At 44.6% G+C, this 288,358-nt stretch overlaps 1 protein-coding gene, 1 non-coding gene and 2 pseudogenes across 2 annotated transcripts; 3 read left to right on the top strand and 1 right to left on the bottom strand.

Moving 5' to 3' along the window:
- Positions 1-6,440: 6,440 nt before the first annotated feature.
- Positions 6,441-9,511, top strand: LOC142458557 (disks large-associated protein 5 pseudogene; annotated as a pseudogene).
- A 69,796-nt stretch (positions 9,512-79,307) lies between these two features.
- Positions 79,308-284,328, top strand: MAMDC2 (MAM domain containing 2). The gene is made up of 14 exons (XM_075559075.1): positions 79,308-79,665; positions 79,969-80,082; positions 159,653-159,924; positions 161,998-162,082; positions 165,227-165,364; positions 184,435-184,691; positions 189,819-189,912; positions 198,835-198,978; positions 202,073-202,338; positions 239,536-239,629; positions 242,146-242,298; positions 276,623-276,882; positions 283,858-283,942; positions 284,105-284,328. The coding sequence occupies exons 1-14, from the start codon at positions 79,632-79,634 to the stop codon at positions 284,167-284,169; spliced, it is 2,061 nt and encodes a 686-aa protein (XP_075415190.1). The 5' UTR covers positions 79,308-79,631; the 3' UTR covers positions 284,170-284,328.
- Positions 130,027-130,190, top strand: LOC142460433 (U1 spliceosomal RNA). The gene has a single exon (XR_012786639.1). It is a non-coding gene; the product is annotated as a U1 spliceosomal RNA (small nuclear RNA).
- Positions 215,650-216,065, bottom strand: LOC142458007 (ubiquitin-conjugating enzyme E2 variant 2 pseudogene; annotated as a pseudogene).
- Positions 284,329-288,358: the final 4,030 nt, after the last annotated feature.

The following is a 288,358-nucleotide window of genomic DNA, read 5'->3' as shown; positions in this document are numbered from 1 at the left end:
TAACACTTCGGTAAAGTTTGACAGACTTGAATGCTCCAGGGACTGGTTCTACTTGGTCCTATGGAATTGCCATGAGGCAGAATCAGCTCAAAAGTAATAAATTATTATTATTATTTCTGGTATATTTTAGAGGTGGGATTAAAAGGAACCCCAGTGGTGCAGTGGTTATGAGTTGCCCTTGATCTGCAGGGTCAGCGGTTCAATACCACCAGCTGCTCCTGAGGAGAAAGGTGGGGCTTTCTGCTCCTGTCAAGAGTGATGGTTTCAGAAACTCACAGAGGCACTTCTGCTCTGGCAAGAAGGTCCCTATGAGTCAGAATCGACTTGATGGCAGTGAACTTGAGAGGCAGGATTCGGGTGGACTGTATGTTGTGCCGTCACTTTATAAGGGGGCAGGACTGAAATCTCATCCTTCCTCAAGCCCCGCCTTTACTCCCGTGTTCTAGAATGACGTTATTCCAGCCACGCCCTGGCTTACCAGAGAGAAAAAGGAAGAGCAAGCAGAGAGATAGGACCCAACTCCCACTAAGAAAAAAGAACCCGTAGCAGGTAAAGTCCTCTGGTCCTGGGGTCCCTCTGCCCACAGTCTCCTAGACCTAGAGGAAAATTAATGGCAAACACACAGGGGACATCGGACCTTGGAGCTGGCACCGGATTTGGACTTCTGCCCTCTTAAAATGTTAGGAACTAAATGTCTGCTTGTCCAAACTATCCACTTGTGGTATTTCTGTTTAAGCAACAGTAGATAACTGCAAGAAACACCCCAGACCTCCTCTTACTCCTTAGCTCCTTGTTCTTTCTCTTGCTTAAAATGTTTTAGGACATTATGCATTCAAATGGGGACGGTAAGGTGTCAAATCGATTAGTTAGGTCACCCCCAAAAGAATGGAAATGAACAGGATTCTGAAGAGCTAGCAATGTAATCAGGCCATTGTTCCAAGCCTCCCCCCAAGTACACAGAAATAATGTTCATGAGGGATACTGAATTGTTAAACAAGGAGTTCAGGGAGAAACTGTGTATGAGTAAGTCACAAATCACATACAGTTGGAAAATTGATCGCCCACCGTCCTGGCCATGCAAGCCACTGGTTGCTGTGAACTGTGGAAATGGCCCAAATGATTTCTTCAACCTCCATCAACCACCACTCTCCCGCCTTGGCCAAAGACGACCCAAAAAGCTCGACAGACATTCCTGGGGTCCATTTGGGTCTGGCAATCTTCTCTTTCGGTAGACAATGGGGAATACGAATTGAATTTGCTATGTACGAGTAAATATGTGTCTTGTGCGGAGACTTACACGAACTCACAGTAATCATTTGGTTTATAGATTATAATCTACCGGGTGGATTCTGATAGCAACAAGGTAGACTCCTTTAAGGGTTTTATTGAAGCATGACAGCCCCTGCCACCCAGACACTGGTAGCTACAGGTTGCTGTGAATTACTGTGGGAGATCCCTCCATTGAATTCTGCTCCCATGGTTGGCCTTATACCCGCCTCCCTGAGCAGTCCCTAGCTGAGGTCTTTGAAATCAACAGACAGACTTCTTTGGTGGTCAATTTGAGTCTATGTGCTCCCTCTCCTGTTGGCGCTGAGGATGGCTGACTGAGTTGGCTATGTGCTAAGAAGCCAGCATCTTGAGTGTATGATATATCTGTATCTAACATACAAAGTGGGTGGGAGGTTCTGATTGAAATGAGACATCCCCTCCTGCCCTGGTAACCTCCTGCTGCTGGACTGATATGAACTCCCACAGAAGTGTCCCAAGTGATCAGAGCCCCGAGGTGGGTTAGCTACCGTCAGATTCTCTCCCAAACATCCTGGTGACACAAGAGCTGTGAAGCCAACAAGACAGACTTTGCAGAGGTCCTTTGGGTGAGTGACAGTCCCTTTTCATCCCAAAACAAAAGAAAACCAGCCCATAAGTCTCCTGTCTGCGAACTCAGACATAACCAGCTCTCACAGCACAGAAGGATGCGCCAGGAAAAACTGCAGGGCAACACTTAGCCCTAAAAAGGACTCACTAGGTATGGGGCTTCTGATGGAAAATGTGGTTGCGGAACCAAGGAAGAATGTTTGAAAAACTGATGACAACATTTCCCGATTCTGATAAAGGACATCAATGTATTAATCCAAGGAACTCAAATAACTCAAGCAGGAGAAGCCAAGGCTCAGTCCGGAAATATAGGTATGGATTTCCAGGTAAAATGATGTGTGTTGGATCTCTGGTGGTACCAGTATACATACTCCCCCCCAGGAAAACAAAGGATGGTGTCTGAAGCCACATCTACTAAAGCAGAGTCAAAGATGCCCCCAAGGAAACAGAACTGTGGCTGGGCTCACATCCTTTACTCGGGTAGAGTCTTCAGGATGAACCCGAGGAAACACAAGGTGTGGCTTTGTTCACACCTTCCACTAAAGTGAAGTCACTTATAGTATCTCCCCCAACTGACAATGCTGCCATTAAAGTGGAACAGGGATATATACATATGCCTTAGGATATATGGATGGAGTTTGAGTTCACACTTAACCATAAGAACAACCAGTTCTTATGATGTGGCCTTGCTTAATACTTAATCTCATAAAGGGACCACTGAAGATATGGATGCAATAACAAAGTGTGTGAAGAAATCAGTTGGTGGCTGGTTATTAAAAAAAAAAAAGAAGCATCTTGGGTCTAAAAAGCTTGTCTTAAAACAAGCAGCTATTTAATGAGATGTCAGCTAAGTCCATTCAAAAGAAGCACATCAACCTATGTGATCCAAGAGTTGCAAATAACAAATTCCAAGCTCAGAGGAGAAAATGTATTAGAGCTTAAATTCTGAGTACCTTGTTTGCAGAGGCTATGGATGACAATGAAAACCCCAAACTAATTTACAGAAAATGAACAGAAACATCTCTATTGAATTCCCTAGGACCATTCACCAAGGATATGAAAGGTCTGCTTCCAGACAGAATACATCAGAAAGTGAATTAATGCAGATATAATTAGGTTGAAGTTTAACATCTTATCCTTTGTTTTCCCTTTTAACTCATTCTTAATTTGTTCATCTTTTAAAAATTAATTTTTGGCCTTTTGGTTTAAAAAGAACAGTAACCAATGCTATTAAACAAGTGTCAAAATGCTTGTTCAATGAGAATCCAATTTGCTGTTCAAATTTCCACTGAAAAAAACAATAAAATTTTATTTTTTTTAAATCTGTACTAGATGGCTCTACTGGGGGCTTCTACCAAACATTTATAGAAAAAATGATACCAGTCCTATTTAAATGCTTCCAAAAGATAAAGAAAGAACAAATACTCCCTAATTCATTCTACAAAGCAAGCATAACCCTCATATTAAACACACACACAGCACAGAGAAAATGATGGGTCACTATCCCTTATGATTATAGATTTCTTAAAAATCCTCAAGAAAATACTAGTGTACAGACTCCAAAAGCATGACCAAGTAGGATTGTTTTCAGGAATGCAGGAATGGCTCAACTTTATAAAATTATTCATCATAATACACCACATTAATAAAACAAGGAAAAGGGAACACACAATCACTCTATCTGTGCAGGAAAAGCAGTTGATAAAACCCAACACCTGTTTCTGATGAAAACCCTCAGGAAGATTGGGATAGAAAGGAAGTTCCCCAATGATTCAGGTCTTCTATGGAAACCCAGCAGCCAACATTATACTTAATGGGGAGAGATTAAAATGTTCCCTCTTGAAATCAGAAATAAGACAAGAGTGCCCACTCTATTATTACTCAATATTATATTAGAATTCCTAGTCTGAGTAATAAGATAAGAAAATAAATTAAAAGCATCCAAATTGGAAAAGAAGTAAAATCATCTCTATTCACAAATGGCATGATCCTATCTATAGAAAATACCAAAGAGTTCACATGAGATTTTATAGAACTAACAGAGGAAGTTAGCAAAGTTTTAAGGTACAAGATCAGCAAATATTAGTTGAGTTTCTATCCACCAACCATGAGAAATCTGAAAAGAAAACTAAGGAAGCAATTCTATTTGCAATAGCAACTAAGGGAGTAAGCTACCTAGGAGAATAAATTTAACCAGGAATGTGGAAGACTGATACAATTGAATTTATACAACACAGCTGTAAGAGATTAAATAAGTCTTAAATAAATGGAAAGATGTTCAATGTTCATGGATGGGAAGACTTAACATTGTCAAGATGGGAATACTACACAAAATCATCTATACATTTAAAACAATCATGATAAAAATTCCAATAACCTTCTTTATAAAAATGCAACCCTCAACTCTAAATGAAAAAACATGAGGCCCTGAATAGCTAAAGCAATCTCGAAAGAGAAAAATAAAGTAGCAGTACTCAATTTCCTGACTTTGAAACATATGCTATACCACCATAATCAAAATAGACTGATGCTGGGTTAACAATAGACACACAAACCAATGGAATACAGTGGAAGGTTCATAAATAAACTAAAAAAAAAGATCTATGGTCAAATTGATTTTTGACAAGGATGTCAAATATATTCCATGAGTAGAAGATCATCTCTTCAATAAATGATATTGAGAATAGATTTTTATATGCATAAAAATGAAACAGGATCCATATTACACACCAAAAGGCAAAATAAATATATTGGATCGCATAAAAACTAAACGCATTTGTTTATCAAAAATAAAAGACAAAATGCCAACTGGGAAAAATATATTTGCAAACCACATATCCAATATGAACCTAATAACCAACATCTATATAAACTTTTGGCATCTTAATAGCAAAAAGATAATCTACTCATAAAATGAGCAAAGGATTAGAATAGACGTATTGCTAAAATACATTCACATGGTCACCAAGCATATAAAAATGTGCTCAACATCATTATCCTCTGGCATCAAGTCCATTTTGGCTCATATAATGATATATCATTTCAATCCCACTAGAATGGCTTAAAGGAGCCCTGGTGGCATAGTAGTTAAGTATTGAGCTGCTACCCGCGAGGTCAGCAGTTCGAATCTACTGATCTGAATCAAACTACAAACTGAATCAACCTCCCTGAAGAAGTAAGATGAGCTTTCTACTCTCATAAACAGGTACAGTTCTACCCTGCCCCATAGGATCTCTATGAGTCAGAATCATCTTGGTGGCAGTGTTTTGTTTTGTCCATGTCAGGGGTTATGTCTTGAATTACTACTATTCGTAGTTCAAGCACATTATCAGTTCCTTAGAAGAAAGATGAGGCTTTCTGTTTTTCTAAAGATTTACAATCTCAGAAAGCCTGAGGGTTTCTACTATGTCCTACAGGATCAATATGAGTCAATATTAGCCCAATTGCAGTGAGTTTTGAATGAGGATGTATTTAAAAATTTGGCAAGAACATGGGAAAGTTAAAACCTTTATCCATTGCTAGTGGGATACAAAATGGTACAGCTTTTCTAGAAAATGGTGTGTTTGTTCCTCCAAAATGCCAAAAGTAGAGCTGCCCTATGACCCAGAAATCCCACTTGAAGACATGGATCCCAAAATAGGAAGCAGAAATTTGAACAGATACTAGCACACCAATATTTATTGCAACACTATTCACAATAGCCAGAAAGATTGAAACAATCTAAATGCCTATTTATAAATGAATGCATAAGCAAACTGTGGAACATACATGCAATGGATTACTACTCAGTCAATTAGAGAAGTGAATCATGCTACAATATAGGTGGAAGTTGAAGATATTATGATGAGTGGAATAAGTCAATCACAAAAGAACAACTATTTCATGATCTCATTTCTATAAAAAGATAAGAACAGTAAATGCAGAAAGACCAAAGTTTATGGTCACCAGGTGCAGGAGAGGGGAGGACAGAGAAGGTTACTACTTATGGAATACTGAGCTTGCGTTTACTGTGATGGAAAATGACATTGATTAAAGGTAGAAGTGGATATCTTATTATTTTAAGGGTTATCAATAAGTTGAAAGAAGGGTCATCTGTAAAAAGTTGAATTGTTGTGATAGACATATTTATAACAATGATTCCCCCCTCCCCCCCCCCCCAAAAAAAAAGAGTAGCTGTGGAGTTTGCTTATGTGCAACCAACTACCTCAGGGAATTTGGGCTGGAAGTTTAAGGTCATTGTTCCTTGAACATCCCAGCTAATTGATTTACTAATGTATTCATTGCTTCTCATCTACCTCCTCATTCATTGTCTAATGCATAGAGTCTTTGAAGCTTGCAAGGGTCCATCCAACTATTGATCTCTGCTCACCTGGAGCTATCAAGAAGGGAGCGTCAGGGGTAGGAGGAAGAAATGGAATGTGTGACCAACTGCCTCCACGACAAACAGCCTCCTCAGAGGCTCACGGGGTCAGCGTAGCTGCTTGCAGGTGGCAGTAGTTTCCTTGTCCCAGTGTGTGTTGTTAGAGTTCTCTGCTTTTTCGGCCCACGGGAGGAATTGCCTCAGGATGTCTTCATCACAGTTTGCCACATGACACAGGAAGGATCGGACTACTGTCGTGATAAGAAACAAAATCATCCATAGGAAATCACTGTGCCCCCAAAAAACACGCATGAGGAATATGAATGAAACAGACATATGGGTTTGAATGACAGCAACATTCTAATTTTGGAAGGCTGAATTCTTTTTTTTTAAAAATACTTTTATTGGGGGCTCTTACATCTCATCACAATCCATCCACTGTGTCAAGCATTGTGCACATATGCTTCCATCATCATTTTCAAAGCATTCTTTTCCCACTTGAGCCCCTGATATCAGCTCCCCATTTCTTCCCTCTCTTTCCCCTACCCTTCGTCCCTCACAAACTCTTGATAAGTTATAGACTATTTTTTCCATATCTTACATCATCCTTCATTGCCCCTCATCCACTTTTCCATTATTTGTCCTCCTGGGAGGGGGTTCTAGGTTGATACTTGTGATCAATTCCCCCTTTTTTTCCCCACCCTCCCTTAATCCTCCTGATATCTCTACTCTTTTTGCTGGCCCTAGGGGGTTTATCTATCCTGGATTCCCGGTGTTTTAGGCTCTTTTCTGTAGCAGTGTGCATGCTCTGGTCTAATCTGATTTGTAAGGTAGAACTGAGGTCATGATGGGGCGGGGGGGGGGGCGGGAGGAAGCACCGAAGAACTAGAGGAAAGTTGTGTGTTTCATTGGTGCTATACTGCACGGTGACTGGCTCATCTCTTCCCTGTGTCCCCTCTGTGAGGGGATGTCCAATTGTCTACAGATGGACATTGGGTCTCCACTCCATGCCCCCCCCATTCACCTTGGGTATGGTTTTATTCTGGGTCTTAGATGCCTGATACCTGATCCTGTTGACACCTCATGATCACACAGGCTGGTGTGCTTCTTCCATGTGGGCTTTTTTGCTTCTGAGCTAGATGGCCGCTTATTTATCTTCAAGCCTTTAAGACCCCGGATACTATATCTTTTGATAGCCAGGCACCATCAGCTTTCTTCACTTTTGCTTATGCACCCATTTTGAGGAAGGCTGAATTCTTGCTTCATTAGAAGTGACATCTCAAGGGATTATTCCAGAAAAGGCCAGTGCCAACTGAAATTGCTCTAGATGCTCAAAGGAAAAGAAAAAAAAATGCTACACAAATACAAAGAAGAAGAGCAACTGGAAAATTTGAAAGAGCAGAGAGAGAAAACTAAATTAGGGATATTTAAAGTGGGTCTTTATTGACCCAATACGCCTGGTTTTCTTTTGTCTCGGTCAAAGCTGAATAATGTGAAACCTGAGCCCACAAAGACTGTTTCATCTTCTGTACGGTCAAGAGCCAAAGACAAACTGGACCAGATTAAGGTCAATAAGGGGAGGAACATTCAAGCAATCCAACCTGGTTGAAAGGCCAACTTCTGAAAAGAACGTGTTGGACAAAGGAAAAAGCTGTAACACTGGTAGCCCTGACAGTGGCCAGAATAACTCCAATTGCTACTAAAGCAACAAACCAAATTGCCCGAACAGTCGCACCTACCACAAGGAAGCCGGTCTCAAGAGCTACGAAAGTTAAAGAACTAGAAAGCATGTCACCAATTAAAGGAAGATCTGTAAAAAAATCAAAACAAACCCTGACAAGGACATAACTTTAAAGTTGATCATGAAAAACACATTGGATTCCCAAAAAAGTTCAGCAAATGAAATGGATCTGTTAGGTTTCTCTCTCCAGTCTAAATCTCAGCCTCGGTCCTTAGCTCCACGCGAGAAAGATTTCACGCCGAAGCCGGGCTCGTGATCCAAGTGAATTTAATGAAAGTTCAAAGAAGCATCAGGTTTTATGCGGCACCCATAGGATTCCTTTGACCATGCAGCCTGGCAGAGACTGCCCCAGGTCACGCAAGGATCTCTCTCCTCCCATGAAGACAACCAGACCACCAAGCAAGACAAGCCAAAAGACCAAGAGCCCAAGAGCCCAAGAGCCCAAGAGACCCTCTCCCTTCCGGTCCCTGCCTTTTCAAGGGTTCCCGGGGGAGGTGTGGTGAACGACCCCAGGTCAATTCCATTGGCTGAATTGCAATCACCGGCCCAGGTGGGCTGCTCCAGGTGTAACGCCCATCCAAGCCCACCGGCAGGAAAATCCAGCTTTTGTCTTTTGCTGGCTCTCCTGGGCATGCGTAAATGGACTTCTCAATTCCCTAGGCTAAGCTACCTAACAGATCCAGGTGGATCTTTATCCAGAGAGGACATTTTACCTAAGGCAAAGGCTGCAAAAACGAAAGGGAGGTATTCTTTTCCACCTAAGGATTGTGTGTTTTGGCCCCGGGTTGGTCTGAAGACTTATCCAGCAGCATCCACGATTCCCAGAAGAGCCAACTCTTTCCTGACACCCAGTGACAGCCAGTCTCCTTTAAAAGCAGAAGAGTGAAGAGACCACAAAAAAGTTTGGCACAAACGTGTCAAGTTCCCTCTAGGGACACAACACAGCAAGATTCAAATACAAAGCAGTGTCCTTTGGGTTCCCCAGCCCTTAATAAAAACATGGCTCAGCTAAAAATGAAGATACTACTCAAAAATTCAAATGGCCTCCCAGGAAAAGAGACGACCGAAGGTCAGATAACTCAGCTGACGCACGCTGTGCCAGCTCTTAGAAATATTCTTCAGTCAGAAACTGAAAAACTGACTACAAGCTGCCTGGAGTGGCCCAGAAGCTTGAGTTTGACCTCCAGTCAATGCTAAAGATTTTATTTGCCCAAGAGTTGGCCAAGCAAAACTTCTTATGAAGGAAAGGTTCAAACAGTTTGAAGGACTGGTGAATGATTGTGAAAAGAGAGGAGGTGAAAAGAAAGTCGATAACCTGTGCAGATCTGGATGGATTTTGAGATAGGGTTAGTTTTCAGGTAGAGGATGTAAACCAAGATGCATAAATCTCACAAACTTGAAGAGTGTAGGTGGCAGCACCATAGTAACACAAGCAAAAACGTTGTTTAAAAAAAGATGTGTCATGTACAACAAGTAGAACAAAGCAGGACAATGGTGAAAGAACTGCAGCTAGAAATCGCCCAGATCATTTATAGAGGTCTAAATACAGACATGTACATATGTAAATATATTTATATATGATGATGGGGAAATAGATCTATGTGCATATACTTATAGGTTTAGTATTAAGGTATCAGGAGGACATTGGGCCTCTAGTCAAGTACTACCTCAATGCAAGAACACTTTGTTCTAGTAAACTAGCATTTCATGATGCTCAACTTCCCAACATGATCGCTGAACAAAGCGGGTGCATAAGCAAATGTGATGAAGAAAGCTGATGGTGTGTGCCCTGTGTGATCATGAGGTGTTGATGGGATCAGGTATCAGCCATCAAAGAACAAAAAATCATATCATTGTGAATGAGGGGAGTGCAGAGTGAAGACCCAAAGCCCATCTATAGGCAACTGGACATCCCTTACAGAAGGGTAGCGGGGAGGAGCCAAGCCAGTCAGGGTGCAGTATAGCACTGATGAAACATACAACTTTCCTCTAGTTCCTAAATGCTTCCCACTCCCCACCCCACCCCCACTATCATGATCCCAATTCTACCTTACAAATCAGGTTAGACCAGAGGATGTGCACTGGTACAGATCAGAGCTGGAAACGCAGGGAATCCAGGACAGATAAACCCCTCAGGACCAATAATGAGAGTAGAGATACCAGGAGGAGAAGGGGAAAGTGAGGGAGAAAGGGGAACCAATCACAATGATCTACATATAACCCCCTCCCTGAGGGACGGACAACAGAAAAATGGGTGAAGGGAGATGTCGGACAGTGTAAGAAGTGAAAAAAATTAATTAATTATCAAGGGTTTGTGAGGGAGGGGGTGGGAGAGGGAAGGAGGGAAAATGAGTAAATGATTCCAAGGACTCAAGTAGAGAGAAAATGTTTTGAGAACGATGATGGCAACAAATATACAAATGAGCTTAACACGATGGATGGATGTATGGATTGTGATAAGAGTTGTATGAGCCCCCAGTGAAATTAGGAAAAAAATCGCCCAACTGTCATAACATGCGGAGGTGGCAGTCTCTGTAACACCAAAGGAAGTTGGTGAAATCATGTGTGATGCTGGGTTTTTCAGAACTGAAATTCCAGTTAATTCATTCTCTGGACTTTCTATGTCTTCTGAGTGCCATTCTCAAAGACTCAGAACACCAAGTCTGTCGGTAAAGCTGCGTCTCAGAGCAGGGCTAAGATGAGCCTTCTGAGACCACCTGCAGTACTGGAAATTCTGCTCCTCCAGGTACTGAAACAGAACACATTGACTTTGCTTTCAGATCGTCCTGGCAACAAGAACAGCGTGGTAGAAGATTCCCAGTGCCCCACATTACAAGATAGAATAGAAGTAAACCATGACGCAAATAAGATAAACTTTGAGATAGATTATTTACCCAGCTGGAGTCGGGGTGGGGTGGGGTGAAATGAACTTGTCTCTACTTGCTGGTGAAGTGGTAGATAATCCTAATGTGTGTTAGTGTGTATATATATATGAAATTTCAGGTTTTGTGGAAGGAATGGAACTGAATTCTTCTATTGTAGAACACGATGTTTCAATGACTTGCCCTGACAAACATCTACCATCCCAAAGTAACATGTCACAGGAAGAAGAAATTAAAATTTCTTTAGGTCAGTCAGTACTAATTAATAATAAAAGTCTCACTGTGGAATGGCATCTGCTTGATACCTCAGGCTTACATGGCAGGAACCCAGAGGGAGAGGAGACACCACAAGCCTGCCCAACCCATCTCCTTTGGTGGCAACTTCGTTGCCTTCTCACCACTGAGGAGAACAGCCAGAGGAAGTTTGAATTGAAAAGCAAATCCAACATGTTATCTTCATATTATCAATGGCTGTGATGTAGTCTTAGAAATATTGAACATTTGGAGAATACAGATTTTGATTCACTTTTGTTCAATTCATATATATATTGTCATATAATGTTTTGGAAATATTCTGTGCCATCAGAGTGTGTTAAATATGATATTGCTATACATTATCATGTATAACATGGGAGATTTATACACTATTAACCATGAAGAATGTAGATGCTGACAACTAAGTGTACTTACTTAGGACTAATGGAGTATTTTTCAGTTTGATCAACATGTAAAATTCAACCTTGATAGAAATATAAATGCTCGTGTACTTTATTCTTAGTTTAGACCACTGAGTCTGTTAATGTTGCACAACTACGCACCTCGTATTGTCCAGTGTGTATTGGATTTCTGTCATTGAAGTTCTATATTCTGAAGTCAATTTATATGCTATAGTTTCAAATTATTAAATTATTAGAGGTGGCCTTTCAGGGGGAGCTGCCTCTTTTATCATAAGATCAGAACTAGATGATGCCCTCCAGCTGTTACTGTACATTTTGATCAAAGATTCTATAGAAGAAATTTATCATAAGGGGGAGGTATCTTCGCCCAATTCCCAAGACAAAGTTTTTAAAAGCAAAGGAAAGTGGAGAGGAACATAGAATTTAATTTCAAAATCTCATGGAACCCAGATATTCATAAGCCAAGGAAACTAGATGAACCCCTGAAACAATTGGCCTGAAAAGATCATTTTTAACCTTCAACCAAAAATATTCTGTGAAGTTTCTAAAAACCAAACGGTCTTGTTGTGCTGCTGTTGGGTGTCATCGAGTCAGTATCAACACCTAGGGACCCGATGCACGAGAGAGGACACAGGGTCATGGGTATGCTTGAACCCATTGTGGCAGGCCTCGAGGAGGCTTCCTCTTTCTGGTTCACCTTCCTCTTCACCACGATGATGACCTTCAGGGACTGGTCCTGCCTGATAACATGTCCAAATCATTCTAGCTGTACTTCTTCCAAGACAGTTTGTTCATTCTTCATTCTTCACCAACCCCATAGTGTCAATGTCTCGGTTCTTCTCTGTGTCCCTTGGTTATTGTCCAGCTTTCACAAGTGTACCCTGAAAACACCATGGCCTTCGCCAGGGACCCCTAATCCTCGAAGTGGCACCTGTGCTCTTTAACACTTTAAAAGGTTTTTCCAGCAGATTTGCTCAGTGTCCTATGTGATTTGATTTCTCGACTGCTCCTTCCATGATCATAGATTGTGGATCCAAGTGAAACGAAATCCTAGATAACCTCAGCCTTTTCTCCAGGTATCATGATGTGTTTGTTTTCCTGGTCCAGGTGTGAGAAGGGTTGCTTTATGTACAATGACATGAAAGCCACATTGAAGATAATCTAGTCTTTGATCTTCATCAGAAGGTGCCCCAAGTCCTCTTGGCTTTGTGCACAAAAGTTTGGATCATCTGCCTGCCCGAGGTTGTTAATAAGCCATAAATTCAAACAAAATAACTCACTGCCATCGAGTTGAGTGAGACACGCAGCAGCCCGCCAGGACAGAGTAGAACTGCCCCTGTGGGTTTCTGGGACTGTAGAAAGCTTCATGTTTCTCCTGAAACGATAAACTGTCCAGCTATTAATTAGTGCACCAAGATTGTCTGCCTTTAGCATTGTGCTCTTTGAGGAGTGAGCTATTTTGGGTCAAATTGACCACAGCAACTTACTGGGAGCAGCGTAGATAAAAAGCTTAGGGGGGATGCGTTTATGTCAACAGGAGACGAGCTGCTCAGAAAAGGAGGCCAAGACTGCACAACTCGAAGAAGATCCCCAAAGCCACGGATGTGTGCATTTAGAAATAGTTCAATTTGTATATGCTCTGCTGAGTAATTATTAATAACAGCAAAACAAACTATATATATTTAAAAATCATTGAACAGTAACAAGCATGTGATACATGGTGACCCACCCCCTAAAAAGCCCCAAATCCACCTCTTTAGAGCCAATTCTGACTTCCGGTGATTCAATAAGATTGATCAGAATTGCTCCTTGGGTTTCAGAGATTGTAAATCTTTTTTCCCAGCAGTTTTCTTGCCATACAATCCACATGCTATACAAGTCAATGGTTTAAACATATTGAAGAGTTATGCGAGATTGGGGGGAGTTAGGTAGGTAACGGGGTGGTGGTGAGTAGGTAGGTAGTGAGGGGGAGGTAGGTAGAGAGGGCAGGTAGGGAGGTAGCAGGGGGAGGGAGGAAGGGATGTAGCAGGGGGAAAAGAGTTATGCAATCATCACTACAAGGTTAGAACATTGTCTTCCTGCTTGTAACCAATATGATTAGCTCCCCATCGCCCCAACCTCCCCTGCCATAACCCTGAGAAACTTAATCTAGTTTCTGCAAGACTATAAACCTTTGTGGAAGCAGATAACCTCATCTTTCTTCCACAGAGTAACTGGGGAGTTTGAACCACTGACCTTGAGGTTAGCAGCCAGCTTTTAACTCCCCGTGCCACCAGGGCTCCTAGACCAGGACAAGAAAGAGGGAGACGGGCGACCTAAAGGAAACACTAAGAGCAGTCGCTTTCGCATTGACTACCTCACAGCACCACTGTGTGTGTCAGAGGAGAAAGGTTCCCAGGATTTCCTTTGCTGATTTGGACGCTCTCTTGATGGCCAGGCCCTTTTCCCAAGATGCCTTTGAGTGGACTGGAACCTCCACCCTTCTGGTTAGCAGCGAGTATATGAACAATTTTCACTACGCAGAGAGTCCCAGCTCTGGCATACATGCGTTTAGCGTGCCATCGAGTCCATTCCTATGCACAGCAGCAGAGAACTGCTCCACAAGGTTTCTGAGGCTGTATTTCTGTACGGTGGTGGCCTCTGCTAACTGATGGCCTCCATTTTCTCCTGCAGAGTAACTGGTGGATTCAAACGCCCATGCTTTTGATTAGGAACCCAAAGCTTAACTCGCTGCCCCACAGGGCGTCCTTTGCACTGGTATAGATGCTTGCATGCACCAGCCAGTGGGGCTCTGGTGGAGTCCTCAACAAGAAGCTGGGTTTGGGGTGCGGGTGGGGGGTGCGCATTCCAGCTGGCAAAGAAATAAAGTGCAAATAGGGACACGACATGGAGTCTGATGTCTCCGTCAAGGTCAGACAAGGTCAGAGGTGGTGCTGGTGCTGGTGGGAACAATGGACAGGAAGTGCGTGACACACTCCCAGGAATTCCCGTGGATACCAGTTTCCCCAGCCAGTTGCACCAGACTCCTGGGAGGCTTTCTATATTTGTTAGGATTGGCCAAGGCTCTGGGCTGGTAGAAGACATCATTCATTCCTGCTCAGACGGCTAAGAGACCAAAATATAATAACGGGATATATTTATCTCTCACATGGGATTAAGTAGAGTATTTGTGGTGATGTTTATCTACAGTTTAGTCATAAGCACCTCGCTAGGCATGTTTTCTGTGACAAAATGGATGGCCTGTCTGTCATCAGCTCTGCTGACTGACTTTGGCTGCATGAAAGTTGAGGGTGTGCTGTCTTCTGGCCAGTTGTTGTCTTGAGCACGGGGTGAATTGTGTGTGTGAGAAGTCAGCTATCAACATTTAATGGACTCCTTCATCTGTGGGTGAGGAGTCTTGACCGTGAGAAACAGTCCCCCCAACAACTCAGAGGCGGTATTGAAATAACCTGGTGCCAACATTCACTTGGCTTGTGGAGAGGACATCCTTGTGTTGTGCAAATGAGGTCAGCAAAGGTCCAGTTGATGACCGCCTTGCCCAGGATAAAAGGACAGTGCCAGTTACCAATTAGCAAAAGACCACCATCTACTAGGGCGGTGGGGGCGGGGGGGGGCCTGAGCACTCATATTCATGTCTGTCTCCAGGACCTGGCTGGAGATTCGCCACCCTGGCTGGAAGTTAGCAATGCCAGGAGAGCTCTTAAAAGTGCTGATGTTCAAGTCCCGTTGCTAACCAATTAAATCAGTATCCTGTGAGGAATGGGTGCTGGCACCCTGGACCTATGAAAGCGTCCCAAGATGATTGACGTATGTAGTTAATACAGATATTGGCTAGGTGTCAAGTGGAGGCCTAGTCAGTACTCAATGGGTACTGGTTAAACTGAACATGGAGCAGGTAGCTTGCGCTTGAACCTCAAGAAAGAAAGAGAAAGACGAAGAAAGGGCTGCATCCTCTAAGTTGGCTGATCTAGAGGTGGGTGCAGTCTCGTGCCTATGTGTTAGGCTCGTTGTCTGGAGAGGAAGGTAAAGAGCAAGAGAAGTGTGTGAGTCTGGGTCTTCAAAGAAACAATCCACAGAAACTCGTGTAAAAGAGAGAGTTTTATATAAAGGTTAGGCGCGCATCAAGAAAACATCCCAGCCCAGTGCTGCCCAAGCCCACAAGTCCAACATTAACACATATGTCTGACACCAGTCCACAAAGTCCTCCTCCATCTCACAAAACACACACACACTATGATGCTGACTGCAGGAGGAAAGCCAAGTCAGTGAAAGGGTAATCATCTCAGTGCTGGCAGGGGTCTCCACATGGCTGCTCTAGCACCCAGGGCTGCATCGGGTACGTCCATGTGGCTTCTCCTCAGGGATGTCTTGCAGGAAGTGAGCCTTGTCAGCTAAAGCAGGGAACTGGATAAGGCAGCTGCACCCTGGTCTGACCATCAGAAAGCAAGAGACCCGAGAACTAGAAAGGCGAGGCTCACAGCCATTTATCCCTCCACCCTTCAATTTACCCCACATGTATTTATTGGCCAGGTTGGCACAATAAACTAGCTACCTCAAGAAGGGGCAAGTTCCCAGTTTCTTATTAGAAGGCCATCCCTCAAGGAGAGGTTGCCAGACTGTGATCCAGTTGATAAGTTGGAATACACCCTACACTTTCACACAGGTGCAAGTTGGCATAAAACCTAATTGCAACAGCCTATTAAAAATATGTGTATGCCTGTGTGGGTAGAGCAGAGTGGGGAGATTTTAGACTCTTCTGGGAAAGAACCCTGGTAGTATAGTAAGTTGTGGCATTGTGCTGCTAAACTATAAGGTCAGCAGTTTGAAACCACCGGCTGCTCTGCAGGAGAGAGATGAGGCTTTCTGATCCCATAAAAAGTTATCATCTCAGAAACCCACAGGGGCAGTTCTACTCTGTCCTATGAGTAAGAATCAGCTTCATGGTAGGGAGTTTGGGTTTGGGGAAAATAAAAGAAGTCAAGGCAGAGTGCAGTCATCTGTTACATTAAAGTTGTACTGTAGCTGCCGTTTTTTGGGGAACAAATAACCTCTGATTTGGCCCGTTTGCTCAGATGTTTAAGATAGATACAGCTCCCTCTGGTAACCAGGAGCCCTGCTGGGACAAGAATGACTATTCTCTGTATATCAAAAAGGCCCACCCCAAACCACTTTGTTCTTTGAGCTTTGCATTTGTGCCAAGATGTTCATCAGACCTGAGGGGGTCAGTCAAGTACCGAGATATTTTTGAACTGTTCAAATGTGCCAAACAATCGATGAGCTGACATATATTCCTGAGCTTAGATTTCTAGTGAAGGAACTAACCTACCCCTAAGAGGGTAACTTAATGACTCTTATTTTTCCTTCGGAGTATTTTGGGTGGTGTAAAGCCACAATGACTAGATTACCAACCGAGAAGGTGACAATTTGAAACCAAAAGAGGCAACTTGGCAGCCCAAATTGGCAATCTTATTCCAAAAGGCTGGTGTCTTGAAAACCCTCTGGGACAGTTCTATGCCTCACATCCATGAGTTGAAATCAACTCGACCGCAGTTAACAGTAACAATTCTTCTCGCTCATCTTTGCTGGAAAGGGGAATCAGTGTATACCTATGACCAGATGACTATTATTGGGATTTTCTTAGGAAGGATTTTTAGTTGCTACTGAATCTTTATGGAAGATTGTTAAGTCTTGATTGTTGGCTGAATCGGGCTGAGCTTCTAGAGTGGCGTGAGCGACCACCGAATACCCAAAGGGAAAGAGCACCGCTGGTGTCACAGTGCCTTCTCGTGGGTGAGCTGCATCCTTTAGGAAGTGTCGCCATGAAAAGGACATGCTTCGGCATGCTTCAGGACTGCTAACTAACTTAGATAAGCTATCGTAAGTTACCACAAAGATAAAAGAATAATTGGGTAGATGGATAAAGGACCAAACAGGGACAGCCACTTCTGTCCTCAGTGTTTCCCATGATTTGTTCGGCCATCCCAAACTGCCCATTGTTAGCAAACCCATTATTGATTTTCATTTTGTGCCCAATTTTGTTATATTCTGTTATCGACCTTTGATGTCAGGTATATTTTGTAGCCTTGTGCCTGCAAGGGATAGCCAGGGTTGAACTAAAAAGAATGTTCTGGGTGCATTGCAAGACCAGAACTGTTTTTAAAATACATGCTGCCTCCTCTTTCATTTTATTTACAGCATTAAGTGTCTAGTAAACAATGACACGTTTCTTCAGAAACTGGCTGCAAGTTGTAAGATCACAAATGGATCTCTTGGCATCTTTAGACTTAAGAGCCTGGAATTATCAAATCTATTTTACAGATTAGGAAACTGAGACAGAAGAGAGATGGATTCGAGGAGTTTCTTCCAAGATGGCATCCAGGTAGAATCACTCAACCAGTGCTCCTGCTGTAAGATGGGAAAATTAAGAGGTAAGGAGGCCAATAGTGGGAGGCAGGTTGCCAGAAATAGAGTACAAGTATACTACTAGAGTCTATGGATGACACCTCCCTCTGAAATTTTCACCCACAGAGCGATTCAAGGGCTCACTGAAATACTCTAAGTTCACTGTGTCTACTGTGGGTTCCACTGATCCTTCTCCAGGTCCATTGGGACAGCATCTGCTATCCCTTCCTGCACTCAAGATTAGAGACCCACAGCAGTTTCCTCAGAATGCTGTCTAAAGGTGGTTATAATCTCAGGCTCATGGAGACCCTCCAAAAACAAGCCACAAGGGCTCACACTAAAAACAAACACACAAAACTTTAAAAATGTTTTCAATCCAAAACTGTGTTCCTTTGCATAATTTTGGAGGTAAACCACCAGAAACCTGGTCTGTTAACATAACTTTAACATAACAAAACACCACATGGAACAACTCCACCCAGAGGTCAACCTATTGAAAACAGCCCCCAAGAGAGAAAGCATTGACTCAAAGGTGAAAAGAAGGCAGGAATGAACAACACCTCCACCCTGCCCCCCACACACATGCACAATGCACTGATAAGAAAGGACATAGGAAAATACCCAATCCAAAAGGTAAGAGATGACATCACAGAGTCCACAGATGGATGTAATGACTCTGACTATCAATGGACTGAACTCCCCATTAAAAGACAGATACTAGTGGACTGGCTTAGAAAACACAACTCATTGTTCTGCTGCCTAAAAGGGACACATCTCAAGCTTGCAGACAAAAATAGGCTAAGACTCAAAGGCTGGAGAAAATATACAAGTGAATGGCAATTCAAAAAAAGCAGAGTTGCAATCCTAATCTCTGACAAAATTGATATCAAGATGCAAGCCATAACAAGAGATAAGGAGGGACACTATATAATACTCAAGGAAACAGTAGACCAAGAACAAGTGAGCATAATAAATATGTACACCCAATGAGAAACCTGCATAACCCGTCAATCAAATACTCCAAAAGATGATAAAAGAAATCACAGGCTCAATGATCACAGTAGGTGCCTTTAATACACTGCTCTCCAAGAAAGATAGATCACAAGAAATAAGCTTAACAAGGAAACTACAGAACTAAACTCTACAATGAGATGACTTGACCTGATAGACATTTTCAGAGACCTCCACCCAAATACAAAAAAAAAAAAATCACATTCTTCTCCAGATCACATGGCACATACTTGAACCTAGACCACATGATGGGGCACAAGTCAAGCCTGTGTAAATTCTAGCACATAGTTTACACAAGTCTGTGTAAATTCAAGCACTCAGACTTCCCTCTCAGACCACTATGCCTTAAGGCTGGAAATAAACAAAAGGACAATTAAGAAAACAAGGGCAAACAATTGGAGAATGAATAACTTTCTACTGCAAAATGTGTGGCTACTGGCCCATATTAGAGTGATACTAGGACATATTTAGAATCCAATGAGAATATAATGTACCAAAATCTTTGGGACACAGAAAAAGCAGTTATCAGAGGAAGTTTGATAGCAATAAATACACACATGAAAAAGGAAGAGAGACTAATGATTGATATGTTGGCACAAAATCTCCAGAAATTAGAGCAGAGCCAACAGGAAAATCTTACTAATAGCAAAGGAAAATAAATAATAAAAATCAGGATGAGAGACAGGAGAGCGAACACCTGAAAACAACTTTTAAAAAATCAATGCAGCTAAAAGCTGGTTCTTCGAAAGGATTAACAGAATCAATAGAGCATTGGTGAACCTAACCAAAGAAAGGAATGAACAAATTTCAATAGCCAAGATGAGGGACGAAACCGGGGACATTACCACGGACCCTAATGAAATTAAAAGGATAATTACACAGTACTACAAAGGCCTGTACTCCAATGAATTCATCAACTTGGAAGACATGTACAAATACTTGGAAAAACAATTCCTTCTGAGATCAGCCCAGATGGATGTCAAGAAACTCAACAGATCCATAGCAAGAGAAATAGACAAGTTTATTAAGGATTACCAGCAAAATAATCCTCTGGACCACGTGGCTTCACAGGAGAATTCTACCAAGCATTCCAGGAAGAACTGGCACCAATATATACATAAAATCATTTTATTGGGGGCTTATACAACTCATCTCTATCTATTCATGCATTCATTGTGTCAAGCACATTTGTCCATTTGTTGCCATCATCATTCTCAAAACATTTGCTTTCTACTTGAGCCCTTGGTATCAGCTCCTCATTTCCCCCCTCCCTTTCCACCCCCTTTTTCTCATGAACCCTTGATAATTTATAAATTATTATTATTTTGTCATGTCTTATACTGTCCGATGTCTCCCTTCACCCACTTTTCTGTCGTCCGTCCCCCAGGGAGGAGGTTATATGCAGATCCTTTTAATCAGTTCCCCCTTTCTACCCCACTTTCCCTTCACCCTCCTGGTATTGCCACTCTCACCACTGGTCCTGAAGGGATCATCTGTCCTGGATTCCCTGTGTTTCCAGATCCTATCTGTACCTGTGTACATTCTCTGGTCTAGCCAGATTTTTAAGGTAGAATTGGGATCATGACAGTCGGGGGGCGGAGAGTGGGGGCGGGATGAAGCATCTAAGAACTAGATGAAAGTTGTATGTTTCATCAATACTACACTGCACCCTGACTGACTCATCTCCTCCACTGACATCAATCTTATAAAAACTCTTTCAGAGCATAGAAAAAGACAGCAAACTCCCGAAATATTTCTATGAAGCTAGGATAACACTGATACCTAATGTGGGCAATGATCCTACAAGAATTGAAAACTACGGACTGATATTTCTAATGAACATTAATGCAAAAATCCTTAACAAAATAATGGCCAATAGAACACAAAAGCATATAAAATGAATAATTCACCACGACCAAGTGGGATTGATTCCAGGAATGCAGGGATGGTTCAACATTCAATAGTCCATCAGCATTATTCACCATATTGACATGAAAAAGGATAAGAACCACGGAATAATATCAATAGACACAGAAAAAGCTTTCGACAACATCCAACACCCAACACCCATTTCTGTTTAAGACACTCAAAAAGATAGGAATGGAAGGAAAATTCCTCAATATATTACAAGCTATATGTGAAAAACCTATAACCAACATAGTAATCAATGGAGAGAACACTAAAACAATCCCACTGAAAAGGGGGACCAGACAAGGATGTCCTTTACCCCACTTTTATTTAACATCATATTATTTAACATGGTCCTAGCCAACAATATAAGGCAAGCAAAAGATATCAAAGGTATTTATCTGGGGGGAAAAGGGTGAAGCTATCGTTATTCGCAGATGATATGATTTTATAGATGCTAAACCCTCAAAGCTCCACAGGAGGAGTGCTGGGAGTGACAGAGGATGATGGCAGAGTGGCAGGATACAAGATCAACAAACAGAAGTCTATCAGACTGCTATATACATCAGACAAGACCACAAAAGAGGAGATAAAAAGGGTAGTACCCTTCACAATAGCCAAGCACAAATTGAAATATCTAGGGGGTATACCTAACCAAAAACTTTGTACAAGGAAAACTACAGAACATTATTATAAGAAACCAAGAGTGATCTCCACAAATGGAAGAATGTCCCATGCTCATGGATCAGTAGACAATATAGGAAAGATGTTAGTTCTGCCCAAGGCACTATATAAGTTCAACACGATCCTGATAAAAATATCAACATCTTTCTTCAAAGATTTGGAATAAAGGACTACCAATTTCACATGGAGAGGGAAGAAGCCCAGAATTAGCAGAGAACGCCTCAAGAAGAAGGACAAAGTCATAGGGCTTCTTTATCTGACTTTAGCACCTAATATACAGCCACAGTGGTCAAAACAGCGTGGTACTGGTACAAAGACAGATACTCAGACCAATGGAAAAGAACTGAGAACCCAGAAATGAAATCATCAGCAGAGGCAATTGATCTTGATAAGGGTCCAAAATATATCAAATGGGAAGCAGATGCCCTCTTCAACGAGTGGTAATGGAAAAAATGGATATCTACCTGCAGATATCCAGAAAGGAAAGAAGACCCTTACCTCACTCAACACACAAGAACAAACACAAGGTGGGTCACAGACCTCGAGGTAAAACCCCAAATTATTAGGGTCATTAATGAGGGAATTGGGACCAACTAAGACCTTTGGCATGGGAAATACGTAGGCTATCAGAAATAGGAAAGGGCACAAATTGACAAGTGGGATGTCCTGAAGCTAAAACACCTGTGTATATTGAAAGAATTGGCCAAGAGAGTAATAAGACTTTTCCCACAGACTGGGAAAATATCTTTAGCAATGACACAACAGACAAAGCCTTATTACTAAAATCTACAATAGTCTGTTAGCCTACAATAAGAAAAAACCAAATAGCCCATTAAGGAGGTGGGAAAAGGACCAGAACAGAAGTTTCACAAGGGTAGAAATCCGAATGGTCAACAAACATATATGAAATGCTTCCAATCAACATGGGTGAAGGGAGACAGTGGATGGAGTAATATATTAAATTAATAACAATTTATAATTTGTCAAAGGGTCACAAAGGTGGGAGAGTGGGGGAGGGAGGGAAAAAAGAGGAGCTGATACCAAAGACTAAAGTAGAAAAACAAACTGTCTTGGAAGTGATGATGGCAACATATGTACAAATGTGCTTAATATAATTGATGTATCCATACAATTGATGGATTGTTATAAGAACTGTAAGAGCCCAATAAAATGATTTATAAAATAATACATATATTAATATATATCAGAGAGAGAGAATGAGATGGATTCAGTTAAGACCTGCCTATTACATCCAGAATTAGGACCAATCCACTTCTGTCTAGTCGAGTCTAACCCTGAGAAATTCTATAGAACAGAATATAACTTCTGCATATAAATATAAATCTTTATAGATGCAACTGCTACATCTTTCTCCCAGAGTGACTGATGAGTTTGAACTGCAATCTTTTGTTAGTGTCCAAGTGCTTTAACCACTGCCATCGAGTCCTTACCAACTCATAGTGACTCTTTAGGGTAGGGTAAAACTGCCCCAAAGAGTTTCTGAGACTGTAAATCTTTATGGGAGTAGAAAGCCCTATCTTTTCCCATGGAGCAGCTGGTGGTTTCAAACTGCTGACCTCGTAGCCCAATGTGTAACCATTACACCACCTTACACCATCAGGACTCCTTAAATCAGATAAGACACTACTAGTAAAACTAGGTCCAAAAGTTAAATCTAATGTTTATCCCTTATCATTGGACAAAGAGATTTCTTATTTTTCTTTTATGATGAATAGGAATCATCTATTTGCCCAAATGAAATCAGCTAGTTAACTGAACATTTGGGAATTTGAGTCTACCCAGAGGTATTGTGAAACAAAGGCCTGATGATCTACTTCAGGAAAACCATCTATTTAAAGCTGTATGAAATATAATTCTATTCTTTTAAAAAATAATTTTATTGGGGCTCATACAATTCTTATCACAATCTATATATACATTCATTGTGTCAAGTGAATATGTACATTTGTTTCCATCATCATTCTCAAAACATTTGCCTTCTACTTGATCCCTTAATATCAGCTCCTCATTCCCCCCTCCATCCCCACTCCCACCTCCTTCATGAACCCTACATAATTCAGAAATTATTATTATTTTGTCATATCATATACTGTCCGACGTCTTCCTTCTCCCACTTTTCGGTTGTCCATCTCCCAGGGAGGAGGGTATATGTAGATCCTTGTAATAGGTTTGCCCTTTCTACCCCACCCTTCCTCCATCTCCAGGTATCGCCACTCTCACCACTCACTGGTCCTGAAGGGGTCATCTGTCCTGGATTCCCTGTGTTTCCAGTTCCTATATTTACCAGTGTACATCCTCTGGTCTAACCAGATTTGTGAGGTAGAATTGGGATCATGATAGTGGGGGGAGGAAGAGTTTAAGTAGTAGAGGAAAGTTGTATTATGTTTCATCATTGCTACCCTGTAACCTGACTGGCTCATCTCCTCCCCACGACCCTGCAATGCAATCCTATTCTGACAACATTCCAAGCACATGTCCTATAGCCTGGAGTCCTGTTGCGATTTCTATAGATTGGTGCTAAAGGTCAGGAGGCCATGGTTGAGTAGTGGTTACATGTTAGACTGTGATCCACATGGTCAGCAGTTCCAAATCCCTAGTATCTCCAAGGGAGAAAGACAAGGTTTTCTACTCTGTAATTAGTTACTGTCTTGGAAACCCACAGGGAGGTCCCTTTGAGTCAGTATTGACTCAATGGTAGTACATTTGTTTGTTTGTTTGTTTGTTTTGGTTGGAGCTCAGGTTCACTTGGCAATCTGAATGGAGGTGGTGACCACATCTTAACAGTTTCAGAACCAGTTCAAAGTGCCTTGGTTCTGTTCTCTTAACCAACTTCTTGGGCCTTGACAATAATACTCACAATCCTGGCTTGTCTGCTGCTGCCAGCTTTTGTCCCGTCAGCGTCTTAGCTATCTCACACTGCTTGCTCTGATGGGCATCGCACAGCGGATAGCTTTGGAAAACAGGAATTCATTCTATTTGGAGGTTACTAGCAGGGATTTCGGATGCTAGGTTTAGGGGAAGGTTTTCTCTCTGTGTTGGCTCTAGGGAAAGGTTCTTGTCTCCTTTCAGCATCTGCAGGCCTGCTATTCCTTGGGGATCTCCAAGGGGTTTGACACCCACCTTCTCCTGGATCTAGGAGGTTCTCAGCACAGGGACCCTGGGCCTAAAAGGCACACCCTGTTCCTGGATCTTCTGTCTCTGTGGTTGCCGGGTACCCTTTTCTCTCCTTTTATCTTTTGTAAGAGAAAAGCTCATGAAGGTTATGTCCCTGGAAACTGCTTTACACCAGATCAGGACTGTGACCTGAGTAAGGGTGGTAATTGAAGTAATGATGATACACCAAACCCTAACTCTGTATCATTAATGTAACAAATACAACCTAATCCTCATAAACATAGCATCACCTTGCCCCATTAATACATCAAGTTGACATCAACTCATAGTGACCCTATAGGGCAGGAGAGAACTGCCCTGTATGTTTAAGACATGGTAACTTTCTCCCAAGGGGTGACTGGTGGTTTCAAACTGCTGACCTTTTGGAGTGCAGCCCAACTCGTAACCACCACACCACCAGGGTCATAGAGGTAAGCATTTAGGACATATCACAAACAGAGACCAATACATCATATCACATGAATATATTAGTATGTAACTGCCAAATGACATCATTACAAAACTGTCAAACCACTGAGCAGCCTAGCTCAGCCAAGTTGATATAAACTTTGAGGGGTGCATGGGGGGCGGGGGCAACCCAACTTAACCAACAACAGATACATATTGAGATTGGGGTTTTTAATCAAATTTAATTATCTGCTTTTGTGACCATAACCTATTTCCCTTTTTGAAGAAAATATTTCCAAACTTTGCCAGGTAGGATATACTGATTTTTTTAAACTGCAAGTCTCTTGGGAGGAACGCCAGTCAGTCTTTCACCACTTAGTATACATTAGTCTCAATCAGTTTGATTTCCTCCTAACCCAGAGCTGAAATCAATCGCATCTGGAGGGAGGATCAGACAGAGGGAAAAAGAGTCATGCGTCAGGAGAAGGGGTACAAGAGAAGGCAGGCCCCATTGCATCAATAGAAGTCTGAAATGAGAACAGGAGAGCAGTTGATGAGAGTAGCAGGTAATGTATATTTCCCCACGCTGTTTGCGACTGGCCCTGCTGGATTCTCGTAGGCAGGAAACAGACCCACTTCTACATGAAGGTGACTCATAGTCAAGCTCATTATAACATCTTGTGAAGAAACTGGGTCTTCTGTTACTTTATCTCAGAATCCTTTCCCTTCTGTAATCACTTGATCTTCTTCCAAGTTATTGTACCAAATAGAAACATAACCCCTATGCCCCTTTGTAAGCAGATATCATCAGTTAAGCCTTAACTGTTAAGGGCTGCTCATGTCAACAACAAAATAGCCTGTAACTCAACACACACACACCACCGCACCTTCCAGCAACACGCCAAACACATGTGTTTGGTTAGGGGGAAATCAGAAGCAGCCGTGTTCTGAAATGCACTTTCCAAAACCTGTTGTGTACTTGTGCCAACAGAGTGGATCAAATTTCTCTCAACGCCACTGTAAAGAGCACCCAGATGTTTTAACTGAGCTGAAATGCACCTGCACCAGAGGCTGCTGGTTAGAACAGCTGCCAGGATCCCTTGGAAAAACGATACACACTTAGAGACACGAAGTAGCACCATGATGACCTAGGGGACCAAGACATTCCAGGAGAGAGGACAGTGGAGTTTACATCAGAAGATCTGGATTTGGTTCCTGGCTCCACTTAATCTCCCTGAGCTTTATTCACTTTGTGTGTGGAGAGCCTGCTCCCTCTCCTCCCTGTTCATTTGAGCTGCCAATTCTTCAGCTTCTGCTCCATGGTGGGCACACCTGATCATCCATCACTGTATTTACTCCCCACCAAGCCTTGCGCGTGACGAGTTCACCGTCCTTATTTTACCGATTGTAAGACTCCAGATCACCGTGCTTGAGAGAACTCCACAAGTAGTACGGCTAGGAAGAGGCACAGCCAAGGTTTAAAACCAACAGTTCTTACAGTTGTTGGAAAGACTACATGTTACACCACATACATGGAAGGGGTTTGAAATGTATCAGGAGACAGCAAATGAGAGGGGCTTAGGAGCTCAGCTCTTGTAGTCAGAGAGAGCCCTGGTTATAGACTTGGACACGGCCTGGCATGTAAGTTTCCCATCTTGTTAGCTGCTGCAGCTGCCGTTGGGAGAATGACTTTGAGGCGGTGGTGTGCCAGCAAGTCAATGCTGAGCCCCCCCATGTGGTTTCCTAGGTTGCGTTGGACAAATCTGCTACAAAAGAACAAAGATAGCACTTGGAGGACTGAAGTGCCCCCGATCCAAATCATAGTTTTTTTCAGTCACTTCATATGCATGTGACAGTTGGACAATGAATACAGAAGACTGGAGAAGAATTGATGCATTATGGAGAATGATGCATTACGATGAATCATGGTGTGGGAAAGGATGATATACCATGAGCTGCCAGAAGAAAGAACAAATGGGTCTTGGAGGAAGCGTAGTGAGAATTATGCTTAGAAGTGAGAATGAGGAGACCTGGTCTTATATACTTTGGATATATTATCAAGAGGTACCAGTCCCTGGAACAGGCTATCATACTTGTTTAAGTAGAAGGTCAGCAAAAAAGAGACAGAGCTTCGAGGAGATGGATTGACACCATGGCTGCATCAAAGGGCTCCAACCATGACATTTGGGAGAGGAAACCAGGCTGCAGGTGTTTCCATCTGATCTCTTGTGCTTAGGGTCACTGTGAGTTGGCACAAACTAGGCAACACTCAACCACAGCATCGCATCTTCATAGAGGGATCCCTGGTGGCGACATGGGTCACGTGTGGGGCTGCTAGGTACAAAGTGATCAGCTCAAATCCACCAGCCACTCAGAAGATGGAAGAAGAGGCCGTTTGTTTTCCTAAAGAGGCACAACCCAGAAACCTTGCCAAGTCGTTCTATTCTGAGTTACAAGGTTGCTGTGAGGCAGCATCTGCTTGACAGCACTAAGTTTTTCATGAATCTTTATGGGAACCGCTTACCAGATCTTTTCTTCCATGGAGCGGTGGGTGGGTTTCAACCCCTGACCTTTTAGCTCGTAGCCCAATGCTTAAAAATTGCACCACCATGTTCACTGCCCATCTGTCATCTTACACATGTCCCTTTCCATTCACTCTCCACCATCACCCAAGTAAAGCGGAGCATTAATATCGACTCAATGTTTTCCTTCATTTCTTATTTTCTTTCATGAACTCTTTATTTTCAATAACTGTGGTAAACCTTTCTTCCCATGTGCCCACAGTGGCCTCAATCACAGTATTTCTGCTTTGTAAATTTTTCTATTCTTTTTTTTTTTCATCTTTACTTTGGCAGCAGATCATTAACTTTAAAATCCTCCATCTCCTCCTCCCTCCACTCTGTGGTAGCCATAATCTCCTTTTGTCTCCACAGATTTTAGATAGTTCGTGTAAGCCGGATCAGACAATATTTGTGCTCTTGTGTCTGGCCTTTTCAGTCAGCACAATGTTTCCAAGGCTCATCCACGTGGTGGCATGTATCACAATATTCATACTCATGGATAGCATTTCATAGTACGTATGTGCTACATTTCATATGCATGTATGTAGTGTGTATCTATGTATAGTATTTAATATTGCGTATGTACTACATTTCATATGTATGTTTGGATAGTATTTCATAGTATGTATGTGCTACATTTTGTCCCCAACGATCGTGCCAGGAGGGTGAGCATCACAGCATGCCAGGTTGTTAGAACAAAGTGTTCTTGCGTTGAGGCAGGGCTTGAGCAGAGACCCAAAATCTGTTCACTTCCTCATTGTATTGCCATATAAATATATGTGCATAGGCCAATTCCTCTATTTTTATGAATTAGTATATTTACATAAGTGCACACATGTTTATACCTCTATCCATAGCTTTGCTTCCTAGATATTTTGTGTTTCCCTTTATCTTCCTCCCGTCCCACCATCACGCTCACCCTTCTCCTGCCTCTTAGTAATGCCTCTTAGCTAGATTACTGTTGCTCCAACTCCACTGGGATCTCTACGTCCTCCTCGATGTTGATTCTGATTCCCTAGTTGTTCCCCTGTCTATGGCATCCTTTGATCACTGCTCAATTTCCCCGCCTCTTTCTCCACCGAGTCCCTCCAGAACCGTTGGTCTGTTGCTTTCTCCTCAAGTTTGCTTCCCATGCCTGTCTTATATAAGTAGGCAAACCAACAATAATGTAGACGATACAAAAAGAAAACAAAGATTGAATAAAAAGGGAAAAAGAAAAAATATATAGGTATATATAATAATAATTAGCAAAACCCCCTTCCCCCAAGAAAGCATAGAAACTGCCAGGTCTGTCCACTGACCTTTAGGACTATCTACCCTCTGGTCCTGGGGGGTTCCGAAACTGCCCCTTCTAACTCGAAGTCTATTTGGGGGGCTGTTCAGGGGCTGTGTGGCTTGGCTTTGCTCCTATTGCTGATCTGTTATGTTCCCTTCTTGGTTCACCCCACTGTGAGGGGCTTCAGACAGGACTCATTGCCTGCCATGTGTCCCTAGTATTGTCCTCTGTCACGGTACGCTCCAGTGAGGGGTCATGTCTGGAGCTGTTGTCGGCCCTACAGTCCTCGCTGTGCCTCAGCAGCTTCGTGCAGGGACGTCATCCTTAGGGCTTGGTGTGCCGATATGGGGTCTAGACCCTCACTCTCCTTTTCCTTCTTGGTTTGTTTCCGTGTGGGTGTGGCAGGCTGGCACCTCTCCCCAATCTGTAGGGCTAGTGCTGTCCTCTGTAGCACCTGCTTCTAGGGAGGGTCAGTTTGGCTCTGATTGGGGCCGGCCCTGTAGCCCACTCTGTTCCTGTGTTGCGTCGTGTGTGTACATTGCCCTCAAGGTTTGGCGCATGCTTGGTCTTGCTTGATGATGTGTGCAAAGCAAGCAAGGGCCAGTCTCACCATCCCCATTTCTAAGGAGCATTCTGGTTGAATTTCTCTAGACGGATATCCTTCCCTCCCAGATTTGACCCCACTCCGTTTTGCTTTTCCTGGGGTTCTGGAGCCTGAGCTCTTAGCTCCCTTCCCTCACTGCTTTTCTACCTGTGCTCCTTTGAGGTGGGTTCATCCTCGGCAGCTTACTGTCACCCCTCAGCTCTTCCTTCTTCCCACTGCTGAAGCCATGCGTCTGACTTTCATGGCCTCTGATCTCAAGCTCTCACGGCAGGTCCTAGTGGAAGCTGAGGAACCCCCGTCCTTGCTCTCATGGGTGGTGGAGAAACTTTAGACTTTCCTTGGGGTTGTGTTTTCTTGCCTTCTGCTACTCCTTGTTTTTAGCTCTCTTGTGACTCATAAGCATCAAACAAAATAGCAATTGAGGCCCAGACTGTGTCTCTCAATGTCAACTTTCCAGATGTTTCCAACAACCCGGGGGTTTATGATCATGTCACGCAGTTCCTGTACATGGCAGTGAATTGTTAACTTTCCCTCCTGATGTGGCATCATGCGGACACAGCCTCTGACTCAGACAAGCAAAGGGCCGGATCTCCATTGCACAGACAACAGATCTCTCTCTGAGACAATGATGCTTTTCTAAATAAGCAGCAAAAAGGGGCCTTTTCAAACTCCCTCCCTCGACTCACTGCTATCAAGTCAATTCTGATTCATTGTGACTCTAAGGGTTAGAGTGGAATTGCACCTGTGGATTTCTGAGCCTGCAAATCTTTAGGGGAAGATACAGCTTTATGGTCCTCCCACACATCTACTCATGGGTTCAAACTGTTGACCTTGCAGCTAGCAGCCCAACTAATAATCCCTTAGACTACCAGGACTGGATTATGGGAAGTTTCCTTCAGTATCATAAACAGGTTTTAGTATGAAAGAAATGAATGGACAATGGTACGACTCTCACTCCCTGGACTGCCAGCCAGTGCAGCCCATGGCAGCCACCAGTGATCAGCCATCTGCCAAAGGAAGCTGTTGTTGTTGATGTTGAGTAAATTTCAGTGATTTTGAGTAAATGTCAGCAGAGTGTCTAGACTAGGGCAGACTAGAATGAAAGGCTTGGTGGTTTACATTGAAAGTCAGCCAATGGAAACCAGGTGGATCACACCAGTCAGTTCCCCGTCCAATCGTGTGGTGGTCTATGGGTAAGTATGCTTTCATTCCATTCGGTGGCCCGTGAGTTGAGGGCTTGACTCATAGGCAACTCACCACAATAACAAGAAAGAAAAGGATTTCATCAAAGTACACTTTTTTTCAAGTGCCTTTCTCTTTGCTGCCCTTTGAAGAATCTCCAAATCTTCCTCTGCCTCTTCTTCCTCAATTCATGTGTCAGAGTGGAAATCCACAGTTACCCAGTCTTAGACTAGAATTCATGTTCACCCAAGACATGCCTTAGGCTCTGGACAAGTTCCTTAACTTTTTAGTAGCTTCAGACAGAGGCAGTGATAAACATAAAGGCTTAACCCACACACCAAAAAATCACTGTCACCAAGTTGATTCTGACTCATAGTAACCCTATAGGACACAGTAGGACAGCTCTGTAGAGTTCAAGACTGTAAATCTTCACAGGGATCGACTAATCTTTCGTCCCTGGAGCAGCTGGTGGGCTGAAATGGCTGACTTTCTATTTCTTAGGGGAATTAAAAGGGTCAAGCTAGTTTAAAATGTTCTATATTATGGCTTAAGATAGTTTAAAGGGTTAAGTATTATGTTAGTCTGGGTACTTTAGAGAAATCCACAAAAACTCATGTATAAGAGAGAGTTTTATATAAAGGGTAAGTGCACGCCAAGAAAACATCCCACCCAGTGCTCCCCAAGTCCAACCTTAACCCTTATGTCTGACACCAATCCACAAAGCCCTCCTCCATCTCAAAAAACGCACACAATGACACTGAATGCAGGAGGAACGCCGAGCCAGTGAATGTGTAAGCATTTCAGCGCTGGCAGGGATCTCCACACGGCTGCTCCAGCACCCAGGGCTGCATCAGGGTAGGTCCATGTGGCTTCTCCTCAGGGATGTCTTGCAGGAAGTGAGCCTTGCCAGCTGAAGCAGAGAACTGGCTAAGGCAGCTGCACCTTGGTCCGACCATCACAAAGCAAGAAACCCAAGAACTAGAAAGGTGAGGTTCACCTAGCCATTTATCCCTCAGTCCTTCAATTAACCCACACATGCGTTCATTGACCAGGTTGGCACAATAAATTAACTACCTCAAGTATCAGCCAAGTATCTGCCGCGTATATGTGGACAGCTAAGTGAGAGGTATTTGTGCTTATGTCTCCATAGGTCCTCATAGTATTGTCATTTTATGTCCTCTTTATTTTGATGTGCTATTTGAAATAGACACAGCTCTCTGAGTATTTGGAGTCTCAGGCTGGTCTCAGCAGCAGCTGGCCATGTTAAAAAATATTCCTGAGCATGGCCTCCTCATTTAGTTCCTGTGGGTTTATTTGATTTGGTCTGATTTTGTTCATTATTCTTATGATAGTGCCCAAACCTTCCATTTTCTTCCACTGCCAGAGTTTGTCTCCTACAAGTCTCTGGTCGGAGAGGCCCTGGGAGCAGTCCAGCTGGGCTGGCTGGAGGGGCTGCTCCAACGTACTGATTTCAGAATTTCCACTGGCCTCTAACTTCCACTTTCCCTCAAACGTCCTGCGCCAGTGCTTGAAGGCCTGATTTTTCTTCAAAAAAGATCCCTATGATTCCTTTTGCAAGGGGATCTTTCATAAGGCATTCTTTCTCCCTTATCCTTCCGGGGAACTTCCCTGATGTCTGATAGATCTATCAATGAGCAAATTCTCTGGGAGTAAATAGTCTTTGTTGGGAAGGGGCAAGGGAAAGATGAACTTTTTGTGGGTACTACTCACAATCTGAGAATTCTAGAAACAGAAATCCCCTTCTTGTGCAGAGATGAGCTAAAATTAAATCCCCAAATCATGCCATTAAAATAACATAAATTGGGGATGAAAGTAAGAACTTGGTACCAGAAAGAACTGCCAACCGCATGGTCTCGTATGGTTACTGTAGTCAGGTTGCCTCCACACTTCTGAGTGCTTCCCAGAGCAAAGAAGGAAGCCCAGTGTTAAGAGCGAGAGTAGTCGCAGTCCGGTTACACACCTGCTTTGTCTCCTAGCAAGAGAGAATGCCAGGTGGCTCTCCTCTCCAATAGCTCTCAAAGTGCTACTTGGACCTCAACGGTGACACAGCTCCATGTCACAGGGACATTTTCAGATCTGGTGGGGTTTGCTACTATGGGCAGGATTAAATTCTAATTTGCATGAGAATGAGGCTGCTAGAGAGTTAAGAGTTTCACTGGCTCTTCTACACAGTGGCATGGGGCTGTCTGGTGTAAATGAAGACAAAAGTGAATTGCTGAGTGTGTGGATTTTTTACATCATTTGACAGAAAGGAAATGAATACTCATCCTTCTGGGACCTGTGGTAGGATGTCTAGTCTATGAAGTTCTTTCACAAGTGCCCAGCATAACGCAGAGCAGGGTACATGCAGCCCTTTAAGCCTTGGCCATTGACTAAGCCTCAGTCATCATAACATAAGCATTTGTTGTCATGCCTGCACCTCAGCTAGACTGTGAGACCCCATGGGAGCCTGACTTATTTATCATGAAATACTAGGATTTGGTTTGGCTGGTGCTTTGTCCAGACATTTTTGAGCAGAGTGAATATTATGTTGTAGTCAATGGTCAAAAGCATTTTGCATGGCCGTACTTATTTCAGAATTCTGAGGGAATCCCCGGGGGATGAAAACATGTAACACACTTGGCTGGTAATCAAAAAGTTGGACATTTGAACCCATGCAGAGTGCCTCGAATCCATGATCAGGTGGTCTAGCTGAAAAGCAGCCTGTCAAAACCACATGCAGCCCAGTTCTTGGACACACGTAGGCTGCCATGAGTCAGTTGCTTAATGGCGATGGGTTGCCTTTAACTTCCCTATGTAGTTACTATTAGTATAACAATTTCAATGGCCCAAAGAGGATATTTCTCATTTACTGTATGGGATGGAGAAGATAATTTAAGTCCATCCCCTTAACCAAGATGCTCGAGTCAAGGCCATGTCTGAGCATTTTAAAGAGGTGGTCCATCCCTGGGCTAGAATGTCAGTGGGCATAACAGTAAAAGAGCAAATCATACTGTTCACTGAGATGCTTCCGTCTGAATTCCATGCCACTTATCATGTCCCACAACTGGAGTGTTATTAAATATAGATGCTTCCATTTTCAAGAACGGGGTCTTGCCGAGTTATGACTCTGAACATTATCTCCAGAAGACAGTCCTAAGGGGCAGGCAGAGAGAGACTACGTGGAGCATATCGGCTACTCTTCAAAATACAAAATCATTGTGAACACCAGCTTAGCAGGGGCGTGGGTGACTGTGCATTAACCCACTGGAAGCCACCAAAGACATCATCCTTGGCTTCTAATTTCTCCTAAATCTTGAATAGCGGGGCACTGATTCACCTTCAAATAGCCTTTCTAGCTATGATCTTGTAATGCCCACCAAATAACTGGGCGGGCCGTGTGCATATAGTGCATGCAGCCTACCAAGGGGATTGATCCATCTGCTAAGAATGCAAATCAGGTGCACGAAACCCGTCGGGGGTGGGATTGTGCAAAGAACGTGTGTAAAAGCAAAAGAAAAGCATGGTCAGTCTTGCTATCCCTCTGGACTTCAAAGTCATCCAAGAGGCACAAAGTCATCCACTACCATCAAGAAGAGGGACCTGGGAAACCCTGCTCTGAGAGTCTCCTAGGCCCAGGAGTCTGAGCGCTTCCTCAGTGGAGAGGGTCAGGAGCAGCTGTAGCACAATAGCTTGGCACCAGGAGCCTGGTGTGAGATGGAGCAGAGGCTTCCTGACCGGCTGACTGGGAGAAACCTGACCGCGTTGGGTTGGAAGCCTGCTGGTGGAGTGGGTGCCTCTGGGCACTTGTCAGTGGAGCTGGAGAGCTTGTACCTTTAAAATATGCCTGAGAAGGCCAGAGATCTGGTGACCCGAGAAGCCTGAGCAGTCACCTGACTGAGGCTAAGAGCTGAGAGGCTGAGGGTCATACCAAACAAATCCCAGCAGGGATCTTTCCTGGTCCAGATTACAATCTGTTACTTCTCTAACCAGCCCATAGCCTGTGGATTCCGGGGGGGGGGGAGGGGGGGGAGGGGGGGGAGAGGCGTCGTCGCAATAAATGAGTGGAGACAGCAGAGACATAGAGAGTACCCATGGGAAGGGCTGTTGTCAGACGTGGTAAAAAAAAAAAAAAAAGACTGCAGAGAGGAGTCACGTCTGACCTCTACCTGACAGGGATCAGTGCTGGGCGGCTGCTGGTGGGGGTGATTCTTCCACCCTGTGAAGTCACACGGCGTCAGACGCCTCCTGCACAGCAATTTTACGTGAACTTTCCCCCAAGGCCAAGTACTGTTTCCAACATTGGGGTAATTCATTCCTAACTCTGCAGATTCTTAAGTGGCCTGCCATCTTTTTCTAGGCATTTCTAGAAGAAGAATTAAGCTGTTGAGCTGATCTAATACTTTTAATGTTTCTAATGTGCTTGCTCTCGACGTTTTGATAAAGCAACCCCTGTTCTGAAAAGGAAACCAGGCCCTTTATGATATGCTTGGCATATTTCTTCCCTAAAGGAGGTCCCAAGTAGGTCGATTACAAATAGGTCTATTGCTGAGATGACCTTGACACACCACTGCTGTGAACACATATATAAACAGAGAGTTTTACTACGTTTCTTGAGTCCCAAGTCAGATGGCATAGGAAAGCTGAAAACAACCATAGGCAGTAGATAGACAAAGAGCAAATTAGATATAATTAACTTATTCGGATGCACCTACGAGCAGGGCAGTCCTAACTCAGTCACAGACTGCTGTAAGTACAAAAGGCAAATTGGCTCTGTTATGGGGATGGTGTGAGCTGAAAGGAGTAAAAAGTTGAAACATAACTGGCCCAAGGCATAAGGATATTGATTTGATCATCCACTTACTCCACTAATATTTACTGTAACTTTGTTGTGATCTAATTTTCTACTACCTGATATATAAACCAACCAACCAACCAACCAACCAACCAACCAAAATCACTACCATGGAGTGGATGCCGACTCATAGCGACCCTGTAGGACAGGGTAGAACTGCCCCTGTGAGTTTCTGAGATGGCCACTATTAGTGAGAGTGGAAAGCCCCATCTTTTTCTCAAGGAGCTTCCTGGTGGTTTTGAACTGCTGACCTTTCATATCACCGCCTAACACGTAACCACTAGGTCACCTGGTACATAAGATAATATAATTTTGATCAACATACCAACAATAAATATTAATTGAATCAGTTTCTAAGTGTTTTGTACCATGCTACTATTTTGTTTTGTCAGTTTCTGGACCATTATTCATTCTGGTTTAAATCCTAAGGGATTCATGGGCTTCATTTGTGACTTTGTGTTGGCCTTGGGTGATTTCCTAATCCAAGAATATGCACAGTACGTGGAGTTTTGGAGTGGTATGGTTAACACCCTTAGCTGCTAGCTGCAAGGTCAGAGGTTCAAGTCCACCCAGTAAGAACGGCTTGGAGATCTACTTCCCCCAAATCACCCATTGAAAACTATGTAGCACACATTTCTACTCTGCCACACGGGGAGTTGCTACGTTGGAATCGGCTTGATGGCAACTGGTTGGTGAGGGTGCCTGCTGAGTGACATCACAGTGGAGGGTGTTCTTGTGTGCCCGTGTCCTCAGCACAGATGCTCTGAAGAGCAAATGCCAGTGTCTGCAGAACATTCTGTAGAAGGTCTGGCTTTGTTTCTTTCCTTGTGGTGGTGTTTAACTTATTTATCAATTTCCTGTAAACTGGAGGCTTGTTCCAGCGGCCTGAGTAGAGTCAGCTTGAGTGTTTGGGGAGCTGATATTTGGCAGGGGCTGCCCTCGATTTCATGTTGCTTGCCTGTGACGATCCATCATGTCATGTGATTTCTTGTCCTTGGTTTCACTAGAGAAGCACATAGAAAGGTCATTTGTGCTGGTTCCAACTCATAGCGACCGTGTATACACCAGAATGAAGAACTGCCCAGTCCTGCCCTAGCCTCACACTGTACCAATCCATCTCATCAAGGGTCTTCCTTGTTTTCTTGGATCCTCTACTTTACCAAGCATGTGGTTCCTGTCTAAGGATTGGTCCTTCTGAAAACATGTCCTGACTTCTTGCCATCCTCACTTCTAAGAAGTGTCCTGGCTGTACTTCTCCTAATATGGATTGCTTCTTTCTTCTGGTAATTCATGGTCTATTCTATACTTTTTACCTGCACCATAATTCAAAGGCATACATTTTTCCCTCAACCTTATTTATTCGTTGTCCAGCTTTCATATGCATACTGTGGCTGGGGTCAAGGGTAGCTTAGTTTGTAAATGAACTTCTCTGCTATTACACACACACACACACACACACACACACACACACACACACACACACACATTTAAGAGAACTTTTACAGTAGATTTAGAAAGACATCATTTGTCGTTTGATTTCTAGACTACTGATTTCATGGGTATTGGTTGTGTGTCCACATAAAAAGAAGTCCTTGACAATTTCAATCTTGTCTCTATAATGATGTTGCATGTGGGTCCATTTGTAAGGATTTAAAAAAATACTAAGAATAATTCCCATTGGAACGTGTACATTTTTTAGGCTCAGCATTAAGTGTTTCATGTTCTCTTCACTTTCAGTAAGCAAAAACCTCTCACTGTATGTCTCACATTACGGAAGGTAATCAGTTTTACTTAGGATTCCTGAAATGATCCTCACCGAAGGGTCAGTGGTTTGAGTCTACCAGGGGCCCTGTGGAGAAAAGACCAGACCAGTTGCTCCCATGAAGATGATAACCTTGGAAATTTAGAGGACAGTTCTCCTCCATCATGTGATGTCACACACAACAACATAGGTGTGCATTTCTTTATTCTGAGAAATTATCTCACACTGTGGGGATGGGCAAGTCTAAAATGTATAAGTCAAATGACAGGCTTAGGAAATTCTGACCGTCTGATGTCCCAAATTGATGGGTGAAGAGCTCGGGGAGAGTAAGAATCCTGTTTATGATCTGGAAGTCGAGCCTTCCTTGGGAACCCCTGGTTGTGCTCTCCAGGACTTCCATTCATTGAACGAGGCCCACTCCTATGGGGAGGGGTGGGAATCAGCTGTATTTAGGACCCATTGATTCACTACTTCATAACAGCCAGCGTTCAAACAACTAAGGTACCATCACCTAGCCAAGTTCACACTTAAAATTAACCATCATACCTCTGTTTGTGACGCTTGGCTATGGTGGTGATGGCCAATCACTTTGTTGTGAAGCCACATTTCTCTACAATTAACAAGTAATTGAGAACATTTGCATATTGCATTAGCCAAGGAATTAACTTCCAGGGGTGAGAAAACAGGCATTTATTTGCTTGCTTGTGTGGAGCAGGGGCAGGGGCAGGGGCAGGGGCAGCTTCTCCACACCTTGCAGTTGACAGCAGCTTCCACGTTCAGTAAATCCTAGAGGGTATCCGGGCCAAGGACACCCGGCCAAATTCTGTTCTCAAGAGTAAATGTATTTGAAAGCTGAAGTCAGGGAATTTGGGTGGGGGTGGGGTGGAGGTAATTTTAATTTTGTTTACCCTTTTCCAGGGTAATACATTCATGTGATTTAAAATTCAATCATATCAATGAGAGCTAGAGGAGAGCTTCTGCCAGAGTTATGGACGGCTATATGCCAACCCTAACACCATAACAGGGACTGAAAACAATAGGCAACTATTTAATAATGAAGTTGGGGGTCAGTAGCTCGGGCAGTCAATTATCGGGTTGTTTTACAGGCTTCCTTCACTCACGTGTTTGGTGCCTGAACTGAGCAGACTCCAATGGCTGGGATAAGAGCAGCCGGAGAGTCTGAGGCAGCTCCCTGGGCCTCTTTCATGGCCTCCCTGCAGTGGCCTCAGGGTGGTGGGATTGTTTCAGGGCAATTGAAGACTCCTGGCCCAAGGGAGAGCTGCAGAAGCTACGTGTGTTGGATCTCACAAGGCACTTCCACAGCATTGTAGGCATTACTACATAGCTACAAAGACGCACAAGGGCTCAAGGCATGGGTCACAGGCTCCATCTCACCGCAGGAGAGAGCGCTAAGAATTTGCCACACACCAGGCTTCAGAACCACCTCACAGTCTCCTTCAGCCATCCAACTCCCTGTTCCCATGCAGCCAATCTGAGAGAAAAATACACATTCTTCCCACATAGCATAGCACAGGCAGGGGCCCATACCCTGAACACTATTTAATGAAAATTCTTCAAGTCAGTCAGTGTAAAGGCTCTTCCCTTTTTTGTAAAACCTGCCATTTCACTGTCCCATTATATGGATGTACCTTACAGTAATGAACCACTCCCTCGTTAATGGATATTTAGGTTCTTTTCCATATTTGATGTTGTAAACAGCACTATGACTTTGAGGTTAGGTCATTTCAGGCACAAGCCAGGGAATGCATCATAAATCCCTACAGGGAGAATTGCTGGGTAAAAGAATATGCACACTGCCCAACTTGATAGACAGGCACATACTGCCCTCCGCAGAGGCTGCTGACTGAGATAGTTAGCTTATTGTGTCAACCTGGCCAGTAAACACATGTGGGGTTAATTGAAGGGCGGAGGGATAAATGGCTCGATGAGCCTCACCTTTTGAGTTCTCGGGTCTCTTGCTTTGTGGTGGTTGGGCCAGGGTGCAGCGGCTTCAGCTGGCAAGGCTCACTTCCTGCAAGACATTCCTGAGAAGCCACATGGACCTACCCCGATGCAGCCCTGGGTGCTGGAGTAGCTGTGTGGAGACCCTGCCAGCGCTGAGATGCTTACACATTCACTGATTCAGTTTTCCTTCTGCAGTCGGCATCATTGTGTTTAGTGAGATGGAGGAAGACTTTGTGGATTGGTGTTGGACATATAGGTTAAAGTTGGAATTGTGAGCTTGGGCAGCACTGGGTTGGGATGCTTTCTTGATGTGCACTTAACCTTTATATAAAACTCCTAAACATGAGTTTCTGTGGATTTGTTTCTCTAAAGTACCCAGACTGACACACTTACGTTTTCACTTAGCTCCTCTGGGTGTGAGAGAGCCCTTGGCCCCACCCCTCACAAAGCAGATGTTCTCCATCATTTCCGTCTTTGCTAAGTTAGGACATAGATTGCATTCTCTTTGATTTTCATGTGCATTCTTACGAGTGACTATTTCTTTCATATGCACTTAAGTTTTTAATCAATTGCTTTTGGTGTTTTGCCAGTTTCTAGAAGTGAATGAAAACCATCTTAAACTAAAACAAATGTCTGAGGTGTGAAAGGGTCAGCTAGTCTTATTTTTGATGAGCCCAAAGGCCTTCCGATCAGTCAAAAACTCCTCTTTTCCTGAATCCTGAAGGAGGGAGCTATGAGCGGCTAGCTCCTGGAGTTGCTGTCTGATAGACCGATTCGGAGATTCTCAAGTGGGCAGGCATGGCTTTGAGATGTTATAATTAGTTATCTATTTTTGCTGCAAAGCTCCCTTTTCAACAAGAAAATCTTTAATTTAAGAAAGGCTTCTCCACGATTCCTTAGGGCTTAATACAAAGCTTTCATTATTTCTATTAAGCTCTCTCTAACACCCTGATTGGTGTCTGAGAACGTGTCTGAGACTTCCTTAGTTACACTCCCCTCTTCTTGTTCTTCCTCATCCCTCGTCGGCTAATATTGTGTTCTGTAGACCCATGGAGGGCATGGTGGCGTGGTTAGGTACCACGCTATGGCGCGGTGAAAAGCGAGAGAGTTTTGCCAACATTTCAAAGTCAAGAGAAAACAAATTGGTGGGATCAAAAGGCTCAATTGTTATAATGGTCCACACTGTGGTGGCTTGTGTGTTGCTATGAGGTTGGAATGAATGGCACCAGTAAGTTGTACAGACACTCTCATGATCATCCACGGTAGGTAGATTTCAGCAGAACCTCCAGACTAGGGGGGAAAGGCCTGGCGACCTACTTCCAAAGTTTTACCCATGAAATCATTATGGATCGCAACAGACTCGGCAGAATGTTGTTCTGTTATCTATAAGGGTGTCAAGGCTCTAGCGGCTTCACCTGGATTTCTCCCTCTGCGAAGCTGCCTTGACCACATCATGCCTTTCTGTTTTTTGTTTTTTTCCCTTTGGAATTGCATGGTTCCCAGTGGTTCTAATTCATACCAGGAAGTAGCTTGAGTAGCTAAAAAAAGACCACCATATTTGCCTAAATTTTGAAATATCTTTATAGACCATCCCCAACCTAAAGGGAGTCGTTAGGTCGTGAAAGTTTGAGTCTACCCAGAAGCTCATCAAAGGAAAGGCCTGATGATCCACTTTTAAAAGAATTAGCCATTGGGATCCCTAGAGAGCACAGGTGTTCAAACATATTTGGCCCACTTCCTCTTTTCAGAAAAAAACAAAAACAAACAAATTTAAATTTAGTGCCGCCCCCACCCCCGGCAATTGAAAAACTTTGTGCTCTAGCCCACAATCTAGGATAAAGTGTAGGTAACAGCTTCTGAAGACCCCCTGCACCATTGCAGTGTCCCCCTCTGAGGACGCTGTCACCCACTTTGGGAAAAACTGCTAGAGACCACAGTGCTCAGCTGACACACAGGAATTACCATGAGTCAGAGTCAGCTCAGCGGTAACAGATTTTTAGGTTTGGCCTACAGTTAAGTTTTAATAATACATTGCATTATACACCCAGGGACTTATGTCGTTCTCTGGGTTGTAATAAAAAATAGGGAGATTTTTTTTTTTTTTTAAAGAGGAAGACTCTCAACAAGATGGATTGACACAGTGGCCGGAACAGTGGCCTCAAGCACAAGAACAGCTGTGAGGACGGCAGGACTAGGTGGGGCTCCACTCTGCTGTGCATACATAGGGTCCCTATGAGTCAAACCAGCGCAGTGGTGCCTAATAACCACATGGATGAGACCAGGGTAAGTGCTTCACATGGCTCACTTCATTTCATCGCCGCATCACAAACGACCAGCTCTCAGCAGGAGAAAGGGAGGTTCAGAGAGTTGAAGTAACTTGCTTCGTTACCATAAAGCTGCAGGTTGACAGAAAGCTGGTGGAGTAGGGATTTGTCTGCCACCAGACTTCACAATCCTGAAAATATAGAAGAACATTACCGCTGCAGCCCCTAGCCCACACCCCTACCACCAGGCTAGGCAGGAGCCTGGTGTGTTCAATGAAAGGAAGACTGGTTGACCATGAGGATCAACCAGGTACGTCTCATAAAATGGCATCCAGCTGTCTCTTGGTGTGGCCCGTTTCAGTCTCATGGAGTGACATTGTTGAATGATATTTGGAACTGTGGAGGGAAAAGTCCTTGGAATTTCAGTTCAGTTCTTAGGAAAAAAGAATCAGGGCATTTCCTTTCTGTCATTCCCACTCTAGTCCGTTTGGTCTAAAGTTTCCTCATGCATCCATTGCTCAGAACAGTTGTTTTGAATTTGTCAGCACATTACAATGTAATGTTTGTTCAAGAAACACAGTCCTTTTCCTCCACCACCAAGGCTGGCTGTGTTTCAGCTTTTGCCAACTGGGCAATGCAGTGAAAAACCAAGTAAGTGTACAACAGATGTGGAGTCATGAATCACATAACGTCATGATGCTCTTTGAAATAGAATGTTCTGTGATTTGGATGTTGCGCAAACACTATGTTATAGATAAGATAGACTCCCATCTCTAAAGTCTGTCTTTAAGGTCAATTTGTAGATAAGTTGGAACAATTAGGAACAGTTTGTATCTCACATCAGTTAGTCAAATGTCTGCCTTGGTGTGTAGAATATGAGACTATGGAGTATATTTCTGTGCATGCAAACAACTCTAAAGAAGCACTTCCAGATATACTCTAACATCTTAACATAATAATACGCTAACATGATAATGTTTGCTTTATGTTGAAAAGTAGCATACATCTGTGTTTATGAACCATTGTCTACATCTCAAATATTTTATTTGGTAGAATTTATGGGCCTATATGGTCAGCACTATAAGTCTTTCCTTCTGATGAGCATTTTCAAATCATCTTTAGCTGAGCCAAAAAAGATAAATCATTAAAATGGACCCAAAAGTTTAAATAAAATTTTACTATTTTAGAGTGTGTTCATTAATTTTTAATGCTCATGTCTGTTTTTAAAGAACAGCTTTGTAAAATGGTTTAATGCTTAAAATATTAACTATATAATTTTTCACTTCACTATCTTAAATGCTGAGCTCAGTTAGACTTTCGCATTGTCTTTTCTTGCCTAAAATGAAATTCATTAATGATGGTGTATTTGTAGTCTCTGTGGAAAAGGTCGTCATCTTTCGTGTATTGTCCTCTTTTAATTAATTCAGGGTCCTTGGAAAAGAAGCTGAGGCTTGAAATCCTTCTGCTAAATTAAATATTGTCCTCTTAGAGGAGCAAAGTAACTCACCTTTAATGGTTCAAACCAGATTGCTCCAACTCGTCCACAGTCTCTGTAGCTCCTTCATCAGGGAGATTTGTGTGAGCACACGTTTGTGTTTAAGGAGCCTTAGCAGCGTAGGGTGCTAGCACTTGGGCTGCTAAGCAACAACTACTCTGCAGGAGAAAGATGAGACTATATCCTTAAAGATTTCTCGTCTGGCAAACCCACAGGAGCAGGTCTACGCCGTCTTAGAGGGTTAATATGGGTAGGAATAGACTCAGTGCAGTGAGAATGTCCAGGGGCGAACAGAGGTGGGGAGAGGTCCAAATCCCAGCATTTGAATCTCAAGACAGTGGTGTAACCGGCCCATTCCTAACAAGGTGTTCCGCACAAAAGGCGATGGAAGCATCATTCATGATCTCCTTTGCCTTTCTAGCTCATCCTTTGAGTAAAACCGTTGTCCTACAATGATAAGCAAACACTAAAGAGTCATGAGATAAATTCACTCATCAGTTTCCATTTCATTTTGTTTACCCAAACTACCAGTCCATCCTATTTTTAGAAACAGTCACTATAGTGGGGCAGGGGCAAGGAGGGGCCCATGGTAGCGATCAGATCTTCCCTCTAAGAGACCCAAGTCTGATTCTGGCCTGTGTCAGTCATCGGCAGCAGCCACCTGTGTCGCAGTAGAGGGTTATGTGTTGCTCTTATGCTGGACGGGCTTCAGGAGCGTTTCTATATTCAGACAGACTAGGCAGAAAGGTCTGACGATCTATTTCCACATACCAGCTAGTGAAACGTGGATGATTCACAGGAATGTGATCTATAAGCAATTGTGGAGATAGCGCAGGGCTGGGCGAGATTTCTTTCATTTGTACAACATATGCTATAGAAGACATGTACCATACATGTGGTGACCCATCACCTTCTGAACATCTTTTATAAACATGAGGACATGTCCATGTTCCAAGTTCTGACCCCAATGTAGAACTCAGAACTTAAGTTCCCAGCCTCCCTTGCAGATAGAATAAATCCCATGGCCTAGGTTCCATCAATCAGAGGCACCTGTGCAAGGTTTTAATGCTGATATGAGAAACTTTGTTCAGTTCTTCCATTGTGTTGGCACCGGTGGGGCCATTAGCCCTTGTCCTGTGTGCCTTGTCATCAAGGTGTATGTCTGTGGTGACAGGTATCTCTTCCTCAGGCCAATTCTGTGATATGACTTTGAGTATTGTTTCTGAAAACTCCATTTCTCTATCCTCTAGCCTGTATATCCAGCCCTTCCAATTTCCCTGTGAGCTCTTAAATATCCCATACTCTACACACACACACACACACACACACACACACACACACACACACCACACACACACACACACACCCTCCCCCAGCCAAATCAAGCAGATTGGATTGTTTTTTTGTCACCTAAGGATTGAGACTGAGATGCTGGCTGGCATGCTAGGAAATCCAAATCCTAAGATAATCTTTTTTAAGTGCCAACTCTACATAGGAATTGGTTAGAGTTTTGCCAGAAATGAGCTTTGCAAATTACATGTGCATCAAACATTCTAAACTCCTGCTGATGAAGTTTAGTAGCCGTATGTGTGTGTGCGTGAGTGTGCGTGAGTGTGTGTGTGTGTGTGCGCGTGAGTGTGTGTGAGTGAGTGTGTGCGTGTGTGTGTGCGTGTGTGTGTGAGTGTGTGCGTGAGTGAGTGAGTGTGTGTGAGTGAGTGTGTGTGCGCATGTGTGTGTGAGTGTGTGTGTGCGTGAGTGAGTGAGTGTGTGTGTGAGTGAGTGTGTGTGCGCATGTGTGTGTGAGTGTGTGCGTGAGTGTGTGTGTGAGTGTGTGTGTGTGAGTGAGTGTGTGTGTGAGTGTGTGTGAGTGTGGGTGAGTGTGTGTGTGTGAGTGTGTGTGTGTGAGTGTGTATGAGTGTGTGAGTGTTTTGATTCTTTCTGCTTAAATGGTAAAAGGGGTCTTCCAGGTCTGGGCAGTGGTGGCTCAGTGAGAGATTTCTCACCTTCCGCCCAGAAGACCGAGGTTTGATTCCTGGCCCATGCCCTTCCTGTACAGGCAGCCACCAGCTGTCTGTTAGTGGAGACTGGTGAATTTCTGTAATCCTGAACCACTTTCAGCAGCGCTTCCAGGGTAAGATAGACTCAAAAGAAAGGCTGGTGATCTACTCAAAATCAACCGAGGAACATCCTGTGGATCCTGATGGCCCCACCCACAGCTGAGATGGAACAAGACTGGGAAGCATTTTGTTCTTGTGCATGGTTCTTCCTGAATCAGAGGCCACCTGATGGTAGCTAACAACAGTGGTTTGACAAATTGTGGACCGGAGGACCTGAAAGCCCTCTATCTCCCTAAATCTAAAACTATAAATATGTTTTTAAATATACAGCTGAGCCTGTAAGAAAAAAAAATAGAAAGAAAACCCCCAGGAGCTAGAAGCCAACATCAAATGGGGCACTAAAACCTGTTGACTAGTGCTGAGCAGCAGCTCTCAGCGGTGGGGTGGGGGGTGGGGAGGGGAGACTGGGAGGAAGGGATGGGATTGTCATTCCTAGTTCACGCAAGTGAAAAAGAGTTGGCACTGAGACACACTTAGAAAAGCAGGAACCTCAAAGGCCAGCACCTTCAGAAACTAGCATGTTGGACAACCTGAATTCCGAATCACACACATGAACTGGTTTAGGTTTTGCCCACTTACTGTCTTCAGCTGGGTTTTGTCAAATCTCTCTCGGTTTTTCTTAATGGCCTCTTGGAAAGATTCCATAACCTCACTACACCTTTCTCTCCTCCCTGCCTGAGCAGTAAGGACAAGGACTGGCATGGATGGTCTGGGCCTGGTATGACCTTGGGTGGGTGGGGGGAAGTCTGCCCAGGTGGATCACAGTGGTGAGTTGGCCTGCCCTGGGGCCTTTTGGCTCCTTTGGGGGCTGATGGCCAGCCCTTTCACTGGTTTGAGTTGTGACTACATGTCCGCACTCGGATCAGAGTAGAATGCCTTGGTTTCTCAGCACTGGTTCAGGCGACCTCCAGAGAACGTGGGAAAGGTCTTTTCCACCTTGCGTGTCTCCACTCAGGGAGCCAGCTAGAACCTGCTCCAGAAGGTGGGTGCCTTGTGACGAGGGTTCCAGTTCTATGTGGTCCAGAGCCAACAAGGTGGGAGCATAGTCTGGGTTCTCTGACCTCTGCCCTGGCCTCTCCCGTGACCCCCCTGGACTACTGAAGTCCCTTCCCTTCCCCATATCATCTCCATAATGACACGCAGTCACATCAACACTGTCCCTCACAGTTTCTGGGGCAGGCTGGGATACTGCCAGGGCCACAGCTTTGAGCAGACAGCTGACTGTAGACACAGCTCTTCCCTCTATCACAGTTTGGGACTCTCGAAAAGTCTTGGGCTTCGCAGAGCTTCCACAATCTCCCCAACGACACCAAGGGGATCATTCTAGCATCCATTTCAACAGGTGTATGAGAGAGAACACCTGTGTACCCTGCCCCCAGCCCTGTGTCATATGGAGCTACCCAGACACCCAGGGGTGCAAGAGGTGGGAAGCTGGGATGGGAAACATCAGGGAGCACCCCTCAACACAGGCCTGGGCTCTAGGGGTGCGACTATAGGAAAGCTACTTTTCCTTGTGGCCTATTTCCTTGTCTGCTCCAGGAGGCATCGGAATTCACATCAGAGGTGGACACCCTCTGACCTCAAGCTCTCAATAACTTCCCTTTCATTTAATTCCTAACCCAGAGTCTCTCCTTGACTGGGAGGTGAGCAGTCTCCACAAAGACTCTAATAATTCCACATCCTGTGTGATCTCTTCTTGTGAGTGGGGACTGGACACAGGGACTGGCTCCTTGAGAATGCCACTCTTGGTTTTGGTTGGTGCCACTGAGTTGATTTGGGGTCAGAGCGATCCCTGTGGGCAATGCAGCTTGGCCTTCTCTTGTGTGTGTTCTGTCTCTCTCTCTCTCTCTCTCTCTCTCTCTCTCTCTCTCTCTCTCTCTCTCTCTCTCTCTCTCTCTCTCTCTCTCTGTGTGTGTGTGTGTGTGTGTGTGTGTGTGTGTGTCCTCTTTCTTTTCCTCAATCAGGAAGCAGCTGTGAATATCACCTGTGACAAAGACCCAAAGGAGAACCCAGTTCCACAGAGAAGTGGAACTGAGACCCCCCTCAAGTCCAAGTCTAGCTCACAAAACACAGTCCTCCCCACAACATGGAAGTAAGCAGGAGTAGATCCCCCACCCTCAACCTTCCGTTGGCTCCACAGCCCCAGTGTATTGCGAGCACTTGGTCCCTAGCTAAGCCTGCCTGGAATTTATGGGCCAAGAGATGGTGACATTATAACATTTTGTGAGCTGCTGTGATGGGGGTGATGCTGTCCCAACAGGAGATCCCTCCTCTGGCCCAGCTGGATCTGGACCTGGACCTGCCCTCCTCTCCTCCCCATCCCAGTATTTTCTAACACATCTCTGGACAAGCTCAAGTCTGCCCGAGATTCTTGGCACCAGATGCCTATCTCCCCAGCATGCAGTCCCCAGACTCACATGGGGCTGGTGCTTCGTAACATGCTGGTCAACATCATTGACACCCCTTAGACTCTCCACCCAGGGGTCCCCCAGCACTTTGTCACAGTACCCCATTTATTTCCGCTATGGAGTGTGTTGCTGGTTTCATTCACATGTATTGGTTTTCATGCTTCTGCCCATTTTTTACTCTATCCTGACTGTGAGCTCCTGGGACACAGAATACAGGGATCCGTTTGGGCTCCCATTCAGATGTAACACAGGCCTGGTCCAGGCCATGAGCTCAAGCACAATTGTTGAGTGAATAAATAAAAGAAGCAGATCCGTCCAGTATCTTTTAGATTGGCCCCTAAGAGTCCCCAGAGAAGGCTCTTCAGTTCTTCCATCTGGGAGACAAAGACTTGGTCACCACCACCTGGAACCTGAGCCGCTGAAGAGGATGAGATGTTCGCACACTCACACACACTTCAGGATCCTCTTTCTCGCGTTTTCCAGTGTGGTAGCCCTGATAGTAGCCTAATCTGTGTTCTCAAACTTCAGTGCAACTCTCTTTCCCTAAATTCTAAACTCTCGATCTTTTGTTAAAGTATTCAGTCACACACACACACACAGTATCATGGGATGGAGGTCTAGGGAGCAATTGCTTTTAGACAGTCTTCCTTGTCTTCCTAATTTGCTGCCAATGCCTTTGTCTCCATTTCTAGAGTTTCCTGGTGTCATCTAGTTCCTGGACTCTGATTTTTATATAAGTTGAGTCAATGTTGATTATTTTTACTTTGATCTGTTTGGCTATTACTGATCTGTCTTATAACTTCCAAATGTTTGTTGCTGTCTTCTCTCCCATTCTTCCTTTTCTTATGTTTATAGTTTTCTTAAAGGATAGCTATTCACAGTAGTGTTTTTACATGTTTTTTGGAAGCATGAAATTTGGATGAATGCATGACACCGTTCTTGCCTGCAACGTTCATCTAGAAACCTTCATCCAATTGAACTATCCTTTAGAATTAATTTCAGTGGGCTACAAGTGGGCTTTGGGTCTCCACTCCTCACTCCCCCTCTCATTCACTGTGGTAAGATTTTTGTTCTGATGATGCCTGATACCTGATCCCTTCGACACCTGGTGATTGCACAGGCTAGTGTGCTTCTTCCATGTGGGCTTTGTTGCTTCTGAGCTAGATGGCCGCTTGTTTACTTTCAAGCCTTTAAGACCCCAGACGCTATATCTTTTGATAGCCGGACACCATCAGCTTTCTTCGCCACATTTGCTTATGCACCCATTTATCTTCAGCGATCTTATCATGGAAGTGAGCACACAATGATATGATTTTTCTTTCTTTGATGCCTGATAACTGATCCCTTCGACACCTTGTGATCACACAGGCTGGTGTGCTTCTTCCATGTGGGCTTTGTTGTTTCTGAGCTAGATGGCCGCTTGTTTACCTTCAAGCTTTTAAGACCCCAGATACTATATCTTTTGATACCCGGGCACCGTCAGCTTTCTTCACCACATTTGCTTATTCACCCATATTGTCTTCAGCAGTTGTGTCGGAAGGTGAGCATCATAGAATGCCAATTTAATAGAACAAAGTATTCTTTCATTGAGGGAGTATGTAAGTGGAGGCCCAATGTCCTTCTGCTACCTTAATACTTAACCTAGAAATATATTCACATAGATCTATTTCTACTTCCTCGTATATAAATATAGTTGCATATGTACATGTCTTTATCTAGACCTCTATAAATGCCCTTTGCCTCTCAGCTCTTTCCTCTATTTCCTTTGACTTTCCTCCTGTCCCACTATCATGCCCAGTCCCCACCAGGATTTTAGCAATTCCTTTTAGTTACATTACCATTGATCATGCCTTAGCAGGCCTCCCACACCCTTCTCACCACCAATTTGGATCACTTGTTGTTCCCTTGTCCCTGGGTTTGTTAACACCACTACCTTTTGACATCCCCTTTCCGAAGGGTCTTGGGTAAAAGATGAGCCAGTCAGGGTGTGATGTAGCAACGATGCAAATTACAACTTTCCTCTAGTTCCTAAATGCTTCCTTTCCCCCTCCCACCTCCCATTATGATCCCAGTTCTACCTTGCAAGTCTAGCTAGACCAGAGGATACACACTGATACAGATAAGAACTGTAAACACAGGGAATCCAGGACAAATGATTCCTTCAGGACCAGTGGTGTGAGTGGCAATACTGGGAGGGTAGATGGACGGTGGTTGGAAAAGGGGAACTGATTACAAGAATCTACATGTGACCTCCTTCCTGGGGGATGGACAACAGAAACGTGGGTGAAGGGAGATGTTGGACAGGGCAAGATATGACAAAATAATTTATAAATTATCAAGGGTTCATGATGGAAGGGGGCATGGGAGAGAAGGGAAAATTGAGGACCTGATGCCAGGCCTTAAGTGGAGAGCAAATATTTTGAGAATGATGGGGGCAATGAATGTACAAATGTGCTTTACACAATTGATGTATGCATGGATTGTGCTAAGAGTTGTATTAGCCCCTGATAAAATGATTAAAAGAAATAAAAGAATTAATTTCAAACTGGGAGAATTGGCCTTGCACAGACCTCCACTGACAAAAAGGTACCAGGGAATGTATTTCAAAAGTAAGAAGACTGAATCTTGGAAGAAGGAGCGGGATGTAAGGATCCAGAGAGTCTAAAGGCTGGTGGGGCCCATGTGGGTGCCATCTTCAGTGGAGGTGCTCCTTGCTGAACGAATGTGATGCTAGTGTTGGTCCAAGGTGGAAATCCAGCCAAGGTACAAGCTATTTCTACCCACTACAAGATATTCCTACAGCTAGAGTGAAAGAAGCGATCCAGTCCTATTGCCTCACTTTCGTATGAAGCCTAAAGGTGAGGAAGCCAGTTTCCTATGACCCAATCCCCTTTCCCTCACCATGGGATAAATGAGTTCGATATTCAGAAGTCTAATTTGGACCTCCTGTTATCTGACACATATGGCGTGCCCTAGATTACAATGGATATGATGGCAATTGAGTTTGACTGATTATGAGTAAGTGAATCAATAAATATCAAGCAAACACTATAGATGTATCAACCACAGGCAAGGTACCCCAGTGCATCCAACTGAGAGATGGGTGGTGCTGGAAGCTCTGCCCACTGGCAGTTCAATCACCAGCATGGCCACAGTGATAGCCACGTAGCTTTTATGTCTACTTGGCTGGGCCAAGATTCTCCCAGGATGTGATCTAACATAGTGTGGTTGGCTCCATGATGGGATCTTCTGTGAAGCATCAAAGAAATTATGGGAATAATAAGGTAGGGGACCACCTCCTATCAATCTGGTCAGAGATTGATACGACTGAGGGAGATATCATTTGGGATGTGGCCTACTCAGTATACATGGACAGTGTGCAGGAGCTAGCTCACATCTACTGCCAGATCTGGGTCCTGCATCTGTTTCGTCTACCTCCTGTTATATCGCCTGCCAATCTCAGGAGCCATCAGCAGACTGCGAACTTTGGTGACGTCAGATTCACTCAGCTCTTTGACCACCAGCCTGTGATCTTCCTGCTTCATCTTTCTGCTTTCTGTTCATCAGCCTCTGCAGTTACAGAAGTCAGGAGAAGTCTCCAGCTTACATCTGACCCATGGACTTGAACTGGACTGGCCTTACCTGTATAACTATGTGGGCCACTTTTTAATATAAGTCTCTATAAATATAAATGTACAAGTCACTGTGTTTGCTCTTCTTGGAACCCAATTGACCAGAGCCACCCATCATTGGGAAGCTTCAGTGGGGTTTTCTGATAAAGACAGATTAAGAGAAATGACATGGCAATGAACTTAAGAAGAAGATGGAGGGAGGGGGGAAGCAGCAGACTGTTATCTGATATAGTTCTGGAAGAAAAGATGCTTAGACTAGAGTAGGGAAATCCCAATCTACAGTCATCAAATCACTCACCGTAACCTTACATCTAGGCTCTTAGGCTACACATCTTCACAATAGCAGATAACCTTGTCTTTCTCTCAAGAAGTGGCTAGTGAATTTGAGCTTTTGATTTTTCAGTAAGCAGCCCAGTGCCACCAGGGCTCCTTTTTTGTTGGATGGAGGAAAAGTTGCCTCCTCAAAGTCGAGTCAACCTTAATTATCTGGGTGGAGCAGAGGTTTGGGGGGGTCTTCTTTTGGTGATGTGGCACATGTCAAAATGAGAGCCAACACCAGTGGACATCCATTAGTGGTCAGAGCTTAGAATGTACAAAGGATGAAACAAGGAAAATTAGAAGCTATCAAAAATGAAATAATATGCTTGAAGATGGCTATCTTAAGCATTAAAATCCACCACTGCCATCAAGTCAATTCTGACTGGTCACAGCCCTGTAAGAGAGAGTAGAAAGAACTATCCTATTGGGTTTCTCAGTGTGTTAGTCTGGGTTGACTAGAGAAACAAATCCAGAGACACTCATATGTATGCAAGATCACAGGCCAATGGGTGAAAAGTCTAGTGGATCCAGTGGCAGTGGAAGCATCTCAGCACTGGGAAGAGTCTCCACGTGGCTCCTCCAGCTCCAGGGCTCTGCTGCCATCACCTAGCTTCATGGGGCTTGTCAGCAGATTGTGAAGCAGAGAGTGTGTGTGTGTCCCACCTCCAGGGGGGAAGACATGAGTTCTCAGAATCCTTAGTAGAAGATCATGCTCACACAGAGGCATCATTGACTATGACCTGATTGACAGGCTAGACTCCATGCCTTTGCTCAAGTTGACAAATTAAGTAACTGCCACACCAAGGCTATAAATCTTTATGGGAGCGGACAGCCTCATCTTTCTCCCTCAGAATGGGTGGTGGGTTTGAACCTTGCAATTAGCAGTCTAACAATTAACCCACAATATCACGAAGGCACCTTCATAAACTAATGCTTGTGAGCAAAAGTAGACTCGTGTTGGCAACTTTGAATTGGACAATCATGTCGTCTACTATACCAGGAATGACAAATTGAAAAGGAATGGTGTGGCATTCATTACAACAAAATAAAAATTAAAACACTTCATAGACCATGTTCATCGTGACATGATTCATATAGCAACAGAGGGGAACAACCTAAATACCCATTGTGTTAGTCTGGGTACTTCAGAGAAACAAATCCACAGAAACTCATATGTATAAGAGAGAGTTTTATATAAAGGGTAAGTGCACATCAAGACAACATCCCATCCCAGTGCTGCCCAAGCCCACAAGTCCAACATTAACCCACAGGTCAATCCACAAAGTCCTCCTCCATCTCACAAAACACACGCAATGATGCCGACTGCAGGAGGAAAGCCGAATCATTGAACATGTAAGCATCTCAGTGCTGGCAGGGGTCTCCACACGGCTGCTCCAGCACCCAGGGCTGCATCAGGGTAGGTCCATGTGGCTTCTCCTCGGTCATGTCTTGCAGGAAATGAGCCTTGCCAGCTGAAGCAGGGAACTGGCTAAGGTAGCTTCACCCTGATCCGACCATCACAAAGCAAGAGACCTGAGAACTAGAAAGGCGAGGCTCACTGAGCCATTTATCCCTCCGCCCTTCAATTAACCCCACATGTATTTATTGGCCAGGTTGACACAATAAACCTTAACTATCTGAACTGGAAACCAGGGAGCCCAGGGAGGAAATGGAGCGAATGCCAACACATGGCAGAGAAGCGAACCATGTTATGGGGAATTTGGTGTCTGACTGGTCGATTAGAAAATTAATCTTCTAGGTGAACTTTCACCCCAAGCACCATAAAATATTTATTTTTTAAATGGATTTTTAAAAAGAACATTTCAGGATCTATCCTGAAATGTAACACTATCAGTAATAGGATACCATCTACACACTTACATGAAAGACCACTTAGTATGACTATTACTCCAATTTACATGCCAATCACGAATGCCAACATTGAAAAAACTGAAGGGTTTTACCACCTTCTGAGAAACCCTAGTGGCATAATGAGTTAAGCATTGGGGTGCTAACTGCAAGGTCTGTGCTTTGAACGCAAGAGAAAAATGAGGTGACCTATTTCCATAAATATTTACAGGTTTGGAAACCTCAGAGAGCAGTTCTGTATTAGCCTCTAGGGTTGCTGTGAGTTGGAATTGACTCAGTGGCAGGTACTGGGTCTACTGTCTAAAACTGATCAAACTGGAAATCAAGATGCATTGATAATTACTATTATCAAAGAACAAAATATCAAAACATTGTGAATGAGGGGGAGTGCAGATTGGGAACCCAAGACCCATCTGTAGGCAACAAGACATCACTTTACAGAAGGATCCCAGGGAGGAGACGAGCCAGTCAGGGTGCAGTGTAGCAACAATGAAACATGCACATTTTCTCTAGTTCTTAAATGCTTCATCCTCCCTCCCCCACCCCAACTATCATGTTCCCAATTCTACCTTACAAATCTAGCTAGACCAGAGGATGTACACTGGTACAGATAGGAAATGGAAACACAGGGAATCCAGGACAGATGATCCCTTCAGGACCAGTGGTCAGAGTTGTGATACTGGGAGGGTGAAGGGAGGGTGGGGTAGAAAGGGGAAACTGATCACAAGGATCTACATATAACCTCCTCCCTGGGGGAAGGACAACAGAAAAAAATGGGTGAAGGGAGACGTTGGACAGTGTAAGACATGACAAAATAATAATTTATAAATTATCAAGGGTTCATGAGGGGGAAGGTGCAGGGAGGGAGGGAGAAAATGAGGAGCTGATACTAAGGGCTCAAGTAGAAAGAAAATGTTTTGAGAATGATGAGTGCAACAAATATAAAAATGTGTTTGACACAATGGATGGATGTATGGATAGTGATAAGAGTTGTATGAGCTCCCAATAAAATGATTTAAAATAAAAAGTTGGAAAGTGAAGGATCAGAGGTTGAAAAATATGGCCTTGGTGATAAGAACAATGCTGGAGACCCCATAATAGAATTGTGTAAGACCGATGATTTATTCATTGACAATACATTAAAAAAAATCACATCCTGTGCAAATAATAAAACCCAAACCTGGAGGAGAGCTTGGCATTAGAGCTTCAATTCTGAGTACTTGGTTTGCAGAAGGCTACAGATAACTGTGAAACCCCAAATCCATTTGCAGGGTTCCCCATGTGGGCTGAGCTCCTGGTGAAGCCCCTCTGACTATAGACTAGAGATGGGAAAGGCCTGGTTACTTGGCAGAATACATTAGAGGCAGTGGTGGGGTTCAAAGAATTTAACAACTGGTTCACTGCTCAAATGACCATTGTAAGTATATATAAAACAGATCTACCAAAAGGCAGTTTGTTATTCCAACAGGATAGCAGAACACCACTGTTACACACATGAATGTTTTAAAAAATAAAAGAGTAGGGAGTGTAAATTTGTGATTTCCACAAGGGGCACCTGCCCAGCTGTCCACCTTAAAGAGAACCATGATTACAAGTGCCATTTTAACCACTGGTTCAACACAAACCCAGGATATGTAAACCTACAGAGACGAGCAAAATTAATAGATTCAAATGGCCATAGCAGGGAAGGCTGGTGGGAAATGGGGAGGGAACAATGAGTATAGGAGGAGATGTCCTGGGATTGATAAGGGTGATGGTCGTACAAATCTTATGAATGAGATTGAGCTACTGAAATATGTGAACTGTATGTCAGTGAAATTGTTAAGAATAAGCTGATTCGTAATAAATAAATAAATAAAAACAATTACAGTCTAAAGGATGAATGAAATTCACAGGACTACATCTTTGGAAAGAGATGACCATAAAGCTCAATGTTGTTAGTTAGAGCAAGGCCGGGGGGGGGGGGGGCGGGCGGGGCGGGCTACAGACCAGATGATCAATTGCTCATATGTAGGTTCAAGTTGAAGCTTTCAAAAAGATTTTTTTAAAAAAACTATGAGCTCCACAGTATAATCTTGAGTCCATCCCACTTGCCTTTAGAGACTATCTCTGGAACAGAATTGACACATTCAACAGTAAATATCCAGGACCAGACAAGTTAAAAAAACAAACAAACAGACAAGTTGTGAGATCATGTCAAGGACCGCATTCATGAAGAAACCAAAGGATCATAATAAGATGGAAAAGAAAAATCCAAAATGTCAAGAAATACCCAGAAGCTTGCTCTTGAAGAAAGTGGGCAAAGCAAAGGGAAGGAATGATGAAATCAGGGCACTAAACAGCGGGTTTGAAATGGCAGTTATAGGAGACAAAATAAAATGCCATGAGGAAATATGCAAACACTTGGAGTTAGAAAACTAAACAGGGAGAACATGGGCGACATCTCTCAAGCTAAGAGAACTGAAGAAGAAAAAGAAAGACAGAAAGTACCAAAGGAAGATGGAACGGGTACAGAACGTTGTATGAGAAAGAACTGGTCAGTGTGTAATCATTTCAGGTGATTAACCACGGATCGTACTGAAGGAAGAAGTCCACACTACTGACAGCACTGGTGAAAGACAAAGATACAGGAATAGCAATTGAGAGACTTCAATAAATGGATGCAATGTGGAAGCACATGTGTCTATGTCCTGAAATATGCCAATCAAATGGAAGCGATTCCCTGTTCCTGCCCATTCCAAGAAAGGCAATCCCATGGAATGTGGAAATTATCAAACAACATCACCAAATTCCTCTGCAAGTTAAATTCGGTTGAACCTATTAGGAAACAGTTGTAGTAGCACTTCAACAGGGAACTGCTGAGAATCCGAGCTAGATTCAGAAGAGGACGTGGAAAGTGAGACAATGCTGCTGACGTTAGATGGATCTTGGCTGCAAACAGAATCTTTAAAAAATACTTCAATCAAAAACCTATTGCCATTGCTTCTATTCCAACTCATCATAACCCTATAGGGCATAGTATACACTTCCCCATAAAGATTACAAGACTGTAATTGTTACGAAGGCAGATTGCCATAGCCATCTCACGCAATAGCTGGTGAATTTAAAGAGTTGTTACTATTATTAGCAACTGATCATGTAGCCACTGCACCATGAGGTTTCTTTAAAAGATGTGATCTGTGTTTTGTTGATTAGGAATACTCATTCAAATATGCAGATGATAACAAATTATGGATAATGTGAAGAATGGGAATTCCAGCACGCTTAATTATGCTCATGATGAGCCTAATGTGCTTCTTCCATGTAGTCTTAGCTGCTTGTTTTAAAACAAGCTTTGAAGACTCAAGATGTTATTCTTTCTAATAGCCAGGCACTGTCAGATTTCTCCACCACACTTTGTTATAGCACCCAAATCTTCAGTGGTTCCTTTGTGAGCTTAAGTATACAGCAGGGCTGCATCAAAGAACCGACTGTTCTGAGATTAAGGTTTGCAGTTAAGTGTGAGCTCAAAACCCATCAATATATCTAATATATATATATATGTATATATATATGTATGTATGTATCCTGTTCCATTTTCATGGCAGCATGGTCAGCTTTTAGAGATATTAGTAACTTCCATGGAAACTTTGGTAATTCTAATAAAGTAACCGATGATATAGAATTTAAAATACTATTGAGCTAAGGGTTAATTCATGTATAGGAAAGCTTTTAAGAGTAAAATACACATTCACTTATACATATTTCAAAAATTAAGTGACCATATCTTGCTTAAGAAACAATGAAGGCTAAACAGAAGGTACACAATTCAGTAACACGTATTCACTAACAGCAGAACTGGGTCTACAAAAGTAAGACATATTACAAAACTAAGAAAATGTAAAAGTGGCCAACGTATGGTAGTATTAAGATGCCTAGTAATGGGACAACCTCAAAAGGAAGAGGTTTGAACCAAATGTATGTCCACCTCCATTGCCATTGACTGGAGGTCCCAGGGATCTATTTTGTCTTCTACTATGTGTGTTTCCTTCACTGTATTTGATAGTCTATGTAAGTTTTAACAGCTTGCAAGATGTCTGTGAAGTTGCCCCTATTTTATTTTTTTCTTTTCTTTTTCTCATTTTATTAGGGGCTTATACAACTGTTATCACAATCCATACATACATCAATTGTGTAAAACACATTTGTGCATTCATTGCCCCCGTCATTCTCAAAACATTTGCTCTCCACTTAAGCCCCTGGCATCAGGTCCTCATTTTTTCCCTTCCTTCCCCGCTCCCCCTTCCCTCATGAACCCTTGATAATTTATAAATTATTATTTTGTCATATCTTGCACTGTCCAACCTCTCCCTTCACCCACTTTTCTGTTGTCCGTCCCCAAGGAGGAGGTCACATGTAGATCCTTGGAATCGGTTGCCCCTTTCCAACCCACCCTCCCTCTACCCTCCCAGTATCGATACTCACACCACTAGTCCTGAAACGATCATACGCCGTGGATTCCCTGTGTTTCCAGTTCCTATCTGTACCAATGTACATCCTCTAGTCTAGCCAGACTTGCAATAGAATTGGAATCATGATACTTTGGGGTTGAGGTGAGGAAGCATTTAGGAGCTAGAGGAAAGTTGTATTTTTCATTGTTGCTACATTGCACCCTGACTGGCTCATCTCCTCCCCAAGACCCTTCTGTAAGGGGATATCCAGTGGCCTACAAATGGGCTTTGGGTCTCCACTCCGCACTCCCCACCTCATTCACTATGGTAAGAACTTTTGTTCTGATGATGCCTGATACCTGATCCTTTTGACACCTCCGTGATCGCATAGGCTGGTGTGCTTCTTCCATGTCGGCTTTGTTGCTTCTGAGCTAGATGGCCGCTTGTTTATCTTCAAGTCTTTATGACCCCAGACGCTATATCTTTTGATAGCCGGACACCATCAGCTTTCTTCACCGCATTTTCCTATTTACCCACTTTGTCTTCAGCGGTTGTGTTGGAAGGTGAGCATCGTAGAATGCCAATTTAATAGAAGAAAGTATTCTTGCATTGAGGGAGTACGTGAGTGGAGGCCCAATGTCCTTCTGCTACCTTAATACTTAACCTAGAAATATATTCACATAGTTCTATTTCTACTTCCTCGTATATAAATATATTTGCATATGTACATGTCTTTATCTAGACCTCTATAAATGTCCTCTGCCTCCCAGCTCTTTCCTCTATTTCCCTTGACATTCCTCCTGTCCCACTATCATGCTCAGTCCCAAACTGGGTTTCAGCAATTCCTTTTGGTTACATTACCATTGATCATGCCCTACCAGGCCTCCCACATCCTTCTCACCACCGATTTGGATCACTTGTTGTTCCCTTGTCCCTGGGTTTGTTAACACCACTACCTTTCCCCCCACCTCCCCGACGGAACTGTCGGTCCCGTTGTTTTCTCCTCCAGATTGTTCATCCAGCCTACCTTATTTAGACAGACCTGCAGGGATAATAACATGCACAAAAACAAGACAGAGTAAAACCAAGCTACAATATACAACAACATAACAAACAACAACAAACCAATGACAAAAAACAACAAAACACAACAAAAAAGAAAAGCTTGTAGTTAGTTCAAAGATTGTTTGTTGGCCTTTACACGTGTTTTCGTCCAGTCTGTTGAGGCACCACACCCTGGCCCCAAAGTGCACCTTTAGCATTTCCTGGGGACCTCACCGTTCCATTCCCTTGCTGTTCTGGTGCAACCCCTTCGTGTTTTGCCTTGGTGTGGCGGGATCAGATTGGGTGAAATCCCCACACTGTCTCTGGTGTTGTCCCCTCTAGGTCTGTGAGTCATTGAGGGGAGTCATGTCTCATAGTGGGGCCGGCCATGTGGTCCTCTCTGTGGACTGGCTGCTCTAATTGGGAACATCATCCTCACGGCCTCGTGGGCCAGGATGTGCTCAACTCTCTCCTCCTCCCCATTCATCTGCTCCTGTGTGCTCCAATCAGATATGTCCTTCTCCCGGAGCTGCAGATTCAGTGCCGTCCTTTGAAATAAATTCTTCTGTGGGGAGGGGCAGGTGTCCACTTAGTAATGGGGCTTGGGGCCGGCCCCCCAGACCTCTCCACTGGTTCCTACTCCACGCCGGCATGTTGCATTCACATTTTGGAAAACTGGTTTGAAATCTCTTCCCTCTTTCCCTGTGGAGAATACTCTCCCCTTGGGTGGATTAGTGCCCTGTGCCCCCACTATCCATTTCTTTTTTTATTATTTTTTTCCTTTCCCCACCTCCTTTATAGTTGTCTATCATGTGTATCCTGATATTTGGTCTGGTTCCTGCCATATTTCCTGTTCCTCACCCCAGGAATATTTGTATACAGTAGCTTTTTCCATATGCCCCCTTTGCATTTTTTTAAAGCTTACCTCAGTGGACTCATGTTGTACTTTTCCTTTTGTGCATGACTTACTTCACTTAGCATGATTTTCTCCAGTTCTTCCCATACAGCGATATGCTTTATACATTCATCAATGTTTGTTAGCGATGCGTAGTACTCCATTGTATGTATATACCACAGCTTTTTAATCCAATCAACAGTTGATTGAAATTTAGGTTGCTTCCAACTCTTTACAATTGTGAACTGTGCCACAATGAACATTGGAGCACAGATATCTGGCCTTGGTTTGTTTCTTGCCTCTTCTGGGTATATGCCCAGTAGGGGGATTGCTGGGTCATATGGCAACTCAATTTCCATTCTGTTATAGATATTGCCAGATCAATTTCCATAGTGGCTGTACACACTTACAGGCCCACCACCAGTGGATGGGAGTTCTTGTCTCCCCACAGCCCCTCCAACACTTGTTGCTTTCTGATTTTTTTAATTGGGCTACCTTTGAGGCTGTTGGGTGGTGACTCGTTTTAATTTGCATTTCTCTTATGGCTAAAGATCGGGAACATTTTCTTATATGTTTGTTGGCCATTCGGATTTCTTCCGCTGTGAAACTTCAGTTCAAGTCTTTTGCCCACCTCTCAAGTGGGCAATTAGTTGTTTTTCTTTTAGGAAGCTAGCAGACTACTGTACATTTTAGTAATAAGGACTTTGTCTGATGTGTCATTGCTAAAGATATTTTCCCAGTCCATGAACTCTCTTATTACTCTCTTGGTGAATTCTTTTGATGTACACAGGTGTTTTATCTTCAGTATATCCCATTTGTCAATTTGTGTCTCCTCTGTGTTTGTGTCCTTCCCTAGTTGTGATAGCCTATGTATTCCCTGTGCCAAAGTTCTCATTGGTGGCCCTAATTGTTTGGGGCTTAACTTCAAGGTCTGTGATCCACCTTGAATTTGTTCTTGTGAATGGAGTGTGATAAGGGTCTTGCTTCATTTTTCTGCAAGTAAATATCCATTTCTTCCAGCACCACTTGTTAAAGAGGGCATCTGCTTCCCATTTGTTATTTTTTGGACCCTTATCAAAGATCATTTGTTTGTATGCTGATAATATTATTTCTAGGTGTTCAGTTCTTTTCCATTGGTCTGAGTATCTGTCATTGTACCCATACCATGCAGTTTTGACAAAAGTGGCTGTATAGTATGTGTAAAGTCAGGTAACACAAGCCCTCCCACGGTGTCCTTCTTCTTGAGGAGTTCTCTGCTATTTCTGGGCTTCTTCTCTCTCCATATGAAGTTGGTAATCAGTTTTTCCATTTCTTTGAAGAAAGATGAGGATAATTGTATCCCTTTGGCAGAACTGACATCTTGACTATATTGAGTCTTCCGATCCACAAGCATGGGATATTCTTCCATTTGTTGAGGTCATTTTTAGTTTCTCGTAATAGTGTTCTGTAGTTTTCCCCATATAGATCTTTTGTTCTTTTAGTCAGGTATATCCCAAGACATTTCAGTTTGTCTTTTGTCTTTGACTATTGTGAAGGGTACCACCTTTTTGATCTCCTCTTCTGTGGTCTTATCTGATGTGTATAACAGTCTGATGGACTTCTGTTTGTTGATCTTGTATGCTGCCACTTTGCCAAACTTCTCTATTGCTTCCAGTACTCCCCTTGTGGAACTTTTGGGATTTTCCATATATAAAATCACATCATCTGCAAATAACAATAGTTTCACCTCTTCCTTCCCTAGATGAATACCTTTGATGTCTTTTCTTTGCCTTATTTTGTTAGCTTAAACTTCAGCATGATATTAAATAAGAGTGGGGACACGGGGCATCCTTGTCTGGTCCCCTTTTACAGTGGGATTGTGTTAGTCTTTTCTCAATTGACTACCACGATGCCTATTGGTTTTTCATATATAGCTTTTATTGTCTTGAGGAATTTTCCTTCCATTCCTATCTCCTCAAATGTCTTAAACAGGAATTGGTGTTGGATGTTGTTGAATGCTTTTTCTGCGTCTATTGATATTATTATGTGGTTCTTATAGTTTTTCATGTTGATGTGACAAATAATACTAATGGTCTTTCATATGTTGAACCATTCCTATATTCCTGGTATGAATCCCACTTGGTCATGGTGAATTATTTGTTTTATATAATTTTGTATTCGGTTGGCTATGATTTTGTTAAGGATTTTTGCATTAATGTTCACTAGGGATATTGGTCTGTATGTCTCGATTCTTGTGGGATCCTTTCCCGGTTTTGCTATCAGAGTTGTACTAGCTTCATAGAAGTAGGTCGGGAGTTTGACGTCTTTTTCTATGTTCTGAAAGAGCTTGTGTAGGATTGGTGTTAGTTCTTCCCTAAATGCTTGGTAGAATTCTTCAGTAAAGCATCTGGTCTAGGGGATTTTTTTGTTGGCAATCCCTTGATAACCTTGTCTGTTTCTTCTATTGCTATGGGTCTGTTGAGATTCTTGACGTCCATCGAAGATAGTCTAGGGAGGGATTGTTTTTCCAATAATTTGTCCATGTCTTCCAAATTTTTAATTCGTTGGAGTACAATCCTTCGTAGTACTATGTAATTATCCTTTTGATTTCATTAGGGTCTGTTGTAATGTCCCCTCTTTCAACCCTTATCTTGCTATTGAAAATTGTTCCCTCCTTTCTTTCGTTAGTTTTGCCAGTGGTCTCTTGGTTCTGTTTATCCTTTCAAAGAACCAACTTTTAGCAGCATTATTTTTTCCCATCGTTTTCTTATTTTCCCTCTCCTGAATCTCAGCCCTGGTTTTTATAATTTATTTCTTTTGCTATTAGTAGAATTGTCCTGCTGACTCTGCTCTAGTTGTTGTAAATTTTGTGCCAGCATATCAATCAGGTGTGCATGTATTGCTATGAAACTTCCTATGATAACTGCTTTTGCTGTGTCCCATAAGTTTTGGTACGTCGTGTGCTCATTCTCGGTTGCTAGAATTTTCCTAATTTCATCTCTGATCTGTGCCAGTACACACTCTTTTTGCAGTAGAGAGTTATTTATCCTCCAATTGTTTGCTCTTGTTTTCTTCGTCTTCCTTTTGTTGATTTACAGCCTTATGGCCCAGTGGTCAGAGAGAGAGGTGTGTATGATATCAATGTGCTAAAATTTTACATAGATTCGCCTTATGTCCCAGCATGTGGTCTATCTTTGAATATGTACCATGTGGACTTGAGAAGAAGGTGAATTTATTTTATATTTGGATGACAAGCTCTGTATATATCTATCAAGTCAAATTGTCTAATTGTAGTGTTTAGATCTCTAGCCTGCTTATTGAGTTTCTTTTCCTGTGATCTATCTTTCTTAGAGAGTGATGTGTTGAAGTCACCCACTATATTTATTGAGGCAGTGATTTCTTTTTTCATCTTTTGGAGTAGTTGGTGAAGTACTCAGAAGGTCTCTCATTTGGGGAAATTACAATACTTATTGGTTCTTTGTCTACAATTCCCTTGAGTATTATATATTGTCCCTCCTTATCTCTTTTTATGATTTGCACTTTGAGGGCAATTGGGCAGAGTATCCCCTGGTGGAGGTCAGCAGGGCTTTTTCTAGCCTTGGGCTAGCTACACAAGGTGGAGCTCACCTAGCTGGGTGTGGCGCAGACGTAAATGCCCTAGGCTAAGGGGAGTGGTCTGGAGGTCAGCAGTGGAGTGTGAGAGAACAGGAAAGAGACAAAGAGGAGAAAAAAATTAAAAAGTAAGACCACTTAGACTGTGTGGGGATATAGAGAAGAGAGGGAAACAAAAGAAACAATGTAACTGAGTCCCTATCCCTGCAGGTGGAGCTGCAAGTGTTTAGTCCCTGCCCAGAGGCAGCAAAGGCAAGCTGTGGCTGTGTTGAGAAAAAGTCCCTGCACAGACCTCCAAGACTGTGGGGGAGGGGGAATAGGGAGCAGAGATGGAAACAAAAGTAACAATGTATCTGAACCCCCATCCCTGCCTCTGGAGCTGCAAGGGTCCAGTCCTTGCCCCGAGGAAGGCAGTGGCAAACTGTGGCTGCGTTGAGACCAAGCCCCCTTACGGACTCCAAATGGTCCTGGCTCAGGCAGAGATAGTGGTGGGGCCAAGGTCAAGCCCCAGTGGGCTTCCACTAAGCTAAGCCAAAAGCCCCCAGCCCCTCAAAACCCCGTGGGTATGTGCCTACTTATCCTTATGATGCTCCTCCTGCATTCCAGCAGCATTGCATTTCCCTCTAAGCAACTCTCCTGGGTTGAATTATGCGGAGTCCCTCGGGTATGTGTCACTCGGTCGCCATCTTCCCGGAAGTCCTGCCCCTATTTTCTTATTGATGATCTTTATAGCTCTGGGATTTACATTTAGGTCTTTGATTCGTCTTGGGTTTGTTTTTCTACGTGGGATGAAGCATGGGTCCTGCTTCCATCTTCTGCAGATGGAGATTCAACTTTGCCAGCCCCATTTGTTAAAGAGAATATGTCTTTCCCATTTAATGTTTTTTGGCACTTGGTCGAAGGTAAGTTGCCTGTAGATGAGTGAATTTATTTTGGGGCTTTCTATTCTGTTCTATTGGCCGGTGCACCTATCAATGTGCCAGGGCCAGGCTGCCTTGACTATTGTAGCTGTGTCATAGGTTTTGAGGCCTGGTACTGGAGTCCTTATGGTGTTCTTTGCTTATTTTAAGTCTCTTTCCTCTCTATATGAAGTTGGTAGCTAGTTTTTGCTTGTATGTATTTAAATGAATAGAAAATATTTCTGTTTGGGAAGACACTTTTACTAGACATAGATAGACTTGTCCCTCAGGCTCTAACCAAGGCCCGAGGTAATTTCCTTTTCTGTCTAGAACATTATCTTGTAAAAGGCCTCTTCATATGTTCTAGTTCATCTCATGCACTCTTCCTCAGGCATCATCGAATAGAGTTCATTTAAAATATTTTTTGCAGTACATATTGATATAACAAAATAGTTTCCATCCCACTCTTTTTTTAATGAACATTTTTGGTGTGTTTTTATTTGCTCCGAGAGGTTTTCACCGTCTCTTTCCCACACCGGATGATTTCTGGTTCCGTCACAAGAAGCCTTCAAATTCGCTAATGTGAGAAATTGAGACCGAAGAGTCCTTGCCCTGACATCCTCCCCCTGTTTGGGAATCTCTCCTTTTAGAACAAAAACAAAACAGTTATGCGCCAGTCTGGGTGAATTCCACTCTCAGCTTCCCATGGTCCTGACCCCTCACCTCACACACTTTTGGCAGGAAGACTCTGGAGACCCCTGGTACAAATTCCCCTTCACTTTTTAGAAAACCAGGGAGAGAAGTAGGCGAACACCCCACTGTGATCCTCTTCATCTCCCGGATTTATCCCTTTCTCCATCATCGATCAACACCCTTTCCACATAAGCAAGCTGATCTTTTTACTCATCTCCCTGTTGTAAAGCGCCATTATGAAGTCATATTTTTGCAGTAGTTAATACTACCTTTGATATGTGTAGATATCTCATACGTATTATACATATATTTGTGTGTGTGTGTGTGTGTGTACCTGTAAACAAGATTAACAGTGGCTTCTAGAAACTCAATTTTCTTCAGGATTTCCTGTGTGATAGGCACTTGAAACCCTGTAGACAGTGTCTGTGTGGGTGTTTGGTCCTCTCTGCTGCTAGCTGGGTTCTGTTTTGCATGGCCAAGGTGGTGCTGGCAAGATGGTTCAGGAAGCAGGAAAGAAATGCGCCGTGCGAGTTATCTAATGTTTGTCTCCTACTTGCACTTCCATCTGATTATGAACCATTTTTAAGTGTACCATTCAGTCCCATTAATTTATTTTACCCTATTATCTAACTATCACCACCATCTATTTCTAACTGATGAATTTTATTGCAGTTTTCAAATATCACCCATTGCTTGTAAGCATCATTGGGCCTTGTTTCCATAACTGGCTAACTCTTAGGTCTTACTCATCCACCAGTTGAACTGTTTCTTTTTCAGAGATATAGATAAAAACTCACCACCACTGAGTCAATTCTGACTCATAGTGACCCCATGGACAGAGTATAATGGCTCCTGAGCCTCATCTTTCTTATACAGAGTGGCTGGCAAGTCCAAACTGCTGACCTTGTGGTTAGCAGCCAATGCTTAATCCCCTATACCACCGGGCCTCCTGAGATACACCATCCCCACATTCCCAGATTTTCTTGTTTTCAACTCTTGTGCCTTGATGAATTAAAACGACTGAATTTGAAACAAGTTCAATGTCATTTCCTTCAAGAATGAACTCATCTGGGGGTTAGGGTTCGGGAAAAGAGATACAAAGAAAAAAAATAATTGACTCATCTGTCAGGGCTTGAGATACTGAACAAGCAATACCTGGCTCCATCCAAACCCTGCGGATGTATCTTTCACCCACAAAGTGTCATGTTTCTATAAGGGCCCAGTCTTCTGAGTAACGACACGCATGGCTGGGGAAGTGAGCACACACAGATCTCGTGTAACGGGAGCCAAGTATAGCACTCTTGATCATGACCTGCCAGGACGACACAGGATGAGTGTCGCCAGCTCCTTTTAATTCCCCACCGTTTGCCAACTCAGAGCCTCTTTTGGGTTTTCTTTCCAAGGAGACCGCATTCTATATCAAGTCTCTCTTCCAGGGTCTTCTGGGAGCTCATCACAGTAACCATGTGTCTCTGCAGAGGAGGACATTTCCCGGAATGCTGACAGTCTGGTTGCTGAGAACAACCATTTTTGTTTTGTGTTTAAAAACCATTTTATTGGGCATTAATACAGATATCATATCATTCCATAGTTCAATCACATCAAGCAGTATTGTACAATTGTAACCGCAATCATTTTCAAAACACTCCTTTCCTTCTTGAACTCCTTAGCATCAGCTCCCTTTACCCCCACCTCCCTCACTGTACCCCCAGAAACCCTTATACTACCTGCTGTCCCTATAGGGTCATCAATCCTGGGTTACATCCAAGAGGATCACCCACCCCCAATGGTAAAACACATCTGAGATAAACCCCAATATGAACAAACAAAAAATTTCAGAAAATGTCAAAAACCAGATCAGGCCTAACGTAGATCAACTGACAAATTTTTAACCATTCAGCTCAGATTTATCATTTGGATCTTCTATATCTACTATGGCCATCTCTCCAGTGCCACCTCTCCAATATCATCAACTCTGGTTGGTAACTAGTTTCTTCCCATCCCTCCATTATGGGTAGAGGAAAATCACCAGAGGCTGACTTCCTGTCTAGATCCTACAAATGTATCTTGGGCTCCCACTGTCATTCTTTTTTAAAAAAAAAACATTTTATTAGGGGCTCACACAACTCTTATCACAATCCATACATACATCAATTGTGTAAAGCACATTTGTTCATTCGTTACCCTCATCATTCTCAAAACATTTGCTCTCCACTTAAGCCCCTAGCATCAGCTCCTCATTTTTTCCCCTCCCTCCCCGTTCTCCCCTCTCCCTCATGAACCCTTTATAATTTATAAATTATTGTTTTGACATATCTTGCACTGTCCAACGTTTCCCTTCACCCACTTTTCTGTTGTCCGTCCCCCAGGGAGGTTATATGTAGATCCTTGTAATCGGTTCCCCCTTTCCAACCCACCTTCCCTCCACCCTCCCAGTATCGCCACTCTCACCTCTAGCCCTGAAGGGATCATCCGCCCTGGATTCTCTGTGTTTCCAGTTCCCATCTGTACCAGTGTACCCCACTGTCACTCTTGAAGTCAATGGGGCAAAGGTCTCTGTATTACTTGTTTTGCTTTTAATTTTTGATTAGGAATTGGACGAAGATTTCCAGAGCAGATCATCAGTTCTGCCTTCGAATAACACTCAGTCCTGTTAATGTAATATCATTTATTCCAACCCGTCTGCTTCCTTTTTCCTTCTTCCTTATCTCTTCTGAAAGTTGCCTTTGGGTAAATGCTACTCTTTTGATCTCAAATGGTGGATGATTCTGAAGTGTGTGTACCCCACTTGTGTTGTCATCCCTTCATTGTACAGCTACAAATTGGCCTTTAGGAGTGTTTTCTGGTGGAGTCTGTTGGGGTGCCAAGCCCTGGACCCAAAGTCTATTTTTGGTATTCCCTGGGGACTTTGTTGCTCTGTTCCCCTTGCGGTTCTGTTGCACACCCTTAGTGTTTTGCCTCGATGTGGTGGGATCGGATCCGGTGCAACTCCCACACTGTGTCTCCAGTGTTGTCCCTGTAGGGCTATGGGTCAGTGAGGGATGTCATGTATGAAACACTATTTCAGTGGATCGATTACATCATCCACTTGAATTACAAGCCTAGGCCTTTGAAATTTTTGGTGTGGTAGAAAATGAATAGTAAATATTTATACAGTGTTTAGGACAAGCCAGATTCTCCTCTGAGTACTCGCAACAACATAAATTCACTTGATACGCACAGCCACGCTGCGATGGGGCATTACTATTATTTCCTTTCTAAAAACAAACAAAGAAAAAAATCAGTTGCCATCTGTTCCAACTCACGGCAACCCCGTGCCTGTCAGTGTCAACTGTGTTCCATTCAGTTTTCTTCTGATTTTTCCGAAGTCGATTGTAAGACCATTTTTTTCTAAAACACCCCCGGGTGGACTTGAACATGCAACCTGTGCCCCATGGACACTCACTCCATTTTACATTGTAAAGATAAGGAAACTAAATCCAGGGGGTGCATAGCAGAACTGAGTGTTGATTGCAAGCTGTCTGACTCCTGAGTCTAGCTCTGATCTACCAAATTATGTTGTGTCTCTTGCTATGAGAGTGTTTTGTATTCCTTTGAAGCAACTGTTTTCTGCTAACAGTAATGGTACTTAGTTTTGCTGATGATGAAAGGATTAAGCTGGCGTTTCTTAACCTTGGCTCATTAGAATCACCTTGGAGAGTCTGAAGGAAATACCAATGCCTTGGTTCTATCCAAAAGATTATGATTTAATTGGTCTGGTGGGGCCTTAGCTTTGTATTAAGAGAAATAAACAGCTCCCCAGATGGTTCTAATGTAGCTGGAGCTGTGACCCACTGGGCAAGGGCATTGAAGCATCTTGCAACACCTGGTGATAGTTTCTTTCTTATCCCCAATTACCTGGGCCTTGGGTACTTTGAAAATCAGAGAGAATGGGTGTCATTTAATATCCCTACATCCCCAGTGTCTTAGCCTTTTGCCTTTCAAGCCTCTTAACAGAGCCCCGCATCCTGACAAGGGTCCAAGGGTCCTAGGCTTGGGCAGGCTTGGATGGTAGGTTCTACTGGGTTTCTAAAACCCTATTTCCCTCCAACCCCTGAAGCCTGACACCTCCTTTCGGGGAGCTGGGTTCCTTTCCTGTGGCCTCCTTTGCCACAGGGGCTTCTGGGAAAGATCCTTACACCAAGCTGCTGCCCGACTCCTGCTTCACACTGTCTGGGTCATTCATTCATTTCTGTAAGTAGGCCCTGTGGCAAGGGGTGTCCTACCCATTAGACTTTGCTCTTTCTCTTCCAATCACAGGCTTGCATTTGGGTGGAAGCCTGGGGAATCGGTGCCAGCAAAGGCCACTCACTCCTCTATGAGCATTTACCAAGTTCCTAAATGACCCCAATTACCAGAGGCAAAGGCACAGGAAGGAAGATAAGCCAGACCTGCTTTCTTCCCTTGAGAACTCAACGTCTATGGGAAATCACAGAGACACACACAAACCCAAGACGATGAGTTCTAACAGAGGAAAACAATGAAGCACAAGCTGAGGGGGGGGGGGCATTTAGACAGGGTTTTGAGGAATGAATAGGCGCTGACCAGCCTGAGAAAGGCATTATCATTCTGAACAGATAGAAGGGCACATTGAAAGGCATGGGGACTGCACAGAAGATTGGATGGACACCTTGGGGGCTGAGGAACATGCAGTGTGTTGGTGTCCACGGCGGGCGGCGGGGGGTAACTCACAAAGATGAGACTGGCTGCACAGCTCGCGAGATGTCATCATTGTCGCCAATTTACATGTAGAAGTGGCAGAAGTAGTATCTGTTTTGATGTTATATTCTCAACAACAAGAACATGAAACTAAAAAGAACAGCAACAACGAAAGGCATAGGAAGTGCCAACTCTTCCAGAGGTGCCTCAGAAGAAAGGCCTGGCAATCTGCTTCCAACAGAGCATTGCCTTGCCCATCTCACGGAGGGCAGTCCTCCACCGCACACATTTGCATCACCCTGAGACAGGATCAACTAAAGGACAAACAGCACCAGCAGCAGCTGCCGCTCCCCTGGGCCCCGGGATGGGGAGGTGGGGGGAGGAAGGAGACAGGGAGTATGAGAACGGGACCCTGAAAGTGTTTGCGCAAACCTCACTGTGTCAGGAGTATGGCTCAATCATCAAGAGGACTGGGTGCCCCCTACTGGCTGAGACCTTGGGCAAGTCATTTAAGCTCTCTGAGCCTCAGTTTCTCCCTTCCCAAGGGGACCATGAAATCACCTGGCACGCCACCAACAATCAACCAAGGGTGGCCTTCTTAGCACGGTGATGGGGCAGCCCGGAGGAACTTGGATTGAGAAATAACGACATCATCGTGTATTCCAATCATCCTGAAGGGAGGCTGACTCCAAGCGAGGATTCAGGGTAGGCTGGCAACAAAAAGATTAATGATAGGGAAAAAGCAGCTCTCTAAATGAAGGCTCCCTGTAGAGGAAGTGTCTATGTTATTAGTGATGGGTATTTAAGCAAGGCACTGTTAACATGGGCCGTGAATTCTGTAAGGAGATCTGTAAACACTGGGTAATCTGGGGCCTCACTTTCTCACAGAGACGGTACGGATCCACAGAGGGGACATGCTGTTCCCGGGAATAGAAGACAGACCTCACTGGGCACTAACCAAGGGACCCCAGCAGCCAAAGGGCAGAGCGTGCTGGCCCCTCCTACTGGAATTCAGCAGAGGTCACTGTTGGGACAAGCCGTGGGGCCTAGGATTGTCTGACAAGTTTACTTTCAACCTGGTCATGTGCAATGAGGGGCAGCACGTCAGGCCGGGATGGTGGAGGGAGAGAACAGGAAAGCAAGGCCGAGCAAAGCGGAGAGGGAGTCGCCAGACAGAGAGCACTGCAGAGGCCAAAAGCTGATACTCACAGAGAGAGGGCAAGAAAAATGGGGAGAGGCAGAGACAGACTGAGGTGAACAGGCCAGAGCAGAGCCAAGGTCTTGGGAAGGCTCAGAGAAGACCCCGGGTGGGGGGCAAGAGAGGAGAAGGGGCTATACGGCCAGTACTACCACTTTAACATGCTTATTGGCTAATGGGAGGTAACTAAAATGCAATGAAGGAGCCGGATAGTATGAGCCTTTTACAACAGGCTGCTAACCTGCAGGCTGACGGCCGGGACCCATTCAGCAGCTCCGTGGAAGGACAGGCCTGTCCATCTGCTTCTATAAAGAGTCCATCCAGAAGCACCCCATTGAGCAGGTCTGGTCTGTGACATGTGGGGTTGCCATGAATTGGGGGACAATTTGAAGGCAGCGGGCAACAGCAGCAAGGTAGAATTCCCATCAAGCCACCCAAATGCACCACCATTGAGTCGATTCCAACTTATAATGACTCTGCAGTACTCAGGGTGCTGTAAATGTTTACAGGAGCAGACAGCCTCATCTTTCTCTTGTGGAGCAGCTGGTGGGTTTGAACTGCTGACCTTGTGGTTAACAGTCCAACTTGCTTGGCTCTTTAAAGATACTACTAATAATCTTATGCTTATAGAGAGCCTCGAGTATGCAGAGGACTCCCTGGGCGGTTCAAAGTTGGCCGTAAGGTTGGAAGTTCAAGTCCACCCAGAAGTGGCTTGAAAGAAAGACCTTGTGATGAACTTCTGACAGGTCACAGCCTGGAACCTGCCAGTGAGTGCCTTTCTAACTATAACACATCGGATAGCCATGCATCAAAATGAACTTCTCGGCAACTGGTTTGGTTTTTCAGAATAGCAAAGTCCTATTCCCAAATGTTACTTAACAATATGACTTGGCAAGACGTAAGGCATTTTCATCCTATTCCTTCCTCTTAGCAACATGAGACCATTCTTAAAAATCATGCAAACCCTCTCTGCCTCCATTGTCTCTACACTAGAATGGGAGTGGTCCTGTGTGCCTGGCTACCTCTTCGAGAGGGACAGGTATCCCATTCTCGGTCTCTGTGGTTCCATCTTGAATTTTTGAGCCAAGGGCAGCTCAATCATTAAATTTACCCTTTAGACACCTTTTGTTCTCTCTCCACTGGGATGAAAATAGATCCTGTTTAATCTATTGGTTGCATTTGAAAATCAGCAATAATTACATGAACATCTGCATATTGAGCTTCACCTGAGAACTGGGCATGTTGAGCCACGTTGAAACCACCTCCCATTGTGACCAGTTCATAGGGTGCTATTTTTATTGATGCCGTTGAGTTAGACTTGCTTGCTGTGTCTGCTACAGTCTCCGTTACTCCATTATGCCTCCCTGTCTATACACCCCTAAATATAATAAAATAATGTCCTTCCGATTGGCTCCAGGTCGGTTTTCCACTTCATTCATTCATGTTGCCTCCTTGGCCCCTGGATGTTTATGTTTGCGGCCCTTGTTCTATCTCATCAGCATACGTTATTGAAATGATCTTTTCACAGGTCTGTTGCCAATCGATCTCAGAGGTGGAGAATGTGTCTTGTTCACCTTGGATTTCCAGCAGGTCCACGGAGGACAGAGTAGGTGCTCAGGAATGGTGTGCTGCGGTTAGGCTTCCCTAGTATTATTTCTTGAGTCTGGCAACAAAAAAAAAAGAGGAAAGAAACAAAATAAGGGAAAGTGGGTGGTAAAAACCACCTCCTCCGAGTGGGGCCTGGCATCGGTGAGGCGTGCAAAGGTGCAACCGTAAACACGGAATCCTTTATTTCCTCCCACGATGCGTCACTCGGCGAGGAGAAGAGGAGTCGGATAAGGGTGACTGTTCCTGCTGGAAGTAGCAGTATCCCCCGTCCCCTCTCTTGCCCGGAAAGCTAAAGCAAGAACCTGGAGCTCTAGGGGCTAAAAGTGGGTTAAAGGAAGGCAAAAGACCCCAGGGGAGAAGGGGCGGTGCCACACTGAGCCAGGTGGGCCAGGCCCTGGAAGGCGACTGGCTGAGACCGGAAATGTACTGAGTCTCAGTCTCACTCCAAACAGAACTTGCGTTCATGGGTCCTAATTCTGCTTTCCCTGGGTAGCAATAAGCTATGCCACCTCGAAGTTTGGAATCATAGTTTGATTCTTGGAAATCCTTCTATGGATTGGAATGTCTTCATTTTCTTAAGGCTGGAAACATGCAACCAGGCCTCTCCTGACCCTCAGGCAACTCTAAAACGTGGAAAGACTGTTCGGGGCTGGCTAAAGGAGGGCTAGCTTGATAGTCACTAAAACTTCGCTTGCTGGAAGACAGTGTTCTCCGCTTTCAACGGGATTCCTACCTACCGCCGAGTTTCTCAGGATGTCATTTGATGGAATTTATCAGGGCACAGGCTCCATCTGAGTCCGGAAGGGAGCCCTGGTGACAGTGGCTAGCTGTTGAGCACATGTTGAGCACATGTAGGAAGTTGGACCTCTCAGAACCTGTCAGGTAAGAGAATGATATGGTCGTCTGTTTCGGTCAAGACGACAGCTTTGGAAACTCACTGGAGCTGTCCTGTGATGCGGAATGCTATGAGTTAGAATCAACTGGTTGGCAGTGGTGTTTTTGTGTTGTTTTGGTTGGGGGGCAGGGGGTACTGAGAAGCAAGCAAGCAACCCAAAAGGAGCATGACAAGGAACATAGGTTACTATACGGACTGAGACAATAGGCTTTTAGAAAATTATAGATCTGAGCTTCAGTCCATCCCTTGTTTCTGCCACTCACTGTCACTAAATTCCATACTTCTCATTCATTATGAAATGGCAGTCATAGTGACACCCACCGTGCAGACCTCCTGTCTATTAGATCTACTGCCCATCTATCGGTTTGAACTGTGGGGGCTTGTGCATTGCTGTGATGCCGGATGATAAGCCTCCACTCCCTCACATACCAGCAGAGCATCCATGGTAGACAGGAGTCAGTGGAGCTTCCGAACTAAGATTGGAAGAAAGGGCTGGCAACATTCTCCTGGCGGTGGGGGGGGGGGGGGGGGAAGGTAGCAGGAAACTGACAGATTGCAGCAGCACAGGGTCTGCCTGGTTTATTTGGGGCGCATCCTCAGGGAGGCTCCATTGCTGGAGGAGGACATTGTGTCGGGTGAAGCAGAAGGCCAGCAAGCATGAGCAAGACCCTTAGTAAGATGGACTGGAGCAATAGACACCTGAATGGACTCAGACATGCCACACATCACACAGATAATATAAACTGCCTGTCTGTAAGTCCATTCTAACTCATGGTGGCCGAATAGGACAGGGTAGAGTTGCTCTTGTGGGTTACTGAGACTGAAGCTCTTTACAGGAGTAGCCAGTCTCAACTTTCTCCCAAGGAATGGCTGGTGGTTTTGAACTGTTGACCTGTGGTTAGCAGCCCAACATGTAACCACTATGTCCCCAGGGCTCCTAAGGATACCACAGGATCAGGAAATGTTCATTCTATTTTACATGCTTATCATGAGTTGATGTGAATCAAAAAGCAGCTACTCTATCTACCCATCCCATAGAGTCCTTGAGAAGATTAAATGAAATGATCCATAACGAATTTTTTCAATCATTTGAGTCACGCTGACAGAAAGGTCACTGAACATTATGTTAAAAGGTCTTAAGGTGCTTTGTTTTGTTTTGTTTCTTATTCAAGAGAAGGTTCTTCAATGTCCTACGTGACAACTGAGTAGAGACTTGAGAGAAGTGAAGGAGGGGCTCGCAAGGCTCTCTGGGGACACTCATCTTTGGCAGAGGGGGGGACTGCTGTGTAAAGTTCTGGGAGGGCAGCTAGGCCATTTGAGGACTGGTCAACATTCACGGGGCTGAGAGAGAGCACTCAAGTAAACGGCAGGAACATAAGGGATTGGGGAAGATTTTGTAGGATCACAGCTGTCCATTGAAAAGACTTTGTTAGGTCATTGTGAGACTTTAGGTTTTGATTGATGGGGGAAATTGTTGGGCATCTTTGGACAAAGAGCGACAATTTATGTATTGCAAGGATGATGCTGGCTGCTGTGTTGGAAATCAGGTGAGCTGGGCAAAGCAGATGAAGCAGGAAACAGATCTTGGTTAGGCGTTTACACCAGGATCCCAGGCTAGTAACAATGGCCGTCTGGTTTGACCCCTTACACCATGGCAAAACATGAAGGGAGTGCAACAGAGCAGCAAGACAAGCAAAACAAAGAAGTCCTTGAGGAATCCTGAAAATAGACTTCGGACCCAAAGGACAGGGCTTGGAGCCTCCTCAGACTCGATCAGAAAACATTCATAAGGATCAGCAGACAGACCTGGGACTATTTATAGGCCTTCCCCCCGCCCCCCTCTACTTTTCTTCTTTTTTTCATGTCTATTTATATAAGATAGGCAGGATAAACAATCCCGAGGAGAAAACAGTGGGACCAATAATTCCTGGGGGACCTGGGAGAAGGGGAGGTGGGAGAATGTAAGGGGGAGCCAACAAACCCAGGCAAAAGGGAACAACAAGTGATATAACATGGATGACAAGGAGGGCATAGGATGCCTGGTGGGATTTGATAAAGTGCAATGTAGCAGAGAGGAATTACTGAGAGCCGAATGAAGGTCAAACATGGTAGTGAGAGAGGAGGAAAGTAAAAGGAAATCAAGGAAAGAACTGCAAGGCAAAAGACTTTTGCCTCTATATATTTATATAGAGATGTAAATATAGGCATATATGTAATTATATTAATATATAACAATAGGGATATAGGCCTATGTACATATATTTATATGTCATATATTAAGGTAGCAGATGGACATTGGGCCTGTACTCAAATATTCCCTCAATACATGAACATTTTGTTCTAATAACCTAGCAGTCTGTGATGCTCACCTGCCCAACAGGATCACTGAAGACAATATGGGTGCATAAGCAAATTAGGTGAAGAAAACTGATGGTGCCTGACTATTATAAGATATAACATTTTGGGGTCTTAAAAGCTTGAAGTTAAACTAGCTGAGAAGCAACAAAACCCACATGGGAGAAGCATACCAGTCTATGTGATTAAGAGATGCCATCGGGATCAAGTAATAGACATCAGAAAACTCCAAACAAATAATCATATAGATGCAAATGAGGGGAATCCCAGTGGAAACCCAAAGTCCATCTGTAGACAATTGGACATCCACTCACAGAAGGGTCACAAGGAAGGGACAAATCAGCCAGGGTGCAGTATAGCAGCGATGAAACACACAACATTCTTCCAGTTCTTGAATGCTTCTTCCCCACCCCTCCCACTATCATGACCTCAGTTCTACCTTACAAATCCACCTAGACTGGAGCATGTACACTGATACAGATAAGAGCTCTTGACACACAGAATTCAGGACAGATAACCCCTCAGGAACAGTAATGGGAATAGCGATGCTGAGATAGTTAAGGCTTATTGTTATCAGATAGTCTGGCTGATAAACACATTTGGGATTAATTGAAGGGTGGAGAGAGAAATGGCTTAGTCAGCCTCGCCTTTCTAGTTCTCGGGTCTCTTGCTCTCTGATGGTCGGAGCAGGGTGCAGCTGAAAGCTTCACTTCCTGCAAGACATCCCTGAGGAGAAGCCACATGTACCTACCCTGATGCAGCCCTGGGTGCTGGAGAAGCCATGTGGAGACCCCTGTCAGCTCTGAGATGCTTACACTGCCACTGGATTCAAAGACTACCTGCCCACTGGCCTGTGATCCTCCTGCATTCAGTGTCATAGTGTGTGTGTTTTGAGTTTGAGGAGGACTTTGTAGATCAGTGTCGGACTTATGGGCTTGAACTGGACTGGGTTAGGATGCATTCTGAAGGTACACTTACCCTATATATATATATACTCGTATACATTTATGAGTTTCTGTAGATTTGTTTCTCTACTTTACCCAGACTAACACAGATACCATGACGGTAGTAGGAAAATAAGGGGAGAAGGGGGAGGAAAGGGGAAACTGATCAGAATGATTGACATATAATATCACCACCACTCCACATGGAGACAAACAACTGAAATGTGGGTGAAGGGAGACAAGGGACAATGTAAAATATGAAAATAATAATGCTTTATTATTTATCAAGGATTCATGAGGGTGGGACGGTGGGGGAAGGTGGGGAAAAAGAGGACCTGATACCAAGGGGTCAAGTAGAAAGAAAATGCTTTGAAAAGGATGATGGCAGCAGATGTGCTTGATACAATTGATGTGCTTGCTATAAGAGCTCTAAGAGTCCCCGCCAATAAAATGATTTATTAAAAAGGAAAGAAGGTATTCACTATACAACAAAGGCTTTAAATTGATTTTTCAAAACAGCCATTTGGATCAGAGTGGTCCTAGTGGATATGGAATGTGGTTAGCACCTGTTATATTTGAGTCTCGATTTAGTACTTCCAGGAGAGGGTGAGGGGAGTTAAGGAAAACTCTAATGTTTTTGATTTGAGCAGGATTATAACTTAATGTAAAGAAAACAAAACCCCCACCACTGGACCAAGAGGTGACATCATGACAAATGGAGAAAAGGTTAAAGTTGTCCAGGATTTCATCTTGCGTGGGTCTAAAGTCTACACTCTTGCAAGCGGCAGTCAATAACGAAACAAGGCATCGCATTGGCTGAATCTGCTGTCCGTGGTCCCTTTTTAAGTGCTCACTGCGGAGACGGACGTGCCCTTGACCCGAGCCACGGCAGTTTCAATCGCCCCCCCCCCCGTGCACGGGAAAATAGGAAATGGGACAAGAAAAACCCCGGAAGAAACGACACACTTGAATTATAGTGCTGGAGTGGACTCTTGGAAGGGCCCTGCACTGCCCAAAGAACAACAAACACGTACAACCCCAGCTTCCTTGGAAGCAAGCATAGTGAGACTTTGTCTTAAGTGCTGTGGACCAGTTATCAGGAGAGGTCAGTCCCTGGAAATGGACAGCATGCTTGGTACAGTAGAGGCTCAGCATCAAACAGGTAGACCCCGATGAGATGGATTGGCACAGTGGTTGCGGCAATTGTGAAGACGGCACAGAACCGGGCAGTGTTTTGTTCCTTTGTACATAGTGTTGCTGTGAGCCAGGACCACTTGACGGCAGCCAGCAACAGCTGGAAAAGGATTATTTTCCTTCAGCTGAAGAAAGGCAGCCAGGAGGCAGTAAGTAGTAGGGAAGGAGTAACTGGCGCTCATCTCGGGACTGGGTAAGGGTGAGATGGCTCAGAGGCATCAGATGAAATGTCAGGATGTTTGTGAGATAGCTGAGTTCAATGGGAGGAGGTAGTTTGGGGCTAGAAATACAAACTTGGCGTGGTAAGCCTATATGCCAAAGGCCAAAGTCACTGCTGTTGAGTCCATTCTGACTCCTAGTAACGCCATAGCACAGAGTAGAACTCCCTCTGTGGGTTGGCAACGCTGTAAATCACTTGGGGAGTAGAGTGCCTTGTCTTTCCATTAGTGGTTTTGAACTGATGGCCTTCTGGTTAGCAGCTCAATTCTTCTAACCCAACACATCAGCCTCTTCTAACCCAACACATCACTCAGGGAGCTATCATAAGTTAAAGGATCAGAGAATGATAAGAAAACAAAAAGGAGACTGTGCAAGACAAGGAAAACCAGAAGAGTCTACAAGCCAAGTGGAAGCATGTCAACAGGGCTTTGGCAGTTGACTAGGAGTTTTCTATGCCTGTGGTCCTCAAAGTGTGGTCTTCAGGCCAGCATCACCACCTGGAAACTTTTTAGGAAGACAGACTCTCGCCCTTACCCACAACCTAATGCCTCAGAGACTATTAGCTGGGGGTGAAGGGGGGTCAACCATTTGTGTTTACTCAAGCTCTCCAGGAGTCCGGATGCACCCTAAAGTTTGGCAATCATTGACATTGGCTGTGCAGACTTATAAAGATGAAGAAGCCCCCCCCACAAAAAACTCATATGGTTGAGGACCCATTTAGCACTCAAAAGTAAAGGGCAGCTAAAGGGACCCCAGAAGTCACCCCCTTCCCACCACCCCCATCCCTAGCTCCCACATTAGAACCAACTACCAATTTAGAAAGGCCCTTTGGAGAGGCAGAATGAATGAATGCCTCTTTCCCAGGCGTTGAGAATGCTGAGCCCCAGGCATACCAGACATTCCACTGGCTAAAAAAAAGTGGGGAGGTGGGGGTGGTATTTCAGGGGTAGGTGAAAGGGTCCCACCAACACTGACACTCCCAAGATGAAAAAGCTGCTCCCAACCAGCAGTTTCCTTGAGGTCCTCTAGGGCTCTCCTTACGGGGCGAAGAAGTTTAAAATTGGGGCCAGTCCTGCGGACTCCCTGGCCAGCTGCGCGAAGGCTGTCTCAGAAATAAGAGGGTTCCCACTGCGGATGGGCGGGGCGGGCGCCTCCAGTCCCAGCCCAGCGGAGGGGCTCCTGGAAGGCCTGCCTCTCCCAAGGATCCCCAAGGGCTGGACCCGAAGCCTTCAGATCCCTGCCGCTCCTCTTCCAACAGCCGTCCCAAAGTGTGCGGCCGCCTCCTCCCTTCCCATTCCCATCCTCCTCGCCCAGCTTCACTCGGACCGGACACCCCCAGGCTGCAGCCGCCCCTGGCGCGGCGCGCTCCGTCCCGGAACCTGCAGCTCTGTGCCCAGTTGGGCAGCTGCTCGGGCCGCTGTGCCTCCAGCCTCTCCCTCCAGGGTCCCCGCTGTCCCCGCCTTCGCGCTCCCTCTTGCCAGGAGGCGCTGGTCCCGCGGGCTGGCAGCGAACCGGAGCAGTCTGTCGCCGTTGTGACCATGATGTTAAGGGGCGCCCTCCTGGTGTTGCAAGGTAAAGTCTGCGCCCATGCTGGGGCGCAGGGGGTGCGGGTAGGGGGTACTCTCAGGACTCGTCCCCGCCCCTGCCGACACAGTTGCCAGACTTGGTTCTGAGCGGGGTGATCCCAGTCCTGGCAGACCCTCACTGCTTTCTGTGATTGTGCAGCGCAGAGGGTGGGCGCATCTCTAGGCCACCTCCCCCCATCTGCACTCCCCACCAACTTTCACCTGGTAGCCCCGGACTTCCCAGGGCGCCCCAGATGGTGCAAACACTCCCTGTCAGAGGCCGAACTGAAACTCGCTCTGTGCCCTGCAGCCTTGCAGCTTGCTGGAGCCCTGGACCTGCCAGCTGGGTCCTGCGCCTTTGAAGAGGACACGTGCGCCTTTGACTCAGAGTTGGCGTTCCAACCGTGGATTCTAAACGAAGAAGGTAAGGGGCTTCTGTGGAGAGAGCCAGACAGGAACTTTCTCTCTTGCTGGTTGGCTTTTTCACGCGCGCTCTCTAGGGGATAAATCCCATGTGGGGGTGGGGGATGAGGAGGGACAGGGAACTTGTGAGTCATCTCTTATCCTAGAATCATCTAGCCAAATCCTGGGGGGGGGGGGGGGTGGCTAGATGGCCCCGGGAGGCAGGGAGACCCATCCTTTGTTCACCTGGTGGGGAGTTTGCACCTTCAGCACCCCATAATAGAAGGGAGAGAAGAGGCAGGTCTCACTGATGATTGCACCCACCAGCCAGCTGTACAACCCCCTGGGAGGCCATCAGCCTTCCCGGTCTTCTCCAGGCTCATCTGTGTCCGCTGCGAAGGTGGCACAGGCGTGTACTCTTCCAGGTCTGCAAACGGGGTTGTGTAATCCCACGATGGGACTCCAGGGCTAAGACCTGGCATCCATGTTTGCCTGCCAGCACGTTGGCTGCCTGACTTCATTTATAATCCAGTGCTGGACAAGAGAGGAAACGGAGTCTTGGACCTTGTGCCTGACTCACTGAGCTGGTAGATGGTGGTCGCTTGCCTCACTGTTACAAATAGTTTGCATTCTGGAGACAAAGTGGAACCATGGGATCTTCTGAAGTACCTAGCGTAAAAGACAAAGTTAGCTCTCCAGTGCCCAACAGCAGATGCGAGTGTATCCTGTCTTATTCCCTTTCTTTCTTCCTGGTATCATGGCTATGTAGAAACTTGTTGCCCCAGCCATTCAGACTAGAAAATAGACGCCTTTAAAAATAAACTATAAAACAACCCACCACCACCCCAAACCCAGTCAATTCCAATGCATAGAGACCCTATAGGATAGAGTAGGCCCTATAGATTTCCGAGAGTGTAAATCTTTATGGGAGTAGGAAGCTTTATCTGTCTGCCATGGAGTGCGTGGTGCTGTCATACTGGTGACCTTGTGGTTAGCAAACCAGTATGTATCCTAATTTGCCACCAGGGGTCCTCTTTTCAAAGTCACTACACCATAAATCCAATCAGCCGAGAAATGACATAGGGGCCACATCTGACGTCCTCTGGCCACACAAGGGTTAGGAGACTACAATTGCGCAGCAGCCCAAGGCGGATTCCTGTGAGGCAGAGGTCAGAGGCGGCTTCCCCTTCCAACATCCCCTTCCAACCGTCTTTACCAATCCTGACGGCAACCTTCTCTCCCGTCTCCCTCAGGGCTCTGCTTCCCTACCGTGCTTGATAATCGGTTACAACAGCCAAATGGAACTCGAAGACAACACTCAGGATAAGGGGGTCTTGCTGGGGAAGGGCACAGGCTACTACAAGTCAGGATTAGAAAATATTAAGGATGCAGTGCTTATTCTCAGCCATGCCGGAAGGCACCTCTCTCTCTGGTCCTTGATCTGTCAGTCATGTGACCCTTGGCCTTTCCCGTTCTCTGGCAAGTGTAACAAAGCTCCTTTAGCGCTGATAAATGCCCCCAAGGAAACTCTATGCTGTAAACCAGCCTCCTGCCCAAGGACACTCAGTTTTACTCCTGGGAATCCCAGTGTTTTGTCTCAGCTCCACAGTGTGTTTTACACACACACGCACACGCACATGCACGCGCACGCACGCACACACACACGCTGGGGGCTATAAGCAGGACTGAAACTAGGTAAAGGAGGCTAAGGACAGTGAATGTTTTCTTAAATTTGGAGCCCCGGGTGCTTCAGTGGCCTCTCCTAGGCTGAAGAAATGAAAATCAGGATTGCTCCTTAAGTCAAGAACCTTGTCTCCGCCCCCCCCCCCCCCAACCTCACAGTCCACCTTTGGGACCATGGGCGTGCCACCCGTGACTAAGCACAGGGCCTCTCAGGACCATGGGGAGGGCTCTCTGCCGAGCTGGCACCTCTGCACCCGAGTGGCCGTTAAACGGGCCGCCCTCCGGGAGAACTGGAAGGTGCTGGCAGGAAAAGGTGATCAGGTTTACTAATATAATGCCGGCCCTGTTCCTTCCCTTCCTGCTTTCATTCTGATTTCTAACAGCCGCTGCTTTCTGGCTCAGGGCTGAGACTACTGGCTTGGTTGTAGACGGTAATTCATCCCCCTCTGAGCAGTCCAGGTCAGGGCTGCAAGGTCTAGGGCTTCAAAGGCCGGAACCGGGACATACCCGTCCTTGGGGTAGGTGTGTGCCAGCTGCTGCGGTGGACGGCTGAGAAGCCGTCACTCAACATTTCCATTCCAAACCAGTTTCTGGGTTGGTAAACAACAGAGAGATAATAAAAGGGGCTGAAATTTGAAAAGCCGTCCCCTGGCCTCTCCGCAAAGGCACTTCGCCTTGCTGCAGAACTGCTTTGAAATGGGCTCTGTCTGCCTCTGTGTCTTGGATCCACTATCAAAAGTTGTGGGTTTCCGATACTTCTGCCCACAAGTATTGGAAGCCAAAATGGACCTTTCTCTTTGCCCGTGGTTAGTAGGAGCCAAGTACAGTGGTGCGAGCCATGCTGATGCCAGAGAAGCAGTTTAAGGAGGAACATGAATCATCAAGAGACAGATTTCATGACAGGAGAATATGTCAGCGGGTAGTTTCAGAAATCCCCTCATCTCAAAATATCTCCCCAGCTGCTCAGAATTGTATTTGAGGTCCATTCCTTTGGCTTCTTTAGAGTCCCAAGCCACCAAACATCTCAGATTACAATCCCATTGTCTCAAGTTCATGGTCATGAAGGGCCTTTTAAAATATGCTGTATCTCTACTAGGCAGGGAATAGGTACATTCCGACGGCAGTGGGCTGGTTTGGGTCATGGACCACCACGGAGGCGCCCCGGAGAATGATTACTTGTGACAGGGTCCCCCCCCCACCTTGTGACAGGGTTCCCCCCCACCTTGTGACAGGGTCCCCCCACCTTGTGACAGGGTCCCCCCACCTTGTGACAGGGTCACCCCCCACCTTGTGACAGGGTCTCCCTTGTTGTATTATCTTGTTATAAATGGTTTCTCTTGTTTCCCTAAATTCCCTCTGCTTTCTAAAAATGTCTAACCTTTAAGTCATGTGTCTGATGAAGGTTTATACCGCAGATTCAGTACCCATTTAACAAACGCCAAACGAGTTCTTCAGAAGCCCTGGTGGTGTATTGGTTACACAATGGGCTGCTAACCTTAAATCAGCACTTTGAAACCATTCCCTAAAGAGACAGTGTCTCGGAAACTCACTGGGGCAGCTCTCTCCTGTCCTGTAGGGTCGCTATGAGTTGGCATCGACTCCACAGCAGAGAATTTGGTTTGGGGTGTTTAAACAAGTTATTCTGTGACCTGGGCTACAGTCTTACCTCTTTGCTTGATGCAGAATATTCTTCTTTTTTTAAAATCATCTTATTGGGGGCTCATACAACTCTTACCACAATCCATATATACATCAACTGTATAAAGCACATTTGCACATTTGTTACCCTCATCATTCTCAAAACATTTGCTCTCCACTTATGCCCCTGGCATCAGTACCTCATTTTTTCCCTCTCCCTCCCCGCTCTTCCCTCCCTCATGAACCCTTGATAATTTATAAATTATTATTTCGTCATATCTTACACTGTCTGACGTCTCCCTTCACCCACTTTTCTGTTGTCCATCCCCCACAGAGGAGGTTATATGTAAATCCCTGTAATCCGATCCTCCTTTCTACCCCACCCTCCCTTTACCCTCCCAGTATCGCCACTCTCACTAATTTGTTCAGGAAAGTGAGCTCCTTTCTGTCTCAAATTTGAGCTCACATCAGAGTTTTAGGTCTGAATTAAATCCAGAAAAGAGGGGGTGGAGGTCTGTTTTATTCTATACAAAATCTTCTTTATGAAGTCATTTAACGAATTTTTCAACAACCACAACAAACCAACCTCTTTATCCATTCACAATTCAAGGAAGATCGGTACCTCATTGAACAAAGCTCCTAACTGAAATTCATTGTTCCACTAGCTGTTGGATTGTTCCAATTCCCTACCTGTTCCCCCACCTCTTACCCACCTGCAGGCGTGGGAGCAGAAACCGTTTGACTGAGAATTCCTGGCGACCGTGCAGATGGTCTAGCTGTGGGACTGTTCGCAATACAGATGAGTCGTCAGAAGAGCTTTTGATCTTGCTCTCGGTGTCTGGACTTTGTGCTTTGACACCTATCGTCCACCTCTCTTGAGGATGTGGTTTGAAACACCAAGAGGAGGAAAGGGCCTACAAGAAGGCAGAATCCTCGCACTAAGTTAGACGTTTAAACACGAAGCAAACTGAAGAGGAAGGTGGCCAGGGAAATGACCCTCACTGCCTAGGGAAGCAAACTCACTGCCATCGAGTCAATTCTGAATCTTAACAACCCTGTAGGACAAGGTAGAACGGTCCTTGTGGGTTTCTGAGACGGTAACTGTTCACGGGGGTGGAACCTTGGCTTTCTCCCAAGGAGCTGCTGCTAACTGCAAGGTCAACAGTTAGAAACCACCAGCTGTTCCTATAAGGTCTCTACGTCAGCATTGACTCAACGGCTGTATGTCAAGGCAAAGAGTTGGTCATACAAAAGGGCATTCAAAGAGATGGTGTTTTCTACCATCTGTGGGGGGAAAGGATTGAGAAACTGCCTCCTATGGGAATGACTGGTCAGCCTTGGAATCCAAGATAGTGGATGAGTCCTTGAATCCAGCCATGGCCAAGGAGTGGGAGGTGTGTGGAGGAAGGTACCTTATTCACCTGTAAGCCTATGCTTCTATGTGTATCTCTTTCTTCATCTGAACTTGATCTTTCTCTTTTAAGGACACTCTCAGTTACTGAGCCTTGTGAGTTTCAGTTCTGCACTCAGTCATGTGCCAGTTATTATTAACAGTGAAAATCTGACTAATATTTCTCCAGGCCCAGCTGCAGCTAGCCATCTGGCCCCGCCTTTTGGTTCGATGTTACCTTTGTTTCTTGGTGTCTTAGAGCTTGCTGTGTAAAAATGCCACTCTCAAGTCTGGTGAGGCTGGCACTCAGCACAAGCTTGGTGTGTCTATGAGACACTGTTGACTCCAATCATTTGGCTTGTCGTTTCTGCAGGATTGTGTGGCATTCCTGGTGCTGCTCTGGCTACCACTGCTGTCTGGTTCAGGATGACCATTAGAAGTCAGGCCTGAGGTCAAGGTTGGTTCAGAACTAGGAGCCGAGCGAGGTCTTAGGCCTTTTTGGGATCATGCAGTGTACTCTCCCCCATGGTGTGGATCTGCACACTGAGACTTGCAACCGGTTACTGGGCGCATCAGTGGCTGTCCTGGGGCAGAACTTCATCTCCTTTGCTTTCCATTTGGTTCCAGCATTGTCGCTTCATTGGTATATCACATGTTAACCCAAATAATTCACATATTGGATCAGACAAATCTGCTGCACAGAGCTCTTTAAAGTGTGAGAGATCAGATGTCGCTGAGGACTAACGTGCGCCTGACCCAAGCCATGACATTTTCAGTCACCTTCTCTGGATGTGAAAATTGCACAATGAAAAGGAAGTCTGAAGAAGAATCGATGCATTTGCATGCTGGTGCTGCCCAGGACTACTGGAAGTACAGAGGGACTGCCAAAGGACAGACGAGTCTGTCTTGGAAGAATTATAGCCAGAAGACTCCTCGGAAGTAAGGATGGTCAGACTGCACCTCAAGTGCTTTGGACACGTTGTCAGAAGAGACCAGCCCCTGGCAAAGGCCATCAGATTTGGCAAAGTGAAGGGCCACTGAAAAGGAGGCAAAGGATGGGGCAGCAATGTTTCGTTCTCTTGAAACCACTAGGAGTCGCAAACAGCAAGGGGGCCCTTCAATAGCTCACCTGACAACCGATCCACAGCTGTGTGGTCATTAGGGCCTTCCCCCCACAAGGTATTTTGTAAGTGGACTAGGCCAATGCCTTTTAACAGCTCACTGTTCTGTTCCCTCTGGGTTGTGCTGGCCTCTGGGGCTTTCTTGTCCTGGCTAGACTGAATTGTCTGTCGGAAACTTTTCAACAGAGGCACGTGGAAGGACATGGGCTTCAAAGGTGCGGTGCTGCTGTCCTACCAAATCCACATGACATTGCCCTTGTAGATCCTGGGGGGAGCTGGGTTGCTAGCTGCAAGACTGCCAGCCCCAGAAAAGATGCACAAACTTGCAGAAAGCCTGGAGAGGGTCATTGTGAGTCAGAATCAACTCAATGGGAGTGGGTTTGATTGTGGTTGGGTTTTAATTTGGGATTGAGCAGTTTTTACTCACTCTGTAGGGAGTCCTACACGCCTATAAGCTTTAGCCTATAGGAATGGTCCTGGCACTTATCAGGGGTTCAAGAAATTCTTGTTGAATGAATGGATTAGGAAAACTATCACATGCCCATTTCTGGGTGCTACTAGTTCATTCAGCTCCTATCAAAGACAGTTATTCACTTTAGGTGAGAAACAGCTTCGTTGTGGTGGTTGAGATGGGCAGCTTGAATTAGAATCCAGGCTGTGCCCTTTCAACCAGTGTGGTCTTGGACAATTTATTTAACCTTTCTTTATCTTGGCTTCTGATATAGTTAAAGTTTATTGTGCCAACCTGGCTGATAAACACATGTGGGATTCATTGAAAGGCAGAGAGATAAATGGCTCCATGAGCCTAGCCTTTTGAGTTATCGGGGGTCTCTTGCTTTGTGATGGTCGGACCAGGGTGCAGCTGCCTTAGCCAGTTCCCTGCTTCAGCTGGCAAGGCTCACCTCCTGCAAGAGATCCCCAAGGAGAAGCCACATGGACCTACTCCGATGCAGTTCTGGGTGCTGAAGCAGCCGTGTAAAGACCCCTGCTAGCACTGAGATATGCTTACATACTCCTGAGATATGCTTGTCATATTCCTGATAAGATGTCCAAAGTATGTAAAATAAAGTCCTTCCATCCTTGCCTCTAAGGAGCAGTCAGGCTGTACTTCTTCCAATCCAGATTCGTTCATCCTTTTAGCCGCCCATGGTTTTTTCATTATTCCTCTCCAGCATCACAATTCAGATGCATCTATTCTACTGTCTTCGTATTCAATGTCCAACCTTCACATGCAGATGATGCAGTGGACAATACCGTGGCTTGGGTCAGGCACACTGTAGTCCTCAAAGGAACACCCTTCAATACACTAAAGAGATCTTGTGCAGATTTACCTCATAAAATATACCTTCTGATCTCTTGACCACTGATTCCAGGAGCATTGATTCTGGGTCCAAGTAAGAAAAAAATCTTCGACAACTTCAACCTTTTTTCCATTTATCATATTACCTATTGGTCCAGTTGTGAGGATTGTGGTCTTCCTGACATTGCGTTGTAATCCACACTGAAGGCTCCAATCCTTGATCTTCATCAGCAAGTGGTTCAAATCCTCCTCACTTTCAGCAAGCAAAGTTGTGTCATCAGCACACTACAGGCAGTTAATAGGCCTTCCTCCCATCCTGATGCTGCCCTGCTCTTCGTACAATCAAGCTTCTCTGATCATTTGCCCAGCTTATAGATTGAACACGTATGATGAGATGGTACTACCCTGATGTACACTTTTCCAGATTTTAAACCCTAACGTATTCCCTTGTTCTGTTCATGCAACTGCTTCTTCATCCATGCACCAGTTCCAAATGAGCACATTGAAGTGTTCCGGAATTCCCATTCTTCTCAAGGTTAGCCACAGTTGATTATGGTCCACACAGTCAATGAAACACAAGGAAACATTTTTTCTAGTATACTGTGCTTTGAGCCAAGATCCATCTGACATCAGCAATGTTCCTCTTGTTCCATGTTCTCTGCTGAACCTGGCCCGAACTTCTGGCAGTCCCTGTCAATGTCATGGTGCATCCTCCCCTGCCTCCTCTCACAAAGCCATTGCTGTCCAGTCAAGTCAACTTCAGGGCCACCTTATGTGTCAGAGCAGAACTGTGCTCTATAAGGTCGACAATGGCTAGTTTTTCAGTAGATTGCCAGCCCTTTCTCCCAAGGTGTCTCTGGCTAGACTTCAGCCTGCAGCCTTTTGGTTAGCAGCCCAGCACTACCCACGGAGTCCTATGGGACCAATACCCAAGCTAATCCCCCATCTCTCCAACTTTGGAGTAAATCTCTGATCCTTGACGCCTCTGTTAGTCTGAGCTCCTGAGTCCTCTTGCCAGGTCTCCATCTATTTGGGACTTAGCCTGCCTGGATAGGCCATGCCTGGCTGTTCCGCCTTGCCTTAACTCACCTCTCTAGAAGTAGGCACTGTCTGGCCAACTTCCTTCCTCAATACTCAGGTTGGGTCCCCACCCCTTCTGAAATGGGAGTTGCTACCCAGCTTTTGGCATGGTCCCCACCAAAGTGCCCGGCGATTTTGAGGACATTTCTGTACTCCATGGTCTCATTGTGTGAGGGGGGAAACCTTTGATGGCTGGCCTCAGATCTCATCCTCCAGGGACGGTGTTCTGTGCCTTGCACCCTGGGGTGTAGTTTGCATGTACCCTCTTGATTCTGTCCCTCGGCAGCCCCACTTTCTCTTTGCTTCAAGGATATTTGATTTTTTTTTTGAGAGGGTGGGTGACACCCACTGATGATGCTGGGCTGATGGTCCTCTCAGTGAACTGAGCCAGCAAATTGTCAGATTGGTCATGAGCATCCTGCCTGGTTGACCCTGGTGTTTACTATTCCCTCCCTCTTCCCCCCCTCCGCCTGTTTTTCATATGTCAGTCATAGTCTGCTGAATCCAAATAAGTGATTTATACACTCAGGACTCCTGGGTTCTAGGAGTGCTTGAACTACATATAATATGCATGGAGGAGTTCAAAAAGTTGATGGAAAAATAGAACCAAAAGGTATCAGGATTTTTCCATGAACTTTTGGAAACTTCTTTTTATGCATGTGTGTGTGTGTGTGTGTGTGTGTGTGTGTGTGTGGTGTGTATGTATATGTATATATGGATCTGTATGTGTCAATCAGCCCTGGCGGCAGGGTGGGTTACTCATCGGGCTGCTAATTGCAAGGTCAGCAATTTGAAACCAGTAGCTGCTTCCCGGGAGAAAGAGAAAGAGGAGGATTTGTACTCCTTTAGTGATTTGCAACCTCGAAACTCACAGGCACAGTTCAATCCCGTCCCACAGGGCCAGTATGAGCTGGAATTGATTCCATGGCAATGGGTTTAAATGGAGTGTGTATCTCACACACACATACACACACACACACACACACACACACACACACACGGTTTGATTGATTCTAGGGTGCAGCCAGGGTGGAGGACATGCATTAGGTGACAGCCAAACACGCTTGCACCCATCAGATGGAAGAAAAAAGGCATGCCCCTTTTAAAAATCCTTTCACAAGAGTTGCCCATAGGATAAGGTGACCAGACGTCCCGCTTTTGGCGGGACAGTCCTGATTTTTTAACAATTTTTCCCATGTCCCGTGGCATTTTTAAAAAGTCCCAGTTTTTGGAAAGAATGAACGACAAGCTAGGGTATACGGTTTTCGGCTGCCATGTGGCTATTTCACCAGGATATGAGTTTTATTAATGGTGTCCTGCTTTACCAATGTTAAAATCTGGTCACCTTACCATATGATAAAGCGAAAAACACCTAGCTTGGCATTCGGAACCCTTTGTGATTAGCCCTGAACTATCTTTCTGATTTTTCCAGTTCCTAATGTGCTGTTCACGAAAGCTGGCCCTTTCCTGCCCTGTCTTCTCCCTCAATTGCTGCTGTTGTCTGCATCTGGGTTGTCCTGTATTTTATTGCCCTGCCCCTGCTGATCCTGTTCAATTCCCAGCCATGTTTCAGACCCAGCTCCTTCTAATGCCCTTCCCTGGTTTTCCCAGGTGAAACGAGCCTCTCCTTTCCCTCACTGTCCATGCTTCTCCTCGCTTTCCACTTTATAAGCCGTGTGAACAGCTCCTTATTGGTAGCTCCACCCGTCCACCTCAGCGGAACCGGAGTCACAGCCTCCTCTCCGCCGTTGGCATGTTGGTGGCTGTTGGGGGGTGGGGGTTGTGCCATCCACTCGGTTCCCACTCAATCAGCGCTATGTGCAACAGAGCAAAACACTGCCCTGTCCTGTACTATCTCGCAAGTGTTCTTACATGCCAGCCCCCGGCAGTAGCCGCTGTGTCAATCCATCTGATGGAGGGCCTCCACTCTTTCCCTGCCCCACTGCTCTCCCAAGCACGCGGTCCTTCTCCTGGGACCGGTCCCTCCTGGCAACGTGTCCAAAGTACACGAGATGAAGTCTCGTCCTCCTGGCCTCTAAGGCGCACTCTGGCTGGACTGCTTCCCAGACAGATGTGTTTGTTCTGTGGGCAGTTCATGGCACTTTCAACAGTCTTCCTATTCTCCTTCAGTCTTCCTTATTCAATGCCCATCGCTCACATGTGTTTATAAGACGATTGGAAATACCGCGGGACACCTTCGTCAGGCACACCTTAGGCCCTCAAAGTAATATCCTTGCTTTTCTGTACATTCACACAAACAGTTTTAAATTTAATTAGCTTCTGAATTCCTTGTTGAACTTGATAGAAAAGGCAGGGGAAAGGAGAGAAAAGCCCCTTTAAACTTTGGGTTGGGCTTGCTAACCCTTCCTGGCAGAGGACTTCAAAGCCTGTGGAGGCTTAAGTTCTTTTTCCCAAATACAACAGTGGAGCAGAATCACAGCTTGCCATTTCTTGACCCCGCTCGTCGCTGACCTGCACACAGATAAATAGACCCTGGATTACTTGCGCATCAGGCCTGTCCGATTCCCTTGATGCTCTGCCATCACAAGCAATCGCCAAGCAACCGTGAGGGTGACACTGCTGGATCTCAAAAGCATTTATTTTGCAAAGAATGATCAGTCTTCGAACTAGTTCTTGGAAACTGTTCAATAATGCAGGTGTGAGACATCCGTGGGACCTATCAAGGTACCATTAAAAAATTAACCACACAAACCAAACTCACTGCCATTGAGTCGGTGTTGATTCCAACCCACAACTGCCCCGGTGAGTTTTTGAGGCTGTGACTCTGCACAGGGATAGAAAGCTCTGGCTTTCTCCCACAGAGGTGATTTTAAACTGCTGACCTTTAGGACAGAGTAGAATTGCCCCATATTGTTGAAGAGACTTGAGTCTAAAGAGGAGCAGGGAGCCTCCTCTTTCTCCCTGAGTGTGGCACATGACTCTGCTGTTTGAATCTCAGTGCCTAGTTCATAGCACCACCAGGGCTCCTTAAAATGCCACAGTCAGGAATGTCACTGGTATACCTGCCTGGTTCATTGGATGGGAGGGAAACAGAAGCCATGACATCAAAACCTCTAATTTTGGCACCTGGTTGGTTGGGTTACCACAGACGAGAGGATTTTAGGGAGCAACACCATGTTTGGAGTAGAAGATGTATTTAACTCTGAGTTGCTGGGGAATCATCCAGGTGGTAGTGTCCAGCAGGCCTCTGACTTGAGGCTCTAAAGGTCAGGTGCTAGCTGGCAGGGCTATGTCTGAGGGAACCTTCAGCAACAACACAGTGAGCAGAAAGGAGATCACACACGAAGAGTACCAGCAGTGATCGGAGAAGGAGGTGGGAGACAGAGCCTTGAACTCCCATGGAAAGATTGGGCGTAAACAGGAAGTGGGTGCATGAGAGAAACAGACGGATACAGACCTGTATCAGAAGAATTAAGAAAGTGCCGAGTTGCAGTAGCCAAAGGCATAAGAAGCTTCCAGAAAAGAGATGTGATCCACACAGATGGATGGTACAGTATGATATGCCTGTTGGTATGGACAACAAGGAGGTCCTGGGTGCTTGAAGGAGGGCCCTTTCTTTGGCACAATGAAGGCAGAACCAGAATCCCCTGCATAGAAAGAAGAATGGAAAGAGTAGATAGTTCTTCAAGACTTCTCAGCCAAGAAATGAGAACATAAAGGAATTCAGTGATACCTACAAAGAAATGTGAAATGAAAGTGTCTTTGTTTTAGGGAGGGGTGAACGTGTTTGCGTAGGGGGTGAGAGGAAGAAACCGTAAAAAAATAGATCCTGCCCGGGGCTGGGGCTGGGGAGGGTGGGTTGGGGGGAGCGCAGAAGGCAGCTTGCCACAAGCTCAAACTGTCCACTGGCCAACCTTTCAGAAGCTCAGGGAACCTGAGAAGCTCTTGGACCCCTGTGACCTAAGAGCCCTTTACTGAGTGGATCAAGGGCATTTGAAGGTCAACCTTCAAATACAATTTCATTGTATTGTAAAGGCAATGGATGTAGGCAGTTGAGCTGAATCTGTAGTCATTATGATGTAACCCAGACCTTGCTCATTTAAAACAAAGCCAAATCTTTCATAAGCGAGACCGGCTAGTGTTTTACCCATAAAAGATGGGTAAGCATTGTTACCCATACAAAATGGCATAGCGTATTCGTTTATTTGGTTGGTTTTTTACCCTCAGTAAGTCGAAGGATGAGAAGGGTCTGTGATCTGTGGGTGGCGTTTAATAGCATTTGAAGCCACATGTATTGCCATCATCTTTCATCTCCACAACGACCCTATGGCTGGTTATTGTGAGCATTTTAAGCATGAGGAAGGGTGGGAGTCAGGGATTGAGATAAGGTGCCCACAGGCAGCAGAGTGAGCGAGTGGGAGAGTCTGGATGGCACTTCAAGGACACCTGGCTCCAAAGACTGTGAACTTCACTTGGCTTGGGGCTGCCTCCCACCAGCGTGAACAGAATGATGCCTTTGTTCGTACTGAAGGCAACTCAAAGGCAGGCAGACCCGCAACGTGTTTGCTGTTCTCAGGACCGTGGGCGGCAGTGATGACTCAATGGTAGAAGGCTCTCCTTCCAAGGGGGAGACGCTGGTCTGATGGTAGCCAGCGCTTCTCGTGTGCAGCACCACGCACCTGTCAGTGGAGCTGGCTTGTTGTGACCCTGAACAGGTTTCAGTGGAGCTTCCAGACGAAGCTGGACTAGGAAGAAAGACCCGCTGATCTTCTGAAAAGTCACCAGTCATGACCCTACAGATCACAGCCGTCCAAATGACCACTGACGGGCATGGGGTGCAAGACTGGGCAGAGTTTCCTTTTGTTCAGGGGTTCCTATGGGCTAGGCAGCAACCGGGGTAGCGGACAGAAGGACTTCTGCACTATGTGTCTGAGGCCCCAACATTGCAATCGCCTCCCTTGTATTTTCTAGGGCTCTTCTCCAATCGGAGCCCTGGCAGCATAGGGTCGCATGGTCACTATGAGTTGACCCCAACTTGATAGCAGTGAGTTTGGCTTTTTGTGCATTCTCCAAGTAGGGTGCCTGCCCTGCCGTACGGTGCATGCAGAGTGCACTCTCAAACAGCCAAAGGGAAGCATGCTTTTACTTATATTTTCCCCCATAACAGATTAAAGGGTGCTCTTGAAGCCCTTTGAAGAGGAGACCTATTCCCGCCTTGGTGTTCAGCATAATCTTGTGTCAGCGGAAATTGACAGCTTGCCCTAAAATGCTTTGGCAGTCTTAAGGAATACTTCTCCACTTCAAATGCATCGATTCCTACCGCGAAGGATTCTTTTAAAAAGCAACACACAGCTAAGTGTGTTTCGGCAAGCTGGTTGCGCTACTAGGCAAGCATTTGAGTCCCTCTTCATTCTATTACTCTTAACAGAACAGCAGAGCTGCTATACAGCAGCGTGATATAGAACAGCGAGATGCTTAGAGAACTTTCCATTCCTTATTTGAAAAACTTTTGCTTCCCTGCCAAGAAGTGCTAAAGTGTTATTTGGGCCCCATGCTCATAATGAAGGTGACTTTAAGATGTTTCCATGTCACAGGAAAGCTGCTTCCTTCGCTTATCAATAGTCCATGACGAAAACCACCTACTTCTCAAACCTCCATTGAAAACTTTTCTTTTTAAAGCAGCGCCTTCTATTTTTGTGACCTTGGGGGCGGTGGGGGGGGGGAGTATAGGGTGGGGGAGGCCAATCTGGGCGACTGTGAGAGTTTTCTTTTGAAGTGTTTTGACCCTGCACCAACCAAATTTAAAGCATAAGCTGCAGTCAGTCCTCTGGATTTTCACTCCAAGTCTTGAAAATTCAGAGTAAGCATCTGAAATCATGCCATCCTTGTGGAAAACAGTGCCCTTTCTCTGCAGTGCTCATGGGGCGATGGGGAGTTACATCTTCGTGTCTTTTCCTTTAGTTTTTAAAGCATCATCGCTGAAGAGCAATGCCCTTTGAAACTCATGTTGGATGTATAGGAAAACTGAAAACAAAGTAACCCTAATAGATAGCACTCGGTCTCTTCTAGCCGAGTTTCAAATCTGTTGCCAAAATTTCTGATCCCTCTTCCCCCCCCCCCTTATTAACCCTACAACAAAAAATACACACTGTGTACACATGGTTTGTGAGGAGCCCTGGAGGTGTAGTGGTTACATGTTGGGCTTCTAACTGCAAGGTCAGCAGTTTGAATCACCAGTCAGAGAAAGATGAGGCTTTGTCCTGTGAACAGTGACAGTGTCAGAAACCCACAGGGCAGGTCTAGCCTGTCTGGCAGGGTTCTTATAGGTCAGAATTGACTTGATGGCAGTGAGTTTGGTGTAACGCGTGGTTCTGAACTGGATATCATATAAGACAAGGGAAATGATGTTGGAGATCCATCCAACGATGCCTAGGAATGGCCAGAGGCCTGCTTCCTGTTTCATCTTGGGCTTGTGGACAAGGATTTAATGTACTTTGCAGACACATATACTACTCCCACCGAGTGTTTCCATCTCAGAAACTCACAGAAACAGTTCTACCTTGTCCTCGGGGGTCGTTATGAGTCGGCATCAACTTGATGGCAGTGAGTTTTCAGGTTTTCTATTCTTTAAAGAGTCTTGACCTCTAAAGACGATTGGGTTAGCTCCAGCACATACAAACCAAGTTCTTAGATCTTCCGTTTAAAGAATATGTTGCTAAATGACCTACGAAGTCTTCATGACTGCCATGTTCATGTGTGCATGGCCAAGTGACCCCTGGCCTGTCAAGGATGCTATTAGGCTTCTTTGGGGGAGCGGACAAGGGTGGCCTAATTGTAAAGCCACTGAAAATGTACAGCTAAATTGCCATGGCTAGGTCCCTACAAGCCTCCCGACAAGTTCAGCTCCTCACCAGATAAAAACTGCTCAGCAATGAAAAGGGTATGGAAATGGCTTAGATTTTTAAAGAACCCCTTTCCTTCATCCTTTGGGTTATCAGGAAGTCATTTATAATTTCATTAATACGTTCCTGTTATAAATACGCTCAGACACATTTATGAGCAATTTACTGTTGAGCATGATATTACCCGAGCAGTCTAAGACTTTATGGAAAATTAACAAGTCTTGGAAAAATAGATCATGTTCACCATCAATCTATCCAACTGTTCAGGGAATCACAAACATGCAGAAAAGGTGCTGGGTGAGAAGCTCAGATGATTGAAGATCTTATCCTTGAAAATATGGGACAAAGAGAAAGCACTGAAGAGCAAACTGCCAGCCTTCAGCATTTCCATCGTTTGCCTTGGTCTCCATCCATCCACCAGGTGTCTTGCAGGATGATTTACCATCAAGGGACCCTCAGCTGGAAGTGGAGGAAGACGCCTGACATGTTTTATTTAACTGGAGAATGAACATGTCCGTGATTATTTTAAAATTTGTATCTTCTCATCCCATTTTTTTCAGTTACTAAGACAGAGCCCCAGACCACAGTAGCATTTATAAGTACATTGTCAAGTGCTGGGTGAGGATGTTGACCTGAAACCAGGGAAATGAATAGAAATAACCATAGTGTTCAACATGGATTGGAATTACGTCATGCCGGGCTCTCTACCTTGGACATGCTCCCGGAAGAGGCCAGTTCTTGGGGAAGGTCATTGTGTCATCTACTCAAAAAGGTAGTGGGTCCTCTGGAAAGAGGAAACCCCCGGAGAAGGATTTGACCCCAGGACACAGCAGTGGTGAGGATGGCAAAGGACACGACAGTGCTTCGTTCTGTTATACAATCAGGTGGCTAGGAGTTGGCACTAACTTAATGGCACATAACAGCAACTGGGAGAAAGATGGGGCTTTCTGCTCCCACAAACAGCGTCAGGCTCAGAAACCCACAGTCTTTGCCCTGCCCCTTAGGGTTGCTATGAGTCGGTATGAGCTGTTGGCAGTGAGTTGGTTCGGTTTGGTGAATGACAGCAGGCATTGTGCTTGACGTCATCACCTCATTTAATTCTCTCAGTGACCCAGGGAGGAAGACGGGGAAGCTGGGATTTGGAGAGGGTCTCAGCATGCTGAGAGTGGTGGAACCTGGGTGTTAGCAAGGGTTTATCTCCAAAGAACAGAACCCCTCTGCTGTTTTGCCTCTCTGTTCCCACTTCCCTTCACATGGGGGAGGGAGGGCTCAATGGATCCCTGTGATAGAAACAACGAACGCAGTAACAGAGCCAATGGAGCCCCAGTAGCACAGTGGTTACACACTGGGCTGCTAACCGTAAGGTCAGCAGTTCAAAACCACAGGGGAAAGAGTAGACTCGCTGCTCCCTCCCACTGTCAGTCTCAAAACCCCCAGGGGCAGGTCTACCTTGTCCCTGTAGGGTGGCAGTGAGTGAGTGACGGGGCAGGCAGCCCTTGTTTTAGTCCTTTCACTCTATTGCGTGCCCCAGATGCTGCATTTTTTTTTTAATAGAAGGTTTCGGGCAATCCTGTATCAGGCACCATTTGTTCAACAGCGTGCACCCATTTCATGTCTCGGAATCACGTTTGTGGAGTCGTCACACTATTTCAAGCTTGTCCATAATGCTGGTGCACACTTCATAGACGACTCACTCAAGCCCCTGCCATTGAGCGGATTCTGACCCGCGCTGACCCTCTATGGGATTCCTGAAACATTAAATATTTATGGGAACAGGCAACCTTCCTTCTTCTGCGGAGAGGCTGGTAGGTTTGAACCAGTGACCTTGCAGTTGGCCGTCTTCCAGCCGACAGCATCAACAGGGCTCTGTGACCAGACTGTAGTGGAATGAAACCCGAACTTCTTCATGCGCTCAGAAACCAAAATAAGAAATCTAGGTGACTCACTTAATCGTGATATTTGCTTTTTGGTGGTCTAATTAGACCCACAGGAGCTCTGCCGGCACAGGGGCGTCAAACACAGCCCTGCGCTCCTGGTGCAGGACCGGACGGGGTTTCTTTCACCTGCTCTTCACGGGGTCTCTGGGAGTCGGAAACCGCTCGGCGGCACCGGCAACAACCACAACACTCCCCCCGTGGGAGAGCGGCAGTGTGTCTGCAGCGAAACCACACCTGGCTGTTGAGTTCATTCTGACTCTGACTCGGGGCGGGGGGGGGGGCGGGGGGGGGCGGGGTCCCACCAGGTCAGAACAGAACTGTGAGTTCAGGAAAGAAGAAAATGTTTGGAAACCGATGGTGGTCGCACTTGGGCACGGCTTGATGGGATGGGACTGTGGAATGGTATGGTCGCGGGATTAGCGCCCCATACAACGCTGTGACGGAAAGCAAAATAGAACCAACCGTGCTCGCGGGCAGTTCCGTGGCTGTGATCTTTCAGAAGCAGATCACCAGGCCATTCAGACACAGCACTGCTCCCTCCCACTGAGTTGGGTTGCAGCCCCCAAAAGGCTGGTGGTGCTACTAGGTCTTCCCGAGGCTTACTGAGTGACTTCTCTGGCCTACATACTGTTCTAAGTGTTTCTGCATTATTAAGCAATTTAATCCTCCTAGTAGGCTAGTGAGCTGGGCATTGTTTTCACCCCCTTTATGGTTGGCAGGGGCATTATAACGTGTGTGTTAAAGAGCCAAAGTTTGCCGGAGGGCTTCTGTCTCCTGCGGCTGCTATCACAGAACTGGTTGGGCGGGGGTGGGGGAATTTTTGTAATATTCTCTCTCTCTTTTTTTTCCTACCACATTTGGAGACTGGGAACTTTTCTATTTTGGTTCTGATGTTGAAGAACTAAGGGAATCAGGTTAGGTCATTACTTTTAGATTCTCCCTTATACGGAGGCCCTGCCACCAAATGAGTTCTTATTTTAAGAAATTTAAACTACTATTTTCCTTTCAAAAGGACCCAGGACCCTGGGACAACACAAGAGTTTGCTACTTGCTTCCAAGTTCTACGTGAGACAAACTTGGGCACTCCTGTGAGAGTCTCATGTTCGAAGGATCCCCGTGACCGCACTGCGGACTCCGGGAGTGCCAGGGAAACGGTGCTCTTCCATAATCCTCAGGGTGTTGCTTTGAAAACGCGTCAGGCATCCTCAGACACAAAATAGGGGAAATGTGATAGCTGCCTGATGGACTTAGGAAGATTTAGCAACAAAGCAAAACAAAAGCAATTCTTAGGCACTCAGACTGGTAGGGATGTCAGCACCACCCAAGCGAACAGACTGCAAGTGTCCTTGAACCTCGGGATAAAATTGGAAGGTGGAATCAGGATTTTGATCCCTTCATTTTACAATAGGCAATGTCTTGTAACCCGTGGGATAGAATCATTTCAATGAATCCTGTGCTAGCTAAAATAAAGACGGTTTCTTTCCCCATCCTTGCATGTTAATATTGCTCATAGGTGCTGACGAGTGAATTCCAAGTCATGGCCACCGTGTGTACAACAAAACAAAACGCGGTCCTGTGCGGCCTCACAATCCCAGCGGGCACATTGGAGCCTTTTGCTTCAGCCACTTTGCCCGTCCATGTCGTTGAAGGTTTTTCTCTTTTGTGTTAACCTCTACCCAACATAGTATCTTTCTCCAGACACTGGTTCCTCCTGAGAACGTGTCCAAAATAAGTCAGTCTCCCCATCCTCACTTCCAAGGGGCATTCTGCTGGCACTTCTTTCAACATGGACTTGTTAATATATATGTAATAATCGATATATTATATAATTATTAATAGAACAATAAGTATATAATAAACTATAATGTGATTATAATATAATTGTAATAATTACATAATTATTCATATATAATAATTAATATATGCTCATTTTCCTGACAGCCTATGGTATATTCATTGTTCACCAACACCTGAGTGAATTTTGACTCAGTAAAAATAAAATCAGGAGTCCCCAGCAATGCTCTATTAGTAGTTGTAGGAGATGCTAATAAATATATGATCAACAGCTATGGCCCTGTGAAACCTGTACTGACACCTGCAGGTATCTGGTTCATAAGATCCCTTAACTGCGGCTCAACACACACTGGGTTCACTGACAAAGGAAGCAGGTGAAATCGGTGTGCAATAGTGCCGTGTCCTACACCTGGAGCCCCTACCTCCACACCTTCCCCAAGCAGACCCCTTCTCTTCATTCGGGACTCAACTAAAATGTTGCTTCCTTCCCTGTCCACCCCATTTCCAGCTGAACCCCCTTCCTGTCATTATCACATCACCTGATTTTATTTCCCTAAAAAAGACGCTTTTTTTTTTTTTTTTTAACCATTGCCATCAAGGCAATTCTGTCTCCTGGAAGTCCATGTGTCAAGAATTTTCAGTGACTGTTTGTTTGGAAGTAGATCATCAGTCCTCTCTTCTGAGGTGCCCTAGGGGGGAATTGAACCTCCAACCTTTCAGTTAGGATCTAAGCTTGTTGCCCATTTGCATCACCCAAGCACACTAATTCTCTCGCTAGCTCTGACACTTTTCTTGTCTATTTAGTCATCATCTGCCAACTGGGTGGAACTATAAGCTTTGGGAGAAAAGGAACTGTCTGACTGGCATGACTGGAGGTTCCATATGCCAAGCCAGCGTCTGCCCACCCGAGACCCTCAACAAATGCTTGATGAATGGATAAGCATCTCTCCATCCCTATAGTAATGCAGCCTTAAAAATGTATGAAGGCCAACATGTTGTAGAGACTTGATAGAGGAGAGGAAATACCAGATGCGCTTGGCCGTCACCGAGATGTCTCCCTCATGGGTGAATCTGGGTAGAGGAGACACTGACGAGAAAAGGTGGTTTTTTTTTTTTTTCACCTCTGCTTTGGCGTTGTCATGGTGCCACCCACTGCCCCTTTGTGTGTTGGTTTGAGCTCGTGTCTTGCTGCAGAAATGGGGATTTTTGGCATAGCAACAAGCTAGTATTTTCTTCATTTGACAATTACAGAAAGCAATTCCTGCAACAAAGAAGGGATATGTAACCTGTAGAAATGAAATGCTAAGACATCGCCAAACCCTGAATAAGAGGCTGTGTGGATGTGGGCGGGCGTGGAGTAAATCCTTAGCTAGTCAGCGATAGGAGAACAATGTTTCAGAGAACTGGCTCGGCCCTTTTACCCTCACCTGAGTGTATCTGAATGACTCAATCAATCACCTAATTCTTTTCTCTTCCCCCCAAGGTAAGTCGCATCTATCGCTCTAACTCAATTCCACATCAAGTGGAGAGCACTCTCCCGTATTATCTCCCAGTTTTCTCGTAGAATTCCAGTGACACAGAATTCCATGCGGAACCCTTGAAGCAGTTGGGACAGAAATGGCCAAATACTAGATTTGAGTGTCTGGCCCCATTTCTCATACAACCTTAGGAAAAATGCCCACCGTGTGGTCACTTTCTGCACTCTTCTCCCAGTGGAAGTGTGGAATGGCCAGTATCCGAACGGAGGCTTTAATAATGGCATTGCCCATTTTAATAGAGCTATGATTATTAATAGTGGTCATTAATTGTGTGCCCTGAAGTGCTCCACACGCTTTGCCTCATTTCTTTCCATAAACACCCTCTGACCTATGATGGGTTAACAGTCTCTGCTTTGCAAATGGCCCAAAATGAACGTTTGGCAGTCTGCCCAAATGCCACGTACTTGCTGGGGCAGAGCAGGGAGGCTAACGCTTGTCATGGCACCTGCCCTGCCTCACGTCCACCAAAGCGCTGCCATCCTTTCCAAGCCGCCCTTAAAGCTTATGGCGTGCTTATGCCGCATCCCCCGCCTCCAGGGCTCTGTCTCAAGGCTAGCATCTGTGTCTCTCCATCTCCTCCTTCTCTACGTGCCTTAACAAAACGCCTTGAGCATCGTCGACCGGGGCTGGGCTGGAAGGCGATGGAGTTGGACACTCACCTTCTAGTGTAAAGATGAACCCAACCCACGGCCACTGAGCCAATTACAACATACAGCACCCTGACCAGACAGAGCAGCATTGCCCCGTGGGGTTTCTGAGGCAGTAAATCTTTACAGGAACAGAAAGCCACACCTTTCTCCTTCAGAGGGGTTGGTGAGCTTCAAAGGCTGCCCTTGCAGTTAGCGGCCTAATGCGTACGACACGACACCGCCAGGCTCCTGGGTGTAAAGATAAGAGGGTGCCACAGACTTGGTGATCTAAGTGAATCATATTTTGATGGTCCATTTTAAAACGTCGAAATCCATGCAAACAATTCAAGATGACCAAAATTGCCAATAAAGACAGGGTTCAAATTTAGGTCGATAATGATTTCCTTTGCCTCACCCTAGTCCTCACACGGTGAGAAGCCATCAAAACTTGCTGAAGCAAAAAATGGTACCTTCCGTGTATGGCTCGTTGAGCTAAATGGACAGTGAGTAAGCTAGTGAAATGTTACCGTTCAAAACTCACTGGGGAATTAGATGGAATCTAGTCCTGGCCTTTCTTGTTATCTGTCCACAGAGATGTTGATTCAGCTGAAAGGGTCAACCCCAAGTCCAGAAGAGCTGCCAGAATCTACCTTCCCTACTAGCTTCGGCTTCAGTTTACCCACTGGGGGAAGTTTCTTAGAAGAAGTTGAAATCTAATTTTAAAAAGCCACTCGATTGTCTAAAATAGCCAAGTTCTTGGAATTGCCTTTTAGGTTTGTTATTTTCCCCCTTTCCTCAATCCTTTTGTGCCAAGAAATCAGAGCAGCTGCTTCTGAAGGACGGAACCAGGATCACCCCGTGGTGGTCAAGTCACCCAGTCACTCAGCGCTGCCGTGTATATCAGAGTAGAAGGCCACACCATCGGACCTTCCAGAGTAGACTGTCAGTCAGGCCGTTCTTCTAAGATGACTCGGGGTGCTTTTGAAATGCCAACCTTTGCATTAGCAGCCCAGTGCTTAACCACTGGTACCACCCAGAGGTTCCTACATGCATATGCATATGTCTTTGCAAGTACTCTGTCTCTCCTGAAACACCACGCCTCCACTAGCTCCAGGTAGACCACGGGAGCCCAGTAAATGTACGTAAGTTTATCAATTGGAGGGTTGTAGGAAAAAGAATAGTTTAATTTTGAACACATTCAATCTACAGCTAAAGAACCACTATGGTTGTTGCTCGGCAACAAGCTTCCTACCAAACAAAAAGATCAGCAGGTCTAATTTGCTTTCATTTAAATTATGCCCCTCCCCACCAAAACACACGCACATACTGTGTGCATAGTTGACATTTGAATACTGAAGACAGAGCTCATCTGTAAACAAAGAGAAGTTGCTGTGTTGTTTACAAGGACAATTAATCCAGTGTACACTGGCAGCTTCTTAACGAAGAGGCTCAAGGACAAACCATCCCTCTCTGGGAGTCCTTAGTCTCTACCCAAAAAAGCTTTCCCCAGAGTCAACAGAATGAAAATCAAACACAAGCTTCAAGTCTACCAGCTGTGACACCAATGAGATGCTGAAATGTGAGGGTCTAGGAGCAGTCAGTGCTGTGCCAACCAGGGAGCAGGCAGAGAGAAAGAAGTTCAGGATCTTGGTTTCTTAACTGAAGCACGGAGCTTGTTGCTTGGGCCTATGCTTTTATAAGGGGTCCCCAGCCGTGCAAAGGGTTAATGTGTTCAGCTGCTAACTGAGATGTTGGAAGCCTGAGTTCACCCTAAATCACCTAAAAATATTTTTTTCTTAAGGCCCTGACAATTTGCTTCTGAAAAATCAGCTATTGAAAACTGTATAGAGCACAGTTCTCATAGAACACACACGGGGCTCCATGAATGGAATTGACTTCACGGTAACTCATGGTGAGGTTATCAGGTGCCGGAAGTCGGTTCCTATGTGCAACAGAATGAAGATTGCCGCAAGCTGCGCCAGACTCACAGTTTGTGCTGGACTCCAGCCTCACTGCCAAGGTGTCAATCCATCTTGTTGAGGGATTCCTCTTTGACACTGCCCCCTGCTTTTTTTTACTTTTTATCGTGCACTTGGTGAAAGTTTATAGAGTAGATCTTCAGCCTTACATTCAATAATTCAGAAACAGTTTTAAAGACTGACTGACTTATGACAATCCCCTCAATATACCATCATGTATCCCACCTCATGTTTCCTGTTCCTCTCCCTTCTACTTTGCTAAATCTCTGAACTCTGTCATTGGGTACATATTTATTCTACCGTCTGGGTGAGTTCTGTTCCAGACCTGAATGGCAATGGCAGGCCATCGTCTCAGGAGGCCCACTGTGTCTCTCGGACTTGGAAGCCTGGTCCCTTTCATGATTTAGAGCTCCGCTCCACATTGTCCAGCACTCTCTCCTGGATATTCTAATGCGGTCGTTTTCAGATCACCTGGTAGTAAAGTAGAAGGCTGGAGAAGAACACGGAGTTCCGGGATATAGTCTTTCTGGGGACAAAGTGGTGGAGATTGATGTGTGTGTGCCCTGCTAGTCTATTCGACTCATTGTCGCCATGACTTTCCATGTCATCACTCTGCTTTCCTCCGGACTGCAAGACCAATGGGCTTCCTCTAGATGGCTGCCCATGAGCTGTTCAGACCCCAGTTGCTGCTCGCCCGAGTATTGTCTTTGTGAACGAGGTGATGCCAATACAGCTTGGTGTCCCCCCTGACCAAGGCCCAGAGACTCATTACCTCAAGGAGCTTGGTGATGTCTAAAGAGTAGTAATAACTTTTCCTCTTGTGTGCTTGATCACATTCATGGATATTTTTGCAGCAAATATAAATACACATTTAGAAATACTGGTTGTCATATATACGTATGTGAGTGTGTGTGTGTGTATGAACCCTGGTGGTGTAGTGGCTACACATTGGGCTGTGATCTTCATGGTCAGCAGTTTGAAATCACCAGCAAATCCATGGGAGAAAGACCGGACCGTCTATGCCTGTAAACAGGTACAGTCTTGGAAATCCACAGAGAGTCACTATGAGTCAGCATTGACTTAATCCATATATTCATGGGTATGCTGTCAGTCTGTCTACTACCTGTCCAGCCTGCAGGTGTATTTAGGCGTCTACTCAGGATTGCCTATATAACGGCGACCTTCTATTTTACCCAGCATGATATTCCTCTCTGGAAACAGGTCCCTCCCGATAATCTGTCCAAAGTATGTGAGACAAAGTCTTATGCTCCGTGTTTCTAAGGAGCATTCTGGCTGTACTTCCTCCAAGACAAATCTGCTTGTTCTCCTGGAAGTCCATGTGTGTTCAATATTCTTTAAATGCATCCATTCGTCTCCGGTTTTCCTTTCCCTTGCCCCGGGTTCACAGGCATAGAAAGGGATTGACAATAGCATGGCTTGAGTCAGGCATACTGGCCTCTTCCGAAGGGCCTCTTAGCTCTTTCACACTTTAAAGGGGTCATTCGCAGCAGATTTTGTTATCCCCTTGGAAAGATAGGAGCAATTTCCATCGGAATAAATCTTGCTCCCGCTTCAATATAGGCTACATAGAAAAGTATAACCTACCCAGGAACACCTGGAAGTTCTCAGGAAGATCATGTGATTTATTTATTTAGCAAATATTTACTGAGGTGCTAGGGATTCAACAGTAAACAAATCAAGTCCCCGACCTCACAGGGAGCTTGCATTCCGGTTGGGGACTGGGGGAGACATGATTAACAAGCAGACTCACAACGGTGTGATAGTGGAAGTGCTATGGAGAGAAATGGAACAGCTTTAAGAGGAGGGTTGGGAGGGCTGGCGGTTTTGACCAAGGTCTGAAGGGAATGGAGAGGGGGTGTTTGTGCGCTGGCGTGAATGAGGGCAGGGAGAGTCTGAGCACGTGGTGTATCTGAGGAAGGCAGGCAAGGCGGTTAGTGTGGCTGCAGCCAAGGGAGGGAGGGGCTGAGGGAGAGGAGAGGAGATCACAAGGTGGCTGTGCACCATCTCAATGGACAAAATGCGGGCCATGGGAAGGGCTTGGACTTTCTTCTGAAAGCCATGGGAAAGCTCTGGGTGTTTTGAGCAAGCAATGCCCTGATGTGACTTTAGTTTTGGCTAAGAGAGTACATTGGTACTGGGAGCCTAGCAGGGAAGAAGATGGCATTTCCCTATCCTGGTAGAGCATTAAGGTAGTTACTTTATTGTGCCAACCTGGTCGATAAACACATGTGGGGCTAATTGAAGGGCAGAGGGCTAAATGGCTCAGTGAGCCTCACCTTTCTAGTTCTCAGTTCTCTTCCTTTCTAATGGTTGGACCAGGGTGCAGCTGCCTTAGCTGCTTTAACTAGCAAGGCTCACTTCCTGCAAGACATCCCCGAGGAAAAGCCACATGGACCTACCCCAATGCAGCCCTGGAGCTGGAGCAGCCGCGTGGAGACCCCTGCCAGAGCTGAGATGCTTACACGTTCGCTGACTCAGCTTTCCTCCTGCAGTCAGCATCATTGCATCTGCTTAGTGAGATGGAGGACTTTGTGGATTGGTGTCGGACATATGGGTTAATGTTGGACTTGCAGGCTTGGGCAGCACTGGGTTGGGTTGTTTTCTTGGTGTGCACTTCCCCTTTACATAAGACTCTCTCTTACACACGAGTTTCTGTGGGTTTGTTTCTCTGATGTACCCATACTGACACAAGCGTACACATATGTGGGGAAGTGGTGGCAATGGAGGCATGAACAAAGACTGAAAGTCAACCCAGAGAGTGGTATACTAGGAATGGAATAAAAGAGTGTAGGGAAAAGCAAGAGATAGGACTGCCTCCTGCAACGAATGGGTAGGAGAACTTTTCTAAAGAGGTAATGCTGAGCACCAAGTGAGGCTGTCCGCAGGGCACGGTGAGAGAGGCAAAGACGGCTCCAGGTGACAGTCAGCAGCACAAAGACCCTGCAGTAGGAACAAGCTGTGTGTGTTGGAGCGACAGCAAGAAAGCCTCTGTGGTCAGACTACAGCGAGGAGAGAACTCATGACCTGGGTACAGTTAGACCTTGGAAGGACATTCAAGCCACTGTGAACAGCTCAGCTTTTAGCCTAATTAAAAAGAACAACAATCTGATCCAACCCAAGATCAGAGTTTAGGCAGCAAATGCGCAAGTGCTGAGGGCAGAGTCAAGGGCTGCTGGGGCTCTCTTTGCATTTCTTTGTTATTGTGAGGTCGACCCCCATGCAGGAACCCATGGATTGATAAATGGGTTCTGACCTTTGCTTCTGATCTGTCTTGAGTAGCTTGTGCCGTGAGTTGCCATCCACTCGATGCCAGTGAGTTTGAGTGACTACTCGTTTTTTGAGTCGACGAGCTGGTGGCCATGTCAGTGCTCACGGATTGGGGTGTAGATGGCTAAGGGGGCCGTTTCCCAGCGAGTTGTGGTGAGCTGCCATCAAGCTGGTTCCTGGCTCAGGAGGACCCCATGCACAACAGAATGGAACTCTGTCAGGCCCTGTCCCAGCCTCTTGAAAAAGGGTGCACTTGAGTGCCTCCATCCATAGCACGTTCCTGGCTGGTGTTGGAAACACCATCCAGCTTTTCCTCCTGGTCTGTCTCCACTCAAACCTATTCTGCATCAGAGCTGCATCACTGACAGAATGGGCAGTGGATGCCTAGGAGGTGCACTGGCTGGGATTGAACTTAGCTCTCCCACATGAAAGGCGGGGGTACCATCACTGCATTATCATTGCCCCTACAATGTTCTGCGTCCTATGAGAAGCCTTTGCCTTTCTTGCCTCCCTTCCCGCGGACTGGGAGCACTCGAAAGACAAGGATCATATCCTAGTTCATCATTATCATTGTGGTGACAACCAGTCCTGGGAGCACCAGGCAGGTGATTAGGCACTCACGGTACACTGACTAAATGGATAAAATAAAGAAGCAAGCATGTCTTATAGTAGTTTATTTCAGGAATTAGTATCTTGGTAGCTATTTTCTGAAAAGGCTCATTTACCTTGTCATTTAAATACTTTTCCTTCCCACATAGATCTGGGAAAAGAAAACCAGAAATGATAACAGTAGTATTAAGAGTTGTCATGGGAGGCTTACGTTGAGATATGCACATCCTAGATCCTTGATTTTTATTACTCACAGTTTGTTTAAGAAGGCATTATTGCGATTACCATTTTATGGATTAAACACCCCCCGAGGTTCAAATAAGCTACCAGAAGCACATGCTTTCAAATACTAACTCTGGGATTTCCTCAGAAGCTGGCTTCCTTCCAAACACTTTGCTCCCTTCAATGTGCCATTGATTCAGAGGGCACGCCTCCAGAAGGAATAAGGCTTATTGGGAAAACTCCTTGTTGCTGAATGAGAAAAGAATGCCAATCCTTTATTTGTAAAATGTAAGCGTTGCAGAAGTACAGCAGGTACGGATAAAATATGCTTCTCCCATCACTGCCATTAAAAAATACTTCATTTATAAAAAAAAGAGAAGGCACACACACGACAATTTTAAAACAGCGTCGATGTACCTTGGATTACCCTGGAGGGGCTCCAGAGCGTGCAGGGGGAGAAGGGCTGCGTGGGAGTGCTGGACTTGCTGACCCTCGTTTCTTGTAAGTTCAGCGTGATGATGAAAACCTACTTCAAAAAGTAGCACACGCTTTATCTTCACCTCCAGCTTCTAATGTTACTCTGTATCAGAAACCAGTGCGATCAACTTCTTGTGTTATGTCTAAAATTGAATTTGCATTTAAAGGCAAAAAGGGGTGTGTGTGTGTGTGTATATGTGTGTGCGCGCGCGCCCCACTTTTGAGAAATGACCTTGAAAAATAATTTCCTATGTTCATCTTGCCAGATGCCTCTAACTTCCTAAATAGCAGAGATGCCTTTGCGTAACACATCTGGATTGAAGGACTGCAGAAGGTTTGTGCTGGGAGGAATCCCAGGGGCCTTTTGGACAAAGCCCTTCAGTTGACCTCTGAGGAAACTGAGGCCCACAAGACCCAAATGACTTGTTGAATGCAGCTCATTCAGAGGGAGGCCAGAGCACAGTTGTTAAAACACCTGACTTAGTACTCTGCCTGTGTGACCCCGGCTGCAAATCCAGTCAGAACAAAGCATCAAGAAGGCTGTGCACGCAGGTGGACAAACCTCTAAGAGCTAGCTGCCAACTTAGTGAATATTTTGGTGAACAATCATAGTGCCGCCCATCTATCATAGGAGAACGTTAAGGATTTTTAGTCCCATAAAGAGTCTCAATATTCACGCTCCAGTGAGATGATCAATAAGACTCTACCATAAATCAACAAGGAGGTCTCTAAAGGGAGTCAAAGGCCGATATAATGAGGAGGGGGAAAAAGACATCGATTTGGGGACGGGTTTGGGGCTCACATTGAATCCTAGCTTCAATCGAAGAACCATTAGTTCTTACATCATGATCTGGCTCAATGCTCACCCTCAGGAAGAAAACAGAAGACACGGGTGTTATAACAAAGTGTGTGTGTGTGGGGGGGGGAAGTAGATGGTGCCAGGCTATCAGATAAAATACCATCTGGGGTCTTAAAGCCTTGTTTGAAAACAAGCAGCCATCTGAGATATCATCTAAGTCCACATGATAGAAGCATTCCAACATCAATGACCAACGGATTGCAAATCATATCATCTGAAGCCAAAGGCGGAAATAGTATCCGAGCCCAAATTGTGAGATTCTAGTTTGCAGAAGGCTGTGGATGACAGTGGGAGCCCAAGATCCTTTTGTGAAATCTATACAGGAAATAAGACTCCAGCAATTTCCCTCTATACATACTTAAGGGATAGGCATAAACTGGTTACAAATAGAGTACATTCAAGAGATGATGATAGGTCAACGTGATCAACCTGACGTGAACAGTTAAAACCTTGTTAGTTGACCCCTCACATACACGTTGGGCCTGATATGGTTTTCAACATTTTCTGTATTTTGTTTTTCATATTGAGTTTTAGTTTGGATATAGATTTTATCACAAGGATAGCCCTCTTAAATGTTAGCTATATGATTTTCTGGTTTTTGGTATACGAACCCCAGGATTGATGAACCTATAGGGACAGCAAATTGAATAGGGTTCCTGGGGCACAGTGGGGGAGGATGGGGGTTGGGGGTACAGTGGGGGAGGATGGGGGTGGGGGTACAGTGGGGGAGGATGGGGGTCGAGGGTAGAGGAGCTGATATCAAGGAGTTAAGAAGAAAGAGAATGTTTTGAAATTAATTGTGGTAGCAATTGGACCACACTGCTTGATGGGATTGATTTATGAAATGATATATCTATATTACCCCCCAATTAAAAGGTTTTGGAAAAATATAAATAAATAAAGTCACAATCAGAGAGAGAGAGTCTCCAATATCCATCCCGGCGGTTCTACCCTGCCCTATGGGGCCACTGTGAGTTGGAATCGACTCAGTGGTAGTGAGTTCGAATTTGGGAGGACAGGATATTTATACAAAACAAAAAACCTTACATATCAGCTTTCTAAGTCCAGAAGTCAAGTCTGAAATAGGAAACCGCTAAAAATGCATTTCTATGATCGAAATGTCTTCCATGGTCTGTGCAACAAACATCAGGGATGAAAATCCAATGCGCCCAAGTCCAAGAGTCTTAACTTCTGTCCACAGCACAGAGGTTCAAGGTGGCAATGAATCTATCCCACTCTAAATATTTGGGAGCATTTTTGTAATGTTAAGGATTAGTTTAAATGGCGTTTCATTATGAGGTCAACCGTGCAAACGCATGTTTCTCTCTGAGACTATAGAAAACCCTAAATGAAAAGAAAGCTGTCATTCTGCTTGAGGAGAAAAGACCGTGTCACGTTGCAGCAGGCGCCGCAGCCCTTCACCCTTCATTACATGCGGGCTCCTAGAAGTGCAAGGGAAGACACGACAGCCTTACATGTAAAATGACGGGCTTCAGAGTCATGGTCTGAGGACCAAGTGAAGGACAGATTGTTTCCCCCAAATCATTTCACAATCTCAGCGGCTGTTTATGTCACCATTAGCAGAGCGCCACTCTCCAAGGTTTGGATTCTCACATTGTTGTGGTTAGCTGTCATCGCGTCAACCCCGACTCAGGGCAACTAGGGCGAACTTGTGTGCAAGAGAACAAAATGTCATGCAGCCCCACCTCACCCGCACAGTTCCCAGCTGGTCAAGTCCATCCATGCAGTTGCTGTGCCAAACCATTCACCGAGGATGAGCTGGGCCCTCTCCTCTCCAAACATCATGTCCTCCTCTAGCGATTGATCTCTCGAGATACATCCAAGCGAGAGAGGATGAAAATATGCCATTATGATCAATCAAGTTTCCATTCACTATTTTTTGTAATTAGCTCTCCAGGTCTCTCTTGCTAGTGTAGAAGTCTTAGAAAACCAAAAACCAGAACCCAACCTGCCATCAGTTGGTTAACAGTCCATTGCTTAAGGACAGCAGCACCCGTGCTCCTCAGACAGAGGGAAATGCTAAACACCAAACTCACTGCCACCAAGTCTATTCCAACTGTTAGTGACCCTGTAAGACAGGGCAAATGGTCCCTGTGGTTGTCCAGACTGTAAATTTCTTCTGCAGTGGAAAGCCTCATCTTTCTCCAATGGAGCATCTGACCTTGCACTTAGCAGTTCACCACGTTGCCAACTCCCCCACCAGGGCACCCAGACAGAGGGTAAAGCAGGAGCAAAACCGCTGAAGAAAAGAAATGACATCGTGTAGTTGATGCATTGTCAAGAAGGCCTAGTGAGTCAGAGCAGGGAGCGTGGTGGAAAAGGAGGCACAAGACAGCCAGACCGCCTCAGGTCCCGGGAGAGTTGGCCTGAAAGAGGGAGGATTGGATGATGATGAGCAGGGAGGGACATGGTCTGCTTTCGTTCTGAAGATACTGCGGGGATGGTATAGGGAGCCCGCTGTAAGGAGGCAAGTGGGGAAGCGGGGAGTTAGTGAGAGGTGAAGGTTCCCACAAGATAGGGGGCTTAGGAAGAATTGGCCATGAGGCCTTAGTGAACAATGGTAAAGGTTCAAGGGCTCCAGGTTCTTCTCATCAAGCCAGGAACTGGGCCAGTCCAGAGTATAATTTGTCCTCTTGTAACTGACCCTGAGCACAGAAGGCCTCTCTGCAGTTCATCGGCCTATCTCTAAATGGCATGGTGGTGCCCAGAGGGAAATGTAGCAGTGTCCCTGGCGTGTAGCAGGAGAAACAGTGGAATTGGGGTTCTATTAGGATATATTTAAAAGATAAAACCATTGGGATTTGCTGGCAAAGGGAAAAATCAGAGAATGACTTCTTTGGTGAATTCATCAGATCATTCGATCAACACATGACCCCACTGGGACAGCAAAATGTATTCCAAGAAAAGAAATATTTCAGAGGGATTAGAACAAAGGTCAAAGTAGGGGAATTCACGTCGCTCACATTTATTGAGCATTAGAGTATTACTTAAAAAAAATCATTTTATTGGGGGCTTGTACAACTCTTATCACAATCCATACATATATCCATTATGTCAAGCACATTTGTGCATTCGTTGGCCTCATCATTCTCAAAATATTTGCTCTCTACTTAAGCCCTTAATATCACCTCCTCATTTTTCTTTCCCTCCCTCCCCGCTCCCCACTCCCTCATGAAACCTTGATAATTCATAAATTATTCTTACCTTGTCATGTCCTACACTGTCTGACGTCTCCCTCCCTTCACTCATTTTTCTGTTGTCTGTCCCCCAGGGAGGATGCCATATGTAGAGCCTTATAATTGGTTCCCCCTTTCCACCCCACTTTCCCTCCACCCTCCCGGTATCTCCACTCTCACCACTGTTCCTGAGGAGTTCATCTGTCCTGGATTCCCTGTGTTTCCGGTTCCTATCTGTACCAGTGTACATCCTTTGGTCTAGCCAGATTTGTAAAGTAGAATTAGGATCAGGATAGTGGGGGAGAAGAAGCATTTAAGAATTAGAGGAAAGTTGTATGTCTTATCATTGCTACACTGCACCCTGACTGGCTCGTCTCCTTCCTGCGACCCTTCTGTAAAGGGATGTCCCATTACCCACAGGTGGGCTTTGAGTCCCCAGGGGAATTTAATGGAGACATGACATAAATAATATAAGTAAAGGAAGAACAAGGAGCCCAGCCAGATACACTGAAGCAACCCAGGAAACCATTTCCACAGCCTAAGTTGGCGGGACGAAGGGAAAAGGTGGTTGGGGGCCCTGGTGCCCAGATCATCAAACCACGCTGGCTTGCATCATAGGAGCTGGAGCCATGGAAAGGGATGCAGGGCCAGACTGAGTCATGCAACTGACCTCAACAAGGCAGAGAGTGACAATTGGAAATACCCACACTTCTCCCTCCTTCCAATCCTCCAAACTGCCTCCAATCTCTCCCACTCGTTGAATGCCACTTCAGAAGCACCAAAAACCCACATGAGACCAATGACATTGAGTTGATTCGGACTCAGAGGCTGTGCTTTTTTTATGGAAGCCGGCTGCCACCTCTTTCTCCCTTGATGTCATTGGTGGATTTGAACTACTGACATTTTGGTTAGCAGCCAGGCGCTTAACCACTGCACCACTAGGGCTTCCCTAAGAAACACATGCCCTGCTATCCAGAGCAAAGAAAGGGCAACAGTGAGGTTTAGATCTGAGCCATGAACCCGGGCCCACTGGAGTGCTTGACCCAATCTACACAGGAAATGATGATGGAGGGGCCAGATGCCATCTAGAAACATTATGGAAGGGATCTAGGATTTGGTAATGGTTTGGAAGAGAGGACGTGGTAGAAGGATTGTGTGTATAAAAGAAAAAAGGAGTAAGCCCAAGGAAACCCTAGAGTCCAGCTTTCTCCCAAGACATCTCTGGGTGGATTTGAACCCCCCAGCCTTTCCGTTAGTAACTGAACACCCGACCACGTGCATCAGAAGGATTTGTATTGTTGTCTTCCTGGGTTATTTTGTTGCTTGTTTGTTCATTTTTTCCTGTTGCCCTAGTTATTACTTTACTGATTGACTTAGTTTATTGTTCCAACATGGCCAATAAACACATGTGGGGTTAATTGAAGAGTGGAAGGATAAATGGCTCAGTGAGTTCTCGAGTCTCTTGCTTTGTGATGGTTGGACCAGGGTGCAGCTGCCTTAGCCAGTTCCTGCTTCAGCTGGCAAGGCTCACTTCCTGCAAGACATCCCTGAGCAGCCCTGGGTGCTGGAGCAACCGTGTGGAGACCCCTGCCAGTGCTGAGGTGCTTATACACTCACTGACTCAGCTCTTCTCCTGCAGTTGGCGTCATCGCGTATGTTTTATGAGATGGAGGAGGACTTTGTGGATTGGTGTTGGACATATGGGTTAATAGGTTAATGTTGGACTTGTGGGTTTGGGCAGCACTGGGTTGGGGTGTTTTCTTGATGCATACTTATCCTTTATATAAAACTCTCTCTTATACATGAGTGTCTGTGGATTTGTTTCTCTAATGTACCCAGACTAACACGCTGGTCAGATGAAAGGGTCAACTAAAATGTAAAATTACCTTTGGTGATTGTGTTTTATATAGCCACAGGCATTTTTATGACGGTATTCTTCCCCTCGTTGTGAATGTCCTTGTGCCACTATGATCTCAGCCTGTTGGCCCATAAACCTGGGGACTGTTGTGCGTCAAGTAACCTGGGTTTGTCATTGTAAATGCTACATTGGTGATGGGGTCAGAAGCCAAATGTGATCGATGCAGCCTTCTGACGACTCATTTAGAATATGGTCCCTGACATGTTTTTACATGGAGAGCCACCTTGTTCCAAAGTGGCTAGCAGAGGCTAAAAATTAGTGCCGAGTTTGTTTTTCCAGGGAGACTCCTGTGACTGTTTGCAGCCCCCTGAGAAAGGAGACTGTGGGTGATGGGGAGTGTTTCCCGTTGGCCTGCACCCACACTGTCACACCTGGAAGGGAGCTGCTCTGCTGGCTGGAACCCCATGTTCTGGAGGAGCTGGGGAAGGATTTCAACCCCAAACATTTCTCTTCTCACTTTCATGTCAGCATGATCTTGGCTGAGGATGAATGTATCCCTCTTGACATTTCCCTGCAGAATAATAGCCCTAACGTGCCGTTTTACAATCCCATCTCACTCTCAGAGTTCCCTCACAGGGGGCGTGGCCTCAAAACCGAGGAGCTGAGCCTAGGAAATTGTGTCAGCTGAGGGAGGACCGGCTGGTGTTCATTGTCAGGGGCGAGATGTGGCGTCAGCTCCACTGGGCAGCAACAGGACAGAGCCCTGTCCACCCCGCTCCATCCTCACCAAGCATTGCTCTCTAACTGCCCTTTACTGCCCCGTCAGCCCATCTCATAGAGGCCCTTCTTATCCTTTGCTGACTCGCTACCAAATCTGATCTCCTTTTCCACGGACTGGCCTCTCTCCTTATAACTGGTCCAAAGTGCGTGAGACAAAGTCTCCCCACCCTTGCTTCTCAGGAGCATTCTGGTTGTACTTCCCTCAAGACACATCTGTTTGTTCTTCTGGCAGTCCATGGGATTTTTTATATTCTTCTCTAACGTGATCATTCGACGGCATTCATTTTTCTTGTACCTTGTTAGAAATTAGCTTTCTATTAGGGAGATCCACCAATGCTTAGATCCTTCCTTGATTCTGGATCCTTTGGAGAAATATACATGCACCATGTGGGTACGGGCCAAGGATTGAGCTTGACCCTGCTTCGTATATAAAAGAGACTGCTCTTTGGGAGGGGGGGAAGCAAGGCCTTAACTCAACGTGTGGAAGCATGAGGAGGGCCTTTACCACTCCAAGCAGATGGTGGAAGAGGAGGAAGACTAAGCCCTTATGTGTTTGTGGACTGTGTGGAGTTCCACCACCAAACAGCAAGAAAGCGAGCCCCAGTGGGTGTCGTCAATTAGAGGAGTGACCCTCTTCTTTTTGGAATGTGGTTCCCCCCTCTTCTTTAATCTTAATTCAACCTTTGCAAGATGTAAGGTAGGATGTAGAGAGGCTGAGCCGCCATCTCTAACAGTCCACACATTGCTAATATAGTGTGAGACTATCTGGAGACTGTTGTGTCTGAAAAGACAGGGCTGAGCAGACGGTATCTCTTCAATAACTTCCTACTGATTGAACTTGATTAACGAGGCAAGATCCTAGAACAATCTATTTCACATGTGATGTGGTCTTGTGGCCCAGAACCTGAGTAGCAAATAATATTCTAACACTAGCTTACTTCTGGATCTTCTTGATCATAAATCTTTGGCTACTAGATTTTCCGTGTTATCCCATTGTTCAGTTTCCCCTTGAGCAGGAGACTGAGTTCTGCTGAGGGAGCAGAGCCCTGGTGGCACAGGCCTCATGTACTTGGCTGCTAACAGAGAGGTTGGGGGTTTCGACCCCCAACCTAGAAAACCATATAGAATAATTCTGCCCCATGAGGTCACTCACTATGAGTCAAAACCGATTCGACATAAACTACAGCAACAGTTTTTAAACCTAAGTGTCCCTTATTGTATTAGATACGTGTTCTGAGGTTTAAAGAGACGGTATGAATAAAAATAATTTACTGAACTAAACAGGGCTGCTATCTCCAAGGCTTTACCCCCCAAAGGAAACATGTTCAATTAAACATTCGAACATCAAGAGAAATCTCTATTAGCCCCTCATTACCAAATATCCAAATTTGAGAGCATTGTAACACCGTGGAAAATGAAAAAGGACCTAGTGGAACAATGGACAATAAATAGTTCATTTCAGTTCAATAAACAGTTCGTTTTCATAAAGTGAGAAGAGCTCACTCCTCTGCCAGAGGGAGAGGCCCCTATTGGTGCCAGTTTGGGCAGAGTTAACTTGGGTTGATGGTGTGTGTTTCACAGTACAATCTGACCAACTCTTCCTTAGGTAAAAGATATGTTAGATGAAGGAAAACAGGAAATCAGTACCTCAGATTTCATAGTTGATGAGGTTTGTTTGGGGTTTTTATCAATGAAACAAAGATTCCCCTGTTTGGGGCATTCTATACCTCCCGCCACCCTCCAAAAAATAGTTCACTTCCATTGAGTCGATTCTAACTCACGGCAGCCCCAGAGTACAGAGTAGAACTGCTTCTGTGGGGCTCTGAGACTGTAAATCTTTGTAGGAATACAGAGCCTCATCTTGTTCTCATGAGCAACTGGTGGTTTTGAACAGCTGATCTTGTAGTTCACAGCCCAATGAGTAATCACCACACCAGCACGGCTCCTCCTTCTACATCTCAGGGGTTTGAGAATTAAGAGGTTACTACTTTACCCCCAACTCAAGTATAAGTAATTGACTCAGGAACCAAATATGAGTCATAAGCCTATGTCTTTTGTGAAAACATTTCTCTTCAAATTCCATGAGATCAAAATGCCCACTTGTTTAACTTCTCTGAGTGAGTTATGGGTCACGGGCCTTACTTCCTTGCTGTGCTTACTATAAGGATTATTGTGGGAATCGGTGGAGACAGTGGGATAGCAGGGATTTTATAAACCTGAACGTCCTATACACAAATGAAGGATGATTATTTGTACTCTTACTTAAAGCCAAGGAAAGAATTTGCGCCAAACAACCTTTGGGTGACTTTGCTGACGTGGGAGAAAACCAAGAGCGCGCTCATCCAGCCAGGAGACTGAGTGGCTGCGGCCAGGGGATGGAGTGGGAGGGCTGGACTTGCAGAAGATGGGTTACGCATAGATGAAAAGAAAATTAATACTCGGGCCACAGTGAAATCTATGCTTTCCTTAAATTTTCCACAAAGCTCCAAGAGCACATTACAGAATGAACGTATGCTGAGTGAACCAGGGGCACTGCATGGAAATGTGTTCAGCACACAGGAGACTGGCTAACATCATATAAATGGGAATGTCTGAAAGGAGCCTCATTCAACCATCTTAAAAGTTGCTGAGGATTAAAATCCCATAGAGTTTAAAAACGGGTTCCCCATTAAGTCTGAGAACTTGATATTATGACTGGTAATAAGTACTTAAGAGTCATGGTGGTGAGGCTTTGGGTTACGAGTCACAAGGTCGAAAGTTCAAAACCAACAGCCTGCTCCAAGGGAGAGCAATGGGGCTATTTTATTCCAGTCAAGAGTTCCGGTCTCCAAAACTCACAAGGGCGGGCCTTGAGGGTCTCTGAATTGGCAGTGAGTGGTAGTGGTGTTTATTGTTAGAGAAATGTTAGGGTAATGTGTGGAGAAGGTAGATGCTCGCCTTGTCTAGGACACCTTGTTTCCAATCCTCTTGTAAAGAATAGGGTATCAGGTTTTCATTCTCTGAGTATAAAGCCTAGGATAAAAGACCACAGTGATTACTAGCCCCGCCACTGGTACGGCTGGATCACCTAATGCTGCTTGTAGCTTGGTCCTTTTTTTCTATGTGTGTCAGGATGAGTGTCAAACCAGCCACTTTGAATTCTAATCCTTTCTAACTGAAAACAACAACAACAAACTCATTGTCATCAAACCCATGCCAACTCATAATGACCCTGTAGGACAGGGTAGAATTGTCCCTGTTAGTTCCCGAGACTGAAACTCTTTTACGGATGCAGAAAGCCTAGTGGTTCTCTGGGAGCAGCTGGTGGATTTGAACTGCTGATCTTTGAGATTGCAGCCCAGCTTGGAACCACGGTTGCTGTATCTTCTTTTTTATTTTAATTAGTCATTTTACTGGGTGGGGCTCTTACTAATCTTATGACAAATCATCATCCACTTGTATGAAAGCACACTTATACATATGTTACAATCAACATTTCCCAAACATTTTCTTTCTACTTGAGCCCTTGGTATCGGTTCCTCATTTTGCCCTCCCTCCTCCACCCTCCCACCCTCATAAATCCTTGATCAATTATGTATTGTTTTTGTTATTTTGTGTCTTACACTGTCCGTTGTCTCCCTTCACCCACATTTCTGTTATTTACCCCCTGGGGTGGGCTATATATCCAACCTTGTGATGGTTCCCTCTTTCTCCCACTCCCCCCACCCCACCCTCACCGTCTCCCTATCCTCATGATATTGCTACTCCCTCTACTGTTCCTGAGGGTTTTAGCTGTCCTGAATTCCAAGCGTTGAGAGTGCTTATCTGTATCTATGTGTGTACTCCAGTCTAGCCAGATTGGTAAGGTAGAACTAGGTCATCAGAGTGGGGGAGGAAGCATTCAGGAACTAGAGGAATGATGTGTGTTTTGTCAGTGCTCTTCTGCACTCTGGTTGAATTGTCCTTTCCTTGTGGGCTTTGTTGCATCCCTGCTAGATAGCTGCTTGTTTACCTTCAAACCTTTGAGACGCCAGATGCCATATCTTGTAATAACTGGGCACCATCAGCTTTCTTCACCACATTTGCTTATGCACCCATTTTGTCTTCAGTGACATGTTGGGAAGGTGAGTATCAAAGAGTGCCAGGTTATTAGAACAAAGTGTTCTTGTGTTTAGGGAGGCCTTGAGTAGAGGCCCGAAGTTCATCTGCTATCTTAATACTTAACATATAAATATATGTACATTGGTCTCTATCCCTTTCATTATAAATTCATATATTTACATATATGCATGGCTATAGCTATACCTCTATTAATAGCTTTTGCTTCCTACTTATTTCCTTTCACCTTCCTCCTGTCCCACTATCATGCTCATGCTCCACTCGGCTGTCAGTAATTCCTCTTGGATACTTGACTGCACTTGATCAAACCCCACCAGGCCTCCTCCCCATCATTTTAAGATCTCATGTTGTTCCCTTATCCCTGAGTTTGTTGGCTCTTTCTTCCCCTCCCTGCCCGGTGCTCTCCCATGCCTCCCACACTACCCCCTGGACAACCGGTCCCATTGTTTTCTCCTCAGGATTGTTTGTCCTGCCTATCTTATATAGATGGATATAGGGTGAAGGAGAAAGAAAAAGAAAGAAAGAAAGAAAGAAAGAAAGAAAGAAAGAAAGAAAGAAAGAAAGAAAGATAGTTCCAGGTCTGTGTGCTGACCCTTAGGAGTGTTTTCCCATCAGGTCTGATGAGGTGCCAAGCCCTGTCTGTCCCCCAAGTCAAGTCTATTTTCAGGATTCCTCAGGGACTTGGTTACTTTTCTCCCTTTCCTGTCCTGTTCCACTCCCTTCACGTTTCCCCTCCACTGCATGGGAAGCAGACCAGGCACTCTTTCCGCGCAGTCTCCAGTGCTGGCCCCCATGGCGCTGTGGGTCAATGAGGGAGCACAGTGTCTCGTGGTGGGGCCCTGTGGTCCTCGCTGTGCGTTGGCTGCTCTGAGCAGGGATGTCATCCCTGGGACTTGGTGGGCCATGATGAGGTCCATGCTCTGTCTCTCTCTCTTTCCCTCCTAGTTCACACCCATGGGGTCTAGACAGCCCGTCACTCTCCTAGGGCTATATCTTCAGTGCTTGTTCTCTGTATTACATTCTTCTGGGGAGGGCGTTAAGATAGCTAAACATGAACCTGCCCCGTCATCCTCTCTGTTAGTTCACTGCTTGGTGCCAGTGTGTCGTCCTCAAGGCTTGACCCTCCGTGATAGGGTCTGGCCCCTCTCTCCGTTTCCTGTGGAAACATTAATAATACCTTCCCTGGGAACCACAGCTTCTTATTCTTTCCAAAGTGGGTTATAAATTCTCTTAATTTTAGAAGGATGATACTGTATAAAAAGTTAAGTCCAAAAGTGTTTCTATGGATCATATAAATATTACATTTAAAATATTTTAAAATGTGAAGCTATTTTGTCTTGACATCACCTCTATCTCTGTCTGCTGAAGGAGATGCATTCTTCACTCTACCCCTCCCCTGAAGAATGTTGCTCTATTTACCCCAAAAGCAGTTTGGGCAACTTTGAAGGGGTTCAAATCTGGTTATTTCCATGGGCTGGAAACTAAAAAGGAGTGAGAAGGGACCTATCAGGGCTGTAGGGTGAATGAGGTGGGATTTCCCAACACAGTTCTCATAGGATAGTGCTTGCTATCCTATGAACAATGAACAAGTGCAATGTCATGATGGGGGGGGGGGGGTTCCTCAGTCCAATTTTACCAAAGCAGTTTCCATTTCCTCAAAGCTTCTTCCTATTAAGGCCACTCAATTGTCCTTTTAGTCAACTTAACAAGATTACCCTTTAAGATGCGAAAGGACGGGCGCCATAACTTTCTAAAGCGATCTCTCTGCCTTGCGTTGAACCGACCCAAGTAGATCCCCTGGAAAGCCACAGTGTGGAATGCCTGCTTGGTGTTTGTTGGCGACACCCTAACAGGAAGGAGCCCTAGTGATGAGGTGCTTCGTTACTCACTGGGCTGCTAACTGCAAGGTCAGCAGTTCAAACCCACCAGCTTTTCTGTGGGAGAAACAGGACTTTCTGCTCCCGTAAATACTTATAACCTCAGAAACCTGAGGGAGCAAGCAATTTTGCTCCGTCCATTTGGGTTGCTATGACTCAAAATTGACTTGATGCAGTAGATTTGGTACCCTAAAGAGACAAGTGGATTACGGTGGGTACTTTTGCCTGCAGCCATCTACTGATCACAGAAACATGTTTAACTATGTTTTGTTTGGGGGGGAAAGTTCATGCATGTGTGAACTGGAACCCCAATATCAATACTCTGACTTCCCTCAGACATATTTGGCACTAACGGTAGTTTCACACATATCAAACATGTCTACGCACCAGCCCTAAATTCGTTTAACCTTCAGATGAGGGTTATGAGCTGGATCAACCAAAAAAGAACCCAAACTCACTGTCATTGAGTCAATGCCAACTCATAGTGACCCTATAGGACAGTAGAAGTGTCCCTAGAGGGTTCTAAGACTGTAATTCTTTTTTTTTAATTTTAACAATTTATTAGGGGCTCATACAATTCTTATCACAGTTCATACATATACATACATCAATTGTATAAAGCACATCTGTACAGTCTTTGCCCTAATCATTTTTTCTCCTCTTTTCTTTTTTTACATTTTATTAGGGACCCATACAACTCTTATCACCATCCATACATATAGATACATCAATTGTATAAAGCACATCCATACATTCCCTGCCCCAATCATTCTCAAGGCATTTGCTCTCCACTTAAGCCCCTTGCATCAGGTCCTCTTTTTTTTTTCCCCTCCCTCCCCTTTCCCCCCTCCCTCATGTGCCCTTGGTAATTTATACCTCGTTATTTTGTCATATCTTGCCCTATCCGGAGTCTCCCTTCCCCCCTTCTCTGCTGTCCCTCTCCCAGGGAAGAGGTCACATGTGGATCCTGACTGTAATTCTTTACGGGAGTAAAAAGCCCCATATTTCTCCCAGGGAGCAGGTGACGGTTGCAGACTGCTGACCTTGGGGCCAGCAAGGCTCGCCGTCAGCTGGGCATTGGTGCTAGTGTTAGTCCCACTTTACCACCGAGGGAAACTGAGTCACTGCAGTTCAGGAACTCGACCAGGCTAAGCTGGATTTGAACCTAGGCAGCCAAGAGTTTTAACCATTAGAGTGGATTGTTTCTCTACATGATAGATTCCCAAACTTATTCGGCCCGACACCACCTTTTCAGAAAAAGAAAAACAAGAAAAGAATGTAAGCAATCAACAAAAAGACGAACCTAGTGCCTGCCTGGCAATTACAAATGTTTGTGCTATGGGCATCGTCCAGAACCTGCTTGCGTTTGCAGCCTCCTCGTATTGTCCCAGCACCTCCCGGGGGAGATATTACCCACTTTGAATTATTAGCAGATGATTATATCTCTTTCTGTATGATAAACAAGTGTACCATCCCCCCCAAAAAGCTGAGAAGGGCCCACCTAAGAGAAAACAATGGAAAAGAACGTCCATTGCCTCGATTCTCAATGCAGCAGAGATGTGAGTAAGAACATGGAAATGGGCCACGGGAGAGTAAAGCTTTCATCTCCAAGAAACAAGCATCTGAAAATGGGTGGTTTAAAGGAAGAACATTTTTTACTCCTGACAAGCCAAGGTCATTTCAATTGTGATGGTTGTTTATCTTGAACTGGGGGAGCACGGAGTATCTGCAATAAGGTGTTCCAGTTGGTTTAAAACCAAAATAAAACTAATTTCTGATATAAAGGCTAGCTTCCCCATCCAGGCAACAGAAAATTCCCCTGGGGGCAGACTACTGATGGGTTTACGCAGGTGCTGGGATGGCCACAGAGGATCTCTGTGTAGTCTCTGCACCTGAGACATTTCCCCTTCAGCTACTGAAGGGGTTCTCCAACTCCTCTCGCATTGAGAGGTGCACCCAAAACTAGCTCTACAGGATAAGCAGGGAAGGGAACCACCGCTCACCAAGAACAGTGTGCTCCTCATAAAATCCAGTGACCCCTGGGACCTCAGGGCTGGGATGAGTAGACCACGTCGACTGCCTAGTAGATAGACATTCTGGCCCCTCTTAGAAAACCTGCGGCTGTTGGAGGCTCTCTTTAGGATTATCAGGGTATTAGGCCTCTCTTCCCTCAACTCTGGGCTCTGGTCACCAATTCTGCAGCCAAGGAACATTCTGTATCTTCCAGCATCTCCTTGGAGCTCATCGACATCGCTTTGGTAGATAGAGTGATTTTGAGATTTTAGTCACGATTGCATCCTTTCCAGTGGAAAGATGGTTGCCTCACTCCGGTACGGGATTGTGTGTGGAACACACTGGGTGTATCTATATTCCATTAGGTTGACGGGAGCGCTTTCTTTAAACTCTCGCCACTTGCATTTGGATCGCTTGAGGGTGAGTGTTTTATTTCATACCCAAGAGAATGTTTATACTCGGGAGTAGGAGCAGAAGGGAGTTTCAATAACAGATTGTTCTCTAAAAATAGTCGCTTGAGCCTTTCCTATTAAACTAGGTGTCAAGGCGTAGGGTGAGCAGAGAGGGCTGGTAATGTAAAAGCAACACAGAGTGTTCCTTGGACATCGTCCTACATGGGGGTGAAAGCCCAGGAAGGCAGATCTTGGAATTCTTCATGAGTTAGAGGAGAGGAGGGAAACCCAAATGCCAGGGTTTTTTTGGGGGGTTTTCCCCCCTAATTCTTTAAAAAGTAAGGATTAAAGAAAAACCCACTTCATCCTTAGGATGACTTACTAGCACTACATAAATGTTGGTTCTCCCTACCTATGTTCGGGGCCTGGATTAGTTTACCGTGGCTTCTGTCATGGATGGAAGGGGTTGCAGAAGGGGGAATGGGGAGGGCCTAAAGCAGTACTTGCTCAGTCACTTCGGTGAAATTGAGGAAGGATGGAGAGTGAAGGCAAAGTCCTCCTTCGCACCCTTCCGAGGCCTCCCTTGGGCCCTTTAACTGTTCTAATCTAGTAGATGACTCTAGACACGAAGAATTCAGGTTACAGTCAAGGTCAATCGGCACCGATGATGTCCAGTAGAACTTTCTGTAATGACGGAAATGTTCTATGTCTGTGCTGTCCGATATGGTAGCCACTAGCCAAGTGTGACTATTGAACACTTAAAATGTGATAAGAGTGACTGGGGAGCTGACGTTTACATTTCAAGTAGTTTCAATTCTAATAGCCTCACTGAAATGACTTATGAGTACTCTTTAGTTCCTCCCAAACTCTGCTTTTGTGCCAAATTCAGATGACCTAGTTGGGGTTGCTAACCACAAGGTCAGTGGTTCAAACCTGCCAGCCGCACCATAAATTAGTCCATAGGGCCAGTTCTACTCTGCCCAATAGGGTCACCCTGAGTCAGAACCATCTCAGTGGCAGTGGGTTTGTGATGCAGGGTCCCTATTGTAGAATGGATACAATTTACTCTCACCATTCTTTTGGATTCCCTGAGGGATGTGGGCCACTGTTGGGTTCTCTGTTGGCTTCAAGTGAGCCAGAGATATCAAGCACTGAGCTGGTCCTTGACTGTGTGGGACAATAGTCTGAGAGAGATCAACTGATATGAAAGCATTGCCCACATACTAAAAGGTTTGAGTCAGTGCTGCACCTGAGATTCTTAGACGACAACTTTACAAGTGGGAAAGCCAACTCACTGGTCTCAGGGACTTTATTTCACCCATCTAAAACCCTACCCCACCCATTTCTTCCATTTGTACCCAAACCTCAAAGCCAAATGGACTCTCATTGCCGACTCATAGCAACCCCATAGGACAGGGTAGACCTGTCCCTGTGGGTTTCCAAGAGTGTATCTCTTCAAGGAATTAGGAAGCTCCATCTTTCTCCTGAAGAGAGGCTGGTGGTTTTGAACTGCAGACCTTGCAGATCGCAGCCCACTTGTAACCAATACCCCTCAAGAGCTCCTGCAACTTGTACCAAGATGCAAAAAAAGAACAAATGCTTACACGACTCCATGATGTGTTTGTGGGATTGTGACGATTAGGGCCAATTTACTATTACAAACAGTTGCACACAGTGTAGCCGCCCACGCTGACTTTGTAAAAGCCAACACCAATCAGAGTCAGTCTGGTAACTCGCCCCCAGCCGGGTTTTCCCCTCACCACAGTGTTCTTGTTTTCCCTTTATCAATATTTTAAAATTCACTCATTACCTAGTGAATGTTATGTTGTTCATCGGGAAACCTTGGGTCTCTGTTCATGATACCCACTCAGGCCTGACAGCAAAAGCCCTCATCCCAAGGCTCCACACTCCCCATTTCTTGACCTCAACTTAGACCTGGAGTCCTAGGCCCTGGGTCCAGGATGTTTTTACTTGATCTAGAATGTTTATGAAATGAACTGAACCCACTTTTCTTTAGGAATGCTATTCCCTAGCAAGTGAAGAGGTTGGATGGCCCAGAGTCGATATCAAGGGAATCCCAGGACCTCTAGGGTTAGCACAGGGAGAGGAAAGCCCCTGAATTAGTCTTCACTCCAGTTTCCACTTAGCCAACATTCTTTGTGGGCAAGGCATAGAGCTGGGTCCCTATCTCTTAGCTTCTGGTATACCCATGGGTTGTGGACCCATACTTCTGGTACACCCATCCTTTACTTAACTAGGATTCACGTAACAAAGGAGATTGCCTTGAAATGCTGTGGAGAGGTGATCTGGGGCCCCCTCACCCTTAGCGTTTGCAGAAGTCCCTAAAGAGTAAACTTACCAGGCACAGACCAGTGCGTACAACTCACGGAGCTAGGATGATTTTGTCGTGATGGGATCCAGAATCTCTCCAAAAGACTTATTTAAGGAGCAACTTCAATCCCCGTTACAAGTTGCTCTGAGGACGGCATGATCCACTCTCCTGCCCCACTGAATGGGTCACCCACCAGACTGCTTAGAACATAAACAGCCCCAGAATTTACCATCTTATTGTTTTATGGATGAAAGAACTTGGTCCTCGAACCTAGTGTGGGGGGTCTGCTGAGGGAGTGCGGCGGGGTGGTGGGGTTGTGGTGGTCATGAATCCAAGCCAAAAGGTTTTGCTCCGTAGTCCACCTTCCCATGTTTTTTGTGACCTCTTGACTCATAGCTCCTAAACCACATATTTAATAGCCACGTCGGGGTTTTTGACAAGAAAATGACTACTGGTTGGTTCTTGTTGGTTAGAGTCAATCTGCCCTTCACACACCGGTCACATCCCATGGCCATGTGAGGGGCCCTCGAGGGTGGCTTTCAGAGGGTGTCTCTCTCTCTCTGACTCCCCAGCTCACCGTGCGACCTTGTGGAAGCCATTTGACAAGAGTGCCTTCAGCCCAACACAAACAAAACACACCTGCTCTGTATCTGACTGAGTGGGCACATGGGCAGCTGCAACTGATTAAACCGAATGAACGTTTGGCTGCAAACGGTCTTTCCTGGTGGTTATGTAAGCACGGGGTTATTGCTAAACGTTCTTCTTGTTTACGTTGTCTGTGTGGAAGCATTTGAACGTGCCATTCATTTTATGCAGCATGTTTTCTCTGCCTGAACGGTTATCTCTGAAACCCTGAATCGAGGCTGAATCTACTTTATGTCAGTGGTTCATATTGTCATGTGTGCAGGCGCCCGTGTTTGCTTTCATATGTTATTGGTTAAGCGTGGCTTTAGGAACATTCGGGTCTTTTAGAGACGTGTTGTTGGGTGCCACCAAGTTCCTTCTACTTCTAGTGATCGCATGTGACAGAGAAGGGTTTTTGAGGCTAGAATCTGTGTGGAACTAGATCGCCGGGTCTGTAAACCTTTCTAAATTAGAAGCTATGGACACACACACACACACACACACACACGCAAGCCAATGAAGAGCTACCTCACTATTTTAATCATTGTGTACCAGTTGATAAGATGGACGACAATTTATTAATCATGTCCCTACTGCTTTACACTCGTTTGTTTTATTTATTCTTCCCTAGGCTTTTAAGAGACAGAGGCAAAGGTTGTTGGCCTGAGTTTTTGATTTTCCTTTCATGTGCCTCATCATTTAAGTTTCCTTCAAGACCTTCAGGGTAACTTTTACGTGTCTCTTGATTGGGGTTCTCTGTCCTTCCTATCATAATAGGTAATTGTTAAAAATGAAGCTATTATACCTTATGACACTTTTTAAGAAAGAAGGAAGGCTGTCCTCCCCCGAAGCAGAGGTTGCCATTTGCTTGCAGGAGCGGTTGGTTTAGTCCTGTGTGAATTTGGGAATCTTGTTTGTTGACACGATCGGTTTCCTAGGTTACTCTGTGTCACTGCCAATTTGTGTGACTTGGCAGCCAACTGCTCTTCCTAAACAGTGTCTTGTGGCCAAATGCAAACCCAACATCGAAGAATGGAAACTATTGCAGAGCTTGTACATGCTCGGGAAGGCTTTAGTCCCAAGAGAGGTCTAGTTCCTGGTTAGTGAAAAGCAATGTGGAAATAAAGATATGATTTTTCCAAAAATCCTCTTAAGTACTTGCCTTGCACGCAAAGAATGAGACTTTTTACTTGGTATTAAATGAAGAATGACTTGGGACTGTGGGCTGGACTAGGTACCCTGACTCTTGGCATCCATTTAATATCCACCCTGGACGATGGATCCACTGAGGTAGATTTCTTCGTGTGTTTTCATATTACGCCTGGATAAGTGGGGACTCAATAAATGCTTGATTGACATCGGATTCACAGAGGGCCCTGCATGAAAAGCCCCATTCTGTTTGCCTCAGATGTTCGATTCAGAGAAGGCAGACTGAGCATAAGGTTTCATCTGAGTGTAGGAGGAGACCAGGGACGTGAAGTAATGTGGGTTTCTCTAGTGATCGACACTAAATCCGATATTGAGGTTGTTTATCTTGGGTTTGTGGCCAGTGGAGAGCCACAAGAGGAGCCTTTCTGGGGTGGGAGGGAATGGCGCAGTCATCGAGTGGAGAAGCTGACTTGGGCTTTTAATGTGTCACCAGGCGGGAGGGCGTGGGAGGGACTATCTTCTCCTGAGCCTTTCATGGAATGGTTTGTTTGATCTAATTTTTACAGTTGGTTCTGTCATGTTTCCATGCACCAACGCTTATACAGAAGAGTAGAAACAAAATTCTAATGCTACCACATTGCGGGTTTGTACGGGTGTTGTATGGTTTGTGTGTTTCCACAGATACCACCTTTCTCTGTAGATAAGCATAGACACAGCAACAAAATGTCCTTTGGAAATAATGTAAAACTCTTTAAACACAGGGAAACTTCCTTAATTATCCTTAGGCTTTCTTGGTCTGTTGGTGGTCTGAAGACTCCCATGCATCTCCTAGAGATTATAGAGGCTCCCTGTGGAGAGATGTAGCCTATCAGAGGTCTTAGAGCCATCACCTGAGTTAACTCCAGGTCTGGTCTACTGAGAAAACAAGCAGCAACAGGTCTTTTTATGGGGGAGCTAATTGCTCCTCCCAGGAGCATCCAAATAGGCAGCCAATTCAGAGTCACTTAATACTCACCCACCAGCTACTGTGCCCTTGCCAGGGATTCTTGTTTGGGATTATCTCCTTTTCTAGTGGAAATAAAAGATATCCTGCCTGAATACAACTAGATTCCAAATGGCTTAGTCCTTGAAATGGGTGTGGCTTTGGGTCCAATACAAACAGCAAAAAGAAGGAGCAGATGGTTACAGACTTTCAATCTTGCCTCTTGATACAGACCATGAATGTTCAGAGATAAAGAAAATGGAGCTTTTAATAACCACATCAAATGGTTTTTATAAAGTTCAACTAAGGCAGTGTGAGAAGTAATGTCATGTGAACTGAAAAAAAGCTCTATGGATTAGAATTGTGAGTTGTTCTAGAATGAAAACTTCTTTAGTTCCAAAATTCTTTAAAAGCTGCCTTCAAAAGCTGTTTCATTAAACTGGAAATAAGTTTGTAGTTCATGTATTAGAAAATGTGGTGAAAACATGAGAACGTTCCTTGTTTTTCTCAACAAGTATTTATGCTTTTTATTTAATTCTTTCTGCTTTGGAGTGTTACTTTTAACCTATGCGAGAATCATGAGGTACTCCCAATATTGTTTATAAAAATCTTTTTATCCAAGATTTCAAAGATCTGGCCAATCATCTATCTAAGGAGAAAGCCAAGAGCTCCTTTGTTTTATGTGTGCAGAGTCTGCTACAAGTGACTGATCAGATTAGGGTTATGTCTGGCATGTGTACTGTCAGTTGTCTGGTTAGAAACAGGGATGTTCATGGTAGTCATTTTGGAAGGAAAGAAATCCCCCTTTCTTTGAGATCTATTTTCCTCTATCTGATTCTGTCTTGGAACTTAGTATAATACCACCTATAAATCAAAACGTTCTAATAACACCCCCCGTACACACACACACACACACACACACACACACACAGAGAGAGAGAGAGAGAGAGAGAGAGAGAGAGAGAGAGAGAGAGAGAGAGAGAGAGAGAGAGAGACTTGAAAATATCTCAAAGTATAGTTTTTTAAAAGCTACCATGGAAATCTTCTAGAAGAGGTTGTCTACTGATGGTAAATCATATTTGTGGTCCTTAGCATTGCCCAGGAAACTCGAGGCATTTTATCTTATGAATCGAATCCAGAATAGGCAACACAACTAGCTTTTGAAATTGATCTGTGGCCATTATTTATCTTCTCCCCACAAAGGCAAATCAGATACAAATTCAACCACAAATGCCTGGTTGTGGCTTGTCCACTTTCAGCCCGTGCACCTTTCTATATATTCCTGCTTTGTGGAATTCTCTCATTTTATTTTATAAGGTTATATTTGTTGGAGGATGATTTTTTTGGGAAAATGGTGCACATTTCCTAAGATAGTGACTATTTGTTCTACACCCAACACAACCAAGGACATGGGGATCCAGGGGGAGTTTTGCCCTTGGATGGAATCAGCTTGCCAAGCCTTGGCGAGTCCTGTCTGAGGACTGCCCACAGCCTGCTCTAGTGAAGAGGAATCACACATCGCCAAGCCAGGAACAGGTTGCAAGGGTAAAGCTGGTATTTCTCTCGCAAAGAAGCCAACACACTCCCAGTCGAGCCTTGCGTCCCACCCGCTGGCTTCTTGTCCTCTCTTACTCGTGATGTCCTCTTTCTCCTATCCCTGGTCACAAACCAAAGCCCAGCCTGCCCATGACCTGAGGTCAAGACTGACATGACTGCCCTTCAGTCTCCTCAATTTGCAAATGATTGCTGTGGGCCCAATTAGCCATGGTTATGGAGGGAGCTCTCTAGCCAGACACCGTTAAAATGTGAAACCACATGGAGAAGCATGTGCCTCTAGTCCAATAGAGGTGAGCACACTCCTACTTTACTCCTGCTTCACGAGACATGTCAGGCAAGGTGAGCAGGAGTTGGAGTCAATGATTTCTCCCATCTGATCTCAATGAGCCACTGAGCCTCTAAAATAAGACAAAGATGATCGACATCTAGCCCCCTCCCAGGGGGACAAACAACAGAAAAGTGGGTGTTGGGAGACAGTGGTCAGTGTAAGACATGAACAAAAAAAAGTTATAAATTATCAAGGGTTCATGAGGTGGGGGGAATTAGCTGATACTAAGGGCTCCAGTAGAAAGAAAATGTTTTGAAAATGATGATGGCAACCTATGTACAGATGTGCTTGACACAATGGATGGATTGTGTTAAGAGCTGCAAGAGCCTCCAATAAAATGATTTTTTTTAATGTTAAAAAAAGAAAAAGAGAATACTTACCTGGCAGGGGAGATACCATGATCACGAAGGTGGTTTTCCCAGGGCGAGGCTTATCCATTGCACTCCGGATGTGTTGACCCCTGCGATTTCCCCAAATGTGGGAAACTCGACTGCATAATTTGTGGTAGTGGGGGACTGCGTTCGCGCTCTCCCCTGAAAAAAAAAAAAAGAAAAAGAAATCCAACTTGGTATTCCATCCCCTGTGTCTACCCTAATATTTTAAGTTGTCTTTGGCTTCAAAATACCAACTGGAATCTCCTTCCCTCTCCTCTCATTCTATTAACTGTGTGCCTGATTCATGAGCTTGGGGCCAGGGGGTGGGCATAACATAGAAATATTTTACACAGGCCCTCAACGGCCAGGTCTGATATGTCCACCTCCGATTTGGTCACTGTCCTATATTGTGGCTTGGTCATAGTCCGTGACGAGTTACTCCCCAGACAGCTCTCGCTCAAGGTGATCTGACTTAGATTATCAGAAAGGAGGAAATAATGTCTTAAGGGTCTGTTGTATGCACTGAGTGTCCCTGGGGCCTACAAAGTCGATGCTCAAGAAGCTTTGTTGACTGGAGGGGCCCAGAGCTGGTGCCACCTCATCTTGTGTTGAGCTTCACACAAGCACAGACCCATAGGAACAGGTAGGTGCCTTTCATTGTGCACTTCTCTGTGTGCTACCCCACCCCATGCCCACCATGAACACATCTCTTCCTACCGCCTGATTCCTGTCCTACATTGATTCTATTGAAGTGTCATGGTCACTTGATGAATAATCTAAAGTCACGCTTGCAACTTAGTAAGCAAACCATGTGAAGTGAGTGGAGGTTTCCAGTTATTGATATGACGTCTTGCCACTACAATGCAAATTGCACCCAGAGATCTTTGAGAGCAATGATGTTATGTCCATATTTGAACCTAAGAGACTTTCAGCTCTACCAGTGAGGAGTCCATGGAAGGTAACTTTCTCTGATATTAATATTGGTTGGGGGGAGGGCCATAAAGTCTGGAAACAGATACGTGCATGAAATCCACGACAGGGATTTCTATAATCATGAACTTTACTGTATGTGAAGTGGTAGTAATGGGGAAAATGGGCTTGTGTTAATAGAGAACTTTATTACATCTAATTCGTACATGATTCATTATGTCCCACCTTCTACAAATATTGATACTTGAAAGGGACAATATGACACCCAAAGTGTATGCAAACACATTACAACTGCACTACAAGGCCCCTTGTCACCACAGTGATGTTAGTCCTGGAGATTTCGAGTTCCAAATTCTGGAAAAGCACACTATCTGATATTCTCGGAAACAATATTTCCATCCAACCACCACCAAAGAACTTTTACCTAGAGGATCAACACCTTCTAAGGACAGCAAGTCTACACCATTTGAACTGCTTCCCCTAGACTCCAAGGGCCAAGTTCACTGCATCAAGGGGTGGTGCCAACTGTGAAGACGTGAGCCTTAGAGGATGAGGTTGCTCATTTCTTTTCTTTTTCAAAAAAGATTATTTTACTGGGGGCTCTTACATCTCTCATAACACTCCATCCATCAATTGTATCATATTCGTCCATATGCTGCCATCGTCATTTTCTAAGCATTTACTTTCTATTTGAGCTCTTGGTATCGGCTCTTCTTTTTTCTCTCCTTCCCCTACCCTCCCACCCTCGTTAGTCAATCACAAATGGACAAGTACAACATGCATCCACCGAGGTAACCAGCCCAGTAGGAATGGAAGAAAAGTCACTTATCTGTTGAAGTACAGACAGTCAGGTGGGGAGGTGGGGGGCAGACCAAACCCAAGGAGATTCCTCATTTCATAGGGTCTTTCACAGCTTCCTCAGAACATCTTACCCAGGGAGCTATCCAAGGTGCTGTCTGAAACTCCTTGCCGTCCTGAGATGTCCCATTGTTGAGATGTAGTTCTGCCTCTCATGGGCCTAGCTTTCCTGACTTTGACTAGTTTTAAAAAGAGCTGTCTTTCCCAAATTGGAATTTTCAGACCACTACTTGCTTCCAAATCCTGGTGCATTTATAGATTGTCCTCAACTAACCCTTTGCCTGCTTCTTGTCTTGATCTCTGCCTAGCATCACACAACTGTCTGTCCTAAAATTGATCCCACTTTCCCCAACGTGAGTTATGTGTGCTTGCAACACAGGTTGGTAAAGCAATAGAATTCAGAAGTTAATCAACAAAGGTTATTTATATTTTAACTTTACCATGTATACATACAGGAGAAAGACAGGGCTTTCCACTCTCATAAATACTTGCAGTCTAAGAAACTCACAGGGGCCGTTCAGCTGTCCTATAGGGTCCCTATAAGTCAGCATCGACTCAATGGCAGTGACTTTGTTTTGTTTTTATTTATGTGTATGGCATCAGTTGTACACTGTTGAGGGAAAAAAATTCTCCAATGAGAAAAACTTTCTTTGTGCAGAGGTTAAAAGGGCAAATAGAAATATAATTTTTGTTTTCATTTATAATCTTTCAGGACCTTTGTTAAGGCAGCATCAAATACCCAGCTACTGTTGACAGTACCAGTGTCATTCTGGAAATGTATGCTCATTTGTTAGCATCTGAAAGAAACAGAACTGGCTCAGCCTTAACCTTAGAGCTTAATTTTTGATGACAGAGTGAATCTGTTCTTCATCGTCATCATAATGATTCAAGCTTACATAAAATAATCTTTATGCTTTCATAAAGGTAAGTGTCACATTTGATTTCCACTACAAGGTGTGTGTTGTTGTTAAATAGAAGCAGCCGCAGCAGCAAGTTCACAATACTCAGAGCACTGTGGATACCTGTCAAGTGTTGTGCAGTTGATTGTACAAGAAGTGCTCTCTGTTTTCTCAGCTTTTCTACAAGGACCACATTGTCTCAAGGGAGAGAAGCAAACAAACCTCCAATCACACCATGCTCTGTTCTGTGGAGCTATGAAGAGGTGGCTTGCCTTGATTACTCCCGGTGGTGTTTGTATTGGCATTGCAAGCAGAACTAATCACCATGGACTCATCCACATTCCTTTCCCTGGCCCCTGTGTGACCAATGACCCGCATCTCCAAGACAGTTCTCAAGATGAGGAATGCATACCATAGCCATTAACAACTTTTTATGTCTGTGTAAAGCTAATGAACCCTCTGTGGAGTGAGTTCTGGCCCTTGGTTTTTGACCAACTTCTAACACAGAGCAGAAAATATTAACCAGGCTCCACATTCTTTTGGGGCCTAACTGAACCTTTACTCCATTTAGACTACAATGTAAACAGAACCGGCGTGGTCAGTTAATCCATTTCAACAGTGCAACTCATTCTTCCCACAAAACCTTCGGAGAGCCTGAAATATAATAGAGATAAGAGGAAGCTAGTCCCACGAAGGGAAGGTTGGTTCTCAATCCCCATTGCCCTCCTGTAGCCTGAAGTATTTCAGGGCTGTCCCAGGCTCTGTTGGAGAATTGCTGACCCTGTAGTTCCTTTATTTATTCCAGATGGGGAAACCGAGACTGGAAGGTCCACTCCCCTTTCAAGGATACCTCACCTAAGTGAGGGGAAAGCTGAGACAAGTAGCTAGTCTCCTACCCATGTTCTTCATTCTGGTTCAGTCTCTTCAGTCTTTATACCTTTCCCTGTTTCTCATGGGGAACCAGGATGCTGTGTACTCACTTTGAGTCCTGTATTAACAAGACTTTAAACTCAAGTAAAAAATTCTCTTCATTTAAGCTGACTTACACTAAAGATTATTTTTAAAAATCACTGTTATCAGTCAGTTCGGACTGACCCAAAGTCAGTCTGATAACTCACCTCCACCTGCTTTTTCTCCTCCTCATTGTTCATGTTTTACCTTCTCCCCAAACTCACTACCTTTGAGTCAATTCCAAGTCATAGGGACCCTATAGAACAGGTCAGAACTGTCCCTTTGGGGTTCTGAGACTGTAACTCTTTATGGGAGTCAAAACCTGCATCCTTCTCCCATGAGGTAGCTGGTGGTTTTGAACTTCTGACCTTTTAGTGAGCAGCCCAGCATGTAACCCACTATGCCACCTCAAGGTAAAGAAAAAAATTCAGAAGTGTCTGACTTCAGGAGTATCCAGGGGCTTGCAATGTGCCCTTGAGCTCAATCTCTCTCCCTTCATCGTGTTGAATTGGCTTTCTGTTGTACTGGATTCATTTTTCAGACCCCTGGAAGCTGCCCAGATTCACCATTCTTGCGGGGGATCATTGCAGTGGGAAGGAAGTGTCTCTCGCCCAACCCAAACAAAACCCCAGTTCTGACTCATAACCACTGTGACAGGTTTTCTGAGGCTATAAATCTTCCTTGGACTGAAGGATAGCCTCCCTTTCTCCAGTCAGATGGCTGATGGCAGCTTTTTGAAGCATTTCGATTGGGGCTCCATGACTTCCTGGAGCCTCATTTTCACTGATGCTTTAAGAGGTGAATGAACTTCTCTGTTACCTGTGATTCCTCGTCAAGTGCTGCATCTTGAACTGGTTGGAGGTCAGCTCATTCCCTTTAGTGACTGTGCATTCTTCCTGCAGTCTTCTGATGCTTCCTGCATCATTCACTATTTGCCCAATATTGCAACTTAAGGATTGAATTTTCAATATTGCAACTTAAGGATTGAATTTTTTTCCTGTGGTCCTTTCAATTTAAGATATGCTAAGCATGCTCTTCCCTTTTGGTTTTCCAATTCTAGGCCTTTGCACATTCCATTACAATAGTTGGTTTTGTCTTCTGGACTACCCCTTGAAATTTTCCCTGACGCTCTTTGACATTACCGTGTCCTTCATTTGTGTTAGCTACTCTGTGATGAAGAAGGAGCTTCAGAGTCTCTTCTGACATCCCTGTTGGTGTTCTCTGTTTTTTCCCTGTCATTTTAGTAAACTTCAGCTTTCTTCATGTAAGATGTTCTTGTTGTCATCCCACAACTCATCAGGTCTTTGGATATGAGTGTTCAATGTGTCAAACCTGTCTTCAGGTGTCCTCCAAATTCAGGTGGGACAGACTCGAGATCAAGTTTGGGCTCCCATGGGTTTGTTTTAATTTTCTTCAACTTCAGTCTGAACTGAGATATGAGCAATTGATTACCTGTTTCACAGATAACTGCTGACATTGAGCTTCTTCATTGTTTCTCCCCCCAAATGTGGTTGATATGATTGCTGTGCATTCCCTCTGGAAAGTCCACATGTATGGTTCGCTTTGGTGTTGTTAGTGGGTTGGGGGGGGGAAGATATTTGCTATGAACAAGTCATAGGTCTCACAAAATTCTATCATGCAATCTCCAGCTTCATTCCTATCACCAAGGCCCTGTTTCCTTTCTTTTTTAAAAAAAAAACATTTTATTAGCAACTAATACAACTCTTATCACAATCCATACATCCATCAATGTGTAAAGCACATTTGTACATTCATTGCCCACATTATTCTCAAAACATTTGCTCTCCACTTAAGCCCCTGGCATCAGGTCCTCATTTTTTCCTCTCCCTCCCTGTGCCCCCTCCCTCATAAACCCTTGATAATTTATAAATTGATATTTTGTCATATCTTGACCTGTCCGACATCTTTCTTCACCCACTCTTCTGTTGTCCATCCCCCAGGGAGGAGGGCACATGTAGATGCTTGTAATCGGTTGCCCCTTTCCAACCCACCCTACCTCTACCCTCCCAGTATCGCCACTCTCACCACTGGTCCTGAAGGGATCATCACCCTGGATTCCCTGGGTTTCCATTTCTTATCTGTACCAGTGTACATCCTCTGGTCTAGCCAGATTTGCAAGGTAGAATTGGGATCATGATACTGGGGGAGGAGGAAGTATTTAGGAACTAAAGGAAAGTTGTATATTTCATCATTGATATATCACACCCTAACTGGCTTGACTCTTCCCCGAGACCCTTCTGTAAGGGGGTGTCCAGTGGCCTACAAATGGGCTTTGGGTCTCCACTCCACACTCCCTCCTCATTCACTATGCTAAGATATTTTGTTCTGATGATGCCTGATACCTGATCCCTTTGACACCTCATGATCACACAGGCTGGTGTGCTTCTTCCATGTGGGCTTTGTTGCTTCTGAGCTAAATGGCCGCTTGCTTATCTTCAAGCCTTTAAGACCTCAGATGCTATATCTTTTGATAGCCGGGCACCATCAGCTTTCTTCACCACATTTGTTTATGCACCTGCCTTGTCTTCAGCAGTTGTGTCGGGAAGGTAAGCATCATAGAATGCCAATTTAATAAAAGAAAGTATTCTTGCATTGAGGGAGTACTTGAGTGGAGGCCCATTGTCCTTCTGCTACCTTAATACTAAACCTATAAATACATGCACATCGATCTATTTCCCCACCCTCATATATAAATATATTTGCATATGTACATGTTTTTATCTAGACCTCTATAAATGCTCTTTGCCTCCCAGCTCTTTCCTCTATTGCCCTTGACCTCCCTCCTGTCCCACTGTCATGCTCAGTCCCCACCAGGGTTTCAGCAATTCCTCTTGGTTACATTACCTTTGATCATGTCCTACCAGGCCTCCTATACCCTCCTCACCACTGATTAGGATCACTTGTTGTTCCTTTGTCCCTGGGTTTGTTAACACCACTTCCTTTCTCCCCACATCCCCCTCTCCTATGTCCCCCGAAACTGTTGGTCCCATTGTTTTCTCCTCCAGATTGTTCATCCAGCCTATCTTATTTAGAGAGACCTGCGGAGATAATAACATGCACAAAAACAAGACAGAGCAAAACCAAGCAACAATATACAACAAAACAACAACATACCAATGACAAAACAAAACAAAACAGGAAAGTTAGTTCAAGGACTATTTGTGGACCTTTAGGGGTGTTTTCCAGTCCAGTCTGTTGGGGCACCATGCCTGGGCCCCAAAGTCCACCTTCAGCATTCCCTGGGGACCCCGTCCCTCCATTCCCTTGCTGTTCTGTTGCACCCCCTTAGTGTTTTGCCTCATTATGGTTGGATCAGTTCAAGTGCAATTCTTACACTGTGTCTCCGGTGTTGTTCCCTGAAGGGCTATGGGTCAGTGAGGGACGCCATGTCTCCTAGTGGGGCTGGCCATATGGTTCTCTCTGTGGACTGGCTGTTCTAATTGGGAGCATCATCCTCAAGGCCTGGTGGGCCAGGATGTGCTCCACTCTCTCCTCCTCCCCCTTCATCTGCTCCTGTGTGCTCCGATGAGATATGTTCCTCTCCTGGAGGTGCAGATTCAATGCCCTTCTTTGAAATAAATTCTGCGGAAGGCCCTGTTTTCTAACTACTGTTCCTTCCTCTTTGTTTCCAACTTTTGCAATCCCATCACCAATAGTTATTAGTGCTTCTTGGGTGCATGTTTTTTTCAATATCAGCCTGAAGACATAGGTAAAATTCTTCACTTTCCACATCACTTGTCTTTAGCACTTGGTACATAAATTTGAATACTAGTTGTATTAATTGGATTTCCTTGTATATAGATCAGTGTAATCCTATCAGAGACAGCCTTATACTTCAAGATAGATCTTGATATGTTCTTTTTGGAGATCAATGCAATGTAATGCAATTCCTCTTGAATTTGTCAATACCGGCATGGTAAACAATAGGCTTGTCCGACTCAAAATGGTCAATACCTGTCCATTTCAGCTAATTAATGCCTCAGGATCCATATTTGTACATTCCACTCCATTTTTAAATGACTTCCAGTTTTTCTAGATTAATTTGTGAATTCATACAGTGTACCTTTCAATTGTTAATAGATACTTTCAGCTGTTTCTTCTCATTTTGCATTGTGCCCAGCAGCAAATGACGGTTCCCAAGGGAGTGCTCCCACAGGCTTTCCTCCATGCCTGTCATTATGGTGGACTCTGTTTTGAGAAGGCAGCTCTTCCTTGGCCATATTTTGGGTGCCTTCTCAATGGAGGGACTCATCTTTGGGCGCTATATCTTACAAGTTTCTTCTGCATCCATGAGGTTTTCCATATCTCACTATGCTCCCTTACTGCCCATAAGCTTTTCCACCGTCAAGAGGTCAAAGGGCATATTGCATTGGGAAAATCTGCTGCTAAAGACTTCTTTGAGGTGTTGGGGAGCCGTGGTGTCCCTTTGAGGACGTAGGTATGCCAGACCCAGCACAGGGCCTTTTCAGTCACTTCCTGTGTGTGAGGGCTGGACAGTGAGGAACGTGGCCTGGGGAAGAATCGGTGACTTTGAATTGCGGTGTTGGTGAGGAACACTGCAGGTGCCACGGGCTACCAGAAGAACAAACAAATCTGTCATGGAGAAAGTGCCGAATGCTCTTTTCCCACATGGAAAGTGAGACCGTCTCCCTCACTTTGGTGTGACCAGTCCCTGGAAAAAGAAAGCATACTTGGTAAAGGGCAGAGGCAACCAAAAAAGAGGACGATTCTCAAGGAGTGGTTTTGACACAGTGGCTGCAACTATGGTTTCAGACCAAGCAATTGTGAGCATGTCGCTGGACCCCGCAGGGCTTTATTGTGTTGTACACAAAGGGCTACAAGTTGGAATGGACTCAATGGCCAACAACCTCACCAACAACACCGTGCTAGAGAGGTCATGAGAGTTCAGGTCAGGAATCACAGGACATGCATTCTTGCCATCTTAAAAGGAACCTTGGCTGAGTTAATATAACGAAGGAGTGTGGAATCTAGTAAGCGAGCTTCTACATTAACTGAGAGCCAATTGGTCAAAGGCCTAAATATTAAGATAGAAGCATAAGTCTTAAAAAAAAGACAGTATAGGAAAAAATTTTCTTAATGCCATATCACATTTCTCAACTGTACTAGAGAATCCAACTACATAGACTGAGCATGACAAACTAGGCATCATCTGCCAGGGAAATGCATATTGAATTTATGTTCTCTGAGGACAAAAATTCATTTTTCCCTTAGGGAGTGGAGGGTGAAATCTTTATTGTATACATTTGAGAAATGCCTAAGTATGAAAATTCTTTTTATGTTAGAGATGAGATGGTAGAGGAGTTAAAGATAGTATTCCAAATCAAACAAATATAGGTTTCAATCCCACAGCTTAGTTGCATTAATTCCCTTGAGATGCAGTTTTCATAATTTATGAAATGGGATAATAGTCAAATATTTATCTCAAAAGTATTACTGTAGAAATTAAGTGGAATTTGGAATATAAAGTTCTTAGCACTATTCCTTGTATGTACTTATTGCTGGAAAAAAAAAAAGAATGGCTGATGGGTTTGAACTACCGACCTTTTGGTGAGTAGTTAAATGCTTAGCTGACAGCGCCACCAAAGTGAACCTTCCCCACAGGGCTTCTGGACAAGGCTGTAATTCTTGCTAAAAGGAGCCTGGTAGAACAGTGGTTATGAATTGGGCTGTTAACCGAAAGGTCACCCTTTCAAAACCACCAACCGCTCTGTGGGAGAAAGACAGGACCTTCTACTCCTTTAGTGAGTTACCATCTCAGAAACCCACAGGGGAAGTTCCACCCTGTCCTATAGGGTCACTGTGAGTCAGAATGGATTCAATGGCAGTGACTAAAATTTTTAAAAATCATTTTATTGGGGCTCATACAATTCTTATCACAATCCATATATATATATATATATCCATTGTGCAAAGCACGTTTGTACATTTGTTGCCATCCTCATTCTCAAAATATTTGCTTTCCACTTGAGCCCTTGGTATCAACTTCTCATTTTCCCCCTCCCTCCCTGCAACTTCTCCCTCATGAACCCTTGATAATTTATAAATTATTATTATTTTGTCATGTCTTACACTGTCCAACGTCTCCCTTCATTCACTTTTCCGTTGTTCATCCCCCATGGAGGAGATTATATGTAGATCCTTGTAATTGGTTGCCCCTTTCTACTCCACCTCCCCTCCACCCTCCTGGTATTGCAACTCTCACCACTGGTCCTGAGTGGTTCATCTGTCCTGGATTCCCTGTGTTTCCAGTTCCTATCTGCACCAGTGTACATCCTCTGGTCTAGCCAGGTTTGTAAGGAGACTTGGGATTATGATAGCTTGTGGTTGAGGGTGGTGGTGTGAAGGAAGCATTTAAGAACTAGAGGAAAGTTTTATGTGTCTTCGATGCTACACTGCACTCTTACTGGCTCGTCCTCTCGCTGTGACCCCTCTGCAAAGGGATGTCCAGTTGCCTACAGATGGGCCTTGGGTCCCACCCCTCACTCCTTCTCATTCACAATGATATGAGTTCTTGTCCTTTGATGCCTGATACCTGATCCCTTCGACAACTTGTGATCACACAGGCTGGTGTGCTAATTCCATATGGGCTTTGTTGCTTCTGAGCTAGATGGCCGCTTGTTTACCTTCAAGCCTTTAAGACCCCAGATGCTCTATCTTTTGATAGCCAGGCACCATCAGTTTTCTTCACCATACTTGCTTATGCACACATTTGTCTTCAGTGATCGTGTCAGGAAAGTGAGCACCATGGAATGTCAGTTTCATAGAACAAAGTGTTCTTGTATTGAGGGAGTACTTGAGTAGAGGCCCAATGTCCATCTGCTGCCTTTATACTAGAATCTTTATAAAGGAGCAGGTTACTGTATCTTTCTCATGTGGAGCAGCTTATGCTTAGAACTGCTAACTTTTTGGTTGATAGCTGAGCATCTAATCACTGTGCTTCCAGGGATCCTTCACTTTCCCAATAGCTCTAGCAAAATTCTCATAATTTAACTTCATTTGCCTGAGTTGGATCATGTGCTCATCTCTGAACCAATCACTGTGGACAAAGAAAGGTTTTGAATAAGCTGATTGGTTGACAGCTGGGTCATGTGTCCACTCCTAGAAAGGGGCTGCTGGAGCCAGTCCCACTCAACTACTTTGTGGTAGTTGCATAACTTCATGTCAACTTGATAAAGTGTAGGGGTGGGGTCTTGCCTTTCAATCAGGTCACAGCCTAATGCTGCCTCCTCTTGGGAGTTGCCTTATCATGAGGATTCTGACACTTGTGGACTTGATCTAGACCAGGCTGGGATGTGTTCTTGATCTCCAATTGCCCTTTGATATAAAAGTCTTTCTTACACATCTATGAGTGTCCTTGGATTTGTTTCTCTAGTCAACCCGGCCTAATACACACTTGCACTGAAAATAAAGACCAGTAGGCTCCCCAAAGAAATCTAGGTGGCTGTTAGCAAGAATTTTGTGGGGAATGTTTGCCGGGCAGGAAAAAGTAACATGCTTGTATCTCTACTGCAACATCCTCAACTCTTCATTTGTTTCCGAGGCCAGCACTCGAAAGGACTGACATGCTTGAGAGGTGAGCGGTGAGACTCACATCAGAACTGCCTTCACTATTGCCGCTTTTGCTGGACACCAGCGCCTCTGTGTTCTGGATGTTTGTCTTTTGTTGTTGAGAAATTAGGGAGGAGGCAGAGATTTCTTTCTAAAAAGCATAGAATTTAAACAAAAAGCCAGCTCACTGCCATAAAGTCCATTCTGATTCGTGGAGACCCTGTAGAACAAAGTAGAACTGCCCCTGCAGGTTTCTGTGGCTGTGAATCTTTATGAGAGCAGAAAGCCTCATTTTCCTCCCATGGGTCAGCAGGTGGGTTCAAACCACCAATCTTATGGTTAAGAGCCCAATGCATAACTCACTATGCCACATGGGCTTCTTTAAACACACCTTAATTTGGAGGAGGAGATTTGGTATGTGTTCAGCTAATCCATTGCAAGAGTTAACACACTTGAATGTGTTTGGTTGTAGAAGGGCAAAGCCAGGTCAGGCCAATCCCAGCAATGTCTCCACAGGGTGACAACCCTGACTTGCTCTGCCCTCCTACTTGAAAGTGCCACCTGCACTGAAGGGGAGCACATTCGAAGGCCTTTGATAGAATGGAAGAAAAACAGTGGAAGTAAACTTAAAATAATTAAAGAGACCAGGCTTACTCCTCCGATAGAGACTGGCAGAACCCCCAAGATGATGGCCCTTCATGACCCTTCAGGTGTGGAACTAAACTCCTCCCCTTTGTTTAATTTTCAGCCAAACAATAGAGACGTCTAAAAGAGGAACAATAATGCCACCAAAAAATGAAAATCCTATCATTGTGAATGAGGGGGAGTGCGGGGTGGGGACCCAATGCCCATCTGTAGGCAACTGGACATCCCTTTGCAGAGGGGTAGCAGGGAGGAGATGAGCCAGTCAGGGTGCAGTGTAGAATCAATGGGACATACAACTGTCCTCTAGTTCTTAAATGCTTCTTCCCCACTCACCCCCCCACACACTATCATGATCCCAGTTATAACTTACAAATTCGGCTAGACCAAGGATGTACACTGGTGCAGATAGGAACTGGAAATACAGGGAATCCAGGACAGATGAGCCATTCAGGTCCAGTGGTGAGAGTGACGATACTAGGAGGGTGGAGGGAAGGTGGGGCAGAAAGGGGGAACCGATGTCAAGGATCTATATATAACCTCCTCCCTGGGGGTTGGACAGCAGCAAAGTGGGTGAAAGGAGATGTTGGGCAGTGTAAGACATGACAAAATAATTTATAAATTATCAAGGGTTTGTGAGGGAGGGGGTAAAGGGAGGGAGGGGGAAAATGAAAAATGAGGAGCTGATTCCAAAAGCCCAAGTGGAAAGCAAATGTTTTGAGAATGATGAGGGCAACGAATGTACAAATGTGATTTACACAATTGATGTATATATGGATTGTGATAAGAATTGTATGAGCCCCCAATAAAATGATTTTTAAAAAGAGGAATAATAATGCTAGTAGGGTGTGGGCACCTTAAAATAATCCACCATTTGGTATCAAAGGGACAGCATTTCCCCAATGACAATGCTCAGAAAGGTTAGGAAAGAAGGAGCAATTGAAACAGCAGGAGACCCAGGGAGGATAAATGATGTTACTTCGAGTGGCTTACATTGATGAGATGAAACAAGATGTGTACATTTTGTTGTATGTAAAATGGATGATCTATTCTATAAGCTTCCACCCAATTCACAATAAAAATGTAAAGTAAAGCAAACAAACAGACAGTGCAGGCAGGTAATGCTTTTTCCCTTCTGTCTCCCCTTTGGGGGAGGATACTCCACTGGTGGGAACCAGGGTTGTGTGTGGGTAACTGTCATACTGTGGACTGTTAGGTGAGTTCTGGAGGGAAAGGGATCTCCTTCAGGTGCTGTGGGTGCAGGTACAAGAACAATAGTGGAAAAGAACCCTATTGCTCCAAGGACTGATATTGCTCATCCTGCCTCTCAGCGGGATTCTAATCTAGGCTTCCGCTGGAGGGATTTTAGGAAACTGGGTGATAGAAACATGGGTGTGAAATCCAAAAGTTTGAGGTCCGGTCTCACAAGTGTGATCGGTTGTCTGGTTGGCCGTAATTAAATTCCTCAATCTCTCTGAGTTTTTGTTTCCAAGACCTGAACATGAAAAGATAGAAGGTATAATAATATCTCACCGGCCCATAAATTAATGTTTTCCAAAAATACAGTGTGTGTCACGGGAGTTCACTGTAGCTGGTACCTGGCCTTCCAAAGAATTTCTAATAGTCCTTTAAGGGTTTTTATGCATACTAGATTAACTACCACAGAAACTCCTGAATTTCATGGAAATAACTGTTTCCAGGAAACAAGGAACCAATTACAATAAACATTTATTACATGTTTCAAGGACAAGCGTGGCAAACACAAAGTATTAAGTATTGTGAGTAACATTGAAACAGAACCAAGCCAAGAAAAAACATTCACTGCCATCAAGTGAATGCCGGCTCACAGCAACCCTGTAAGACAGGGTAGAACTGTCCCTGTGGGCTTCGGACAGGGTTGACATCCCTGTGAGTTTCCAAGACTGTAACTCTTTATGGGAGTAGAAAGCCCCATGGAGAGCTGGTGGAGTTGAACGTCTGACCTTGCAGGTAGCAGTTCAATGGTGATAACATGAATAATAGAATTTGAAGACGCTCTGATATATGGATAGGACCTCCATACAATGCTCTTTGAATTCATGGTGGAGTAGTATCATCATGATTGGATGGATATAAAACCTAATGCCATGCTTTATTGAAAAACCATAAAAAAATAAAATTAAAACTACACCAAAACAGGCCCATGTGCAGGTACTTCCGTGCATAATATTATTAAATTTTCAGGATCTCTTGGAGGTGCATAACATTGCTCTCATTTTACACGGGAAGAACTGAGGTTTGGGAAGCTTAATTAATTTAGCTGATATCAGGCAGTGGTTGGCTGAGGTCTTGTACAAAACCAGTACTGCCTGATTCCAGAAGCCAAGTTCTTCCCAGCAGGCCGCCCTTGGGAATACACTGAGAGTCTGTTGAGACAGAACCAAAGAAGGGAGGGAACAGGTCAGTCAGAAAAGTGGTTCTCAAAGCTGCCTAGGGAGATTGTGAAGACTGCTGTAGTGGGGTGACCAGGCATTCGAGCTTGCTGTGGACTAGCGGGGCTTTCTGCGGACAATGGTGGATGTCGATGCCATCCTGCAGATGGAGATTTCTCCAGGTGAGTCTAATGTTGAGAACCACTGGATTAGAAGGAGTCGCTAGTATACTGCCTCTTGAAGTCAACGGTGGCTAGTTTGCAAGTGAGGACTTCTCAAGCAATGTGGCTGTGGGGACTTACATTAGGCAAACAGACACTGGTAATCCAGGTACTCAGACCCAAGCCCCAGCTCGCTCAGGAAAAAAACAGGGGAAGGAGTGAAGTGGGAGGAGGCATATGAAAGCCAAACACTGTTGTTGAGTCTATTCTGATGCATGGCAGCTTCATGTGCACAGAGTAGAACTGCTACTACAGGCGTGTTTCACACCTGTGACCTTTCGGAAGCAGATGGGCAGACCCTTCTTCCAAGGTAGCTGCAGTTACCACCAGCCTTTTTGTTACTAGCTGAACTGTTTGCAGTACACGCAGGGATGCCTGTCATATTTTAGACTGCCCTACTTCAGAGAAGGGCTAAGTCACTAGTTTCCAACCCGCCCCTGAGTTCCAAGGGGTTGGCTAGGAGGGAACAAGATTAGGGGCAAACTTCACCTAGACAACAAAAAGACTCCGGTGCCCTGACAACCACAGTACAGTCTTTGCTTTACTAATACACAGGCTTCTTTTTTTTCTAAACAGTTTATCGGCAAATAATCTACATCTTATATAATTCAATAGTTCAGTCACACAATACGTAGACCTCTGTGTTCAATTCCATTTGGAGAAACATTTAAAATCAGCAATATAAGCCAGATCCCTCATTTTACAGATATTCCAGAGATTACTATTCATGTAAAAACTTCCTTCTCTTCATGACTCTGTTCACACCATTGTAAGTTACATTTCTGTAACTCAGCATTTGAAATGAGACTTCTTTTTTAAAACATTTTATTAGGGACTCATACAACTCTTATCACAATCCATACATATACATACATCAATTGTATAAAGCACATCTGTACATTCTTTGCCCTAATCATTTTCAAAGCATTTGCTCTCCACTTAAGCCCTTTGTATCAAGTCCTCTTTCCCCCCTCCCTCATGAGCCCTTGATAATTTATAAATTATTTTGTCATATCTTGCCCTATCCGGCATCTCCCTTCACTCCCTTTTCTGTTGTTCATCACCCAGGAAGGAGGTCACATGTAGATCCTTGTAATCGATTCCCCCTTTCCAATCCACTCACCCTCTACCCTCCCATTATCACCCCTCACACCCCTGGTCCTGAAAGTATCATTCACCCTGGATTTCCTGTGCCTCCAGCTCCTATATACACCAATGTACAACCTCTGCTCTATCCATATTTGCAAGGTAGAATTCTGATCATGGTAGTGGTGGGGGAGGAAGCATTTAGGAACTAGAGGAAAGCTTTATTCTTCATTGGTGCTACATCGCACCCTGACTGACTCATCTCCTCCCCTAGGCCCCTCTGGGAGGAGATCTCCATTGGCAGACAAATGGACTTTGGGTCTCCACTCTGCACTTCCCCCTTCATTCACTATGGAAATGAGACTTCTATAGCTAGACCGATATTTTTGTTGCCACTTGTCTTTGTGCTGAATTTTTTTTTAAAAACCTGCCATTCAGTCTATGCTGATTCATCCCAACCCTATTAGAACAGATTGGAACGGTTCCAAGACTGTAAATCTCTACCAAAGCAGACTGCCACCTTACTCTCCCAGAGCAGCTAGTGGTTTAGAACCGCTAGACTTTTGATTATCAGCTGACCACTGAGCCACTGTGCTATCAAGGCTTTTTTTTATACAGTATAAACCAAAAGCCAAACCCATTGCCATTGAGCTGATTTAACTCATAGTGGCCCTAGAAGTCGAAAGCTGCTCCTTAGAGTTTCTGAGATGGTCAATCTTTATTGGAGCAGATGGCCTCACCTTTCTCCCATGGAGCAGCAGGTGGGTTTGAACCACCAACCTGTGGTCAGCAACCCAATGCTTAACTCACAACATTGCCAGGGCTTCTTTTACACTGTATAGCAGGCATAAAAAACACAGCATTTGGAAGCATAAAGTACAAATAGAAGCATATGCATATATCTATGTAGATATATAGATATATATCTATATTCCAAGTCAGCTTCATTTATTTTCTTGTACCATGGTGAACTTTCCCATCTTATTGTTTTTTGGGTGACGGTGAAATGTTTGTATTTCCTGGTGCTTGGCAAAATTTCTTGTGTAACGCATGAGCAAAAATATAGAACTGTGTTCTCAACATTATTAGCAAAGTAGGGTGATAGGCAGTCGGTGTCCCTTGTAAGCCAGAGTGAGAACATTTCCCTGTGAATGAACTCATATTCCATAGACAAAGAAAACTTTGTTTCTCTTCCTGATGCACTCAGCGAACTTGCAGAGTGAAATAGGTTGCCTGTTATCCCTCAACCCCTTCATCTCTGACAGTGACAATCTCATGTTCCAAAGAATACCGCTCCCGCCTAGTATGTCACATAGTGAAAAACTGTTTGGTGGATGCTCTTGGATAAAATGGACACTGTCAGATCCCGCGGCCTCCTCTTCCATGTTCATACCTCTTCTTTGTTCAGTCCTAGTTAAAAGTAAGCCCCGCCTTCCAACAGCCCATGACCTCTCATTGTGGGTCCTCCACAAAGTTCTGTGTTGGTAGTTACTAAGGTAAACTTCTCCTCTAGAACAGGCCCTGAGGCCAGCAGGGTTGAAGGCTACACCCTTCCCAGATGCTATGATAAAGGGTGGAGCAAGCATCTGTGGCTGTGGTTTCTCTGGGGTTGGCCTTCCGGCATTTGTTTTGCTCATGCCAAGCTTAGTGCCCTGTCCTCTTTCAAGATCCCTTCTGTAGTGTTAGCCAGGACAAGACGATCATTCCCTCGGTGTCCGGGAACCCAAACAGCATTCAAGACATCTAATCGATGCTGACCTTGCCACTTCTCCATGTGGTCTCCATCCTTGGAACTTCTCAGAATGGCTTGAGGCTGCTAAAATGATCTTGGTCTTTAATCTTGGAATGGTGAGCACCGAAAGCATTTTCTGAAACAGCCCCTCCAACTCTGCATTCCTGATAGGCAAAGATGTGTCCCTTGCACCGGTCATTGTTGTGTCTCGATATAGCGTGTGCTTCACCACACATTGGCAAGGAGAGCGTCTGTGACGATCTGCAGAGGGGCCTGGCTGCCAGTCAAGTCACAACTCTCACTGAATGTCATCTTTCCCAGAATAATAGTAGAGTCAGTTGGAATTATTATAAAAGTCAAGCCTAATGAAATACCCCATAATGAAAGAGTCTTACTCTATCTTTTATAAAACCAAACCTGCTTTCAGGAGAGAGCTCACTCATTTCAAACACGGAAAGCGTCCACGAGGACCCAGGCTGATGTGATATTTGCCCTATAGACTGAAAACAGAGTGAGGACTACAGGTAGGTAATCGAACAGTGTGAATTCAAGTTATAGTGCTCTTGAAAAAGAACCAGTAGACGGGGCGTCAAACCCAGACTGCAGGTGGAGCTCAGCAAAGGCTTGCTGGAAAAGGCAGTCACTAAACAGGACCGCTATGCACAGTTGTATAGATTGCACACTGCCCCACTGTACGTGGTGGCTCTGCTGCGGTAAGACGTTTATGAAGTGTCAGGCTGAGCTATGAAAGGAGGCAGAAGGAATGGCGGGGGTGCAGAAGGAAAGGGAGATGAAAGAGTATCCCAGGTAAAGGGCATAGACTGCAGGAAGGGCCAGAAGCAATAGAGAGAATGGTACCTTTGCTTAAGAGCGACAGAAAGAAATTGTGGGTCTGGCGTATAGAACAGTAGGTGCTAGAGGAATTCAGAGGAAAAGAAAATGTCAAGATCAGGAAGGAGTCATTCATAATGATGATTGCTTGCTCCTGGATGATGTTAGATGGACAAAGAAGGACCATTGACCAGGTGAAAAATGCCACAACCTTTCTATCCCACCCACTCCTTAAAAGCTAAGCATTCCAGATGTGGGGACCATGACTGAGTCCATTCAATGAAACAGCTTCTACCAAGCCAAGGGTTCTCACTGCCATTGACTCGAATCAGACTCCTAAGGATTCTATAGGACCGAGTGGAACTGGCTCTGTGAGCTTCTGAGGCTGTAAATCTTTATGGGAACAGAAAGCCTCATCTTTCTCCCACAAAGAGATGGATGGGTTCTAACTGCTGACATTATGGTTAGCAGCCCTGTGTGTAACTCACTGCCACCAGGGATCCCTGAGATGAGCGCAGACCTTGCTGACCGACATGGACACTCTATTCATTAAGTCTGCACGAGGTCTCCCGATTCGCTCCCATTCAGATGGAAAAAGGTGTAGATAAGTACTGGTCCCCCCAAAAAGACAGCCCTAACATTTTAAGTTTGCACAGGGATTCTGCAGTCATAGGTAAAGTGCCAGACCTGTTGGAGAGAGGAATGAATTCTTGTTTCTAGATGAAGTTGGATCACAAGAGGCCCTATTTGTTTCTGTTCTCATTTGGAGATTGTCGTTGTGTTGTTAGCTGCTGGTTAGTGGACTCCAAGTCATGGAGACTTTGTGCCTATCAGAGTGAAATGTTGCCCTGTCTATGCCATCCTCGTGGCGGGTGGTATGTTCAAGTCTGATAAACGTTGTCTGAGAAAGACTGAGGCATACTGGATTTCCAGAGCCAAATGACATTGACCAGGAATACTAAGAAGTCAATTTCCACATCATCAGGAGCAGCCTACCCTACCCAAGTCCTGTGGGCTGGGGTAACACCAGCATGCTGCTTGGTAATTTGATGCTACTCCTTAAATGCATGCTTTCCTGTTTGCCTTCACCAAGGCTATATTTAAAATGCTTCCCAACCCATGAGCATCTTTGCTGTACTGGAGAAGGTTTCATTCTGGGAGGGGCACCTTACCACTTGGGACCAAAATAGGACTGCAATTGCTATCCACGCCCGCTCAATTGTAGGTCATTTTGCCCGTACCATTTCAAAGCAGGACCTGCCTGTAACGTTGTACTGCAGATCAACCATCCTCAGGATGTTGACTTCTAAAGGAATTTAGATTTAGGCTTACACCTCTTACATCTCATTCATCTCTTCATGCATGAAAACGAACCAAAAGCCAGGAGTTGTATTGAATGGGGATGGAGACGCTCTGTGTTCTGAGGTACCTCATCTAGCAAGGAGGGAGAAGAAGTGAAGCCAGCGCCCATCAAAAACACAAGTACTTAGTGAACAGGAATGAGCCTTGCAAAACTCCACGGAGAGCCTCTTTCTAATCCACCAGAGAGACTGGGAGCCTGGCAGACTTGGCTCTGTCTGATGGTGTGGAGTAACCTGTTGTCTGGCAGCTGTGGATGCAAATCCTTCCTGGAAATCAATTGCCCGTCAGATGCTCATGCTGTGCCTTTTGCTCAGTGCCAGTCAGTTGATGTGTGCGGAAACGCTAGGCTGGAATTCTGGGGGTGCTTTGTATGTCAGCCTGGTGGTGATTTCTGGTCTATGACCCTTTGTCTCCAGGTGGCCCCACTCCCCACTGACAGAACAAATTATCAGGAATAGTTTCTGGGGTGCTCTGAGCCCAAGATGGTCTGACTGTTGTCACTAAGGAACAACAAACCCTTCTTGCAAGTCCCTCTATTCTAAGATGCATCATCCATTTGTTCCCATCCTGGAGTTGGGAGACCTGGACTATTACAGGTCAATTGTAAGAAATACCTTAATTTTAGAAAAGTCGACAAGTTAAAATACCTTTTAGCCTTGAGGTAATGTAGTAGGAAAGTTAATCCTGTTATTGCATTAACAGGAGGGATATTACATGTACTTGTAGAGAAGCCGGAGCGAACCTCCATAAAGAAACAGCCTCCCTTCAGCACCCTGGTGTAAAGATGAGTTGTTGTTGCAGATAAATTGGCCCCAGTTCAAGGTGACCCATGCACAAGGGAACAACATGCTGGCTGGTCCTGCACCACCCTCATGATGGGTCTGGGATCTAACGGCTCTGTTGCATAGGGTTTTCCTTGGCTGATTTTCAGAGGTAGATCACCAGTTCTTTCTTCCTACTCTCTCTTAGTCTGGCAGCTCCCCTGAAACCTGCTCGGTATCATGGCAACCTCTAAGCCTCCACTAACAGTCCGAGAGTGGTGGCCATGCAGGAGGTGCACTGGCCAGAAACCTGGGTCTCATCCATGGAGGTCAAATATTCTATCACTGTGGGGCAGGGAATGTATGGATGTGCTTTATACAATTGATGTATGTATATGTATGGATTGTGGTAAGAGTTGTATGGGTCCCTAATAAAATGTAAAAGAAGAAAAGAGAAAAAAATGATTAGGGCAAAGACTGTACAGATGTGCTTTATACAATTGATGTATGTATATGTATGAACTGTGAAAAGAATTGTATGAGCCCCAATAAATTGTTAAAATAAAAAAAATAAATAAAAGTGAAGTATAATAAAAAAAAGAAAAGAAAAGAAAATTCTATCACTGGACTAGCAATACGAAGGATGAGTAAGAAAAGCTGTGTTTGTTCATCTGCTTTAAGAGAAGATACTTCATAAAGGAGAACAGCAGAGACATTCTTCAGAGACAACGTGGTTCAGAGAATCATTCACAAGCATTGGAGGTCCACCTTCGTTTAGCAGCTCAGACCTGGGATTGTGAGCAGTTGTGAATGTTTCCTCATTTTTAAGTGGCAATCCCCACCTCCCCGGATATTTGACTGTGTTCAGAGAGAGGACATACTGGAGCCCTGGTGGCATAAAGGTTACACATTGGGTTGCTAGCCTCAAGGTCTGCAGCTCGAAACCAGCAGCCCCTCCATGGGAGAAAGAGGGGGCTCTCTACTCCCGTAAAACAGTTACAGTCCGGGAAGCCAACAGACGCACCTCTACCCTGTCCTATAGGGTTGCCATGAGTGGGCATCGACGACTCAAAGACAGTGAGTGTTTAGTCCCCGAAGTATGCTATTCGTTACTTCCTTTTGAATCCTGGTTTGTTAACAGGTGACTTGAGATGAATTCGTGAAAGCTACTCTATATATCAGACCAAAAAAACAGGAAAAATCTACTCTTGTAAAGAGTTATACTCTGGGAAACCCATAAGGGCAGTTCCACTCTGTCCTATAAGGTCTCCATGAGTCAAAAGCTACTCACTGGCAGTGAGAAATGTTAATTTTCATATGCTTAAAACTACGATCCATATACTGATTTACGAAATCAACGATACAGGATAATAGTAAAATTGGAAACTCCAAACAGGGGTGAGGCTGTTGAATGGAAGACGGAGTTTTAAATATTTCCTTAGGTGTTTTCAGAACATTCTTCTGGCAGAAGTGGTCGATGCCTTTAGAAATAATTGTGATTTGATTGGAAAAAAGATCAGATATGAGCAGCCCCATAGTTTAATATCGCTTTTTTACACGGGGAATACTATAAGCACAAGTAACTGGTTTGAGAATTACTATCATGATTGCATTTTTAATGGATGTACTGTGCTTATTGTGCCAAGAATGCAAGACTCCTTCCAACTGTAAGCTGGTAGCTCCGATGTCTGGAGGCTGCAGTCCCATGGAGACTTCCACTTTCCAGCATCAGAATTCAATCCTTGGCAGAAACATTATGGACTCTTGGTCACGTGCATTTTGTGTGCATTCTTGTCTATGGAATCAGTTGGTAGACCCTCGGAATGATTGTCATAGAAAGAATACAGTTGGGCAAGGAGATGAAAATGGGGGCCAGACTGGAAGAGACAGGGACCCCCTAACAAGAAGTGCCCAGATCAGTAGAGTGGGCACTAGGGCATTGGACCCAGGTTTAGATGGTTCGAGGATATTCAATATGATGAGCAAAAACTGATGTTAGAAGAGGCGGGAAATAGGTGTCAGGAGGCATAAATATCTGATATAATCCAGAGGTCCATGATGAGGTGATGAAATCAGGAAGAGTGTGGTGACCAGGAGTCGGGAAAAATAGGAGCAATAGGAAAGTCTCACCATGTCCCTTCAGGGACTGTGTTCAGTTGACTTGTTGTGGGTCAAGTTCGCTCAGACTCATGACACCTCCACATAGAACAGAACAAAACATCTTCAGGGTCTTGATGGCCCTACGTCTCATGGTTCTGTTGCTGCTGAGTTGATTGTGGCTCCCAGTGACCGTGGGCGTGACAAACAGAACTGCTCCATACTGCTTGCACGGTGGATCCATGTCAGAAAGAGACCATCAGGCATGTCTCCAGAGGTGCCTTGAGGTGGGTGCCAACTACCAATCTTTCGACAAGTAGTTAGCTGATTGCTCCACCTCTTTAAAACCCCAGTAAAACTGGACATCCACTTATGGAAGGGCGCCGGGGAGGAGACGAGCCAGTCAGGGTACAATGTAGCAATGATGAAACACACAACTTTCCTCTAGTTCCTAAATGCTTCCTCCACACCCCCCCCCCCCAGTATCATGATCCCAATTCTACCTTACAAATCCGGCTAGACCAGAGGATGTACACTGGTACAGACAGGAACTAGAAACACAGGGAATCCGGGATGGATGATTCCTTCAGGACCAGTGGTGAGAGTGGCGATACCGGGAAGGTGGAGGGAAGGTGGGGTAGAGAGGGGCAACCGATTACAGGGATCTACATATAACCTCCTCCCTGGGGGATGGACAACAGAAAAGTGGGTGAAGGGGGACATCAGATGGTGCAATATGTGACAAAATAGTAATTTGTAAATTATCGAGGGTTCATGAAGGAGTGGAGAGCGGGGAGGGAGCAGGAAAAATGAGCTGATGCCAGGAGCTAATGTGGAGAGCAAATGTTTTGAGAATGATGAGGGTAACGAGTGTGCAAATGTTCTTTATACAATTGATATGGGTATGGATTATGATAAGAGTTTTGAATGAACCCCCAATAAAATGATTTTAAAAAACAAACAGTAAAGTCAATATTTTAACATCTCCATTTAACCAGTAGGAACCCTGGTGGCATCGTGGTTACATGTTGGGCTGTTCTACTCCTGTAAAGAGTGACAGTCTTGGAACTCACAGGGCCAGTGCTGCCTGCCCTATGGGGTCACTATGAGTTGGTATCAGCTCAGTGGCAGGTAGTGAGATTTAACCAGTGAAGAACTCGAGTCTCAGAGAATATACATGAATTGCCCAAAATAAAGTCATTGATAAGTGGTGTGGCCAGAACTTGCGCCAACATCTGGCTGGCTTGATAGCCTCACGGTTAACTCTTCTGCCCGACTGCCTCCCTCGGCCAGATTTGATCCACGGGAGAAGACAGTGAGGCATGCAGGGATCTGGCAGGAAAATCCTAGCCTAAGTTTATGGCTGAACTTCAGCCCTAGGTGGGCGGGGTGGGGGTGGGGGCTATCAAAAAGAACAATGTTTTTGTCTTAGCTACACAAAGTACTAAATGGTAAACAAGACAGAGATGTAGGCGTCATTGTCAGACCTGGGTCACAAGGTTTCATCTTGAATCATGTCAGGCATAAATATGCTGAGTTCTGCTTTCGCCGATGATTAATTCTGGGTGAGAGCCAAGAGGCTCAGCTGGAAGGGCAGGCGAGAACTGCTGAGGAGGGGAAGTCAGGCAGGGGCCAACCATCACAGTGTCCAAAGATAGGGATTTTTAACACAAAAGGCTCAATTAAGGTGAATGAGTGGAATATAGACTGATACCTGAACAAAATATCTGCTCTAACCCATATTGGGAAATATAGTTGGCAATTTATTTTGTCAATATAAATATCTCACCACCTCTGGAACACCAAAGCCTCCGCCCTACCCCTGATGATCACAACAGAAAAAGTGAACAATTCACATGACAATTGACCAAGCATTGCTGTCGACGTCATTTCATCTGTTTCTCAAAACCACCCTGTCAGTAGAAAGTCACCTCTGATTTGAGATCCATTTTAAAGTCAGCACCAAGAAAGAAGATTCCAAGAAACTCGTTGTCACCAATTCCAAGTCACGGCAACCCTATAAGGTAGGGTAAAACTGCCCCCGTGAGTTTCTGAGACCTTCACTCTTTACGGGATTACAAAGCCCCATCTTTCTCTCAAGGATCTGACAGGGGGTCTTGAATTGATGATCTTGCACAACATGTAACCACCGCTCCACCAGGGCTCATGCACTGAAGAGTTGATGCAGTTAAAATGGCTCTTGAGGTTTCCTTAAATTTCACCTAAAGTTTGCAGTTCATTGTTTTGTATCTAATGCGGTCTAAGTCCAACACAGCCAAGTTTGCTTTTGTGGGTGGGTGTTGAGACATATTCTTCTTAGTTTTGAGTGGTAGATAACATAGCTTTCATTTAATTGGTTTTTGAAGTACTTATGGAAATGTATTTTGTGTGTGTGTGTGCGTGTGTGTGTGTTGAAAACTGTAAGGGCCTTTCCCATAGGATCTATTTTTTCCCCTGAGTCTCAAGAGTGATTTTCTACCCCAAAAGTTGGCAGTTCAAATCCACCAACTGATGCACAGATGAAAGATGAGGCTGTTTGCTCTTGTAAAGATTTACAACCTTGGAAACTATCTAGGGTCTCCGTGAGTGGAAATTGACTGACTGGCAGTGTGTTTGGGGTTATTGTTGATTTGTTCTTTTGTTACTTACATTTTGTAGATAGTGATATAGCATAGGCTGATAACACTTTAAACCTAGGTCATATTTACCAAATCTTAAATGTATCCACTCCACCATACCCCACCCACGGCCCTCACGTCAATTGCAACTCATAGTGACCCTGTATAAGGTTTCCACAACTATTAATCTCTATGAGAGCAAATAACCTCATCTTTCTCCCAAAGACCAGCAGGTGAGGTTGAACCACCAACCTTGTGTTATCAGTCCAACACCCAACAGCACCAGCAGGCTCCTTACTCACACTACTATGATCATTACACTTAAAGGGAAGCACATTCATTAACTCATGAAATTCCAGGGATGCTCCAGAGGAAGAAGAAGCCCCTGTGGTCCATGCCCTGGCCACACTGCCTCAGTGCTACCTCTGGGTTTTAGATCGCTTCTGTAAGTCATCCGTTCACACATCTCTACCTTGGCAGTTCTGTCCAAAACTGAGCGTGGCCTCAAGCCTCAGTCCTTTATATCAGCCTTCTTTGAAGCAGACTAGCCTTCTGTGTTGCTTTCTGATGCCTGCAGGTGACAAGGAGACAAACTGAGCCTTCACGTCACAAGGTGCCCCCTGTCCTTTTTGCCACCATGGTTTAATTATTGGACTGCTGGCCACATTTGTAAAACTCTGTTTAAAAGTGCATGGCCCTTTTGTGACCTCTCACCAGAATGCATCGCTTCTAATAAATATCTCATATGTAAGTTCAATAGTTTAAATAGATCTCACTCTCTCCTCCTGTTGGCACGCCTCCAATGCCGTGGCTAGTAAATCTCCCCCAGCTCTGTGGCCAGCTGAATCATGATTGATCTCCCAATGCACGCGCGTGCGTGCGCGCGCGCGCGCACACACACACACACAGTGGTTTCTGCCACGCTTTTCTTTTTTCTTATCTGTCCACGTTGACTTTTTTCCCTCTTTCGTTCTTTAATGCTTCCTCCTCCATGTTGACTTTCACATCCCTAAATATTAGTTCCTATATGTTCTCTCAATTGTTTACAGAACACAGGGAAAGAGAATGCTGTCAGCAGGAATGACAAAGCGAGGCCCTCCCACAATCCTCTCCTCCACGAAAGGATGGAGAAATGTCCAAATGAATCTTTGCAAACCCTCAAAAGTAGCCAAGGGTTTGCCATACTCTAGGGAGCGTTGCTTCCAGAGGGATGGCCAAGTCTCTGTGAGAACATAGTTGTGGGGCTTCTCATCTGCCTCTGTTCCCATTCCTGATCACAAAATTCATATGGGCCCAGAAGAGCCAAGGCAACCTTGAAGAAGATGAACGAAGTTTGAGGATTCACTGGCACAGTTTACAAACATATCAGAATGCCACAGTTACAGAGCTTGTGGTTCTGGCATGCCAGGACTAGACCAGGTGCCATCAAGATTACTCCAAGTCGTAGGGACCCCATGAATTGAAGGGTCGAACTGTCCTCCATAGGGTTTTCAACGGCAGGTTTTTTTCCCTAAGTGTGGCTGGATGGACTTGAACTTCCAACCTTCCAGTTTATAGCTGTGCCCGTTACCTGTTTGCATCACTGGGGACTCTGCTACATCTCTGCTCCCTCGTGAAAGGCTTGAAGCAAGCTTCACTCTCCATTTGCCCCTTCTTGCCAGCCTGCTCGGAGTTCCTTCTGTGGGGCTGTAGCAGAGAGTGGGGACACTCGGGTGACGCCTACACTCTGCTCTCATGTCACAATGATATAGTATTTTTGTTCAAAAGAAGGTTGGTATCCAAAGCCCCGCTTCGTGCTTCAAACCCTAACACAATCCACAAGCTGGCATGCGCACACGCAGCACTCAGTTGAGTCTGCACTGACTCAATGGCACCCAACAGCAATAACAGTGTCACGGGGAGTGATTGCCACAGGGCCGACTTTCTGTGTGAGACGTCTGCGTTGTCATCAAGAAGCAGTTGCTGTTTACACCAGCGGGTGGTTGCTATGTAAGGAGACTGCCAGCTGGGAATAGATCTTGACCTTGAAAACTGTCAGTAGGCACGGAGCCTGCCTTGGGAGGACAGTCCTCAGCTGCCCTATCATTGAGGATGGTCAACAGCTAACAGGCTGCTGGTCTCTCTGTACTCACCACAGGGGCAAGGACCCGGGCTCAGGTCAGCATCTGGACTAACCAGTCTAGGAGGAGGGACTGAAGAGTACCAAGAACAAAAGAGACTTGCAGAGTTGTTCTAGAGACTAGCCTTTCTCAGAGACAAGTGCTGAGTGACGCACACATCAAGGGATGAGGTAGGAGGACCCAGTGGAGAACAACAGGCTAAATGCCGACCAGAAAGTCTGTGGGTCCCTAGAGACTCAACGGCAGACTCACATCATTGTCATACAAAAGCAGATGGTCTGAACTGAGTTTGGGAAGCCCCAGTTAAAGTCCTTGGCTCTAATTCCCACCCCAGATGCAAGGGGGTATCCCCCAAAACTAGAATATATTCTTCAAAGCTATGCATTTAATTTTTTTTTTTTTTTACAAAACAACCTATCACCTTCAAAGTGCTCTCCATTACACTTAATACATTTGTCAAATGTGCGATTCCATTCTTGGAAACACTTTTTGAACTCATCTGTTTGAATATCTGACAGCACCTCCCTTGTGTTTTTCTTCACCTCTTCTACTTCTTCAAATCACTGTCTCTTCATGTCCCTCTTCACGAAACAAAAAGAAGTCAAACAGAGTGAGGTCAGGTAAGTAAGGTGCTTGGGGCAAAAGAGGCATGTGGTTTTTGTTTTTTGCCAAAAACTGTTGCACTGAGATGGCTTTGTGAGCAGCTGCACTGTCCTGGTGGCAAAATCAGTCCCCTGGGTCTGCCACAAACCAGACCTTGGTTGTCCTACACTGTTATTCAATCTTTTCAGAACCTCTAAATGGAAAGCTTGATTAAAAATCTGACCTGGAAAAGGCCTGATTTGTAGCAGACGGGGGCTGGTTTTGCCACCACGACAATGCACCTGCTCACGCAGCCATCTCAGTGCACCAGTTGTTGGCAAAAAACAGAATTCCTGTCTTGCCTCACACACCTTACTCATCTGAACTCACTCCGTACGACTTCTTTTTGTTTCCACGAATGAAGAGGGACATGAAAGGACAGCAATTTGATGACAGAAGAGGTGAAGGAAAAAATGGGGGAGGTGCTGTCAGCCATCTAAACAGACGACTTTGAAAAATGTGTCCAAGAATGGAATTGCAGATTTGACAAATGTATTCGGTGTAATGGAGAGTACTTTGAAGGTGATAAAATTTGTTTTGTAAAAAATAAAAATTAAATGCCTAACTTTGAAAAAAAAATCTGACCTGGTGGAACGAAGCCCAAATGCATTACAAGTTGACATTTGGGAAGTTGATGGATGTCCATAATGAGGTTTGTCATCAGTCAACATTTCACCTCTTTTCAAATGAGAAAACCACTTGTACACTGAGTTTTTCCCATAACACTGTCCTGTAAACTGTGGTCAACATCACCACAGTTCCCGCAGCGTCTTTCCAGAGCATTAAACCAAGTTTAACAGCTACACACTCTTCTCTTTGAGTTGGCCGTCACAAAAAACGAGGTTTGAGTGAAACTGCTTTCACGAAAAAATTCACTGTGACCTAGAGAAACTTCTGAGGCGACACCACTGAGTGCACTAACCCAGAGCAAGTTGCTTGATGCTCTCCTAGCCAGAAAAAATGGTGTACTGCAAAAGTTCCACCCAGAGGAGCTTTTTTCACATGGGGGGGTGGGGAAACCCCTTCATCTACTGTTCTATGTACATCCTAGTATGGCCAGCAGAATACTTATCAATACAATAAAGATCGACATTGAGAGAAAAGAAGAAGGATTGGTGGAAGGAGGGAAGAAGACAGCATGAAGGGAGAGAGGAAGGAGAGAGGGGGCAGCGGGAGATGACAGTGGCTCGTCCAAGCTCGCTGATGCACATGCTCCATATATACTGTCTCTTTGAGCATCAGAATACTAAGCTGCTTTTGGAAGCATCTAGGGATGGGGAGGTTTACTCCTCATGAAAAAGTAGTTTACAAGGAACTTTTCCCTTTTAGGTCCAAAGCCCAGGCTATAATAATGGAAATTAAATGCAGATTTCATCCGACAATATGAGAGGCATTTTGCAAGGAGAAGACTGATTCTTCTTAAGTTATTCTGACTCCAGTTTGGGGTATTTCACATACTCATGCAGATCCTCCAGATTCTGGCCCTCTTATCAAGTGCCTTTGTATGGAGCCAGGGAAATGAATCCAATGTGATAAGTGGGCTGGGTGTAAAATAACCAAAGGCAATGGACACTTGATGTCTTGGCAGGAGTTAATAGGCAGGGTGGAGATTATAGCTAGATGGAGTCCATGCGCCACTCTCTAAGAAGGCAACACGACTCCGTTCCTACAGTTGTTGTCATGTGGAAAAACAACTTCAGGGTGACCAGAGCTTTTAATTTATCCCAAGAAGAGAGAGAAATGGTGTTAAGACAACATTCAAAATGCACCTGTGGTCTCTCTCTGCCTTCAGAGTTTCTGGACAACTGTTGCTTCTTTTTCTGAGTTGCATACATGAGACCGATCGCTTCTCTGTGTGTCGTTCTCTCTCCAGGCCATTACATTTATATAGACACCTCATTTGCCAAGCAAGGAGAGAAGGCCGTGCTGCTGAGTTCCGATTTACACGCCGAGGAATGGAGCTGCCTTCGCTTGATCTACCAGATAACCGCATCTTCAGACTCTCTAGCAGATCCCAGCAGGTTGAACCTCTATGTGCGATTTGAAGAGAAGAGCTTTGACCACTTGCTTTGGTCCACTAAGGAAGCTTCGGAGAGCTGGCTCATAGCCAGCCTGGATTTGCAAAACAGTCCCAAGAAGTTCAAGGTGAGTTGAGTTTAGGAGGAAGCTGTAAGTATAGTAAGGGTGCTTTATGCCACTCTGAGATCTTATGAAAGCTGCAGGTATTTGAAATTAGTTATTGTACTTGTGTCAGGACACAGTTCTTTTCAGGAGACACGGTATAGAAGAACTTAAGAATGTATTGTGTGTACTGAAAACACCCTCTTCCTGAATGTCTTACTCATCTATGTAAATGAGCCTGCTTTAAGGATCTAAGTGGGATTAAACCACCCTTCAATGGAAATTGACTTCCTTAAGGGAAACAAGACGAAGAGTCGTTTCTTATCATTTTCCCTCACCCTTTCTTCCTGTGTGTGGTATGTGCTTATGTTATCTTTCTACTGGTTTGCTGGCTATCGTTTTTAAATAAAATATTAAATGTAATGAAAGATGAAAATGTTTTGAAAAACCATGAACACTTAAAGGACATGTTCTGACTCCTTTTCGATGTGGAAATTGTTCCTTCCAAAGTGTTGAACATGGAAAGTGGAGAATACAGGACAAACCTGGATGATGTGAGGATGTGTCTTGAGTGGTGAAGGCGGCTGAGATCTGTTAGCTGTGAGGCAGGGTATATTTTCCGTGGGAATATGTCTTTGAAGATACACAGAGTCTACATGAAAATTCTCCTCATGCCTAATTCCCCTTCAATGCTCTAGCTCGTCCCTCTTTTTCTTAAAAAGTTATGAACTACAACACTGTGTCCTCTGCTTACTGGCTGTCCCTCCCTGCATTGATTGAGGGAAGGAACCCTGGAGGGGAGCCAAGTTTCCCATACTTCACAAAGACCTCCCAACAATCAATCACGTCCTTCATCAACCAGCACAGTTGCAAACTATCAGGCTAAAATCACATAAGAAAAAACAGCTGCTCTCAGAACCAGAACTGCATGCGAACTCTTCATCAGATTTGAACCCAGTTACACACATTGTCATGATCCCCACACAGCCCAGGTGTTCTAGTGTGAAACTTCCCGTTTTCCAGAGAGCACCCACTTGCAGGATTAGATGGGCAAGGATCATGGTCAGTGGTGAGGTTCAGGGGAGAGGAACCATTCAGGAAAGGGGGGATGGCAAATGGAAGAAAGTAGTCAGAGCCACGGAGGTGAACATGGAGAAGCTGCTGAACTTGTGTATCGTCTGCTATGTCTATTCTCAACTGCAACAACCCAACATAAAAGACATTCTCTTCAGAAACAGTAAACACTGAAGTTTTCCCCCTCTCAAAACGACCTTCAGCATAAAAGCTGGAGGTTGATTTGCGAGCCTCTACCGTCTAGGGTAGCACGCTTCCACCACCAAGTCAAATAACGCTTCCCACCTCCTCCTGCCAAGGATTCTTTTTCTCCAGAGCTCTCTGCTCTCGGTTCATAATCATTCCCAGAATGGATTTGCCCAGGAGCGTGCACTCTCTTCCCCTGCTACAGCTGGACGACGCTACCATGGGAACCAGAAAAGGTGTGCTTGGGAAAACAGTTGGAAACCGTTTCCTCTGAGCTTTTAATGTACATCTTTCTTACCTCAGAGATGTCAGCGTCTTTTTCCTGTGAGGTGCCTATGAATTGGTTCCAACTCTTAGCAACCCTATCTATGTACGACACAAGGAAACACTGCTCTGTCCTGCCCCATCCTTAAAATTGTTATGTGTGAACCTATTGTTGCAGCTGCTGTGGGTCCATCTCACTGGGGGGTCTTCCTCTTTTGCGCTACCCTTGCACTTTACGAAGCATGATGTCTTTCTCCAGGGACTGGTCTCTCCTGACAGCATGTCCAAAGTGATGAGACCAAGGCTTGCCAGCCTTGCTTCTAAGGAGCATTCAGGCTGTACTACTTTGAAGACAGACCTGTTTGTTCTCATGAAGTTCGTAGGACTTTCAATAGGTACACAAAGTCTGTAGCGACATTGGTCTCTGATGGAAACTATCTGGGACTGACCATCTGGTTTGGCCCTGACTTGCTGCGTGGCTCCTGACTAGTAGTGAAAACGATGAACGCAGGAAACAACAGGGTTATGAGGTCTAATGCACCCCTGTCCTTTTCTCCCCAATGTGTCATGCAGATATTAATAGAAGGTGTCCTGGGGCAGGGATACAAAGCCAGCATCGCACTCTTTGAAATCAAGATGACCACCGGCTACTGCATAGGTAAGTGGATTTCATTTTCATTGCACCAGAACGCATTTGAGAGAACACACCGCATAATGCACGGCAGTTTACATTCTTTGTTAGGTTCCCTTGAATGCTGTGTGCCACTTCTCTGTGTTTAGCATCGGAAGGCTCAGTAAAGTGTGCCTGGACAGGCTGACTGAAAGAAGACAAGGTCAAGGTGGCAGCTCTGACTCCAGCACTGCGGCCTTCACCTCAGCGAGTTCTCATGAAAGAATTCCCAGTGGGCTGCAGACTTGGTGCTTTGTCACGTTTGTCCCTTTCCCCGATGTACTTCCTTTCTCTTTTGGTCTATCATTGCCCCTGTCTCTGTAACTTGTCACTTAGATACCATTTGAACAGTTGGTAGTGGGCGTCTCTGTGCTCTGGGTTCTGAGATCATGCACAGAGAAGGTGCAGCGCTATCCTGTGCTTGCCTCGCCCCACCCCTATTCACTGAAGTGCTTTCTCTAAATGACGAATGTTCTAGAGGAGAGCAAGCCATGGGTGCAGAGAAAGACAACAGAAAACTGGAGAGGACTTAGCTGAAGGGACGCGCGGTAGCTGGAGGGACAGGGCAGAAAGCAAAGAGTTCTCTGTGGGGAGAAAGTACAAGGCATGTTGCGGCAAAGACCAGAGTCCTCGTGGAGTATTTGAAGTGAGAATAGGTCTGCTGGGGGTGGGGGTGAGGGATGTTAATGGGAAGATTCTGGATCCAGGCAGTGGAGCTTAGAGTTAGTGACTTACACGTTTGGAAGGCACAAACTAGCAGGCAGCCGGCAGGGGGGATTAAGCCCTGTCTCCTGTAAGGACAATGACTCTCGTCGCCATGAGGACATGAGTTAGGAAACAGAAGACACGCGAGAGGCAGGAAACTCAGAGGAAGCCGCCGTGACCTCAGACAGCTGAGGCAGGAGCGTCTGAAACTGGGAGTTGGCAGTGGAATAGGAAAGAGGAAGTCGATTTGAGAGTGTTTCAGCACTCTCGGTGCTTGAGGGCTGAGTGGATGCGCACTGGGTGGCTAGGAAGGGAATGAGAATAGAGACGCAAAGGTGGTCGGTCCTGAACTCTGTAAACGTTCACTTCAGTGAGCCAATGTTCAGTGAAACCACAAGAAAATGTTCAAAATCAAAAGGAGATGTTCTGGATCCAAAAAGAGCCTTGGCCAGCTCCCTGGAGTCTAGGGGCTCGCACCCTGGTGGTGACTTCCAGTGACATCTTCGAGGCAACGCGAAGCCCACCGAGCGGGAGAGCAATCTTTTTATCAAGATACAGTGAGCTGAGGCCTCCGCGTCTCCCCTTAGGTGTCTCTCCGAGCCACAGTCCATGGGGCTGCAGCGTGGTGGCCAGGGGCACCCCTAGACCAGGGCCGGGCACCCCCTGAAGGCTCCCCCTGGGGCTCCGTCTGCTAGCTGAGTCTTTCGCTTGCCTCACAGCGTTAGTGGGAGGAGTCGAGGAGGTAAGGATATGAAGGTGACTGAGGAGCTGGGTCCCTGCTGGACTCTCAAGAAAAGTTCATGGCTGTTCTTCAGTTCGCGTAGTAGCTTCTCAATTGTTTAAAAAACAAAAAGGATGCCAGCCTTGGATCTTGTTAGGCTGCATCATCACCAGGACCTCAACCTCCCTTTGCTCACCTGGGAATTTTCTTTGCTCCTCTAAATTCCTCTTTTTTTATGTAAAATTTGTCAAATGCGGGAGGTACTTGCCTCAGGGGGCTGTTGGGGATCTTAGATTAATTAATCTACATAATGTGCATAGACTAGTGCCCGGCCCATAAAAAGTTCTCAATCAATCCCGCTTTTATTTCCCTCAGTGACAGGCATTGGCACTGTCAGGGACTGCGTAACAGAGCATCCCAGGAAGACAACATTTGAAAATTGCCCATCTTAAATTTTTTCCTATTCTTTCTAAAGTAAAAGCACATTGATAACTCCACCCATCGGGATCCTGGCAGGAAATAGAGACTGGGTACAGTCAGCCTGAGGAATTTGAGAAAAATTCAATAAAAAGGCAACTGACGTGTGTGGAGAAAGGAGCGGACCAGCAAGGGATAGCTGCAGGATCCCAGACTAGTGCCCCATGAGACACGAGTCGTTACCACCTTAGACCTTTGGATCTGAAGAGACAAGTAAAGAGGAGTTACCAAAATCTGGAAAGAATGCCTGTATGGTGAGGGCTTCTTGCCAAGGAAGGACACACAGCCAACCGTGGTGACCTGGCAGGGCAAGAGCTAGCAGAATGAGCATTCCAATCTCACTCTTCCCCTGCCTTCCATTGGCCAAACCAACAGGAAGCCAGAAGGTAGGAGAGTGCGTGGATCAGCCACGTACATGCTGAGCAGTCAGCACACACCAGGAGAGCATCCAGCGGGTCTGGGGGGACAGAGGAGAGGTGGCAAGCACAAGCATTAATGAATGAAAGAGTCAAGTATGGCACTGGCTTGTGAGGTTCTCATTCCTACTATGAGCATCTGTTGGCTGGGAATAACGTATCTGTGCAAACATGTCAAACAAAAACAAACGGAGAGTGTGGGTGTTCCATGACCATCTCTGTCTTTTCCATTCGCCAGCTTCCAAAGGGCCTCAGAGCCAAAGAGAGGTCTGCCCTGGCTCTTTTAACTATTTTAACTTGTGTGAAAGTCACTGTAGCTTTAGCATCCAGGAAGCACGCCTCGCAGCTATGGGGATCTTGTCCATCGCCAAGAGAGAAGAAAGAGGTAGACAAGGAGGCAGAGACTGCCAGGTGAAAGGAAGGGCCGTAGGCAAAATTTCTGGCGCTGAAAGCAGAGCCTGAAACATGTTTGGCAATAGCCCTATGAAGCAGGAGTGATGTCCCAAGGCTCTGAGTCACAGGGCTACCACTGGCTAGCAAGTGCGAGAGTCACGTCATTGCGAAGAGGCAATGATGAACTGGGACCTCGATCCTCAACATCGTATACCTTTTCATGACGGGCAGCTTCATGGCGAGATGACAGCAGCATCAGTGTCTTTCTATGGATACACGGGGGTCCTAGGATACATTTTCAGGGAGAAAGGGAAAGTGGTCTGACTAGTATCTTAAGACTGGACGCTGCGGTGAGTTTGGGGACCCCAAGGTGTGCGTGACTGCACCTCCATAAATGGTGGTTTCATTGCTCTTCTCTAGAATGTGACTTCGAGGAAAACCATCTCTGCGGCTTTGTGAACCAGTGGAACCCCAACGTGAACTGGTTCATTGGCGGAGGGAATATCCGGAACTCTCCCCCCATCCTTCCCCACGACCACACGTTCAAGAGTGAATTGGGTAAGCTGGGAACACACGGAGACCCTTTGCCGGGTCCACTGCTTGTCCCTGTCATCTCTTCTCCCCTCCTACACTAGAAGCACTTCTACCTGGGGCTTCTCCAAGCAGAGCAGGCCAGGGAGAGGCAGGAAGACCTGGCGAAAGAGTGGGGAAGAACAACCTGAGAGAAAGACAAACTGTAGACCAGACATGAACTCTGAAGGAGAAGCCTGCCTGGGGAAAGGCTCTCCTCCACCTTGAACCCAGTCTTGCTCTGTTCACACCTGCTTGGCTTTCTTCTCTGTTTGTTGTTCAGTCCTTCTTCTTTGTAAAGACAAAGCTGGAGTGACCCCAGAGTGCTTTCCACCCGCTCAAAGGAGGTTGACTATGAGGAACTAAACATGAAGCGCCCTCCCCTGGCCATCAGGGGAGCAATCCAGATTGCTGATTAATCCTGATTGTGGTGAACAGTGAGACCCCCTAGTGGCCACGTCATTCATTCATCTCAGGGGAAAAAAATCAGGAGGAAAGAGGCCACAAAAAAGGAGGCAAAGATGGGGGTCATGTTTGCTTACTTATCTGTGGGTTAGATTCTGCTCTCCCTTAGACCCTAATAAAGAAGAAGTTGAGAAAGCAAACGGCCATCGAGTGCATTCTGACTCATAATGACCCTATAAGACAGCGGTTCTCAACCATTGGGACCCCTCTGGGGGGTCGAAAGACCCTTTCACAGGGGTTGCCTGAGACCATCGGAACACACATAAATCTCTCACAATATAGAATTACATATTGTTTTGTGATTAATCACTATGTATTAATAACGTTCAATTTGTAAAAATGAAAATACATCTTCCATATCAGCTATTTATGTGACGATTCATAGAAGTAGCAAAATGACAGTTATGAAGTAGCAACGAAAATAATTTGATGGTTGGAGTTCACCACAACATGAGGAACTGTATTAAAGGATCGTGACATTAGGAAGGCTGAGAACCACTGCTGTAGGAGAAGGTAGAACTTCCTCTAGAGTAGAAAATCTTTCTTCTGTTGAGCAGGTGGTGGTTTTGAACTGTAGACCTTACGGTTAGCAGCCAAAAGCCAAGTGCTCCCGTCCCGAGCCTCCACTGCTACAAGTCCTTAACCCCAGGTCTTGTTGAGCCGTAAGAAGATCCTGGTGCTGACTTTTCCGTAAGAGCAAGAAAAGGACTTTCGGTTCTGCTGAAAGCAGTCATTTTTTTCCTCTTTGATCCCTTGCCCTGTGGACACTGAGATGATCCACGCAGTGCAATTAAACCGCTGAGGTTGACAGCGTGTCCTCAATCCGAAGTCATGGCAACTTTTTATGACCCTTCATCGCTTTCCTAATTCACTATAATTTGTGTACATCTGGGTATTTTTAGCCAGGTCTCTAAGCTTATTTCTTTTCTTTCAAAAGTGCCCCATCTTGAGGTTATTCTGCCCCTGGACAGTTTTATTCCTGCCTTTATGTTCCTCCTTACCCCTATTGCGCTCACCGCAGAGCTTCAGTTCAACTCCCCACGACATTTGGGCAGATTGGATAAGCAAGTGAGATGGATCTGGTGAGGACTATGAGCAAATAGAGAGCCTAAGCTCTGTACAAAGGGAACCGTTGGACTAGTCAGCTTCGAAGAACTGTTGCCATGAGGGGATGCAAGCGAGCTGGTAGTGTAGTGGGTACACATTGGGCTGCCATCCTCAGGGTCAGCCGTTTGAAGCCACCAGCAGTTCCGAGGAGGCAAGACTGGGCTTTCTACTCCTGTAAGCAGTGACCTACAGCCCCAGAAACCGACAAGGAGGTGACCGTGAGTCAGCATTGACTTGATGGCAGTGAGAGTATGTGAGGATGCAAACCTAGGATGCTCGATTTTTCCCGCTGATTGGGAATTTGAGGTTTTCGTGTGATGTTCACCCCCACATTTTGAGTATCTTCTAAAAGCGATGCATATGTGCAGGTCGGATCCAGTTGGCCAACTTCTTCGCAACGTTTACGTTTCCTTTCTTTTCTTAACATACCCAGGCTCCTTGGAATGAAAAACTCATAGGCAGCTACATCTCTAAAGATTGGAGTCCTCTGGGACTTTCTTGTTTAAGTTCAGCTCTAGATCTCGCGTGTTCACTCATTTGGCCCTGTGCAATGTACGATGGGAGAAATGAAAAACAAATGTCAAATGCCTTCTGGGCCCTGCCAAGCTTTGAGAAGTATCATTTCAAGAGAAGGAAAGAGACTTTTACCACAGGCAAATGTAATATAAGGTAGCTGTGTCGAGGGCTGATGATAGCTTAGGGAGCTGCTCCCTCAGCTATTACCTACACTGTTGGCTGTTAACACCCACCCGCCGGCTGCTTTGGAGGAGAAAGATGAGACTCTCTACACTCCCATACAGATTCACAGCTTCCCAAACACTCAGGACCTGTTTTAATCCACCCTCGGGGCTCACTATGGGTTGAAATAAACTTGATGACAGTGGGTTTGGGTCTTTTATTTGTGTCAAGGCCTATACGACTATTAACGACAGGGCCCTAAGAAATCAGAGAAAGATCAAAACCAAGTAATCGCCTACTGTTAGAGATTCTAGAAGACATGGCAAAAAGAAAGAAACTGTAATTGAGAGGTAGGTTTGGTTTTGAAAGTCAGAGGCAGGGCGAGACTGGAGCAATGGTGGTAATGGCAAGATTTAGATGAGAGAGCACTCTGGCTAAGGAAGCAGTACAGGGTCAAGTTCTAAAACATTTTGAATTCCAGAAAAGAAACTTCATCTTTATTGTATTGAAAATGGGACTCCACTGGAGGTCTTCCAGCCCAGAGCGATGCTTTCAGAAGGGTGCATTTAAACAACTGAATCGTGCGTTTAAATGACTTAATCTGGTGGTGATGACCTCAGAAGATAGAGGACCAAAGAACAAGGGCAAGAGGACAAAAGAATGTCCCCCAGAAACCAGATCTCTATATACAAGAGGAACTGAGACTGGGGGAAAGCAAAACATTTACACTTGGTTCTTCTGAAAGTAACATTTCTCTCTTTGGGGAATGACTAACAATTGGGGTTTCCATATACGTGGGCCATACTTCAACCCGAAAGACACATAGCCCATCTCCACTTGCAGCCACTGTAGGAACCACACTGTAAAAGAGTGTCACATATGGATGAACAACTAGCTCCTGAGTCTGCATATGCATTCTAAAAGACAACTTGGTTAACTCAGAGCAATAGCATGCCAATATTTCGTGATCTCTTTGTATAAATGAATAGAGCAACTCCCAGCCTCACAGGGTTATGAGAAAGAAAAGTCAGGAGACTTTCCTTTAAGTTGTGGAAGTAGGCTAATTTTGAGGACGTTTATTTCTGTTATGTCTTATGAATCTAGCACAAGGAGTGAAGAGAAACTTGAAAGACCAGTGCATCAGAATGGCAGCAACTCTAGTATGAAACAGGGATAGACACTAACGTATGCGGAGGTATTAGATCGCTTTTCCTAATTCATTTAAAAGTCAGCTCTTAAGTCAAGCCTTCTGGGTACCTAATATCATGATCTACTGTAACTTATCCGATGCATGTAGTTTTTTTTCACCTTCGATGATGGCAAGGACCGGCTGACTGGGGAGCAGGTGTAGTTCATGGACTGGGCAACTGATCTGCGAGTCACCGTTCAGTCATTCATTTGACTCTTTCGTATTCATGTGCCGATGTTACCTGGATGCAGTTCATCCTGGCAAGATCTCATCACCCCTAGTCTTTAGCACTCTTGCTTGTGACAAGAGAACACTCTGACCCAATTTGTGTCAACAAGAGGTGGGAAAAGAAGTCGGGATGCCTGTGTCCAGGCCTAGTAACCGGGCAGCTGGCTGGAATACCCCAGCCACTTCTCAGGGTATCCATTTGCCTGTTTGCAAATTGAGGACTTTGAATTCAATGATTTCTAAGATGCCTTTGAGCCAAGCATCTTCTGCCCCCTCCTTGCTTAATGCACCGATGGTGCTGCTAACCACGAGGTTGGTGGTGCAAACCACAGGCAGCTTCGAGGGGAAAAGATGGGGCTGTCTTCTACTCAGATTTACAGCCTCAGAAACACCTTGAGTCTTGACTGGATGGCAGTTGGTTTGGTTTTGTTAAATGCTTGGTACCCAAATATCCAAATTTCCCCCCTATGGAAGCCTATTTTGAAACATGTTTTGGGTCTCTCCTGAGTGCTTAGAAGTACCTTGCATCTGGAATTGGGTGTGGGACAAGAAGGTCTAATGAACAAGAAAGAGAAGACCTATTTGCCTAATATGCTGAGTGGAACGGTGATAGGCTCCACGCTGTAGTCGTCCCTTGGAAGGAAGACCAGTTGTTATTTATTCTTAGGCAGAGAGAGACTAGGCACTGTCTCTCTGCCTTTCTTGCTAGCTCCAATCTGCACCATCCTCTAGTTTCCTTCTTTCTCAGCCATTCAAAGACAACTCACAATGGTAGGTCAGTTTGCGCAAAGGCATTGCTTAGTCCTCTGAGGTCAAGCCTGAGGGTTAAAGAGCTGGCTGACCCTAAATCTGAAGGGAAGAACTCTGGGGAGACTGCCCAGCCTCTCCTTCCAGCAAGCCACAGGCTCCTGGTTTTTTTTGTTTTTGTTTTTGTTTTTTAACAGTTTTATTAGCACTCTATCTACCTGGCATACAATTCAATTGTATCAAGAAGAGTGGTACAATTGTCACCACAGTCAATTCTAGAACATTTTCTTCTTCCTTGTACCTATTGTTAGCTCCTGTCTTTTATCCAGTTGGGAACTGAATGTCAGATGGTGAGGCTTCACTCATTCACTCTTTACCTACTTATTTATTCACTTATTCACCTAAGTCCTTTTAAAAAATAGTTTATTTTTTAAAAGTTATTGTGGCAAGAGTTACATGACACAAAATACTTAAGTGTGCAATTCGGTGACAAGAATGGCATTCACCGGGCTGGGAAAGCATCACCACTACCTACTTCCCAAAGTGCCTCCTCATCCCAGCCAGAAACTGAGTACCTTTCCAGCAATAGCACCCCATCTCTCCCTCTCCCCAGACACTGGTAACCACCAGTCTTCATTGTTTCTGTTCACTGACTTATTCTAGAGATTTCCTATAAGAAGGAAGCCATAATATTTGAATTTTGTGTCTGCTTGAGTTCACTGAGCCTACTGTTTTCAAGCTTCATCCATGTGGCATGCATTAGAGCTTCATGTCTCCTATGGCTGCTATTACTCCATTATTACATAGCTATCCCACCATTAGTTTAGTTATCTATTGATGACTGGTTCCATCTTTTGGCTAGTGTGAGCAAAGCGACAGTGGCCATTCCTGTAACTCAGCACCTTTGAGACGCTAGGTCTATTTATACAGTCACTGACCAAAGACATCCCGGGAGTCAGCATTCCCCAAACAGGATTCCCTGGAATACTTGTTCTTGAGTAAAATAATCTGGATTTTAGGGAAAGAAGTGGAGTCTGTGGTCCAATAAGCTGGAGAAACTTTGAGTTCAAGAAAATGAAATAGATTTCTTCAGAATTTCGCAGAGCTTTTACTAGACACCCCGCCCAGTGCCATGAAGTTGAATCTAACCCATAGCAACCCCATGGGGCAGCGTAGAGGAGGCTGCAAACCCTTAGAGAGGCAGACAGCCTCAACTTTCATCTACAAAGCAGCTAGCGTGTTTGAATCACTGATTTTTTTGGTTCGTCAATATTGTGGTTGTTAGTAATGGAGTTGGTTCCAATTCATAGCAACCCTGTGTTCAACAGAACAAAACCCTGCCCGGTCCTATGCCATCCTCACAATAGTTAGGGTTGAGTCTGTTGTTGCTACCACTGTGTCAAGCCATCGTGCCACTAATCTACCTGTTGTTCCCTGACCCTCCACTTCACCCAGCCTTGTGTCCTTTCCCAAGGATGCATCTCTCTTGACATGTCTGGCGTGTGGCAGACAAAAGTAGCATTCTGGGCGCACTCCTTCCAAGTGCTTCTTCCTTCAATATAGTGTGTGTTCATATAGATTGCGACATTTCTCAAATTACCGAAGTACTGAAATGCTATGTAAACAAGTAGTTAAATGCAAGATGATGAAATCGGTGATCTAAGACTACAGAAACGTGAAGTCTTTAATGCCTTAGTTAAGGCATTAAAAGGTTTTCTAGAGGAAGAATGATCAGAACTGGGAGTTGATCCATGAACGGACCTGGGCCAGGTGAAGAAGGGAAAGTTATGTGCAGCACATGCAAAGGTGTAGAGGCATGAGGATGGGTGGCTTAATTGATGATTGAAGAGCAATCGAGAACTCCAGAAGTTTGATGATGGTGAAGTAGTCCCCATGTCCCAGGTGATGTTTCTTCTTAGAATTATGAGCCTAGATGCCTACATTCCACTGGTTTCTATCAACTCTTCTCTACTGTTTTACTGATTGCTTCTTAGCTTTTAGATTAATGTTTTGCTTGTTCATTAGCCAACAGCTCATCTCCACCCAATGTACACACACTCACTCACTCTCTCACTCACTCACTCACTCACTCACTCACTCACTCACACTCATTCACTCACTCACTCTCTCACTCTCATTCATTCACATTCCTTATGACAGGAGTTCGATGTGTGACTTTTCCGTATATAAGACAGGGAATACACACACACACACACACACACACACACACACATATATATATATATATATATATATATACATTCTACAGATTCAAAATATTTTATTTGAAAATCTCTGTACCCAGAGATCACATATTTGACCATAAAACTCTCGGGAGTGGGGACGATGGAACCAACATGCTGAAGAAGTGAGAAGGTGTCTTACCAAGTACATATGCCTTATACTGGGTAGATTCATCTTTCCCAGGCTCTATCCACTTGGGTGGCAAAGAGTTAATGATTCAATGTGTGCCTTGAGCTGCAGACTTTGTTCTTTATAAATGCATCTCATGTTCATCCTTATATCCTGTGTGAGGCCAGGTTGACTAGAGAAACAAATCCATAGGCCCTCAGATGCCTGTGTAAGAGAGAGCTTTCTATCAAAGAGAATTGTAGATTGAGAAAGCATCCCAGCCCAGCCCAGATCAAGTCCATAAATCTGATATTAGCCCATATGTCCGATACTAGTCCATAAATTCCTCTTCAGACTCACGCAGCACCTGTGATGATCCTGAATTCAGGAAGGTCACAGGTCAGAGGGTGAAAAGCCATGTGGATCCAGGGGCGGTAGGAGCATCTCAGCACTGACGCAGGTCTCCATGTGGCTCCTCAAGTGTCCCAACAGCAGGAGAGTGAAGCAGGGACAATGTGTGCCCCACCTCCAGGGGAAAGAGAGGAAGTTCCCAGAATCTTCCTTGTGATAAGGCCATGCTCACAAGGAGGCATCATCAGGCTGTGACCTGATTGACATGCTAGACTCCGCCCCTACCACCCTATTTATCAAGTTGATGTGAAATTACGTAACTGTCACATGCCAGGAGCAGCTTATGCCTTTGCTCTCAGGTAAAAACCGAAGGGGAAAAAACAGCAGGGAGAAAAGAAGCTGGGTGCCTGCTAAGGAACTTCAGAACTCCCAAGACTTAAGGGAGGCTTCCGAGGGCCCGGGTGACTCTGTTTTACGAAAGGAAAAAGTGAATGTTCTGTATAAAAAATTAAGATGCGAACATGATATCTCTTTCATTTGACTGCGTGTTTTTGACAGTTTATATTAAACAATAAATCTTTGTTTGTTTGTTTCTAAAATGAGCTGTGCATCCCCAAATGCTTGCCTAATGTAGGCAAGGAAACGGTTAGCAGAGGAATGAGAAGTGTCGTGGGACATCTTTGGAGTCCTGGAGATGATGTGCTCTCCATCCTGTTTCTCTGACACAGCTCTGATTCACCATCCGACTTTTCTTCCTTTGTTAATATTTGATGAAGGGAAGCAAAATCGTTCAGGAGGGAACCTACTGATGATGCAGATCGCCGCTGTTTCCTACAGGCTGCAGCCAAAAGAAGGACGTTGCTAGGGAAGTAATGAGGACATTTATTCCTCTGGACAGACCTTTCCAATCAAACCTGTTTAGGGTGGCATTGCGAAGGAGCTGGACAAGGTTTCAAACCTACCATAGAGTCAGACTTACTTTATGTCTTCAAAGACCACGAAATGGATGGCTCATCGTTCCAGAGCTCCTGACTTTTTTTTCTCACTTGGGTTTGGATTGAGCTTACGTGCCATCTCAGCAGCACCTATTATTCATTTACTCTTGACATTGATCTGCTTGGTTCATTGCATAAGCGCTCAGTAGGCTGCCCGCTAGAAGCAGCTTTATCGTTATCATTGTTTTGAACCATTGCCTTTATGCAAACTCTGCTGAATCTTCCTCCCTTGGATGACTGGACAGCCTTCCAGACACTTTCAGGTATCCACAAACATTTTGAGGGATTAAGTTCAATCAAGTCACAACTCCAGTGACTCATCCAATTCAAACCCTTTCCCAGGCCAGACCACAGAGCAACAGCATCCAAAAGGCTTTGTGTTTTGTTATTTCCTCTTTCTCCACCTCATCTTCTCCCACGCATGCTGTCTGTAGCCCTTCCAGGGTTAGGAAAAGAGTAATGGATGAAGGATGGAGCAAAAAGGAAAGGGGAGGAGATAAAAAAATCTAGTCTGCTAGACTAGTTAATCAGAAGCTGATGCCCCACATGGCCAAATACTAGCCCTTTCTCTCATGGAGAATGGGAATCCCATTTCACTTTTTAAGGACAGAGATGATGCACTCTTTGACTGGTCACCTATGATTCCCTTTGTTGTTGCTGAACCGACCCTGGATTCATGGCAACCCATGACTCAGGGAGACCCCATGGACAAGAGAACAAACACTGCCCAACTTTCAGTTGGCCAACTTTCAGAAGTCGATTGCCGACCGACCTTTCTTTCTAGTCCATCTTAGCCTAGAAGCTCCACTGAAGTCTGCTCAGCATCCCAATGGCATGCAAGACTCCACTGACAGGTGGTGGCTGTGACTGAGGTGCATTGGTGGGAATCAAGTTCTGGTCCCCCAAAGGGAAGACAGGAGTTCTGCCATGGAAACCCTATTGCCCACATACATTCCTTTCAGCTCCCACAAATAGCAGTATCCCTCACCCACCCCTTTCTGTAGGACTTACTGCCTTGGCAGCTGTTTTCTTAATAAGAATCCTTTCCAAACATTCTCACCCTCTAAATACCTGCTACATTGCCCATTCCATCTAGGAGGAAAATCCATCTTTTATCTCCACCAACGACAGCATTTCATTCCACTCTGCCCCCACAAGAATATACAGTAAGCTCTTTGTCTTTGCATGTATGCAGCTAAGAGTCAACCGCAGTCTCTGTGCCCCGGGAATTCTAGATATCAGTAATCAAGTTCTCCCAAGGTCTCTGCCCATCCCTCTCTTGAAGGTCAAGGCAATCTCTCTCTCTCTCTCTCTCTCTCTCTCTCACACACACACACACACACACACACACACACATACACACACACTGTGATGAAGTTGATTCCAACTCATGGCAACACTACAAGACAGGGTAGAATGCCCTCTGTGGGTTTCCAAGATGGTAACTTTATGGGAGTAGAACACCTTGGGTTTTGTTTGCTTGGTTTGGTTTCCCCCCTTGGAGCTTCTGGTGGTTTAAGCAGCTGCTTGTGCAGTTAGCAGCCCACTGTGTAATGTGCTCCCAGGGCCCCGCCCAGGCAATGTCGCAGCGCTGGCGTTGCTGCACGTGTGCGTGGGGATTCACTTAGATAGCAGTTTTTCTCCTCCACCCCACCCACAAGTGGCCCCACTAAGCCCCAGGCCCTCGGATCAAGATAAGAAAGGTGAAGCACTCCCCTCCTCTTCCCTTGGGAGGTCAAATGAAACACATAGTAGGCCAGCTTTGTGATAACTCTCTTCAAAGAAACCCATTTGTGACCTCTGATCCGTCACTCGCCTTCTCTTCTACGCACACTGATAGTGCAGGGTGGACTGGAATCAGTAAAGCTGGCGTAGGTGCCTGGTGCCAGCGCTTAGCATATTCTGCTCTATTGGTGGCCAGGCATGCCAATCTTTAGAAAATGGGGGCACTGGTCATTCATGAAGGAGCCCTGGTGATACAGTAGTGACAGCATTCAGCTAGATTTGGAAGTTGGTGGTTTAAGTATGTCAGCCTGCTTCCATAAGATGACCGTCTTGAGACCTTTATGGGGCAGTTCTACGCTGCCTTAGGGGGTCATAATGAGCCAGAATAAACTTGATGACAAGGGGCTGTTTGGGCAGGAAGAGGGCTTTGGGCTTTGGTCACCCGTTAGTAGTTAGTGATGGCACAAACAGTTACACACTCAATTACTAATTGGAAGGACAGCAGTTCAAACCTACCCAGGGGCACCTTCCAAGACAGGTACCTTGGAATATAGGCCTAGTGATCTCATCCCAAAAGGTCATTATAAAAACGCTAAGAAGCTCAGTTCTACTCTAAACCACTAGAGGTCACCGTGAGTTGGACAGGCTACAGCGGTGACTGGGTCACTGTGAGTTGGACGGTCTATAGTGGTGACTGGGTCACTGTGAGTTGGACGGACCATAGAGGTGGCTAGGTCACCGTGAGTTGGACGGTCTATAGTGGTGACTGGGTCACTGTGAGTTGGACAGGCTACAGCGGTGACTGGGTCACTGTGAGTTGGACGGACCATAGAGGTGGCTAGGTCACCATGAGTTGGACGGTCTATAGCGGTGACTGGGTCACCGTGAGTGGGACGGGATATAGCGGTGACTAGGTCACTGTGAATTGGAGTCATTCCAATAGCACAACGACTCACTGTCTCCCAGCGCTGTCTTGTGCAAGGACAGCAGAGCAGTGGATGAGACTCTCAGGCATGGGCTTCTCCAGCCCAAGTTTCCCCGCTTTCTGGGAAGATAGTTTGTCCAGCCAACCAGTGACATCGGTGCTAAAAATGCAGCTAGAGGACAAATGTAGCCAATGGGGCTGACGCCGAGTCACAGCTGAGTCAGAGGAAGCCTTTGGCTCATGGCCAAGCCAGCAGCAATCTTTGAAGAATGCTGGTTAGCCAGACTGATTGAAAATTAAACTTCGGGGACTGCCCTCAAAGTTGTTGGGTTTTGTTTGTTTTTTTCCTAATCCAAGAGAAAATGGCTGACTACCAAGAACCACCGGGCCCAAATGAAAAGCCTAGGTAAAACAGAAGGCTGCCGCAGGCAGACAGAAGCCCCTCTCGTCTAGAGATAGGTGTCCGTGAACCATTGCTGTGGACATTATCCCAGGAGGCTGGGGTTTGCCTGGCATGACTATGGGTTTGATATTTTCACTAAATTAAATGTTGTATCTGAAACCAATGTCTCTTTGTCTATAATCCAGAACTAGAGAGTGACAGACTGGCTTGCTGTTTGAAACGTGACCGAATAGCACAGACGTTAGGGGGCTGGCAATGACTTCTCCGTTTTCAGCAGAATCTATTAGCTCATGCGTGTGCTGGTTAGTGGTCACCAAGTCAGCTGGGATTCGCGGCAAGTCCATCAACAAAAGAACGAGATGCTGTCTCTTCCTGGGCCATCTTTGTGATCACTGGGCTGCTTGAGTCCCTTGTTGATGCTACAGCACATCTTGAATACCTTCTCCCCCAGGGAGCTCAGCATCCAACACTATATTAGGCAATATTCTGTTGCCATCCATAAGTTTCCACTGGGCATTTTTCAGAAGTACATCAGCAGGCCTTTCCTCCTTGTCTGCCTTCGTGTGGGGCCTCTGCTCAGACTATGGGTGACCACATTGGCTGTATTAGTCTGGGTATTTTAGAGAAACAAATCCACAGAAACTCATATGTATAAGAGAGAGTTTTATATAAAGGGTAAGTGCACATCAAGAAAACTTTCCCAACCCAGTGCTGCCTAAGCCCACAAGTCCAACATTAACCCATATGTCCGACACCAATCCACAAAGTCCTCCTCCATCTCACAAAATATATGCAATGATGCCGACTGCAGGAGGAAAGTCGAATCAGTGAGCATGTAAGCATCTCAGTGCTGGCAGGGGTCTCCACACGGATGTTCCAGCACCCAAGGCTGCATTGGGTAGGTCCATGTTGCTTCTCCTTGGGGATGTCTTGCAGGAAGTGAGCCTTGACAGCTGAAGCAGGGAACTGGTTAAGGCAGCTGCACCCTGGTCCGACCATCACAAAACAAGAGATCCGAGAACTTAAACTCGAAAGGTGAAGCTCACCAAGCCATTTATCCCTCAATTAACCCCACATGTGTTTATCAGCCAGGTTGGCACAATAAACTAACTGCCTCACTGGCTTTGAAATACCATTGGCCAAACGTCCAGTATCATAGCACATAAGCCCACCCAGGACAGCAAAATGAAGGACAGGGAGTGGGGCCTGTCTTTCATGGGCTTTTTCATGTTCAGTTCAAGCTTCAATTCTTTTTCATTCTCTTTGGTCTTAAGGATCCTTAAGGATTTGTCTGATTACAGGGTTCAGTCCCCCTAACGTCTATCTGGTTTCAACCTATTCAGACCTGAAAAACAAAAAGAACCCCTGAGTGGATGATGACTCCTAGAGACCCGTAGGACAGGGGAGAACTGCGTCCATGAGCGACTGAGACTGTAACCCCGTCTGAGGGCAGAAAGTCCCACTTTTCTCCCCTCCAATCTGACAGAACTGATGAAAGATACCTCTCCCATGAGTTCTGGGAGCTCTGGGCCCGAGAGGGTGGGTCAAGTCTCCTTGAACTGGGTCCAGGAAATTTTGAGCCTCAGACACTAGGCATAATTCCCTAGAACTCCAGGAAGTTTTCTTTATTCCCATTTGAAAGGTGCACACAATGTCGCCAGCACCACTGTGATCACTGGCTCCCTCCCACAGAGCATCCCGGACCTGGGGACACTCTCACCCCAGGACAGTTGTCTGACCTCCAGCCTGGCCTCCTGGGGCAGACCCCTGACAGGTGATGGCTGAATTGCTCCCATCTGTTCCTTTGCCATGATAAAGCCACTTTGGGCTACCTTTTGTTTCCCATGGAGACCCTTAGTATGAGCCAGGTAGTGAATAAATAGCAGCAAACTTTGGCAGCAAATGAAAGGCCGCGGGAAAGGGGGCAACAGAACGCGGTCTGGTCTCGTGGTTGCAAAGGAGACGTGGTGTCAGCAGTCCTGATCTTATTCCCAGCAGCCTCTCTGACTCACTTTGGGCAGGTCACATTGTGTTTGTCGGGTGGTTTTTAGTATCAGCAATGGGATTGCGGCTCCCTTGGCCTGGTGTCAGGTGTTTGAGTTGTTAATGAGACCCTTAGGTTGCAAATGCAGGGATTAAAATATTGTCCACGCAGCAGGCGAGACACCATTTTTCAAAGATCTGCCCACGGTACAGAAGATGAGTTTCTAAGGACGTAGGCTGTGAGAGCAATTCTTCTGAGTTAGCGCTTGGGAAGAGGAAAGGCTAGCTCCACGGGCGCTCCTGACGTCTCCCAGACTGGCTGAGACCCTCCTGGGATCTCCGGGGATGCTCCTCATGCTGAAAGAAGGATGTCCCTCTTCCTGAATCGATCAGAGTAGGTTCTCTAAGAAGCAGACACACCGCTGGAATTCGTTGGGAAAGAGGGCTGTTAGGGGGAATGGCTGTGGAGCAATATAAGGTCCAGGACCAATTCACCCGGGAGACGTAGGAGACACAGTGGTAGGAGCCACAGTATTTCAGAGGCCATGAATATGTTTCATCTTAGCATCTGAAAAGAAACAAATAGAGTCGCTCTTATTACTGTGTACTAGGGAGTCAGCACTTAGAGACCCTGTATGTCAGAGCAGATCTGCCCCATCCGGTTCCTACAATAGCTTCCTAAAAACAATGATGAATAAGTAATAATGAACCCAGCCTGGGTATCATTATATCAATGCACTCATAAGAGAATGAGAACCGGCAGTCTAGTGCTTACTCATTGGGCAGCCATCTACTCAACAGACAGCAGCTCCAACGACGAAAGCCAGAGCTTTCGACTCCCACACAGAGCGGCAGTCTTGGAAGCGCACCGGGGCGGTTCCTCCCTGTACCACGGAGTTGCCGTGTATCAGCATCAGCCAGAGGGCAGTGAGTCTGACATTTCTGGGTTGTCATAAAATGTCATTTTAATATGTGTTTACGGAGGAGAAAGGCAGGATGGCAGAGTGACTGCCTGGGGAGAGAGCACCTTCTACATAGGATGTAGAGAGGTCAGGCTGGTGCGAATTGCTGAATTGTCTCATGCCAGGCGCAATCACCCTGTTCCAGTAGCCCTGCTAGGCTGAGTCCCAGACTAGGAGCAGCCCATGCTGGCTTGCCCTTGAGATAAATGTGGTTAGTTACAAAGATGAGGCAGCTGGAGGCTCTCAGGTAACTATGACAACCCCCCCCCCCCCGAGGTAGATCTGAGTGGCCCACTTCCATGCCCCCCATAATACGGCTTTGAGAACAGAATTCATAGTATGATAGCTTCCTTTACCCAGAACCCTCTGTGTAACATTGGACAGCTGGGTGCTCTTTTATGGTTGCTGTTCGGGGTCATCGAGTCAGTTTTGACTCGACGTGACTCTCTGTACAAGAGAGCAAGCCTTAGCCTGTCCTGAGCCACCCGCACGATCGTTACATCTGAGCCCCTTGTTACAGCCATGTCGTCAGTCCGTCTTGCCCAGGTCTTCCTCTCTACTTGACCACGATGGAAAGACAAGGCTTTCTATCCTGTAAAGTCTTGCAGCCTTGGACATTCTCAGGGACAGCTCTGCTCTGCCCTTTAGGGTGGCTATGAGTCAGGATGGGGGCCATGGCCACGAGAACCTGCTTCACCGATGCAATCGGTTTCATCCCTGCTTTGATCCTCACACGAGTCTTCACTAAGTGAAGACGTAATTACAGAGGTTCACTGGCCGCATCTGTTCTTTGATTATTGCTGAATCAGAGGCAGTCTTCCGTAACCAAGGGCAATCTTTGGCACGCTGGCTATCCAGACTTAGGAAGTGCTCTGAAATTTCTTTTCCAAATTCAAGAGATTACTAGTGTTGTCATTGAGGTCCCTAGGGTGGTGTTGTAGGTAGTTTATTGTGCCAACCTGGCTGACAAACACATGTGGGGTTAATTGAAGGCCAGAGGGATAAATGACTCAGTGAGCCTCGCCTTTCGAGTTCTCAGGTTTCTTGCTTTGTGATGGTCAGACCAGGATGCAGCTGCCTTTGCCAGTCCTCTGCTTCAACTGGCAAGGCTCATTTCCTGCAAGACATCCCCGAGGAGACGCTGCATGGACCTACCCCGATGCAGCCCTGGGTGCTGGAGCAGCAGCGTGGAGAACCCTGCCAGTGCTGAAATGCTTACACACTCACTGATTCGGCTTTCCTCCTGCAGCCGGCATCATAGTGTGTGTTTTATGAGCTGGAGGAGGACTTTGTGGATTGTTGTCAGACATATGGGTTAATGTTGGACTTGGGGGGTTGGGCTGCACTGGGTTGGGATGTTTTCTTGGTGTGTGCTTAATCTTTACATAAAACTCTCTTATACATGAGTTTCTGTGGATTTCTTTCTCTAAAGTTCTCAGACTAACACAGGTAGGCTGGTCATGAGGAAAGCCTTGGTGGGCACTTGAGCTTAATCAAGGAGAGTTTCTCTGGTTCTGTCCAGTCGGAATGATGTCCTGGTTCTTCCACCCCAGAAATCACAACGCATGACCCCATCTGCTGTCTCTCCCCATGGGTATGTTTTGTTTGGTCCGCAGGGTTTGAAAACTGTGGCCGGAAGAAAGGGAGGAGGGAGATTATTTTTAAATCAATGGGTTTGGCGTAGAAGTCTGGAGTTGAGGCTTCAGTGGGAAGAGCTGGCAGCATTGGGCTGGGTCTCACCAGCTGTGAGCAGAGCCTGCTGGCTCAGTGGTGAGTTAGAGAACACAGACTCAACCATGGGGCCCTGGCACCTTACTGCCAGCTGATTGTCGTGCAGGAGATGTGGGCCCGGTGCACTGAGGTTCTCTTCCAGAGAAGCCTACTTGTTTCTCTTTGCTGGTGAAGCCTGCTCTGACAGTTTCAACTGCTGGCCAAGGGCTTATCACTCTGCTTTCTCCCTTCACCCACACATCGCTGCCCTGGACCGCTCCTCTGAGCATCGGAGCCCGCCAGCTTTATGCACCGTGCCTGGAACCCCTGAGTGCTGTAATTAGTTAACAAGCTCGGCTACCAAGCAAATGTTGGCGTTTGAGTCTACCCAGAAGCACTTTGGACGAAGCGCCTATTCATCGACTTCTGCACAATCAGCTATTGAGAGCTGGATGGAACACAGTTCCACTCAAACACATGGGGTCTCCGTGACGGCACCTGGTGGTCATGTTTATTTAGTTACATGACTTGGTGAAATGATATGGGAAAAACTGTCTGTACAGAGAGATCATTTTGCTTTTAGGAAATTTGCTTTTAAGAAAAAGCTTTGATCTGTCCATCTTTTCCTCAATCAAGGGGAGGCCAGGGCCTTCCTGGGACATTATCCATGCCTTCAACAGCCATTTGTTGAAGACCTACCACACACCAGGCAACAGGCTGGGTTTAAGTAAATGTTCAGTGTTTGAATGAATATCCTCCTGGCTACCAAGTCAATTCTGACTCTCTACCCAAGGCTTCCGAAGCTGTAAATCTCTATGGGAGCACACAGACTCATCTTTCTCCAGAGGAGCTGCTCCTTAGGAATGGTTATATGCATCCCAATATCCTACTGCTGGTTTTCTAAGGGGAAATGGTTTATTATTAACCACATTAACCAGTACCATGTAATGAAAGCAAAGTTATTGAGCTCTAATTGTTCTGGCCTTGTAAGTAGAAAGGTCATTCTTTAAAGCTACACCACATAGAAGTTCTATGTTGTTAAGAAGGCTTGGTGGTACTGTGGTTAGGTGTTAACCTCAGGACTGCTAACCTTAAGGTTGTCAGTTCAAATCCACCAGCCACCACTCTCCCCATTATTCTGCCACAAAAATTTACAGTCTCAGAAACCCTAAGGAATTATTCTCCTTGACCTTGTCAAGAGTGATATCACAGAGTTATCCTTTGAGAATCCCCACTTTATAGTCAGTGTTAATATACCTATGTGTTCTACTAACAAGGTGCCACTTTGTACCTGGTTTGAATTTAAATATCTTCTTCACTGAAAATCATGTTGAGCTGCCACTTTGTATGTTGTAGGGAGGTTACAGGAGAGTCCTCTGATCCTTTTTAAGAACATGGTATGCTGCTAGAAGTCTTGTCCATAAAGGAAGGCTGAGGCAATGCTCTGTTTCCTTTGCATGGGTGGATTCGTGTAAGTTCATAAAGCTTCTTACAGATGGTAGGTCTACGTTCTGTTTGTATCTTTCACTACAATTAATAGTCAGAAGAGAATTGTTCCTTTCCTATATGGAGCATAATACAATGAACCCCCAGGTGCCCAGCTCCCAGATTCAACATTTATTCTCTCACGTTAAGATGTCCCAACGTTGACCAACTCATAGTGCCTGAAATCCTCTAACTTCAGAAGAGATCATAGCTATCAGGCCAAGGCTGACCCCTACGAGGTGAAGGTCAGATACACCTTCGCTCTCCAACTTTTGACTAATTCTGAGACCAGCTGTCCTCCCACAACACTGTCTGTTCTCTGCTGTGTTTGACAAGTCAGAGTCCATACTTAGAACTAAGTGGTTTATGAAGGAAGTGATAGGACACAGTTCTGGATCAAGGTCAACAGGCTACAACTCAGGATCAGGATCAGGACCAGACTGTCTGTAGGCAGAGTCTCCTTGTTCAGTACAGGTTGGCACTCTCAGCTCCTCTCAGCTAAACAAGCAAGCAGGCCCTTCTCTGTGCTGGGCATGTCCACTCTTGGCCACTTAAGTCTCCTCTTGGCCATGCACATCCCCTCTCAGCCACGTAGACCTTTCTACCATGGGCTCTCTGCTGCTAACTGACCCTGCTCCTCACTGATACAGCAGTGTTGCTCTTCGCTCTCTCAGCTGTCTCCCAGCCGCAGGTTTCTGCTGGCAACACTAACACGGCTGCTGGCCCGCTCCGAGGCCCGTCACTGTGGTAGAGGTGGACTTGTCTCACCGCTCTCGTAAGAGGTTCCTGCTTCTCTCTTCTCTTTCCTTTTTCCCTTTGCATCCTCTGGGGACCTGCCTGCACCTATGAGGATGAGTCAGACATGTTGCTATTGGGTTCCAGGCAATGCATGCATGCACGGGTTTATTCCAAATCACACGTGTGTAAACACGTCTCTGTGATCACAGGATGAATTTAGACAAGTTCTCTCAGGGATACACTTGTCTTCGACTCATTAGGTTGCCTTTGCAGTAAAAGTCCAGTCAAAAAAAGTATATTCTGAGGAGGTCTGCTGCATCAGTTCAACTCAAGGTGGAGAAGCCTTAGCTCAAGGCGGAGAAGCCTTAGCTCAAGGCGGAGAAGCCTTAGCTCAAGGCGGAGAAGCCTTAGCTCAAGGCGGAGAAGCCTTAGCTCAAGGCGGAGAAGCCTTAGCTCAAGGCGGAGAAGCCTTAGCTCAAGGCGGAGAAGCCTTAGCTCAAGGCAGAGAAGCCTTAGAGGTTTGGCAGCTGGTTGGGGGGATCCAGAAGCATTTTTGTGACAGATCCTTCTCAAAGGACACAGGTCAATCACAGGGGCTTATAAGGAAGACGTTTCAATGAAATGGAAAACCGCGTTGATAAGAAGGGCAAGGAAATGACTCTGGGGAATTACTTCCCACCAGGCCAACTCAACCAATCTCAGGACAGGTTGTAGCCCAGGGACAGCCAGAAATGATCAATCCATGGAGTTGTTTACAGCAAATGTCCATCAGCCCAGACAATTGGAGTAGAAAACAAGGGCAAAGTAAGTTCTTAGGACTTGAGGTAACCTCTCAAGTTATTTTCCCAAGAGACAAGGCAAAGGGCCGCATAAAGGAATGCGTTTCACCACCTACAGGCAATCGGGCTTCATCTATGCCTCCCTCTTCCTAACTACCCTTTGATTTTGAATCACACCATTTCCTCGGAAAATACCCAGGCGTATCTCATGCTGTGTCTCTGTGTGATCCTTTCAGGTCACTACATGTACGTGAACTCGATTTATGTCCGGCACTTCCAGGAGGTGGCTCAGCTCATCTCCCCAAGGACCATCGCGCCCATGTCTGGCTGCCTGTCATTTTATTATCAACTCCAGCAAGGGAATGACCAGGTCTTTTCCCTCTACACTCGGGATGTCATTGGTGTCTATGAGGAGATCTGGAAAAGGAGCGATCCAGGAAACTCGGCCTGGAACCTTGCGGAGGTGGAGTTCAGTGCACCCTACCCCATGGAGGTAGGTGAGCCGGGTGTGGCCTGGCCTGACTGCGCCTGAGAGATGCTTACCCACGCACCGGCACAACAATCACATTCCTTATCTTCCACCACGTCTCAACCTCAATCTTTCTTTTCTCTTTTTTTGGCCTTCTCCCCTTACCTTCTTCCTCTGAACTCCCTTCTTCCTTTCGCCTGGATGACCACATTTTCTAGGTAAAGAGGATTGCAATCAAGAAAATTATGGAGACGTCAGCCAGGCCACTAGTATGTTGGCACATTTGCCCTCTGAACCTTGTGCTACGGTCATGGGTGGTAGGTAAAAAGGAGTTGAGTACCTTCTAAGAGAAACTCGTTGTTGTTTTACATATTTTTAAGTTTTTAGTGGGGAGTGGGTGAAGATATACAAAGCATAGCATCAGTTTTATAGTAAAAAGTTCATACACATTTGGGTTCATCTCATTCATTGTAATTCACACAGTGTAACCTCACTTATCCTGCTACCTCCCTGTGTTTCCTGGTTCTTGCAGGGTTGATTGTTGTAAGGAATGCATACCTCCTCGTGCTATTGCTCCCCTGATAGGCCTTGCTATTGTTTGACTGAAAGTTGAGCCCTGAGGTGAGTTCCATTCCAGGCCTAAAGTTTGACTAGGGACCATACTCTTAGGGTTTCTATCAGTCGTTATTGGACCAGAGAGTCTGGTCTGTTTTATAGCTTTGAGTTTTGTTTCACATTTTTCTCCCACTTTATCCAGGACTCTCTAGTGTGATCCCTTCCAGAACAGTCAATAGTCATAGCTGGGCACCATCTACTTCTTCTGGTCTTATGGAGACTGATGGTATATGGTCTATTCATCCCTTGGGCTACTTCTAGAGGAACACATTCTTCAACTTTCATTCTTTGAAAGTAGGTCTGAGGATTTCTCTTTCTTGAAAGACTTGTCTTTCTAGGGGGAATGGTGTCCTTCTTTTTCTATTTACAGTATACCTAATGTAGACAACCAGAAATAAACTTATTATCGCGGCCCTAATTTGAACCAAAGTTTGATATCTTCCTTTTTTAAATGTTCAATTGTTACACACATGATAAATGTGAACACAGGAGAATTGAAGGAAAAAAAAACCCAGGGAAGCAAAACAAACAAAAATACCCTAAAAGCCAGCTTTTCAATGACGGGGACAATTAATTGTTTGTGTTTCTCTTGGTGGCGTTTTTTCCTGGCTGTAGACCTATTTGAATCTTTGCTAATCTAATTATTTCACTTGGTTGATTTTGTTCTTCTTGTTGAGAATACGCACAGGAAAACAAACACCAATTCAATGATTTCTCCATGGACATTCTGTGGCCCTGATTGCCTTCTTTAAGTTGTGTAAACCTGTTTATCCTCCTTTTCTGAGTTATTTCTCTACCATTAACATAAACTTGCTAACCTCCCCTCACACACATCCACACATGCCCCTGAAGCTTTCAGCTCGTCTTTCTAGTTGCCATCCTGGAGACTGTTTTTCTAACCACATGGAGCAACATCTAGATCTGTAACTGTACTCCAGACTTACAACGGGAGACCCTGGGGAGCGTGGACAGTTAGCACACTCAGCTGCTACCCAGAATGTCAGGGGATTGCGTCCCCAGAGGTGCCTTGGACAGAAGGGCTGGTGACCTGCTGCGGAAAAATCCAGCTGAGAAAACCCCGTGGAGCAGGGCTCTGTTCTGACCCACGTGGGGTTGGCTGAGGTGGAGTCGACTTGACAGCAACTGGTTCTTACTTACACTGATCCAACCCGGTAGATAAAACTATCCCCACATTGTACATGGGAAAGACAAAAATAATCAGCGTCCAAGAAGTTGAACATTTTTTTCTAGGTCACACAGCTGCTGACTGTCGGAGCATGTAGGAGAATTCGGGGCTTCTCTGCCTAGCGCTGATGGAGAAGGCTTAGCTCTGACTGAGGACCTCCGAAGGCCTCTCGATGGGGCGGGTGCAGCATTGTTGTGGTCCATGTGTCAAGGAGTCTCACATGTCCCCATGGATGTTTTCTCTCTCTGCCATTCACATGATCATCCCTGGTTCCCTTTAAAGTGCAAAAGAAGCACTTTATTGCTAGGGATGCTTTTCGCTGGCACCATCTGCCTGCCGGATGCGGAGCTGTGAACAACACTGGGCTTGGGGCTTGGTTTCCGATGTGCCCTGTCCGCTGCGGATGTGCCTGCAACTGCCAGGCCCCCTTCTTATGCTGCACACTATCTTGACAGAGCTTCGGAGAGAGCACACTGCCTTTTGTAGACTGTGATTTCCTATCCCGCGTCTAACCAGACCTCACTCTGCTCTTGAAGCCTGGTCGAAACTGTTTCTGGGAGTTTTTGTTACGAAGAGGACAAGAAATGCACATGCTGCTTCATAAACCTTTTCTCCTATTAAAGCCAGATGAGTCACGCACACTGGAACCCGCGTTCTCTTTGCAGACTCCCCTCACTCAACCGTAACTCCTGGACAACATTGGTATGCGCAAGACATTTCTGATTTTTGTTTTTATTAAAAAACAATCAATACTTCAAAAGTCACCATTCTGGACATGATTAAACCTTAGCACACGTCCTTTGGGTTCACATGTGTCAACTTGGCCCTCATCTTCGAACCCCCTTCCCTGACATGAAAGAGGATTCTGCAGAAATCAGTGAATTTAATGTCACCGCCTTCACAGGTGAATTTTCAAAAGAAAAGCGAGCATTTTGAGACTCTCTTTCTGAACTGGGGGCGAGGGGCACGACATGCTGCCGTACTGGCAATGATTAGCATATTTTGATCAGAAAGTGACTCTGATCCCAGGCTCAGTAACAGCGAGCCGCCATTCATCTTTCATTGTCCGCTGACCCCCTGCCAACGGAACGGCATGGCTCTGTGGTTTCCTTGCCAATCTGATGTCTCCCTTGTCGTACGGCCACACCTGTTGCCTTCATCCACCCTCCCTCCCCTCTGCCAGAAGGGACCCTTTCCTGGCTTTTGGAGAAGAGAGCTATGAAGGCCCAGAGCAGCTCTGTTGTGAAGCTGAAGAGGACCTTCCTGCTGCCGTTTGGTACCCTGAGGCCAGTTCCTCTTTCAGAGCCACCCGATGTGTGGCAGAACGGACCACCGCCCAGTCCTGCACCATCCTCACAATTGTCGCCACGTTAGCCAGCGTCGAAGCCACTGTGTCAATCCATCTACCAGGGTCCTCCAACTCTTTAAACAGGGAGCCAGCTCGCTGTCCCTCAGACCCATTGGAGGGCTGGACTATAGTTTAAAATAAAAAAAACTACGAACAAATGCCTATGCACACTGCACATTGTCTTATTTTGAAGTAAAAAACAAAACGGGGCAAAAACACCCGGCGGGCCGGATATGTGTCCTCGGCGGGCTGCATGTGGCCCACGGGCCGTAGTTTGAGGACGCCCGAAGACAAAAGCCTTCTCCTTTTTTGCTGCCTCTCCTATCCAACATTTTCTTCCTTCCTACCTTCCTTCCTCCCCTTATTCAGTAAATGGAAGAACCGAAGACCGGAAGAGAGGGCACTGTGAAGCTAACAAGAGGTCAGCGGGGAGGAATAGCAACTCACTGAGTTCAGAACTTTGTAGGCACCTCCTCCTGTGCTGTAAGCATGGGACTGTGAGCCAGAAGGCTGATGGTTCAGACCCGCCAGCCAACTCCTCCCTGTGAAAATGAGACGATGTGCCCCCGTAAAGACTTACACTCTGAAACCCTGCATAGGGCCCCCGTGAGTCAGACTTCACTTGATAGCAATAAGATGGGTTTCGTTGGGTTCAGGAATCCTGTGCTGAAGGTGGAGCAACTGGGTCATACCTCAGCTGCTGATTGAAAGGCTGGAGGTTCAAACCCACCAGAGGTGCCTCGGAGCAAAGGCCTGGCCATCTGCTTCTGAAAGGCCAGCCTTTGACAACTCTGCAAATGGAGCACAGGTCCACGCTGACACACTTGAGGTGGCCATGAGGTGGCGTTGCCTTGCTGACAGCTGGTCACCGGTTAATCCTGTGCTAATATCTTTGTGTACATTATTTTATTTCATCTCCCCAAGAGTCCGACAAGATAAGTGCTCCTGGACCTGTTTGGCAGATAAGAAAATTCAGATCCCAGGAGGCTTCCCTGTTTATCCAAGGTCACCTCGCTTGCGTATGATGGAGCTGAAATTTGAACTCGGGCCTGTCTGCCTCCAAGACTCAGGTGCTCTTTACCAGGGGGTTGCAAACTGGAAGTCCAAACAGGTCAAACCCAGCCTGCAATGATTGATCTGGGTCTTTAATGTTTGAATCACCAACATTGAAAAATCCAAAGATATTACATAAAACTGAGAGATCCAAGTCCCCTCCACAATGTGTGAGAGGTGGAGACCTGCCGCTTCAATTCCCACTTGTCACTGATGGACAGAAGTTGAGCAACAGTGCCTCCTATTGACCGGGGTTGGCCCCTCCATTTTGCAAACCAAATTCTTCCAGGCTGTGCCACCGTGTATTTACCGGTCTGGTCCTTGAAGGTGTCTGCATTTGCAGCCCCTGCTCAACACTGTAGCTTCTCAGGTGATCAATTCACCCCAAGTGGACAGCACACTCGAGTGGTTTTCCCAGCAGCAGCGAGTGCTACGCAAACCATGCCTGATCCCCAACGGTCATGGGCAGAAGGGCCATGTGGAACTCAGTCTGTGGCAGGGAGAAGAACAAAAGCAAAGAGGGTGGGCCCATGAAATGCCCAAACTCTAAACACTGATGCCCAAAGCTTGCCTCGTTCTGGCCACCAGGGATGTCGCCTCTGAGGGCGATGTCTTTTAACCCAGAACCTCGCATAAAACTCCACACACGAAGAAGGAAAGGACTTAGAAGGCCTTCATTTCTCGTGTCACCTGGGTTTCCTTCCGCTCAAGTTCATAAGACCAGCTCTCATACGTACATTAGCCGACACTCGAGGAAAGGTTAAAAAGTCCACCAGTAAACCGAAACCTACTGTTGAGTGTTAGGCACCCTTTGAAGAGGGTGCTGTCCCAAACTCCTGTGTTGACGCTTCACCTGCCTGGACAGACAAACCACTTTAAACTGTGGGTCAAAGTGCCGAGCCAAATACAAAATACACCATCATGTGACAAGTGTCATTTTCCTCTGCAGCTCATTTTCGAAGTTGCTTTCAATGGTCCCAAAGGAGGGTATGTGGCCCTGGATGATATTTCTTTTTCTCCTGTTCATTGCCAGAATCAGACAGGTAAGCGTTCTCTTGTTCATCTATTTGCATTTGGAATTTGACATAATCGATGCCTGTGGTCAAAATTTGCTGTAATTCCGCCCCATGTCCTCGCCACTCCCCTTATCTCAGACTCGGACACTGTTTCACAGAACAGTCATTTTTTCAAGAAAACAGTCTGTGTTCATCGCAAAGCGAACAGAACCTTCCTGATTCTACAGGCCAACTCTCCAGCGATAAGGAGCTCCATTCTCCCTTACATGTTCCGAAAAAACCAACAACCAACTCGAGTCAACTATGATTCATAATGACCCTTTAGGACAGGGTATAAATGCCCCTGTGAGTTTCCGAAGCTGGAACTCTTTACAGTAGCGAGCCTTTTTCCTGTGGAGCTGTTGGTGGTTTCAAACCGCTGACCTTAGAATTAGCAGCCTAATGAATAATCACTGTGACACCAGTGCTCCTTGTTTACCTGTTATGAAAGGAAAATTAATTCATGCTAACTCCTTCCCACCCCGTCTTTCTCTTCAAATGCTGCCTGAGTCCATAGATAGATGCATGAGTGAAGAAGAAACAAAAACCTCAAAATTTACTCAATAGAATTATTTTATGTACCCAAGTCTTATAAATGGCCTGGGTTTTTTTTAATAGTTTTATTGGGGACTTATACAACTCTTTATCACAATTCATACATACATCAATTGTGTCCAGCACATTTGTACATTCATTGCCCTTATCATTCTCAAAACATTTGCTCTCCACCTAAGCCCCTGACATCAGCTCCTCATTTTCCCCCCTCCGTCCCTGATCGCCCCTCCCTCATGAACTCTTGATAATTTATAAATTATTATTTTGCCATATCTTTCCTCTTCCAACATCTCCCTTCACTCACTTTTCTGTTGTTCGTCCCCCAGGGAGGAGATCACATGTAGATCCCTGTAATCGGTTCCCCCTTTCCACCACACCCTCCCTCCACCCTCCCGATATCGCCACTCACCACTAGTCCTGAAGGAATCATCCGCCCTGGATTCCCTGTTTCCAGTTCCTATCTGTACCAGTGTACATCCTCTGGTCTAGCCAGATTTGTAAGGCAGAATTGGGATCATGATAGTTGGGGGGAGGGGAGGAAAAATTGCCTCGTTTTTAAGGACTTTGATCTATCAGTGCTGCACCCTAGTGGACAGGGCAGAACTGCCCCTGGGGGTTTCTGAAACCACAACTGTTCAGAGGAACAGAAAGTGCTTTCTCCTGCAGAGTGGCTGGTGGTTTCAAACTGCTGACTTTGCAGATCACGGCCCAACGCACAACCACTACGCCACCAGAGCTCCGTTTACTTTGTAAGCCCTGGTAAAATATCATTCTTGCTTGTAGACCACCTATGATCACATGTTGAATCCCCTTCCCTCCAGCTCCACACGGAAGAATTTTACTACATTCAGCCTTAAGCATTCCGCACTTCTTTGCCAATCTTGTAGTCGAGTATCTTGTTCCTGCAGATTTGGGGCAAAGTCACTGGAAGCTGCCGGTGCAAGTTCTTAAAAGTGGTGTGTGACACGGTCTGATCTCTTTCATTAAATGCCATCTGAAACTCATGCTCTGCATGCTCGATGATTTTAATAAACTCCTTGGCAGTTTGGATTTCATTTGAAACCGTTATTGATCCTGTACATCTTTATGACTAAGCCCAGTCTGTCTCCCACAAATAAGGGAGAGCAAATGACAGGGTGCTAAATTTGAACCTAACTGCATCGATAAACAATGCACTTTCAGAGGGAGTGTACCAGCAGCTTAATCCATGGAGATTTGGATTTTATTATTTCTAATCCTTAGATCACGTAGGTTGGTGTGCTGCTTTCGTGTGGGCTTAGTTGATATTTCACTTAGACGGCTGCTTGATTGAAGACTAGCCTCTAAGACCACAGAAGCTCTTCCTTCTGGTAGCTGGGCCCCATCTTGTTGCTTTGCCACACTTGGCTGTAAAACCCACATCTTCAGTGATCTCTGCATGGGCGTGAATATATGAGTGATGGATTCAGCAGTGATGTGTAACTGATCTGACAGCTGATCCTCAAAGTCAGCCCTTTGGGCTGCTCTGAAAGATTCCCACACCAAAACCCAAACTCTCAGTCATGGAGTCGACACTGACTCGTTGTGAACCTACAGGACAGGGTAGAACTGCCCCTGTGCATTTCTGAGGCTGTAACTCTTTACCGGAGTAGAGAGCTCCATTTGTCACCTTCACAGTGGTTGCTGGTTTCGAACTGCTGACCTTGCAATTAGCAGCCCAATGTGTAATCACTATATGCTCTTAATTTAAGTATTCTTCCCTTTCTATGTGAAACCTCAAGCTATATTATTTCATTATGGTCAATTTTATAATTTGAATAAAACTAGTATTTGGGAAAGAGAGAGGTAATACTTCTTGCCAGGAAATTATATAACTAAATTGATGCTAAGTAAACAGAAAATAAACATCTTAAAATTTTAAAATAGAAGACAATACCATAGCACTTCAAAAAAAATTGGTGGGAAAACATCTATTATCTTTCTATTTTGTTTTTCTACAAACAGTGTGAAGCCTTCGTGTATATTAATAGTAAACCTAACAAAAAAACCATGGCCATCGAATTGATTTTGATGGAAAGCAACCCCCTCTATGTGGAGTTTTCAATGCTGCCCCGCCTTTCTTCCACGGAGGGGCTGGTGGCTTTAAACTGCCTATCTTGAGGTTATTCGTCCAAATACTTACCCAACAGCCTGCTGGTAACCCAGATAAGTATAATTGCCCTTTCCTTTGGGTGAATTTGTTTCCTTGAGAGACCCCAGGGCTACACTGCGGGCATCTCATGTCCTTAATGAGTCCTTATTCAGAGTTCTAGAGCATGGAAGATAAACTTGAATTTGATCCTGTGGTGATGACTTCCACTAAGGATTTAGTTGGTCTCTAATTGAATATTATTTCTGACATAGTTATAAGCAAAGAGATGGAGAACGATGCTGTCTACTGCAGCTAAATGAATACTTTCAAAATAGAGGAAAACTGACTATTATACTTCACAAATTCTAGTAAAAAATAGTAAATAGATATTACCAGATTGGACTTATATATCTTAAATAAATGGGTTAATCTGAATAATAATGAAGGAGTGTAAGTGTCTCTAAATTGTTCAGACCACAGGCATACAAAATGTTTTACTTCTCTAAATTTTATTGTTCCCTAATCAGTTAATATTTCCAGTAGGATTATAGTAGTTTCACAATCTCTTTATCGTTATTTTTAGAAAATTCTTTCCTTTGCTATTAGACAGCTATTTTAAACTTCTGTGTTTCCAAGTTATGTACACAAAAACACTTCCAAAATTCATCGGAATATGGAAAATATAACGGAATTCTTCCACAAACTTTTCGCATCTCCCTCACAGATGAGGGGGAAAGTGTTGAAAGTATCAACCTTCAGAGCGTAGGTTGACGAGGCAACTGGAAGTTTACAGAGTTAACGGAGACGACTCATAAATAACGCTTGCAATGTTCTCCGTTTAAGAAAGATACAGCAGGTATCAGAACGCTCTCCTGCTGTCCTGGTGGTTTGACTCGTGACAAGAGAAATCCCATCAAACCAAGGATAATTTGTTTAGAAGGCTGATCGCCCATTCGTTTGTACCCACTTTTCTAGAGTTAAGATAAGGTCTATAATGATCTTCCGAATTTCCAACCAGACTCTCTAACTTTCAAATTGTTCTTCCCAAGTTTAATGGGGGTGATCATCAAAGGATGCCCAAGAGCAGGATTTTGGATGCACCCCCATACTCTGCAACTTACAAGAGATGTGATCTTGGCTATATTATTCAACCTCGTTGGAACCCTCTGTCCACATCTATAGGATGAAGATTTTTAAAAGACAAACAAATGAAAAAAATCACTATCATTGACCAGATACCAGCTCATAAGGCAAGGTAGAACTTCCCAAGTGAGTTACGAGACTGTAACTTTATGGGAGTAGAACCCCCCCCTTTTTTTACCCAAAGAGCAGTTGGTACACCGAAGTCCATGAGGTAGGTCCCCTAGCTGCTGCTGTGGGCACCCGGCTGTGCCCACTCACCTTCAGCTCCCAAACTCATCCACACAGACAGTAAGCACCCCTTTCCTGCCTGCCTTGGGCTCTTTCTCAGGAAGTGCCACCCTGGGGCATGTGGAACAGGAGGGTGCCAAGGTGGCATCGCCAAGGATGATGAAGAAGCTCTTCCCAGAGCTGCCCAGCCAGCCGCATGCCGAGAACTCAATGAAAGCAGCCCTAATTATCCTTCTCCAATGACATTCCCTCTAGCTTAAGGACAGAGCAAATTAAATCATCCTCCCACCCCAGGTTGATTCACTTGACACTCCCAAGCCACACACACAGCAGCCAGTTGGGCTGTGAGCCTGGCCTTTACGACCTTACCTTGCAGATGACAGCCTACCTGGTAGCCACTGGACCACAAGGGCTTTGTCTCCTAGACTTGTTCTGGAAGATGGATGTGTCAATGCCTCTGAGGGCCATAGTCCAGGCTATGACCCACAGGACATGCTTGACTTAAGATTATTCACTTAATGACCACCATGCAATGCCCCATCCTTTCTGGAGGGGCACAGCAGGTCACACTGAAATCAGAGAGACCTCAAGGCCGAGGGCACTGCCTCAGAAATGTGCTAGTTGGGGGTATGTTCAGATTCCCTTTGATTCCTTTCCCTGAGCCGTTGGTGGATCAGATCCTGAGCCTCGCAGACGGACTCCTTGCGTTTTCATCCTTCATCTTACATTTCCCAAATAGCTTTTGACCTTCTGGGTCACAACAGATGCCTGCGTTGTTTTGTTTTTTTTCCTTTATCAAGCTTGGCTCCAGACTTGTTGCCTCTGCTTTTCTCAGCTGGATCCAAGGTTTTCTTGCTTCAGCTCCCTACTAGACAGAGAAAGGAATTATTGTAGCATATGAACCATTGTTCCCACCATCTGGTTGAATGTAGAGGGAATCTAAGCTCCCACACCTAAGACTCCTAGCCTCATCACAGGTGTTATGGCCCTCCTTAAATATCCCTATAGGATGACTTCCAAAGGACATCAAAACCCCCTCCTCCCTGGAGTGACAACATGTCCCTTACCATGTCTCCGTTTCCACTTATAAACCCCACTCCCCAATGTGACCTGGAGTCTAGACCAGGGGCCGCAAACTTTTGAGACCGAAAAGCCAATCCTGTCCCTCACAAATTAAAATTACTCGAGAGCCATAGTACCGTGTGACAAACGAAATCCCCACTATCTGAATAATAGCCTTTACATTTTTTCCCATTTTACTCCAAAGCCACATGGACCAACCGAAAGAGCCACGTGTGGCTCTCAAGCTGTAATTTGCGCCCCCTGGTCTTAACCAGATATCAGATCTGCTTTGGGTTTGTAATTCCTTGAATGCCCGACAGGTGATCCCATCCACTGCTAGGAATCCTGCCTTCACGCTCAGTCCACTGTTCCCTGCCTTTTGCAGGTAAGGCCACCTACTCTCTGGGTGTGGGTCTTTCCTACACCTGGACAATGGCTGAGAGGATCTGACACTGAAGATCCATTCCTTAGATAGCTACCTGAGCCTGAATCCCAGTGTGGCCCCCTGAGAGCTCAGATTGACAACAGTCTGTCCAGACCTCCTGTCTAATTGGAACCTGGCACCCACTGTTGCCCTAGCTATATGCTGAAGTTGCCACAGCCTTCAGCTCAAATGCCCCACGGGCTCCACAGTGCAGATTGAAGACCCTCAGTGGCCTGGTTTCTTTCCGTCACAGTTTCTGAGTTCCATTCCTGTTTAAGTTAACGTTGAGCTGTCTCGGCCTGTGCTCGGCCTTCGCTCATGCTAAAATAAAACCATGCAAGCTTAGCAGCCTAGAGAACACACTGCACCCAAGATCGCTTTAGTGCCAGAGCAGCTGATGAGCCTTCTGGATCTGCATGACTGAGGCTGGTTCGGTTCTGTTAATTCCGTGGAGAAAAAGAAAGAGTAAGAGACCCCTCACAACTGTTCTTCTCAAACTGCAGCACTTGGCCAGCATTTCTAAAGTCCAAATATCAGAAACTAGATGTTATATTTTATTATGCTCGTTGGTACCTTGCTTAAAGGGACTTTGCTACTTTTCATTTTACCTGCGTATCAACTGATAAGTGATGCTCAAGGACTTCCGACTGCCTCCCATTTCTCCCTGTGTCTCAAATCCATCATTAGCGCTCCTACTAGTGAAGTTGGTAATTGTCGTTTTATCTACACTTCTGAAGGAAGTCTGAACCAAGGCTTACCATGCACCTCAGACCTCCGGTGAGTTTCAGAATTCATGGTGGGTCGCAAACAGGCCATCTGGCTCCATCTTCAGGACTCAGATACTCTTTCAAGATGGAAAGAAAAATCTGAGTGAAAAAGATTCAGCCTTTCAAGTATGCTTTTGAGATTTTTTATTTTAATCAGAACATTCCAGGACCCCAGACAAATCCATCTCTAGAACTAGCTGATTAACAAAAGAATATAATCCGGGACCATAATTAGAATAAACCAGTCCAACTCCTACTGAGAATTTACAATCCCACCCCAGATATACTGAATCTGAAAGTATCGTTCAACAAGATCTCTGGGTAATTTTTATCTATCACCAGGTATCTTCCTTATTCAACATCAACTTTCACATACATATGAGGTGATGGGCAATCCCATGGCTTGAGTCAGGCACACCTTAATTTTCAAAGTGACCCCCTGGCTCTTCAACACTTTAAAGAGATATTGGGTAGCAGGTTTTCCCAGTGTAATATGTTGTCTGATTACTTGACTGCTGCTTCCATAAGCATGGATTGGGAATCCAAGCAAAATGAGATCTTCGACAACGTCATCTTTTCACTGCTTCTCATCATGCTATCTGTTGGTCCCCTTGTTAGAACTGGGGTTTTCTTTACATTTAGCTGCAATCCAGACCAAAGTCCTTAATCTTTACCAGCAAGTGCTTCAGGTTCCTCTCACTGTCAGCACGCAAGCTTTGTCATCCGTGTAGTGCAGGTTGTTAATAAGCAGGTTGGCACCAATACTGAAGATCATCATGTCCCCAGGAGAAGGATATCTAAGACGCATCGTTTGTAACACATCAAGCTCATTTTTCAAGGACTGCATCTTCGTGGCTAAGAGAGACACCCTGAGGTCTACCGAGTCAGGCAGATCTGTGTGGGGGTTAATCCCCTGAGAACAGAACACACAGTTCTCATGATCTCCTTGGCCCCACACTGGCGTATCGGGCTGTGCTCCTGTGCACTGCGTAGGGCATATTGCCTGAGGCACATTCATGTTCCAGCTAAACTGGCCACATTGTCTCCTTTCCTGTTTTTGCTTGTGTCCGTCATCTAATTACTTTTTAATTTTTACTTAGTATTTTGGCAACGCTTTATTTCAAACTCAGGTAAAGCTGCAAGAACAGTACAAAGAACTCCCTTGTATCCTTCATCCAGACCTGCAAGTCATTAACCTTTGCTTGATCAACCGTCTAGAAGTAGGTTGCCGACATCCTCCTCCTTAATCCCCCAATATTCCTGCGGGCATTTCTTAAGAACAAAGATATTCTCCAAAGAAAGTTCTGACGATTTAACAGAAAGACAATGTGACAAAGATACAGTGTTATCTCATTTGTCGGGCAAACACCCATTTCACGGGTTGCCCAATCGTGTCCTTTACAGCAATTGACTTCCTGGATTGAGCTTGAATCCTGGATCCCTTGGTACATTCGGCTCCACGTCGCTTTCATCCTCATTAATCTTGGCCTTTTCCCTGGCTCGTTGGAATGTTTCCTTGTTTTGAAAATTGATAAACTAAGAGTATAGTGATTTTTGTCTCTGAAGTCTTCCTGTTCTGCCCGCTCCGCTCCCAGAACACAAAGGTTTCTCTAGAGAGGGTTTTCCAGTTATTCAAAACAGCCCCCTCTCCCTGGCCCAAGAAGGCTAGAACCCCGAGTGCCAGCATATAGTCCAGAGTCACAGCTAGCTAGCCTCATTGAGTGGGTCCCCGACCCATGCAGCCACATGCCCTCTGGACTCAGAGGACAACTTAAACAGTGACGTTTACAAGTCACTTCTAGGACTAAAAGCTACCTTTGAGAGAGCAGACTTCTTTTACACCCATGCCTTTTCGCCAGCCTGGGCTGGAACAGTGTTTAGAAACAACTATCAACACTGAGCAACGCAAAGCACAGCAGTCCAGGTGATGGCATGGTGTGCCACTTTGAATTGTGTGACTTAAACCGTCTTCAGGTAGATCAGCTCCTACTTCCAAATGTCAGTTATAAGTAGATTGCGCCCATAGTGGCCAAGTGGGTTACACATCAGGTTGCTGACCACAAGGTCCACACCACAAGAGAGACATAAGCCATGCGACTCTCATAAAGACTTACAGCCTCGGGAACACGGGCTTGTGCCACTCCATCCTCCAGAGACACGAGGAGTCAGAATTCACGCTGTGGCAGTGGCAGTGGCAGTGACTCTGCTTCTGACACCGGGCCTGACCCACAGAAGGAAATAGGGCTGTGACCATATTTGCCTTCAAAGGAAATGAAGAATTCCTCCCAATTCTAACATATTTCTGTTCCCTTTCCTTTCTATTTTGCAGGAAAGGTTTTTGAATTGTGCACTATGAATAAACATGAGCAGTTGGTCCATCCTGAAAGGAAATTTCATTTGAAGTCAGGTCCTTCTTTATTTTGATAGAGCATATGAACAGGGCCCCTTCCTCTGTGATGCGGACCTGTCTGTCAGCAGGCCATTCGGGTGCCTGGTTGGTGCTGGCTTTGACTTCTCTGGTCCCCCTGGACACCCATGTGTACACATTTGTCAACCTGTGGAGGTTGCTCTTGGAGGTGCTCGAGTCTGGCCTTCCTTACAGCTTGTTCTCCTGTCCTCAGAACTTCCTTTCAGCGCAGTGGAAGCGAGCTGCAACTTTGAGGAAGATTTCTGCAACTTTTACCAAGATAAAGGAGGCCTGGGCTGGAAACGAGTGACAGTAAAGCCAAATATGTACCGGGCAGGAGACCACACCACGGGATCAGGTAATGCCAGAGGCTGACTTGGGGGGTGCGGTGGAGCAAGTACTCAGGCTCCATCTGCCATCTGTCTCTTAGTCCCGACTAGCAAGACTCGAAGGGGGGGGACGGGGCAGCTGTCAAGAAGCAAAGGGAATTGATAATCTGGTGTCTGGCCATTTTTTAAAAGTTGGCATTTCAGTTGCTATGCTACCTTAGAAATATTGACCAGTTGGATTACGGGGCCCTTACACAAAGCCTTGACTCTCATCTTAAGAAGAAGAGTGTCTTGTAAACACCATGGCAAATTCTCCTAGAATATAATCCTTCTGGAGTCACTGGGGTTGCAGGGCCCCTTAAAACTATTGACCTGAGGAGGTCTTTAAACCTTGACCCTAAATGATCCCCTAGGGTCATCTTTGAACCAACAATGGTTTAACCTGGTGAGAAAAGAATGTCTCTTCTAAGCATTATTTTCCTTTAAAGATAAGTGAACAAATTGGCAAATGCAGTTCAAGAGGATAGATGAAAAGGTTGATGGGGGGTTGGGGCAGTGGATTTGTATTAACAATGGTAAACTAGTTTGTCAAGAAAAGATGGATTTGAAGAATGGGCCCACAGGCACCAAATTGACTATTCATGTGGAAATGGTCATATGTTCTATCAGGTATGCGTTCACCAATTTAAATAAGTGACTGAATAAAGGAGCTAATTTTTTTTAAAGCTCTTTGATTTTGAGGAGCCCTGGTGGTGTAGTGGTTCCGCATAAGGTTTCAATCCTCAAGACGGGCCTTTCGAAACCACTAGTGGCTCCAAAGGAGGACGACAAGCCTTTCACTCTCGTGCAGTTAGTCTCGGGTCCGGTTCTTCCTGATCCTACAGGATTGCAGTGAGATGCAGGCAGTTAAGGTCAGGTGGGTTTTGTTTTGTTTTGTTTTAATTATTATAAATATAGCAAGAACAGGCAGGGCCATAGAATCAGAAAGTAGATTAGTGGTTGTCAGAGGCTTTGGGAAGGGAAGAATGGTACAGAGTGTCTCTTTGGAGAGATGATGATATTCAGGAACTAGAGCGTGATGGTGATTTCACAACATAGCACATCCCACTGAATTACCAATCTTCAGATGGCTGAAGTCATGAACATTGTGCTATGTGTATTTGACACACACACACAGAGATGTGGTAGGGGGCGGGATAAGCTATTGGAAGTCATTGATGGGTACTTGATGGAGGTATCTATAAGGAGCTCTTAGAAGCCATAGTTATATGCCTCTCATGGTTCAGAGCATTAATTTCTAGGCTGCCAACTCTAAAGCCACCAGGCACTTTGCGGACAAAAAGATGTTCAGGGTCAGAAAGCCCTAAAGAGCAGTTCCACTCGTTCCGATGCAATCATTATGCCTCAGCTAAGCCTCATTAGCAGCAGGTTTGTATTGAGGGCACCACACTTTAATAGGAACCCCGGTGGCATAGTGGTTATCAGTTGGGTGACTAATGACAAGGTCAGCTGGTCAAACCCACCAGTCACTCCTGTAAAGAATCACAGTCTCAGAAACGCACAGGCGCATTTCTACCCTGTCGTCTAGGGTCTCTTAGGTGGCATCAATTGGATGGCAGTGGGTGATCGCTTCAATTGCCTTGTTTGTGAAGTTCACTCCAATGGAGACTGGTAGGCAGGGCTTCTCCTAAAGGGGCTGTGTCTCACCCATTTATTCAATGAGTGTTCATCTACCGGGCAGCAGTGGGGCTTTCCCATGGAACTAATGACGTTCACGTCTCAGAGCCCCTCACTGGCACGCGCTGCAAAAGGACTTGATGGGCGTGCTCTCTGTTTTGCCCTTGTAGCTCTGCATGGTTTACCATAAGAGGTTGCCCACCCTGTATCCATTGAACCGAAAACTCACTGCCACCGAGTCAGTGCCAACTCACAGCGAGCCCCTGCCAGTTTCCGAGTCTCTAACTGTTTATAAGAGTAGAAAGCCCAGTCTTTCTTCTGCAGAGCTGCTGGCAGTTCCAAACTGCCAACCAGAGTGGACCCCAACCCAAAGCGTCACCACGACACCCCCAGGGCTCCTTATGCATGCATTTAGGCCACACACACAAAAAACAACACACACACACACACACACACACAAAACAAACAAATCAGACTTTGACCAGCCAAATTCCTAGCAGATACCACAACCACCCACCCACTGCCACCCAACTGAGTCTGATTCATAGCCAGCCCCTGTAGGAGATACGACTGTGATCAAAACAGACATGAAGCCTGCCCTTGCTGACAGCCATCTCAAGGGCAAGAGAAACACTAAACTTGCTTCGCAGACAATCAGCTTGCAGTGACAAAATAGGCCAGTGCTGTGAAAGAGTGGGCGGGCTCTCAGAGACTCTCAGGAAGAACTTCGTCTCAGAAAGGATCACAGGCAGGTTTCTCTGAGGGAGGGCTGGGTTTGTTCAGGAGATTGGGAACAATGCAGGCAGAGGCAGTGCCATCTGGGAAGGCCAAGGTTAGCTGAAAAGGCTGAGCATCTCCAAGGAGAGGCAGTGTGGCTGGAGGGCAGGGGGAGTGCCGGTTCAGAATGAAGCTGGAGAGGGAAGCAGATCATGGGAGCGTAGCAGAAGCCAGTAAGCCTCGACAATTCTAATTTAAAAGAAATGAGGAGTCACTGCAGGGTTTGAAGACGAGAAGAGCTAGGATGAAATGTAGATTTTTATAAAGCTTGCTCTGTTGTATGGCCACCCATGGGAAGAAGCGAAGGGGCCTTTTGTCTGACCTAATCAGGTAAAACTGAACAGTATGGCAAAGACTGAGATGCTCACAAGAAAGGTGCGTGAACCTACCACTGCTCGGAACCATCGAATCAATTCGGAATCATAGCAACCCGTTAGGGAAGAGGTTTACTTAGGATGGAAGGGGTTTTTATTTGCAGTTGAATTATAGAGAGATTTCTTATCAATAGTCAGAAACATAGGGAAAAAAGCGTGCCCTTCAAAATCGAGAGGAATCGTCTCCACCAGCAAATTCAACTACCATAAATGTTACACTTGGTAATGCTGGGGCTCTACCACGGGATTTAAGTTTCTCCTTGCAGATGCACTGAATGTGTTGTCTTGTTTTCAGGGTCTTACCTGATGGCCAACACCAAGTTCACATCTCAGCCTGGCTACATTGGAAGGCTCTACGGACCCTCCCTGCCAGGAAACTTGCAGTATTGTTTGCGGTTTTACTACGCCATCTACGGGTTCTTGAAAATGAGTGACACTCTGGCTGTCTATCTCTTCGAAGAGAATCATGTGGTTCAAGAGAAGATCTGGTCTGTGCTGGAATCCCCCAGGGGTGTTTGGATGCAAGCAGAACTCACCTTTAAGAAGCCCATGCCTGCCAAGGTACAGTAGACGCAGCACCATCCTTTGTCGCCTTCCACTGGTCTGGCTTAAGAGAACAGTGAATCTCTGCCAAACCCCATCCAACTGGTGATGTGTTCCTTGCTTTTGTCTGGCTCAGTCCTCACCCCACATCTGGCCACCAGCCAAGAAAAAGGGATTTCTTTTGTTTTCCTCTTTTGGGGGTCTCTGAATCATGGCCACCTAGGGAGTTTGATGGTTATTGAATTCTTTGATTTGCTGAGAATGGCCCAACGACTTCATACTGAGATGGAGCACACACATACACACACAACTAATGGGGATGCTCATATTAAAAACAAACCACTTTAATGGGGAGCTCGGGGAGTCTGGTTTGACATCGTAGCGTTCAGGTCAATTACTAAGAGTAATGATGAGTACATTACATGTAGAGCTGCTAACTGCAGTGCTTGCAGTTAGAAACCACCACTGCTCCTAATGAGAGAGGGGAAGCTTTCTACTCCCCTAAAGATTTGTAGTCTCAGGAGCCCACGGGAGCCCTTCGACTCTGTCCTCTGGGGTCTCTGTGAATCAGAATGGACTTGACAGCCATGCGGTTGCTCTGAGCTGCACACAGGAGGAAGTTTAGTGGTTGCTCACAATACCTACCGTGGTTTTCCTTGTCCTAGTTCAGAATTCAGGTCACATCTACCCCGGCAGCATATTAATAAATGGTCTTTCTGAGCCAGGTAATGAGCGCAGGAAAGTAAAGTGGAATTAACAGAGATTGGGAGCCAGTAAACCTGGAGTTCCTGGTCCTAGCTCGACAGCCTAAACAGTAAGTGACCTTTAGCAAGTTGGTCAACTATGGAAGGGCTTATGTCACCATCTCTCTAAGGTTAGTAAGTGGCAGCTCTACCTGATTTTGAAGGCTTCCCTTGGATGAGGATGCCTTTAGGTGTTCAAGGTCTTCCACCTTGGGGAAGACCTTTTCTTGAATGATCTTGGGGATAATCTAATCTTGAGCAGCTGGAGAAAGTGAGGCCCCCTTGACCTCCCTTGGCACCTTCGATCATTCCACTGTGTTCCGCTCGATCATTCCGCTCTGAGTTGGAAATGACTCGATGGCAGTGAGGTTGTTGGTTTGGGTGTCCTAGAGCAGGTACTCACTGGAGACAATTGAGATGTCCTTGTAGAAACGCATGCCTAAATTCACTGTACATAAGGCAAAACCTTCCCTGCCTGTTGCCATATCTTCCTGACCCCCCGCCCCAATGCCTGCAGCCAGAACAAGTGTGATTGTTTCGAGCACGATTCCAAGGGAGCTAATGGTGGCATGTTCTCAGAAGTCTTGTCTCGGAGTTTTGACTACCTGTGTTAGACGGGGTTCTCTAGAGAAACAAAAACAGAATGCTAAGAATTATATATATATATATATATATATATATATATATATATATATATATATATATATATATATATATATATATATATATACACACACACAGCTAGATAGATAACATAAGAAATAAACAGTTAATTACATTAAATGGCTCAGTGTAACTCACTCCCTTGAGACAGTTATGAGACACTGGCAGTCCTTCAAGTCTTGGGGCCGCCAGGTAGTCCTCTGTAAAGCAATTCAGGCGATCCGGGCACAGGCAGCAAATAGCAAGGCAGGTCACCAACAGTCAGCCAAATGACAGGTCCAACAGTCCCCAGCTCAAGAGATGTAAATTCCAATTGTGTGGCAAAGCAGGTCTTGAAGGAACCTCAAATGACAGTGACATAGTCCACGGGTCAGGTGTCCCACAGGTAGTGTAGCTTGCAAATTGAGGCACAGAACAAGCAAGGCATCCGCACACTGGTCCGATGATCCAAGAGCAAGAGACAAGAGAGGTGAGGCTCGCCGAGCCCTTTATCTCTCCGCCCTTTATTTAATCCCATATGTGTTTATCGGCCAGGCACAATAAACTAACTACCTCACTGCCCCTGGACTGATCCCGGTGGGAATGTTTGGGAAATGTGTCTGAGTATCTCTACAGCACATTTGAAATAATACTAGCCACAAGCCCTTCAATCTGCGTTGCTTACTAGTCTAACCTGCTCCCCACACGGTGTTTTCACCTCTCAGAGAGCCGGACGAGACTCCGCAAATGGCTGTGACTAGTGCTGAGTGAGGGCAGAGCTATTAAGGAATCAAACTGACTTTTTAGCTCCAAGGTGTTTCCCCTCTTTCTTCCTCCTCCTCTCTAGAATCTTTGTGCCACCCCACAAGCTGATACTTGTCTTTTCCCTCTAAATATGTACCCAGCTTGTATTGAAGACAACTGGTTGACTAGACTCATAAGTCCCCCCTGCCTTCCTTAGGTGGTCTGATGTTTGCCAGAAACTGCAATGTGGGGGAGGAGGGCCTTTACAAAGTTCGTAGAAAAACAGAATTGAAACAGAGTGGAGATTTCCCACAAACGGTCATGGAGCTCTCTCTTTTCAAACAGTGTTAGGATTTCCACATCTTAGCTCATTCTTGCAAAGTAACTGTGTAGAAAGATTCGCTGCAGTGTTATGGCAACTGCCAAGAGCATCAACAGGAACATTGATGGCGCACTCAGCACGGGCACAGTGCTAAGCACGTCACATGTGCTGCTTCAACTCAGCACCACAGCGCCCGAGGGAGGAAAGCGTGATAAGTCCATCACAGGCAGAAACCTCAAGCAGGAGCGTCAGGGTGCTGCTCAACACACACAGCTGGCGAGGGGCAGAGATGAGCAGGCAATCCAGGACTCTTGACTCCAGCACTCACGTGTTTGATACCTTGTGCCTCCTGGTCAATATCTAAACTTATAGGAAGAGATGAGGAGGGGAGCCCAGCCCTAACTCTAGCGCTCAGGATTGCTAAACACTTAGAGGACTGGGTTATGAACCCGCGGCTCTTGTATTTTAGAACTTTGATTGCTAGGCAGGGTCAAAATCAAGTTAGGTTCAGGGCACACAAGGAGAGCTGTGAGTTAGAGGCAAGATATAGGATTACCCTGATGAGAATCAGCTGGGGCATCTCCATCACTTAGAGCAGGGGTCCTCAAACTTTTTAAACAGGGGGCCAGTTCACTGTCCCTCAGACCTGTTGGAGGGCCGGACTATAGTTTTAAATAAATTACGACCAAATTCCTATGCACACTGCGCATATCTTATTTTGAAGCAAAAAAACCAAACGGGGCAAAAACACCCGGCGGGCAGGATAAATGTCCTCTGTGGGCCGCATGTGGCCCGCGGGCCGTAGTTTGAGGACGCCTGATTTAGAGCTTTGTCATTGGTGCTACTTCTGTAACTATGCTCTGGTAGTGTAGAGGGTTACACTGGGTCACTGACCTCAAGGTCACGTGTCTGTCAGTTTGTTGTACCGTGGTGGCATGCATGCATATTGTTGAAATGCACTTGAATGCGGTACTGGCAGAGACTAGTGAAAGTACCATGGACAGCCAAAAGAACAAACACATCTGTCTTGGAAGAAGTAAAGCCAGAATGCCCCTGAGAAGCAAGGATGGCAAGACTGTGCCTCACGGACTTGGGGCATGTTATCAGGAAAGACCCGTCGCTGGGAAAGGACGTCTTGCTTGGTAAAGTAGAGGGGCAGCAAAACAGGGGCAGACCCTCCACCAGATGCACAGCCACAGTGGCTGCAATGATGGGCTCCGACCTGACCCTTGTGGGCATGGCTTAGGACCAGGCAGGGATTCAGTCTGCTGCACAGACTTGCTGGTGCCCAGCAACAGACAAATGACTGACTGTTCATCGTGGGCAAACACGAACAGCCTCCAGCCATTGTCGTCAATGTTTTGGAAACATTTGGCAAGGATGTGAATCATGCTTGGCTTTCTTGATCTGGTTTTCCCCGTGTATTCTACTAGGCAGCGCATCGGTAATCAAGAGTTACCTGGAGAGTTCGCTTAGGTCTCTAGAGCGGATAATGAGGTGAGAGCACGATGCACTCCACAGTGCTCCTCCTGAAAGCCAATGCGGGGGGAGGTTAGAGAACATCCCAGGAGCCCCTTAACCAAGGAGCAGCAGCGCTAGGCCTTCTAGTCTTTAGTTCAACATTATGCTCAGTCCCTGTAGCACATGCATTAGGTCCTACAGTGCCTCCTGGCCCAAAGCTTGTTTTCCTTTGAACAAAGAGCTTTAAGGGTTCTGTTCATGAGAAGCCTTGAAAGGAACTCAATATTGTTTTCACTGGGAGGGCGGGGCGGGAATAGAAGGTATGAAATCACCCATAAATCAGAGAACTAACAGACATTCTGTCTCATTCTGGACTGGCTAATGATCAGTCCAGCACTCATTAAGTGTTCGTAGAGAGCCCATCTACGTCTATCTCTTTACTCGGTTGTATGGCTAAACATCAAAGAAACCTCAAAAGTCATTCATGATGGGAAGATAGGTTAAAATAAAGCAGTTCCTTTGTTACATAATCTTTACCATAGTAAAAAAATTAAGTCATTTATGGGTTTGGGAGGAAATGTCTATCTGACCAATATGGAAAAAGATATATATAAATGAATTTTTTTTTTCTTCATGAAGTGAGACCTTTCAGGTCAGCTTTTTGCAAAGTATGTCCTCCTGGTACAAATTCATTTTGAAGCTCCATAGGAAATGAACTCTCTGGTCAAGTGAATTTGAGATAGTTTGCATACTGCATTCGACTTCCCCTGCACAGGCATGTGAAGATTCACAATGCACCTTAGCTTGTTCAAAATTCTGGCAAATCCTGCACTCGGGAATCTTGTTTCACCTGATTTGAGGTGCTAATCCCCCAAAGCACTTCCCCTAGAACCCTTGTCCTGTGTAGCTTCTATGAGCATCAGTCTACAATGACAGCACTTAATGCAGCAGTTCTCAACCTGTGGGTCGAGACCCCCCTGGGGGTCAAACGACCCTTTCACAGGGATTGCCAGATTCAGAACAGTATCAAAATGACAGTGATGAAGTAGCAACGAAAATAATTTTATGGTTGGGGGGGTCACCACCACATGAGGAACTGTATGAAAGGGTGGCGGCATGATGAAGGTCGAGCACCACTGACTTAATGCATTGTGGATATTGTCTTCTTTCCTGCTTATCTCTTTTAATTGGAGTATAAGCTTTGGGAGGATAGGGATTCACGGCCTATTTGTGTCTGATGCCAGCCTCATTTCTGGAACAGAGCGCTTGTGCATTATAGTTCAGAAAGAGAACTGACCTGCCAAAACTCTGTGTTAATGTCAAAGAAGAAGGAAGATTAAGTATGTCTTCCCTCAAGTCCCATAAATCATAATCTGCAGAAAAAGCTTCACAGAGATAATTTAAAGAATGTGCAGGGATCCGTTCATGCCAAGTCTGGTGTGGGGCCTTTTATGATTAGATTTACTAAAGCAACAGCTGCGAATCATCCTTTTCCAACAAAGTCCCCTACTTGTCAGCTGCTGCAAAGCCGGTGCCTGACTCACGGCCACCCTCCACACGATGGAACAAAACACTGGCTGGCCCGTGAGCCGACCCTTGGCAGATCAGTTGCAGGTCAGCCCGTTGTAACCCATCGGGATTTCATTGGCCCATCTTAGTCCCTGGCAGCACAGAAGCTTCGCCCAAACCTGTTTAGCATGAGAGCAAAGTGCAAGCCACTCCTGACAGATGGGCGGCAGCTGTGCCCGGATTGCATTGACTAGGAATAGACCTTGGGTTTCTTGCATGGAAGATTAGACTTCTCCCACTGAACTCTTCTCCTGACGTCACCCTATACCCCCATTCCCAAGGGCCAATGTCAGGTTTTACCATCCTTCCCAAATCTCCTGCCCTCTTAGCTGCCCCCTCCCTAATGCGGCTCCTCCAGTGATACCCTCACTTCCACATCAGGCCCTCCCCCCAGTCCCACATCTTCTGGCTCCTCTCACACCACCTTTCCTCACCCTCTGTAGTTGCTTCCCAGTCCAGCTGGAGAAATTGAGACTAATCTCCATGGACTCCTCTGTGCTGCTGGGAAAGCCTTCTCCTTCTCCTCTCTGTTGACTTCCTTTCCCAACCCCCACTCCAGATGGTCTAATCCCTGTCCCCTGACAGGCTTCCAAGTTGGCCCTCTGGGCCTCATGCTTAGGGCGTGACTTCAGGGGCCAGTCTCTCAGAAGGATGAAGGATCTCACTTTACACGCTTCCCTGCATTCCACCTGCCTCTCTTCATTCCCGGAAGTCTGAGAAAGGAAGTGCTATCTTTGCTCTTCTGCAAAACAAACAAACAAACAAACAAACCCTCTACCTGTACACTTGTTCTTCTTCATCCCGTCTCCCTGAGACCTTATTTCATAAATATTTCTCCTCCCTCTTACATTGGTAATCTCCATTAGTCCAGTGGGGCCCATAGGGTGGGTGTCCTGCACTCAGTAGAGTTACTCATTGTATTACTGCACCCCCCCATGCATGAAGCAGCTGGGCTTCCTGACCCCACCCCTCAACTCTTCCCCTTCCCCACTGGCTGAGCTCAGAGATCCTCTTCTTGTTCAGTGCCAGGCACTGCCCTGTCCTCTGCACCCTGACTGGTGGGCAGTGGGGAGGGGCGATGAGTTACTTCATTGAGTCATGAGTGGCATGAACCGTAGTGATGTCACTGCCTTAAAGTACCCTCCCTCGGTAGAGCCACCATCCACTGCTGCCACTTCCCTTGGGCTTGTTTTCTTGCCCCTCCCTCTGATAGTGTCAGGGGATGTAATCAGGAACGCCGCCTCCCTTCACACACCTTATAGGACGCCACTGCGTCACTGTCGGTAGAGATGGGTCTGCTGCTCTCAGTACAAGTGACATCAAAACGATCTTTCCTCTCAGCTCTCCTGTCGGCTGCCACCCCACCCCCTTCCTTTAGCCTCTCAGCGCCTTGACAAACGCTGTCTCTGTGCTAGTTCAGTTTCCGGTCTTCACATCCTTGCCCTCTGACTTTCTCCCCTAATGCTCTCTCAGAGGGTTCATTAGCAAAGCATCTCACTGATCTTGCTCATGGAGCCTGGGAAAACCCTACCTACAGGGGTCTTTCTCCAGGGCCCCTTCCTCCTTAAATGTTTGATAAGCCATCGCACTTGGGTTTGGCTTGACTGGGTGAGATTGAATAATGACAGGAATTCACCATTCTATTGTCAGTTCGCCCTGCTGTAGTGGCTTGGGGACTGCTGTGATACTGGAAGCTATGCTGTTGCCATGGGAGACAGATGTCAACACAGGGTTTCAGACAAAGGTAGACAAGCGATCTCCTCGTGAAAAGAAAAAGGGCCAGTGATCAGTGTGTGGCTAGCAGGATAACACTGTCGGACCCAGTGCTGGAAGAGGAGCCCTTGGAGAAGAGAGGTACCATCTCAAAGTTGCCTTCTTAATGGTGTGAGTGGAGCAGAGTTTCCAGGCTCTGCATTGGCTGATATAGCGCATCCAAAAATGAGGAGAAACAGTTGCAACATCCTTTAACAATTAGAACATGGAATGTATGAAGTATGAATATAGGAAAGCTGGAAGTTGTCAAAAAATGAAACGGAATGCATGGAGATCGATACCCTATGCATTAGTGAGCTGGAATGAAGTGGAATAGCCATTTGAATTGGACAATCAGATGGGCTTCTTGGCCAGAAATGAGAATTGGAAGTGAAGGGCCTCACATCCACTGTCAAAAAGAGCCTGTCCAGCTCCATCCTGAAGGGCAGCACTGTCAGGGATAGGATAAGGTTCATACGCCCACAAGGAAGACAGTTAATAAGACGATTCACACCAACAACTAATAGCAAAAATTTTTTAAAGTACCATGCCAACTTCTAAAGACTGAAATCGATCAAACTTATAGTCAAGGTCCATTGATAATTGCTGTGATTGGAATGCAAAAGTTGTGAACAAAAAAAAAAAAAAAGAAGGATCAGCAGTTTGGAGATAGGACCTGGATGATAGAAATCACACTAGAGGTCACCTGACAGAATTTTGCAAGACCAACAATTATTCATTGGAAATACCTTTTGTCAACAACATATAAGGTAATGGTACATGTGAACCTTGCCAGAGTGAATACGGAGGCATCAGATCAACTATATCTGTGGACAGGGGCAATAGAGAAGCTCAGTACCATCAGCCAATAGAGCTAGGGGACTGCCAACTGTGGAACAAACTGGTGCATATACAATATCAAGTGGAAGCTGAAGAAAATCAAAACAAGCCTGCAAGCATGAAATTATGACCTTGACTATATCCCACTTGAATTTAGAAACCACCCCAAGAATAGATTTGATGCGTTGAACACTAATGACCAAAGACCAGACATGTTGTGGGAAGACATCAAGTAGATCACGCATGAATTAAGCAAATGGTGATTTGAAAGAGAAACAAAAGCCCAAAACTGATGTCTGAAACTTGCTCTGTAACATGGAGTGGCTAAAGTGAATCGACGAAGAAATGAAGTTAGAAGACAAGATTGACAACCCACACTATGGAGGATGGTTACATCAGATAACAAAGGAGAGGACAACCACACGATGCTGGGAACCACAGATTAACTAAGTTGATACATAGCTCCAACCATGACAACCGTCTACACCTTATTTGCATGAGAGTTACAAAGATGATGACTGGGTCAGATTAAGCATTACAGACACAAATATAAACATTTCATAATCAGAACGCCTGGTTTTCTGGGTGTGGAGACTTAGGACCATAATCTCATGGGACAACTTGCATATGATCAATTTGACTAATTTCATGGTCAAGTGGAATAACACAATTAAAAAAAAACTATGATCTGCACCCTAGTGAAGTTAATAGTGGTTAGAGTCTTCAAAGCTTGATAACAGCCACCCAAAACAGATACGAGTCTGTTCTCCAGGAGCAAAGGAATAAGAAGGTAAACAAAAGCACAGAGAAGAAACAAGCCTACATGAGTCGCAACCTCATTTACTCTCAGACAGAAAAATTAGATGGTGCTCAGCTATGACTATAGGCTGTTCTAACTGTGGTTATAAAAGTTGGTCCTGGTTGAATGGAAGAAAAAATATGGAGCAGAACTCAAAGTCTGATGGAAAAATATAAAAGAGCCAGACAAACTGGAACACTAGAAAACAGAGGACTCCCCGAAACACTCTTAAAATCTCTAAATGAGTCTATCTCAGAAGTAACCTTTTAGCAAAACAGTAGACTGGCACGCAAAATATATTACTCATAAACTGGTGCCCTTAAAAACCATCAATTTGAGATCAAATGGTCAACCCCAAACAAAACCAAACTCACTACCATCCACTCTATTCTATTCTAGGAATTCTATAGGACAGAGTAGAATGGCCCCCTGTGAGTTTATAAGACTGTAAGTCTTTACTATTGTAGAAAGCCTCATCTTTCTCCCAAAGAGCAGCTAGTGCTTTTGAACTGCTGACTTTGTGGCTCACAGCCCAATTGGTAACCACTAGGCCACCAGGGCTCCCCTAAACAGTCAACAGTTACTCAAAAGCAAAGGTAAGAGGAGGGAGTAGAACAATTTGGGTGAAAATTGGCTAGTGGAACCTAACTTGCTGTGGAAACTTTCACCAATAATCAATAAACCATTGTTTAAATGTTAAAAAATAAATTATGAAAAAGGCTGGACAACAAATTTCAAATAAATCAGGAGAAACTTGAGAAGGCAAATTGACATGTTATCATGAAATGTGCCAAGACTTGAAGCTAGAAAACCAAAGGAAGAAGATAGTCGTCGTGTCTCAAGCTGAAATAATCGAAGAAATAAACCGAGCCTTGATCTGCAGTAGGGACACATTGTACTGGCAAAATATTGAGTGATTCAGGGAGTATCAAAAGAAGATTGAAGGAATACAGTCATTGGGCCAAAAATAATTGGTTGCAATCAACCATTTTAGGAGGTAACGTATGATCAAGAAACCATAGGATTGAAGGACAACGTCTAAGCTGCATTGGAAGCCTTGACCAAAAGCAAGGCTCCAGGAATTGACAAAATACCAGTTGATAAGTTTCAACAAACAGATGCCAAACTGGAAGTGCTCATTCATTTTGCCAAGAAAATTGAAAGACTGCTGCCTGGCCAAGAGATCCATATTTTTGCCCATTCCAAATAAATATGATCCAATAGATATAAAAATTATCAAACAACATATTTTATATCACGTGCAAGTAAACTCTTGCTGAAGTTACATCAGCAGGGAATTCAGAAGAGGATGTCAAATGAAGGTCATCCTTGCTGTCATCAGATGGCTCTTGACCAAAAGTAGAAAATAACAAAAAGATGTTTATCTGTGTTTTTAGTGACTATGTAAAGGTATTCAACTGTGTGGATTATAACAAACTGTTAATAACATTACAAACACATGGAATTCCAGAATATTTAATGGTACTCACGTGGAACCAGTACATGCATCAAGAGGCAGTTGTTTGACCAGAACAAGGGCATTCTGCATGGTCTAAAATCAGGAAAGGTGTACATCAGAGTTGTATCCCCTCACTAAACTTATTCAATCTGTATGCTGTTACAAATTATATAAAACCTGAACGATATGATGAAGAACTTGATATCAGGCTTGGAGGAAGACTTAGTAGTATCCTGTGATATGCACATAACACAACCTTGCTTGCTGAAAGCCAGGACCACGTGAACCATTTACTGATGAAGATCAAAGACTACACTTTCAATAGAGATGACACCTTGACAGAAAACAAAACTCCTCACAGCTAGACCAATGAGCATCATCCTGATGAACTGAGAATATATTGACATTACCACAGATTTTGTTTTACTTGGGTCTACAATCCACACCCATGGAAGCAGCATTCAAGAAGCAAAATGATGTATTCTATTGGGCAAATTTGCTGCACAAGACCTCTTTGATGCGTTAAAATTAAAGGTATCCTTTGATGACTGAGGTGTGCCTGACCCAAGCCAAGACATTTTCAGTCGCTTCATATATCTGAGAAACCTGAATAATGAAGAAGGAAAACCAAAGAAGAATTGATGCCTTCAAATTATGGTGTTGACAAAGAATATTAAATATATTGACTACCAGGAATATGAAGACCTGGCTTCAAGTCCTAACTCTTTCATTATTTATATAAGCAAGGGTGGATTATCCAATAAGTAGAGTAACTTCAGGCTTACCTGTATTTATTTATTAATCTGTAGTGAACAATTTCACATGAGTTTCATAATTTGTAAGTAAGCAGAGACAGATCTGTCATAACCTTGACTGTGAGGTAATGTGTCCCTGCTGGTTTGACCTCTGCCCTGGCAGTCCACCGCATCTTCACTATTCTTCACTCACACCAGAGTTCAAACGCACCGATGCTTCCGTCTTCCTTTTTCATTTTCCAACTTTTTTATGCAGATGAGTCCATTCAAAGGATGTGTCTAACTCAGGCAGTAGTCTTTTAAATCAACCAATCACAGAAATCAGGGGGCTAGAAAATCAATGTGTAGACAAGATACATGGAGAGAATTTCTTTTCTCTCCTATTACATTTTATAATGTCTGGGAACACTGTGAGAGAATTATTCCTGGGTACTAAGGTACCAGCCTAATTAAAACACGGCAGCTCGGTGCAAAGCAGAAGTAGCAAGATCATTAATTACTGACAAAATAATCAACACATTGTAGAACAGGGCAATTCTAAATACAGAACAAGGAAACTTATTTTATCAAAAGGAATAAGTTGTCATGTAAAAGTGAAAACGGGCTCAGTATGGAGAAAGGACCCACTTAAGTTCTTCAAGGTAAACTCTGCATCTGTCCAGGAGTTCTGAATTACTTTAAATGAGTTAAGGCAGGGTTGAGAGACCGTGATTTTCCGTAAGTTTTATTTCATTTAAAATATTTGTTCAGGGATTTTGCATTTCATGTCAACTTACGGGAAAGCAACTGGCAAGACTGATGAACACAAGTGCCCTGACACATGGCTTGCGTGAACATCGCATCTGTACCAGTGTGCTCTCTCATGACTTACTCCAGTAATGGATTTCCTGGACTACTATTGAAACGGTACACTGGGCCCTCCCAGCATCAGGAGGCGGGTCTGAAAGGCAGAATAGGCATTCTTACCTGGTAATTTCATTAGTAAGTTTAAGCAAACAATGTTGATTTGAAAAGATTGCATATAAACCTGAAAACTCCCGCACCCCCACCCCACGCCACACTTAACAAATCCCTCAGCCTGTGTTTGATAGCCATGCAATGGCCACATATTTTTATAAAAGTTTTCTGCATGGTACGTTTTCTCTCTCGATGCTTATAAAGAGATTCTTTGGGGATTTCCTGGGGTTCTGAGACTGTAAAGTCTAGAGTTCCGTGAGTGTAGTCATGTAATTGGAAATCGACAGTTCACACATTAAGCAGACGCTCGGGTTTGAGCAGGGGAAGGACCCCTTATTCTTTCTGCATAGGTGTCCCCGTATTTCTCTCCATCGCTTTAGTATCTTTCTCTGCATACTGTCTTCTTAAGCACCCCGGTTAGTAGAAATCTTTCTCCATTCCTGATGATAACTCTCATCAAACCACGGTTGGGATAGAAACTTCCAGTTTACATTTAATGTGTCTCTGTGATTCTCAAAAATGCATTCCCGTGTGTGGTCCTCTAGATCCATCTCAGTCTTCAAACCGAGGCATCTGAAACTTCGTTGGGTCATTTTAGTTTTCGGAGGCACGTGCCACATTTTATATACATGTTTTTAAAACTTTCGTCTCAAAATCACATAGCCATGCACCTATTTCCTCTTGTGTTCGTTTCACTTCAACTTAAATGCATGGTTTGTTAAATGAAGTTTGTAAGCAAATAATTAGGATATTGGTTACATGATAATATACACAGAAACAACTTTTAACAGAAATTCATCAACTCCCCGCCCCCCATTTTTTCATTTATAAATACAGGTATCAAAACAATCCTGAAACTTTTTGACACTGTCGTCAGCCCTCAGACTGCTTCAAAATTTAACACACTTGCAACAATATTCATTGTACCTACTACTTTAACCAATTTTAAGCAAGGGGGAGAAAGCATGGCCTCGATGGCTTCCTCCTGGAGACTGCTTTTTAGAAACACACGTACTTCCACTGACCCTCTCCAGCAAGCTACCATCTTTGCACCTAAATTGTTTTCAGTACTCCAGGTTTATGCTTAAGAGCTGTGCTTCCCCCGGCCCCCCGCCATGGCTTGAAAACATAATGGGTGTACATCGATTAAGTGTATTCTCACAAATGTCCAGATCATGTTTACCAGCCAGAGTTTTCTGGCTTAATGTGTGTATTTTGCATTGTGATACTTAATTGAGACATTAACATGAGTTCTTGATGTAAGACAGGTTGGAGATCTACTAAAATCAATTGTTGTGTGTTTGTCCTTCTGGTGGCTGTGGAAGTTTCATGTTTTCTTTGGATCTCATTAGTCACCTTAGCTCTTTAATGCTATAGGTACTTTGCCATTTTGCTAATGCTGGTATACTGCGTGCACCCACCATTCCACTGGAATTATTTATTCCATTCATATAGTTCTGTATCACATCTAACTGATGGTGGTACTTCTGGATATTAAGGTCCACATTCTACTTTCAGGATCTATATTCTGTTTTCACAATTTGTGTGTGGTAGCCCAATAATCATGCCTGTCCACCTGGTAAGTGTCATCATCTTCAAAGCCCCAGCTACCTGTACTATTGCCAACTCCCTTTTGTCCTCCTTCAAGTTCTTCCAACAAGCGAAGATTATGAGGAGCTGTAACTCCTGTGGAGACCATCATCTTCTTCTGCAGTCCCAGTTACGTTTTAGAGCCCGACTGATGCAGTGGTGAAAAAGCTCACTAGATAACTCAATGGTTGGCAGTTCAAACTCACCAGTTGGGCCATGACAGAAAGATATGGCAGTCTGCTTCCATAAAGACTTACATCTTATCGTGCCCAGCTATCAGAAAAAAATGGCATCTGGGGTCTTTAAGAGGTGTCATAAGGTAAGCAGCCATCTGAGTGAGGCGTCCACTAAGTCCACCCAGAAGCAGCAGACTAGCCTGTGTGATGTAAACAATAAAATCCAAGATTAAAGAAGGAAATGGTATTATCACTAGAATTCTGAGCATCCAGTTTGCTGTGGGCTATGGATGAAAGCGAAAGCCCAAAATCTATTTGCAGGGTCCCCATGTAGACTAAGTCTCTCGTGAATCCCTCCGACCATTGATGAGGATGTGAATAGTCTTGCTGTACAGAGAGTGCATTGGGAAGTGGACTAGCAGAGATGTGGTGAGGTTAAAATTGAACACCTTATCATTGGCTTTCCCTTTTGACCCATTTTAAATTAATAGCTCTATTTTTATTTTCTGCTTTCTTTTCCATTGAGCTTTATCTCTGTTTGATTTTGTTTGGTTTTGCTTTTTGTCTTTGTATGTTTTCCTTTAGATGAAATCCAGGATTGGTGAATCCATAGAGACACTAACTGGGCTAATCATTGCTTAGGGTGATGACAGGGCTGACTGGGGCGAATGGGGAGCTAATAATAAGGAGTAGAAGAAAGAAGAAAATGTTCTAAAATTGATGTGGTGGTGATTGCACAACTCATTTTAATAGGTTTAAATAATTAAAGTGCATGATATGTGTATTACATGTCAATAAAACTGTAAAAATAAAAGCATATTAAGCAAGCCTGCACAAATGGAGGAAAAGATACACAGAAACGGATCACCAAAGACCTAGGAAAGAGGCTGAGAAGAGACAAGGTCCCTCCTCTGGAGCTGGCACTCTCAGTGGAGGCATCTAGTCTCCTAAATTGTGAGAAAAGTAAATTCTGCTTGTTAAAGTTTTTTTAAAAATTACATCTTGGAAACCCTATAGATTGTTCTACTCTCCTCTATAGGGTCACTATGAATTTGAATCAACTGCCTGGCAATGGGTTTGTTTGCTGTTATTGTCTTTGCTTAATTTCATTCTACAATTAAGGATTGCCTGATAAACAAAATACAAATGGAAAATGACAAATCATTTTTGGGGGGGTTGCAATATATATGACATACTCTTAACACATTTAATATATAAGTGCATCCAGTCATGAGTAAGAGATAAGCTAAGCAATAGGAAAATGGATAAAATATATTTACAGCTGAACCAGGAAAAAGAGAAATACAATGGGAAAATGAATACACAAATATGCCCAACTTGATTTATAATCAAAGAATAGTTTAAAATAATAAAACGACCCTTTTGTCTAGCAAATGTAAAATCCTGGAGTGTGATGTATACTCCAGCAGCTGTGTTCATGCTGTATCTTCATTGTATAGTCTTGCTTATGAATTAAAAATAAATAAATCTTTCATTTTGGACAGAGTATGTTTGTGGATGGATAATAAATACAGGTGGATAAATCCACATATAGATAGATGGTACATTACTCTAGAAAAGTGAGAATGGAGAGAAATGAGGATTCTCATTTGCTCTGGTGTGAGAATTAATTGACACAATAGTCTAAATGCTAATTCAATTACATCTATCAAAAAGAAATCCCCAAACTTAAATGTCATTGAGATAATAATTCTATGAAGAACTTTGCAAGGGAAATAATTTGTTGCAATACACACAGATTTAGTTACTAATGTTTATCTCAGCATTGTTTACAATACTACGAAATTAGAAACTGCCCAGCCATCTGTCCATTGTGAGTTGGTTAAATAAGTTATAGCATGCTAAAGAGAGGTCAGAGTTACATATAAGGGGCACTAGTTTGCCACCGTGATAATGCACCTGCTCACACAGCCATCTCAGTGTGCCAGTTTTGGGCAAAAAAACTGCATGCCTCTCTTGCCCAATGCACCTGACTCACCTGAGCTCACTCTGTGTGACTTCTTTTTGTTTCCACGGATGGAGAGGGACATGAAAGGACAGTGATTTGAAACTTAGAAGAGGTGAAGGGGGGAAAAGGAAGGAGGTGCTGTCAGTCATAAATGGATGAGTTTGAAAAAGTTTCCAAGAATGGAATTGCAGATTTGACAAATGTATTAAGGGTAACAAAGAGTACTTTGAAGGTAATAAGATTGTTTTGTAAAAAAATTTAAATACATAGCTTTGAATAAAAACTGGAGACTTTGGGGAGTACCCCCTTGTATGTGTTAAACTACAGCACTTCTTACCTAAGAGTCCACCGTGTTGACGCTACACGGTGCCTTGGACATCAATGGAAATAAGTTTCTCTTTCTATGTCTCAGACATAAGCAGAGCAAAGTCAGTATTCCTGTTGTACTAGTCTGGGTAAACTAGGAAACAAATTCATAAATGCTCATATGTATATAAGGGAGAGGTTTATATACAAGAGGTATTGAACATTGAGAAAACATCCCAACCCAGTCCAGTTCAAGGCTATAAGTCTGACATGAGCCCATATGTCTGATACTATATCTATAAAGTCCCCTTCAGACTCATGAAACACATGCAATGAAGCCAAATGCAGGACGATCACAAGCCAGTGACTTGAAAGTCTTTGGGTCCAGTGGTGTTGTAAGCATCTCAGCGCTGGCAAAGGTCTCTTTGTGGCTTCTCTGGCTCCCGAGGTCTGGTTGCATCTGTGTGGCTTGTCTTCTGCAAAAGTCTCCCAGGGAGTAGCAGAGAGAGAGAAGTGTCTTCCGCCTCCAAGAAGGAAGTCCCAGATTTCCCAGAATTCTCAGGAGAAGGCCATGCCCACACAGAAGTCTCATAGGCTATCTCCAGATTGACAGCCTAGACTCCACCCCTACACTCTCAATCCTTAAATTGACAACAGATTAGGTGACTACCGCACCTGTTTTGTCACAAGCAGTTTTGTCACTCTTAAATGCATTGAACACGAGAAGCAGAAGACCTGATAAACTTTTGGATGGCCTCAAGAACATCACACATTTGATGGGGACCCAATGCCCATCTGTAGACAGCTGGACATCCCTTCCAGAAGGGTTGTGGGGAGGAGATGAGTCACTCAGGGTTCAGTGTAGCAACAATGAAACTAAAAGCCTTCCTCTAGTTCCTGAACACTTCCTCCCCTCCCAATTATCATGACCCCAATTCTACCTTGCAGACCTGGTTATACCAGAGGATGTACAGCGGTGCAGTAGGTATTTGGAAACACAGGGAATCTAGGACAGACGAACCCCTCAACACCAGAGGTGGGAGTGGTGACACCAGGAGGGAAGGGGGTGTAGAAAGGGAGAACCTATCTCGGAGATCTATGTGTAACCTCCTCTTTGGGAGATGGGCAATGGGGAGGTGGGTGAGGGGAGACGCCGGGGAGTGTAAGATAAGATATAATAATTATTTATAAACTATCAAGGGACCAGGGGTGGGATCAGGGAGGGAGGGAGATGGGGGGAAAAAAGGGAAACTGAGCTGATTCCAGGAACCCAAGTGGAAGGTGAATTATGAGAATGACGAGTGCAACGAATGTATAAGGGTGCTTTGCTCAATTGATGTATGTACAGATTGTGATAAGAGCCTTATGAGCCCCAATAAAAAGATTTTTAAAAATAAAGAAATAAAAACAGGAAGCAAAAAAAGAACATCACACATGAAGAAATCAAAAGGCCCTTAAAAAGAAAGGAAAGAAAAAAAACCAAAGGGCATGTTAGAAGAGACTCTGAAACTGGCTCTTTAATCATAGAATAGCTAAGCCAAATGGAAGAAATGAAGTCAAAGAACTGAACAAAAAAGTTCAAAGGGAAGCTGTCGAAGACAAAGTATTCTGATGAAATGGGCAAAGACCTAGAGCTAGAAAGCCCAAAGGGAAGAACATGATCAGCACATCTTCAACTGAAAGAACTGAAGACAATTTCAAGCCTCAAGGTGTAAAACTGAAAGACTCTATGGACAAAATATATTTTTTAATCTTTTTATTGGGGGCACATAGGGCTCTTAAAACAATCCATACATCGTGTCAAGCACATTTTACCATATGTTGACATTATCATTTACTTTCTTTTTATTAAAAATCATTTTATTGGGAACTCCTACAAATCTTATCATAATCCATACATCTATACATCATGTCAAGCACATTTGACCATATGTTGTCATCATCATTTTCTTTCTTTTTTTAAAAATAACTTTATTGGGAGTTTGTACAACTCTTATCACAATCCATACATCCATCCATATGTCAAGCATATTTGTACATGTGTTGTCATCATCACTCGCAAAACATTTTCTTCCTATTTGAGTCCTTGGTATCAGCTCCTGTTTTTCCCCCTCCCTCTCCACCCCTCCTCCCTCATGAACCCTTGGTAATTTATAAATTATTATTATTTTGTCATGTCTTAAACTGTCCAGTGTCTCCCTTCACCCATTTTTCTATTGTCTATCGCCCAGAGAGGGGGTTATATGTAGATCCTTGTGATAAGTTCCCACTTACTACCCTGCCTTCTCCTTACCCTGCTGGTATTGCTACTCTCATTATTGGTCCTAAGGGGTTTATCTGTCCTGGATTCCCGTGTTTCCAGATCTTATCTGTACCAGTGTACATTCTCTGGCCTAGCCAGATTTGTAAGGTAGAATTGGGATCATGATAGTTGGGGTGAGGACGCATTAAAGAAGTAGAAGAAGGTTGTATGTTTCATCGTTGCTATAATGCACCTGACTGACTCATCTCCTCCCAATGACCCTTCTGTAAGGGGATGTCGGGTGCCTACAGATGGGTTTGGGTCTCTACTCTCCACTCCCTCTCATTCACAACAATGGGATTTTTTGTTCTTTGGTGCTTGATACCTGATCTCATCAACACCTTGTGATCACACAGACTGGTGTGCTTCTTCCATGTGGGCTTTGTTGCTTCTGAGCTAGATGGTCACTTGTTTATCTTCAAACATTTAAGACCACAGATTCTATATGTCTTGATAGCTAGGCACCATCAGCTTTCTTCACCACATTTGCTTATGCACCCACTTTGTCTTCAGCGATCCTGTAGTGAAGGTGAGCATCATGGAATGCCAATTTAATAGAACAAAGTGTTCTTGCATTGAGGGAGTACTTGAGTGGAGGCCCAATGTTCATCTGTGACCTTAATACTAAACCTATAAATATATGCACATAGATCTATTTCCCCATCGTCATATATAAATATATTTACATATGCATATACCTATATTTAGATCTCTATAAATGGCCTTTGCCTCCTAGTCCTTTCCTCTATTTCCTTTTACTTTACTCTTGTCCCACTATCATGCTCAGCCTTCATTTGTGTTTCAGTAACATTACATTACATTGCCCTTGATCAAGCCCTACCAGGCCTCCTACACCCTCCTCGCCATTGATTTTGAATCACTGGTTCCCTTGTCCCTGGGTTTGTTAACACCCACTTCCTTTCTCCCAATTCTGCCTCTCCCATGTCCCCCAAGAACCATCAATCCCGTTGATTTCTCCTCCAGATTGTTTATCCTGCCTATCTTATCTAGATAGACCAGCAGAGATAATAATATGCACAAAAATAACACAAAGAAAAACAAAACAAAAAAGAAAACAAAACGACAATAAATCAATGACCAAAAAAAAGCCTATAAATAGTCAAGGTGTATTTGTTGACCTTTAGGAGTGTTTTCTGGTTGAGTCTGATGGGGTGCTATGCCCTGGCCCCGAAGTCTATTTTTGGCATTCCCTGGGAACTTCCTTGCTCTGCTCCCCTTGCTGTTCTGTTGCACGCCCTTAGTGTTTTGCCTCGGTGTGGTTGGGTCAGATCAGGCACAACTCCCACATTGTGTCTCCAGTGTTGTCCCCCGTAGGGTTATGGGTCAGTGAGGGATATCGTGTCTCATAGTGGGGTCAGCCGTAGGTGGACAAAATATTGAATGATGCAGGACACACCAAAAGAAAATGGAAAGAATACACAAAATCGCTGTGCCAAAAAGAAGTAGTAGACATTCCACCATTTCAGGAGGTAGCACATGATCAAGAACTGAAGGAAAAGTCCAAACTGCAGTGAGAGCATCAATCCAAAACAAGGCTCCAGGGATTGACAGAAAACCTAGTGAAGGGTTTCAACAAGCTGAAGAAGAACTGGAAGAAGATAGTTACTTGGCCAACTGACCGGAAGAGATCCATATTTGTCCCCATTTGAAAGCAAGGTGGCCCAACAGAATGCTCAAATTATTGAACAATATCATTGATGTCACATGCAAGTAAAATTTTGCTGAAGATCACTCAACAGTGCTTGCTGCAGTACATTGACCGGGAGCTGCCAGAAACAGGCCAGGTTCAGAAAAGGGCAAGCAACACAGGAGATCGTTGATGCTGTCAGGTGGCTGTTGGGTGAAAGAAGAGAATACCAGAAAGATGTTTAAATGTGTTTTAATGACTATGCACAAGTGGACAAACTATGGATAACCATGGGAAGAATGGAAATTCCAGAATATTTCTTGTGCTGATATGGAGTGTAACCTGTACATGGATCAAGAGGCAGTTGTACAAACTGAAAAAGGGAATGTTACAAGGTTTAAAATCAAGAAAGGTGTGTTTTAGGGTTGTATTCTCTCAACATACTTATTCAATCTGTATACCGAACATATCATCTGAGATACTGGATTGTATGAAGAATTGGAGGAAGACTTATTAACAACCTGCAATATTCAGATGACACAACTTTGCTGGCTGAAAATGAGGAGGACCTAAAATACTTGCTGATGAAGATCAAGGATTATCAATCTTGATTGCAATTCAATGTCAAGGAAACAAAAATCCTCACAAGGGGACCCATAAGTAACATCTTGATCGTGGAAAAAAGGTTAATGTCGGATTTAGTCTTGCTTGGATCCCTAATTAATGCTCATGAACGAAGCAGTAAGAGGTCAAATGATACATTGCATTGTATTAATTCTGCTTCATGAAATTTCTTTAAATATCAAAAAGCAAGGATATTACTTTGGGGAGGAAAATTATTCTGACCCTACACCACAGGATTTTCACACTATTGCCTGTGTGCATCTGAAAGTTAGACATTGAAATAGGAAGACCAGTGATGAATCAATGTATTTCAATTATGGTGCTGGTGAAGAATATTCAAAATACCATGACTGACAAAAGAAGAAACAGATCTTATAATTTATCGTGGGATCACAAGGGTGGGAGGGTTGGGGGAGAAAGGGGGGAAGAGGAGCTGATACCAAGGGCTCAAGTAGAAAGCAAAGAGGAAGACTCTTTACAAAATGAATTGACAAGTGACTTCAGCAGTGGGCTCAAGTGTGGCCACAATTGTGAGCATGGCCTAGGCCTGAGCAGTGTTAAATTCTGTTGTACATGGGCTGCTATGCATCAGAACTGGATCAACAGCATCTAACAATAATGGAATCTTCATGTAGATTAAGGTTTTATTGAATTCCCTCCAACCATTGAACAGAGATGTGAACAATCTACGCCTTAGACAGTGCAGTGAAAAACAGATTACCACCACCTCCTGACCAGCCTAGGGAGGGAGAGTCTCCCTTAAAGGGTTTGCCTGGTTATGACCTTGATGGAGATCACCACAATGAGGATCCCATAGTTAGGAGTCATGCCTTGAGTGCCCCCGTGATGACCCTGGACCAGTATTGTAAGTTTTTTCTGCCTTACAAAATGCACATATCCAAATGATGGCCCTGATCCTGCCCTTGGCATCCCCACCAAGAGCTACTATATTGTACTGAACTTCCAGCAGCCATGTTTACGTGATGGTTTTCTTTAAACTCCCATGTCCTTTTTAAAGCTTTGTCTCCCAGAAAACCTTTGGGCATCATTATGACCTTCTGCTGTTGATTTCCCTCATTCAGATGATAAGTCTCTCTAGTTGTCATGTCCTTGCCTCATTTAAGACTTAAAGACTTAATAAATGTTCTCTTTAATAAAAGAAGAATGAGGAGGAGAGGAAGAAGAAGAGGAGGAGGAAGGGGAAGAGGAGGAGGAGGAAGAGGAAGAGGAAGAAGAAGAAGAAGAAGAAGAAGAAGAAGAAGAAGAAGAAGAAGAAGAAGAAGAAGAAGAAGAAGAAGAAGAAGAAGAAGAAACTGATAGGATCCAAGACTATGGCTCTTAGTTTTTTTTATATGGAAGTGAACTCATTTCAGGATTAGAGTGCTCAAGATCAAAAGGCAAGTTTCAGTGGGTTAAGGAAGGAAGGAATGGAAACAGTAAATACAGGGAGGAAGTGAGATGAGTGATGGTGCATTGAGGGGATTAAATGTATAATTTGAGACAAATTATGTATGAATTGTTGAACGTAAGCCTGATTATCTGCTCTGTAAACCTTCACACAATTCAAAATTAAAAGTTTAAAAGAAAAAAGTGCCCACTAACTTCTCCTGGCGCAGGAAATATTCACCTAGAGCAGGAGTGTGGTAGTTACATAATCTCATGTCAACTTGAGGATATTAAGAGTGAAGGAGTGGCATCTAGTCTGTTAATCGGGTCACAGCCTGATGCCTCCTTGTGGGCATCACCTTCTGGGAACCTCCTCTCTTCCTCCCTGGAGGCAGGAACCACTCTCTCTGCTACATATTCCTGTTGGCAAGCCACATGAAGGCACACTGATGACAGCCAGAGCACTCGAGCTGGAGGACCAAGGTGGAGACCCATGCTAGTGCTGAGATGCTTCCACCACCACGGATCCACAAGACTTTTCACCCACCAACCTGTGATTTTCCTGCATTTGGCATCACTGCATGTGCTGCGTGAGTCTAAAGAGGAATTTATGGACTAGTATTGGACATATGGGCTAATACCAGAATTGTGGTCTTGATCTGGACTGGGCTGGGATGTTTTCTCAATATACAACTGCCCTTTGATCTAAAGCTCTCTCTTACACACATGTAACTGTGTCTGGATTTGTTTCTCTAGTCAACTGGACTAACTCACAGGCTGAGCCCTTGAGGGATAAGACAAAGACCTACGTTCTTCATGTTTTTGTTTATTGGACGTGTTCGGCATGGTCTTCTGGTAAAACTGAAATTTTTAGATCTGCATCCAAGTGAGTCATAGCAGCAGTTTCAGACTGTGCTGTTTCTTAGCTATGACTATTAAATCGATCATTCCAATTAGGGGAATATTTGACTAGAGGTCCTGCCTCAGGGTTGTACTCCAGAGACAACCCACACTGTGTGCCCACCCAGCGGTATTGTTGGTTTTGTTTGTTGCTGTTGTTCATTTCTTATTGTGAATTGTGTGAAGGCTTACAGAGCAGATCACCAGCTTTACATTCAACAGTTCCTCTTGGTACATTGCAGTCCCCTCAATGTACCGTCACTCATCCCACTCCCTCCCTCTGTTCTTGTCTCCATTTCACCTTCTTCCCAATGCTTCTGAATTGTGTTTACTGGTACATGCTGCCCCTTTGTTCCACAATGGCTCATCACTCTAAGGTGTACAGAACACACTAGGGTTGGCGTGCCCCTTATGGACCTTGCTATTATTTTTGGTTGAAAATTGAGCCCAGGGATGAGTTCAGGGGGATCCACCAGTCTATCTGAGCAGTAAGCCTGGTCTCTTATGATTTTGAGTTTTGTTCTTCATTGTTCTCACACTCTGTCCAGGACCTTCTAAGGCGATCAGAGTTAGTAGAAATAGTCAGGTACCATCTAGTTCTTCAGGACTTGAGCTATGGAGATTGATGTGCACATCATTCATTAGTCCATTGGTAGTGATTTTCATGTATCTTCAATTTTCACCACGCTACTTTCCTCCAGACAGGGAGAAACCCATCATTGCACGTTAGATGACCACTCACTTCGGCTGTGTTTCTTCAGGGAAATAATAAGCCACTCTGAGGCAGAGAAGAAGTTCCCCCAGATCCCTCCCCTAAGGAATGTATGCAAATGTCAGGAATGTATTCAGGCACACCTAGTTCCCTTCAGTGATAATCAACAGTCTATGACATAATTTTCTCACTCAGTGTCCACATCTTCAGTGTGAAGTTACATTATAATACACAAACAGTAACTTTTTAACTTTTATCATGTATTTATATTTTCCAGAGACTTTTGCTGTTTTGTGTTCCTTTTGGATTCTCAGTAATACTGTGCGGAATTAGTCATCTGTGTCTTATAATGAATATAGCATGAATTTTGGAGTCAGACCTTGCTCCCTAAACAAAAATTAAAAATAAAAAAAATCACTGCCATTGAATTGATTCTGACTTATAGCGACCTTATCACAAAGACAGGGAAGGGAAAATAGGTGCAAATGAAAATATGTTTGTATGTGGGGGAGTTGAAGAGAACTTTTTTTCAGTGTGCAGTGGAGTAAGGTCAACTGCTAAGGGAGAGAAGGACATGGCTGAGGGGAGGGAATAACTGCTGATGTGGAGAGAGGTGACTGACTAGATTAATGTTAGCCAGCTCTGAGTTTCAGCCATGATATATGTCAGCTGGAAATTCTGCTGCTATTGTTATTAGGTGCCATCAAGCCAGTTCGGACTCATAGAGACCCTGTACACAACAGAACAATGCACTTCATGGCCCAGTGCCATCCTCAGGCTTGTTCCTATGCCTGTGGTAGATATCGGTTGTCAGTTTGAGGATTAAGAGTGTAGGGGTGAAGTCTAGGCTGTCAATCTGGAGATAACCAATGAGATCTCTGTGTGGGCCTGGCCTTCTCCTGAGAATTCTGGGAAATCTGGGACTTCCTCCTTGGAGGCAGGAGACACTTCTCTCTCTCTGCTCACACCCTGGGAGACATGGCAGCTGACAAGACACATGGACCCACCCTGATGCAGAGACCCCTCCCAGTGCTGAGATGTTTCCAACGACATTGGATCCACAGACTTTCTACCCACTGGCTTGTGATCTTCTACATTTGACATCATTGCATGTGTTTCATGAGTCTGACGGGGACTTTATAGATTGGTATGAGACATATGGGCTAATATCAGACTTATGGACTTGATCTGGACTGGGGTGTTTTCTCGGTGTTCAATGGCTCTTGTTTATGAATCTCTTTCTTATACACATACGTGTGTCCATGGATTTGTTTCCCTAGTCTACAGCACTAACACATATGCCTGAGCCCATTGTTGCAGCCACTGTGTCAATCCATCTTGTCAAGGGCCTTCCTCTTTTTCGCTGCCCCTCTACTTTCCCAAACATGATGTCCTTCTCCTGGGGTTGGTCTCTCCTGACAATATTCCCAAAGTATGTAAGATAAAGTCTTCCCATTCTTTCCTCTAAAGAGCACACTGGCCATACTTCTTCCAAGACAGATCGGTTTGTCCTTTTAGCAGTGCATGGTGCTGCTGCTGGATTACTGAAAACTCTGTATAAACAGACAGGAAGATAATAAATATGTTTGGTTACTGCTGTTCATCAGAGTATTTCAGGATCATGACTTCCAGAATCATATTTTTAAATACACTTAGTACAGAAAGCAGAAAGTGAGCAGCTTTCCTCAGGGTCAGGAGTGCGTTGCTTCAGTCCTGGGCCTGCAGCTGGCTCTTGTATGACCTTGAGTTTCTATCCAAGGATCTTTGAGTGTTGTTTTCTCTCTATCAATAAAATGACTGGCTCTAAAGTCTCCTCTTGAACTGCCTGTCTCCTTACAATAGCCCAAGGACCCTAAAATACTGCAGAATTGTGAAATCAATTAGTCGAGAGATTTAGATAATTACTACCAAAATAGCAATGAGAACATTTGGCTGTGGGCCTCTAATCTATCACAGCATGCCCTCTGACCCAGACTGAGGGCATGGTTCGTACATGGAGAAAAACTGGAAACTGGTTCATCTTTGTTTCTTGTCAAAGCCAGAAGTTGAAGTAAATCAGATGGGTTTTTTAAAAAGAAAAAGAATGCATTTAGGGTCCACCCCCCCTTTCTTTTCTTATAAAAAAGAAAAACATCATCATTTGGCATTTTGTATGGTTTGGAGACCTAATATAATATCTCCATGAAGCATACTATTGCAATTGAGCAAGCATTTCCCCAAACATGGCTTCAGTTGTTTTTGTTGTTTTTTTTTAAGATAAAATTCCATTCAGCCTGACTTTAGAGATATGGAGAAATCCCAAGCTTCCTTTTATCCAAGTGTTTTAATATTAGAGTGTGGTAGTTACATAATCTGGTGTCAATTTGGGACTTGAGAGGATTAAGGGTGGAGGTAGTTAGTTTATTGTGCCAATCTGACCGATAAACACATGTGGGGTTAATTGAAGGGCGGGGGAATAAATGGCTCAGTGAGCCTTGCCTTTTGGGTTCTCAGGTCTCTTGCTTTCTGATGGTCGGACCAGGGTGTACCTGCCTTAGCCAGTTCCCTGCTTCAGCTGGCAAGGCTCACTTCCAGCAAGATGTCCCTGAGAAGAAGCCACAGGGGAAGAGCACTGGTGTGGAGGCCCCTGCCAGCGCTGAGATGCTTACACATTCACTGACTCGGCTTTCCTCCTGCAGTTGGTATCATTGTGTGTGTTTTGTGAGAGGGAGGAGGAATTTGTGGATTGGTGTTGGACATATGGGTTAATTGGTTAATGTTGGGCTTGTGGGCTGGGGCAGCACTGGGTTGGGATGTTTTCTTTATGCATACCTAACCTTTATATAAAAGTCTCTCTTATACATGACTTTCTGTGGATTTGTTTCTCTAAAGTATCCAGATTGCTACAGAGTGAAGGGGTGGAGTCTAGTCTGTCAATTGGGTTATAGACAATGAGGCCTCAGTGTGGGCATGCCTTCCCCTAAGGATTCTGGGAATTCCTGGATTTCCTCCTTGGAGGCAGGAGACAGAATCTCTCTCTCTCCTCACTCCCTTGGAGTCTCTCCCTCTGCTCACTCCCTTCTAGACATCCCTGAGGAGAAGTCACATGGACGTACACTGATACAGCCAGAACCCTGGGCCTGAAGAAGCCACGTGGAGACCTCTGCCAGTGCTGAGATTCTTACAATGCCACTGGGTCTACAAGACTTCCCACCACTGGCCTGTGATCCTCCTGCATTCAGCTTCATTGAATGTGTTTCCTCTGAAGAGGATTTTAAAGATTGATGTCAGATGTATAGGCTAATATCGGACTTACAGACTTGATCTCGACTGAGCTGAGATGTTTGCTCAATATTCAATTTCTATTATATATACACCTCTTTCTTATACATTTATGAGTTTCTCTGGATTTGTTTCTCTAGTTTACCTGGACTAACACACAGCGTTTTTGTTTTACTTCATGTGCCCATATTTTTTCATTCTAGTGCATCTTATGGTCAAACAGTTAAAAGAATGCAATTGCCTTATAGAGTATATCCGGTAGTTGTATCCCTAGTATTCTATTAAAGGACTCAGCAATTTAACTGACTAAATCAGCGGTTCTCAACCTGTGGGTCGTGACCCCTTTGAGGTCAAAGGACCCTTTCACAGGGGTCACCCGATTCATAACAGTAGCAAAATGACAGTGATGAAGTAGCAACAAAAATAATTTTATGGTTGGGGGGGGGGTCACGACAACATGAGGAACTATATGAAAGGGTTGCAGCATGAGGAAGGTTGAGAACCACTGGAGTAAATCATACTAGAGTGCTTCTTGGAGGCAAGGATGGCAAGACTTCATCCTACATACTTTTGGATATGTTGTTAGCAGAGACGAGGCCTTCGACGAGATGGATTGACACAATGGCTCCAACAAGGGGCTCAGGCAGAGGAAAAAATGTGAGGTTGGTGCAGGACCATGCAGTGTTCTTTGTTCTGTTGCCATTGGTTTGCTCTGCACAGGAACGGACTCAAGAACACCTGACAACAATAGGCAATAGTAATTTGGGGAATAATTATTCCAGGCAACCGTGTAGTTGCCATTTCCATGTTTATCAGAAAAGATGATTTCCATGAATTTTAACTTCATCAGAAAGCAAGTTCAAATTAACCCAGAATCAACCCCTTTGATAAGTTGTCGAAGTCCTCTTCATGTAACAAGAACTTCATGAGGTTACGGAAGTTTTGACATAGGACTGAAACATCTCAATCTGAAGATCGAAGGCCATTTGCTGAAAACCACCATTCACCTGCTGACGATAGGCCTAAATATGGCTAAGGGTAAAGTAGGCAATGGCTTAACCAAACAAATGGCAAAATTTTGTCTATCAAGTCTGCTAGGAAAACTATTTCAAAAGACTGTGGAGCGTGGAGTTAATTTTGCCATTGTTTAAATTTTGGTACCAAAAGTCTTTTCTAACTGCACAACAAATGTTTGTGGTTGCATATTCCTCAGCTGCTTGGGAAGCTGGACCTCTCCCTCCCCCTTTACACTGCAACACCTTACTTTCATTGGATTACATAGCCCTTAACCTGTGACATTGTATAGAGTTAAAATCAGCTAACTTAGTTCCTAGAAGATGCAGCCTGATTTGGTTTGTATAAACAAATCCTTGGCATATTTATTTCTGGACTTTTTCTTTACTGAACACATTGGACAAAAATTTTCTGAGTCTTTATTTTCTAGGAGACTGTGGCCCCTTTGCATACTACAGCCTCCCGGGTTTTTACACAAACTTTCTCCGTATCCCGCCATACTTTCTCTCACCCCTCCCCACCCCATGTCCCAGAAAAACTTTGAAAAGAGTTAAAATTATTTACTATGGGAAAGTTTAAAAACAGCCTGCATTATGCAGATAATACAACCTTGCTTGATGAAAGGCAGGACTTGAAACATTTGCTGATAAAGATCCAGGCCTGCTACCTTCAAGATAGATTATAACTCCTTGTAAAGAAAACCAAGATCCTTACAACTGAACCCACAGAAAGCATCATGTTAAATGGAGCAAAGGTCGCCATTTCCAAGGATTTCATTTTCCCTGATCCATAGTCCATGCTCATGGAAGCAGCAGTCAGTAAATCAAATGATGTGTGGCATTGGGAAAGTCTATGGCATGATACTTCTTTAAATGTTGCAGAGCAAGAATGATATGTCATTTTGACACCATGCCATGGTATTTTCCTTCATCTCATATGCATTGAATGAGAAAGACTGAAGAAGAGTCAATGCCTTTGAATTATGGTGTCAGTGAAGAATATTGAAAGTGCTGCTAGAAGTACAAACAACTATCTTGAAAGAAGGACAGACAGAATGCTCCTTAGATGCAAGGAGGATGAAACTTTGTCTCACATGCTTTGGACATGTTATCAGGAGAGACCAGTGCCTGGAAAAAGATGCAACGCTCGGTATAGTGAATAGTCATCGTCCTCAAGGCCCGGTGGGCCAGGATTTGCTCCACGTGATCATCCTTACTCTTTTGACTCCTACACCTTTTGGGGGGCTGGTGGAGATTTCATTACTTGCTAAAACAACCACCTGTGATGTACCCCCATAGAGAAAACCAACTCAATGGGATCCATTTTTTTTCTAAGTTAAGCAACTAACAGTCCTGTTCTGAGTGTAGAGAATAAAAAGGCTGAAATCTACACTGAAGCCGGCAGCGAGGTGGCAGATTTGAAATTTCTGGGCACCGAGATCATTCACAATAGGATTTTAGAGCGTGGGACTGTGAAAGTCATACCGCAGTTTTCTACAATCTTGATCCCTGGTTCTCATCTGGGGTTGATTTTACCCCTCCAAGGTCATAGTGGATTTAATCATGACTTTCGCATGATCCTGTCATCTAGCGGGTAGAGTCCAGGGTGGCTGCTAAGCATCCAGTCATGTACAGGGCAGTCCCCCAAAGCACAGAATTATCCAGCCAAAAATAGAAATAGGGCTGCGTTGAAACACCCTACTATATACAAAGATCATGTGCGATGTCAATTTGAGTAAGATAAAGAGTAAGTGAAGTAAAATTGTTGAACCTCACTGGACGGCCTTTTCCATGATTTGTTTGGAAATGCTTGCATATAGCTCTCCATTCGCCCCGTTTATGCTTCTAAGTGAGTCTATGTTGGCTCACTCGGCAATTAATATCCTACATCACAACAACATTTTTTAAATATTACTAGTACCCGAAGTCTGGAACCGTTCGTGCACTGAAAAGGATCCATTTGCTCAGATTTCATTTTCCCCTAGCTTTTGAAAAGTTTGCATGAAGTCAGGAACACCTGTTCCCCAAAGTATCACCTTACTCCAGCCCTGATTTTATCCCTTCTCAAACAGACACACAACATACACCTATGCTGCCCACGATTTTGCCCCTCGGTAAGTAGAAATATTCCTCTGCTTTGAAATACTTCATAAAATTAAATAAACACTATATATTTTGTTTTTCAATCTGTAAATAAGCAATGCCCTCAAGAATGTAGGCTATGGCACATTCCTTTCTTATCTCAGTCTTCACTGAACCCAGAGGGAGATTTCTTACGAACAGGCCGGAATGTTTGATGATCCTTTGTCTTGTCTCAACCAGGCCCAATCATCAGTTTACCCAATCTAACTACCCTTGAATACTGTGTCCATTTCAAGTAGCCTTCAAAGAAAAATAGCAACTTCAAATTGGAGCTTATTTAATCAGAATCACTCCTTGTTGTTGTTAGGTGTCAGTCATAACTTATAGTGACCCCACGTATACAAAACACTGTTCTCACTGCGGTTGTTATATCTGAGCCCATTGTTGCAGCTACTGTGTCAATCCACCTTCCTGAAGGTCGTCTTTTATTTCATGGAGCCTCTACTTTGCATGAAGTTTTTTTGGTAGCATAATTGACATGCGTTGAGCTGCTAACCGAAAGGGCAGCAGTTCAAACTGCCAACTGCTCAGAGGAACAAAAACAAGGCTTTCTACTCCTATAAAGAGTTACAGTCTCAGAAACCTCTAGAGAGGCAGTTCTACCCTGTTTTATAGGGTCAGCATCGACTCAATGACAGTTTGGGGTTTGGGGTCCCGCCTGATAACATATCCAAAGTATGTAAGATGACGCGTGTCTTGTCATCCTTGTTGCTAAAGGGCATTCTGTCTGTACTTCTTTCGAAACAGATTTGTGCATTTTCTGGCAGCCTGTGGTATACTCAACATTCTTCACTGAAGTAGTTAGTTTATTGTGCCAACCTAGCTGATAAATCCATGTGGGGTTAATTGAAGGGCGGAGGGATAAATGGCTCAGTGAACCTCACCTTTCTAGTTCTCGGGTCTCTTGCTTTCTGATGGTCGGATCAGGGTGCAGCTGCCTTAGCTAGTTCCCTGCTTCAGCTAGCAAGGATTAACTCCTGCAAGACATCCCTGAGGAGAAGCCTCATGGACCTATACCAATGCAGCCCAGGGTGCTGGAATAGCTGCATGGAGGCCCCTTCCAGCGCTGAGATGCTTACACGCTCACTGATTCGACTTTCCTCCTGCAGTCGGCATCATTGCGTGTGTTTTGTGAGATGGAGGGAGGACTTTATGGATTGGTGTCGGACATGTGGGTTAATGTTGGACTTGTGGGCTTGGGCAGCACTGGGTTGGGTTGTTTTCTTGATGTGCACTTAACCTTTATATAAAACTCTCTCTTATACATGAGTTTCTGTGGATTTGTTTCTCTAAAGTACTCAGACTAACACATTCACCAATGCCATCATTCAAACACATCAGTTCTTCTCAGTCTAACATACAATTTCTGGCTCTCACATATATGAGGAAATTAGAACTGTCATGGCGTGAGTCTGGCAGCCTTCCTCCCCACGGTGACCTCTGTGCTCTGGGCAGCAGGTTTCCCCACTGAGATACGTCCTTTGATTTCTTGACGCCTGCTTTATCAACAGCTAGAAGAAAAGTCCAGTGCTGACCAAAAAGGGAGGGATGTGCTTCTGTTAAGTGTGTGGGAATGCTCACAGAGATCCACTGATGCAATCGGAGCTGTGGGGGCAGAGTTTGAATCTAACGGGGAGCTGATTGATTTTGCGGATCTTTTATCTGACAAAGTACCGTGTGGTCTGGTTAAGGTGGAAGGATAGCCCTCATCTCCTGGCTTTCCATTGTTCAGAACATCTTAGTAGCATATTACGAATCTAGTGTGGCAGTTCATCATTGATTAGAATGCCCAAAAGGATCTAGGAAGTTTCTCCAACAGACCTTTCTGTGATCATGGAAATGTCTTTATTTGCTCGATTAAGTAGACATGAGACACGTGGCTTTGAGCACTCCAAATGTGGTTGCAGTGACTAAAACAATGATAGTTTCTACTTTTAGTTCATTTTCACTTAATTATTGTATGTAGCCTATTAGACCAACATCTATTGCCTTCAAGTCAATTCTGATTCATGGTGACCTCAAGTGTTAGACAATGCCTATCTAAGAAACACTAACTCATTATTTGAGGTCTTTAATGATAGATATTCTGATTTTTTTCCTTTTATTTTCAATTATAAATATAACACAACCAGGAAATGTAAAAATAGGGGGGTAAGAAATAGAGGAAAGAGCTAGGAAGCAAAGGGCATTTATAGAGATGTAAATAAAAGCATGTACATATGCAAATATATTTATATATGAGGATGGGGGAAAGATCTATGTGCATATATTTATAGGTTTAGTATTAAGGTAGCAGAAGGACATTGGGCCTCCACTCAAGTACTCCCTCAATACAAGAACACTTTGTTCTATTAAAATGGCATTCCATGATGCTCACCTTCCTGACACAATCACTGAAGACAAAGTGGGTGAATAAACAAATGTGGTGAAGAAAGCTGATGGTGCCCAGCTATCAAAAGATCTAGCATCTGGGGACTTAAAGGTCTGAAGGTAAACAAGCAGCCATCTAGCTCAGAATCAACAGCAACAACAAAGCCCACATAGAAGAAGCACACCAGCCTGTGTCATCACAGGTGCTGAAGGTATCAGTTATCAGGCATAAAAAAAAAAAAATCATACCATTGTGTTCACCTCCATGTTACGATTGCTGACGAAAAATGGGCGCATAAGCAAAATGTAGCGAAGAAAGCTGATCATGGCCAGGTATGAAAAGATATCGTGTCTGGGATCTTAAAGGCTTGAAGGTAAACAAGTGGCCATCTGGCTCAGAAGCAACAAAGCCCACATGGAAGAAGCACACCAGCCTGTGTGATCACGAGGTGTCGAAGGGATCGGGCATCATCAGAACAAAAAAATCTTATCATTGTCAATGAGGGGGAGTACAGAGTGGAGACCCAAAGCCCATTTGTAGGCCACTGGATATCCCCTTATAGAAGGGTCTCGGAGAGGAAAGCCAGTCAGGGTGCGATGTAGCAATGATGAAACATACAACTTTCCTCTAGTTCCTAAATGCTTCCTCCTCCCCCACTATCATGATCCCAATTCTACCTTACAAATCTGGCTAGACCAGAGGATGTACACTGGTACAGATAGGAACTGGAAACTCAGGGAATCCAGGGTGGATGATCCCTTCAGGACCAGTTGTGTGAGTGGCAATACTGGAAGGGTAGTGGAAGGAGGGGTTGGAAAGGGGGAACCAATTACGAGGATCTACATGAGACCTCCTCCCTGGGAGATGGACAACAGAAAAGTGGGTGTCGGTCGGGGAAAGATATGACAAAATAATAATTTATAAATTATCAAGGGTTTATGAGGGAGGGGCAAGAGGGGAGGAAGGGAAAAATGAGGACCTGATGCCAGGGGCTTAGGTGGAGAGCAAATGTTTTGACAATGATGAGGGTAATGAATGTACAAATATGCTTGACACAATTGATGTATGTATGGATTGTGATAAGAGTTGTACGGACCCCTAATAAAATGATTTTTTTAAAAGAAAGAAAATAAATAGGAGGGCATCTGCTAATTGTCAATAATTGTATTAGGGGGGAAAAAAGTCAACTCCTACACACTGCAACCCTATCATTCCATAAGTCTGATATAATTATTAGAATTTTGCTAAGTTTTTCCAGTTTTTTATATATATCCTTAGGTGAATGATAAACCACAATCTTCCTATAGTATGAGATGAATATATTTCTGTATCACTGAATGATATCCATAAGCTATCAAATCTAATGGCTGCCTATTTCTTAGATGAATGTACTATAATGTATTTAATCATTTTCTCCATGATTGAAATTTTAGGTTGTTCCATTGTTGGCTTGTTTGCTTGGCTTACAGTAATTATAAACTCATGCTTTCATAGACATATAAAATCATGTAATATTCCTCCTTTGAGACTAGATCACCAGACCAAATGTAGATTTTATTCAGATAATAATTTCCTTAATGAAGCAGGTTTCATTAAACACTTATTTTGAAAAAGTACTTTTGATTATACATGTGAAAAAAAGGACATTAGAGTTGCCTAAAGGAATAAAATCCAAGACTTGTCTCTCTGAAGGACAATTAGTTATATAAATTATGAAACAGATTAATATTCCTTCCCCTGAAGCAACAGCAAAAACTGCTGATAAGATGCAACCAAAGTCAGGGCTAATGGCACAGACCATTGCTTTGCAAATTGGAAATAGATTCCCAGGCATAAATCCTACAAGCAAACTGCTTTATATATCCCGCTAACACTCTAAAATCCATACAATGAGAACATTAATAGAAGCTTTAAAAATTTTCTCCCTCAATACATTAACACTTTGTTCTATTAAACTGGCATTCCATGACGCTTACCTTCCGGACACGATTGCTGAAGACAAACAAAGCAGATGCATATGCAAATGTGGTGAAGAAAGCTGATGGTGCCCAGCTATCAAAACATGTAGCTTCAGGGGTCTTAAAGTTTGGAAGATAAACAAGCAGCCATGTAGCTCAGAAGCAACAAAGCCCACATGGAAGTAGCACACCAGACTGTGTGATCACGAGGTGTCAATGGGATCAGGTATCAGGCATCAAAGAACGAAAAATCATATCATTGTGAATTAGGGGTAGTGTGGAGTGGAGACCCAAAGCCCATCTGTAGGCAACTGAACATCCCTTTTCAGAAGGGTCATGGGGAGGAGACGAGCCAGTCAGGGTGCAGAGTAGCACTGATGAAACATACAACTTTCCTCTAGTTCTTAAATGCTTCCTCCCCCTCACTATCATGATCCTAATTCTGCCTTGCAAGTCCAGCTAGACCAGAGGATGTACACTGGTACAGATAGGAACTGGAAACACAGGGAATCCAGGACAGATGAACCTCTCAGGACCAGTGGTGAAAGTGGTGATACCAGGAGAGTGGAGGGAAGGCTCCGTAGAAAGGAGGAACTGATTACAAGAATCTACATATAACCCCCTCCCTGGGGGATGTACAACAGAAAAGTTGGTGAAGGGAGATATTGGACAGTGTAAGACATGACAAAATAACAATATTTCTAAATCATCAAGGGCTCATGAGGGAGGGCAGGAAACAATGAGGAGCTGATACTAAGGGTTCAAGCAGAAAGAAAATGTTTTGAGAATGATGATGGCAACAAATATACAAATGTGCTTGACACAGTGGATGGATAGATGGATGCATGGATGGATGGATGGATGGATGGATGGATGGATGGATGGATGGATGGTGATAAAAGTTGTAAGTCCCCAATAAAATGATTTTTAAAACAACTCAGAGTTACAAAAAGTAAAATTAAATTAAACTTCATTTACAAGGGTAAAAACATTTTGTTGAGTTCTTTATAAATCTATATAGTCGTGTATTGTTATATCTCCAAACTATTATTTTAATTAAGGCACTATGATACAGTCCAACCAACCCTTCACCCATCTTATAATCAATACTTATTTTGAAGTTCTTGGTTCAGGACTCATAGTTACCCTAAAGTACAGAGTAGAACTGCCTTTTGGGGTGTCTGAGACGACAAATGTTTACGGAAATAGACAGCCTCATCTTTCTCCCTCAGAGCAGCTGGCGGGTTCAAACCTCTGACCTTGAAGTTATCAATGCAAGAGGGCCACTGTGAGTCAGAATGGTCTCTCTGGCAGAGAATGTTTTTAGAGTTGACTTGGGAATTTTTTAAATTGCATACTAGTACAGGAATCCTGGTGGCACAGCAGCTCAGGCATTGAGCTGTGATTCAAAGAAGTTGCAGATTGGAGCCCAACAGCCACACTGACAGAGAAAGGTGTGGTGTCTATGTCTGTACGGATTGCAGTAGAGTAAGGTAGCTCTGATTGGTCATGTAGGGTCCCTAAGAGTCAGAATGGACTGAGCAGTGGTGGATTTGGGGTTTTGACATAGTGGTAAGCCTACATGAATTTTTTTACTTATGATAATACTAGTAATAAGCTCTATACTATGTAGATTTCATCATTGAATAGCAAGAGACCCTACCAGCACAGATCGTCCTTTGTCTTTGAATTGAGATTTGTGTTTGAGGTTGAACATGCTTTGTATGACCTTGTGCTAATTAAACATTAGGTTATATATGAGAAGCAGCTGTGTAAACCACAAAGTCCATTGAAAATCTAATAGTAGTTTTTTTTTCGAAAAGTGTTCTCTCCTCATCTTGTATATGACAAGTAGTCTTTAGACTTGACCTGAAAGAAAGGAACCTAGGTCTCTCTTCTCTGTCTCTCTTTCTCTCAGCCTCCCTCCCCTGCTCTCTCTCTCTGGCAGAGTGAATTTAATGATTTATGGTATGGATTTGTTTTTCCTTCACATGCAACAATAAAAATGTTCGGCCTGATAAAACAAGGGGTGTGGTCTTGTATGAGCAATTCTACGCAGGGACATATATCTCTGTCTTTGGAAGGGGAGCAAAAGTCCCCAGACAGCCATTCACAGGGTCTTGGTTCATAACATGAATGAAGCACGTTGCCAGGAAGTCAGGTCAGAAAATCAGTAATATTTGCGCTGGCTGTGCTTTGGGAAAATGCTCAGGAAACCATGGACTCATTCTGCATTCTGGATTATCTAGGGGAAATTTTAATACCTGACGAGCTTTTTCCTGTCACATAGTTAACTTCTGGCTTTCCTGACACCAACTGTCAATCATTTAAAGAATGAAAACTGATTTCAGCTGTCACACTACCACCCACTGCCATTGAGTCGCTTCTGAGTCACAGCAGCCCTGTGAGATCAAACAGATTGGTGTCTCAGTGTTTCCAGGACTGTAAATCTTTCCCAGAGCAGATAGCTGCATCTTCCTCTTGCAGAGTGGCTCATGGGTTTGAATCACCAACCTGGCGGTTAGCAACCCAATGTTTAATCCACGGTGCTATCGGGGCACCTTTCAGCAGAAGTACAGATAATATGTCATTACTGGGTTGGAACTGCTGTAAAAATTAATGCAAGTCATTTCTTTTCAGGACCACATAGAAATGGTATCCATTATTCATGACACTGTAGTCTATTACTTATGTGGGCGATTAGGAGCTATTTGTGGCTTATTTCTATATATTTGTTTTGCTAAGTAAACCGTAGGCTATAAAAGTTTCCAATTTTCCCATACTAAAATTCAGTTTTATTCTTCTGCCTTGCAGGTAGTTTTCATGAGCCTGTGTAAAAGCTTTTGGGACTGTGGGCTTGTGGCCCTGGATGACATTACAATACAACTCGGAAGCTGCTCCTCTCCAGGTATGACGTCATCATCCCAACCCGCCCTGCCTCCCTGGTATGTGCTGCTTCTGCTCCCTTAATCCGTTCTGATCCATCTTTTGTGCTTTTCCCCCTCCAAATGTGTATCTCTGCAGGATGAAATGATAGGCTTGTCAATTTAGAACTGATTTCTCTAGTGCAGTGTGTGGCTTTGTAAACCTGGCAAGCTCTGTATCCTCGTCTTTAATGAGATAGTAGTACCTCCTGACTGTAGGAAACTTACACAGAAATCCCCTAGCACAGCACCCCGACATAAAGCTGCTTTAAAAGCAGATGCCTTCTATTTGAATTGCTAGTGTTATTATTGTTGTTATCATGCGTGAATGCAGACTTCAAGCATTATTAATGAAATTCTGAAAATATTACATGTTACGCTGCTAGCTGCAAAGTCAGCAGTTTGAAACCAGCAGCCACTCCAAGGGAGAAAGGCCAAGCTTTCTACTCCTGTAAAAAGCTCATCTTGGAAACACAGAGAGGCAGTTCTACCCTGTCCCATTGGGTGTCACGCTGAGTCAGAATCCACCAGATGGCAGTGAGTTTAAGCTTTGGTTGGCTTTTCATGCTTAGCGTAAACTTCTGAAATGATCGTAAGATAAAAATTTTCTAAATGTATCAAATAAGAGTGGAACAAGGAGCCAAGTATGTATGACAGTAACAAAATGAAGATGGTGACGGCTGGCTACATACTGGGTATTATATCTAAAAGACTAGGGAACATCACTCCACCCAGATCATTAGCCTACACCGACTGGCCAATGCATCCTAAGTCATGGGGTGTCGGATCAGTCTTTAACAGGTGATGTGTGATATCGATGGGGCACTGCAGAATAATCCCCGCATTTGCTGATTTTCCAAAAAGCTCTGGTGGCACAGTGGTTACAGTGTTTGGCTGCTAATCGGAAGTGTGGCAGTTCAAGCCCATCTTGTGATCCACAGGAGAAAACTGACCGTTTACTTCCATAAAGATGGCTAGTCTAGGAGACCCCATGAGATAGTTCTGCTGTGTCCTAGAGGGTCACCGTGAGCCAGAGTTAATTCAATAGAAGTGGGGTGCTTTTGTTTTAAATTGTTTAAATATCATGTATTTTTTTGCACCTCCCTTTGCTAAGCAATGCAAGAGCAACAGCAAAAATAAGATAAAAATCTGTACACTCGAGGTGTAGATTAGGGAATGGGGATTCGCTGCTTGTGTAAAAAAATAAGTAAAATTATTATCATGCAAAGATATAAAAGAGACACGCTTACTAGAGAAATTTGCTAAGAATTTAGATGGAGATACAGCTAAATTCTGCAAAAGAAGGAGTCCCCAATAAGTTAGGACATGTCCAAATTCTAATAATAACAACTGTTAAAGTGATCCCAGATGGTCTCCACAGACATAAAGCTCTGCCTTTGGAAACAGAAAATGATAATGGTGTGTTATATGTTTTTCTGCGTTTCAATATGTGAAACCCAGGATTGATGAACCTATAGGACAGCAAGTAGATTAAGGATTTGGGTGAGGGGTGGGCAGGGCAGGTACAGTGGTGGTGGGAGCAGTAAAAGGGAGACAATATCTAGGAGTCCAGGAAGAAGAAAAAATGTTTAGAAATGGATTGTGGTATCATTTGTACAATTCTGCTTGATGTGATTGAACTAAGGAATGATACGACATATGTATTAACTCCCAATTAATAAAACATTTTTTAAAATGAAAAATACCCCAAAATGAGTCCCATTCACACACTCACGTGGCAGATAAGAACACTGAGGCACATCACAGTGACAGCAGCAACTCAAAAGATTCGATGAGCGCGGCAGAGGGCAGTCAGTTTGCATCACCGAGGGAGGAACAATTCAGCAAAAGAGGGTGAAGATGGTTGCCCAGCTCAAAGTGTGTAACCAGCATTACCAAATGGCACACCTAGAAACAGATTAGGGCGTGTTTTGCAGTGTGCATTCTCACCAAAAACAAAACAAATACAATTTAAGGGGGAAATAAAGGATATAGTACACAGGGAAATGAAACCATTTGCTTCCCACGGCGGTGCCTACAGAAGTCCATCGGAAGTTCCCGCACATCCCCCACCCCCCTCCTCCAAAGCAATCATATCATTGTCCTGAGGAGTCCCTTCACTTCCCTGGGATGTCTTAGGAAAGTTCCTTCCCTGTGGAAATCTATGGGTTTCCAGGTGTCCATAAAGGCAGTGTGCCTCCAATTTTCAGATCTTCATCAGCTCCACTACACAAATAAATTCACAAGTCAGAGAAAGTTTCTTTGGCAGACAAAGCCTCCTAAGCTTTCTGGATGTGGTTTTGCGATTGTTCTCTGCCCCTGTGGCAGGATGCAGAGCGGCTGTAGGTGGGCTGTCTGACGGCAGGAGGGGGGGTGCTGCTCCATCTGCGGAGCATATGGCCAGGCGGCTCTCAGACACGCAGAGCAGCTCCCAGGAGCCACGGAATCCATGTTCCTTGAAAATGCCTCAGCAATCGCAACACCTGCTATTTCCTTGCAGAAGGGCTTCCAGCTCCACCTGGAGAGTGTACTTTTGAACAAGATGAATGTGCCTTTACCCAAGAGAGAAGAAACCGGAGCAGCTGGCACCGGAAAAGGGGAGAGACTCCCACCTCCTACACGGGACCCAAGGGAGATCACACTACTGGGGTAGGTGAGTTATACCACCTGGTACTGTTTCCTATGGAAATTTCCAAAAATACCATTCGGGGGGTCACTCGGTGCATTTGTGAAATGTACCGCTTTAACGCTGGTACCTGGAATGGACTGTACATGTAATTCCACTCACGTGGGTCACCTAGTAGGGAGGTTTGTGGGGAGCCATTCTTCCCATTCATCATGATTATGTTGTTAGGGGCTATAGAGTAGGTATGGACTCAGCGACCCTCTGCACAACAGAACGAAGCACTGCCCGGTCCTGCGCCATCCTCACAAGTGTGCCCTGCCTGAGCCCATGATGCCAGTCCCTGTCCCAATCCTTCTCACTGAGCGCCTTCCTCTCTTTTGCTGTCCCTCCACTTTACCAAACAGGATGCCCTTCACCAAGGACTGATGTTGCTTTTGATTCTGGCAGCAAAGGTTGTCTGAAAGGGACTGCAGAGATGAATGCATATGTTAGACAGGGTTCTCTAGAGAAACAAAACCAGAACGCTAATAATTTTACATATATATATTTAGATAGATAGACAACATAAAGAAATAAAGTTAATTAAAGTATAAAGCAGTACAAATGGCTCAGCGCAACTCACTCCCATGAAATAGTTGTGAGACACTGACAGTCCTTCAAGTCTTGAGGACCGCCAGGTAGTCCTCTGTAGAGCAAGTCAGGCTATCCAGGCACAGGCAGCAAACAGCATGGCAGGTCACCAACAGTCAGCCAGATGACAGAGTCCGACAGTCCCCAGCTCAAGAGATGTATACACCAGTAGTGTGTCGAAGCACGTCTTGAAGAAACCTCAAATTACAGGTCAAGTCCCCAGACACAGTTCATTCAGTGACACAGCCCACGTGTTAGGTGTCCCACAGGTAGTGTAGCTTGCATATGGAGGCAAAGAACAATCAAGGCAGCTGCACACTAGTCTGATGATCAAAGATCAAGAGATGAGAGGCGAGGCTCACTGAGCCATTTACCTCTCCGCCCTTCAATTAATCCCACATGTGTTCATTGGCCATGTTGGCACAATAAACATTTATCTCAATGCACAAAGTCCACTTCTGTGAAAGTTGTCTAAAAAAGAGAGTGAAGAAGTAAAAACCAAAATCAATGGTGTCTACTTAATCACCCCTCCAGCCTGGGACTGAGCTCACTCTCCTGGCTCAACTGTTAGTAGAAAAATTATCAGAGGAACAACAGCACTTGGGGCAGTAGGCATCCCTTAGACTAACCAACCCTTTGCAACCCAAAGGGCAGCATTTACTCCAGGGCAAAGTTCAGAAGGGTTAGCAAAGAGACAAGAATGGAAATAGGAAACACAGAGAAGGAGGGGAGTGGTGAGGCAGCGGCTCTGCTTTGTCCAGGGTCTCCTGGTCTCGAGACCCAAGAATGGACTCCTGGGCCACAGGCGGCCAGCAGAGAACAACACTTATTTGGAAAGGAAAGAGAAATGCCTGACACCGTAGGTGGGGCTCAAGTGAGTTGCCCCTGAATGAACTGTGTCGGGGGGCTTTGATCAGGTGTGGGGGACTCAACCTGTCTGCATCTCCGGGTTATAAGCAGACCAATCCCTGGTATGGACCTATTTCTCAGGTCCAATCATAAACCTGGTCATGCTCTCCCCACAGCTGGGTCTTGCATAGGCATGGAGAAGGAAATAAGCATGAAATGGGTCAGAAAAAAAAAATCAACAGTCGAGGTTGTTAACTTTGGAGTGTAGAACCAGCGTAAGAGTCTGATGCCTGCAGGCTTAACATTTCAGTTGTCCCAGGCCGTGGAAATCTCTCCTTCAGACAGCCTGCTGCTCTTTGCCCTCGCTCTGCCTGCAGGCTATGTCCTATTTCTCCATACCCCCCTTCAGAGTGGAAGCCCTAATTATTGGTAAGGAGTTGCGGTAACGACTCTTCTGACTACTTCCTGCTGTCGGGGAGCATTGTGTGGGCACACAGCAGTTAGGTTCCCTCTCCAAGGAATCTACCTACTAGGTCACGGTAGAAAGCAGTTGAGGCACAGGGTCCTGGGTGAGCTGTCTCAAGCAAGGATAGAGTCTCTGGATTCACTGAGATTCTTTCTGTTTCCTGGGCCACAAGAATGCATGTCTGAATCTATTGGAATCTAGAGGATACAAACTTCATTACCAAATTAAAAAGGCATGACTCAAATAGGCAATCACTAATATAGCACCAGAGGTCCAAGCAAAGTCTCAGTCCATGGGAGCCAAGACTTCAGCCACACCCACCAGGATTCTTCTCGATGTTTTACATAGGAGTTTGGCTAGGTCCAGTCAACCCCTTTATTTATTGCTTTTAGACTGGTCTCTACAAAGTGAGAAGTGTTCACCCAGAAGCCACTGGAGGTGTTGGGGAAGGAGGCGCACACGCCTCTTTCTCTAGCCAGGAGACAGTCTAGCGCGAGTCTGTGATCCATGACCTGCCAGTGAGAGGAAGAATGCTGGTTGGACCTGAATATATTTATTGTGGCACTTTTCAATACATGAATGGTCTGTCTCTGTCAAATTCATTCCTTCAAGGTCAAAATCAGAAACATCTCTCCTTGTCAGCGTCCAGTCATGAGAGGGCTGTCCATAGTAAAAAGCAATTAGTTATCAATAAAGGGGAGGTGGGATATCCAAAGGCTCAACTTTCAGTTATCAATAGAAGATCTAAACATTTGTAGCAAAGGTATTGAGGGGAACAAACCCACACAAAAACATATATCCCAGGGGTGCACATACAATCCCTAGGGCTAAAGTAGAGTAATTACGAGTGGCATTGAGCCACTGAATGAGGATGGGGAGGGGATGATTGCAATAGGGATAGTCTCCAATCTGCACGGTGGCCTGGGGAAATAAGTCAAGACTGCTTCATTAAGGAGGGACTTTAGTCCTTGACACAGGTCAGAGGTAGAGATGCTGCTTATTTCTCCCAGACTACCACCCTGTCATACTTACGCAGTCAATGTCTCTGAAAGTTCCCCCCACGATGGCTTGTAAAAAAGAATTAAGAACCAAGCACAGAAATTTTTCTGGGGCAAATTTGACCTCTAAAGGAGACCAATCACCAGTAAGATGAATGGTCAGGGGGGTTATAGTGGTGTTTATATATCACAGAGGTTGGCCCCCAGGGACTCAAAGACCTTCCACATTGGAAGGCAAGGGCTGACCTATCCAGCAAGACGTTGGATTTCCTCCTGGTGCGACTGAGTTTACGAAGGTCACAAGCTTATCACTCTGCCTACCGAGAGCCCAAAGATGGCAAAGAGCCATGTAACTCTCCACGTAACTGGAAGCAATGGAAAACCCAATTAAATCCTTTAGGGAGCAAATAAAGATCGCCAAACAAATACAAAAGAACCAAACCTTAAAAAAAACAACTGTCCCCAAAACGGGTTTTTAACTGTGTCCTTGTTAGTTATAAACAAACTGTGTGAGGTGGGAAACAAAAGAAAACAAAAAGTGAAACAAAGTGGTTGCTTCCCTGTGTCTTTTAGTAACAAAAATCTTAATTCCTCTGCAAATTCATAGGAGTATTGAGGCTAGGAAGGTCAGTCTGTAGGTAATGGTCCCAGCAGACCCAAGACTTCAAGTGCATGTGTTAGATTCCTTCCTAGGGTGGGAAATACCTAGGTCAGAATTCACACCAAAGCCTGGCTTGTGATCCAAGTGAGTTTTTATAAAGAGTAGACGAAGTTTCAGGTTTTACCCAGGCACCCTCAGCGCACTCCACACCCACACGAGGTGACCTGAAGCCTGATAGACCGCAGCACAACCAAGGAGCGGCCTCCCAATTCTGGTTTTTTAGGTCCCTCCACTGGGAGGCATGGCTGAAGGTACTGCTTGACCCCATTGACTGAATTAAGCCCACCTGGCCTAGATTGGGGCCCACCCAGGTGTACTGGCTTCCTGGCTCAAGGACCTGAATTTGCACATGCCCTCTAGCCTTTATCAGATTGGCTTCCAACTTCCTGTAAGGGGGGTAGGGGGGCCTTGGCATGTAGAGAGACAACCCCTGGTTTCTGCCTCTAGCTATCTAGCACATGTGATGGATGCAAGCTTGCCTGGAATCTGTGTCCATGGTGATGCTCTCCTTCGCCTATTCCCAGGGCTAAGGTTAAGGCGCCTATTTCTGTGAGTTGGGCGCAGGTCGCAAGGGGCAAGGGAGCACTCTCAAGGGTTTCTTTTTAGGACACTACAGCATGTCAGCCTTGAGGACGTCATTCTCAACCAAATAACTAGCATCTGTGAAAAGGTTAGACAGGAACCTTCTAAAGGGGTGTCCTTTAGATCGTCCCTGGCCGCCTGCACGGGTTTGCACGAGGACCTGCTGACCACCATGCAGGGGGCTCTCTCCTTTGTCTGGTAAGAAGGCTACAGGGTTTAGTGCAGTGCAGGTTCAAATCTGCATCACTGGCCCCTCTCATAGTAAAGCCTGATATTTCAACAGGCAGTAGGTGGAAAACCACAGGTTTCCCTTAGCATTTAGGACCTCAATGATATAGGGGGAGGTGTACCCAATCAAGTCATTTCCTTGAGTCAATTGAGTGGTCTCAGGAGTTAGCAGAGGCCCTGCTGCCCCCACTCAGAGACAGTGGAATCATCCTTTTGTAAGTATGCAACTGGCTGTGGAAGGGCCTCCTAGTTTGGGTAGCACACCTAGGATAATCCCTGTTCTTTTAGCTACCTTTAAATGGAAATTCTGCCCAATGGGGATGCTATGGGCTCCGTTAATTGCTGAAAGACCTATTCTGCCTCAAGCTCCCAAGAGAGGTTAAAACAGCGCTGTTTCTGAATTGTCTTGAGGAGAGTTGTATTGGACAGGGTTCTCTAGAGAGACAAACCAGATTGCTAGTAATTATATATAAATATATGTATAAAGATAGATATGTAATACAAGAAATGAACCGTTAAATTATATACAGATAGATAATACAAGAAATTAACAGTTAAATTATAAAGCAGTGAGACACTAGCAGTCCTTTAAGGCGTGAGAGCCGCCTGTTGCCAGTCCCCTTCTGTAGAGAGAGCTGGGCTATATATACCCAGGCAGCAAACAGCAAGGCGGGTCCCCAACTGTCATCAACTGTTGGTCCCCAGCTCCAGAGATGAATATTCCAATCGTGTGGGCTTAAAGGGACCTCAACTTACAGCGACACAGTCCACAGGCTAGGCATCCCACATGTAGTGTACCCCTTTAAACTGAGGCACAGAACAAGCAAGGCGAGGCTCACCGAGCCATTTATCCCTCTGCCCTTCAATTAATCCTACTTGTGTTCATTGGCCAGGCTGGCACAATAAACTATAGCAAAAGTGTACAGAAGACAAACAATTTCACTATGTCCTGGGATCCATAGTTGGCAGAACCCAGTGATACCCAAGAAGGTAGAGGGTAGAGGATCGGCAACAGTGCGTTCAATTCTCTCTCCCTAGGGGTCTAGAGCCCTCTGATAATACTAATCCCAGGTATCAAACTTGCTGTTGGCGCAGCTGAGACTTGTCCCGTGAAATTTTGTATCCACTTTTGGCTAATAGATTTAACAGAGCCATGGTAGCCTCAATGTAGACACCCTAGGAAGGTGCACAAAGAAGCATATCATCCACAAACTGTCAACAGTGACCTCTGGATGGTAAAAATGACTCAGGTCTTGAGCAAGGGTCTGACAGAACATGTGAGGACTGTCGTAGAACCCTTGGGGGAGGAAGGTTCAGATGAGCTGAGCTGACAGGTCTGAGGGGTCTTCAAATGCAAATATAAACTGAGAATCTGGATGCAAGAGAATACAAAAGGATGCACCCTTTAGGTGTAATACTGTGAACCATTCGGATCCCTAGGGACAGGGAGTAGAGGTTTAGGAGTCCTTGGTGTATGGGAATCATAGCCTCATCTACTAGTCTTAGATCTTGGACCAGTCTCCATCTCCCGTTGAGTTTCTGAAATACTAGTATGGGGGTATCACAAGGGCTATTGCAGGGCACCATAAGGCCTTGAACTTTTAAGTTCTCAATAATCTTGCACAGGGTCTGTCTAGTTCTGGATGGGGAATGAGGTGGGGGTCTCTTAATTTATTCATGGCAGACAGAGCTTTCCCTATTTGTTGCTGAACTGCCCCAACCTGTGGGTAGATTTCCTCCTCCACTAGAGGCAAGCAAAGGATTGGTTCTGGTCCTACATTCACTTAAATGATTGTCTGGAACTTGGATAATAAATCCCTCTCCTGTAAGCAGGTAGGGCTTTCTGGCACGATCAGGAAGACATGAGAAAACAGCACTTCTCGCCAGTCATGGCTCAGAGGCTGAGAGTTTATCAGATACTATCCGGATTGAGGTGCTATTTTTTGCTGGAGACCAGGATAGAAGAGAGGGACTGAGAAAGTGATACTCTTGTCAAAATCAACTCCCTTGCCCTTGACATTTAGGCACACCCACGGCTCCCTGGGGGTAATGGAACATGTGGACACCAAGAAGGACTGCCCGGGCTCCTTCAGTCTTGTTGGACCGTTGGAGTAGTGGAGCCCACCTAGGCGGCCTGCACTGCCTAGAGCAATCCTTGCTCCAATGGTCTCCTCCAAATTGGGGATAGGACTCAGGTGGTCCCCTGCTCACTGGGGGCAGTTCCTTCAGAAGTGATCCTGCTGACTACATAAATCACAAACTGACTCCTGAGGGCAGCCCTCAAGAGCTCCCAGGTTAGCTTCTTATAGAGCCATGGCAATGGGTGCGGTTCTCCTCTCTCTCCGTTCCTTTTCCCCCCTCTCCTCCTAGTCTCTTTGTAAAAGACCGAGGTGGAAATGTTTAGGAACTTATGTCCAGGGCTGCCTGGGTGATAAATTTGTCTTTTAATAGGACCTGACCCTCAAGTGAGTCTCAGGAGACAGGAGGTTGTTTCTTCATAGCCTCCATAAATGCCGTGGGATTTTCTCTTTTCTCCCGAGTAATTGCGGCAAGTTTAAGAATAATCTAAGGGCTTTCTCTTAGATCTGCTGAGGCCTTCTAGGGTATAAGTTTAGGAAAGGCCTCCTATTTTAATCTCCAAGCTTATTGGGATCCCGCTCTAGGTCAACCTAGGGGGCAGCCTGGTTTCCAAGAAAAGCCTAGCAGAAATCAAGCTTTTACCTCTGTAGCCATAGTATCCCATGCATTTAAAATGTACCACTCATTTCCAAAAGACGGAACTGCTTCTAACACTGTGGACTTCTCTGAACTACTCAGGGTCTGGTCTAGCAGGAGTATTACATCTCACCAAGAAAGGTCAAAAGTCTGGGCTAGTCCCTGGAAAGTGTCTACACACTTTTCAGTGTCATCTAAGAACTTTCACAGACCTGGCTTAACTTGCCTCCTGTTGGAGAGGGGAAAGGGCACTTGTACCTCGAAGAGGCTGCTATACAGCTCTTGTGATCTCCTGTTTGCTTCTTAAAGGGCCTTTGTTTTCAGGGGGGTTGGTAATGCTGATAGACTCAAGGGGCCTAGGATAATGGGGGACAGGAAGTTGTCACCACAGGTGCACAGGGAGACTCTGGTTGGTGTGGAGAGGGACTAAGAGCTTGGATGTGGTCTTGGTTTTTCAGCTGCTAAGGCTTTAAGGAGAGCCATGTCTAAACGATAAGTTCTGCATGACTTCTGATTACCACAAAGGGCAAAAGGCTTTCCCATTGGAAACATCAGACTACCTGTTCCTCCATTTGCAAGATAATTCTAAGTGAAGGATGGGAGTAACCCAATACTCACTCTTTCAGGCTCTGATTCCCAGGGAAAAAAATCAACAACAAAAACACACACAAAAAAGCTACTGTAGCTCAAAAATACCATCCTCAAATTTATATGGAAATGCAATGGGCCCAAATAGCAAGAGGAATCTTGTAAAAGAACAACTAACTAGGAGGACACACACTTCTCAGTCTCAGAATTTGTTATCTGCTACATATATCAAGGCAGACTAGTCCTTGTATAACAATAGACCCCAGTGGAATTGAGACTCTAGAAATAAACCCACACATCTATAGTAAATGATCTTCAACAGCAGTGCTAGACCCATCCAGTGGGAGGAAGTCATCTCCTTTATAAGTTGTTCTGGGACAACTGGGTTTTCACACACTAAAGAGTGAAATTCGATTAGTATTTTCCACGATATAAAAAATTAGCTCAACTTGGTGCAAACACCTAAATGAGATAGCGAAAACTATGAAACTCCTAGATTAAAACATAGGGAAAATGCTTCAGGATCTACTTTTAAACACTGGTGTTTTAGTTACCTAGGGTTGATCTGACAGAACTGAGCATCAGCTTTAAAGGTAACTTTACTTTCTCGCAGCACAGGCAAGTTCGTATTCAGGGTACCAGCTCCCGGAGACGGCTTTCTTTGCAGGTACCGGGAAAGGTCCTTGTCGCTTTACTTTACTGACTGGTTCCTTGGAGATTTCCATGTGCCTTGGTATCTATTTTACCCCATCTCTGCTTGTCTTACTTGCTGATTTAATCTGTTCACCAAAAAAACTGACTCGAGATACACCTTACACTAATCCTGCCTCCTTGGCAGATCGAAGACATCCCATTCCCAAATAGGATTATAGTCACAGACACAGAGATTAGAACTGACACCAATGTTTGGGAAGTTCTTAATTCAATCCATAGTGAATGGATTCTTGGATATGATACCAAATAGATGCATTGAACCTCATTAAAGTGAAGAAGTTTTGTTCTTTAAGGGAACAAAATAAAGAGGAAAATAACAGATTGGGGGAAATAATTGGGAATTGTATCTCTGATAACGGTTTAATATTCAGAATATGTCTCTATTGCTACTAGTAGCTATGTAAAAAGGCCAAGGCTGAGGGCATTGCTTCTAGGTTACAGTTTACACATAGACGGGTTTACTGTGTCTCTGCGATCAACGGCTGGCTGCAGACTAGTTCAGACAAGGACTCACACTAAGATCTGAAAATAAAGTCCAAACAACACAGTGGTTTACAATGGGTTCTGCTCAACCAGTCAAATTCAAGGCAGAGGTCCACTCAGAAAGTTAGGGCATTATAGTGATTGATTTTATGGATTCCAAATGAGGTACTTTTTAATTGATCATTTTATTGGGGGCTCTTGTAAATCTTGTAAGAATCCATCATTCAATAGTATTAAGCATACTTTGTACATATGTTGCCATCAACATTTCCAAAACAATTTCTTTCTACTTGAGCCTTTGGTATCAGCTCCTCTTTTTTTCCCCCTCTCTCCCCAACTCTCCCATCCTCATGAATCCTTGATCAATTGTCGTTGTTATTTCATATCTTACATTGTCTGCTGTCTCCCTTCACCCACCTTTGTTATTCATCCCCTTGAGGGGGAGATTATATATCCAACCCTGTGATAGGTTCCCCCTTTCTCCCCCACCTCCACCAACCCCCTACCCACATGATATCACTATTCCCATTACTGTTCCTGAGGATTTTATCTGTCCTGAATTCCATGTGTGGAAAGCTCTTATCTGTACCAATGTGGGTACTCTGGTCTAGCTGGATTTGTAAGGTAGAGCGGGGTCATGGTAGTGGGGGGAGGAAGTATTCAGTAACTAGAGTAATGATTGGTATTTTGTCGGTGCTATACTGCACCATGGGGGATGTCCAATTGTCACCAGATGGACATTGGGTCTCCACTCCTACCCCACTCTTTCAAAAAAAGGTAATCTTGACAGATTTTTCTCTAAGGATACAGGACAGCCATGAGGGCTTATTATGGAGAAGTTTTAAGAAAATTGAAAAGTGCATTGGTGAGGAAAAGACCAGGAAAGTTGCAATGAGGACATTTTTCCCATCATGATAATTCACCTACTCATTCTTGGAGAGAAACCAAGGGCTGTCCTGAAAGAATTTCATTGGGAGTCCTTACTCCATTCACCATTCAGCTTTGATCTGGCCCCTTTAGTTTTATTTTTGGCCCCCAAACTCTAGTAACATTTAAAAGGAACATAAGTTGAGTCCCTAAAGAATACCAAACATTGTGGGGGGAGGAGGGGAGAAAGGTGGAACCAATCGCAATGATTGATGCATACCCCACCCCTCCCAGGGGGATGAACAACACGAACATGGGTGAAGGGAAGCAGTGGTCGGTGTAAGGTATAAAAATAATAATAATTTATCAAGGGCTCATGAGGGTGGGAAAGTGGGGGAAGGATGAAAAAAGAAGGGCTGATGATATCAAGGGCTCAAATAGAAAGTAAATGTTTAGAAAATGATGATGGCAACATATGCACAAATATGCTTGTGGATGTATGGGTTGTTATAAGAGTTGTAAGAGTCCCAAATAAAATGATTTTAAAAGGAAAAAGTAAGAATACCAAAAGAGCCATTTCGATGTGGTATAATTGAAGAATACTGGATTCTCTGGGGAGGACTTGAGAGATGGAAACACCAACCTCAGAAGAGAACAAAGTGATTTATTAAAAAAAGAACAAGAGCATAAAGCTATATGGAGGGTATGTTAAAAAGCAATGGTTTCACATTTTTATGTTTGTGTTTACTTAAGGCTTATATGATTTTGTAGCAGTACTTTTTAATGTACCCTCCTGTGAGTGTATACGCACATATATGTGTACATATGCATGTGTATTTGTGTGTGTATAAACACAACAAAAAGACCAAAACCTAGCAAAAAGGAATGACATTAAAACATTACCCAAGAAAAGTTACAAGTGGCTAATAAGCACATGGAAAGATGCTCAGGATCATTGGTTCTTCGGGAAATGCAAGTCAAACTCACGACGAGATAATCGCTTAACACCAATTAAGAAGGCTTTGATGAAAACAATAGAACACATGTGGGCAAGGATGTGGAGAAATAGGAACACTCATCCACTGCTGGTGCCGTTTTAAAATGACGCAGCTGCGGTGGAGAACAGATTGGTCGTTCCTCAAAAGAGTTACACCGATGTTCATTGCAACACTGTTCGCATTAGCCAAAAGATACGAGCAGCCTAACTAGCCAAGAACACATGAACGGATAAACCGCACATGGTTTGTGCAGCCGTCAAAAGGAATGACGCTCTTGATTCACGCTATGGCATGGATGGACCTTGAAGCCATCATAAGGGAACTAAGTCCATCACAAATGACAAGAATGAGTTCCTGTCTATGGAAGATCTAAAACAGGTATGTACAGACAGGCATAGGTTATTGGTGGCTTCCAGGGGCAGTGCTTAGGGAGGGGCAAAGGGGAGCTCATTGCACAGGAAACAAGGACTGGAAGATTTGAAAGCAGACAATGATAACAGAGACTGGCACCATATTTCACTGAACTGTACAGGTGAAAAATGTTGAAATGGAAAATGATTTCTTATATGTATATTTACACTCACAAGCTTTAAGGAGACAAGAAACATAGTTATATGTAAATTATATCATGATAAAAAATTATATCACATGCACTACAGAAACAAAAGAGACATTTGGAGTTGCAAGGGGGATCTGTCAATGGATTTGCTCATCTCAATAAGATAGTTGATAGACTTTGCGATAGTTTATTGTGCCAGCATGGCCGATAAACACAAGTAGGATTAACTGAAGGGCAGAGGGATAAATGGCTTGGTGAGCCTTGCCTTGCTTGTTCTGTGCCTCAGTTTAAAGGGGTACACTACCTGTGGGATGCCTAGCCTGTGGACTGTGTCGCTGTAAGTTGAGGTCCCTTTAAGCCCACACGATTGGAATGTTCATCTCTGGAGCTGGGGACCGACAGTTGATGACAGTTGGGGACCCGCCTTGCTGTTTGCTGCCTGGGTATATATAGCCCAGCTCTCTCTACAGAAGGGGACTGGCAACAGGCGGCTCTCAAGCCTTAAAGGACTGCTAGTGTCTCACTACTTTATAATTTAACTGTTAATTTCTTGTATTATCTATCTGTATATAATTTAACGGTTCATTTCTTGTATTACATATCTATCTTTATAAATATATTTATATATAATTACTAGCAATCTGGTTTGTCTCTCTAGCGAACCCTGTCCAACACAGACTTCATTGCGAAGGAACTTCATGAGAGATTGCTGAGGGAGGTAGACAGGCGAGTCTTTCACTTGGGACAGTGTTCCAATTAGAGCAAACAGGTGGTGCAGAACTCCGTAAGTGGATGCACGTGCCAGATATCCTAGGAACGGCAGTAAGAATGGCTTAACAATAGCAGAGTGATCACAGGAAACCTTGATATTAATTGTGGCAAGCTTAGATTTTACTTCATTTGAAAGGAGAGGACACTAGATAGAGCATGAGCTTTGGCGTTTGAAAAGGCTCACTCTGGTACTGTATTGAGAAAAGACTAGAACAGGAGATGAAGCAAGAGTGAAATCTGAGGGCTTAGTTAGGCGCAGAATGCATGGAACCTGGGAGAATGATGATGGTAGATTTGGGCAATGATGTGGATTTGACCCTGCGTCGTGGGTTTAATCAGAGTAGGAGCAACAGAAGTGGTGGAAAGTAGTCGAATTCGGGATATGTTTTGAAAGTGAAACCAACATTATTTCTTAGTGCATTCGATATGGATATGAGAGAAAGATCAGTCTTTGGTATAATGGTCAGCGTGCTTACCTGCTAATCAACGTGGATATTCAAGTCCACTCACAGGCACCTTGGAAGAAGGTCCTGCTGATCATTTTTGCCGCTCCTGATACTGCTTATGTGCTTGTTTGGTGCAGACCTGGTACCTCCTTTGTGAAGTGGCAGCCGAGGAGACTACCATTCGCCATAGCGAATGAAAACCCAAGGGAGGAGTCAAGATAGAACAGCCATCGGGTAACTTTGAGGGTAGCAGAGCCAGATGGTTCTGCGGTGACCTTTAAGATTAGAAGCATACATTGTGTAGTAAACTAGTGAAATTCTCTTGTGAATGCCAGGCTCTGTCAGTGAGGCAGATTGACTGACAAGCAACCAATCAATGAATTAAACCCTCCCACATAGTTGGAAATGAAGGGTGAAGACACAGGAAAGTTGACGTGTTTCAGCAGTAGACAGGATGTGTCTTCTAAAATATCGGTGCCTGCTCCTTTCCTCCAGGACTAGTCACGCATTCTCAATTAGAAACCACAATTTGTTTCCAGCAGATCTAATTCCTGTAGTGTCAAGTGCTCTAATCATGTATTCTCCCTTCCACACCTCTTTATTGTACATGAAATACATGCACACAAGCCTATTGAAATTGTCTTTTACTGAATAGACAATGGTGTGTTTGGGTTATCATCAAGTAGAGATTACATGAGGAGACATGCTGGCTGGGTGTGAGTCTCGGTGCTTTAGAGAAACAAATCCACAGAAACTCATGTATAAAAGAGAGTTTTATATAAAGTTTAAGTGCACATCAAGAAAACACCCCAACCCAGTGCTGCCCAAACCCACAAGTCCAACATTTGCTCATATGTCTGACACCAATCCATGAAGTCCTCCTCCATCTCACAAAACAGAGGCAATGATGCTGACTGCAGGAGGAAAGCTGAATCAGTGAATGTGTAAGCATCTAAGCACTGGCAGGGGTCTCCACACAGCTGCTCCAGCACCCAGGGCTGCATCGGGGCAGGTCCATGCTGCTTCTCCTCAGGGATGTCTTGCACGAAGTGAACTTTGCCAGCTGAAACAGGGAACTGGCTAAGGCAGCTGCACCCTGGTACGACCATCACAAAGCAAAAGACCCAAGAACTTGAAAGGCAAGGCTCACTGAGCCATTTATCTCTCCACCCTCCAGTTAACCCCACATGTGTTTATCGGCCAGGTTGGCACAATAACTAACTCAATCCCCCTTCTCCATTCATGGTATGCTCATTCCGCCCTTACCTTTGTATTCTAGTAAGTTATTTTGCTGTTACTGCTTAACAAGAACAACAACATAAAAATCCTTGTATACTTTGACCGATTGGAGAATTTTAATGTTTTCATTTATCATTGTGAAACCAAGGGCAATTTTAAAAACTTTTTGTACATAGCTGTTACATGTAGGGCAACCTGTCTTTAAGTAGGACAATCTATGCCTAATTAAAGGTAAATTGCTCTAAAAGAAATAATATTTACATAATTTTCACTTGAAGTCAAGGGTCTTGTCTAAATAAACTTTTTTAAGTTGAAATAATGAAAAGAAAGAAAAAAACACTCGAATGATCTACTTCTGAAAAATCAGCCAATGAAAACCCAACGGAGTACAGTTCTACTCTGACACCAAAGGGGTTTCTGGGAGTTGAAACTGACGCCACAGCAACGGGAAAAGGAGAGAGAGGTCAGGGGTGGTTTCAATGGTTTTTACCTGAGCAACTAAAGAGTGGAATTGTCATCAAAGGAGGATTTCGAAGAATGAGTGGAATAGACTTGTTGAGAAGATCAGGAGTGAAATTTAAACATGCTGAAGTAAATCCACAGAGGAAAGACTGGGGTTGTCGAAAGTTTTATTTTATTGGGATCAACAGTCAACGTTCATGGAAGCAACAATCAAGAAATCAACTTATTGCATTGGGCCATTGGAAGCTGGAGACTGAATAAGGAAGATCACAGGAAAATTGATGTATTCAAATTTGGGGTTGTAAACGAGTGTTGACTATTACCATAGACTGCCAGAAGGACCAAAGTCTGTCTTGAAAGAAATCCGTGGAGTGCTCCTTAGAAGCGAGGATGGTGAGGCTTTGTCTCATACACCTTGGACCTGTTATCAGGAGAGACCAGTCCCTGGAAAAGGGGAAACATGCTTGGTAAAAGGGAAAGTCAGTGAGAAAGAAGACCTTTGATGCGATGGATTGACACAGGGACTGCAACATGCGCTCAGACAGAACAATTGTGAGGAGGGTGCAAGACCCAGCAGTGTTTTGGTGTGTTGTACACAGGATTGCTTGACAGTAGACAGTACCCAACAACAACAGTACCCAACTAGACAGTACCCAACAATAACTAGACTGTACCCACTAGACAGTACCCAACAATGCTAGACAGTACCCAACAACAGTACCCAACTAAACAGTACCCAACAACAGTACTCAACTAGACAGTACCCAACAATAACTAGACTGTACCCACTAGACAGTACCCAACAACGCTAGACAGTACCCAACAACAGTACCCAACTAGACAGTACCCAACAACGCTAGACTGTACCCACTAGACAGTACCCAACAACGCTAGACAGTACCCAACAACAGTACCCAACTAAACAGTACCCAACAACAGTACCCAACTAGACAGTACCCAACAATAACTAGACTATACCCACTAGACAGTACCCAACAACACTAGACAGTACCCAACAACAGTACCCAACTAAACAGTACCAAATAGCACTAGACAGTACCCAACAACAGTACCCAACTAGACAGTACCCACTAGACAGTACCCAACAACAACTAGACAATACCCAACAACTAGACAGTACCCACTAGACAGTACCCAACAACACTAGACAGTACCCAACTAGACAGTACCCAACAACTAGACAGTACCCACTAGACCGTACCCAACAACAACTAGACAGTACCCACTAGATAGTACCCAACAACACTAGACAGTACCCAACAACAGTACCCAACAATAACTAGACAGTACCCACTAGACAGTACCCAACAACAACATTAAATGTTCAGGGGGAGATATCCAGTAGTGAAGTCTGGAGTTGAGGAAAGGGATGAAAACCAGAAGCCACAGGCAGATTGATGGTGTATAAAACCATGAGCTCTCCAAGGGAATACACGTAGACCCAGGAGTGGACCACAGACTGTGACATTCCAAAGCTCAGAAGTCAGAGATTAGAGAAAGAACCGGCAAAGGATAGTGCGAAGATTAACAGGCAATTCTGATGATATTATACTATGGGGCTTCAACAATTTCGCGGATGAAAAGTAATGAATGAATTAATTAAAAGAAAATGAAACTTTTTGAATCCCCTTCACAGAAAATCTATTTTCACCGGGCTTGTAGGTGTTAGAAACTTGGTGGAAATGCTCCCCTCGCCTCACTCCCTTTTCTGCAGCACTTGCTCTCTTATCACGGAGGGTGGGGGGAGGGGGGTGATGGGTACTGCTGCTGCTGCTGCTCATTCCACCATTCTCATGCCTGTCTACTCGTAGTTACTTAGCTTTTCCATGTTTGTATTCAGTTTATCATCCCAGTGAATGATAAACAACCTGGTGGGCGGAGGGGTGAACTCTGTCCCCAGCTCCAGTGCAGTGTGCTTTACATGGAAGGAGCAGAGCGAACCCTTGTTACTCCTCACAGCTTTATGATAGAACGACTTTATCGTCCAAACTTGTTTGATTGGAGGACTGTCATCCACCTCCTCTCTGGACACATAAAATTTGTCAGAAATCCTCTAACAAAAACACATGCTGCGTGTGTACATAAATACTCATTATTTTTCTTTTTCATTTGCACGCTTTCTGAGCTTGGGTGTGGCTTTGTTTAAAGGAAGTGATCTGGTTGTGTTTGCTTTGTCCCTTTTCACACTTAGGAAGATGGTCCAGCTGGCCGAAGTGACCCTTTACAGGAAAATTATAACGCAAGACTTCTTAGTGTGTCCAGTATTTATTCTGAGTGAATACCCAAGTGATGTGCGCAGTGAAGTCCCCTGGTGTACTCTACAGAGAATCCAGGAGTTTGGCTTTTTGGTTCAGTTTATTGTTTCTAGGGTCTCTCTGCCTTCCTCTGCATTCTTTCATTTCCCTGGTTTCAATGAAAAAATATATTAATTAATGATTTTATTGGGGACTCATACAACTCTTATCATAATCCATACATATATCAATTGTGTAAAGCATATTTGTACATTCGTTGCCCTCATCATTCTCGAAACATTTTCTCTCCACTTCAGCCCCAGACATCAGTTCCTCATTTTACCCCCTCCCTCCTCTTTGCCCCTCCCTCATGAACCCTTGATAATTTATAAATTATTATTTTGTCATATCTTACACTGTCTGATGTCTCCCCTCATCCCCTTTTCTGTTGTCCTTCCCTCAGGGAGGAGGTCATATGTAGATCCTTGCAATCGGTTCTCCCTTTCCACCCCACCCTCCCTCCACAAAAATATTTAAAAGGTTCTCAACACCCTTTCCAATTCTCATATTCAAATAAAGCCTCTTGAGAGGCTGTATGTTCTCATTTCCATGAACATCCGTCCAAAGGAAGATGTCACATTCAGTTGTTTTAGGTTTGGTTTTCTTAAAAGTATTTCAATCATTGTTTTGCTGGAGCAAACAATAGCTAATGATCACTTATTAAATTGGGAGATTTTCATCTTTACCGCATCATGGGATGTAAGTGAAATTCCCAGATTTCAGATAAGGATATCAAAACCCAGAGAAGTTAAGTGTCTTTCCATGGCTACACAGTGGTGGCTTATAGAGCAGGGCAGACTTACAGGTCTGTCTGGCTCTAAAAGCCTGGTTCTATCCACCTGCCTCACCGGAGTCTCTGTGATACTGAAAGGTCACACATGACCTGTGACAGCTGTGGCAGCTTATATGGGAAAGCACAATTCTTTACGTAGCAGCAATAACATCACGCTTTATACCCTGTGCTCCAGTGAAGGATATCCTCTCTTGGGAAGGATAGTTTCAAACAAATGGCATTTTAAGACATCCCTAGAAATGTATCCAGGAGAAAGTCTGTAAGTTATTGCTGAGATATTTCTAGTGTCTGTGAACCACTGTTGTATCCTCAACCTCAGGACTGTTGCCCTCACACTCACCTATATCCCAAACCCCTTGAAAAAGCGACTGTACCTGACCTCTAATAGTGTGAGGTACGTGTGATCGATATATTAGCTCTCAAATCACAATGTTACAAGGGACACGTATTCAAAAGTGAAGTATAAGCAAATAAAGACTCCTTGAAAATATTCATTAATTTGTTAAAGCTGTAGATTCCAGAGGTGTATATAAGCCATATTTTTTAGTCCCAATTCTTTTATTTATTTATTTTTTAATTAATAAATCTTTTTATTGGGGCTCATACAGCTCTTATCACAATCCGTACATACATCAATTGAGCAAAGCACCCTTATACATCCGTTGCACTCGTCATTCTCATAATTCACCTTCCACTTGGGTTCCTGGAATCAGCTCGGTTTCCCTTTTTCCCCCCTTCCCCTCCCTCCCCACTCCCCCTTTCCCCTGGGTCCCTTGATAGTTTATAAATAATTATTATATCTTATCTTACACTCCCCGGCGTCTCCCCTCACCAACCTCCCCACTGCCCATCCCCCAGAGAGGAGGTTACACATAGATCTCCGAGATCGGTTCTCCCTTTCTACACCCCCTTCCATCCTGGTGTCGCCACTCCTACCGCAGGTGTTGAGGGGTTCGTCTGTCCTATATAAACCATATTTTTATGCAAATAATTCATGACTTCTATGTTTGGGTTTTTTGGGGGGCAACTATAATTTCTGCTATCCCAATGCTTTTTTTTAAACATATTATTGTTTTAAGAATTAGGAAACTGTTTACAAAAATACTTTCCAAGGGGAGGTGGCAGTTGGCAAACAAAGGTAGATGATGACATAAGCATTAAAACACCATTTGTGTGTGAGGGAGCCAAGTGTGTGCAAAAGGGGGTTTCAAAAGTTTCTCACAACATCATTATCCTGTAATTCTGTTTTTGCACAAATTTGTGAAGCGCCCCCTGGTCTAGGTATGCATGAGGATACATTAAAAAGCAGGACTACTAGCATTCCAGTTCATTTATGCCCTTCACACATGCACAAGCTTATTCCAAACAAAATGTGTTTCAACATGCCTCTGCGGTCAGTGGATGACTACACACAAGTTCTCTCGGCCTTCGGGAAAAGATCTAATCACAGAATTGCTGGGCCAGTTAAGTGTTCTCAGAAGACACAGGATATTCACAAGAGTTTATTATGAGACCTTTGGAGAACATGAAAAACTATGTGGGTGAGGAAGAGGCCAGGAACTTTATGCTGAGCAATTTTTGTTTCCATCCTGACTGTTAGTCTTGGTAGACTAGAGAAACAAATTCATAAACACGTATATGTATGTAAGGGAGAGGTTTATATACAAGAGGAATTAAACATTGAGAAAACATCCCAGCTCAGTCCAGTCCAGATCAAGTCCATAAGGCTGGTATTAGCCCATATGTCCGATACCAATCTATAAAGTCCTCTTTAGACTCACGAAACACATGCAATGATGACAAATGTAGAAGATCACAGACCAGTGGGTAGAAAGTCTTGGGATCTAGTGTCACTGGAAACATCTCAGCACTGGCAGGGGTCTCTGCATCAGGGTGGGTCTATGAGTCTTGTCAGCTGATGTCTCCCAGGGAGTTGCCAAGAGAGAGAGGTGTCTTCCACCTCCAAGGAGGAAGTACCAGATTCCCCAGAATTCTCAGGAGAAGGTCATGCCCACACAGAAGTCTCATTGGCTGTCTCCAGATTGGCAGCCTAGACTCCACCCCTACACTCTTAATCCTCAAATTGACACCAGCTTAGGTGACTGCCACACTGACAATGCACCTGCCATTCCTCGAGGGTAGCAAGGGCTGTCCTATGAGAATTTCATTGGAAAAGCTTACCTCCTCATCCCTACTGCCCTGAGCCCATCCTTTCAGACTTCTTTCTCTTCCCCAAACTCAAAGAACGTTGAAAAGGTACTCGATTTGAATCCCTTCAGGATGACACATCTGCCATTTGGACGCGGTATAATCAGAGTGCAGAAGGAAGGGTTAGAGTGAAAGAAACATGACCTGTCGAAGTGAATAGACCTAGAAAGAGAATATGTCAAAAAAACATAGTTTCAGAATTTTAAAGTTTTGTTTTATATGATAGAACAACTTTTTACTTACACACATATATCCAACATTTTAGAATGAAGAACAATCATGTTATAAAGCCCAGGGTCCCTAAGATTTTAATTTATTTCACATTTCTTAAGCATCCACTATGCATTGTGCAACTAATAATTGCCTCCGAATTATAAGTACAGTAATATCATATGATGTCAGTTCTGGTGAGTAGAGACTCATAGGGAAGTTATCTCTGTTTGGAAGGCCATAAAGGTTGAATGGGGGTTCATACAGAAGAATGGCAGAGAGCAAGGAAGAATTTCAGGAAGTGGAGATAGCAGACGCCAAAGTTGTCACCATTAAGCAGTATGGTAGCTTCAGAGAAATGTACTACAGGTAAATTGGGCAAAGGAGCCCTGAAGACAGAGAGGGTTACTCATTCCGCTGCTGATTGCAAATCCAGAGCTTCAAGTCAACCAGTCATTGAGGGAGAACGATGAAACGGTCTGCTCCTGTAAAGATTTAAAGTGTCAGAAATCCAAAAGGACCATTCCATTCTTCCCTAGAGGAGTCCTTATGAGTCAGGATCAACTTGGTGGCTGGGTTTAGTTGTGGTTTATACCTTGGTGATGTTATGGGTTCTATTCCAGACCACTACAATAAAGTGAATATCACAATATGTCACATGAATTTATTTGTTTCACAGTGCATACAAGTTATGTTTACACTATACTATATACGCTATACTACACTATACTGTATATAAGTATGTTTCTGAAAAGTTTAAATATTATAAATATGTCAAAATGTGACAGAGACACAAAGGGAGCATATGCTGTTGGGAAAATGGTGCTGATAGACTTACACAGGGTTGCCATATACACAATTTGTAAAAGATAAAAAACCAAAAACACAGTATCTGTGAAGCTCAATAAAATTAGGTGTCTCTGCATTTCTCATAGGTAAAGTCTACTAGAAATTAATTTTGATTGGGATTATTCAGGAGTGTCTTAATTTCTCCTTTGGTTTTTAAGGATAGTTTGGCTGGATATGGAATCTTTGGTTTTCTTTCAGCACATTGAATATGTTATCCTATTGCCTTCTGGTCTCCATAATGTGCGATGAGAAGTTAGGTGTTAGTCTTATTGAGGATCCCCTGTGTGATTGTTGCTATCTCTTGCTACTTTCAATATTTTCCCTTTGTCCATGGCTCTCAGCAGTTAGTTTTGATGTTTTTTCCCCCATGTATATCCTAGAGTTTATCCTACTTGTAGTTGACTGAATTTCTTAGATGGTCGGGTTAATATTTATTATCCCATTTGGGAAATGTTCAGCCATTATTCAAATATCCCTCAGTCCCTTTTCCCTCTCCTCTCCCTTTGGGAGTGATAGTCGCATTCCAAAGGTCTCTATTATTCTGGTCATCTTTCCCCTGCCCCTGTTTCTAATAACAGATCATCTTGACTGACTTTGCAATAATTGAAAGAAAAAAAAGCAAAGAACTTGAAGAACTCTTTGGTTTCAAAATTTTAGGTTTAAAAAATTTTTATTGAGGTTCTCTTTGTATTCAGTGAGGCATTTTCAAACGTTCTTAAGTTCTTTAAACTTAGCTTCCATTAGCCCACTGAATTTACTTGAAATAGCTAAGTTAAAGTCTTTCCATGGTAAGTCTACATCTGGGTTTCCTAAAGAACACTTTCTACTGACAGCTTTTGCATGTGTGTGTGTTCCATACATTCTTGTTTCTTTTCATGTTTCATAGTTTATTAAAAAGTGGACATGTTAAATAGTATAATGTGGCAACTCTGAAAATCAGACGTAACCCTTCTGGGGATTTGTTTTGCACCTATTTGTTCTTATGGTTGTATGCCTAGTTAAATTCCTCACTAATTCTTTTTCATGTGTGGCCACGGAATTATCTACACGGCTAGCTTAATGGTCAATTAGTAAGTGAACATTTTCTTTAATTTAATGATTAAACAGAGAGATTAAATTAATGATTAAACAGAGATAAAAGCCATTAAATCTCCCCCATTTGCTCAAAGGCTCTGTATGTTTGTAGAGCATGTCTAGAACATTCTGGCAGGCAATTTACAATGTCTCCTTAGCCTTCACTTCTTACTGGTTCAGAGGCTCAAAGTCAGTCAGTAGTGAGAGATTAGGACCTTCCTAGATCTTTCCAGAGCATGCACAGTTCTACACACACACACACACACACACACACACACACAACCACACATGGCTTTCTGGATTCCCAAAAATACATCAGAGCCTAGCAAATCTCCCGCTAGGCATACTAATGCCCAATTTTGTCAGGCTCGGCTGCTAATTACATCTTAGACAAATGTAATATTTGACAATTACAAGTGATTGGTTTCTCTTTTAAATGAAAAATCACGTCTAAGGATAAGGCTTTTCACAGACAGCAAGCTCTGAATTGAGTTAAATAACGACAAATCCTGACAATTGACTTTTCTGTGAACTGTAGACGGGTATAATAGTGACACTATTTACAGGCTTTTCTCTTTTTTTGTCATTGTTTAGTTGTTGTTGTTTTGTTTTCATTTGTTGCTTTGTTTTTCTCTGTCTTGTTTTTTGTGCATATTATTATCTCTGCAGGTCTAGCTAGATAAGATAGACAGGATAAACAATCTGGAGGAGAAAAGAGTGGGACTGGCAGTTCTAGGGGGACATGGGAGAGGAGCAAGGGGAAAGGAAGTGGGTGTTAACAAACCCAGGGACAAAGTAACAACAAGTAATTCAAAATCAATGGTGAGGAGGGTGTAGGAGGCCTGGGAGGGCTTGATTAAGGGCAATGTAACTGAAAGGAATTACTGAAACTCAAATGAAGGCTGAGCATGATAGTGGGACATATATTTATAGGTTTAATATTAAGGTAGGAAATGGACATTAGGCCTCCACTCAAGTATTCCCTCAATGCAAGAACACTGTTCTTTCAAACTGGCATTCCATGATGCTCACCTTCCCGACAGGATGGCTGAAGACAAAGTGAGTTCACAAGCAAATGTGATGAAGAAAGCAGATGGTTCCCAACTATCAAAAGATCTGGGGTCTTAAAGATATGAAGATAAACAAGTGGCCATCTAGCTGAGAAGCAACAAAGCCCACATGGAAGAAGCGCACCAGACTGTGATCACAAGATGTCAATGGGATCAGGTCTCAGATGTCAAAGAACAAAAAGTCATATCCTTGTGAATGAGAGGGAGTGCAGAGTGGGGACCAAAGCCCATCTGTAGGCAACTGGACATCCTCTTACAGAAGGGTTGCGAGGTGGAGACAAGCCAGTCAGGACGCAGTGTAGCAACCATGAAACATATAACTTTCCTCTAGTTCTTAAATTCTTCCGCCGACCCCCAAGTATTATGATCCAAATTCAACCTTACAAATCCGGCTAGACCAGAGTATATACACTGGTACAGATAGGAACGGGAAACATAGGGAATTCAGACAGATGAACTCCTCAGCACCTGTGGTGAGAGTGGTGATACCGGAAGGGTGGAGTGAAAGGAGGGATAGAAAGGGGGAACCAATTACAAGGATCTACCTATAACCCCCTCTGAGGGGAACAGACAACAGAAAAGTAGGTGACGGGAGACGTCGGACAGTGTAAGACATGGCAAAATAATAATTTATAAAATATCAAGGGTTTGTGAGGAAGGGGTGTGGGGAGGGAGGAGGAAAATGAGGATATTAAGGGCTCAAGTAGAAGGCAAATATTTTGAGAATGATGATGGCAACAATGTACAAATGTGCTTGACACAATGGGTGTATGCATGGATTGTGATCAGAGTTGTTTAAACCCACTTTCCTAGGGATAGTGATCCCATAGGTCAGAGCAGAAAGAAAGCCACCTAGAGTCTCTTCCGTTGCAATCTTTATGAAAGCAGACTGCCATGCCTTTCTTCCATGGAACATCGGGTGGGTTCAAACCACCAACCATTTGCTTTGCAGATAAGCGCTTAACGACTGCACCACCAGGGTTCCTCGCTGTCTCTTCTGGGTTACTGGCTTTCATATACTCTACCTGTGAGGCTGTTGGTTTTCAACTGTACTGCAAGGTAGAGAAGAGGAGAGGGAGGTAGGACTAGGGCAAGTCAAAATGCCACAAAGTTGGCTGTTCTTAGCAAGATTCGGCCATTTGTCTTGAATAAAGTGCCTTGCATTGTAGAAAGTATTTAATTTTCAGAGTCGTGAAAGAGTTGATTTTGGCAATTTTTGCCAAGGTTCTCAGTGCATTGATGGAGGAGCAGATTGTTAAAGGACCTTGCTGTGCCATTCTGGAAACAACACACTACCCATTTGTTTTGTTTTTAATAGATTCCACTAATACCTTAAACTTATCCACTTGATTCTGCATTTTCTGAACTTCTTAAAAGTTCATATCATTAAGTTATTAATCATTATTACTTTAATATACTTATATCATAGTTTCCCTCTGGGGCCCCTTTGGCTCTGTTTTTAAGTCTGATTTTTGTTTTGTTTCTTTCTCCTTTTGTCCTATTTCTTTTATTATTATTAATCATTTTATTGAGGGGCCTAACAAATCTTATAAGAATCCCTCATTCAATTGTATTAAGCACGTGTGTACATGTGTTGCCATCAGCATATCCAAAACATTTACCTGAGCTCCTAGCATCAGCTCCTCATTTTCTCCCCTCCTTCCTCCATGCCCCCTTGATAATTTCTATATTATTCTTTTTTTTTATGTCTTATACCAGCTGCTGTCTCATTTCACCACTTTTCTGCTCTCTGTCCCCTGGGATGGGGGCCATCATTGTGATTAGTTCCCCTTTACTCCCCTACCACCTTACCCTCCTAATATAGCTGCTCCCCTAACTGGTCCTGAAGGGTTTATCTGTTCTGGATTCCCTTTGTTGCAAGCTCTTATCTGTACCAGCATACATGTTCTGGTCTAGCCAGATTTGTAAGGTAGAATTGGGATCATGGTAGTGTGGAGGGAGGAAGCATTAAAGAACTAAGAGGAAGGTTGTGTGTTTCATCAGTGCTATACTGCACCCTGACTGGCTTTTCTCCTCCTTGTGGCCCTTCTGACATGGGTGTCCAATTGACTACTGAAGGACTTTGTGTCTTCACTCTGCCCTCCCCCTCATTTCCATTGATATGCTTTTTGTTTGTTTGTTTTGTTTTTGGTCTTTGATACCTGGTACCTGATCCCATTAACACCTCATGATCACACAGGCTGGTGTGCTTCTTGCATGTGGGCTTTGTTGCTTCTCAGCTAGATGGCCAATTATTTATCTTCAAGCCTTTGAAATTCCAGACACTATATCTTAGGATAGCCGGGCACCATCAGCTTTCTTCACCACATATGTTTATGCACCCATTTTTGTCTCCAGTGATCCTGCCAGGGAAAGTGAGCATCACAGAATGCTGTGTTAGTAGAACAAATTGTTCTTGCATTGAGGAAGTACTTGAGTGGGGGACCAACGTCCATCTGCTACTGTAATACTTTATAAATAGATATATGTATATAGATCTATTCCCCTGTCATTGCATACAAATGTATTTACATGTATACATGCCTGTATTTGGACCTCTATAAATGTCTTTTGCCTCCCAGTTCTTTCCTCAATTTCCTTTTACTTTTCTCCCGTCCCACTATCAGTTCGGCCTTCATTCTGGTTTTGGTAATTCCCCTTGATCGAGCTCCCCCACCCCGCCCACCTCCAAGCATCCTATGCTCTCCTCACCATCCATTTTAGATCACTTATTCTTCCCTTGTTCCTCAGTTTGTTGGCACCCCTCTCCTTTCCCCCATCTCTCCCTTTCCTGTGTCCCCAGGATCTGTTGGTCCCATTGTTCTCTCCTCCAAATTGTTCTCTGGCCTATCTTGTCCAGATAGACATGCGTAGACAATAATACACACAAAAACAAAGCAGAGCAAAACATAACAAAAAAGATGACAAAAAATAAATCAACAACAGCTAATGCAACAAAACAAAAAAGAAAAACAGCAAAAACTGAAAAGTCCTCAGGCAGTTCCAGGTCTGTCTGTTGACCTTTATGAGTTTTCTCCAGTTGAGTCCACTGGTGTGCCACACCCCAGCCCCCAGGTGCACCTCTGGCATTCCTCGGGGGCTTCGTTGCTTTGCTCCCCTTGCTGCTTCACTGTATACCCTTAGTGTTCACCCCAGTGCGGTGGGGTCGGATCGGGCACCTCTCCCACACAGTGTCCCTAGTGGTGTTCCCGTTAGCGCTGTGTCATTGAGGGACATGTTGTCCTGTCTCCTGATGGGGCCGGCCCTGTGATCCTCTCTGTGCCTTGGCTGCTCTGAGCTGGAATACTGTCCTCAGGGCTTGGTGGGCCGGGTGTGTTCCACTCTCTCGTTCCCTCCAAGGTTGCACCTGATCAGTTCTGCCCCACTTCCTGAGCTGCAGCTCCAGTGCTGTCCTCTGAAGTGCATTCTTCTGGGGTTGAGGGTACCCTTGTATTTGGAATTGAAGGCCAGTCCTATTTCTTGATTGTCTTAAATTTTTTCATTGAAGGCTTGACGTTATGAGTTAAAAATGATGGATTCTTTCGGTGATGATGTTTACCTCCAAGGATAATGTATCTTATTCTCCAACAGGTAACTAGAGTAGAGCAGGTCAACTGCAGTCCAAGCAGCATGGAGCTAACTTGGAAGTAATTTTGCAGTTCCTGTTTTCCTAGGCCTCCCTCGGATGCACTCCCTGTGAAACCATACCACTGCCATCGAGTCCGTTCCGGATCATAATCACACTGTCTAGGGTTCCTGGAACTGTAAGTCTTTGTGGGAGCAGACAGCCTCATCTTTTGCCCAGGGAGCAGCTGGTGGGTTTAAACTGCTGACCTTGCAGGTAGCAGTCCAATGTGTAACCCACAGTGCCCCCTACAACTAGAGTATACGCTATTTCCTTAACTTCAATTTTTGTTTCCTTAGCATGGGAAGACTGCTGAAAACTATGTTTTAGTTTATACTTGATTTCTTGGCCTCTTGCCCTCTGCAACATTTGGAAAAGGTCTCAGGGGAATATTGCCAAGTGTTGGGATCCCTTTTCTCTACCCCCTTTGGCTCCCTCTCTTAAGACCTGCCTGCTTTGGCAGTCCTGAGCTCCATTGGTTTTCTCCCCAACAAGAGTGAGATGGGGTGGGTTTTGCCTCTTTGCAGCTGCTCCCTGCTTGGTTTCTAATATAGATAGGGAACCGCCCCAACAGAGCCCACAGCTTAAAGAAAGTGTGGTTGACTCCATCATGCTGCCCTGCACACTGGGGTCTTGGACCCTCGACTTCCAGCTGTGTTGACGTCGCTCTACTGCCGTCCAAAGAGACTTCTCAATGTTGAAATGTGGAATTCGCCATTTCTAGCTTTTCCTTTTGTCTTAGAATGAGTGAGGTCTGCTACAGTTTCTCCAAGATGGTCAGAAGGAGCCGTCTCTCGCTCTACCGGTTTAGCCTCATTTAAGAACGTGATTCTTGTTCTCCAGTTAGATGGCATCGGCTCTCTTCGACGCTGCAAACCAGTTGTGTTATTTTTAATGAGATCTTTGTTTATCTGGTTTCTTTCATCTGTGCTGATATTCCTTGGACGTTCTAACCAAGTTCTTGTTGTGACCGAGGTTAAGCTGTTGCATGGTGTTCTGTTCTTTGGCAGAGGATAGAAGGAGCAGAGTATTAAAATGTGCATTTATACTGCCTTTGGCTGTAAACTGCCTGAAAGATGAAGTCATTCTCTTCTTCTTTCTTTTTGTAATGCTTTTTCTTGAGTAATGAATATGCTACTCAATTATCACAGAAGCTACTTTGATAATCACCTCATATTTTAAAAAGTCATTTACGTTGCAAATTTAACATAGCTTAGATGAATATCTTCAATTTCTCTTCTGAGATTAGAGAAATAGGTCTATTCTGACATAAAAGGAAATTTTAATGAACTCAACACACTAGTTAACATTTGTGGATTTGCACATGCTGGAGGCAAGCAGGATTTTATAGATCAGCTAAGACAACATTTGATATTGAAAATATTAAATCTCATCTGAGAGAAATTTCATTTTGCTCTGCTTAGATCCTGGAATAGCAACAATAAGCCTGCCTGTGTTTATATTTACAATTTTAAACAATGATGAAATTACATTACTACTTGCATTATTAGTTTTGCATTGTCATTTTTTTCTATACATGAGGAAGATAATAGGATTGGAGGGTTTTGTGTGGTACTCTCTCCACACCAAACTCACTGCCACCAAGTCAATGCTGACTCACAGTGACTCTCTGTGGGTTTCCAAGACTGTAACTCTTTATGGGAGTGGAAAGCCAGGTCTTTCTCTCTAGGTCCTCGGAGATGCTGGTGATTTCAAACTGCCAACCATGCAGATCACGCCCAACACATAACCACTACACCACCCGGGTTCTATGTGGCACTAGGGGTCACAAATCCTTTTTTGAATGTAACTAGGAAGTAAGGAGCCCTGGAGACACAGTCAGGTAAGCCTTGGACTGATAACTGCAAGGTTGAAGGTTCAATCCTTCCAGATGTTCTGCAGGAGAAAAATAGGGGTGTCTGCTCCTATAAAGATTTACAGCCCCAGTCAGAAGCTGTAATGGATTCAGAACGTAATGAGTCAGAATGGGTGTACTGGCAGTCGGTCCGGGGTTGCCTCCACTTGTAGACAGCACTCTGCTTTTCACTTGCTGTTTTTAAAGCCTGTCAATCTACCATTGGAAGGACCCATATTGGGAGATAATGGGGGAAAAAGAGGCAGACAAAACTATTTTATAGAATAAAACCTAGGGAAAAAACTGTTTTATAGATAACAACCTTAGATGGTTGGTAAATAAAGACGCGTCACATAAAAAGAGAAGCTCAAAAGAGCCAGAATACAAATATGCCAGTTTACTGTGAAAATATCAAAAAATCAATACGTCATCACATGTAGCAATTTTGAGAAAGGTATAGTTTCTGCCTTAAACCTTTTCAAATTCTAGGGTGCAATGTGGGAGAGTTTAATGGAAAGACCAAGTGGGTAAACAGTGAGGTAGCCCGTAGACAAAGAGGAATGGCTTTGAGTTTTGTTTTGTTTTTCTTCTAGCAGACCATACCCCCCCGGGGGTGGGGAGGGGGGAAGGATGCTGCCTGGTCCCACTCTCTAATGAAGTAGAATCTAGAGATACAGCCCACCTTCATCCTGTAACGGAACATGCCCAGCAAACTGGGAGTCCAGCCACAGGCACAGAGTACAGGATTGCAATGCATCATGGAAGGAGCGGTGCCTAGATGGGCGACAGTCACTGACTGTAGTGCAGATTCATAGTGCTCACAGCAAATCATCTGAAAAGATTATAAAAAGCAATCTCAGCCAGACACATCTAGCAATCTTCCGAGACTCTTGATCTAGTTTTCCCTCCATGGTTAAAAATCCCCACGGACTCTTTTTCAAAAGTAGTTCAGTCGGCCTTTCCTCCTACTCTGTACTCATCTGAAGCTCCACTGAAAGCTGCCCACCGTGGACAGGCCTTCCGGCAGAACAGTTTCCTGTCGCATCGCAACAAGCAGCCACCACTGGGAGACCAACTGGCAGGTAGTAGGATTACACATCACCTACCGCCATAGAATCCATTCCCATATCCAGGGACCTTCCAGAACAGAGTGGAACTGTGGTTTTCCGAGGCTGAACATCTGGATGGAAGCAGACTCCCTCATCTTTTTTCTGCAGAGGAACCTGGTGGGTTTGAGCCACCAGCCTTTCAATAGCGGCCCAACGCTGAACCCACTGCACCACCAGGGATCTTGGCATCACACACGCCTCCAGTTAATTCAAGTAGTAAATGGATGAATATGAACATTTTTTTTTAATTTCATTGTAATATCCGCGTATAAGGAAAACGTATAACCAACATACATATTTCACTGAGTTACGGTCCATTTGTTATTTACATGCTAGCATAAGGAATCCCATTTGAATAATTATATCTAGGTAATAAAAATGATATCTACTGAAGAAAACTAGTCAGTGAATTGTACAGGTAGCAGGCAGATGGGCAAGACAATATCATGCAAGTGACATTTACAGGAGTCAAGTTTGGGAAACACTGGAAAACAGTACCAAAGTCATTCCAGTCAAATAATGACAATGATAAAAACCATCTAGCCCCACCCTAGGGGTGCTTAGTTAATAAAAGAATAAAGGCTTTTAATACAGATGGCTCGAGCTGTGCATGCAGGTGGGCGGGCCTCTCAGGGTCCACTTGAGTGGCTTTCTCCTTGCCAACGCAGAACCGTTTCTGTTACAGATATGACTTCTTTTTCAAAACAAAACATGACGTCCAAGTCTCAAAATAAATTGTTTCACTGACCATGGACATGTGATTAACATTGGTATAGTACCACGCTGATAGGATTCTTGGTAAACAATGACTTGTTTCTGTTCTCTGGGCCACTTAGAGGAATTTGTGTAGCCCAAGGCTATTGGGATGCATAAGGCCGCAGATTACCCTTCAGGTGAGTGATAATCTGTCTTCAGCAATAGACACATCCTTCCTACTCGGGTGTCTACCCAGAGAATAGACTTAAGTCATCCCCCTTCCCCTGATACAGCCCCTTACGAAAGCAGCTAGCTCTCCTTTTCTTAGCAATTTCCAGAGAAAGGGAGACCATGGCTTTCGGTTTCAGACCCATTGGTGTTTTCTGTGTCTCTGCAAATTGAATTTTTCCCAACATTAATGAGAAGTTTCTTTCATTTCTAAGAACTGCCTCTTCCTGGTTGAGCCGATTCTGACTCACAGCCAGAGCAGACCTGCTCCATAGAGGAGGTCACCGGGACTTTTCTCCCATGGAGGGCCTAGGTTCAAACCAGTGACCTTTGGACTATCAGCAGAACATTCAGGTACTGTGCAACCAGGCCTTTCTTGTTTGATGGGAACCCCAGTGGCACAGTGGTTACATGTTCGGCTGCTAATCGGAAGGTCGGCTGTTTGAAACGACCAGTCACTCTGCGGGAGAGAGAGAGGGCTTTCTACAGCCTCAGAAACCCTCTGGGACAGCTCTACCCTGTCCTTTAGGGTGGCTATGAATCAGCATCGAGGCAATGGCCCTGAGGAGAGACATGAATAATATGCTAAAAACATAGGTAGTGGGATTTATTTCTAAAAACATGTTGTTACACAGATTAATCCCCTGGAGAATCCCCTTTGGCAACTGACCAGGGATGTAAACAGTCTTGCTATCAAAGTACATTTGTTCTCCCTTTTGACCCATATTAAATTGGTTCTAGTTTTGATTATTTTATGCTTTGTTTTGGATTGAGGTTTGTCTATTTGGTTGTTGTTGGGGAGTTTGGGGTATGTATTTCTTTCTATGAAATCCAGGATGGGCGACCCTATAGAGACAGAAACTAGATGAATAGTTTCTTCGGTTTATGGCAGAGGAGGCTGGGGAAGAACGAAGAGCTAATAAGAAGAAGTACACGAAGGAAGAAAATGTTCTGAAGTTGATCATGGGCACGATTACACAACCCTCTTTTAGTAGACGTCAACCACTGGATTGTGGGATATGTAACTTGCATGTCCATAAAACTTAAAATTCACAAACATGAGGATGTGCAGTTAGACAAAAGAGCATATAAACTATGTGTTTACTGTGCTAGTGAGATACTATAATTTATGAGCTCTATTTCAAGTCCTGCATCTGCAAGACTGTTCGTCATTGATATTCAGACACACAGCCAAACAAGCACATCATTTGTAACCGCTGGCGGAATTCATTCCAGAGAATGCACATCTCGATGTCCTTAAATTTTATTTGGTCACCCGGTTCCTCATCCTCACATGTCAGCACACATGGGAGAGTGGTACCGCTGGGCTGTGTTCCTTCTGCTGGACCGTAGGGTCAGTATGAGTCGGGTTCCGGGCACCTTAACAACAACTTACGAAGCGAGACACTAGCGTTAACCTTTATGAATCATCTGAAAGAATGGGAAAAGGCCATTCCAGAGAGACACGTTTAGTTAAGTGTCCTTCCCCGAGTATTAACCTATTTTTTTTCCTTGATGGTTCAAAGTCCTCCTCTAGCGGAGTGCATGCAGTTCGTTCCACTTGGGCGCCTGCCGGGCTGGAGTCAAGAACAGCTGCTTCACAACTCAGCATTATGAGCGCGGTGTGTGTCTCAACACATCACAGTTGCTGCGCAGAGAACAGATGGGACCCTGATCTCCCAGCAGACCCATTGGGCTTGATGTCTTGAATGTTAAACAATGATCCACAGAGATGGAGTCGTTTGTTTGCTCCACTTAAGAATTCCTTCCACCAACTGGCAGCCTTCACGTGCAGGTGCACGTGCGCAGGTCTGAGGCTTCCGCCCTAGGGGCCTCCCGGCACCCGGCCAGAGCTTTTGTTGACCAAGACAGACGTGTCTGAGCCTGGAATGTGGCAAAGCTGGTCAACACGCAGGGCTTTTCTCTGCTTCCAAACATATGTGAGGCAGAGCTGCCGCCCATGAAGGCCTGGTCGTCTCTGGAGGCTGCAAGTCAAGGAGGGCTTCTTTGGCAATCAAGGGGAGGAGGTCTATGTATCAGAGGACATATTCTGATCCACGAGCAAATTGTTTGAAGTTATTTTTAGGGCTAGACTTTAGTCTCAAGTGATCTTGACTGATAGTGTCTTAGGGAATGTGTGCTTAAAATAGAAATTATACCCTGAAAGATTTCTGGAAAGGCCAACGATTTTGTCGGTTAGATTTTATGTCAACTTGCCCAGGTGTGAAAGGGTAGGGAGGAGTCTGACCTATGGATCCGATTTTCAATAAGAAAGCCAAGGAGCAGCTTCTCCGTCCTCTCGCTGGCCCTCCCCCTTCATCATTACTGAGACGCTGCCTCCAGGGGTGGTCTTTAGTGGGGGCCAACCTCCAAGCTGTTGGTGACCTGCCGTGTTCCCACCAACCTTGTATCCAAGAGACCCTGCACCCGCCAGCCTGTGATCTCCCTGCTCCTTGCTTCACCTTTCTGCATCATCAGCCCTCAGCTATGCAATGTTGTATGTGTGTGGCAAGAGAGAACTAAATAAATAGACAAATATTTCTTCAAAAAGAAGAAGAACCAGTTCTGTAGGGTGCAGGGCCTTTTCATAAAGTGGGTCTCAAGATTACAGAATTAGAAATAATGATATATTGACCATTCTAACATATGATCTGCCTTAATAAGCCCCATAATTGTAAAAAATTGTAATATAGAATTCTATTCCTGCTGCCTTACTCTAGACCTTTTAGAAGCTCATTTATCTTTTCATACGGCATTATTTCAATTGTGTGAGCCCTTTTGGTCAGCAGTTTAAAACTAACCATTGTTCTACAGGAAGGTAGTGGAGAGTAACAATCTCCAAAATCCAGAGGCAGTTCTACCCTGTCCTACAGGATCACTGGTTTGGAACCAACGTGGTGGCGGTGAGTTTGGTGTTTTTATTTTAATGAAGAATATTAGTTTGGAGGTGATAATTCATTAGACCAGGCTCATACACCAAACCCAACCCAAACTCACTGACATCAAGTCAATTCTGACTTACAGCAACCCAATAGGACAGGGTAGAACTGCCTCTGAGAGTTTCTGAAACTGTAACTCTTTACAGGAGTCCAAAGCCTCATCTTTCTCTTATGAAGCAGCTAGTGGTTTCAAACTGCTGACCTTGCAGTGAGCAACCCAACTCAGAACCACTATCCCACCCCAGCTCCTTCAGCTCACACACCGATAGGAAGTATTAAAGCCAAACTTAGAACCTAGTTAACCACAAAACCCAGGTTTCCCCCTCTAAACCAATGTCTGCAAGGTATTATCCATGAGTCAGCAGGATAAATCTTGATGTGTTGATCAGCAGACCAGTGGCATACTACTAGATCATATCTTATATAGTAAACAGTAGAAATCCATTCATTTTTAAGAAGCATCTCCAAAGAGAAACACCTTCTCCAAAGTCATAAAGTCTGAGGTAGTTGGTTTATTGTGCCAACCTGGCTGATAAACACATGTGGGGTTAATTGAAGGGTGGAGAGATAAATGACTCCATGAGCCTCGCCTTTTGAGTTCTCTGGTCTCTTGCTTTGTGATGGTTGGACCAGGGTGAAGCTGCCTTAGCCAGTTCCCTGCTTTAGCTGGCAAGGCTCACTTCCTGCGCGACATCCCCAAATGGTTCTACCCCGACGCAGCCCTGGGTGCCGGAGCAGCCATGTGGAGACCCCTGCCAGTGCTGAGATGCTGACATGTTCACTGATTTGGCTTTCCTCCTGCAGTTGGCATCATTGTGTGTGTTTTGTGAGATGGAGGAGGATTTTGTGGATTGGTGTCGGACATATGGCTTAATGTTGGACTTGTGGGCTTGGGCAGCACTGGGTTGGGATGTTTTCTTGATGTGCACTTACCCTTTATATAAACCTCTCTCTTATACATGAGTTTCTGTGGATTTGTTTCTCTACAGCACCCAGACTAACACAGTCTATAATCACTACTATAGTCCCCGGTTTGCCCTAATGTGTTCCCAGGAACACTATGGAAGAGGAGTGCATGGTGTTTATCCTTTTTAAACCATGCCTGTTTTTGCTTCCCTTTCAAGGCTACTACATGTACATCGAGGCCTCCAACATGGTGTATGGGCAAAAAGCACGCCTCCTGTCCATGCCTCTGCGAGGGGCCGCCGGGAAACACTGCCTGACCTTCTTCCACCACATGTACGGGACGGGGACCGGCCTGTTGAGCGTCTACTTGAGAAGGAAAGGTGACCGTGGGGAGTCTCTCTTGTGGAAGAGGAGGGGGGAGCAGAGCATCTCCTGGCTCCGTGTGCTGCTCGAATACAGCTGTGACAGGCAACACCAGGTAAGTCAAAAGTAAAAATGTCAAATCCCAGTCAAGTGATGGGGAGGGCTGCTCGCATCTCTTGAGGCTCTTTCTTTTCCTTCCTACCGGTGCTACTCCCCCCTTTGCAGGGTCACAGATAAAGCAGGGTGTGTGTGAGAGAGTAAACATGACTGGCCTATAGATTGATTGAATCTGAGCCGTGACTGGGAAGGCAGACGGGGACTCGGAGAACAGCTTTGGGTACTTTGTGTCCTGCACATTTCCAAACCAGCTCTCACTCGCTGACTGCCATTGAGCTGATTCTGAGCCATAGCGATCCTATCGGACAGGGTAGAACTCCCCCGTGGGTGTCTGAAACCATAACTCTTTACTGGAGTAGAAAGCCTCATCTTTTTCGGGTGAAGCGGCTGGTGGTTTTGAATGGCTGGCCTTGAGGTCAGCAGCGCAGGGCTCCCCTGTCCAAACAAGCATCTCCCTTTTATCCAAACCTGGCATTACCCGAAGAGTTGCCCAGCTTGCTCTTCCACGCATCATTATCCATGTGCTGGTAAGAACGTTTGTTTGCAGGCTGTGGATTCAGAGTGTTTATGGTCCAGAGGAAATCGCTGGGTGGTGGCTACCAGCAGACAGGTTGGAGGTTCATCCCCTCCCAGAGGTGCCTGGTGATGCACTTCTCCTAAATATCAGTCACTGAGCAGAGTTCAGCTTTCATGCACGCTGGGAGTTGAAGCAACTCCACAGGAACTGGTGCTGCCCAGAGGCCGTTTATAAAGCCTCCATCTATGTCCATTCATCCTTCTGTCACTGCATTGAGTGTGAAAGGAGCGGAGAAAGTCTTAATCCTAAGACCCCTGTGTCTCCCCTGGGGTCCTCCCATGTGCTCTAGAAGTTGCCCGTCCTAGAGGATTCGGGCCATGAGAGAACCTGATCAACCGCCAGATCAAAACTCACTGCTATCATCAATTCTGACATGTAGCACCTTATAGGACAGGGTACAACTGCCCCCGTGGGTTTCTGAGACTAACTCTTTACAAGAATAGGAAGTCTCATTTTTCTCCCTAGGAGGGACTGGTGGTTTTGAACAGCTGACCTCGTGGTTAGCAGCCCATCATGTAACCACCATGCCACCGAGGCTCTACAGGACAGAGCTTTTTAAATTCCAGTAGGTGGTGTGGAGCACTTTAGAGGGCTCCAGAAACTTGGTGACTATGAGTCAGAATCCGCTCCATAGCAGTGAGTTTGCATTTAGTTGTCCTTTGACAGTCACCAGTTTCTCCTGCCTAAGGTGATGCAACAAGACAAGAGATAATCCGTGGACTCCTGTTTGTTCTTGAAATTGCCCAATAGAATTGTCAGGGATGACCTGAAGTGCAAAGCTCTGCTTCCACCTGGACCAGCACCTGTCTGCTCGAACTCCTGACTGACTTGTGTTAGTCTGGGTACATTAGAGAAACAAATCTACAGAAACTCATGTATAAGAGAGAGTTTATATGTATAGGAGACAAGTTATTAGCCTGAAACCCAAGAGTGGTGTCGACTAGCGATTTGGAAGTCTTGAGTCATTTTGAAAGGCGTTTGGGTGGTGCAGTGGCTAAGTGTTAGACTGCTGTGTTAGTCTGGGTACTTTAGAGAGAGTTTTATATAAAGGTTGAGTACACATCAAGAAAACATCCCAACCCAGTGCTGCCCAAACTCACAAGTCCCACATGAGCCCATATGTCCGACGCCAATCCACAAAGTCCTCCTCCATCTTACAAAACACACACAATGTCGCCGACTGCAGGAGGAAAGCAGCATCAGTGAATATATAAGCATCTCAGCACTGGCAGGGGTCTCCACACGGCTGCTCCAGCACCAAGGGCTACATTACGGTAGGTCCATGCGGCTTCTCCTTAGGGATGTCTTGCAGGAAGTGAGCCTTGCCAGCTGAATCAGGGAACTGGCTAAGGCAGCTGCACCCTGGTCCGACCATCACAAAGCAAGAGATCCAAGAACTCGAACTTGAAAGGTGAAGCTCACCAAGCCATTTATCCCTCCACCCTTCAATTAACCCCACATGTGTTTATCAGCCAGGTTGGCACAATAAGCTTTAACTATCTCATGACTCCTCCAACCCAAATCCTCATGGGAAGAGCTACCCAACCTAAGGGTTTATTTTGTGCCACGATAGGACTAAACTTAATATGCTCACAAGGTAATCCTGAAAGACAGGGTGACACCTATGTGGAATTGTCCTCAACTGATGAACAGGTAAGCACATGTAAGCCCTTGCTTCTCTGGGTACCCAGTGTCCAGCACAGATCACAAATGTAAAAAGGCCTTGATTCTATAGGAATCTGCAGTGGGGTTGGGGGCAAGATCATTGCCATCCAAACCTAGGAGCAGAATTTTGGAGTGGTACAAACCTGTCTGGCATTGCTCACTACAGATTAGGAAGTAAGGCACAAGTCAACTGTGCTTACCTTGCATATTGATTCATCTGACAATGATTCTATAGATCAACATGGGGAGAGAGAGTGACACTCGGGCAGCCTGGTTTCATTCGTGGCATTGCATTGTTCAAAAGACCGAGTGGCAGAGGGAAGATGTGCTGTTATCCAGGAAAGGCCCATTATCTCCATGTGAATAAAACCGAGAAAACTAAGGATATGGTGAAGAATAAGTAATAGCCCCAGGAATGATTTTGATGGTAGTGATTCAGTGTCTGTTTACAGAAGGAGAGTGAATCATTCAGTACCTTACTAATATGTGTAATTCATTCTCAGAGATGATGGATTGATTCTGTTAGGCTATTAGGGTGCTCATAAATTAAAATCACTGCTATTGAGTCAATTTCCACTCATAGCAACCCTATAAGACGAGTAATACTGTCCCTGTGGGTTTCTGAGACTTAAAATCTTTATGAGAATATAAAGTCTCATCTTTCTCCCATGCAGCAGTTGGTGGTTTTGAACGACTGACCTTGTGGTTTGCAACCCAACGCATAATGCAATGCATCATCAGGGCTCCTCGGGCATTCCTATGTCTACTCTATTCAGATTGTTTCCAAGGCATGGTTGTAGGGCCAGTAGCCTCAGCAATGCCTGAAATACAAAGTCACCAAAATACAGGGTCCTGTATTTAAAACTACAAAATGCAGGGTCCTGGCTTAAAACTACAGAATTGGGCCCTCTAGAAACCCATCCAGCAGCCTGTGCCTCTCCAGGGGATCCCAATGTGTGCAAAAAGTGGAGATTCTAACCAAGTCAAGTGGAATCCGAAGTGCTGTGGGTGATACTTTTATAAATCATCAAGTAATGCTGATGCTCAGGACCTCTAGAAATGGGCTTCTGGGGATTAGGTGCTTTCTCAGCTTCCAAGGTCAGGTTTGGGCACAGGGTTTTGCACATACTAGGCTGGTCCTTTGAAATGTCTTTCAAATACAAAATAAAGAGACATCTGGACTGGCATCTTGGGGAAATCAAAATCCAAGGATGTAGAATGGCCCTGGGGGGGTGAGGGGAGCGTTGCAGCTCAGCAAACCTCCCCTTTGACTGAGAATGAAATCGCTGTGTCAGTCTGTCTCAGGGAATTTTCCTCTGGACTTAAGATTCTTCGGAAATCTCAAACACCTGCAAGGTGACCAGGCTGAATAGGTGGGTCCAGAGACTCTGGTGTCTAATAAAGTCCACGGAGCCTCGGGCCCTAATGCACTGGCCATCTTCTGCAAGAGAGATGCCATGCCAGGAGCTGTGCATGTGTTCTTTCAGCGAATAGCTCCATTTTACAGATGGGGAACAGTAAATGCCCGCTGGTACATGGCAGAGAGCAAATCCAAACCCAGATCGGTCACCTTCCAAAGGCTATGACCAACCAAACCCAAACCCATTGTCATCTTGTCCATTCACAGCCATCCCTAGCACTGCTCCCTAGGGTTTCCATGGACGTAAATCTTGATGGGAGCAGACAGCCTCATCTTTCACTCTCAGAGTGACTGGCGGGTTTGAACCACAGACTTTTAGGTTAGCAGCCCAAGGTTTAGCCCACAGTGCCACTAAGGCTCTTCCTCCGAAAACATCCTCATGATCCTGGCATAACATAAGCACTGGATGGACTGGGAGAAACCTTATCCTCTCTGAGATCGTTTATACACTTGCAAAGTGGGACAAACAATTCCTTCTTTGCTGCCATAAGGAAGGTTAGAGGGAGGGTCAAATGGGGGGGGGGATGTGCATGAAACAGTTCTGTTCCCTTTCAAGTAGCAAAATATAAAGACAAGTTCTTATTATTCCTAAAGACCTATCCCTCCAAGATCCTCCTGGTCTTTAATTCATGTCACTGTGGCCGACCTGGGATTTCAGCATCCAGGCTGAACCCCTGCAGTGTGAGGCCAAAGCTGCTCATTTAATAAATATTTATCCATCATTTGCTATTCTAGAAGCTGGGCATACTGTAATGAATAAAAAATATCAAGTTCCTGCTCTTTTAGAGTTTACATTCTAGTAGGGAAGTGCTTTAAAAGATAAATCAAAACTATATAGCATCACAGAGATAGGAAAAATGAAATCTTGATATATAGGGCAATATGGATGGAATGTGAAACATTAGACTGAGTGAAATAAGGCAATCACAACAGGACAAATATTGTACAACCCCACTTACCTAAGAAGACCAGGAAGATGTCTAGAGACTCATATTTAGGTCAAGAGGGAGAGGGGGCTAATGGGGATGAAGGACTGCATTGGGTAAAGTAGGATGGCATCGCAGTTATTTAATGGTTGCCAATCAGTTGTCCACCACAAAATGCTGAACTGTCAAAACTAGTGTAAAAGATATATTTACAACAATGACCAAAAATAAGAAACGTAGTCATTGCTGAGGCTGTTTATGTATAACTAAACATCTGTGGGATTAATTTCCTACGTTTGAAAGTTTGGGGATGTGGTTTCATGGGACATCCAGTTAATTGGCCTAATATCAATTCATGTTTCTGCTCTAGCTCCTCATTAGTGGTGTAGTGACTGAGGTCTTAAAAGTTTAAAAGCAGCCATGGGAAGTCCAGCAAGTGGTCTCTGTCTGCATGGAGCAGCAGGAGAAGGAGAGTCGAGACGAGGAACAGGGTATGAAATGTGTGTGAACAACCACTGCTTATGTTCAAGGATTTTACAGAGGCATCTGGATCCAAAGGGAGAAAAACATAGGGCAGAGTTTCACATTCTCACAGATTTGCTGGAACCACTTTCAGGGGTAGATGAACCCCTGAAACTATTGCCCTGGGATAATCCTTACCCCTTAAACCAATAATATCCCCTGGGGTCTTCTTTTTAAATCATTTTATTGGGAGCTCTTACAGATACTATAACAATCCAAAATTCAATTAGATCAAGCATAATTGTCCATTTGCTGCCACCATCATTTTCAAAACATTTTCTTTCTTCTTGAACTTTTTGATATCAGCTCCCCTGTAGCCCCTCCCTCCCCAACCCTACCTCTCCAGCAACCCCCACTGTTACATTGTTATATTATATATAATAAGTCGAGGTTTTCAGCACATTTTTAATGCAGTTTTTGTGGTAAAATTTGGTGCCTCCAAAGCCCACATGGAAGAAGTACACCAGTCTGTGTGATGACGAGGTGCTAAGGTATCAGGTATCAGGCATCATAGTACAAAATATCATATCATTGTGAATGAGGGGCAGAGCGGAGTAGGGACCCAAAGCCCCTCTGTAGGCAACTGGACACCCTCTTACGGAAGGGCTGCAGGGAGGAGACAAGCCAGACAGGGTGCTGTGCAGCAACGATGAAGCACACAACTTTCTTCTAGTTCCTAAATGCTTCCTCCCCTCCACTATCATGATCCCAATTCTACCTTACAAATCCAGCTAGACCAGAGGATGTACACTGGTACAGATAGGAACTGAAAACACAGGGAATCAAGGATGGATGATCCCTTCAGGACCAGTGGTGAGAGTGGTGATACTGGGTGGGTGGAGGGAAGGTGGGGTGGAAAGGAAGAACAGATTACAAGAATCTACGTAGAACCTCCTCACTGGGGGATGGACAACAGTAAAGTGAGTGAAGGGAGACGTTGGACAGTGTAAGACATGACAAAATTATAATTTATAAATTATCAAGGGTTCATGAGGGAAGGGGAAGTGAAGAGGGAGGGGGAAAATGAGGAGTTGATGCCAAAGACTTAAGTGGAGAGCAAATGTTTTGAGAATAATGAGAGCAACGAATGTACAGATATGCTTTACACATTGATCTATGTATGGATTGTGATAAGAGTTGTATGAGCACCCAATAAAATGATTTTGTAAAAATTAGGTGCCTCAACTAAAGCCTCAGGTACCCTGCCCAGGGTCACTGTGAGTCAGAATTGACTCAACAGCAGTAGGTGTAGGGTTTCTAGAGTCAGTAGCAGTGGGTTTGGGTAGTACTATTGCCCTTTGAGATTGACCCTATGGGGAAAACTTGGGGGTGACCTCCAGAGAACTTTCGAGTCAACCATATAAGAGAAATACGTCAAATTCCAAAATTCTAATCATGCTTCAATTTTAGGGATGAATTCAAGCAGAACCTAACTTACTATGGGAGCACAGTTCTATTCTGAAACACATGGGTGCCCATGAGTCAGAAAGGAACTCCCTGAGACTGGTCTTTGTTGCCAAGGAGCCTTCAGCCTCTGGCACCTCCATTTGCACAGGCACCATGAATCCTAGGGAATGTTCTAGATGGGGAGGGTCGAGCAAGCATTTCTAGGTAAGCATTTCTGGGAATTGCCTACAGAGATTTTGGAAGAAAGGGACCCGACTCTCCAAAGGTCCAATCATTTGTTGTAAATTAATTTTTAAGCTCTAAATCATGGTTAGCTTCTGTTGTCTATGTTTGAGTTTGTAAGTTTTGTATTCTGTTCCATCTAAACTTCCAGCCCGACTAACCGTGGGTCTGCCCCTAACTGGCATGCACTGTCAGCATGCCTATAGTTCTAATGCAAACTTAATTGTTTTTCAGATCATTTTTGAAGCCATTCGTGGGATATCAATACGAAGCGATATTGCGATCGATGATGTTAAATTTCAGGCAGGACCCTGCGCAGGTGATGATATTATTCTTAATTGCATAAGCTTGATTGGAAATGGATTTTGCAAACCAGCCTCGATGGAGAAAATGCAAATTATGTATTTCTTTTGCTAGTACAAGAGAGAGAGAGGGAGCGAGAGGGAGAATATGCTTACCATCTCTTTGTCTTCCCTAACAGAAATGGAAGACTCAGCTCAGCAATCTTCAGGAGATGCTGAAGATGTAAATGAAATTGAGTATTAAGAATTGGATTAACTAAGTAAATAGACACGTACCTCGCTTCAATCAAAATGACAACAAAATGAACGAATAGTGGGCAATCAGAACAATTTCCTAAGTTATGAAATGACTGGGGAGCACCCTTCTTCGATATTTTGCAAAAATACTGACTCAGGACTTTTTTTGGCCGGGGTTGGGGGGTTGTGTGGGGTGGGGGTGGGGGCACATGACAACTGTTACTAGAAGTGCAGGCTGTTGGTTTTTCATAGATCATTCATCTTTATGATTGTTCCCCTTAAAAATACAATTGTACTCTAGTGTAGTCATTGTAAAGGACACAAGTCAAGGGCACAATCAGATTGACAGGTGCTTACTTAGTCTGCATTCAGTGAATGTATTGGGAGGAGAATCGCTCTTGTGGGTTTCCATTAGCATTTCAGGCATCATAAGTCATTCTCAAGTGTCTGTCGTATCTGCAGATTGCGTGCAGGTTTTTTTATGGTAACAAGTCGGTTTAGGAAAATGAAGTCTTATTTTCTATGGTTTTTCATAGAAGGGGAATATTAATGACAGTGTAAGTCAGTATTCGTGAATGCTGCATTACAAGCTAATGCTGCCCTCTTATCCCTCCTCTGAACCACTTTTGAGAGTCACAATAAATACATAGATAGAAATTGTACCCTTTACTGGTAGAGCAGGCTTGGAAACGATTATGCATGCACATCCAATGCTTTTTATAAATGTTCAACAACAGTGCTGGTTTTCTATAATAAATGTTTTGGTAAAGTTTAGAGAAACATGACTTTGAGCAAGCCTCTAAACTACTACTTTCTACTTTCATTTTTAGAAATGTAAGTACATTTTTGTGAACCAATACAACTCTTATGAAATTTTAAAAATTGCTTAATAAAAAGACATTTGAAATACCCTTCCCTCGAAATCAACTCATTTCTGTGTTATTTTTCGTTTATGGGGATCTCTTCACTATGTAATTGCAGATTCTAATGTGAATGTTCATTCAAATTAAGATTCAAAAATTCCAAATCACAATTAGTGTTTCCCCAGCCCTTTTAATAAGGAGACCTGGTGGTGCTGTCGGGTAAGTATTGAACTGCTAACTGTAAGACCAGTGCTTCCACCCTACCAGCTCCTTCAAGGGATAAAGATGATACTGTCCATTCTCGCTAAAGAGTGGCAGCCTCAGAAGCCCCATATAGGGTGCTATGAGTTGCTGTGGGTTTGGTTTGGTTTCAACCCTCTTATTCATGACATAAATACTGGCAAAGAAGTCTTTTTCTTTTGGGTATTCTTGGCTATAATCTTTTTATAGTGTAATTGAGATATAATTACATATCGTGCGACCCAATAGTTCAATCATGTTCAAAAGAGTTGTGCATTCAGCACAATTACTTTGGAACATTTTTTCTGTCTTAGGCCAACTGCGGTTGGCGCCCCCTTTCCTCCCACCTCCCCTTCTGTGCCCCCATGGGATTATTAACCCTGTCATCTTCATAGATCTACCCATCCCGACTTACCTGTGCAGAAAAACATATATATGACCAAACAGCAACAATGACCCAAATAAAACAGAGGGAAAAAGACTCAATCAAAAAGAAAGCAGGAAATATATAAAACAGAGAATTATCTCTCTTTTTAAAAATCATTTTATTGGGGGCTCTTGCAGCTCTTATAACATTCCGTACATCAATTGTTTCAAGCATATTTGTACATATGTTGCATCACCATTTTCTGTGTGTGTGTTTGTGTGTAAGAGAGAACTTTATATCAAAGAACAATTGTACATTAAGAAAACATCCCAGCCCAGTCCAGATCAAGTCCACAAGTCCGATATTAATCATATGACCGACACCAGTCTATAAATTCCTCTTCAGACTCATACAACACATGCAATGATGTCGAATGCAGGAAGTTCACAGGATCCACAAGTCTTGTGGACCCAGTGGTGGTGTAAGTATCTCAGCACTGGCAGGGGTCTCCACGTGGCTCCTCCAGCTCCATCTTTGTAGCTCTGTGTGGCTTGCCAACAGGAATGTATCACAGCAAGTGAATGTATCCAGCTCCAGTGAGCTGTTATCTCCATGGTGCCTCACAATGAAGTAATTAAGATGCAACCTGATTAATAGGCTAGATTCCACTGCTCTGCAACTTGACCCCAGATTATGTAACAACCACAATAGCCTTTAATCTTCCCACTGGGCTATTGTTCTTTTCATTTGAAAGAATTCAGCTTTTCACAGGTTTTGGCTTGTGCAGATTATCCTGCACTAGGTAATCAATTTCCATCTACCTGGCTTGATTTCCTTCAGAGCATTCACTGGACTTATTGTATATTTGGACTGTTATAAACTTTTTTTTGTAATTTGCATTATTATAAAGTTTCCTGTTTTAATGTATTTTATTAATATACACCTGAACTTTATGGCAGCTTAGGGCAGCATAGTGATTGCAAATTGAGCCTCTAACTACAAGGTTGGCTGTTTGAAACACCAGCTGTTCGCCTGGAGAAAGATGAGGCTTTCTATCACCATACAGAGTGACTGTCTTGGAAACCCACAGAGGCAAGAGTCAGAACCAACTCGATGTCAGTGAGCAATCCCGGGCCATCACCATTTTCTAAATATTTACTCCCTTCCCCCTTCCAACCCCGCGACCCCTTGATAACTTATAAATTATTATTGTTTCCATGTCTTACACTAGCCTCTGCCTCTCTTCACCCACATTTCTGTTGTTCATCCCCCTAGGGACAAGGATTATGTGTTGATCATTGTGATCAGTTCCCCCTTCTTCCCCTCTACCCACCCACCTTCTCCCGGCCCTCCTGATATCACTACTCCCAAGTCTGTTCCTGAGGGGTTATCTGACCTGGATTCTGTATGTCGTGAGCTCTTCTCTGTAGCAGTGCACATGCTCCAGTCTAGTCAGAACAGAAAGGAAGTACTGGGGTAATGATAGTGGGGGGGGGGTGAGGAAGCCTCAAAGAGCCAGAGGACTATTGTGAGTTTCATGGGTGCTATACTGCGCCTTGGTTGACTCATCTCGTCTTGTGACTGTTCTGTTAGGGGATGCCCTATTTCTATAGATAGGTTTGGGGGTCTCTGCTTCAGCGTTCCTCATTCTCAACAATATGTTCTTGTTTGCTTGTTTTGGTGTCTGTTATCTCATTTAATGAACACCATGATCACACAAGCTGGTGTGCTTCTTCCATGTGGGCTTTTTTGCTTCTGAGCTAGATGATCGCTTGTTTACCTTCAAGCCTTTAAGACCCCAGACGCTATATCTTTTGATTGCAGGGCACCATCAGCTTTCTTCACCACATTTGCTTATGTACCCATTTGTCTTTGGCGATCGTGTTTGGCAGGTGAGCATCTTGAATGCCAGTTTAATAAAACAAAGTGTTCTTGCATTGAAGTCTTGCAATCCTGCCAGGAGGGTGAGTATCACAGAATGCCAGGTTATTGGAACATGTTCTTGCGTTGAGGGGAGGGCTTGAGCAGAGGCCCAAAGTCCATAACAGAGACTAAGCAAAAAGAAAACAAAAGTTTACATAGAAAGAGAAAAAAATGAAAAAAGAAAACTAGCAAATGAAGCATACATAATTCCAGGTCTGTCTGCTGGTCTTTATGACTATCAACCCACCCATCCTGGTGGGTTCTAGTAACTGCCCCTCCTCGCCTGGTCTATTTTGGGGGCTCCTCGGGATGGTCTGTGGCTTGGCTTTGCGCCTGTTCCTGGACTGGTAGGCTCTTTTCTTGGTTTGCCCCACTGTGGGGATGGTCAGACCACACACGCGCCCAGAATGATGTCAAAATTAGTTAAAGGGAGATGTAATGGCAGGGTGCTGACCTCCACAATGCTCTCGACTGATAGTAAGGCTGCTCACATTCCTGGACTCTGATCAGTGGGGAGTAACGGAGACCCCGTCCACGTGGGACCCTGCAAATGGATAGTGAGCTTTCAATATCATCCCTAACATCCTGCAAAATGGGTTTTCAGACCACAGAGCCCGGTGCTAGTTCCTGCTTCACATTTGAATCTTATTACTTACAATCTTTGGCTCACACAGGCTGGCGTACTTCTTCCATGTGGACTTAGCTGACTCCTCACTTTGATGGCTGTTAGTTTCGAGACAAGTCTTTAAGACCCCAGATGCTATTGTCCCTAATACTTGGGTACCATCTGACATCTTCACCGC

The sequence above is a fragment of the Tenrec ecaudatus genome, chromosome 10 (assembly GCF_050624435.1).
Source record: "Tenrec ecaudatus isolate mTenEca1 chromosome 10, mTenEca1.hap1, whole genome shotgun sequence".
Taxonomy (NCBI): domain Eukaryota; kingdom Metazoa; phylum Chordata; class Mammalia; order Afrosoricida; family Tenrecidae; genus Tenrec; species Tenrec ecaudatus.
The sequence above is the reverse complement of the archived record's forward strand: the minus strand, read 5'-3'. Positions and strand labels throughout refer to the sequence as shown.

Coding starts and splice junctions, on each gene's coding strand:
- MAMDC2 (XM_075559075.1), top strand. CDS start 79,632: ATGATGTTAAGGGGCGCCCTCCTGGTGTTGCAAG. Junction 198,979..202,072: donor AGACCACACCACGGGATCAG/GTAATGCCAGAG, acceptor TCTTGTTTTCAG/GGTCTTACCTGATGGCCAAC. Junction 239,630..242,145: donor CGGAAGCTGCTCCTCTCCAG/GTATGACGTCAT, acceptor ATTTCCTTGCAG/AAGGGCTTCCAGCTCCACCT.